The sequence below is a fragment of the Alligator mississippiensis genome, chromosome 2 (assembly GCF_030867095.1).
Source record: "Alligator mississippiensis isolate rAllMis1 chromosome 2, rAllMis1, whole genome shotgun sequence".
NCBI lineage: Eukaryota > Metazoa > Chordata > Crocodylia > Alligatoridae > Alligator > Alligator mississippiensis.
In genome coordinates, this window is record NC_081825.1 from 286,130,351 (window position 1) to 286,418,708 (window position 288,358).

The 288,358-nt window shown below is 46.8% G+C and overlaps 3 protein-coding genes, 2 long non-coding RNA genes and 1 other non-coding gene across 10 annotated transcripts; 3 read left to right on the top strand and 3 right to left on the bottom strand.

The window, feature by feature from the left end:
- Positions 1-1,469: 1,469 nt before the first annotated feature.
- On the top strand, positions 1,470-33,591 carry TNFAIP2 (TNF alpha induced protein 2). Of its 2 annotated transcripts, XM_006267952.4 has the most exons (12): positions 1,470-1,617; positions 11,906-12,332; positions 16,669-17,302; positions 22,241-22,355; positions 23,993-24,115; positions 25,322-25,422; positions 25,700-25,798; positions 27,159-27,282; positions 28,159-28,281; positions 29,673-29,828; positions 30,525-30,646; positions 31,300-33,591. In XM_006267952.4, exons 2-12 carry the CDS (start codon positions 11,921-11,923, stop codon positions 31,439-31,441), a joined length of 2,151 nt encoding a protein of 716 aa, XP_006268014.2. In that variant the 5' UTR covers positions 1,470-1,617; positions 11,906-11,920; the 3' UTR covers positions 31,442-33,591. The 2 variants fall into 2 exon arrangements, with proteins under 2 accessions (XP_006268014.2, XP_059579234.1); XM_059723251.1 differs by lacking the exon at positions 11,906-12,332 and having other exon boundaries at positions 1,471-1,617.
- Positions 33,592-51,365: 17,774 nt separating this feature from the next.
- On the bottom strand, positions 51,366-82,838 carry LOC132248437 (uncharacterized). The gene is made up of 3 exons (XR_009459632.1): positions 82,391-82,838; positions 78,496-78,664; positions 51,366-52,853 (listed from the first exon to the last, which is right to left on the bottom strand). It is a non-coding gene; the product is annotated as an uncharacterized LOC132248437 (long non-coding RNA).
- Positions 82,839-91,226: 8,388 nt separating this feature from the next.
- On the bottom strand, positions 91,227-192,399 carry LOC102561858 (uncharacterized). 4 transcript variants are annotated; one of them, XM_006267953.4, is made up of 12 exons: positions 192,189-192,399; positions 132,972-133,563; positions 131,707-131,818; positions 127,470-127,544; positions 119,455-119,555; positions 117,897-117,989; positions 116,752-116,884; positions 115,630-115,740; positions 112,478-112,633; positions 98,178-98,308; positions 95,817-95,999; positions 91,227-93,430 (listed from the first exon to the last, which is right to left on the bottom strand). In XM_006267953.4, exons 2-11 carry the CDS (start codon positions 133,430-133,432, stop codon positions 95,822-95,824), a joined length of 1,551 nt encoding a protein of 516 aa, XP_006268015.3. In that variant the 5' UTR covers positions 133,433-133,563; positions 192,189-192,399; the 3' UTR covers positions 91,227-93,430; positions 95,817-95,821. The 4 variants fall into 4 exon arrangements, with proteins under 4 accessions (XP_006268015.3, XP_019337103.1, XP_059579238.1 ...); XM_019481558.2 differs by lacking the exon at positions 192,189-192,399 and adding an exon at positions 140,149-140,513; XM_059723255.1 differs by lacking the exons at positions 115,630-115,740; positions 192,189-192,399 and adding an exon at positions 140,149-140,513.
- Positions 192,400-194,287: 1,888 nt separating this feature from the next.
- On the bottom strand, positions 194,288-197,421 carry LOC109281660 (uncharacterized). The gene is made up of 2 exons (XR_002088391.2): positions 196,472-197,421; positions 194,288-194,693 (listed from the first exon to the last, which is right to left on the bottom strand). It is a non-coding gene; the product is annotated as an uncharacterized LOC109281660 (long non-coding RNA).
- Positions 197,422-201,042: 3,621 nt separating this feature from the next.
- On the top strand, positions 201,043-209,773 carry EIF5 (eukaryotic translation initiation factor 5). The gene is made up of 12 exons (XM_006257995.4): positions 201,043-201,090; positions 201,221-201,413; positions 203,015-203,294; positions 203,618-203,699; positions 204,211-204,383; positions 204,719-204,830; positions 206,584-206,726; positions 207,484-207,639; positions 207,946-208,107; positions 208,389-208,553; positions 208,875-209,009; positions 209,367-209,773. Exons 3-12 carry the CDS (start codon positions 203,223-203,225, stop codon positions 209,454-209,456), a joined length of 1,290 nt encoding a protein of 429 aa, XP_006258057.1. The 5' UTR covers positions 201,043-201,090; positions 201,221-201,413; positions 203,015-203,222; the 3' UTR covers positions 209,457-209,773.
- LOC132248938 (small nucleolar RNA SNORA28) lies at positions 205,187-205,313 on the top strand. Its single transcript, XR_009460409.1, has one exon. It is a non-coding gene; the product is annotated as a small nucleolar RNA SNORA28 (small nucleolar RNA).
- Positions 209,774-288,358: the final 78,585 nt, after the last annotated feature.

The following is a 288,358-nucleotide window of genomic DNA, read 5'->3' on the forward strand; positions in this document are numbered from 1 at the left end:
AGCCTCTGCGCTCATGTACAGACTTCTGCTTGGAAAAATGACAGCAGTGACAACCAGTGTCCTAATACAGTACAACTGGGGGATAAGCTCCAGCTTGAAAACAAAAATAAGAACCCTCTAAATATTTTAACTTAAGAAAATAAATAGAAGACTCTGTATGGATCTGTACCAGTGCAAAGGGTTTGGTCCAGCACCATCTCAAGGCCCTTCCAGTTTTACAATTTCCCTGTTCCCATTATCTATGGAAGTCCAGACGAGGATTCCCGTGGACTGTTTGGAAAGCCTTAGGTGGGAGGCAGGAAGTAGCAGTCTGGTAGGTGACAGTTATGACCAAATCAGCCTTTTCATGCATTCTTGCTCCGTCCACCCTTGTTGACAAGCACTGGCCTCTGAAATTCTCCTTTCAGCACTGCAGCCTGTATGAGCTCAGGAATTAGCTTCTGTAAGTGAAAATGATGCGACACAAACAAACGCAGCAGCAGCTGGTCAAGGGAGAGCCCTGAAGAGATGGCTGATGGGATAATGGAAAGAAGACTTGGGGTCTTTCCCCCACTTGTTTCACAAAGAAGTGCATCTTCATCGGTCATGTTGCCTTACCAGTTGTGCCTGGCCTGAGTATTGGAGCTGGATGACACTCCTGCGGGCGAGGGCACAGCCATCAATCCTCATCCCTGTTCTGCCAAGCTTGGCGTATGCCGACAGTGAAGCTGTATGAATAGGAAGTCTGGGCTGGTCGCGAGCAGGACAGCACCGCAACAGCACGGCACCTTCGCTGTCTCTTCGGGCCTGCCCAGCCCAGCACCTTCCCTAATTCCGTACCCCTGCGTCCCACCTGCTTCTCTGAGTGCACCAGGCTGGGCGCAGGGACAGTCCAACTCACAGAGGTGCCTTCCAGCTCCTGCTGACTGCACCTCACACGGGGGCATGAAACAGCTGGGGAAGGGAAGGGAAGGGAAGGGAAGGGAGCTGTGGCCTCGCTTTCCCCAATGGCAAGAGGCACCCGGGAAGGGAGCCAAGCGGCAAGTATCTCCCTGCCTGCCCCGGGCAACTTGCTGCTTTCTGATCCTTATGGCACCCTGGCATGACCTTCCTCCCAAAGCCGCCCTGCTCACTCCCCACGCGCGGGGGAAGGCGCTTGGGTCCCGGGGGCTGCGCAGCCGGCTCCTGCCTGCCTGGGTTATGCGGGGACCGGACTTTCTGCCCGCCGGGAGCCCCGGGGGGTGAGGCTGCCCACGCCCCACCCCGCCGGGCCCCGCGAGGCGCTGCCTGGCTCCTCGCCGCTCGCAGCAGCCGTTTAAGGGGCAGGGGAGCCTACTATGACGTCAAAATGCAACTGCCCAACGCGCCGATCGGAACGTAGCTGCCTTTATGACGCCGCGCGGACTTGCGGCCAATCAGGTCGGCGCGGCGCGGGCCCGCGTGGAGCGCTCGGCTCCCTCCCGCGGGCGCGGGGCTGGCGCGGAAACTCCGGGCTTGCCTCGGCCCCGCCCCAGCCCCGGCCCCGGCCCCGGCCCGCTCCTATATCCCCGGCCGCGGCGCCCATGCGGGCATCCAGCGGCGGCGGCGCAGCGAGCGGCACAGCGCGGCCCCAGCCCCGGCGATTGACCTTAGCGCGCGGTAAGTCAGCCGGAGGATGCGGCAGGGAGCGAAGGGCAGGAGCGGGTTCTGCGGCACTGGTCTTGCCAGATCTGGGAGCTGGTGTCCAAGACGCGCGGCTCCTGCTACAAGGGATCTGGCACCGGGAGGTAACTGGAGCCCGGCAAGATACAGCCCCGATTTCAAAGTTTCGATAGGCAGACAAGGTTCTTTGGGTAGATGTGATATTTTATATTACACCGGCTAAATAATTGGGAAAACTGTTGTTTGCAAGTTTTCGAGCGCAAACGCCCACCCTTCAGGCATGTTTAGTTGGTCTAATAAAACATATCACATTTACCCGAAGAAACTTGTCTGCCTGTGTCCTTAAACCAACGCGGCTACACCCAACAACGCTTAAATAAGGCTTAAATAATGGAGAAACACCCCCCTGCCCTCCTTTCTTCCCCTGGGCTCTGCTGGCAACACCAAAAGCACCAGCCCCTTGCCTGGCTCTGGAGAGAGCAGGCAGGCTTTGCTGCTCAGCTTCCAGGACACAAGCTGACACCAAGTGGAGCTGTCTCTACAGCTCCAGACCCCCCAAGCCCAGGACAAGAGCCAGGGTTTGGCACCAGGATCCTGCTGGATTTTACTAGTGCTTCCAGCCATCTTCACAGATTCCCATCCCATTTCACTGGAAACGTGGTGTGCCGCTGAGCCCAGCAGCACAGGGGTGGCAGGGAGGAGGAAGCACATTTGCTACCTGGAGCCTGCTGGTTTTTGTTTTTTTTTAACATAATGGACAGCTAATATATGCTATGATGTGCTGTAGCACCCCACTGAACACCTTTGGCACACAACTGGAAGGTGATTCTCCATCTGGAGATCTTCTCCACTTGGAGAGAACATGTCCTACCTCTTGTGCAATCCAGCCATACACCTAAGGGGAGGAGGGAGGCCCCCTCAACCGCCATGGTGGCCATGAGGGGGTTGAGGGCCGTAAGAGAAGGGTGTGTTCAGCTCCAGAGCTAAATACCCTATACTTGTTTCAATTATTTCTTGATCTCAAGGGCTTCTCCCTGATGCTCTTGCAGAGAGAGGAAGAATAATCTTGTGATTAGAGTTCATGGCTGGCAATCAAGTCTGGGTCCTTCCCCAGAGAGACGAGCATGGGGCAGTCTGCCAGTCATGGCCTGCTCTCTTGGGTGTCTTGGTTTGTTTTGAAACCTGGTCCTTAAGTGCTGTATGCCTCTGTTTCCACTGAGCGGGGCTAACTTCCCTGCGTTCTTGGCACGTTGAATAAGGTGAGGTTGGCAGCAGCACCCTGTTGGTATCAGTCTGAAGGAAGTGTTAGCCCCGCTCAGTGGAAACAGAGGCATACAGCGGATGCTATGCTGAACTGTATTCTAACCACGTATTGCACTTGCCTTTCCTTAATCTTTGTCTGCTCATGAGGTCCTTGCATGTTTCTAGTTACAACATCGAAGACAGCATAAATCCAGAAAGTTGTGTGGGTGGGGAGGAAACAAACTGACTGACTTCTTGAATGTACCTATGGGAGGCAGCCTGGCAAGAGCGCAAGATGTAGAAATGTAATTTGTTTAAAGGTCAGCACGTTGTCCAAGCTTTTGTGGCTAAATTGTTCTAAAGAACACGCAATGCATCTCCCACAGCGGCGGAGCTGGTTCGGCTCTCAGAGCAGAGTTTGGCCCTAGGAAAACTTTAGTGTTGAAATGCAACCCTACATTCTAGCAGCTCATGCCTATGGCCGCGATGGTAAGAGGAATAATAGCTTGAAGTGACACCCTGTTGAAATACTGTCTCCAAGAGACAGTTAGCAGCAGCAGGCACTTTCCATGCTAACAGACTCTGTAATGTTTGTAATATGCTTCTCTTCACTTTTTTTCTTTTCCCTCCTCCATGATGGGGCCATTAGTGCGGATTTTCCAAACAACACAAAGTGACTTAAGCCCTGGGCAGACAAAGGACAAATTTTATTTCACTTAGTGGATGGCAAAGGCACTGCTTGAGACTAATTCTGGGCTGGTAGACTGCTCCCCTTGCATGGGGCAAGTCTGAGAGTCTCTGGAGGGCAACCCTATTCCTAATGTCCAGGGAATAGAATCGCTCCCATATAAGTGGAGTAACTTGGAGGTAATGTAACAGTGGTGTTAGATGTTACCCTTGGCACAAGTTAAATGCATTTAAAATACAAGCATCCATGCATCACAGTGTGAAAGCTAATGCCAAAGGGTGCTCTGTTCATCTAAAAAGTTGCACCTTTTTGGGCAAGCAGTATCTTCAGTTGGTACCAGGCAATTAACGTCAGTTTGCTTCATGATGGGGGGGAGGGGGAGAAACGGATGAAGTAGCATGGGCCTCAGCCTCCTTACCACACTGTCCAAACCCAATATTTCCTGGCACCTTGACTGAGATGCAGGGATGGCCTTGACTTGCAAATGTAAGGTAGTGTAAGCAGGTTTAGAATTAAATAATTCTTTCAAGCCACTGTTTGAAAGCGGCGGGGGGGTGGAAATCGGAGCAACCACCCCAGGCCCTGTGCTTTGGGAGGCCCTGCGGAGCTGGGTGGAGCTGCAGCTCCACATCCAGCTGCTCACTATCTCCCCTTCCCCCACTGCTGATGCCACTAATGGCAGTGGCAGCTTCTTCGGGTCCAGAGCCTGTGGGATCGGAGTGGGGACGGGACCCCACATGGGCTGGTTTGCCCTGGGCCCCGTGTCCTGCTCGGGTCTGCTGTCTCCAGTGCAATCAATTCTTCTACTGACTTAAGTAAATCATAGAAAAGTAGGGCTGGAAGGGACCTTCAACCAGCAAGTGTTCGGGGGAGAGCCCAACCAGGCTCCTGTGCTGTGCCAGGGTGACGACCAGTCCCCATGCTGCAGCCAGAGCTTTAGTCTGCCACCCCTGCAATCCTGAAGCTGAGACCTGAAAAGGAATCAGCTGATTTCGTTGGATCACCGCTGTAGGACTGGGAGCTAGCGTAAACTCTGGTGAGGTAGTACAGTATATATTTAGATTACAGGAAGCATCAATGTGACAGCTGAGAACTTGCTAAGTTATATAAATGGTTATTACAATCTAAATAGAAAATGTGCTAACTCATGATAAAGTACTTCACTGCATTTTGTTAATCTGCTGGGTGAAACAGAATACTGCCCAAGTGTTTCAACTAGTTTAAGCAGCATAATACTGGGGTAAAAAAAAACTGGACAGATGCCTCAGTTCAGGGGTCTGCAGTAACTTTGCTCAAATCAGGTGAATTACCTGAATCAGGGTGAAAACTGTACTTGTGTCATTTACAGCAGTTTAAGTTTGGTGTGTCTATGTTGATCCTAAGTAGCAGCTTGCAAAAGGCAAGCACGCTACTTTGCTCCCCTGCTGTCTAGCAGCAAGGCACAGTGGCAGCTGCCTGCTATATGCACTACCCTGGGCACGTGCACACCTCTTTTCCTGATCTCGGAGCCATTTACATAGTGGATGGAAACCAGGTGTAGATCACCCCAGGGTAGGTCTGCTCAAGACCTTAAAGTAAAATTTTACAAGGGCTTAAATGCCTGAGGGTAACTCCTATCTTCAAAACTGATTTGAGTATTTAGGAACTCAAATCCTGTTGACTTCCCATGTGATGTGGGTGCCAGTGTCCATGCAGGGATGTCTACACAGCAAGTTAAGGCTTGGTTGCTGCATGGGTAAGTGTATCCTGTGCTAGCTTAAGTCTAGCTAGCACAGGTAATTGTGATCCCCTGGGCTCCTGGTTTTCACTGTTTAAAAATGGCAAACTCTCAGATTAACCCCCCTCCCCCTCCCCCCCCATCTGTGTTTTTCTGTGATTTAAAATGAAACAGAACTATATACATAAGTATCACTTAAAGACAAAATTTTATTGATATATTTGGCAGACAAGGTTCCTTGGGTGAGTTTGATATCTTTTCTTAGACCAACCCAAATAGTTGGAGAAAAGTTATTAAGCAAGCTTTCAGGTTCAAAAACCCTTCGTCAGGCTAAGGAAGTTTCATCAGTTGGTGTGTGCTCTTCCTGGGTGGAGCAAACACCAACTGCTGAAACTTCCTTAGCCTGACGAAGGGTTTTTGAACCCGAAAGCTTGCTTAATAACTTTTCTCCAACTATTTGGGTTGGTCTAATAAAAGATCAAACTCACCCAAGGAACCTTGTCTGCCTATGTCCTAAGACCAACACGGCTACAACCTAAACCCATTGATATATTTATAATTTTTAAAGCAATTTTTGGAAGGAAGCCTGACAGTGCCTTGATCACTATAATAAAATAAATTCTAAGTACCTATAAATTTTGGCATTTGATTTGGGGATTTTTAGTCATGGAAAATTAAAGCTCCCCCTGCCCTCTTTGGTCACCAGGATGCAGGTCCAGCTGCGGCTGTCTTCCCTTCTCCCACTTCTTTGTGGTGCTGAGCAGCCCTGATATGTTGGTGCCCTGCCCATGCCAAAATCAAATGAACCCAATAATTCCTGGCACCTTGGCTAAGATGCAGGGATGGCCTTGACATGCAAGTGCAAGATAGTGTAAGCAGGTTTAGAATGGAATAATTCTTTCAAGCCACTGTTTCTCTCCAGTGCAATCAACTGTCCTACTGACTTAAGTAAATCATAGAAAAGTAGGCCCAGAAGGGACCTTCATAGGTCATCTAGTCCAATCCCCAATCAATGGAAAAATTAAATCTAGACTAGCCCTTGCAGAAATTACTGCATTTCCACATTGCCATCATGAGATCAATTCCACAGTGTCACAACTGGAAGAAAGAGGTATATACAACTAACTCAGCTAAGTTCAGGTCCCTGCATTGTAGAAGGTTAAAGGTGAATGAAATCATTAAAAACACAAAACACTGAGAAATTCTTGAGAATACTGGCAGGATCTGAGTGGGAAACAGAAGAGGGGAAAAGCCAGCAAAACTTCTGAGGACACTAGTTACTGTGGCAGAAGGCCACCTCTGTGGGAAGTGTGGCAGAAGGCCACCTCTCTTTTTCCCCAAAAACTCTGCTCTGTGACAGTTTGGTTAGGATGGGCCCAGCAGAGGATACATACCTTACATTATCTCTAGGTAACCTGAGTTGGATACATTCCTGAGAGAGGGGGGAAACCTGCTCCCTCTGCCTAGGTGACTGGTATCACATACCTGGGTGGGCTTGGGCTTCCTGGGGAGCTAGAGACTCTCAGTCTGCCCAGCAACTAGTGATGCATTTCAGATTGGCTGGCTGACAGCCAACAGGTGCTGGCCTCCATTGGACCAGGTAAATGAGGTCAGAAGAGCTATATAAGTTAAGGACTGCCCAGGAAGGGGGGAAGCAGCCTTGAGGAAGACTCAAGAGAGAGAGAGAGAGAGAGAGAGAGAGAAGAGCTGGACCATCTGAAACTTGCTCTCTCTCTCAAAACTCATGATCAAGGAACTGCCTGCCTCCAGAGGGAATCTCCACCTGCCTCTGGATGATACTTGTGAGTACGCTACCTGAGATCTAACTAGATATATAGCTTGCAGTAAGTCAGCTGTGTGATCAAAGGCTACCCAGCCATGCCAGTTTGCTCTATGGGATTTCTCTGATATGGCTCTACCTTGTACCCTATTCCAACCCTACCCCTTGTAACCAGTAAAGTTCTCCTTTGTACCTAGCGTGGGAGACTTTTTGGGTGTGGGTCTAGATTATGCCTTGGGGTCCCCTTGGTTTGGCTGACTAAGGGAGACCACTACTTGTGCTTCCGACTGAGGGAAGCACCCCCAAGTGCTTGAAGTGAGTCAAGTACCCTCGAGGGCTACTAGGTCTGCGTTACCCAGGGGACGCAGAGCCAGAATCAAGCCCAGCCCTGGGTGGTGGTAGTTGTTACCCCAGGCTAGCGGGTGTGCTCTAGGATGGGGGTCAGCCAGACGTGAGGCACCCCCAGGGAGGCACTTGGAGCCTGGAAGGTGGTCGGGTGCAGTGAGGTGGGTGGCTCAATGCAGGAGCACCCCCTACTGTCCCGCCACAATTACCACACTTGTTTTTCTACATTCTAGCCCTTTTTCTTGTTTGCCAAAATAAACACATGCTGTATAGCAGTATTTAAGGAAACAGTTGTCAAAACTGATGACTACCCTGATGGCTGTTTGCTCTGGGAAGAAAAGCAATGAATACGGAGTCCATGTTCTCAGATTCTACCAGCCCAGACCTGGTTGAAACATTTCCTTTGCTCCAGCCCACCATATCTAACTTACCACCAAACCCCTCGGGTACAGTACCGGATGTGGTGGGGAACACGAAGCTACTTATGCAACCTCTTTGGGGGATGAGGGATGATCGTTTGGCTATTTGCCTCAGCACCAAATACCTGCCAGTAGCAAGAGCCAGCTTTATCGTGTTGTTACTTGACTTGGGTTCTGTATGCACTCAGCTCCAATTCTGGCTACCAGTTAACTCTGCCTGTTGTGTAAGAAATAATCATAGTCATAAATAGGGACCTACTAAAATTGCAATTTTGCAGATGTTGTAGAAATTGCAACCAATCAGTGGCGAGGAGTGGGGCCACCAGGGCCCCTTGGCCAGAGGTGTGGGAGGGCCTACTACAATCAGCCCATGAAAATGGCAGCCAGCCCCCAGATCTCCCTGCGAAATTGGTGCCTCCTCTAGTTGGAAAAACCCCTGGTCATAAATGCTTCCCACTCAGGGTGTGGTCACCATGGAAATGGTGCCACTTTTAATTATATAAACTGTATCCATCTTTCAGGCTCATAGGGGAAGTTGGGTCTCAACTGCTAATTACTGGAGTGAGAAGAAGCTTGCTTCATTTCCGAGAAACAATTTGGCACTTAATAGGATGCTACATTAACCTCGCTCATATGCAGTGCTTTGTCATCAGTGGCTCTCCAAGTGCTTCTTTGAGAGAAGGGGAGAAGAGGCATGGGGAGGAGGAAGAGGGGCACGCCAGACAACTTACCCCACTATCACCCAGCAGCACAGTGGTAGTCGGGCATAGAGCCCGCTTCTCTTGAGTTTTGGTCCAGTGCTCTGTCTAGTAAGCAAAGCTGCACTGGGTTTTTAAACGTTTTGCTGGACCTTAGAAACATCAGGAGTACTGTATTGAGTACTGTTTATTTTTTAACCGTCTCTGCTTTTAGATTTTGAATTTATTCCAAATTTATTCCTAACTGTTAGCTCCTAGAACTTGCGCTTACCTTCAGTAGTCAAAAGAATTTCTCAAGCTTTCTGGTTTAGGGGAAGGAAAAGGGGTTTTTGTTGTTGGTTTTAAAGAAAATTCCAAAAATGTCCCACATATTTCTAAGTAAGCGTCTTTTTGTCTTCTTCCCCTGTTTGCCTTTTCTAATGCCAGGTTGCTAGTCCTCCAGTTCCCAGCATTTTCAAGGACAGATGCTATCTGGCTTATCGTTATAAAAACAAGCAAAATCCATTTTACAAATTTTCATCCATCATAGCAATAAATGGAACAGCCTGCCACCGGAGGTGGTTCAAGCGCCTTCATTGAACACCTTCAAGACGAAACTGGATGCTCATCTTGCTGGGATCCTATGACCCCAGCTGACTTCCTGCCCTTTGGGCAGGGGGCTGGACTCGATGATCTTCCGAGGTCCCTTCCAGTCCTAATGTCTATGAAATAAAAGGCATAAACTTGATTTTTTTTCCTCCCCTTGAACAGAGCAAATGGAGAAATGCCTTGTCTATTTAGAACAAAAAAAAATACAACTTGTTTACAGCAGTCCATGGGAGCAAGGTTTCTTGTAACTGATTCCACGGTTGAACAGGCAGGGAAGGATGCACCTACCCAGAACCATATTCACTCCTGATATTATATCAGGTATGCATTTGAGCCTGTAATGTAAGATCCAGACAAGTCTCCTTACATAGGAAGGTGGAGGCTAAGGGACTGATCTTGCAAAAGCAAGAACTCTTGAGCATCCATCTACCTAGCAGTAGCAAAAGGGGAAGACTTCTGATAAGAGTCCGAGTGTTATTTTTTTTTCCTGCAGTGCCTTAGTCCAATTAATGTGAGCTGCAGCAATGGAGGGGTGGGAATCCCCCACGGAAAAGTTATATCCATTGTTTAAAGCAATAAGAAGCACTACTTCCCTACAAATTCTGCTGCTTCGGTTCCTTCTTTCTCTTCCTGAGTGGGCGAAGTCAGCCACCACAAACAATGGCCTGAAAGAATCACTTCATTCGAAACCTGTTTTCACAATCTTTTTCATTCTGGTGGAGAAACCAGTGCATCTGCATGTCCGAGGAAGCCCTGTCTTTCAGTCAAGATCCAGGGAATTATTAGGCTTATTTGATTGTGTTGATTAAGTTTATCAGAAGCTTTTGGGTTTTTTTTCTGATCATTTGGAAAGCACTCACTTGAGCAAAATCTCCGCAGTCCCCTTCAGTTGAATGAGCCTTTAAAACAAGGCACACTTGTAAGCTGATTACCTTGGGTATTTTCCTACGTGTTTAGGCTGGTTGTAACGTGAGCACTAGGTGGACTTCTTCCACCCAAAAAGAAATCAGGAAACGCCTTTTGTTGCATTGTCTGTGTGCAACATCATTAGGCCTTCTAAGCCCCGAAGGCTACTTGTTCAGTCAAAGGACAGGGTAGGAACATGCTCTAGTGATGTGAAGTTGACCTTTGACAGTCAGTCTTGTGTCGCAGTTCTCCCCAAACTCACCATTCACGACCAGCTTGTTTTGAGTGATGACAATATAAGAATTAAGAGAGCCATATTCTTCCAGCCAACTGCACTTCCCCATCCACAAATTGGTATCAGTACCTCCTTTGTTGTAGAACAGTGGGCCAGTGTATGTCATGATGCGTGTTCCTGAGTCATATGGCATACATTGATGAAGGTTACTTGGAGGGCTTCATAACAATCCTTGTGGCACTCCTTGTGTGCTTTAACAATCTCCCCTCCCTTATCACCATGCAGCCCCATTGTTCTTGTGCTTCAAGATTTACCAGCAAAGACAGAATTAGTACCTGTCCATACAAAACACTGCATTAGTTTATCTGAACTATGATCTGCAACATATTTTTAATAAGCTAGAAACTTAGAGGTGTTTTTTTAAGAGTTTTTGGGTGCGTTTTTGTCCTGGTTTTGTGTGCATTGCACTTGGGATCCCCCACCACAGGACAGGACCCCATTGTGGTTAGCAAGTTCAAAAGAGAACCAAATCCACCTGGCTTTAATTTTCTAACAACAGGTGTGACCAACCCATGGCACAGGCAGTCTTTGCATGTAGCGGGCAGCAGATCAGGGAGGGCAAGGGCAGGGAGTGGAAAGCAGAGCAGCAGACTGAGCATGGAGAACAGGCAGGGAGCAGAAAACAGAGTGGCAGACCAGGTAGGGGAAGGAGGTGGGAGTGGCACTTCAGGAGAGGCTGGGACTTACTTTGTAGTAAGTCTACCAAAAAGGTTGACCCCTGCTGCTAGAGCATGCTTCCTACTCTTTGACAGGAGCTGGATTTTTCACTCTGAGCACCGCAGTGCTAGGCAGTGGTGTTAACTTCACTGAGTAGTAATGGAAGAGTCCTATATGGTTAGGGCCTGCCTGGCTTCAGAAAATCTCTCTCGTTCCCTGCCGTAGCATAGTGCTCTCCAAGGGTAACTTTTGACTCTAGAATTTGCTTTCCACACACTTTCAAGCTATTGTCTTGAAGGTCAAGACTCAACTGTGATGTTAAACCTGTCCCTTCCGAGCAACAAGTGGAAGGTAGAGGTCAGTTCACAGGATGAGCTAATTTGGGAAAGTTTCACAACAGTCAACAAGATGTATCGTTTTTAGATATGGTAGCTGCACCAAAAACACTTCTCTGGAAATGATGTATCTTATCATTTCAAGGGCACATTTAAGAAGGGATCATAATAGCCTACAGTATATCGGTTGTAGCAGGGGCATGTTGTATTTTGTTTGTGGAGCATAAAGTGTATCGAGGCCACATTTTTTACTAAGACCTTTGGCTTTAGAATAATAAATACCGTCCTGCTAATACAAGGTAATACAAGGGAATCCTGTTGCTGCACTGCAGGTATAAATAGCCTGTTCTTCTACACTCGGGGCACGTGCATTAACACACTTTAATTAACACGCATTAAATCGAGTACCTCTGGGCATTTATACACATACATTTGCCTGCTCCAATGTGCCAGACTCAATTAATTGAGTCTGCTCTGCTCTGCACGCGAGCTGATGTGCCCAGCGCTCCATAGCAAGCATGTATACTTGTCTTTTTGTAACAGGACTTAGCCTCCAACTTTGAGCTGTTTTAATACAAACACAATAGCCTGACAAATTCTTACTGTAATTTACAGGCTAAAAGCAAGAAGATGATCAAAATGATGCCCTTTTTCCATAATGGTCCTCTTGGGCCATGGAAAATGCCTAAAGAGTATGCTACCGAAGACAAGCCAACTGGGAAACCTTCTACGTCATTGGAATCCGAGCCAGATTCAGTGTCTTTTGAACCAGCTGGAAAGGAGACTTGCTCAAAAGACCCAATGAAAATGAAGAGCAACAGACGAGAGTCTGCTCCGCAGCTCTCGCCTGCGCCTCTTAGAGAAGCCAACGGGAGCTGTGCCGGCACACCTGAGCAGAGAGAGAGTCCCCAGAAAAGAGGAGTGAAAGGGAAACTCAAAGAGTTTTTCAATATTTCGGGTGGCATAAGGAAAACTGATCCAAAAGAAAAGGACACGAAAAAGAAAGAGGACATGAAAAAGAAAGAGGACAAGCCTCTCACAGGTACATCTGCCTCCTCTATCTACCTCCTTGCTTCCCTGGCCCTCAGCTTTATAGTAGCTCGGCACCACACAATCATTAGTGGATTTGATCCCTACAACTCCCCTATGGGTAGGGAAGTCCTCACCCCATCAGAAAAACTGGCATGGCTGGAGGAAGTGACTTCCCAAGGGGCTGGATGGGCTCTGCAGCTGTGGCAGAGATGGAACCAAGTTTCCTGACTTTGGCCCGTGCCACAGGGTACATCTACTTGTGGTAAGAGAGAGCTCAGCTTAGTCACTGAGACAGTAAGCCCTACCTAACCCACTCCAACCCCTGAAATGAGGCAGTGAGGATGCCCCAGTGAACACAATTCAGGAAGGATTTGGAGAAGCTTGAGAGAGTCCCAAAGAGGCCCACACGCATGATCAGAGGGCACAAGAACAGGCCTTATGAGGAGGGGCTAAGAGCTATGGGACTCTTGAATCTGGAGAAGTGAAGGCTCAGGGGTGACTTGGTGGCAGGCCATAAATACAGAAGGGGTGTGCATCAGGATCTGAGGGAACACATGTTCACCAGAGCATACCAGGGGATGACGAGGTCCAATGGTCACAAAATCCTGCAAGACCATTTTAGGCTGGACATAAGGAAAAACTTCTTTACTGTCCGAGCCCCCAAGCCCTGGAACAGACTCCCCCCAGAGGTGGTTCAAGCACCTACTCTGGACACTTTTAAGAAACATTTGAATGCTTACCTTGCTGGGATCCTCTGACCCTAGCTGACTTCCTGCCCCTGGGGCAGGGGGCTGGACCCAGTGATCTCCCAATGTCCCTTCCAGCCCTAATGTCTATGAACCCAGGCTGTGATGTGAGGGAACAGGTGGGCAGAGTAGGACTTACTGCCTGGGCTTCAAGACTTGAAGTTTCTGGCACCACAGTGTAGAAATACCTATAGCTTCTAGGCCAGTGGGTCTCAACCTTTCAGATCCTGTGGCTCACCAATTCCCTGCACAACCCAGAGCCCACTTCTTCCCTTCCAGCCCCACTGCCTCCTGCTGTTCCTCAGCCTGCCTCAAACCCATCTTTCCCCACCCTGTTCCTAGCCCGAAAGCATGTGGTCTGCTTGTCAGGCCGGCAGCAGAGATACCCACTAGCTCCAGAATGGAAACGGCATGGCCATATTTCCCCAGCGCTGCATGCAAGCCAGTTAGCTCCCCCTTCCAGCAAAGGTGCTGCTGAGGAGGTCACGTTGCAGAGCTTCTTGCTTGCCATGCTGGAGCTAGCACATGCAGTGGAGTCTGGCAGCAGGAACGTTCAGAGGAGGTGTCCTCCGACTCCCTGCCACAGGCACTCTTGCAGCTCACTCGCAGCATCTCCACAGCCCACAGGTTAAGGCCAACTGCATTGGCCTATCCTTCCACTTGCTGACCTGTTACAGTTCTGTACAGTTTGTTTGCAGTTGTCCAAAGTAAAGTTATTTATACAAGATTAGGGCCAGTAGGTTTGACAGTGTGGGAGTGTTAAGCATAAGGGTATCTGGAGGTGCCACAACCAATAGCCAGTGTCCATTCTGCCCCAAGACCAGGTGGACACCACCTGCTTCCAGTTACTCCTCAAAGCAGTAAGGTCCCCAAAGCCCTGTTCCTGTAAGGCGGGGTGTAGGAATGGACTGATGTTTGCTGGGAGCAGCTTCCTACCACAGCAGCCCCTCTAGCACAGTACGAGATCTGCCGAAGGAGCAGATACTAGGGAAATGCCTCCTTCTGTGAACCGCAGGACTAAAAGGGACCTCCTGGGTCAGTCAAGTCCTCTGCTCTCATGAACAACTACATCCTATAATCCACAAACTGCACTTTAAACCTCGCTGGGGGTTTTTTTGCCCACACTGTTACTGGAAAGCTGTACCACAATTGCAGTGCTCTGAAGGTTAGAAACCTTCTAAGTTTCCAGCCTAAACTTACTTGTTTTCCAGTCTAAACTCTAAATTTCCCTCTTAAATCCTAGCTCATAGCCTGCCTTGAAGAAGGGGTCAGGCTAGATGTTCTCTTGAGATTCCTTCCAGCCTTGTTTTTCTTTGAGATCTTCTTGTGCCAGGATTGTCCTTTAGCTTCAGGAGGAATTTTGCCTCCCTGGTGTTTATGCTCCTGATGCATTTGTCAACAGCCTTTGTTCTGCCAAGTTAAATAAAACAAACTGCCTTGGTCTCCTTATAATAGACTCGCTGTGGCCCTTTTCCTCCCGAGTCAACTTTCTCTGGACACATTCCAGTTTGAGTTCATGTTGCTCAAACAATGAGTGGCCAGAAGTCTATGCAAGACTCTAGAAGCCGTTTTATGGGCACCTTATACACAGACGTTGATTCTTCACTGTCTCTACTGGAAATATCTTGTCTTGTATATCCTCAGATTACATTAGTGTTTTTCATGACCTCAAATTACTGGCTCGCAATTATCCCATAATTGATTACTATTCTAAGCCTTTCTCCTCTGGTCTCATTTCCTACTGAAAAGCCATCACTTGTAGCAAAGATTCTTATAAATGGTCCCTAAGTGCACTTTATTTAATTTAAATTTGTACCTGGTACACTTTACTATTAAATTACATTTCATTTCTATTCCTCAATACCATCCAAGTCTTCCTATATAATAAACCATTGTATCTCTATTTAATTATGCATCCAGACTTTGTACCATCAGACGTCATTGGGAGGCACCTACTTTTTGTGCCAATATGAAAAAGAACTCTAATATGAAAATATGAACTAAGACCAGTCTTTGAGGATCTGGCGCAGATCCCATTAATAACTCCCCACCCCTTCAGACTGACAGGTTGCAGTAAAATGGAAACTGTCTTCATCTGCCTTTCAGTCTTTCCCTTACTTCACAGTTTTTTTTTACTGACTTCTGTCTTAATTATCCTTTCCCAAGTGGCTCTGCTTCATATGCTTTACTGAAGGCCAAACAGATTAGATATGTGTTTGGTAAATCAGTTGACTAAATCTTGTGTGCAGCTGTGGCTGGACTAAAGGGCCTATAGGTGATCACATCACTTCCTCCCTAGTAGTGCCCGCATGTTTTTAGCGAGTCACGTGCACCATCCCTGTTTTGATAGATTCCTTAATAATCTTTGCCTCCAGTTTTCAAATTGTGTGGGCATCAGTTCTTTCACAATTCTGGGATAAAGAGCTTCTGCTTCCTCCCTGCCCCCAGCACTTTAAGCACGTTAAGCTCTTTCCCTGTATGTGGCAATTTCTCTGTGCTCATTCCCATTAGTCCCCCTCCCGTTCCAACAGGATTTCATGTAACCGTGTATGGAGAAGGAGGGTGAAATATTCATTTAAACCTTGAACCACACCTAGATTATCATCTTTAATTGCTACCCCATCCTCACTGCATTGTGGGTCTTTTTCCTTCCCTGTTCTCCTATTTAATTCTATAGCTAAATAACCTCTTGCTATTTGTTTTACTTTCTTTTGCCCAGCTAGAACTTTGGCAATTCCCATTTTATTCTGACTTTGTCCATCTTCCACGATGGTGCTCGCCAGATGAGCTACAAGTATTAATATTCTGGCCCAACTCTCAGAAATGCTGTAGGATGAAGAAGAAAATCAGTTTTCCCTGAGGTATCATTGTTGTCTTTAGCTCAGAACTTCAATACCCTGATTTGTGGATTAGTATTAACCCATCATTTGTTTAAATACATGACTGCTCCCTGAGGATATCATTGCCTCTGCTGAGAGGAATGGCAGAAACATTAATAGGTTTTGAAAGTCAGTAGGATGATATTTCATACTGCAAAGAAGCCTAACTGGCTTGAGAAGCACTATAAAACTGAATACTGGGCACATCTACATGCAACATTTACTGTGGAGTTGTCTAATTAGCTCCGCAGTAAAGTCGCCTCAGTAAACTAATTAACTATGCTGTAAAACACAAGTGCTACCTTAAGGCAATGTCTTTTAGTGCACTGCAGTGCATGTGTAGATGCTGACAGGGCTGGTTGGGGTATGAGGGTGCTTCAGTATGGGGGCTCCCTGCTGGCTAGCCCCACACTATAGCACCAGTGTGCCCCAGCCAGCCCTTCCACAGTACATTGAGCTGGGTTGGAGGAGCCCTGGGCTGGCAGCCTGGCCCCCAGAGCTCCCTGCTAGCTGGGGCTGCTGCAGCCCAGCTCAGTGTGCTGTGTAAATGCTGCACCCAGGAGCAGCAAGCACTGGTACGAACTGCACCAGAGTTTATTCATTTGCATTAATAGCACACGTAGATGCGCCCACCAAGTAGTATGACTGGAATCACGTTTGTATAAAAAATGGAAGCCTAAGTCAAAGCTGCTGGGTACAAAAGTTCTTCTTATTTCCACAGCTGAACAAATCGTGGAGCTCATTGAGGATGACAAACTCTTTGATGCTGCTCAGTATCTGATTGCCCTGGAAAGGGGCTTCCATACAGATTGCAGTGGCAAGAGCGAAGAGGAACTGACCAGAGACAGGGATGAAGTGGAGAAAGCCTATGAACTTCTGAAGCAGAAAGTCTTCAGCATCATAAGAGATTCAATCATCATAGTCAAAAAGAGGCCAGAACTACTACAGCATGCAGTGAAGGCACTAATAGAACAGGAGAATGAGGATGAGAAATACAAGTCAGAGAAGCCATTTGACAAAATCTTGAGTTCCAGGCCCAGGAAATGGAAAGAGCTTTGGATGGACACAGTGAAGAAGTCTACAGATGAGCGTATGAAAGAGATCAAGGGCACTACTGAGAACCTCTCCACCACAGCTCTTAACTTCCTGCACATGGGAAAGACAATGAAAAAGGATTTGACAATAGTGGTGCAACACATTAAACAGCTTTATCCTCTGCAATTTAACGTGTGCAGTGCATATGCAGAGTGCTATCACGATTACTTCGCTTCCCAGGTAGAGATGATTGCAGAATTTGAGCTGGAAGACAAAGATGTTTATCTCATCCTCAGCTGGGTGCAGAACCTTTATCCCAAGTAAGTGACAGTTTTGCACACGTGTATTACTAGTGTTGGCTGAACTTCAGCCACACATTCCTGGGCAATACATGCATGGTGTCCATTACCCCTTGCTTCACTTGTCAGCGTTGAGGGCTTGGCAGAAACTATCCTAACTCTGGGAGAGTCCAGCAAAGAGGAATTCTCTATGGCCATTTATCATGCGTGAGCAAGACCCATTTTAAATAAGATGCATACAGTAGGGGATATTTAGGGCAAAAATCTTCCCTTTGCTCTAAGCAGGTGCATGAGGAAGCAGTGCTTTTAGGAAGTCATCCTGATGGTTGGTCTAAGGGGGCAAAAACTAATATGTTTCATAACCTAGTCTTGGTCCCACCGCTCATTCATTTATGCACCCTTTGGGCTGCATCACATGGTCTGGTCAATGGACAGATAATACTACTATTCCTAGAGCAGGTGTGGTAGCTGTATCCCACTCCTAGCATCACCTGGTGATCTTAAGCATCTCTGGCTTCTTAAATTGCTGTTTTATGGGTATGGTTTCAGTGGTGGTTCTGTGGCTCCATGACCTACCCCTATCAACTCTGCTTGTTTAGCTGATACCAGGAGTTAAGCTACAGTGATGTATAATGTACAGTATCAAGGGACATTTTTTCAGTGCTGAACCAGAGAGTAAAACTGAAACTGATGCTTCTTGGGGGCTTGACAGACAGAGATCAGTTAGTACAGTCACCTGCAGATAGTTAATTTATGGAAAATGATTCTGTCTGTGCTGGGCATGGGAGCACTCCCCATTGCTTATAGGTATTGTTTATTGGCTCGTTCTTGTTCATGAAATTATGTGCATCACACTAAGCAGTGGCCAGCTCAAACTGCTGAAGGAAAAAAGTCAAGACATCTACCCCAGGCCCATCCATTTTTAATGCATAGTACTGGGTCATGCATCTCAGGGTGTTTTGGTACTGAGCCTTCGCTATTGGAGGTGAATACAGCTCCACTGACTGCCTCATACATGTGGCAAATTGGCATCACTCCACATAAATAAACTGCCTGGCTGCCTTTCAATGTCCCTGAGGCTGAGTTAGTTCACAGCAGCTGAGGTCCTGGCCCCTTCACATACATGCAGATCTGCAGTTGACTTAAAACCATTAGAGAGCATCTTCTGCTCTTGGCCTCCTCTCAAAACAATATAACAGCAGGAATGTTTTGAGTCTAAATCAGCCAGAAATAACTTGTTTAGGTCCATCATTTGCTGTTCAGTAATCAATGGGCTCATGGCAGCAGGCCTTCACACATGATCATGGATGTGACTTCTCAAGGTCCCATGTGCTGGGCAGCCTATGTCAGGCTCCCTATCCAGATCATCTTCCTACTATGACTGGAGAAAGGATCTGGCAAGTTTGGGACTTCTATTCTTCCCTGTTGCCCCTCATTAAACCCCAGTCCTGCATCCTGAACAGGAGGTGCGCTCATTTTGGGAGCAGCACATGCTGTTTAAACAACATGCACAGCATCTCCTTATCTGTGAGGTGGAAGGCCAAGGACTGGAACTGCTATCAAAGTGGAGCATTAGCTATAAGGCTTCTGTCAGGGCATGAACTGAACTCCTTTGTGGCAGCAGACAGACCTACTGGCTCTGCTACTAATTGCATTATATGGAAAAAATCAAACAAAAGGAGTCTGGCTTCTTAAATCACAAGCAGTGAATGCAAAAGCTTTTATTACCCAAATGCATTAATCTCCTTCCCCTCACTGCTGCTTGCTCATAAATTAGATTTTAATCGATGTTAGTTACGGAAGCTTCCCCAAAAAAAAAACAATTCAGCACTCGAGACCTATCGGCTGCTTGCATTATAATCACTTGTAGAGGGATACAGAATTTAAAACTGCACACAGTTGTATCCATAGTTAACAATACCTGGCCCCACACCTAATGGCTTGGAGAAGGCTGGGTTTGCTTTCCTTCCAGCCCATCTTATTTTTTAAAGCACTCTCTCAGTTCAAGCTGTTGCATGCAACATATTGCCCAACATATGAGGGTAAAGTGCACAAGAGACTAGCCCACTTCTAAATAAGAAAGGCAGGCATGTCACGAATATTTGCACAAGGGTTCCATTTGCTTCAGTGCACTGAATTCTGGAAAGCAGGTCTGGCTTCCAACATGCCACCATGCACCGTGCCTTGTCACATCAAACACACAAGAACAAAAGAAACCCCCAGGAAAGATTCCCCATGTCTCCTCTGATAATCTGAGCACCCAGTAACAGTCCCCTTTAGCAGAGGGCAGATTTGTAAGCCTGGACCCCAAGCAGTTTCCAAGGAACAGTCAGTTCAGTGGCAGGTGCATAAAGGTGACTTTGTTCAGTCTTACTGGTGGTGCCTGCCCCCAGAGTAGCAAGTCCCTACCACCTGCTCTTGCTCTGCATACTCTCAAGCCCAATAGTTGGGCATTTATGCCATCTGGACATCTCCTGCCCACACAACTCTGGGCACAAGGTTAATTTCCTCACAAGTGCTCTGAGTTGCAGCAGCTGCCCAGCTATTACACATGGCTAGCATCAGCAGAAGGCAGGGAATCCCTGGCTGTGCCTTGTGTAGTTGCAGTGAGATAGGAGGAGCACTTTAGGAACTAATGAAGTGACTCATTTTCCACAAAAATCCCCTTGAACCAAGGCATCCTCCTGCAGGATGTTACACAAGACAAAGTGGAAGGAAACAGCCCCAGAGTCCTGTCCTTCAGCATTTCAGGGTGCAATTCCCAGGCAAAAAATGATTATCCTAGTTAAAGGGGTGTAGGCTGTAGCTGTGTTTACCCCAGTTACATAACTCTGTGCATCCCAGAAGCCTCTTCCCCTGCATGTGGTGTTCAGAAAAGGTCTGGCATCGACCAGAACATTTGGATCTCTGAATTTGGAGAACAGTAATTTTGGGAAGTAGAGTCTAACCAGTGATTGTCTGCTAGTCTGGAACATTGGATTAGGATTGAGTTATCTTTGGAGGTTTTTAAGACCCAGCTCAGAGCTTGGCTGGAATGATGTAGTTGGGGCTGGTCCTGCTTTGAGCAGGGGGTTGGACTGGATGCGACTTCCTGAGGTCCTTCATCCCTCATTTTCTACGATTCTATCCAGAACAGTGGCACTTTTGACAGAGCGGTTGTCTAAGAAGTACCACGATCCAGTGTGATATGTGCATGTATTGAATAGGAGAAGCAAAGAAAGAAGAGGAAATGTGGAGGGATTGTGGTCATAATCATTGCTGGGCTTTTTGTCTCAAAGCAGAATATAACCTTCAAAAACGGGAAGCATGACAGGAATGCCTCTGGGGGAAGTGGGGCGAGGTCACACTCCATTATTTCATCAGTCTTGACTTTCACCAGTTTAGCTAACTGTGCATGAGTTGTACTTAATTCTGTATTTCCTGTAGGTTGTTTTTCACCTATGTTGAGTTCCTGACACAGACATAAGCATCCAGAGTAGCCTGTGCAGTAGATCTCTCTAGTCAGCTAAACAAGGCAACTGATCATTGCTGGATGTTATTCATATGTAAATCACTAGGTGACTTTTCTAACATCTACTCTGGCACACGCAGTTCCAGTACGAAGGGCTTCCCCTGGCTTCCCTCTGACCGTTCCCACCCCAACCAGCCAAAACACCAAATGAAGCAGGAGGCATGTTGCCATGCTCCGACAATCCCTCGGATATCAGAGCAGCTCCTTCAGGAGTATTACCCCTTGACCCAGTTAAAAACTCAGCTGCCTGGGATTAAGGGTATATAAAGGTGACAAAGGCTCTCTGACAGCTCTGCTCTACCGAGATCTGACCTGACCTTTCTAACAGCGCATGCAGTCAACCTGTGCATTATTGCTAGGATAGAAAAGTGTTTCAGAATTGCTGTGTCGTCTGTAAACATGGAGATTGGGGAACTGCTGGATTTATTCGTTGTGGGTCAGAAGGGTGAGGCTAGTTTCCAAGTCCGGTCCCAGGCTCACATAAATCTGATGTCTTTCATAGCGAAGTCATGCAGATTTAAGCCAGAACAATAGGGGAATTCCACTTCAGATCACATCTGCAGTGCCTACTTCAGCAAGCATTTTGAGGGAATGGCGATAGCTAGGGTGACTATTCATCCCAGTTTGCCAGTGATGGTCCCAGATTTCGTACACTGTCCCGGCTGGTTAGTGAAAATGGAAACGAGTCCTGGATTGGTGCTATGCCGCCTGTACTCCCAGCCTGGCTGCTCCTGAGCAGTGGCTGGAAACGGGCAGCGGTCTGGACTGAACACTGCTTCTCCTGCCTGGGGCAGGGACAGTGTCCTGGATTTCCTTAAAAATAATATGGTTACCCTAGTGATAGCAGAACAGGCAGCCTTAAAACAGGGGTGGGCAATTCTTTCAGGCAGAGGGCCGTTTAGTGAGTTTTGGCAAGCCATCAAGGGCAGATAAATATTAGTTTTCTAAATTTTTTAGGGGCCCCATGGGCTGGATAGAATGGCTTGGCAGGCCTCATTTTGCCCACCCCTGCCTTAAAAGTAGTCATTTAATTACTGAAGCTCTTAAGCATTTTCCAAATATCTTGTGGCTAAATGCCAGTGTCACATGCTGACCAGCTGCTGAACAAGAATGAGTTTGAATTCCCCTATCCCAGTAGACCTCCAGTACTGGCAGTCAAATCAGCCTCTGGTTCCAGTGGGAAAAGAACATGTATGCCCTGTTCAAATTCCCATGGCAGGCCATGCCAACTTCACCCAGTTGTTTAGTGGCACAAACAAGCTAGGAAGAGAGACTAGGGCTGTGCAGCCTGGCCATTGCTTCCTTTCTTCCCTACCAGGCCAAGATTTAAGGGCAATAAAGTTTTACCTTGGCTTTCACTGCTTTCTTCCGGAAATGTTATATAAACAGCTGTCTTTAATTAAACTTATCCTGAGAAATGCAATTGTTTGGTTTTTCTGTCATTCCAGTGACATAATCAAAAATCCCATTTTGAAGAATGACTTGGAAGGAGCTAAACTTGGAAGCCTTTTGCCAGCAAAGCAAATCAAACAGCTAGAAGCTAAATATTTGTGCAACGAAGTGGTGAGAGCCTGTTCCTGGATGTCTTCCTACCTTTCTTATATCTGTAACATTCCTCCATGAAGCTGCCTTCTCAATGGCACAGCAGCTGAACGTTATTTTGCTGCCCCTGTAGTTGTCTATATACTTCAAGCTCACATGTTTGCCCAATTTTCCTGGCAGGAAATGGAGAGTCTTTCCTCATTCCTCAAACCCACTGACCTACAGAATACTGCTACAGCCTTCACACAAGTTCATATACTAACTTTGGGGGAGGAAGGGTATTGTTCAAAAAACAGTGATCGTCCCAGAAATAGTATGCTCAGAGGAAAAAACCCCACACACCCCCAAAGATCTTAATGGGGCCAATGATCAGTTAAACATGCAAAAAGGGCATGTCCAGTATAGTGCCCAGGAAGGGACTGCTGGTGTGCACCTCCAGGTGAGAGATAAATCATGTCCATGCAATTCTGTAGGTCTGACTTGGAAAGTTTGATGCTCTAGTGCTCTGAACAACTTCCTGTTGCACAGACATAAAACACAGAAGCAACTTTTCTTGATTTGTTTGTTCAGTGTGCATAGAATTTAGTGCCCTTGCTGCATCAGAAATGCCGGGCTGCAGTTCTCGAAAGGGTGCAAGTAGAGAAAGCTCCGTCTGGAGTAATGAGCTATAATCATTTCCAGCTGGGAGCAATGAGCTAAGTCTGAGTAAACAGTACAACATTTGGGGGGGCGGTCTCTGCAGCTATCCAACATGCATCTCAGGAGCAAGACAGGTCAGAGCCAAGATACAGCCATTCTGTGCAGTCCACATCTCCCTGTGGTCTGACATCTGGGCAGGGGGAAATATGCCAACAAACAACACAGCATTAACTCGTGTGCTGCCTTGAAGGAGGGGAGTGTAAGGACTGAAGGGTCATGAGGAGCTTCCATTACCTGTGGCCTCTGGGAATTAGGAGCAGTACTTCACATCTCTCCCCCAAGGGAGCTCTCACTAGAAATGCCAAAGAACCTCAGGATATTCTGACGGCTCCATCTTTCAAGTAGAGGTGCAACTGCTCAGCTCTGCACCCAGCAGTGGCGTGGCAGCCAGGAAAGCAGTGGCAAGGGCTGCTAATTTTTTGTTCCTCCACCATATCACCCCCAGGCCAGCACCAAAAGCTGGGGCTGTGCTCACCCCTCCCTTAGTTACACTACTGCTTTTGAGCTTGTAACAGGAGAAGATAATGTGCCCCTGCCTCAGGACTAGACCCAAAGGGTAGCATATAGCCTTTACACATGAATATCTCAATTTAGTATGCAACTGGCATGGAGCAGGATTTGGTCCTCAGCTTTGGTGACCCAAAATGAAGTAAAAGAAATGTTGCCATCTCCAGAACCCCAAAAGGTGGAGCTCTCATGCTGCCCATGGCAGTGACTGACACATCCACCAGGTGTCTGGCAGCTCCATTTTAAAGAAATTGTTGCTTTTAAAATATTTGAAAAGTTGAAGCTCTGAGTAGGGGAGAGATTCTTTTGAGCTCTCTGTGGGGTCTGCTGTAAATGTCTAGACAAAGAGTGTGGTCTCTGTGTAAATTCTAGCCCAGAGAAAATGAGTTGCAATAGAAATTGTTTGTTCGGTTTATGGTAAATGTTGCTGGGGTTTTTTTGGTTTTCCAAAGGCTAATGTCAAGAACTGGTTGGGCAAGACTTTGGAATTAGAAATCAGAAGATGGACAGAAGAGAAGGAACCAGAGAAACCCGAAAAATATTTTCATAATGAATTAGACTTCCATGTTCTCCAGGTAATAAAAATGCACTGTATTTTTAAATGAGCCAGTAAATATTAAAAATAATTAAACTGTGCTTGTATCAGAGTTTGCACAACCCATTAAAAATGCTCCAGCTAGCCACATAAACAGAAAAAAAATAATGCAATGGAAAATTTATAGAGCTACTTACCACTTTCATTACCCCAATTACTGAGCATTTGTTAATTAAATAGATTTATCCTCACAAAAAGTCACATAAAGTACAGGGAGGCTAAGTGATTTTCAAAGGTTAGAGGAAGTCAGAGCCTAGACAACCCAAGGCTCAAGTCCTATCCACTAGGATCCTCTGACTTTAGTAAAAGTAGCTGATTCTTTGGGGTGATCCAGTACCTCCTGCTCTGCAGCCTTGGAAAAACATCTCCACTGTGGTGAAGGGAAATCTCACCCTTCTGTACTCTTAAGCAAAACCAAACCAAACCATCAGTATCAGTTAACATATTGGAGAAAGCAGAATAAACACCTCTTCCAGACACGTGGGCAAAGGGACAGTTGTTTGTTGTTGGGTCTCGTTAAGTTTCGGGAATTTTATTTAGACAGATTACTCTGATCCCCCATCTTCTTTTCTCAGACATGAGTATTCCCCATTCTCTCCCTGTCCCCTCTCACTTCCCATCCTTCTTAAATTAGTTTTTTTTGTTGTCTGTAAATGCAATTCTTTGGTTTTATGCTAGGGTTAGATTTTTAAACAAAATCATCTGGCGCTTGGCAAAAACTAGAAGGGCTATGTTCAGGCCTCCCCTACAACAAAATAGCTGTTTAATGTCTTCTTCCTCTTGATTTGAAATCAGAGATAACAATTTGCTTTAGTGTCCCAAATAAGCACAGTCCCCTTGTGTATTGCTGGGGAGGTGGGGGGTTCAGTCTATGGAAGCTTGGCCCTGGATTCAGGACAGGTACAAATAGAGTCTCAAAGGAGACCTGTGTCCTAAGAAGCCATTTCACCTTCTGGGGCATCTGCTCCTTTTCCTGACTCCAGGCAATCTTATCTACTTAGCTGTGCAAGATTTTTGGAGCAGGAACGGTCTCTTACCTGCACCTGAGCAGAACCTAGTGCAGTGGTCCCCTCATCTTGGTTGGTACTGCAAACTATAGTGAAAATAGCTCCAACCACCTTAGCAGTTTACCTGTCTGTTTGGACCCTTAGACATTTGAAGTTATTGTTTAATTCTTGTTCCATAGACTATCCATGGAGGACAAAAACGAGCTGAGGAAATAACCCCTGACCTGGGCAAGCAAGCCTCAACCATACTGTTGGTGGAGCTGTCGACTTTCTTGAAAAGGTGCGGTAAGACAGGTGTCAGAAGGACACCTGATCAGTGGTTCTTGAACTGGGATAACATGAAACCGTAGGGGGCATATGGCAGTCATCTTGGAGGTACAAGGGAAGAAGGAATATGAGAGCAGAAGAGAAAATGAGAAAGATAAGTGGAGAAGGAAGAAAACTTACAAAAGGGGTACCCAACCCAAAAGCCAGTTTGAAAGACACTGCAGCAGAGTAGCATTGGTATCAGTTAGCTAAGTTACTAATCATTATTTCTTCTTCAATCTTCTCTTTAGCTATAAGAAGGCTTTAGAAGAATTTAAAGAGAAAAACAGACAGCACAGATATTTCAAGGAAACAATAATTGCAAATGTGAATAACTGTGCAAGTTTTAGGTAAGTAAGAATCAATTGCCTTGTTTAAGCTTTTTAATGAATAATATGATCTAAGCCTGTAGAAGTAAATATACCAACTAAGGGTGTATCAAATGTACCCTTAATTGTAGTCCATATTTTTCTAAGAATTTAAAATGATATTCAAACAGAGCAACTTCTAATACCTGGTATCCAAAATATCTGATTGAACATTACTACATGCATTCCTATTTGTAACCCAAGAGAGACTTGTAGCTAATATAAATCATCATAGCACCACAGAAGTCATTCATACAGGAGCAGAGAATCCCACCCTAAGACTTTCAACTAATAATTTCTTCATTAATCTTCAACTAATAAACTAGTTTCAACTAATAATCTTGTTCCCCCAAGATTCAAGTGTTCCTCTCATTGAGCAGAAGGTCTGCCTCCTAGTTAAAGGAAAGCTTTGGGGCCAGGACCCCCAGGTTCCACACCTGGCTCTTACACCGACTGATCACTGGCAAGTCACCTAGTTTGTGTAGCCATTGGTAGGGGTAATCCCACAGTGTTTTGTGGATTTAACCTAGGAATAGGGCAATTCATGCTATTTGGACAGTTTCCGCAACTGTATTTTTCTCTGACAAGCTGTGCAGCTCTCCGTCAGCATTCTGCTACCAAAGTTACCCTGGCAGGGGGTCATGTACTGTGGTATTTTAATAACATATTTGAAGGAAATGAAATCCAGATGAGAGTTCACAGCCTGAGTAAAAACCATGTATTCAAAAGTCGTAGAGGTCAAGGAACAGAATCCTACAGCCCAACATGAAACCACCAACTCCCCTCTGCAGTATAGGAGCAAGCAGAAGATCTGACCTGCTGCTACCCTCCATTTCATGTGCATCAGTGGTCATGCGTCTGCCCGGTGTACCCTTCTGACCTCACTATAGCCCAGCTCACTCAAAATCTCTTATGGAGAGAACCATTGCCATGCATACAAGGAGGGAGGGATTTTGATACTAACTGACTCCCATGCATTCCTATGTCAATTTGGCCTCTACAGGACTAGGTCATTACTGTCTGGGTGCCAGGTTGTGGCTTTGTTGTTTATATAGGCAGCAATTATTTATACACACTTCAAATAACCACTGATAGGACAACTTCCAGACAGACTGATATGAAAGTAATCTCATAGTACAAAACACTCAGCAACCCTTCCAAATAACACTTCTACCCTAGGACATGGAAACCACTTAAAATTCTAGATTACATTTTGGGTAGAGATCCAAACATTATGTCCTGGTGCTGAATTTTATTTTCTGAAACTTTAAAATACAAAACAGAAATGCTAGTGGGAAAAGTATGCAATACATTATTCTTAACCTCTGGCCATTTGTTTCAGAACCCACGCTGAGAAAACTGTATCCACACCAGATGATACAAAAGCTAGTATTCTCGCCACACTTAATGAAATTGAGAACAGTGCTTATAATGTGCTGCTTCAAGATTTGTTTCTGGAATTAAAGGTATGACATATATATATTATATACATGAATATTCTAGTCATATCTCATATGTGGAAGATTTCCATAGAGGGGAAGTGTTTTAATAGATTTAAGGCAAAAATAAATAAATAAAAGTTCAACACAATTTTTTAAAAGAAAGTCCATGGTCTTGTGTTCAGAAAAACAAAAAAGGAAAAAAACCAACACATGACAACCCCAAATTGTATACAGCCATCTGTGGCAACCCAGACTTATAGCTTCATCCATCTCATCAGTATCATCACCTCAGTAATATATACATGGTTGAGTTCATCATCTTGCTGTTTTTATCCAAGAGACTAGTACCCTTGAAGTTGATTTCTCTATATGGGAAATTTTGCCTTTTTTCAGGAGAGCTTCTTGGGAGCTCTTGAGGATGTTTACTGTGGACTCGCACCTTAATGAAAGGACAGAGTATTTTTCCTTTATCCTAGGCTCCCTCTCTCTCAGTGCTCATTATTTGATATATTAGTTGACACCATTTTTTCTATTTTGTTTTGAGATTAAATACAACCCAAATTTGTTCCCATAATTGCCTAGCTTCCCTTCCCTTGCATCTTGTAATGTCACTGGGGAAGACAGGACATGAAAATCTCATTAAAAATGGAAACAGAAAAGGGATCTTTTATTAAAGCATTTCAGGCCACCTGTCCTCATCATTATAAAATGTTTCAGAGTGGAGGGGTGGGGGGTATAATTCACTTCCCCCCCCCCCCCCCCCTTTAGCAGGGCATCTTCAAGTTCTTCATATAGGACCAAACACATTTGCGTGGCTGTATGAAATTTTAAATCTCTGAATATACTTGGCACTTCACAGTTTTGCTTTGTAGAAGCTGACCAGACCTTTTCTTTCTTCAGCCCCTGTTTAAAAAGTTTACCCAAAATAAGTGGGCTTGCACCGAAAGTATCATGGAGGAGATCCTCAAAACCACCAGCAGTTCCCTTTCAGAATTCCACACTCTTCGAGACCCTTTCTATAAGGTAAGTTGCAGGGAAACAGTGGAACAATTCTAGGAAACCTGAACCTAGCTGTTTGGCTAGGAACCACTTATTTACTGAGATACACATGTACTTCTCACTTTGGCAGGTGACTGGGCATGCCTTTTCCTGTGCCAACATCACCCTATTTAGATCGATGAGCTTTTCCCCGCTACAAAGCTCTCTTCCCATCAGAGGGAATCCTTTGACATTTAATCCAGACTATCCCCATACAGCCATGACCTGAGCCTGCTCTTCTCCAAAGACAGTTGCATAGCTCATTTTGCAGTTAATGTAGCATTGAGAATGGGAATGAGGAGCTAGATACGAATCAATATTATGATGACTCTCCAAAATAAGGCATCCTCTACAACAGGATTTTGGCTATCGGTCCTTTCAGCCCAAGAAGGCCTGCACAGATGCAAACTCCATTTTACCAGCAGCCTAGCTGTTGCAAAATTTCAGTCTCGGGTACATCTGAGTTAACGTGTGGGACCAAATCCAGATTTCTAGTGTTTCTACAACAAACATCATAAAGCCAATAGAAAGTCTCCACAAAAGAGGTCCAAATATCCTGCAATTATATTTTTAGTAATCTAAATGTACTCTGTATCTCGTGTAATCAGAGAGCGAAATAGGTGGAAATAAGACAGCTTCCTGTTTCCTGGGGATACTGCCACACTTCACATACCATTTATAGGTATTTTCCAAGTGTCCCATTTTCTCAGTGCGAAATTACCATGCTGGAAATAGAGCCAATTCCAACACATTTGCTCGTTAGGAAAGCCCCATTGTGTACAGTGTAGGACATGCCTCTGGTGCCGGTCTGAGACAGTGGCAAATTACAAGGTCCATGCTACTGAAGTCCCTGGGCTTCCTTGACAGAAACAAGAGTAGGAATTTGTGGTGGCAGATTTCACAGCCTTGGGGCCACGCTGCCCTCAGTCCACATGCACAATGTAACATCCTTCTGATGTTATGCAAGAAGTTATAAGCAACCTTTTCCTTAACCTACCCACAATGCCCCTGATGGCCCATGTCAATTTTCCCCTGGTTACTGCCTCTCTCTACCACTTCCTGATTTTTCTTGGGGGGGCCCCAATATTTGTGCTCTCCCAAGCATGCCTCACCCACCCACTCCCACTCACATGCTCCAAACCTGGAAACTCTGCACCTCACCCACCCTCCTATATCCACCATTCCCCATTGTGCTCAGACATAAAACAGGAGGGGCTACAGAGACAGGTGTTACACCACTACAGTCAAGTGCTAGCGGTATGGGTGCAAACTCCTTGCCCAACAGTAGGGCAGGTTTGTTCCCATGTTTTATGCATCATTACACTTTTCTGGACATACAACCCTAATAAGCTGATTAACGTTTCCCTCCCTTACAGGGCATTATGGAGAAGATTCACATTCACTTGGTTAGAGAGTACATTGTGAGGCTAATGAAGAAGAGAGTCACCCTGAAAACTCCAGAACTTCAGCAAAACTTGGCAAAATGCATTACAAATGACGCCTCCCTCTTGCAAACCTTCTGCACAAAAAACGTAGGTGTGATTGCTCACCACATCAGCACTGGCACTTGAACCTGTTCCTTGCAGGCTATCCTGAGCATCTGGCATATGCCTTCAAACAGTGTTTAGTTTTTCAAGGGGTTGCTAAACACAGCAAGAGTCTTTCAGCAGCTGGAAAGCAGGTCTACTTGGGGCTCTTGCCTGGGTAGATAGGGGAAAGGTCTCAGAAACAGGCATACATCTAAGGATGGGAGACAGCAGGCAACTGCTAGGCAAATCAAGTCATTGTACATAGACAAAGCCAACAAGTAGATTAGGTAGTTGAGAAAGGGATTGTTGTTAGTTCTCCAGAACCTTCCCACAACTCACTGGATGTAGCAGGAAGAACTCACAGCTGGAGCAAATCAAACTCTGCACAGTTAACTAAAGACAAGGCTTTTAGAAGTAGGCTTTTAAGAGGTTTTAAAAATACATCCAACTCAGTCCATTTCTGCCAGCCTGTCCAGGGCCCAACCCCAATTAGAATATATTCTGGAAACTCCGAGCATCATTTATCATCATCATTTAATCCTTATACACTGGCCAAATTGCATCCAAAACAGTGAGCTGGAATGTTATTAAGTAGAGTTCATGGAGCAGCCTCCCCACCCCTTCAAGAGCCCAGAGGAGGCTCTGTAATCACAGCACGCCTGGATTACCAACTGTTTTCTCTTATTCCTTTTCTGATAGGGATCTGAAGCCACATGGCTGGACTCTGTACTGCCCAAACTGGCAGAAATAATCCGACTGCAAGACTCGAGCGCCATGAAAATCGAAGTTGCTATGCTTGCTAAAACATACCCGGATATCAGGTGAGAGGAACCAGATAGTATTTGGAAATACTAATAGACTTTATAGTGCTAGAGGTACGGTGGCTTCCTTAGTCTGCACGCACCATTTTCCTTGGCCAGGGCCTGGGAGACTAGATTCAGTTATCTGCTCCCCCACAGATTTCCTGTCTGATCACTGAGGAGTCTCTCCCAGACCCGCTCACTTATGCCCTCTCCATATGCACCAAACCTAGCAAAGCTGTCTAGGGACACCCCTCACTGCCATGCTCACACTCCATCTCCGGTATGCTTCAGAGCACAGAGGGGAGTCGGGAAGCACCATCAGGGAAGCTTCACTGCCTCATTTCCACTTTGCAGCATTCAGTGTGGAAGCAAGTGGGTATGCTCTCAACAGCATAAGAAGTATCAACATATCTTTAGACTTGGGTCCTTAAAGGCAGTTAAATGATTAATTTCTATTGATGCTTGGGCACTGGTCACCCCACGCCTCAGGTCCCATCCATAGAACTGAGATAATAGCATGTTGGCCACCGCCTCCCTGATCCCCCCCCCCCCACACACACACAAACACAGCCATTGAGGAAAAATGACTATGGCACCCAGATTAGGGCCATGGGAAGATCCTATTGAGGTGTAGGCCTCTTCTCTAATATCTCCTACTTTCTGTCCAATAGCAAAAAGCACCTTGCTGCCATCTTGTACATCAAGGGAAACTTGACCAACAGCGAAATCAAAAGCGTCCAGAGCTACTTGGATCAGAGTGGAGCACCGACCACTTCCCGTACACCACTTTTTTCAGCTATAAAGGTGTCCTAGGCTTCAGTCCCGCCTGTGGCACTCTTCCCGCACAGGACTGTGTGCTAAGATAGTTGAGTCGCTACTCAAGTGTGGGAGGCAGAAGCCTTTTGGTCCCACTCTGTCACAGTATGTGCAGCAGCATTTTTCTGTAGGAAAACATAACATACATAAAGCCCTTCTGTCAATCTGCCACAGGGGTCCTGATGGCAACTGGCCTGCTCTGTGTACAGATAGGAGAAGATAGAACCCAGTGCCTTGAATAACAGATGGAGATTTCCTAAACCAGACACTGACTCCCTCTGAAGTCTAGGGCACAAGCCTTCATGCCACTGTCAGCCCATCTATAAGGTGGGCACATTAAAGACCTCACAGCAGTGCTAAGGAATCAAGCTAATGAATCAGCCAATGTCTGCAAAGCACTTTGACCCATGGCTTGTCCCCTATGGAGGATGAAGCACTTTGTTAATCTTTGGGGGGAAAATAAACAAGCAAAATATAAAGCAACTGGAGAATCATTTCAGAGCATGCTGTGTAGGCATCTGCTGGCATTTTGACTCAGCAGCTTCTCCACCCATTACATTAGAGCGTGAGGAAGAGTCTGGAGAGGACCCAAGGCTGCCATCATGATGGTCTGCAAAAACAGCTCATCTAAGACTAGAATTCTCATGCATGATGTCTTATTGAAACCACTGCATGACTGGGATAGATTTAGACAAGCTTTCAAACACAGAATATTCTTTTCTTTGTGAAACAGCCAAAGCGTTCACTTTGAAGACATACTTAAGTATTATGGAAAGCAGATCACAGCCCAGAGTGGCAGAGCTTTGAGAGCTGAGGGCCTTACTGCACATCCCACAATTTTGCTTTTAAAAAAATCCAAGTTCTTGCACTTGCCAGCTGTGAGGCCATGGCCAGCTGCTGCCCTGCTAGCCTGCCTTGCAGAAAACCCTCCCTGGGCATACAGTAGCACTCAGCCAAAGGTTGGGTATAAAAACTTCCTATCCCCCACATATCCCATTCACCTCTGTGAGGTGTGACCATCTAAGCCTTCTTGGCATATTAGGCTCCATATACTGAAATGCCATTAGAATTCCATATGGGATTGGCGTCATAGCTAACTGTTCATATTTTTGTTTCCATTGAGTTACACTCCACTAACATAAAGCTAGGTGCCAATAGCTAGTTATGTACTGCAGTGCCTCTTACACTCTTAAGACCCCCAGCTTAGTAAAGAATGTAATGACTTACTTATATCCTCCCTAGTCAATAAAGCATGTTTCAGCCTCCATTGACTTCAGCAGTCTACAGGGCTGGGCTGGGGCATGAGCACACACTTTAGGTATTCAGCTGAATTGGGGCCAGTCACATCAACACAAGTCTCCCATTCATTGCCCTTTCCCCCACTCCCCTCAAGGTAGATTGGATTTGAAAACCTACATGTACATTGTCACAACCCAACTGTTTGACAAGCAAATTAAATGGCCAAAACAATTCAGCTTGTTTAATAATTTTTTCCCTTTCCTTTCTTATCCTTTCCCCTCCCTAAATATTTGCATCTCTGTAGAAAGCCCATCTGGAAAGCGGGTGGGTTAATAAAGATTGTGCACAAGCCATGCAGTGGTATTTGTATGCAAATACATGTAAAAATATTTTAAAATGTGACCAAGCCTTTTATACACAGCACTTTAGTTTCTGCTTTCTAAGCCTCTGGCTATATTTCCATAGGTAGATATAGATCATTGGTATATTTTAGCATCCTGTTTTAATTTTCCTCTTTCACTGGAGATCTTTGCATGCAGTGTTTATATTTAAACAGTATTAAATGTGTTGAACATGTAGCTGAGTTATACCTCTGATTGTGTTTACCATCTGTATCTTATGTATGTATAATCCTAATGTATTAGATCCTTTTAGTACTTTCAGAATGCACTGTCACCTGGAAGGCTCTTAGGCTCAAGTGCATAATACATTGACGGTACAGCCTGGAGACAGAAAAGAAAAAGCTGCGTTTGTATTGTCAGAGCATATTGTAATATTGTACCCGGGTTCACTTCAACCTGGCTTCTCATGCTCTTTAGAGCAGAGATTGTCAGAGTGTATTCCAACCTAGTTGGCCTCTAGACACTCCTGCAATATAAATAATTAATAAAAAAAGCCCGTTACTAATGTTTGAGAGTACATTTCATTCTTATTATATGTGAGCACCCTTGTTACACATGCACGTTCTCATGCTATTAACAGGAGACATTGGTTGGAAGCACAATTCACCATATAGTGGGTTCACTGGCATATAAAAGCCCAAATCCCACTCCCACACTAGTTGGTACTAAAAAGGGGAATTACACTCATTTAACCACCAAATCACCAGCCCCCCAGTTCAAGATCACTTCTGGACATTGCCAATGTTGCAGAAAAGAATAAGGCAATTAAAAAATCTGTGTGTTTCAAATTATAGGTATATGGGTGTACAGCAAGACTGGTGTACATGATCCCTCACAAAGGTACTGGAAGATTCATAGATGCATAAAACTTGTGGTAGGACAGGAGAGGGAAAAAGGAGGTGTAGCCTTTTATATAAAGGAGATGTACACATGTTTTTAAGTGCAGTACAAAGTGGAAGGAGGGCCTGTGGAAAGCCTCTAGGTAAAGGTCAGAGGGAAGAGCAGCAGTAGGGGATGTCATGGTAGCACCTGTTATAGGCCACCAAACCAGGCACAAGAGGTAGATGAGGCCTTCTTTAAAAAAAGTGAAGGAAATTTTCATATCACAGGACCCGGTTCTCATGGGGGACTTTAATTATCAAGGCATCTGGGAGGGAAATACTGCAGCACACAAGCAGTCCAGCAAGTTCTTAAAGTGTGTTAGGAAGAACATTTTGGTACAGATAGCAGAGAGGCCAACAAGAAATGGAGAAGCTCCTTGACTTGTTGTTCACTAACATGGAGGTTTAGACTGAAGGTGGAAGGTAACTCGGGACTGTGATCATGAAATGATGGAATCCAAGATCCTCAGGAGAGGAAGGAGGGAGGGCAGCAGAACTAAGACACTGGACTTCATAAAAAGCAGACTGGTGGATCTGGTGGGTAGGATCCCCTGGGAGGAAAGTCTGAAGGGAAAAGGAGGAGAGCTAGCTTTTCAGGAGCTATTAATGACACAGAAACAAATGATCCTGATGCAACAGAAAAATGGGAAGTGCCACAGGAGACCAACCTGGCTAAACATCACTCTCTTCGAGTCAAAACTCAAAAATCAGAAATTTGGTCATAGTGGTAGGGAAGCAAATACAAATATCACATGGGCTTGCAAGAAGAAAAAGTTAGGAAGGCCAAGGCACATTTTGAAATGCAATTGGCAAGGGACGTAAAAAGGCAATAAAAAGAGATTCTACAAAGATGTCAAAAAATAAGAGGAAAACCAATGAAACCATAGGTCCCTTACAAAATGCAGAAGGCAATCGAGTTATAATCGAGAAGGCTGAAGTCTTTAATGCTTCTTTTTTTTTTTTAACTTCAGTCTTCTCAAATAGGGTCAGCCAGCAGATGAAAAGCGCAGTTGATGGCAGAAGGAAGAAGACAAACAGCAGCCTCAAGCAGAAAAACAGGTTAGGGATTACTTAGGGAAGGTAGATGTTTTCAAGTCTGGATATTTTCAAAAGCAGGTTAGAAAAACACTTGACTAGGATGGTTTAGTCAGGGATGATCCTGCATTGATCCGGGGGCTGGACTGGGTGACTTCATCTAAAACATTAATTTACCCACATCTCATTATATAGCTGGGTTCAAAATCAGAACACAGTAATAATGTCTGCTAATATCACAAGTGCTCATGATACCGGTGGCCTATTATGGGAATCTCAAACACCATTTAGAATAAATATTATTCTACTTGATGGAAACAATTTTCAGTGCTTGAAGCTGTCCACATTTTGGTTTACAGCTCTGGTTGTACCTAGAGAAACAAATCATGCAACTGGTTGTAGTGTTCTTGAAACAGTCCTCTTAAACACCCGAGGGCAAATAGCAGATCTACAAGCCCAGACACACAGAAGAAACTGGTTTGCTGAACACAGATATGTTACAGGCAACAGTATTTTTATTCTTATATCACTATAAAAACATCTGATTTTTTCAGCTTCACTGAGTCTAAGAGCAGAAATCTATTAATCTTAGTGTATAGCTTGACATTTACAAAAGTCATTTATTTATATGTGGCATACTTCATGTATGTTATCAAGGCACATTTGTCAGCATGCACCAGTGGTTCATGATGTTGGATTAGACATAAACACAGATAAACTGGCATACCTATAAACTGAGTACACAGAAACAACTTCAGTTCTCAGCGTGTCCTGTATTTTATTATTTACTGTAGGATCTCTATTGATAGTGGTCTCTATCCATATTTATGTCATTTCAACTGATAGCAAAGATGAGAAAGGAGAACTCTAGAAAAATTAAGATCATAGGGAGTTATCCTTGACACAGTTGCCGTGTTGGCTTTCTATGCCCCCATTTCAGTTAAGATGGAGGGCAGAAAAGAACACCACGATCTCCCCAAATCCCCACATACTGAGAAATGGGAGGGTTCTGGATGGATATAGGGCAGGGGAGGGCAAGGTACAACCTTTGGGTTGCATCCAGCCCACCAGGTAATTTCATCTGGCCCATGGATGGTCACCCACCAATTAACTGTATCTAGCCTGGCCCTCAGCTGCCCTTGCTGTGCTCTGCATGGGGCTGAGCCCTGCCCACTCCTAGCAAGGCAACACTCTCAGCCTCAGACCCGGCCAGCACACAGCTTCCAGGTGGGCCTGCTGTTGCCACCCCCTGGGGAACTGCTCAGCTTCCCCCACCTCCAGCAGCTCCTCCTCCTGTCACTGCTGCAGTGTGGCAGGCAGCAGGTAGGAAAGTGGCAGAGGTAAAGCAAGGCAGCTGCAGCTGGGTGGGAGCATGGGGCCAGGGCTGGCAGGAGCACATGGGGTCACATCTGGCAGGGTAGCAGGAGCGCAGGGACAGGGCCAGCCTGGTTTCATCATGCAGGGTTTCCTGCAGGTCATGCACAGGTCCAGGGACTCATGCACCACTGGGGAGAGCGAGCCCTGAGCAAAGGAGCTGATGGCCTTCCCCACTCCCTGCCACCATGTGCAGCTACTGGGACTCAGCCAGGAGTGGCTGGAAGCCTGGCGCAATGGAGCCAGGTGGGCTTGGCCCCACTCTCTGCTTCCTGGCCAAGTCCCAGGAGCTGCATGTGGTGGAAAAGAGCAGGGCAAGGCCACTGGCTGCATCACATGGGGCTCTCCACTGGCAGCACCTGGTTCTGGCCGAGTCCTAGGAGCTGTACACGAGCCATGGGGAGCCCCATGCAACAAAGCTGAGCCAGCCTGGCCCTACTCCCTACTGCCACATGCAGATCCCGGGACTCAGCTGGAGCCTTGTGTCACCAAGACGGGGCTCCACCTGCACGGGCAATTAGTGCCCTGAGGACTGGACCAAAAGAAATCTCATGGGTTAAGTGCAAACAGTCAAAAAGCCAAAGGCTGAATTGATTCAAGTTTTGCAAGTTAGTCAAAACTGTAGATTGAATCAATAAAAAAAGTGAATGTCTATTCACTTGTGATTCTGCAAGTGTAGCTACGTGCCTGCAGTGGCCCAAGCCAGAAGCCAGAGGGGTGCTAGAGGACGCCTTCCTGCCAAGCTGGAGCAGACGGTTTGGGCCTAGGCTAGTCTGCCCACCCTGTGACAGGGGTTTGCCTGGGATGCTGTGGGACTGAGAGTTAACTCGACTCTGGAGGGGAACTGGGGCAGAAATTCAATACGTCGATTTAACCTAAATCAGTTAAATCTGATACTACATCTATCCAGGTTTATCTTAAACTGGTTTCAGCCATTTTGGCTAGGTACAATCAGTCAAAAAGCCTGAGGCTGAATCAATTCAGTTTTAGCAGGTTAGTTTAAAATGCAGAGATTAAACTGAGAAACAGTTGGGCATACATTCACTTTTGTTTCAGCAAATGCAGCCACATACGTGCAGTGGCTCAAGCCAGAAGCCAGGGGGTGCTAGAGCATGCCCCTCTGGCTTGCAGCCAACATGAACTGTGTATTCGCTTCCTTTTCCTGCTGCCCCCAAGATCTCTGGGATTTGCAGTCCAGAATCACAGCAGCAAATTCTGCATGGTTGCTTATCACCACTTCTTCCTGCTTCCAAATGCCTCTGGGATTTGTGTAACTTCTGTCCCTAGCCTTTGAAAGCAATTTATGTGCACTGAACTTCTGTTGTGTTATAGATTCAAATTTGTTTCCAATCACTTTACACAGATTCATGTGTAATTTCTGTCCCTAGCTATGAGGTTCAACAAAGACAAGTGCAAAGTCCTGCATTTAGGATGGAAATCCCATGCACCAGTACAGGCTTGGGACCAACTGGCTAAGCAGCAGCTCAGAAGAAAAGAACCTAGAGGTTACAGTGGACGATAAGCTGAATATGAGGCAGTACACCCTTGTTGCCAAGAAGGCTAATGACATACTGGGCTGTGTTGGTAGGAACAATGCCAGCAGATTGAGAGAAGTAATAATTCCCCTCTATTCTGTGCTGGTGAGACCACAGCTGGAATACTGTGTTCAGTTTTAGGTGCCCCCCCAACTACAGAAAGGATGTGGACAAGTTTGAGAGCGTCTAGCGGAGGGCAACAAAAATGGTTCGGGGGCTGGGGCATACAACTTCTGAGAAAAGGCCGAGGGAACTGGACTTATTTAGTCTGCAAAAGAGGAGACTGAGGGGGGATATGATGGTACCTTTCAAACTACCTAAGGGTGGTTCCAAAGAGGATGGAGCTACACCGTTCTCAGCAGTGACAGAAGGAGCAATAGTCTCAAGTTGCAGCAAGGGAAGTTTAGGTTAGATATTGGGGGGAAAAACTCTCTCACTAGGAGGGTGGTGAAGCACTGGAATGGGTCACCCAGAAGGGTGGTGGAATCTCCATCCCTGGAAGTTTTTAAAGCCCAGCTCAAAGCCCTGGCAGGAATGATCAAATTGTGGATAGTCCTGCTTTGAGCGGGGGGGGGGGGGGGGGAGAGGGTTGACTAAATGATCTCCTGAGGTCCCTTCTAACACCAGTTGTCTATGATTATACACAACTGAAGGTGTCCACACAAGGTCTGGCACCAGTTGAACGAAAACAATTTAAGACCATCTCACCTTTAAAGAGACAACCTGCAATAGACACAAAATGCTTAGCTTCATACTCCAAAAACCATTCAGTAGCTTAGCAACACTCACAGAGTGAAGTGAATTAACTCAACCAGGCTGTAAATCAAAGCAGCAGGTGAGTGCTAGTCTCTTGTCAACAGTGTGATAAGATGCTCCTTTATGGTGGGTGCTTTTTGCCTCAACAACTGTTTACTAGACCCTTTCCATGTATCCCTTCTTCCACAAATCTGGGAATAATGCCTGTTATGGTAAAGAAGACAGAGCTGGAGTGGGCAAGATTGTTGACCACCCAGGGCACCATGGTTGGGGGGGGAGCGGCGTTTTTCCTAAGGCTGGCTCTGCAGGTCCAGGCAGACCATTCACCAGGGTGGGACAGAGCCCATGCTTGGTCCCTCACAGGACAGGCATGGCCCCTGCCATGTGAGCAGGCCTGAGGAGTGTCCTGGGAGAGGAGGCTGGATCTGGACAGTCAGCAATGTGGTCAGAGGCCTTTGAGACCAGTGGGCTCAGAAAGGCAAGAACTTCTGCAGGAGGCAAACTCTGAGGCCACACCTATCACCTGTGCTTTTCTGGATGAGCTGGTTTCCCAGGCACCCAGTCCTGCCTGTGGAGGTGGGGGCAAGGGTGGTTTTCTGACAGACCACAGCCCCACCCACAACCCGGATATTGCCCTGCCCTTGGGTACGCCCCCGCCATGCCCAAAGTGAGACTACCCCTGGGCAGACAGACACAGCAGAGACCCCACAGAGCCTGGACAGAGGCGACTCCCCTGCCCAGAACAGGATCCTGCCCCGAGTGCAGCGCTGCTCCCTCGGGGCTGATGCCGGGCTGCCCACTGCACCCACTAGAGGGTACCCGTGCCACCAGCTGCTGTAGCATTGTGGGGGAGGGGAAGGGTGTCATGGGGGTATTTAGAGCACAGTGCAGAACCAGCCAGGCACTGAGAGCTGCAGCGGAGCTGCGTGAAGTTGCCCCACCTTGTCCCGTGCACTAGGAGCACCCACCGTTGTGAGCTGGGCCCTGCCACTCTTCCTCGGCTTGGCGGAGCTACAGCAGAGCCCGTAGCATGCCAGTGGTCTCATGGCCCTGCTGGAGATGGCCCTGCCAACTTTTCAGCAGCTCTGTGGGAGGCATCAGAGCCCATGCGCACCATGACACCAGTGTTGAAGCACAGCAGGTGAGGAGGGGCTCTTGGGGATCCCCCCAGGCACTGCAGAGGGTGCCTCTGCCTGCACATCCCCAGCCCTGTCAGGCTCTGGTGATCTACATCTGTGTGGCTTGGCAGCATCTGCAGGCAGGGACAGCAAGGCAGGGCAGGGCAGCTCTTGAGAGAGTGCAGAGGAAAGCCACACGCATAATCAGAGGTCAGGAAAACAGACCTTATGATGACAGGCTGAGAGCCATGGGACTCTTCAGCCTGGAAAAGCACAGGCTCAGGGGGGACCTGGTGGCTGCCTATAGGTATATAAGGGGTGCCCACCAGGATCTGGGGAAACGTCTGTTCACCAGAGCACCCCAAAGGATGACAAGGTCGAACGGTCACAAACTCCTCCATGACCATTTCAGGCTGGACATAAGGAAGAACTTCTTTACCTTCCGAGCCCCCAAGGTTTGGAACAGACTGCCGCCAGAGGCGGTTCAAGCACCTACTTTGAACACCTTCAAGAAACATTTGGATATTTATCTTGCTGGGATCCGATGATCCCTGCTCCTGGGGCAGGGGGCTAGACTCAATGATCTTCCGAGGTCCCTTCCACCCCTAATGTCTACAAATTCTCACTATGATAAGCGGCCCCAGATTGTGCTCAGCCCCATCTCAGTGGGCTGGGGGTGACACTGATATGATGCCCTTTAGAGAAGGCCTGAGGTGAGCAGTGCTGCTGCCAGGCTCAGCCCCAAGGTAACCGAGTGGTTTGCCCAGGTGTTCTCTGCTGGGAGAGCGGGTAACAGGACAACTGGCCTTTACACAGGAATCAATGAAAGAACAAAGACGCCCCAGCATTACCCAACTGGACTTTGCATAATTTATATTAAAAAATAAAAGCAAATATACCCTGACCTCACATTGCTGTCAGAAAGGGTGGAAATTTCAGAAGATGGCTAAATGATAGCATCATAGAAAATGAGGGCTGGAAGGGATCTTGAAAGATTAAGTCCAAACCCTGCTCTGGGCAGGAATACTGCCAAGATCAAATGATCCCAGCAAGGTATCCATCTAGTCTCCTCCTGAAGACTTCCAAGGCTGGGGACTGCACCACCTCCCTGGGACATCTATTCCAGATTCTGGTCACCCTTACTGTAAAAAAGTTCTTCCTTACATCCAACCTGAAACCATCCTCTAACAGTTTATGGCCAATGTTCCTTGTCCTCCCCCTGGGGCACCTTAGTGAGCACGTTCTCTCCCAGCTCCCAATATTCATTCCTTAAATATTTATAGATGGCCACCAAGTCCATCCATCTGTTCCCCGCCCCCAAGTCTTCTCTTCTCCAGGCTGGACAGTCCCAGGTGCCCTGGTCCTTCCTTATAAGGTTTATCCTCCAGACCCTTAATCATTCTTGTGGCCCTTCTCTGGACCTTTTCAACATTCTCCACATCTCTTTTGAGGTGTGGTGCCCAGAACTGGACACAGTACTACAGCACTGAGTAAAGAGGAAGCATCACTTTCTTAGCCCTGCTCGCAATGCATCGACCAACGCATCCCAGTATGCCATTAGCTCTGTTGACTATGGCATCGCACTGGCGGCTTATATTCATCTTGTGATCAACCACAACCCCAAGGTCCCTTTCAGTCATTATGCTGGCCAGGACATCTTCTCCTAACCTACAATTGTTTTGCTGGTTACTTCTCCCCAGATGAAGCACTCTGCATTTATCCCTATTGAACTGCACCCGGTTCCATGCCACCCACCTTTTCAGCTTGTCCAGGTCTGCTTGGATCTGCATCCTATCCCCTATCTTTTCCCTATAACTTAATATTGGCCAGCATGCTCTCCATATGCTCATCTAAATCACTGATAAAGATGTTGAACCGCACAGGGCCAAGAACTGAACCCTCAGGGACACCTCTGGCCACTTCCCACCAAGATGATACAGAACCGTCCACTAACGCTCTCTGGGTTTGACCCCTTAGCCAGTTCCTAACCCACCTGACCATTGACTCCATCTGCCCACAATCCCTCAGTTTTTTTTGTTTTGGGTTTTTTTGGTGGGTTTTTTTTGTTTTGGAGTTGTTTTTTTTAATAAGAGCATCATGGGAGACTATATCAAAAGCCTTTTTAAAACCCAAGTATATGAGAAATAGGAGATTCCAAATGTGGCAGTAGGCAAAATTTTGATAACACTAATGCCTCATAACTAGGGCTCTCTGTAAATCATGCTGGAGCCCCCCCATGGCTGCCCTGCCTGCCTCAGCTCCCCGCCCTTTATAAAACAGGCCCCACTCACTGGGTGCTGCCAGGCAGGAGGTCAATCCCTGCTACATGGGGGGGCTCTGCCACAAACCCCCCCAACCCCCACCTGCTCTCCCAGCCCCACCCATGGCTGCCCTGCCCACCCCAGCTCCAGCCCTTAAAAAAACCCAAAAAAACCAAAAAACAAACACAGCGAAAGGGAGAAGCTGGGGCGGGCAGAGCAGCCATTGAGAGCAGGCAGGGGATGGGGCCTATGTGATTCAGAGGTTTGGCAGCAGCCATATCTCTGAAACAGATTCGCCCAAGTTGATTCAGGACAGTGATTCAAATCAACTAATCGAATCACTGTCCCCCCGAAATCGGCTGAATCCAAATCCGAAGCAAATACTAGCTGCTTCACACAGGCCTACTACCAAGTCAGAGTACTTAATTAGCCCACTTGCATGCTAAATAGGCCACACATTGCATCACACAGCTGTGACTATACTACTTCCAGATTAGGCAAGGGTATCCCTACCGAGTAAAGTAAATTTGTTATGTATACATAGCCTTAAGCTCTCCAGTTCTTTTCCCAGGTTCCCCAGTTAGCTGCCAATATGGAGAGCACTTGATTGTTTATTAACCACATTTCTCTCCTCACTAGCTCTAATTTACCCCAGCTACTTCTGCCCTGCATCCAGCATATTGCTGTTCCACTGTTTATCCGGAACATGGCTTGTAGCAGGTCATAAAATGAGAACTATGCCCTAACTATATATTTTAGGTGGAGGAATGCACTCTAGGGTTCAATATTTATTTACATATCATCAGATCAAGACAGAGCACTCCAACAAAATTAACTTCTGTAGGAGACTAACAAATAATGTAACTCTGACTTTAAAAAGCTGAGTTATCAAAAGCTCTCAAATGCTGGAATGCCTGCAGAAAGACGGGGATTAACTGGGAAAGGGAGGAGATGCTATAACACAAGTGATCTGATAGAACAATATTAATCCTGGAGTCCTTAGGTGCCCTCAAGCTTTTTCCCCATAGGCTGATGCTAAGCCATAAACCCCAAAGGAGGAGAAGATAGAAACTTGCCAGTCAAGCCAATTGCTAGACTAAGAAGAAATGAAAAGGTCACTGCAGCATCCCATTTCACACAGACTTGTTTTTCCACTCACTGTGGTTCTTTTAGTTTCTTCACAATCCCACCCCCTTTGGATTTCTGCCTGTCGTGACGGGTAGTTAGTTTATGAGGTTCCTGGGACAGGGACCATCAATACCAAGCTTGCCTGTGCCTCAGCAGCAGCATGCCCCCTTCCCTCCCTTCCTGCTAAAATGATCCTAAAACATGGCCCACCCATCCTCTCCTGCTCACTGGCTCCAATACACTGATGAAGACACATCCTTCTGCAGCTAGTCTTGAGGAACACAGGACAGCAGCCACTAGACACAATCCCCAAGCTGCCTCCTCGGTGTAGTTACCCGTTTGGGGAATGCTAATGGAAGGAGATAAGTGAAGCAAGCTCAGGGCTCCCCTGACCAGAGCCTGCAGCATAGGCACATCCTTTGATGTTGCTCTGAACAGTGGCCATCACAAATAGTTGTGCCTTTAGCTGGGGTTCCTTGCAACTACCACGAAACAAAGCCCATAATGTGCAGCCAGTCTCAGTTCCACCTCAAGTGTATTTTGGAGCTTCTCAGTTGCTCTGTTTCTGTTCTTCTGATTGACGTATTTGGAATTATGGGGCTATGTAAGGAACATTAAAGACAAACAAAAGGAAGTGGAAACAGCAGCCAACAACAGCACCTTCCTGGAACTGCAAATCTAGCTTGAAATTTCGGTTTTCAGAGGTTTGATATTAAGACATCTAAACTGCCAACGTGGCTTGCAGCTGGGCAATCTGTCAGTCACTTGAGAATCTCGCCCTGGGTGCTGAGCTATTCCACTTATTAGGTGCATAGCTAAAATTAGGCACCCGAGTGTGATCCTAGTCTACCCTGCTTGAGTCCCTGAAAACTGGTTAAGGCAAGAGGCATATGTTCTCCTCCTCCTCGCTCCTTTGCAACTCAAGGATAACCTGATGGTTTGTTACAAAAGTAGATGCATTCATGGATTTTCAAAATCATAGACATGTGGAGGTCAGGTTGATCCTCCAGTCAGCATAGAAGACAGTCCCCTGATAGGTTCAGGCATGCTAGCAACCAGTTACTCTTTAAGGTCTGCACCTACTTAAATTAGAGCAAAAATAATAATGACCACACTTTCATGTTCAATTTTTTCAGTGTATTCTTAAATTAGTCTCATAAGTTATTGTTATTATCTTCACTTCATGGGGGTCCATTAAATGCTTCCCCAGAGGTTCCTTGCAGAAAGGCTATGTAACAGGCTTGAGCTGATCTGTCCCCAACACCTGAGGAATATTCCCACCGAGGACATTTACACAACCTCTGCAGAAGCCTAGCATTTAGAAGGCAGTCATGAGCAGGCCAGAAAAAGAAAAGGGCAAATTGCTAGTGGACAGGGAGCAAAACCAGAAAAGGACCTGCACCCCCATGACTCCTATGGTCCCCTGCATTACCTGTATCAGGTTAGGACATTATGTTTTGTGGTTGTGTCAGGGTTGATTGCGCAGTTTTGCTAATAGGTTAGACCAGCGGTTCCCAAACTGACAGATTGTGCACCACCAGTTTAAAACGACACAACTTTAAGTACCACCAGCACATTTTTCAATTCAACTGTACAGTACCACCAGCACATTTTTGTTATATAAAGTAATTATAATAAAATCTGTTAATGCATACCACTGACAGGTTGTCTGTGTACCACTGGTGGTACCTGTACCACAAATTGGGAACCGCTAGGTTAGACAATGGATTCATCTAGGATGATTTGGATAGGAACGTTCCTGCCTTAGGCACAGGGTTCAGCTAGAGGACCTATGGAGGTTCCTTCCAGCTCTGCCATTCTATGATCTGGTTATACAACACCAAAGTAGCTTTTAGGAGCCATTACAACCAGGGAGCAAATTCAGGTGCCTCTAGTGTCCTCCATGATGGCTCTAAAACCAGGGAAGCACGAGCCACATTCCCTCTTTCCAAGCAATTTGCAGAGATTCACTGGGACTCAGACCAGGCCTGAGGTTAGCAAAATATGACATGACACTAGCACAAGGAGAACCTTAGCAGTAAATGAGTATGAAAAACATAGGAGTTGTCCTAGAGAAACAGGGCGATGTAAGCAGAGAAGGCCTGTCAGCAGAAAAGTGGTCAAATCACTCACTGTATCTAGAGCTCTGCTCAAAAGCCTTTTGTAGTCTTTGTTTAATTGCCCTCCTCAGGATCCACTATTAAGCCATTAAAATAGCATACAGGACTAAAGCAATATTGTGGCATGTCTGAGCCATACCTTCCCAATTCTTGTTTAATTTGATTTCCTTTCCTAAAAATCTGCACGGGGGCTCAGATTTCTATCCTACAGGAAGTGCTTCACCAGGTCAGCACATACAGCAAGAAATCAAGCCCAGTCTAATGAGAGGTTATACTTGTTTGCTATGCAGAAATGAATGTTGGCTGGTACTACTAAGAAAGCAATTAAAAGACGCTGGCCTCAATTCTCGGTTCATTATCTCCGTACCCCATCTGCACCTGCTAGGACCTGAAGAGAGGCTGGAGATGTTCTAGGTGTGCCATTTGATATTGGTAGTTCATTTATGTATTAATGAATAGAATCAGACAGGTCCTTCCTAACTCACTCATTCCCTAAAAAACATATATGTCTTGATTCCTATGACAGAAGAACAACCTATAGCTTTTTGCTCTTGACCCCATTCCTTTGGGCTAATGGACAGTAAATGGCATTAAATGTATTTAGTTCCAAACTATGATTTTAGCATTTCCATACCTATTGTGTGCACCAAGCTAATAATGAAGTCCCTGATCTGGATTGCAAGGGGCAGCCTTGGCTACAGACTTGCTGTATATCTTGAACCTATTACTATACAGACACTGGTGCCATGGAGTATAACCATCTCAAACTCAATCCAACCAAAAGAACAGCTGGGCAGTGCAGTTCCCTGGGCAGCAGTGGCACACGGGGATAGGAGCAATAGTGGTGACAGCTGGGCTACCAACATAGGGGCTGCTCTTTCTGTGCCCCCCTTAAGTAAGCACCTGGGACTGATGCCCCAGTCACCCCCTCTCCCCATGTAGTTATGTTACTGGTGTGCTAACAAAAAAACCCAGAAAGTCTTTCTAGGCTAGCAAATCTGTGCTCTCCACTGTTCATGGAAATGACTGTTTTCCAGATCAAGTCACTATGCAAGACAGGGGCAGGAGCTGCTCAGCATAAATTTGATTCCCCCATCTCCAACTCTTTTCCACCAAGTTGAATTCAGGGGAGTCCTGAAGAAGATCAATAAACATCAATTATTTTCTCCCTCAGATAGTGGCAGGTCCAAGCAGCAGGTGCCAATCAACAAAGAGAAATGTGGAAAACATGAAGAAATAGATTAGGCCAAACTGTTGCCAAACAAATCAGCTTTCAAATTCATTTTATACTACTAGTTTAGTGCTGCAATTATGGAGGATGAAGGGCCTTAAGATTATGGTAAGCATACCACTGAGCACGGTAGACTAAACCTCTGTTAACTGTGGGCACTTGTACGTGTGGTGTCATGATGTACATGTGACAAAAATGTCACTGTGTGGCTTAATGGCATCACACATGCTCCAGTTTTGGGGGATTTAGACGAGTTTAAACAACTGCAACTCATTGTTGCAATGATGCAGTCAGTTCATCCCCTGGCTGCAGGAAAGGCAGGCAGGCTCTGCAGAAAAAGGATGGGGCCCCTCGCTGCTGCTGCTGCCTTCAGCAGGCACCTGATCCCATCCCCAGCAGAGCCTGGGGTCAGTTGCTGGCAGGCAGAGAGGCCCCAGAGTTGCAGGGGCTCCCAGTCCTTCCCTCTATGGTGGTGGCACCCCCTGGGGTTACAAGTGTGCTGCTAGTGGGCCAGGTGCTAGCCCAGCTCAGAGGCATCACCCAGCCTGATCTAACTCTTCCCCAGGGGGCAGTGCCACTGGAGGGAGGCACCAGGGCTCCCTGCAGTTCAGGAGCCACTCAGCCTGCCAGCAGCTCACTCCCCAGCAGACTCCACACACACACAAAAAAAAAATCAGGCCCCTTGCCATAACATGACAGAAATATAAAACCCCTGAATTGAAATGGTGGGTTTCAATTAAAAATCCACTGTTTCAACTTAAGGGGCATAGAAAACTAAACCCGTCACATGTACAAGCGCCCGTATGTTTGGATTCTAAGGGCTCCAACAGTCGAGGCTTAGGAAATCATCTTGTTTACTCCAGAGAAAATGGCCTTTTGGATTAAACCAGGAAAAAAGATAAGACCACATTCAGGACAAGGTATTTTTGGGTACTGTAGGAAACAGGGCAGACAGGAAGAAGTAGATCTTGGAATTTAACTGAGGCTAGGAAACATGATACTAAAGGCATTGTTCCAGTGAGAAGGTAAATCATCCAATCACTATGGAAGAGAAGTTATAAAAAGAATAAAGTCTAGACAAAAATCTGAACGTAGGTTATTATGTAATGAGCACTAATAGCTGGGGTTACCGTAGGTCCAGGTTTTCCTGGATATATCCTCTTTGTGAACATGTCTCCATCTGGGCGGTTTTTAAAAATATGAACAAATATCCGGAATTTTGCTCTGCTCAGAATCAATGTTATTCCCGGCACTTCCTAGCTTGCCCTAGCAAGGAGCTGCTTGGCACTGGAGGCAGCAAGGGAAGGGCGATTGGAGGCAGGGAGCATCATGTGCATCTGTGCATGCACACATGGCTGGCATACAGCCAGGGAGGGTGGTGGGAGCGGCCCCATCAACTGGATGCAGGCAAGTCTATGGGGAGCGGGGGTTGGAGGGCCAGGGCTTGAGGACTGTCCAGGGGGCTGTGTGGTGAGCGTGAGGCAGAGGTATGTGGAAGGGATGGGTGTGTGTGGGGGGAGGGGGTGCCAGCTGGCACTGGGGGAAGCTGTCCTGGCACTGGGGCTGCAGCAGCACAGGAGAGGCAGGGGGGAGGTGCCTGCCTCTCCAGTGGGGAAGGGTGTAGGAGGGCCCTTTTGCGGCCGTGGGGAGCTGCATGACCAGGCTAGTGCCGTTGCTCGCAGAGGCATGGCAGCTGGGAGACACTGCAGGGCTGGGGGGAGCAAGGGGCTGCAGGTTGGGAGTGAGGGGCACCAGCAGGGCTAGGATGCCATGGCCTGGGAGTGAGGGATTGTGGATCTGGAGTGCAGGACACCAACAGGGACATGGGGTGCTGCAAGTTGGGAGTGATGGGCAGTGGCAGGGCCAGGGGTCTGCAGGTTGGGAGTGAGAGGCAACAGCATGGGCAGGGCACTAGCACATCACTCCCCTCCCCCCCCCCCCCCGAAAAGGGGTCCTTTTTTGGAACTGGAAATACGGTAACCCTATAGTAGCAAACCTCACCTCCTCTGGCTGCATTTTAAAAATAAAATGCAGTCCTGTCCTATGCTCAGAGCATCCTTACCAGGCTGAGCCCATCTGGGGACTAGACACCCCTCCACCAAGTGTCTGGAACCTAAGAGCTCTGGAGGGCCCAGCACGAGGCATATCCAGAACCAGGGGTATAGCTCTTCTTAGATGTGGGGCAGGATCTTGAAGCTGCTCCCTGTGTTGGAGGCAGGCTCTGAGACAGAGGCATTTGTCAGCCTCAGGCAAATGAAGCCTGGACCAGTCATCCCCTTCCATATACCCAGACACGTGCCCTCGCATCTATATCCAAGACCAGATCTGAAACCACATCCAGCAAGTTTTAGGTATTACAAGAGTTAAGCAGCCAATAAATAAGGGAGGATTGGGGAACACACCTTTGTACTAAGGTGCCTAAAGTCCATCTGGGTCCTGCATTAAATGTTCAAGTGCTCTTCTAGATCTGGCTCAGAGGAGAAGCACTATAGAAATGCTGCCGGGACTGCTAAAAGCTGAGAAAGCAAGATTGGCTGCTCTTGCTTGAGAACATTAGGTATTATGAAATGCAGCATTAACTTTGAGAATCTCTGATTTGTTTAACTGACTGTGGAGAAGTTAGTCTACTCTAATGAACCCAGATATGGGCTCACCTTCCCCACAGATCATGTCTTCTCAGAGACAGATGACAATGAAGTAGCGATCCCAGGTGCACTAGAAGCCATTGGAGAGGCTGTGGCAGCCAAGTCTGCAGCTACTCAAGCTTTGTTCTGCATTTCCCTCCAGTCAGCAACTCCTCAGTTGTTCACACTAGGGATACTTTGTGTACTCTGAGTAACGGACAGTGTCTCCACTGCCTGAAACCCCCAAGAAAGTGAACGTTATAGAAAAACTAGGCCCATGTTTGCTGCTGTCACGACACACCAAAGGAATCTAGTTGAAGCACAACACAAACGAGTACAGCTCCACTGAAAATGACTGAAGCGGCACTTGCATCAAGGAATTCAGCCGATTCTTCTTTAAGCAACAGGCAGGTATTGCCAGGAAGTGGAGCAGACTGTCCTGTCAAAGAATCCTGCAAATCCTGGACAGCCGATTGCCACCACTCTTGCCATAAAACCTGCACAGATAAGCAGCCTGATGACAGCTAGCCATGCAGCCAGGTCTCAGCTCGGCTGCTGACTGGTTAAGAAACATGCAGATCCTACAAGTGTTACCCTGTTTCATCTACTACTCACTGCACACTTGTTTCTACCCAACCATGGCTTGCCTTTTAGCCTCTAAACTCTTTGGAAAAGGGACTAGTCCTATACAAGGTTTTCCAGTACCTGGCAAAACCTGTTTTTCAGATGCTAAAATATACAAGCACTAAAGCAGGGGTGTTAAACTCATCCACCGGAGCATACTCATGTTGGTCTGTGGTCCATACTGGAATTGACACTCTGCAGGGCACCCACAGAACCAGGTCTTGCCTGTGCACCACATGCGCCAACCTCAGGGGCTGGATCTAGTCCTGCATGTGGCACAGGAGGTCCAAGGCACAGGCTGCATGTGGCACCCCAGTCTGTTCCCTGCACCACCTGCAGCGCACGTGGCTCCAGATCCAACCTACACACCACATGCTGTGCACAGGGCAGAGACTGATCCAACAACCCATGGGCACAATCAGATGGCTCCACAGGCCACATCCAGCTTGCAGGCCACATATTTGACAACCCTGCACTAAACAATGAGTGGTAAAATGTAGCTTGACAAAATACAGTAAGAGCACAGCTTTCAGTATCAGACGTGTGCTTTCAGAGCACCAACTTCTTTTTGAATGCAGGAGTATGTGTATAGGATGCTATCCCAGTGGTAATGCTCTGCCCATACTGGGTTCATTTCATTTCCATTTCCTTGTATAGCAACTTCAATACAACAAACAGCAGCATACCTATGGGCTGAGAAACTCCTTCTCATCAGCACAGAGGCAAAAAAGGATCTTGGAATCATTATTGATTTCAAAATGAACATGGGCTGCCAATGTGAAGATGCAGTTAGGAAGGCCAACTGCACCTTGTCATGCATCTACAGATGCATCATGAGCAGGTCCAGGGAGGTGATCCTCCTCCTCTATGCAACATGGGTCAGGCCGCAATTGGAGTACTGCATCCAGTTCTCGGGGCCGCACTTCAGGAGGGATGTGGACAGCAACAAGAGGGTCCAGAGGAGGGCCACCCACATGATCAGGGGGCAGCAGGGCAGGCCCTACGAGCAGAGGCTACGGGACCTGAACCTGTTCAGCATCCACAAGAGAAGGCTGAGGGGGATCTGGTGGCCATCTACAAACTGGCCAAGAGGGACCAGCAGGCATTGGGAGAGTCCCTGTTCCCCCAAGCCCTACCAGGAGTAACAAGAAACAATGGCCATAAGTTGATGGAGAGTAGATTCAGGCTAAATATTAGGAAGCACTACTTCACAGTCAGGGCAGCTAGAATCTGGAACCAACTTCCAAGGGAAGTGGTTCTCACTCCTATCTTGGGGGTCTTCGAAAGGAGGCTAAATAAAATCACCTAGCCGGAGTTGTTTGACCCCAGTACTCTTTCCTGCCCATGGCACGGGGTCGGACTTGATGATTTACTTAGGTCCCTTCCGACCCTACCAACTACGAAACTATGAATAGGGCAATGTTTTCAGCAAAGATTCATTCTACTTAGTCTAACGATAGCCAAGGCCATTTCTGCCAGGAAAATGAAACCTGAACAGTCCAGACAGCTCAAACCAATTGCTCAGAAACTGAACTAGCATGTAGGACCCTAATCCTGCAAAGGCTCACACCCATTCACACATGCTTTAAGCACCCACACAGTGTTATTTATTTCAGTCAGACAATGCTTCCACCTGCAGCAAGGCATGTTTCTAAGTTTGTTACAGACCAAGAAATCAATAAAATATGCAGCCTGCTATTCAGCTGTATTGATATGCTAAAGAACTGGAAACAAAATGGTAGCCCCATTGACATCAAAGGCTTCAGTTTTGCAGAGCCAGCTGTTCCTTGCAGCTGATTAATAACCTAATTTAAGTTGTAGCAAACCAAATTCATCATTGGGAGAATCTTGCACAAATCAGTGAAATTGTACAAAGGATGAACTGAGCCCATCATGTATATAGTACCCGTTTCTGCCATTAGGAATGTCACCAGAACTGTTTGCCTTTACTTCCCCCCACTAAATAACAAGCTGTTTGGATACCAGCTGTGCCCACCTCGCCTCTAGTATCCATCCACGCGCTGCCTTGGCACGGGCACCTGATGATAGGTGCAGGGAGGCTTCATGCAACCTATGACAGGGGCCCCGATCACCTTGGGGAGGACCCCAGAACTTGCCTGCCATGACTGAGTGTTTCTTCAGTGGTGGGGTCTCCCGTTAAAGGTCCCTCAAGGTTGGTCATTCTTCCTGATGAATGTTCACAGGGCTCCACCTCCCCTATGCCCCTTCCATATGCCAGCCTCTGGCAGGCTACCTGATCTCAATGTGGCCGGCCCTCCGGTCTTGATGATCCTCATCTGCCACACGATCTCTAGTATCAGGTCTCTCCTTTTCCTAGTGGACTATGGGTCTGCTGGATGTTCCTCTCTCCTGCAGGTGTCTCCTGATCAATGCTGGATGCCTGTCGACTCTTGCAAGCAGACCGTCGTCCAGCTGTTGCTTGGACCCCTCAACATAGGATTACTTAGAAAATACAACAAGATAACAAAACAAAGCAGAAGACAACCAAGGAGTACACAGGTCAGGGGGAAAATGAAAAGAAAGGACATAAAGAAAAAGGCAGGCACAAAAAGAAAAGATCAGGCTGGACTGCCTATTATACTTGCCCAGTCCTAGAGCATGCGCCTGTCTGTGTCCCACGAGGCTGCTCTGCTCTCTATCCCTGCTGAGAGCTTCTTATACTTCTTTCTCTAAGTTGGTCCTTCTCCCACAACCCAGTCTGTTAGTGCCCGGTGTGGAGAGTATCAATCATCTCCAGTTCTTCTCCCTGCTCTTCCTAGAGCACAGTCACTTCCTCACACCAGTGTTGCCTGTGACTAGTGTGGAGTTTTCCTGCAGCCGCTACTACCTGGGAATCTCTGCCCGATCGGGGCTTCCCTGCCCTTGCTGGTGCTGACTGCTGCCAACATGGAGAGCATCCGCAACCTCCGCTGCCTCTCCCGCTCTCAGCTGGCGCCGGCTTTTATCCTGGCCGGCCAGTGATAGTCTGCGACGTCACCTGCTGGCCCCAGCTGTATATAGGCACAGCTTACAAACCTCACGGGCTTCTCTTGTCGGTGTTCCTCGTCTGACATGCGGAGCCCTAAAGGGGGCAAGTAACCTTTACTTGCGGGGTTTTTCCTCTGGGGTTGCATAGCCCCCATGCTTATACCCCAGGGACACCATCTCAGGCAAGTATCAGAGTGCTTTAGTCATGAATATACTATCTCCACAGCACCAGGTGAAGTAGGGCTGTGCTATATTTAGATACAAAACCAAGGCACTAACAGGTTAAGGATGAAATCTAGTAAATGATTTACCTGCCCACATGTTAAAGCTTGCAGCTCTCAATTTGTAGACCCTCAGACATGAGTCCAAAACCCCACATTGGGTGCCTGGGCTCCTTGTGCAGTACATAGAGAGAGAGAGAGTTGGGTCATGTCCCAGCAAGCACGTTTCCAAACTCAGCTAGGTAGGTTGTACTTCAAACCCAAAACAAGGACTGCGACGAGGCTCCAAGATATGCCTCTCAAGGTTATCTGACACAGGCCATGTCTACACAAGACAGTGACTGTGCAGTAGCTCATTACTACTGTGCAGTAGTATTGCATGGCACAAAGCGTGATGCAATGCTGTTGTAATGAGCTACTGCGTAGTCAGCATCACATAAAAGCCATTTGGTGCCACTACTGCGCAGTAATTGTGGTTACTGTGCAGTCATTTAGTACATACAAGTTCATTTAGTATGTACAAGTACTAAATGACTAAGCAGTAATGATCGTGCAGTCAGCATCTCACGTATACATAGCCACAGTGATCAAGGACACTCCCAGAGCCTCACAGATGGGAGTGCATAGATTCATAGATGACCTCCCTTGGAAGCCCACTTCAGATTCTAGCAACCCTTACCATAAAGAAGTTCTTCCTGACGTCTAACATAAGTCTGCTGTCTGTCAGTTTGTGGTCATTGTTCCTAGTTACTTCAAGTGGTTCCCTGGTAAACAGAGCATCTCCTATTCCTTGCTGCCCCTGCCTGATGAATTTGTAGGCAGCCACAAAATCGCCTCTCAGCCCTCTCTTGTGGAGGCTGAAGATCCAAGTCCCTCAATCTCTCCTCGTAAGGCTTTGCCTGGAAGCCCCTAATCATACGAGTGGCCCTCCTCTGAGCCCTCTCAAGGTTGATAAAGTGCGGTTAGCCTTGTCGATCACTTTGTCACATTGACAACTCATGTTCACCTTGGAGTCAACTATGACTCCAAGATCCCATTCTGCTGCTGTGAAGGTCTTCCCCAGGCTGTAAGTGTGCTGGTGATTCCTTCTCCCTAGGTGCAGCACTTTGCATTTATCTTTGTTGATCTGCATCCTATCCTGTTATGCTTACTTTTCCAACCTGTCCAGATTGCATAGGCAGGGTATGCTCAGAACATAGTTTCTGGGGCACACTGCCACTGCAGTGTAGCCTCCCCTTCAGTGCCTCAAAATGAAGTCCACATATTGTAACAGGAGCTGCCTAGGGCTAGCCAATATGAGATGCTCCAGAAAAGACAGTATCTTAAAGCCCACCTCTCTACAGAGCTGAGATACTGCCTGAATCACAGCTGCGAGGATGAGACTCTATCCACCCAGGAATCAGTGCCCCGCATACTCTCCTGAGAGAAGATCCTTACATCCATCCTTGTAGAGAATGGAGTTAGCCTAAGGCTCTCCCTTCTGAAGTGGTGACAGCACTGCCCTTCCCCTCAACCATTTCTGAACAGTCTAGTGGTTAGACCACTCACTCACAAAATGGGAAAACTGGATTTAATTTCTTCCTAAGCCTGAGGGGTCCAAACCCACATCTCCTCTCACTTCCCTCTCCTCTCGAGGCTGAGCAACTATACAGCAAAGAAAGCAGGATTAGTGGAACCAGAGAGGGAGCATTATAACACCCAGTTGAAAAGGGGAGACCTGGTTTCCAGGACTGTTCAGGTATTTTACAATTAAATAGTCATTGGCACAGCAACTGGAACACACATCTTACTTTTCCCAATTGAGTTGTTGACCTGGAACTGTTCATATTGGGGCATTTCTGGGCACACAAAGAACTTTAAAGCCAAACACAGAGAAGCCCAGTGACATTCAGTACCTCTAAGTCAGGCAGCAACTAAATGGAGATTCATATTGTAGTGCTGTACATCAGAGCCCCAAATGCACCTGAACCCTGCTTTAGGTACCTCAATCCCTTATTGGATCTAGGTGAGCAACTTGCCAATGTCATACAAGTAGTCTGTAGCAGATGTGAGAACTACAGTCAGGCTCAAGTAGGCCTGATACCTGCACCTTAACCCCTGAACCATCCTGCCCTTTCAATCAGGCTGAAAGCCTCCTTTTGCTACTCCTGCACATTTCGCCCTCAATAACTCTTCTGTAGACAATGAAGGGAAGCTGGTGGTGCCATCTCAAGGACGAACTTTAACTGGAGTGCCCAGTCACGTCAAGTGGTCTCCTGACATTCCTCCATGCACGGTGCAAACAGTTCATCCTGGTAAGCAGGTCACCTGCCAAAGGATTAATTATATTCATCCAATTTAAAATCTCCCCTATGACATACATGGTAGGGTTAGACAGTAGGTGAGGAAAACAATTTCATATCCAGTGTAACAGTTGTCGGCTGATAAGGAGCGGTTGCCTCAATTCCTAAATGGCTGCACTTCCACTGAAGTTCCTGTTCTGTTATTTGTACTGTGCATGAAAGTCTCATAATATCTGGCCCCCTCCATAGTCTCAGAATGACTTGCATTTCCACTCTGACATTACATGATGCTGTTATTGAACCCTCTGCGATGGACATTGACAAACTTTTCAGTTCCTTTCTTTATCCCTTCTGCTCATTTCATTTTATTTCAGTCCCTTCCGTTTTGCTCGAGTGTCTCTAACCTTTACCAAAGTTAATAAATAAGCCTCACAAGGTTTGCAAGTGAGTTTTTTTTTCCTGACTATTTTTGCCACTTCCTCTTGTATCAGACACGAGGACAGCCTGAATAGAATGCACATAAGCAACACTTCAGACCAGATTGCTAAAGGTCTTTAAAAAAATATTACTCGCACCAATTTCCTTGGGTGAAGTATTTAAAAATTTCTGAGGATCTGGGAGTTAGGAGTTTAAACCTCACGGTTCTTCAAAGAGACAGGCTTGAGGGGAGTGTCTAAAGACTCGGATAAGTACCAAACAAGTGGTATTGAAATTGCAGCAAAGTATATTTAGATTAGGACCCAGAAAAAGACTCTTATGGTTAGAACAGTAGGCAAAAGACAGCCCAGGGAAGTTGTGGCATGTTCTTCTTTGGAGGTTTTCAAAGAGGAGGTTGGAGAAGCATTGGATAGGGATGATTTAGGAGTAGCATTTCTCCATTCATGCAAGTTAAACCAGAGGACCCTGGAAATCTCTTCCAACCCCTTTCCAGAAGGGATCAGGCATCCATCTCCTGTTCAAAGAAGACATAGGTGCTATTACCTGTTGATTTCAAGTTTTAGTAACTGCGTATTTAATGCCTACGTCCTGAAAAATCTGGGCCAAGGTCCCCAAGTCACTTTTGAAAATGGAACTTGATTACTTTTGAAAACGTTTTACCCCGAGACATTGCCTAATAGATTACTACCTAAAAACATCGCATTATTGCTACCACAAGAGAAGCTCCATTGGAAGCAAAACTGGGGAGACTGCTTGTCCTTCCAGTGACTGGCATATCATCTAGGTCTGCTGGCCCCCTTCACTAAGGGGTCTAGCATTTCTCCAATGTATGGATCTGTACCACTGAAAGCAACAGCAGAGGCTAGAAGATGATTGGGTGGGTGAAGAAGCTAAGAAATGGGAGGCTAATTAACAGTCTTATGCAGACATGCTCAAAGGAACTGGCCTCTTGGGTAATATCTCTGGAGCAACAAGGGAATCTTGAAGCGATTTGGGAAAAACAACAGAATTATGGTCAATAAGACCAGAATACTCATGGAAAGAAATGTACCTGAGCTTCCACCAACAAAAAGGTCAAAGTACTGAACATCTTTAAAGCCACTGATTTCAATGGGAGCTGGATACATAGAACCTTATAGAAGGTCTCTATACCTGGCAAGATTAGGCTCCTAATTTAGCTAATAAACACATCCAGCCACTAGTGTGAGTTCTTGTTGGCCGATCTGAATTTGTGGGAATGATACTATGTACTATCTTAATCCCTAAAGTCAGCCAGAGGCATCCTCCTGCTATTACCACCTTTGTACCAATTTCACTAGACAAGAGCATGGGGGAGGTTGTTCTTGATAGTAACTCCTCTACTGTGGAACTCTACCCTCCACCCCCTTTCAGGGCCACAAGAATTGGACAAGAGTTGCTGCAAGATCTTCCTACTTAGGCAGGCAGTTAGCAAGCCAGGGGAAGTTGGGGCCTTGCTTGAGAAATTTGGGTATATACCACCTCATTTTAATATTGCATCTATTTTATTGTAAGCTTTTGTGAACCTTTTTTGCAGAGGGTGTTATATAAGCCTCAAAAAGTTCAAGAGAGCTGCCAATTCCAAACAAATCCTTTCAGGCTGGTCTCAAGTATGACTGACTATCGCCAAATACAACAAAAATGGGCTTCTTGGGCACTACATGCATCTTCAGTTGACAAGTGGTGGGGACAGGGTGGGGAAGAAAGGGGGAGGGGTTACGCTCTATGTCAGTGAGCAATATACATCAACCCTCATCAAGACAGAATCCGAGGTTGAGGAAGTAGAAGGATTGTGGGTTAGGCTACATGGGGGGCAAGGAGAAAGGGATTTGGTGGTAGGGGTCTGCTACAGACCCCCACATCAAGGGGAAGAAAGAGATGCGGGGATCCTGAGGCAACTGTCGGAGACCATAAAAGCTAAAGAGGCGGTAGTCATGGGGGACCTAAACTACCTGGACATCTGCTGGGAGTCGCAGACAGCAAAGTCCCACTGCTCACGCAGGTTTCTAACCTGTGTACAGGACCTCCACCTGACACAGGAGGTACACGGTCCCACTAGGGGGAATGCCATACTGGATCTGGTATTGGCAACGGGGGATGACATGGTAGGGGACCTCCAGATCGGTAGCCATCTGGGGGACAGTGATCACCAAATAATAGAATTCATCATAAGATGTTGAGTGGGTAAGGTAACTAGTAGGGTGAAAGTGCTAGACTTTAGGAAAGCTGATCTCAATGAACTCAGGCGATTAGTCAAGGACGCACTGCAGAGTAGGAGTTTTGAAGGGATGGGAGCCCAAGAAGGGTGGCTGTGCCTAAAGGAAACGATCCTTTGGGCACAAAGCAAGACGATCCCCGAGCGAGGCAAAAGAGGGAAAGGGGCCAGGAGGCTTCCCTGGCTGACCAGAGAAATCCAGGGCAGCCTAAGGGCCAAAAGGGGAGCACATAAAAAGTGGAAACAGGGTGAGATCACCAAAGACGAATATACCTCCTCTGCTCGTGCTTGTAGGGAGGCAGTTAGACGGGCCAAAGCTACCATGGAGCTGAGGATGGCAACCCAAGTAAAAGACAACAAGAAATTGTTTTTTAGATATGTAGGGAGTAAAAGGAAGGCCCAGGGAGGAATAGGACCCCTGCTAAATGGGCAGAAACAATTGGTGACAGACAGGGGGGACAAGGCTGAACTCCTCAACGAGTTCTTTGCCTCAGTGCTCCTAAGTGAGGGGCACGACAAGTCTCTCACTGGGGTTGTAGAGAGGCAGCAGCAAGGCGCCAGACTACCATGCGTAGACCCTGAGATGGTACAGAGTCACTTGGAAGAACTGGATGCCTTTAAGTCGGCAGGCGCGGATGAGCTCCATCCGAGGGTGCTGAAGGCACTGGCCGACGTCATTGCAGAGCCACTGGCGGGAATATTCGAACGCTCGTGGCGCACGGGCCAAGTCCCGGAGGACTGGAAAAGGGCCAACGTGGTCCCCATTTTCAAAAAGGGGAGGAAGGAGGATCCAGGCAACTATAGACCAGTCAGTCTCACCTCCATCCTTGGCAAAGTCTTTGAAAAAATTATCAAGGCTCACATTTGTGAGAGTCCGGCAGGACAAATTACGCTGAGGGGAAACCAGCACGGGTTTGTGGCGGGCAGATCGTGCCTGACCAATCTAGTCTCTTTCTATGACCAGGTTACGAAACGCCTGGACACAGGAGGAGGGGTGGATGTCGTATACTTAGACTTCAGGAAGGCCTTCGATACGGTATCCCACCCCATACTGGTGAACAAGTTAAGAGGCTGTGATGTGGATGACTACACAGTCCGGTGGGTGGCGAATTGGCTAGAGGGTCGCACCCAGAGAGTCGTAGTGGATGGATCGGTCTCAACCTGGAAGGGTGTGGGCAGTGGGGTCCCGCAGGGCTCGGTCCTTGGACCGATACTCTTCAATGTCTTCATCAGCAACTTGGACGAGGGGGTGAAATGTACTCTGTCCAAGTTTGCAGATGACACAAGGCTATGGGGAGAAGTGGACACGCGGAGGGCAGGGAACAGCTGCAGACAGATCTGGACAGGTTGGACAAGTGGGCAGAAAACAACAGGATGCAGTTCAACAAGGAGAAACGCAAAGAGCTGCACCTAGGGAGGAAAAATGTCCAGCACATCTACAGCCTAGGGAATGACCTGCTGGGTGGCACAGAGGTGGAAAGGGATCTTGGAGTCCTAGTGGACTCCAAGATGAACATGAGTTGGCAGTGTGACGAAGCCATCAGAAAAGCTAATGGCACTTTATCGTGCATCAGCAGATGCATGACGAATAGGTCCAAGGACATGATACTTCCCCTCTGTCGGGCGCTGGTCAGACCGCAGTTGGAGTACTGTGTGCAATTCTGGGCGCCACACTTCAAGAAGGATGCGGATAACCTGGAGAGGGTCCAGAGAAGGGCCACTAGTATGGTTAAGGGCCTGCAGACCACGCCCTAAGAGGAGAGACTAGAGAAACTGGACCTTTTCAGCCTCCGCAAGAGAAGGTTGAGAGGCGACCTTGTGGCTGCCTTTAAGTTTATCACGGGGGCACAGAAGGGAATTGGTGAAGATTTATTCACCAAGGCACCCCCGGGGGTTACAAGAAATAATGGCCACAAGCTAGCAGAGAGCAGATTTAGATTGGACATTAGGAAGAACTTCTTCACAGCTAGAGTGGCCAAGGTCTGGAACAGGCTCCCAAGGGAGGTGGTGCTCTCCCCTACCCTGGGGCTCTTCAAGAGGAGGTTAGATGAGTATCTAGCTGGGGTCATCTAGACCCAGCACTCTTTCCTGCTTATGCAGGGGGTCGGACTCAATGATCTATTGAGGTCCCTTCCGACCCTAACATCTATGAATCTATAAGTGCAGGGGATAGTGACTGAAGACCCATTCATTCTCAGAAAACATTTCTGCTCAAAAAGCCAAACTGTAATGAACTTTATAGCAGCCTTCTTCAGGGAACGCCTGAATTTCTGTTGTAGTAAAGGAACTGGATATAGATTGCAGTCTAAAATGTCTTTCCAGTGATTCACTTTAGTTTGTTAACAAATTATATCCAGATGAGGCCACATGAATCAAACTTAGGGGCAGTAATAATTCAGCATCTTAAGAATTTCCGAGTCTGGCAGAGGGGAAAGTTTGCAAGACAGGCAGACAGGGAAAAAGCAACGTTGCATAAAGAAGACTGTTGATCTGAGTTGCAAGCTCCATGCCTTGTTTTACAGCTGCTCTCTGGGCTGAATTCTCCTGACTGCTTTGGCTCAGTTTTTAGTTAGGAGATTTCAGGAGGCTTTGAAGTTTAGAGCAAGAGTCAGCGAGCAACAGAATTCATATTACCAAAAATCCCCCCACCCGCCTGCAGTTAAACTACTAGCTTTTGTACACACCAGGCTATGAACCAGTGGACTCTAAATCTTACTAAGTGTGAGCCCCACATCTTAAAACAGAAAGATTGTCACATGAGTTCTATCTGCAGGCATATTCAGGACTGTGCAATGTCCCGATGAACAGCTGTTTATATAGAAAAGTAAGTGTGTTGCAGATTTTTCCAGCATGGATGCTGTTAATATCACTGATGCATTAGCCTCTTGAAAAGTAAAAGTACAGAAAGCCGCTAACTTTTCCCTTTCATCCCCCTCCCTCCCTGGCATAACCTTCTCTGCCTACTGTTCCTTTTCCCACTCCTGTTTGAGCCTCCCTTAGTCTTGGCTCCCTTCCCTTTCATTCCTGAACATGCCGATCACCCCCGTCCTCTTCTCTTCCCTAGATGCAATGACTTCCTGGAAATTCCTCTCTGATGACTACTCCCATTATACAGGAATAGTCCCAAGGCACGGTTACCTCGGCTCCTGTTCCTAGTTTCTAGGCATCTTTGCTGAAGGAGTTGGACACATTTCAAAAGAACTGGAACCTAGGATCAGGGCCAGCACCATAGGACCAAAGGCCTGGAACCCACCAGTTTGGGAAACTCCAACACAAGAAATCATTCACAGCAAAACATCATATTTGCATTACTCCTTTACTGATTACTTATACACAACAAAGCAAGCCAGCCTCGGGAAACCCAGTACGGACTTGGAAAACCCAGCTCAAGTCACCAATAGAGTGAGGTATTTGTACAGAGGAGTAAAGGCACCCTAGTCAACAAGGAGAACCTGGCACTTCTCCATTTGCTGGGGCTCCTAAGGAAGGCACCTTCACAGGGACATTTCTATCTATGGTATAAAGAAGAACAGGGAAACTTCAGTCATCCAAGTGCCGAGATTTGATGAAATGGCCAGTCCAATAAGAAAAGGGAAGTGGCCCACAGGAAAGAGAAATAAAAAACAAAACAAAACAAAATCATTGTCTCTTGACACCATATGTCTCACCAAAGAGACAGTAGTTCCTCAGGCTCAAGATTCACATCATTCAGCTGCAGAGTTTGAGTGGCTTCTTCAAGAACAGGCCAACAAGAGCAGAAAACCACTACTTGGAAAGGAACTAGTCAGATGGGGAGTGGGGTTGGGAATGCTTTGCCTACATGCGGACCCTGCTTTTTAGTTCACAGTGAGACGCTCACTCACTGGGCTCCCCAAGAGTGTGTTTTGAAGGATAGTTCCTTTGTGTCAAAGGAAGGGAAGAGAAAACTGAAGCCCTCTCTGGAACTCTATGGGCATGTCTACCCACTGGGGCAATGGGTCCCAGTGAAAACAGGGCCAACTCCCCTGCCTACTCATGAGGCCCAAACTCAGAAGTTGCCCAAGTGAGTTATACCCAAGAGCAACTGCTAGGGGCAAGCAGTGAACTTGCAGGCAAGTGGGGCCTGGCGTGCCCAACCCTACCTTTACTTGGATGAACAGACACAGTGGTGCTGACGAGCCCTATAGCCAATAGGCATGACTTCTCTGCTTCATGTTCCCCACCTATAAAAATGAGGACATCCATCACACAGGGTAAAGGTAACAACATCCATCATCCTTATCAGAGAGGATGTAAAGGATCCTGGCAACTAAACTACTTACTTCCCAGAGGCAGAGCCACAGCTGACGATCTTTCACCAGGAAAATTAAAGGGCTCTCTCATGCTCTGCCACAGCTCAATCCCATCCATTCATTATCAAGCACACTGGAAACTAAAAAAAAAAAAGATACCCCTATTGTCACCTTCCCTAAAATTTCCCCCCACATGTTCTTTTTAAGACCGGAAAAAGAAAAAGCCCAGATGTTATTATGGGGAAGAAACATATTTATGAAGAAAACTAACTGCAGCAATTTTGGTCAGTGAAGAGTCCTGCACGTTCACACACCCCAGAGAACTTCTGTCCACATGGACAGCTGGCACGCTAGCTCACATTTCTATGGCCAAAAACATCTGAGCCATAAGTGCATATTTTGTTTTATATTGCCTGAAATAAACAAGTCCTAGGAAAGTTCAAGCCCCTTGAAGAATCTTTGTGGGAAATGCTACTTTGACTGAGAATGACAGGTCACTGCCGGGTCTGCATTTTAAGGAAGTGATGCAAGAATTCAAGTCTCTGGTGCCAACAGCCAAACAGGGAGTACTCCATTTACTGCTGAAGCCATCCAGCTTCTCATCTTGCTGGTCCCTGCTGCTCTCCTTAATAATACACGTATCTGAAAGACCTGTCACAACCTGGTCCAGTCCCGCTCTCTGATTGGATACCAGCCTGTCAAGAAGGAATACAACAGCTGAACCCCACAGGCTGCTAAACTCTGTTGGACTAAGATTGCCCTTTGCACTGGTCATTCATTGTATGCCTATAGCACCTCTGTGACAAACCCAAGACTACAGCCAAGAAACAAGTGGCATATGCAGAGCAGGAGTGAGTGCCTGGGATTTGTCTCTTTGCCATTTGAGCTGTACCTACGAGGCTAGCGGCCTCAGCATTACCAAACTCTCAGAAGCAGACCATCCCTGACACCCCTCAAGACAGTAGGCACCATACAGCCAAGGCACGTAGACCCTAGAACAGCAATTCCCAAAGGGTATGGCACAAAAAAATTATCCTTTTTTAGCATCAGAGTCAACCCACAAAGCCATGCCATGGGGGGCTCCCCATGGGTCTGGAAATTTGGGAGTGGTAACAACTAACACTATAAGTCCTCCCCTCCACTAAAATTTCCAAGCTCTGTACACCCTCCCCATGTGGCACGATTGGGCCCACAGACTGACTCAACATCACTCATTTAGGCCATAGGGCCCAAAGGTTGTATACAACTTGTATAGTGGCACTCACACCGATACCCATGCCTGTTTTGTGTGTCAGAATGAAGCATGCCAACAATTTTCATTCAGAAAAAAAAAGTGTATCCCAGGTATCAAAAGTTTGGGAAACACTGCCTTAAAACAAGCATCTTGGTCCTTGTGAGCCCCTTTCCTGGTTCATTAAACCCATTCCTTCCCGTGTCCACCTGGCCAGGTGAGCTGAGGTGCCTCTTGTTATACCCTTCAGGGACCACAGGACAGTTAAAGCAAGGAGCTTGTGGCTTAGTGAAGGAAATGTATTAAAAAATTCCTCTACTTTTAAAAAACACACAAGGTTTACAGATAGATGGGGGAGGGTTAGGGAAGGGAGGAGAAACCAAATACTTATAGGTAATTCCTTCCCTCCATGCCCTGCTCCTCCTAAGGGGCTTTTACATCAGAGGTCTGCTCAGTTCAGGTTAGGTAGAGCCTCCTTCTGTCCCTCTGCAAGCAAGTGCCTCTGGCTTTTAGCAAAGACTGGCCCTTTCCACACAGAAACCCTGCAACTTATAAGCACCATTTTGGTCACAAGTCCCAGTGTGAGGACATGCAGCTCGGCCATGCTGAATTCACATGCCAAATAACCTTGTTGCAGAGCAGGGGGGGGGTAAAGCAGGCAACATCACTAACAAGTCAACAGCTGTTTGGGTGAAGCTTCCTGCGTTTGTTCCCCATCAGGCGAGAAACAACCCTTCCTCCTGTGATCTTGCAACAAGCTGCGCACAAACCAGCTCAGACTGGTTTTCAACCCAGGACACCTCGTAGGTAGACCGAGGAGATGTTCTACTCTGCAGTGGAGGCCTGACATCCGAAACAACACTCTGAACAATGTGAAATTGCTAACCTGATCCAGCCGGTACTTACTGCTATACATGGATTTACAAGCGCTTCAGAGGTAAATCCTGGAGACTGAATAATACCAGGTTTTGTCTGGACAATGCGTTTGCATGAGTTCAACCAACTTTTCCTTTTTAGCTGCATCGATAAGGCTTGCCTTCTGTTAAGGGGTAATGGCTTTGGAATGACTTACTAAAACCAGCTGCCATTGCAGCTTCCAGTCATCTGGTTCATTAGGGCACTGACTAAAGTATTCACTTCACAGCCAGACTGACTTCCAGAATGCAATCACTGTCTTCTGTTTAATAGCCTGGTCTACAAGAGGAAACATCTCAGCTTACCCTCAAACTGGACTCATTCCTCCCACTACAGCCTGCCCCTTGGACAGCAAATACATAACTCCTTCAGGCTATCTGTGAGCCTCTGGACTTCGTGCCAACAGAAATTTCAGTTTTTTAAACAGCTTTTCAGCAAGACGTACACAAGAAATCCTACAGGCAAACCTGCTTTACCATTACTGCTTTGCCCAAACATGCTGCTATTTGTACCTACTACCATGAGAAACAAGAGGAGTAGAGTACGGCCAGACCCAAGCATGGGCAAGCTAGGCAGCTGCTCAGGGCCTGGACAGAAAGGTGGCCCAAAAATGGTAATTTTAAAATTATTACTATCATTAGCTCTGGCAAAGGGGGACCTGATACTAAAAGTTCACCCGGGGCTGCCAGGAGTCTAGGTACGGTGCTGGAGCACAGCAAGGAAAACATGCAGAGGATGGCGTCAAACCATTGCTATTGGGTCCACAAGACTAACAGTATACATTTAAAATTATTGCAAGTACAGCCTTTGCTACAGGGCCTTTTCCCAAGGCAATGAGAGCACCTATCAATGACTCTTAACAGACAAATGTTTAAAGAGTGCAAACGTTACATTTACTCCACAACATCCTACTCCTTTCCAGGGTAACGGTGTACATCACAAGCAGCAACCCCAGTGTGGGCAGCTTTGGAGCCAAAAAGGGAGAAATACCAGAGACTTCAGGAATCCCTAGGAACTTTGCTTTTACTAACAGTTTTATGTGGAAAGTGCATGGGTACCATGATAAGTAGCGGTATTAAACCCTAACACAGTTGGGTAATGACTGTGAAGAAATCCCCTCTGTCTGTCCCTGTTTTGCTGCGTGTCTTGTTTGGGCTGTATGCTTTGCTCCCTCCCATCCCCCACTTACTGTGTCCAGATCCTTGGTCTTAAGGTTCCCACCAAGAAACCCGTGGGACCAGTTTTGTGACCCTGGTCACTCCGCCAAGGGTTGCTGATGACTTTTAATAGGATTGGGCTACATTAGCAGTTTTCAGAAGATGCTTGTTTCTAGTTGGAACCAGGAGATGAGGTCAGAAAAAATATTTAGGGGTCAGGTCACCTGGTCTATGGGGGCTTCCTCTAGCAGGCATTTTCAGAAACACACACCAAAGCACGGGCCTCCAGAATTCTCTGGATATATATGCAAGTAGCTTATCTGAAATTTGGCCAGTAAATTAGGGTTATGTATTTTTAACTATGTGTTAAAAGGGCCAACAATGCTCAAAGAGTTTTCTTTAATACCCCTCCATCTTGTACCCCTCTCCCATTTCCCCCTTCTCTGATCAACAAAAGCTATCCGTTACATCACACCTAGCTGTAAATGTTTCAGGGGCGGCGATGACGGGCTGTTTTGCTCCTAGAGAGCTCAGCTGATCATTATCTGATTCTGTCCTACCCCCCAAAAAATCCTGAGAGGCTCCAGGCTATAAGGAGCGCCCAGAAATACTATCAATGGGCGAAGCACCCGCAAGGTCTGCAGGGTCTGTGTACCCCGGGCTGCCAGACATAGGAACCCCAGGGGAGATGCCCAAAGCAGGGTTTTGGTGGGGCACAGTGAGGTGGGTGGCTCAGTGTAGTAGCGCCCCCTACTGTCCCACCACAATGACATCATCATAGGCTCTGTGGGAGGAAGGAAGCCTTTAATGAAATATAGATACAGGTTTCCCTTGATTTGTGCGGGTTCTTTATATGCAAATTCACTCTTATGCAATTAGCATAGATGCCGCCCCCACCCAAGCAGTTGAGTGGGGGAAGGGAAAGGGATGCGGCCCCACTCACCTCAGCCCCAGGAGCAGTCAACACCAGCTGCCTGCACCAGGGCACGGCGCAGCCCAGGAGCAGAGGTGAATGGAGACAGGCAGAGCACTATGCAGCCCAGCAGCTGCAGGCAGCTGGCACCGGCTGCTCCCAGGGCCGCTGCAGCCGGGGCGAGTGCCACTCTGTTTCCTCCACTTTGCTGCCTTGTGCAGCCCCAAGAGTGGCACCCCTCCCCCCGCCCCTTCCCTAGTCCCAGCCTCGCTCCCTCCCTCACCGCCAGGAGAACCTATCCCTATTTGTTACATTGTAAAGTGGGTTTGCTTTATGCAAGTTTGATTTGTGTGTTGTTCTCTGGGAATGCATGTACAGCATAAATCGAGGGAAACCTGCAACTGGAAGAGGATTATGGAAATAGATTGGGAAAATAAAAAGTATACACAATTTATTCTGTTTCAAATATTTTTCAAATTGAAACTCTCTCCTCAAAACCACATAGCAGGCATAGGTGCTGACTCTGTGGGTGCTCCAGGGCTTAAGCACCCATTGAAAGAAAATTAGCCTGTGCTCAGTACTCAGAGCCACACTTCAAGATGTAAAAAAAAAAAAAAAACCAAAAAACAAAACCACACACCTAACCCGCTTTACCAGAAGCTGCAATGTGTTTCTTCAACCTGGCTCTGTACCATCTGTAACGATTGGGCACTTCAGCAGGGCTATTAGTTAAAAGCACCAAAAAAGCCAAAGCACCCAATCTTTACAGAGGCTGCAGAGCCAGGTTGAAGAAATATGCTGCCTCTTCTGGGCGTGTATGGGCTCCGCACAGGAACGTGCCGAGTTAAAAGTAAAGCATGGAGGGGGGGATTGGACTTCTTTATTTGTTTGTTTGTTTTAATGTCTGCAGGCACCCACTGGCAAAAAAAGCTGGTGCCCATGATGGCAGGCCTGTTCCTTGGCTAGCATAAGTTAGCCTAGCTCTATTGGTGGTACTATTTGCAAGGAAGGCAAGTCTCATTCTGGGTGTTGAACAGGAAGGTCACGTGCAAGAGACAGGAGTTATTTATTTTGCTCTACCCAACACTGGCGTGGCCTCAGGTGGAGTACTGTATCCAGCTGAGCAGCAGCATAAGAATGACAGAGACAAACAGGACATAATCCAGATGAAAGCAATAACAGCACCTCAATTCTTGTCCCGTCCACTATGGGGAGGGGGGGAGGACAAGGAAAAACTGTCTTATGCATCAGCAAAGAAGGTAATTGGTTAGATATAAAGAATTAATGATAAGGGTAGCAAAGTACTGGAGCAGGCTACCTACGCAGGGCAACCTCCTTCACGGAAGACTTCCATGACCGGAACAAACACACACCTGGCAGGGGTGGTCCAGGTAGGACAGACCTGTTGCAGGACAGGGTGTTGAACTAGATGATCTCCCAAAGTCCCTTCCAGCCCTGCATTTCAATGAGCAAAAGTAATATATACCAGCTGAGGAACCGGTCCAGAATTTTTTCTACATATGGGCAAGAGTTAAAACATTTTTCATTTTCTTTATAGTCTAAAAGGGAAATTTCTCCAGCAGTGAATCTCCTACAGCATCCACCACTCTAGAGAGGGACAATAAATATCTGTTGATATGTGGAAGTAAAATAACAGATGGCACTAGTCATCTTTTGCTTAAAGGGCTCTCTGTAATTCATTCATAGGCCAAGGCAACAGATGTTTAGCATTTTGCCAATGGGAAGTGAACCCAAACAGTGAAAAATGCCCACCATGTCTTTTCTAGTTTCCCTCCCTCCCTTCTCAAACAATAAGCCACTTTTAAAAGGAAACATTAGCTGTACCCTCATTACTGATTCCTCAGATAAAAGTATAGAGGGTTGTGCTGGAAGGACAATTGCAATACAAAAGGCACGCTTCTCTCGGGGGAACACAGCCCCCCCGCCAAGTAACTTGACTCCTTCTCCCTCTTTTGCCATTGGCCCAACGCAGAGACAGGCAGCCTCCAAATGAGGGAAAATTACTCATGTCATGGTTAGGAATGAAAACAGTGTCACTTATAGAGCCCACGTGATTTCCTAGAACTGCTTCTTTTCCTGTATCCTTGCACCATGTCTTCATCCGTGCTAAAACTTGATACAAAAACAGATGGCACTCCTTGTGGAAGAAATTAAAATAAGGGTGTCTGTCCCAGCTACAGTACTGACAGCATGGGAACAGACATGCCCAAGCTAGCTTCAAAATAAGTAGCTCAGACCCTCATAACACTGCCTGCTGCAGCCTAGATCTCCTCCTGGATTAAATTTACCTTGCTTCCTAAGAGGGTTTTGCAGGCTATCCTAAGCTCCATGCTGCACAGCTATAGCTGCTAGTGTCCAAGCTAGCTTGGTGTATCTCCATTACATTGCAGCCACACAAGCTAGACAAACCACGAGAAGCAATCATCCCATGTTAGCAAGCAAACACGAAGGAAGTCCAGCAGTGTGTATGGTGGCAGTTTCTGATGGCAAACTGAGGCATGCAAGTGGCTCACCAAATGCGATTTCCCAGAGTGCACCCCTGAGTTGCACAGCTTTCACAACAGCCTTGAGCCCTTCTCTTCCTGAACTCAACATCCAGTCACCTTCCCTTCTCCCCCCTCAGCGACCTGTGGCATCTTCTACCAGTTTGGCAGAATAAGGACCACCCATGCTGCCATCTATTATGGACTGCCAGCCTGGGAAACCCTAAATATTAGGTTCACTTTCTTTCCCAGGGTCTCTCACTGTGCACCAGCCTGTCCAGTTTGGTCTATCCCCAGCTGTGCCCAGTTTCTCAGCACCTGTTCCAAGAGGCCATGCCTGTGACGTGCTACAAGTGGCATGGGTAGCCTGTGGATGGCACATGGCAGATTGGGGAAGGGACAGGCAGCAGTGGCAGTTAGGGAAGGAAGCAGAGAACAGAGCAGATTGGGCAGGGAAAAAGGATCAGAGTAGCACTCAGGGAGCATGCAGAAGTAATTTGTGGCATGCCTGCCAAAAAGATTGGGCCCCGCTGCCTTAGGACCTGTGTGGATGTGTCCTGGCTCCCCACCAGAGCAGGAAGAGCCAAGTAGCTCAGGGCTTGTCCTTTGAACAACAGGATAGACCCTCTGCTCCTCCTCATTCCCCTTTTCTCTGCAATGCCCTGCCTAGGAAAGGGGACTCCTGATATACCCATCAGGCAACACAGAAGAAGCAGAGGTATGATGGATCGAGTGCTGGGCAGGAGGTGGGCAGATACAAGAGTTGGAATCTGATATACACACATGTGGGAGCAGGCCATATTGACAGTCACATGTGTATGCATTGCAAGTATGGGGAGGGTGGGGGCACGCAGTTCAAGTATCCAAGAACAGACCCAAACCAAAACAATCTATTTAAAAAACGACTTGTGATTTTGAGGTCAACTCCCATGATTTTCCGCGGTCTAACTCATGATTTTTGAGCTTTCAGGTTGGGCAATCTTGCTTGCATAACTACTAATAAAAGCCGTAAAAATACCAGTAACCAAAGCCACACAATTACTATAAGCCTATTTCAGGGGCCTCAAACATGTTGTCTATGACATGACAGGATGCACCTGCCACTCTCACCAGGGTGTCTTCCCTAAAGAATACACCCGTGCTTTCTATATTCACATTGGCTTGGCTTGAACGAGAACTAGTACCCTGCAGCAGACCGTCACACTGGCAGATCTGGGGACACGTTGAATGGTATCTGTGTTGTAGGAAGCCGAGTCATTCTTCAAATCCATTCCCAGTCAGCACAATTAGAAGTGCCACCATATCAACAGACTTTAGATGTGGAAAGGACTAGATTCATTTTGCAGTTGAAGAGTCCACCGTTGACATCACAGTCCCCAAGTTTTTCTAGATATGATCTAATAAAAATTCCTTTCCCGAAACTAGTAATTTTCCAATATAGTAAAAATATGGTAACCCTGAGGGTACAATGAAAAGCCCATAAGTTTCCTGCTCAGGATAGGACCTATTTAGAGTGGTTCATATATTACCATAGCTTCTTGAATACAAGATGAATCCTTCAATAATTAGATTCTACATATGAAAAATGTACAAATTTGTTATAATTTTCCAGGTGTAGAATCCAATTGTTTGAAGGTGGTCTCGAATCCCCCCAGCTCCCCACAGCCTCTGCCCCTCCCCTACTCTCTGCCCCTTCCCTCCTCAAACTCCCCCTACTCTTTGCCTCTTCCCCCCATGCTCCCCCTTACTGTCAGATACTGCTCAACCCCAGCCCTAGCCAAAGCCCAGTTGCACCTAACAAGAAGGCAGGGGGAAGGGGGAGAAAACCAGGAGGGTGCTGTGGGTCCAACTCTGGCCCCAATCCAGGCTCAGATCCCCCCCTCCTTTTCGTATAAAGTGAGAGGCTTCTGTCCCCAGGCAGATTGGGGGTGATGGGGCTCACCTTATATTTCAGTAAATAAGGTACGTTCCAGCCTAATATACTTGGACCTAGGAGAAAGTTTAATTCTGAAGTTCCAGGCATGCACAGTCTTTTTGGCAGTTCAGATCCATATCTGGTTTCAAATCCAGATCCAAATTCACCTGAAACCGTTGGGTTTCTTCTTTCAATGTGCCTTTTTAAGGGTTTGGATACAAAAGAAACGTTAGCGCACAGTCTAACAAGCTAGGATTGGGACCGATTATTCGTGTGTCTTCGTCTTTGACTGCAATACAATAAAAAATTGGCAGGTACATGCTTTGCTAATTTGTACCATAACCTGGGCCAAATTCTCACCTCCACTGCCTCACTATAAATTCATACCCGCAGAGGTTCGAGATGGAATAATTATTTAATGATGTAGACCAACTCTGTTGAGGAATTCTGGATTTACACCAACTCAAGTGAAACTGGGACCCACCTGCCAAGGCTTCATTTCAGGAGGAAGTTGAAAGGGGTGGGTGAAGTCTAGCTAAGCAAGAGCCATGAGAATGCAAAACCAAGAAATTGTGGCCAAGCATATTTCCTCATACATGCTGTATGGAGCTCTCTCTCATCCTGTATGTGTTGGAACTGCGGCCTGAAACTGCTTACAGAGGAAACACTTGCACAGTGCGGTACTCAAAGGATATGAAAGTGTACTCCTAGTACCTCTTTTACTCTCTTAAATGATTTTTCTCTCTCAATACTTTTTCTTCCCCATTCCTCATGGAGTGAAACTATTGTAATTTTCTGATGACCCCGCATAGTCAGTTTTAGTTCAGCTTGCGTGCGATTTTTCTGCCAACTTGAAAAAACAAGCATTCATGATTTGGATGTTGCATGGGATTAAGTTTCAAGCCTCTAGGTTTGGATGACTGGAAAAGCCTATGCTCAGAGCTCACTAAAACTTTCTACTTCTGGTGTGTTCTTGGAAGGAATTGGACCGTTAGTAACAATCACGTTTACTACGGTAGTTCTTAAGGGCCGATCCAGGCGGTCACCCCCGTTGTCCTGGGCAACCTACATGCATAGAATAGAAGACAGTTCCTGTTTTAAAAACAGACATACTGGGATACAGGTTTGGGAAGAGGTATGAACACACTAGCAGAGTGACCAAGGTGATGGCAGCAAACCTCACATCAATGTCAGGTTATCTTTTTTGGTGGGTTCAGTTGAAAAGATCAGCTAGTGATACCACAAATGGAAGAGGCAGAGTGTGAAAAGCAGGGAGAAAGGGTAGACATGCAGGGAAGTTGCAGGTGGTTGGGAAAATGGCCAATCAGGCCTGCACCACTGAAAGGTCTCTGCATGACTGACGGTTCCCACTTTGGCTGCTCCAAGCAGGTGAAGTATCTGGCCGGTTCTCCCCTCAAGGTCACATCGTGGGAAGAGACTGCATGGGCCGAGGTTTCCCAACAAGGGGATGTCCGATGCATAGGTTTGAGTCTACAGAGGATACTGCAGGGAAGAGTGGTCTTGGCCAGGCCTTGTCTTATAACCTGCAATCCCAACTTTGGCTGCTTCAGCAGCTGCTCTTGTTGGAGTGTTATGTTCAGCTTTGTTGGTGGCCTAGAATAAGTCATGAACGTGCTCTGTGCCTGAAGGACTACAACAGCAAAAGGGAGCACGGTCATGGTCAGGATGAGTGAAGAAGCCAGCCCAATAGCAGGGTGGATATTGCCGTATACCATCCTGCAATAACTCGTGTTAACCAACACCAAGTTCCACATACCACTTAGATAAGAACTAGCAGCCAGGCCTATTCCATTGGGCTCATATTGATACAAGACTGCAGCCCCACTGAAATATGGGGAAGCACTTAGTGAGTACAGTTTGCACAGATGAGCCCTTTTATCATTCAGTCCACCGGAGGCCCAAAACACTGCAGAGCACTGCAAATCTATTCTGTTGGGGCCAGCCATGTGGAAGGGCTGTACAGTGCAGCTGCCTAAGGTGGGCCACCTTAGCAGACCAAGAGAGGCCTGGCCTGACATCTGGTACCACATAAGCCAGTACCGCATGTTCCATTGTCCGATCATTGGCTACTAAACCGGCACCCCCACCTGAGTGAGGAGGATGTGTGGACAACCAGCAGAACTAAAAACAAGACCCATCAAAGGGCGAATGAGCTCCCTGCAGACTAATGGCCATCCATACCTGGAGAGGAGACGGGCGCCAGCAGGTCACTCTGCCCAAAGAATCACCAAAGCAAAGCAAAGCAACTAACCTAGAAGGATTGTTACAGCATCTAAAGTCCCCAACAGTTGCAGCAGCCTCAAGACCAACTTAATTTGAAGATGGGCTGCTTCTGTGCACCACAATGCTAACCCACCTCCTGATTTTACCATAAGTCTCCTAATAACCAGCATAGTGCTTCCAGAGGCTTCTCAGACAACATTAGGAGAAAATTTATAGACAAAGAAACAGGCAGACAAGTTTCTAATGTAGGTGGTTGCAGAGATAAAGCTTACACCCTAACGGCACAGAAACAAAAAGGTGAAAATAAAAGGCATCCATGGTTTTTTGTTTGTTTGAAGTCTAATTTTAAGCCAAGTCTCATGATTTTCCATGGTCTGACTCGTGGCATTTGGACTGACGGGCATGACAATGCTGAGCAGATGCCACAGTTACCACCCCTTGTGAGAGGCGCAATAGACCATAACTACAGCAGTTCACGGCAGCAGCTACGCACCAGTGGTGCAGATGCCTCAGGCCCCTCTTCATTCCATCCTCCCCAATCCCCATGTGGGGCCCCTACACACAGGGCGTTTGCTCTGGCTGGTCACAGGGGACTCCACCTCCTCCTAGCTCCCAGGCAGAAGTTGTGGGTATTCCAGCTTCAGTTCTGCTTTAACAGAAAATTGCCTTTTTCACTTCTGTTTCACTTTCCTCAATATTCAAAAGCCATTGCAAAGGAGTTGGATTAGGAAAGGAAGGCACTTCAGCAGTAGAATGTGACTCCGTGTTTTCAGAGCTGAACCATCCCTTTAAGAGCAGAGGAAGAACACATGCTTTGAAGAACAAGCTTGGAAATTATAAGCAAGGAAACCATCTCGTGTTTGCTTCTACAGGATCCAGGGAAACAGAAGCATACATTTGTGTCTGTTCTATGCACACAGGCAAAACTGACCAACTAGACCTGGCTGGCATCATAGTTTCATAGTAGCTAGGGTCAGGAGGGACCTGAACAGATCATCTAGCCTGACCCCCTGCCACAGGCAGGAATGAATGCTGGGTTCACAAGACTCCAGACAGGTGATCGTCCAACCTCCTCTTGAATTTGCCCAAGGTAGGGGCGAGGACCACCTCCCTGGGAAGTTGGTTCCAGATTTTGCCCACCTTAACTGTAAAATATTGCCTTCTGATCTCTAGCCTAAACCTATTCTCCATCAGCTTATGACCATTGTTCCTCGTCACCCCAGGTGGTGCTGGGGAGAAAAGAGCTCTGCCTATTTGCTGTTGATCCCCCTTGATGAGTTTGTAGGCAGCCACCAGGTCCCCCCTCAGCCTCCTCTTGCTGAGGCTGAACAGGTTCAGGTCCCTCAGTCTCTCCTCGTAGGGCCTGTCCTGCTGCCCTCTCACCAAGCAGGTGGCCCTCCTCTGAACCCTCTCCAGGCTGGCCACATCCCTTTTGAAGCATGTCACCCAGTACTGGACGCAGTACTCCAACTGCGGCCTGACCAAAGTCACATAGAGGGGGAGGATCACCTCTCTGGACCGGCTTGAGATGCACCTTTGGATGCATGACAAGGTATGGCTGGCCTTGCTGGCTGCGGTCTGGCATTGGCGGCTCATGTTCATCTTGGAGTCAATAATGACTCCAAAATCCCTTTCCGCCTCTGTGCTTTCAAGAGGGGAACTCCCCAGCCTGTATGTATGCTGTGGATTCCTTCTCCCAAGGTGCAGCACCCTGCATTTGTCTACGTTGAACCCCATCCTATTCTCATCTGCCCACTTTTGTAGTCTGTCTAAATCTAGTTGCAGCCTTTCTCTCCCTTCAAGTGTGTCCACCTCGCCCCACATCTTAGTGTCATCAGCAAACTTGGACAGCGTGCTTTCCACCCCCTCGTCTAAGTTGCTGATGAAGATGTTAAACAGCACGGGCCCGAGGACCAAGCCCTGGGGTACCCCACTGCTCACATCTCGCCAGGTTCAGTACAACCCGTCCACCACTACTCTCTGGGTGTGCCCCGTCAGCCAATTTTTTACCCATCCAACTGTGCAGGCATCAATGCCACAGTTGCTTAATTTATTGATGGGGATGGGGTGAGGCAAGGCCCTGAATGTTAGATAACTGCTTGTCCAAAAGAAAACAGCAGCTCCATGCACTGCAAAGTCTAGTCTCCTCAGCTCAGCAGGAAGCTGAGAAGTAAGGAACTAATAAGATAGCTCCCATGTGGTAAAGAGAGGCTGAGAGGAGAACAATAGTAGAGCACGTAGGAGTGAGTGCAGGTTGAAAAGAAAACACTAACTAGAGTGAGAAAGGTCATACTTGTCCCCCTACCAAAAGTACATGGGCTATTGAACTTATGACTGTAGGAAAGACATCCCCTGTCTACGTAGTGACAACAGCTTTGATTACATTTTCTGTGAAAAGTTTAAGGTGGTAAGTTGAAGAGCTCCTTGTGGTTCAGGGAGTTGTGGCCCACTACATGGACTACCCAAGCCCTGAGTCCAGATGGGCAAGCCAAAGTAGTGCTACATGTCAGCTGATCCCTGGAGTATGCTGAAGGCCATCCATAAATGTCTACTTCCTTCTCCAAGCAGTAGCCAGGGAGAAAAATCAGGCAGGACATATCAAAGGCTTGCTGACTCTTGGTTAATATAGTCACTGCTTTTGTACAAGTGCAGCCTATTTATGGTTGAAATATAATCATTCCCCAAAGCCCAGGATACCACATTGCCTTTAGCATAGACTCCCCTGTATTGCTATTGAATTCTGCTTTGAATAATGAGCTTGCTGCAGCTCTGACCATTGAGCAAATCCACATGGAGGTGATGCCTTCCAGCTCCAATCCAAGATTACCGCAGCCCTTTTCAGAACGTGCTTGGCAGCTGGACTGCTCCACCCTGTGAGCGCATTTCTTGTCCCTAAAATAATTTAAGCTCCACTTTCATTTCCTCACTCATATCCCATGTTAGGGAAAAAAGCTTCTCACTGGGGCCTTTCCCTTTGACTCACTGAAGTCATCCAGGAAAGCACAAAACAAGCTAAGACATAAGCCTAATAACTTATAGACTCGCAAAACAAAGAACAAGAGAGAAATCAAAATCAACTTAAGTATTTATCATTCCATTTGCGTGATGGGAAAGATCGAGTTCTTCCCTGTGGCTTGTGTTGAGAAAAAATGGGACAATGGGCCTCTGTGGATACATGGGTGTGTAGACATGATAGTGAAGTAACTGCACAGGAAGGACAGAAAGCAGCATATTTAGAGCCCTCTGATGGTGCTACCCTGCAACCAGAGGGCACTTTTACAGCCTAGCATGAACCCCCCACCCAGTAGGTGCTCTGGTCCTGCACACCCTGGCTGGGTCAAGTCCATGCCACAGAAGTTGTTGCCAGAAGCTCAGAACACAGTGAGTGAACCTCACCCATCATATATGCTACTCATTTACTGTCACCGTACCTGTGGTAGCAGCCTCTTACTGAAAGTCACAATGCAGAGTGACGTCCTACACAACTTAAGAGAGAATAAACCATCCCTGGGTCTCAGGTTGCTTTGGAAGAGCACAACCTCCTCCATTCTTTTAAGGGAACTTTTTCCGCACAATGGGCCCTACCAGTGCTGTATAAAACACCCAAATACCAGGAAAATATTGGTACATAAGAGATCAAAGTTCTAACCTGAGCATGATGAACAAGTGAGGCTAAGGAAACCAATATGCCTTATAGTCAGCAACCTAGAAGGGAGCAACATGCCTAGCAGAACACCCTGCTGCCTTTGATTTCCCCAGCTAGAGTAATAAGGTATCCAACTGCAGCTGGGTTTACAGGGGCGTTCTTCAGCTTGGGCCTGCTAGGGAGTAACCTAGCTTGTAACCTGCTAGGGAGGAAAAATCATATTCCTGTGTTCTCAGTGTGACACTTAACTACACTCCCTTGGTGCCCCTGCAGAAGGCACAGACATGACAAGACACTTCACACCAAGTAGCATAACCTTTCAGCAGAAGGTTTCTTCCAGTTTCCCTTCTGGCAACTACATCCAACTTGTACCTCCAGTTTAGGATACAGGCTTTAAAGTGACCCCTGAGAGTTGATGCAAAAATTTAAAAGACACATGCTAATGGAAGACTCCTACTATAGGAAACACATGCTGGAAATATTCTGAGTATTCTTAACTGGGGAAAAGACCTGAATGAGCATTGTCTGACAGCACGCTGTCCGTGGGAATGTGTTGCATAGTTCATAATAAGGGTGCCTGTATGGTAGGAAGCACATGGCTAGAACATGGTAAGAAAGCCCATGCAACATGTATGTTTGTAATGTGCAACAGAAAGAGCTGACATTTCTCCATCCTTTATTATTAGCATGTTCAGGGTTCTACAGAGTTCAAGAATCAAGTGTTGTACAATGAACAGCTCTTCCCATTTTATATCATTACAAAAGAAAATGGACACAGTAGACCCCAATTTCATATCGTTTCTAACCCTCCTACACAGTAGCTTGATCATGGTCTGATATTCCCTTTTCAGGCTGGAACATATTAAAGAAATGTATATTCTTCCTACTCAACTTTAAAAACAAGATTTGCTATATCACTACAAAAAATATTCAATTAAACAGAGCTGCACCAATTGTAAGTAAGTGGTATATGCCATTATACTGCTGCATTTTCAAATGAAAGTCTTTTTCCAATAGGGATCGTTTTCCTCCCTCCATTGCAGAGGGGAGAAACAGAGTATTCGCTGCTAGAATTTAGAGCCAGGGAGAAAACCTGAGGCCTGTGGAGACACAGGTAGGCCATGTTTAGATATAGTCTGTGTTCTTCAGCCCCATCTAGTGGCTTCAAGTTCACTTCAGTATCAAAAGCTTCACTACCTATAGGTTGCATTCATAAATAGTGCAGACTTCCATTACACCCTCAAAATAAACTTGAAAAGTAGTATTCCCAATATTTGGGAATTTGTCATTGGTCTTTCCCAAAGAAAATTCCCATTGATTTCAACAGGATTTTATTTTCACACAAGAAAGTTTGGACTCTCAAAATGCTTGAAACACGTCCCACATATAGGCTGACCTGCCACTGAATACAAACACTCTGAGCACATCAAACCAACAAGGAGTCTTCTACCACTGGAAACTCTACTGGTGCAGTGACAAGGTAGACAATAGTACTGGGCCACTGAGCCCAGTCCCCCATGTTCTCAGGCAACCATTTACCAAGAAATCCCTAAAATTGCTGCTCTGTACCCTCACACACAGTTGTGAGGCATAAAACCAGAAGTGCCAACAATAACCTAGAACATCATAAAAAACACAAAGGAGAGGAGGGTTCACCAGTGCCCTGCCACTGCAATGAGTTGTAAACATGCAAGTAGTCCAGCAATCATCCCAGTGCAGCTCATCTGTTAACTATCCCAAAATCAGGTTTTCAAGATGCCACTTACCTGCACAAGTAGCAAAGTGCACACCTCTGATCTCAGGACAACAGCTTCCACCAGCCTCTACTTCCTTGCAGTAACTTTGATACTTTCAAGTTGTTTGCAGAGAACATCCCAGAAGAGCTCAGTTTTAGAGTGCTCCAGCAAGTGGCCTGAGGTCAAGTTGCAGGAACACCTGGAAAAAAAGAGAGTCAGTCCCAGCTTCATTCTAATTTGAAATTCCCTGGTTAGGGACAGACATTCAAAAAGCCGGAGCCTGAATCGATTCAGTCTTTGTAGGTTATTCTAACCTGCAAAGCTTGAACTGATTTGGAGGTGGATAGACATTCCCTTTTCATTCCAGAAATACAGGCACATACCTGCAGTGGCTCAGGCTAGAAGCCTTGGGGCACTAGAGCAGCCCTCCCTTCCCTTCCACACTGCTGAGCTGGGGGGGAGAAGGGGGGTGTAGCCAGGCCCCAGAAGGACATTCTGATTAAGGAGGGGTGTAAACCCCAACCCTGCCTGCATTCCCAGGATTTCCCTCCCGCTTGCTGCTCAAGGGGCGGGAGTGTTGCCAGACCCTATATTTGTTGGCAATACTGAGCTTTTCAATTTCCTCTCCTTGCTTCTTCAGACCGTCTGCAAACCAGGTCATTTCTAACACCTTTCTCTGACCCCTCTTGAGAACTGACAGATTGCAGCCAGCAGGTTGCTTGTCAGAAAAAAGTTCACCAGCCCATCAGGCCCTACAAAAGAAAACATCTCTCTCATTACTTTCAAGCTCTTCTTATCTGCAGGGTGCATTTACATTGGCAAGCCACTAGCTGTCTTCTCTTTGTTCCAGTAAAACTGGAGACCCACACAGATACCTCTCAGCAGTAGCAGGGAGGTGCATGGCCAGGTCCCTGTGCTTGGGTCCCTGCTGTGGGAGAGGGGCAAGAGGGGGAATCCCTGCTTAAGCAACCAATGGGGTGGGAGGGGGGGGTAAGGGGAAGCTTGGCAGCTCCTGCAGTTCCTCAGCCAGCCAGAGCAATGATAGTGCTCTGGCTAGGAAGCAGAGGGGTGGGGCCAACTTTGTTCTGTTCTAGCAGCTGCTCTGCAGCAGTGGGCTGGGCTGGGCTGGGCTGTACTGTACTATCTGGGGTGCTGGGGGACTCTGGTTTAACTTAAACCAGGAAGGGGTCTGGGGCAGACATTACGTAAACCAGTTTAACTCATATCAGTTAAGTCTGATACTACATTCAACCAGGTTTATCTTAAAACAGTTTCAGCCATTTTTAAGCTGGTTTATGCGCACAGAACTTATGTTCTGTTACAGATTTAAACCAGTTTCTGATCACTTAAACTGGTTTGTGTGTAATGTCTGTTCCTCCTGGGCCTATGAGACAGATAATAGAGCAAAGCAAGAGATATGAATAATGGAATAACGCAACCAGGGAAGGAAGGAAGGAAAAATTGCCTCTTTCTTATGGAAGCTGAACTACGTTCCTACCATTTGCTGTCCTACAGATCATGCCAGATTGTCACGCTAGTGCTGTGCACTATGGTGCTATGGTTCAGAGAAAATCAGAGGCAAAGGATTTGGATCAGCATCTAGAGGCCACACTGGGATCGTCAGAGACTATAGCTCTGCAGACAGTAAAGGAAACATGAGCAGAGGTGGCAGACTCAGGAGGACATGGCGAAGGCAACAAAGCCCTCTTTACAGAGGGCATGTTTGATTGGATTATCTGTCTTGAGCAGGGCTGATTTTGCTAGCTAAGGGGTTCCTCAAAGATAGTGTTACTGTTGATGTGAAGTGGAAAGAAGGTCACATGAGGATGAAACCATGCACTTACTAACCACCGCCCATAGCACAGGAGGCACCCCCACATCACATCTTCCCACTGTCACTGGACTCCTGCTGTGCACAACTACATTGGGAGTAAAAGCCAGGCATGGAGATCTAGTTAAATCTAAGAGTGATGGTTACACAAGAAGAAGTGGCTACAAAATGGCCATGATTATTCCAGATGTGAAATCAGAAGGCTTTAAACCAGAGCCAGGAGGTTCTGCAACAACCTTTCAGTGGGAACAGTGGGTAGAAAAAAGCCTATTACTTTTCCAAGGTGGAACATAATAAGTTTCTGAATGGGAATATATGGCACATGGTCTGCACTGACAGGGAACTGGACTCAGTGATCCATTACATCCCATGTTCCTATGAGGATATAAGTTTCCTTCAATAAGCTGCATTGGACTTGAACAGCCCTCGTGTATAACACATGCATTCAACTTTGCAGCAGCCAGGGGCCATACCTGTATGGGTCACAGGCCTCCCAGGTCTCATGCTGTGTGGGCCCCTCACAGCATTACTGGCACCTTCCTACCATGGCATGCCACACAAGCATCCCTGGGTCCCTTCCCTGAGCTTTAGATTCCTTGAGCCCCACCATACCATGCTGCTTCAACCCCAAGGGCAGGGGCAAGAAATGCAAGTCAGAGGAAGAACAGGGAGCCTATAGACCCCAGAGCCAGCAGCAGCAAGGGTGGAAGGAGTGAATTTGCACCTGGGCAGGAGCCACTAAGCCACAAGTTGGACAGCCCCATTATACATAGCTATCAGTTCACATATTGGAGCAGGCAGCCCTAGCAATCTGCTTGGAGCAGCTGATCTGACAGCAGTCACAACCACATTATTTCTCTGAGTGGAGGCCAGTCACAAAAAAGGCTGAACATCCTCTGGGATTATGATGTTCTGCCCCTTCTGCAAGCATTCTCCCGGAAGCCCTTTCAAAGTTCCCCGCAAATCAATACTTCAAGAAGCTATTCAGGGAGCAGTATACCAGTTAGTGGTGTGGAGTGCTGGTCTTCCCAGGAAGGAAAGGCAGTCTGGACAGATGGCCAGTAACACCTCTGCTATAGCAGTAATTCTGACAGCAAGGCTTCAGGACTGCAGAAGGGACCCAACCTAGGACTGAGTTCCTAGCATCTGATCTTGCAAACCTTTATTCATGAGACTGAAACCCTGTGTCTACATATTGCTAACTGTTGCACTATAACTATAAAGACGTACTCAAATCCATCAGTGTAGAGGGAATGTTATACCCATGCAGCTTGCCCTAACTCACTGCTAATATACTTGCATCTGTTGTAAGAGTTCTCCATAAGGACTGGATAGGAGAATGGCAGCAGATGGGCCTTCAAGAAGATGTAGCATCATCGCTGCACTTGATAGTATTGATGAAGTTTGCTGTTGTGCACTGCAGCAGACTTCCTCCATGCAGCCCTTCATACTAGTGACAATTCTGGCACATGAGCAAGGTACTTGATTTGTCACATTTAAGAGCAGGCATGTGTGTTTAAGGCAGGGGTGGGCAAGATGAAGCCCACCAAGCCATTCTATCCGGCCTGCGGGACCCCTAAAAAAATTAGAAAATTAATATTAATCTGCCCTGGGCTACCTGTCATGTGGCCCTCGATGGCTTGCCAAAATTCAGTAAGTGGCCCTCCACCCAAAATAATTGCCTACCCCTGGTTTAAGGTTTCCCCTAACTCAAGAGACATAGTTAATATCCCAGCGTGGAAACAATTTTTCTGAAAAAATGGCTTTGCAGCCACTGGGTACTTCCTGGCTATTTCTGTCTGAAAAAAAGCATGGCCATTTCCAAGTGCCTGTAGATACTTATGAAGAGTTTCTTTCTTCTCAAGCACCACCATTGCAGTGAGGGCCAGGGACTCCCACCAGGAGAGCTGCTACATCACCAGTCCAAAGGCAGCACTTAGCACTTTCTAGCTGAGCAGCTCTGTAACCGAGCCCTGGGGGAGACAACACAGCAGCGACCCACCCACAAGCCTTTTTTTTTTTTTTTCTTCCTTTCCTTTCCAAGCCTTTAGAAAGAACTCAGCGTCCTCTGGCCAACCATCAGGAAATGCTCACCTTCACCTCAGACAGTTCAGACACTCCCCAGCACTGTAAGCAAGTCCTACCCTCAGACAGCTCTCCTCTCCTAGGAAATACACAGCTGCTTCTTAGCAAACTGAGCTTCTTCTCATTTGAATTCTTCCTCCAGTCCTGCTATGCCTTGCAGGTGTGATCAAGTGGGGCTGCTCAGGACTGCGGCAACCCCTTAACTCTTTTTGCCCGGTGCAGGGTTAGTAGCACACCAACCCCATCACAGCACTTCCTTAAGGCTGGGCTGTCTTTTCTGTGTAAAGATGACTCTTTTCCCTGGGTTCTGCTCTATGCCCCTAGGCTTCTTGTAGAGAGTCTGTAAAGACTGCAAATCTCTCTCAGGCTGGGGCCCAACACCAGATTTTGTGGCCTATAAAGTGGGTGCAACTAACTGAGAAGAGTCCACAGTTTCTGCTGGATCTTGCCTTCCCCCAAGCGAAGGCATTGGAATTGCCATCACCTGTCCTTTCCCAGAGCAATCACCTCCACCTGAGCAGCTGTCCCAGCAGACCAGAGGCGGTTGTTAAAGAAATCTCTCTTAAAACATTTCTGTGATGGCAAATTGGGTTTTTGAAGAAATAAAAGTTTGTCTTGGAAAGTGGAAATTTTCCTCCAAGTCCCCCCCCCCCCCCCAAAAAAAAACCCCACCCCAGATAAATCCAAAACGGGGTGGAGGGAGATTTTTGTCCCTTGGCTTTTGGCAACTTGCAGCTTAACATTTTTCAGGTTTGGGGATTTTCAGTGTTTCAACAGCTAAATAATATTTTCCATAGGGGAAAAAAAATACCACCAAGCCAAGTATGCAATCTGTAGTTCCCCAATTCTGGAGGAGAACATCATTGCTCACGAGCTTTTCCCCTGCAAAAATAAAAGTAAAACCAGCGTCTGTAAATTTAAACTGTAGACTTTGCCAACACTGGAAATTCCTGAGGGTCCAGAATGACATCATTCTGCCTCACACCGAACAAGGTTCAATCCCTGGTTGGACCAGATGATCTCTTGAGGTCCCTTCCCACCTTAGTTCTCTATGACAAACTCTATTTTAATGTTTCATAGTTTCAATGTTGCAGAGGACTAGGACAAAGGAGCCGTGATGATGTAAACCACAGCCGGAGAAAGACTCCCACCCTCATTTGCGAGGGAATTTGTGTTGAACAAAAACCTGAGCAAGGATAAATGAGACAACAAGCCATTCTACAATGTCATTGGCCTGCCTGGGCGTTGATGTGCTGGCACTAAAACGCAAGTTCAAGAATTCAGGGTCTTTCCCAACAGCTGTTATCAATCCAGCCAAGTTATTTTAATTGCACACAAACTGACATCTATTTTGCAACAAGCCATCTGGGCAGTAATAGGCGGAGGGCATGGATACACGGCTGAAGAATGGCAAACGCCTCTGAAGAACTTCACATCCTCCTGTCCTCAGCAACATTGTAAACCTCAGCCATAGATGAATGGGTGTGAGGCAGACTACTCCATCTAGAGGGCAACACATCCAGAGAACAGCAGCAAGGCCTAAGATTATGTTGTATTCCTTGACTGATTCTAGATTCCTTTTATTAATATTTGTAGAGTAGATGCTCCTCGCACACACTGGAAGACCTATCCCAGCCCAGCAGAGGTCACAGTCAGCATTGAAAAGCCTGTCAAACTAGTTATTATACCCCAAACTTTGTCTTTTGGGGAATGCTACATTTGAGGGGAAAGGACATTTCAAAACATCAAAGCCATTCCTGCATTTGGATCAAATCCAGTGGAGAATTTTAACTGAAAAGGGGGAAAAAGTAGTAAAAAACTTAACCTTTTTTGACATGTTCAAAATGAAATATTTTGATTTTTCATTCCAAACTGGAAGTTTCATTTAAACTTTCAGTTTTGTTTTCCTTCTTTAAACAAAGAAGAAAAAAAGGATTAAATAGCTCAACAATTAAAGAAACATTTTGTCTCTGGTTAAACAAAATGACTGAGTTGCTCTGAAATACAACATAGTTTATCTGGGAAGTTTTCCCCCCTCCTTTTTATTTAAAAAAAATGGTTTGAGGTTGACTCAGAATAATTCTTTTCCTCTTTTTTTAGTTCAGGCAGAAGAGATTAAACCCCACAAAAATTCAGTGGCTTGTCCACAGTCACAGAGCTCTGTGACAGTCAGGAGTGAACCCAGCCCACTGAGCCCAGGTCACACAACCTCCTTTCTTTCTGTGTAACTGTTCCTCCACCTAGGGCATAGCTATTGGGCCTCCCAGCCAAATTTGGGGATACCATCAAGCCCTGTGATTTGTTCCTTCCCCATGGGCAGTCCCAGCCATTAGGCAGAGTAGACAAAGAGGATGGGTCCGCCACCTCCTTCCTTCAAAGCATACTCTTAGCATCGATCTCACAGTGTGGCTTTTCCCTTTCTATGGCATCAGGAAGTTTGTGCACTTCCCAGAGAGAACAGGACTGCAACAGAGCTAAGGTGGGACTGAGCTGTCGAGGTCAGTGGTGCTCAACCTGCAGCCCACGGACTGGATCCAGCCCCACAGAAATCACGATCTGGCCTGCGCCATGGGGGATCAGCAGCAAGTTGCTCAGGTCAATGCATCCCCTTTCCTGTCGTGTGCAGTGCTAATGATCTTCTCCTCTGCCCTCCCTTCCTTGGCTCTTCCTCTCTCTTAACATTTGCAGCTATCTCCTTCCCCCCTCTCTCCCTTCCCAGAATGGAGTAGTGGCCCACAGTGCAGCTGGGTTACAAGCACCTGGCCTGCTGTTTTAAAAGGCTGAGCTCCACTGATCTAGGTCTGTTTGAGATCCCTTTTGAGCAGAAGATTGGCCCTAGGTGCTAGGGCATCTCTCCAGACCCAAATGGAAGTTCCCTGTGAGGAATCCAAGTATCTCAGCGGTGTTCTGGCCTCTGTACAGGGCGGATAGGATCACACTTAGTGGTTTGAAGGCCTTCTAGCCATGAAAGTGCAGCCTAGAGAGTGAAAAGGCTCTGAGGCTCATGAGGCTGCAAACCTAGCTGACAGTTTTCCAAATGAATTAACAGAACTAGTGCTTAGCCTTGCCCAGCAGTAGTAACTTGGATTTGTTTTATAGGGAAATTAATAGGGCTGTGCGAAGCTTCAGTCCCTGATTTGATTTGGCAGAGATTTGGCCATTCTGGTGGCCAAATTCCCGAATCCAAATCAAATCAGAGGACCCTTTAATCTCTCCAAATCAAATTGGACCCCTCCGAATCGATTCAGAAAGATTCAGAGATTCGGACATAGACACAGCTTTAAATGTTTTTTCTACATACCTCTAGGTAGCAGGCAGCTCATGAGTGCTGCAATACTGGGGTGCATGGAGTGTCCCACAGAAACGCAGGGGGCTCCCCAGCACGCTCAGCAGCAGGCCCAGAAGTGGACCAGAAGCACTTCCGGTCCACTTCTGGGTCCACCAGGGAGTGCGCAGGGGGGCCCCCCAGCACCCCTCCCCCCCGACTGGAACCTCCTGGGTTGGGGGGGCAACCGGGGCCAATCACCGAGCCAGGGGGTTACAGGGGGGCAGCTCCCGGCGCACTCCCTGGTGGACCCGGACGTGTACCTGAAGTACTTAGGGTCCACTTCCCGGTTCCCCACCAAGCACGTGGAGGGCCCCCCGCACTTCTATGGGATGCGCCATCTGCCCCAGCATCGCAGGATTCACAAGCCGTGCTGGTACCTTGAGGTATGTAGAAAAAACTTTTAAAGGTGTGTCTGTGTCCTAATCGCTGATTCTCTGAATCAGCATCGAATCTTCAGATTTGGATTCGGCTGAATCAAATCAGGGACAGTGATCCGAATCAATGAATCAAATCGCTGTTCCTGATTTGGGCTGAATCTGAATCAAATAGGGCCCACTTCTCACACTCCTAGAAATTAACTACTCCATCATTAATTGCCAGTTACATGACTGGGGGACAGGAGCTTGCAACAGAGATTTCTGGAAGTACAAGACTGTGGGCACATCTACACATACACATTTACTGTGCAGTAACCAAAATTACTGCGCAGTTTGGGCATGTGTCTATAGCCTTACTTGACCATGTCTACCCCAATTTGAGCATAAATTTGATACCTGCATCATGCAGGTATCAAATTTACACCCAATTAGTTACTGTGCAGTAATGCACAGGTAGATGCCTTACTGTGCAGTAACACTGTGTGTGGACTGACTGGAGACTAACTTTAGTTCCAAGTCAGTCCACACACAGCATTAATGCGCTTTAATGCCTGCACGTGTAGACACTGGCCTATTCCCACTTACTGCGCAGTAATTTACTGCGCAGTAAATTTAAGCCAGCATAAAAGCATGTGTAGACATGCCTATATGTTTCTGCCCACCACCTGTTTGCTGCTAGCCAGGACTAGAGCAGGAAGAACACTTCACTGAAAACAATTTATCTTGTCTTACACGTAGACCAGGGGTGTCAAACATAGGGAGCCCTGGCATCCGGCCCCTGGTGCTGCCCCTGGGTTTGACCACACCCACATGGGGCACAGCACACACTTGTGACAGATCCTGGAGCTGCTGAGACAGCTACTGTATACAGCAGAGTCTGGCCTGGTCACTCACTATGTGAAGTTCAGGGCCAGATGAGTTTGACACCTCTGACTTAGACAGTAAGCTCTTGCCTTCTTGTTCTTTCTCTGTCCAGCACTCAATGCCCTAGTCAATGACTGTTATAATCATCGCAACACGAAACAAACAATAAGTAATAATAATGTTCACCTTTGTACTGTTTGCAAAGGGTTTTGATTGCTTCCAGCTTGCCCCCATAACAGTGCACCAGGGGCAGGAGTCCATATTTGTATGGCTGTTCACGACCCTTTCTGCCAACAAAACGAGCCTACCTGAATAGTGGCAGAAAGCAAGCAAGAGGGATTGCCAGGCTGCAGGCAGACAAACAAGGGTTAGTGCTACTGATACTTTCTACTGCTGCAGTGCCCAAGCCCCCTAGGACAGGGATTAGGGCCCCACCACAATAGATCCAAGCAACACAACAGGCCCTGCCTACAGAGCTCACAATCGGGAGCCAGGACAGCAGCTAACCACCAAACAAACTGACAACCAGCAGGAGGGAAAGGATAAGGCAACCACAGGAGAAAGGGATATTTGCATTGGTAAGCACAGATAGGCACCAGCCTCTGTTACAGAGATTTTTCTTTTTTTGGCAGCTTTGTCCAATCCCTACTCAGCACTGCAGTTACATCTGAGAGCTCAGCTTCAAGGGCCTGGGCTGCTGAAAGCTGACACTGTGAAACAGAAGATGGTCTGGAAACCTCGGTCTACCGTGGTGACTTTTAGGCTATTACATCATCTGCTATTTCCATTTTTGCCTCCTTATTGTTGCATCTAATTCTGAAATCTGTTTAGCACCATAAAGCTGGAGTGTAATAACTGCATCCTCTCCTGCCAGGCCCTCTGCCTCTCGCTTCCAGCCCCACTAGATGGCACCAACTGTGCATCTTTTCTGCTGCTTTTTCTTAGTCCCAGCCTACCACTGGAGGCAGCTTTTAAGCCTGCAGGTCTTTTGAGCTATTATGATCCTTCCCTCACTCCCCAAACAAGTGTCTTTATCACCATTTCTAAGCATAACAGTCTTTCCTGTTCTTTTTTACTTCAAGAACCTACATTAAAATGATTACCTGGCACCAGAGCTCACCTCACTTTCCTGTCCTTCCTCATTTGGGCATAATCATCAGATGTTTCAAAGAGTGGCTGACATGACTAACCCCTGTAAAAGTACCTTAAAATGAAGGATTTGGCATCCTCAACATGCTTAAGCGTTATCAAGGCAATAGCAAGTCATCCAGTATGGCTGTCAACTGTCTGGTCTGCCCTTTAGAAGACCTCCTTTGCAGGAGATGGTTGGCAGGGCTGGGAATCCCAGTTTTTGGCTGCAACCTGGCCTGCAAAGAAACAGCTGAGGGCCACAGGCTGAAAATGTTTCCATACGCAGGGTAATCTGGCCAGTACCAGGACTGGCCAATGTCCAGATGTTTAAATTACCAAGCTTCCTGAACCTCATTTTTTAAAACATACATAGAAACCTTTGATCTAAAGCAGTGGTTCTCAGCCTTTTTAGGCTCAAGGCACCTTTTGGAAAATGCCAGCTCTAAGTTTTCACTCATATTTGACTACAGAAAAATAACACAGCAATTCTTCTGTTGCAAAGAACCCAGAAAGGCCACAATAGGGCAGATTTGTTTTAACACTGTGGATTCCCATTTGAAAGCTTTGGGTTTATCTTGTGAATCGCATGTAGGTGTTTGCACACCTAACAGTGCTCATACTGTATGGCACTCTGTGACACTCTTAAAAGAAGCTCATGGCATCCCAGGGTGCTACAGCACCCTTGTTGAAAATTGTTGATTTAAAGCATTATGTTTGGCAAGTGAATTTTTCTCTGTGGTTCCATTTGCTTTGGTTATTTATTGCCCTCCATGAATGTCCTCTGGCTGATTAAAAATCAAAGGTGCCTTCCCCCCACACTTCCTTTGGAGTCTCCTTCCAGTAGCTTTCACCACTAAATCCTTCTTCCCATAATATCATATTGCCTTGGCAAAGCTACCTCATACAGCCATAATGCAGATATAGCATCTCACTACGCATTAACTGAGAGATGCAGGATAATACTTGCAGCATTATTCAAAGGTGTTAATTTTTATGGAATCGCTCCTCTCTTGGGAAGCAGAGAAGAACCTTTTAAGATGGCCATTATAAATCAGGTCATTATTCATGGGGTCAGATGTCTTCTTTAAGTACAATGTTCAGTATTATGCTTCCTATATGCTCTGTATCACTGTCCCAAGATGCCTTTGCTAATTCAGCACAGCTGAGCACCCACACGTCTCAGTTCAGGCTCTCAGTAGACTCCCAGCTGAGATATTCTGTGGAAAGCAATGCCGTACCTAGACTCCCAGTGGCTCCAGGCGAACTTTTAGTATTGGGCCCCCCTTCGCCAGAGATGATGATAATAATAATTGGATTTGTTGTAAAAGTCTTCATCACATCTGTGGTAGCGATGTCTTTAAATAGTTCATTCTCAGTTGATAATAACACTGCCAGTCCTGTATACGTGCAATATTAAAACTTTTTTTTTTTGCAATTGTAATTTTTTTTTCTATTTTTTCATTTTCATTTTCAGGCCCCACCCGACCCATTTGTAACATTGATGGCTACCATGCATTAGGCCACCAAGTTTACCCAAGCCTGTGTCCGGGTCTGCTGTAAAGGTTAAAACAGTTACTGGTCCAAAGCACCAAATTCAGAGCTCACTTTTAAAGAGCCCTAGGGTCCCCTCACTCTGCCTGTGCAAAGGCCCTCCCTGCTCCAGGCAGAGAAAGCAGGCAGCTGATAACAGCCACTTAAAAAAAGGGGCACCTGTCAACTGAATGAGTCCTTCCAAGCTAATCCCACCAGCCTTTCTCAGGGCCCTCTAATGCTTCCCTCAGTAGTCCCGAATAGAAGTCCTATTCCAGTCATGCTGGGTTTGTGTTTTTATTATTTTGCTCCTTGTTGAATTAGGGTCCTCTCCATGGAAGCTAAGGGCATGTGATTTGCCTAAATGACATACAGGGGTTTGAGAAATCAGTATCCTTGGAGGAGCAGAGCAGATGCACAGCTCTACTGACTCTGTGACCATGGTCTACCTCTGCTTCTTGGTTGGGAGCCAGTTCCTCAGCATAGTTCACTGATCATGTCCCTTGCCTGACCTGCCCCAGAGCCCCTGCCATCTGCCACAGAAAGGTGCTGGGAGACCCTGTGAGGGGTGCTTAGTCCTCTCTTTTGTGACCCCTGCCAGAGTCTTTCACAACAAGGGGCCAGGGCAAGAGGCAGAGGGCCTTGTTCTTAGCTCCCGGAGTGACTTCAGCAAACATATCTCTGCTTTACTGGAGCAATGCTCCCCCTCCCACAAAACTCCCAGGCCTGTGCTCTAGTTCAAAAACCAGCCATCCATGAGATCGCTTCAGAGATGTTCTTAGAGCCTCCAGACAAACAGCATCCCCGAGCTGTACTGGCAACATGGAGGAGAAATTATCTTGCATTGAACATGGATCCCACTTGGCACAAATCACCAGAGGAAATGGGCAGAAAAGGTCTCCCAGAAAGGCCAAAGGATTAACCCTTTCCAGAACCCTACCAGCCAGCACATCATCTCCTTTGGAAGGTCTGCTCCTGGGCTCCTGATATAAAAGCAGTCAGAGCAGGACCTCTATGCCTATCCCTTGGAGGGCTTGAGCATCCTCCATTCTCACTGACTGATGGAAATTGTGGACAGATTCTGCCCTCCAGGATGTCAGCATTGTACAGGAGAGCACAGACAACCCAGCATCCGTCTCCCTGGTATAGATCCTATAGCAGGCCTTAGTGCAGGAGGAATATTATGGGGACACTGGAAGAGAGCCCTCCCTGGGGGCACCTCAGGAGTGGGGAGCACTCAGAGATTTGGAGCTGCTGTAGACTGCAGAGGAGCGCACATGCAGCCTTCGGGATGAAGGTATAAATTAGGGCAGCTCATAGATGCTCTAATTTAGCTGTATATTGGAACAAATCCTAACTGCTTGAGAATCTATGCTGAAGGCTGTGCTGCTTCCCCCAAGCCCAGAAACAAGATATTCAAAAAGGAGACTTAAGGCCATCTTTGTCCCTATCATCCACAAACTGTCGCAAACTGCCACAAGATCCTCCCTGAGGACCTGAACCATGTCACAGGATCATGGCTACAAAGCTGAGCATCAGGATCCATGGGCAAAATAGGTCAGAGATTCACTACTGAGCTCTAGCGTAAAAACCTCAGGTAATAAGTCTAATAGTGTGTGGGGGGGGTCAGTTATTTAAGATTTTATTGGACTTCTTTATGGATGCATTGCAGGTGCAAGGAAGAGAGATTTACAATGAAGAAATATTATTTAAAACAAATCTCTCATGTACACATATACAGCACAGAACATAATGCATACACATACACAGAAAGAACAGACTGACACAACTGTACATGTCGGTGCTCACTGGCAGCTGTGAAATGCTTATTGCTTTCATCCATTTTAAGTTAAAGAGTCAGTTACAGGACTTTATATGTTCTTGACGGTTTCCAATTTTTATTTTTTTTGGTAAGCCTAAAGCCCTTTGTTGAGTGTGAATGTCAAATGGAAGAGCTGTATCCCATGATCAGTCCTTTGAAAAAGACCTTTCTAGTACTGTGGAAGTATTTTTAGGCACTGTGATCCAGTTGCTTGGGGGGGCGGGGGGGGGCGGAGTGGGGGGGTGTGTGTTTTCATCTATTTGTTCTGTAATGCTTGTTGATCAAAACACCAGTCAACATAATACTGCCTTCCAGAGCCTGTGCACATAACCTATTCCCCCTCCCCTGGAAATAAATGCACAGATAGGTAGCGCAGAAGGATGAATACTATGATCTACTTAATATGACCGGCAAAGTGCAGAGTTCAGCCTTGCAAATTTTGACAAGTGCCTGCACTCCTTCACATGTGAGGCTGGATGACAGCCACCAGACCCATTTGTAACATTGATGGCTACCATGCATTAGGGTTAATTTACCACAGGGTAAAAGCAGTAGCTGACATGCTGTAAATCCCTGCCCTTGTTTCTGTGTGCCTACCTTTACTGTATGAGCAGGCCTAGCTAGGTACCTTTCCTCATGGGGTATTACTGTTCCCTGTAGACAAGGACCGCAGCATCTGGCCTTTCAAAGCCAATCTGTTGCCACTATGGAACTCCAAAGATCACAGCTGGTTTAGAATTTCAAAGTATGACACCCGTAATGTTGTTCTGATGCAGGAAGCTTTTAGCCCAGACACCCGCGAGAGTAGCTTGGTCACAAGTTATTCAACTCCTCAGAAAAAAACAACCTTGCCTCTCTTGCACCAACCCTGGCAAACCATAAGCATGACAGAAACCATAGAAAACGGGAGAGTGAAACCACGCTTGAGGAAGCTGATGCTAATGAGGAATGACTGCCTAGAAGAGCTGCAGAGTGTCTGATGTAGCAGTTCTTTTCTGCGCTGCTAATTTGTTTACCCTGGGAGAGATGAGCAGAATGGTAATGACCTAGATTAATACAATAGCAAACAAGGCCTTGAACCATGGCCAGCTCTAGCCCTTACATGGGTTTAAAAAAAGGGCTAGTGTTTTCCCGACTGATGCTTCCTGGCTATTATTCCATCTGAAAACACTCCACACCCAGGCCAAAGAGTTGGAGGAAACAGATGGTTCTGCAGTCCACTTCACAGGACATCACCGTAGCAAAAACAATGCCCCTGTAGATTTCTACAAAAGAGGGAAATCTGAGGTAAACCGAACGATGTGGATGGAAGGCAAAGCTCGGCTCTGGTGCTAGTTATAAAATTAATGTAATAATATTATATATTTTATACATAAATCAGTGCAGTGGGGCCGGCGACGATGGATGGAGGCAGGTTATAAGCAATCAGCACAGCTTTCAGTGAAGCACCTGAATGGACCATCAAACCCCTGCTTCCACTCTAGGGCACACACAGTCTGAACGGCAGTGGGAGTGCCAGGTCTCTGCTGCACAGGGGGGCTGACTGCAGTCATGGACAGACAGGGCTCTTCCACTTCTTAGTGCCACAGAGCAGAGCCACGTAATGCCTTGCCCCCACCCCCACAGGACCATGGGGGAGCCCTGAGGGAATAGCAGGGGCCTGGCTACCAGACCTTCATACAGCATAAATTCAACCACACATACACAAGTGGTGCCCCAAGTTCCTCTCCACCTCTAGGAATAGCAGCTGTGGCCCAGGAACCTAAGTGCAGTTTCATCCCCAATAACCTATGTACATTTCTATTTTTCCATTTGGCTTCACTGGAGAACCAAGGTCTAGACCTATGGGAGTTTTCATGCAAAATCATGGCAGTTCTGGACCTCTTTCATGGTTGCTTCCAGCAGATGGATGCTTGTTCCATTCATAGCAGCTTGCATGTCATTGTGATCACGGGGGTCCCTGAGCCCTCTTGACACAGGCACATTTCATATTCAACCTGAATGAAAGAAAAAAAAATATGTAAAAAAAAAAAAGAATGTGCGCGCAAATCTCTCAGCACAGGGCAGGGAGTTAGACAGCAAATCACACAGCATGGCTGGGAACTGAGGGATGAAATACACCAACATTTCTGTCTTTTCAAAAAAATAGGAGATACTCCACTCTGTGACTGTGTTGTGCCAGATGACTGGACTCCTTAGCACTAGTGGCTAGCTCCTGTCCTAGCAGATCTTTTTACTGCTGGCAACCCTTGGAACAGTGCTTCTCAAGCTTTTTGGGGGGTGCATGCCCTTTATAAATCTATTATACTGCTGTGTACCCTTGGGAGTCCAGGTTTTACATATTTAAAAAAAATAATACTTTGTCTCTGTCGCCTCTCCAGCAATCTGAGAGGTATTGTACAGCTGTTCGTCATTTGCAGTTTTTCTTCCTTTTCCTCTATTTGTATTTCCCATTTCCCATTCCTTCCCCTCATGTCCCCTCTTGAGATATGCCACATACCCCAGTGGTACACATACCCCAGGTTGAGAATACCGATTAAAGGAACCAACAGGAACATATTCAAGAAAACCTAAGGGTCATGCCAAAAGGGTGCTGAGGCACGTAACTCCTGTTTTGCTGCCCAACCCACTATTGAAATAACTTATGGACTCAAGAGCCTATGGGCGCACCTCCAATGCAAATGAAGTTGTGACCAGAGCATGGTAATGTGTACCCACACAAGCTTTAAGTTCATTTACTTGGATCACACTTGCAGTGGAAATTGCCATGACATGGGTTTTAGCACGGGCTAGTGATGCCAGGAAATAGCCAGGGTTCCTGGCAGGCTTGCACACTGGTTGCTAGCCCACACCAGAGCCAGGATCATCATATCTTCAATATTAATATTACCCAAGATAGCAGGATGAACACTACCATGGTTATATCTGCCTCTGCTGCAGTTACACTTCCACTGCAGTACAGACAGCCTAGAATGTGCATGGGACTATACCTCCTACGTGTCTTTTGAAAATAGGACCTAACTCAAGTGCTTTTGAAAATGTTACCCAACATCTCTGTTTCAAGGGAAATTTGGTGTAATGTGTACTTGTATTTAAAGGAGGTTAGAAAGGTTGGGGGCTGGATGCAGTGGGAGTTAGTCAGTTCATTATACTGAAATCAGTTTCTAATAACTTGGGGAAATGTCATTGCTTATTAATTGCTCCTGAAATTGTTTCATCTCCTTTCTAGCAGCCTAACCTACTGCATGCCCGTGCCTGGAGGCCCCAGGTCAGAGCTTGGTGTAACTCACCCAATATCTGAAACTATAAATAAATGGTGACACTTAGGAGAGGCAGTGGGTTTGGAAGGGGACACTGCCTTTTCACTTGAGAAGCTCTATATATTTCATTTAGCCAAGAGAAGAGGTTACCTGACAACTATATGTAAATGCCAACCTGGGAAAAAGGTTGGTGACAGGAGAGGGCTCTGGCCCGCCAGACAAAGATAAGGCAAGAGCTAGCGGCTGGAAGCTAAAGCCAGACAAATTCAGTCTAAACTAAAGCACAGATTATAGCCAGGGAGTCTCCAATGATGGCAGTCTAAAGCCCAACCTGGATATCTGTCTAAAACTCAACCAGAAATCACGGCAGTTGTGAAATTTTGTGTGATAGGAAGCAATTCAAATTACCTCGCTTCCTAATGGCCTCAAAAATCTATGAATTCTTCTGAAAAAACCTGGAGGACCACATGGAAACAGACAAAGTCTTCTGCTTAAAAAAGAGGACTCATGCTTCTAAATAGCAGTAGCTAGAGTATATGAACACGCCAACACTAGGAGTCCCCAGGTACTAGGTTTTGGGTCTCGTCAGCAATGGATGCCCAGCTGTGCTATCTGTATAGATTGTATAGGGACTGCAACAGATGTTACATTTGAACCAGCATAAACCATTTCCAGCAGGAAATGCCAGGACAAAATGTAATCATTCTGATGTCTGTGTCCATTGTCCCAACATAAATCCTAAGAAAGGTTCACAGGATAAGAAATGACTAACAGTTTATCCTGGGATATCACAGAGTGCATGTGAACCATTGTCCTGGGATAGCAGAAAAGCTGTAGTGCATTCAGCCCACTCACTAAACCTTCCTTAAAAGGGTTTGGACACCGGAGTTTGGGGTTCAAGTTTGGACACTGTTGAACATGTGAATCCCTGGATACTTCTATTCCAGGACAAACACACACACAACTTGTCTAGGGACAAATGCTATGGCTGTTCCTAGACTTAGAGACACTTGAAGACACACAAATGGAAAGCACTGTGGGAAAGCAAAGTATTAATAATGCTGATTTGTGGCGAAAATCACTGTAGTCCTACCTTGCTATAAATGCATAGGCCCACACTTACCTGTCCTAACTGCAGAAGCAGCAGCAGCATCCACATTTCCAAGCCACTTGTCTTATGTTTTCAGAGAGCAAGTTGCCTCTGCTCTTGGCAACCACGTGTTCACAAACCATGTTCAATAGTTTATTTCTATCTTCTTGACTGAGAGTGCCTTCCATGTCCAAAATGGTGGTCAGATGTTCTTTCCTTTCCAACAGAACAGGAAGTCAATCAGAAAAAAAAAAAACTTCAGACAAATATGTTTACTTAATAAGACTTGTTTAGGCTGGGCCAGAACTGAGTTTGGACACTTCTAACTTTCCATTTCTAATAAACATTTTTCTAATACAGTTGGCCACCCAACAAAGAGGAGGCCAAAGCTGTATTATCACATTCAGATCTAGCCTTACCAAAACTGGGTCCTGGCTCACTGCATGTGTTACCCAACAATACATGAAAAGCTCCAGGACTCACAACTCCACCAAGAGCAAGGCTGATCTATTTGTTTAGCAGGCTGTTTTGGGGCTGATTCTACACTTTGTGTTTCGAACATATTCTTGAGAGACTAGTGGGGGGGCAGACTATTTGCCAACTGACAGACTGGCTTTTTCCTCTCTGTTTATCTGAGTGGGACCATTACCTATCGCTCGACTTAATGATATCAGAATATCAGATGTGATGTAAGCAAATACAATGCTATTGAAGTCAATGACAATGCATCCACCTGCACCAACTGTCCAAGCTTGGCCCTAGGAGACTAAATGCAGAATGCACACAGAAAGAAAAAAATCCATGCAATTCAACTTGGAAAAATAAACTTGCCAAAATAGGAGCTCAGTAACATGATGGGTGGGGTCAAGGGAATTATTTTGACCAATACAAATTAGCAAAAAACTCATTTTTATTTAATAAAAGTCAAGTTTAGGTTAGATTAGATATAAGGAAAAACTTTCTCACGAGGAGGGTAGTAAAGCACTGGAATGGGTTACCTAGAGAGGTTGTCCTTGGAAGCGTTTAAGACCTGGCTAGACAAAGCCTTGGCTAGGGTGATATAGTTGGGGATGGTTCTGCTCTGAGCAGGGGGTTGGACTAGACGACCGTCTGAGGTCCCTTCCAACCCTCATTTTCTATGATTCTTTCATTATATTCTCCTCTAGGCTTCCTGTGCAAAATGGAAACATGGGCACATTGCCGACTGCCTCCTGGAGAGTATTTACTTAATGACACACAAGAGAACTGCATAAAAAGTATATTCAAGATACAAAGCCATGTATCTAAATGTTAAGAAAAGCCTGAACTTGTGATGTTTGTGCAGCCTGACTGGCTGTCCTATACATGTGCGTTATGACACAATTTTTATATGATGAGACAACATTTAATTTTTTTCACGTATGATCCCCATCCCATTCTGTGCATAGGATGGGAAATTCCAACTCCAGGGGTCACGATGTCTTGCAGAAAGCAAGGAATAAACATAGAAAGTGTCAGGCATCCTCAGCCACAGGCATTGCTACTAGGGCTGTGCGAAACAGGCCCTATTCAATTGGGATTCGGATTCAGCCTGAATCAGGGACAGTGATTCGAGCCGTTGATTTGGATCACTGTCCTGATTCGATTTGGCTGAATCCAAATCTGAAGATTCAATGCTGATTCGGTAAATCAGCGATCCAGACACAGGCACAGCTTTAAAAGGTTTTTTCTACGTACCTCAAGGTAGCAGTGCGGCTCATGATTGCCGCGGTGCTGGGGCACATGGAGCATCCCACAGCAGTGTGGGGGCTCTCCAGCATGCTTGGCAGTACTTCTGGTCCACTTCCGGGTCTGCCGGGGAGCACGCTGGGCCCCCCCCATGCCGCCCGGCTTGGCAATCAGCGGCAGGGGGACCCAAGGTGCCCCACCCCCCCAGACCCAGGAGGCACCAGTCACCAAGCCGGTGGATGCAAGGGGGCCCCCTGCATGCTTCTGGTCCACTTCTGGGTCTGCTGCCGAGCATGCTGGGGAGCACCCCGCACTTCTGTGGGACGCTGCATCTGCCCCAGCACCGCAGCATTCAGAGCCCCTGCTACCTACAGGTACGTAGAAAAAAACATTTAAAGCTGTCTCTACATCTGAATCACCAAATCTGTCCAAATCAGTTCGGAGAGATGAATGGGTCTTCTGATTTGATTCAGATTCAGAGATTCGGCCACCGAATCGGGCTGAATCTCCGCCGAATTGAATCAGGGACTGAAGCTTCGCATAACCCTAATTGCTACCCGCTTTGTCTCTCAAGCTACAGCCAATATGGCTGTTTACAGGGTGGAATGAAAAGGATAACTAATGTTGCTGCAGAGGTTATTGTTCTAAATGATGGGCAGAATTGACTGAATCACTAGAATGCCTTACCTTAAATGTGGAACCTTTTCGAGTACGGGTATAAGGTTTATTAAGTGTATTTTCTTTCCTTCAAAGTTAGTATCTTCATTAAATTCTAGAATCACTTTTATAGGATTATTTCCTGAAGATGCTTCAGGACCCTGAGGATAAAAAAAGATGTAGACAATGAGTGTGGCAAGGGAAGTAGGGAATGTGGCTTCAGAATCAATGTTGGGACTGACTTAGTAGCCAGAAGGAGCCATGAAAAGAGTGAGTGAGTGAGTGAGTGAGTGAGTGAGTGAGTGAGTGAGTGAGTCTTTCCTAAGGCTGTGTGAAATTTCTCCGGGTGTTTCGTTTCAAAGCTGTTTTGACACATTTCAAGCTTGAAACAGCAAAATCGAAACGAAACAAAAGGTTTTGAAACAGCTTCAAAACAAAATAAGGGCTGATTGGCTGCTCGGCCACTGCTCAGCCACCTGATTGGCTGCTCGGCCACCACGGGAAAATACAAACCGTGGGCCTTAAAAAGCCCCGGTTGACTCAGCGCCCAGCAGTTGGGTGCAGTAGGAGGGAGAGGAGGCTGACTGGGCACATGTGCAGGCTCATAGCACACGTGTGCCCCCTGCAACGTACCTGAGGTGGCAGAGGCTGAGACGCAACAGCAGGGGCAGCAGCAGCTGATCCCCTGAAGGTAAGTGGGGCAGGAGCTGGCACAGCTGCAGAGGATCTGGAGGGGAAGCCCCCGGATCCCTCTTTGCTGAGCCAGGCAGGGAGCCACGCTCCCGAGCCACGTGCGAACAGAGCACGTAAACAGGTGCGCTCTGTAAGGGCGCACTGGCATTCGCACAGGCAGAAGCAGGCAGGGCAGAAAGAGAGGCTTCCCAGGAGGGAGGAGACTCCACCAAAAGGGAGGGAGGTAAGGACTACTTGCAAGCCATGGTGAGGACCCCTGGCAGCACTGCAAGTCCTGCCTCCATGGTGCCACCCTTCCAGGGCTCCTCTGAGGCTGCCACCCAGACGGAGCCCTTGGGGGGGCCTGATGACCACCTGCCCCCTGAGCTGTGGGAGTGGCTGTGTGGGATCCCTGGGGATGGGACTGAGGTCTGGTGACTCCCCCACCTGCCCCTCCTGTGAGCGTCTTCAAGCTCTGGAGGGGCAGGTGGCAGAGCTCCAGGCCGAGGTGAGCATGCTGCGTGGGATCCAAGCAGCAGAGGATGAAATTGACCTGTATTTCCATTCTCTGCAGGGACAGGAATCCACCAGAGAGACCCCGTGTGCACAGCCCAACTAATCGGTGGCAGCAGGTACCTGTCAAGTCCAGGGCACTCCGAACAAGTGCTGTGCCTGCTCCCCAGACACCCCTTGGGAACAGGTGCGCAGGCCTGGCCCCACTGGAGGAGGAGGCAGAAGAACTGGTCCCCAGAGGAACTGAACCTGCTCAACCTACATCACCGGCTCAGAAGAGGCATACCCCGAGAAGGAGACGCAAAGTTCTGGTCATCGGGGACTCCATCCCGAGGGGAACCGATGGTCTGATCTGTCACCTGGAGTCCTGGACACAGCAGGTCTGCTGCATGCCTGGAGCAAGGATTCGCAATGTCACAGAGACCATTCCTAAAATCATCAAGCCCTCTGACTACTACCCACATGGTTGTGGTCCATGTGGGTACAAATGATGCATCCAAGGGCAAGCTGGATAACATCATGGAGGACTACAAGGCCTTGGGACACCAACTGAAGAGGATGGGAGCTCAGGTGGTATTTTCCTCCATTCTCCCGGTAAGTGGACGGGGTAGGCATCATGAGGCCTGCATTGACATGGTTAACTGGTGGCTTTGGAGCTGGTGCCACGAGGCAGGCTTTGGGTTTTTTGACAACGAACCAGGTTTTTGTAAGGAGGGCATGCTGGGGCGGGATGGGCTTCACCTCTCTCCTAATGGTAGACGTATCTTTTCCTCTAGGTTGGCTAATCTCGTACGGCGGGCTTTAAACTAGCTTCGCTGGGGGAAGGGGCCGCTTCGAGTGGAGAGGATGCTTCACCAGCACGCAGGGTGACAAGAGGAAGGAAAGCACAGGTAAGTATAAATGTCCAAGGAGCAGGAGGCCACAACTGTCCTGGGAGTGGGAGGAAGGCACAAGCACCCTCAGGAGGCCTCAGGTGCCTCTACAGTAATGCTCGGCGTATGGGGAATAAATAGGAGGAACTTACCCTCAGAATAGCCAGTTCAAACCCAGACATAGTAGGGATCACAGAAATGTGGTGGGATTCATCCCACGACTGGGCAGTGAGGATTAGTGGCTATAGGCTCTACAGGCAGGATAGAGAAGGAAGGAAGGGAGGGGCTGTGGCGCTCTATGTCAAAGAGCAATTCACATCCTCTGCCAGCAAAATGGGGTTGGAGGAGGGGCATGCTGAAGTGCTTTGGGTCAAGATACAAGGGGGTTGCGGGGAGAAGGATGTAAGGGTGGGGGTCTACTACAGACTCCCCAACCAAGGGGAGGAGCTGGACCAGGAATTTTTGGGCCAGCTTGTAGAGGCACTTAAGGCAAGGGATGTAGTTGTAATAGGTGATCTAAATTACCCCGACATCTGCTGGGAGGAGCAGTCAGCCTGGTCGGACCGATCCAGGAGGTTCCTGGCTGAGATACAGGACCTCCACTTAACCCAGGAGACGCACAGGCCCACCAGAGGAAATGCCCTGTTGGACGTGGTCCTGGCCACAGGCGATGATCTGGTAAGGGGCCTCCAGATCCTTGACCACCTGGGTGATAGCGATCATCGCTTGCTGGAATTCATCATCCAGCGCAGGGTGACAAGGGCCTGCAGCAAGGCGGTAGCCCTAGACTTCAAGAGGGCCAACTTCAACGAGTTGAGGAGATTGGTGGGAGAGGCGCTGGGGTGCTTGAGAGCAGCAGAACTCAGTGTCCAAGATGAGTGGTCGTTCCTTAAGGAGATGATACTCAGGGCCCAAGGGGTGATGATCCCAACTAGAAGCAAGGGGGGCAAGAGTGCCCAAAAGCCCCCCTGGCTCACCAAGGACATCCAGGAATGCCTGGTTGCCAAAAAGGTGGCGTACACTTGGTGGAAGGCTGGGGCTATCTCCAAAGAGGAGTATACCTCCACCGCTCAGGCCTGTAGGGGGGCTGTTAGGAAAGCTAAGGCGGACATAGAGCTAGGACTAGTGTCCAAGATCAAAGTTAATAAAAAGTCCTTTTTCAAATATATAGGGAGGATGAAGAAGGCGCCGGGAAATGTGGGGCCCCTGCAAGATGCGCTGGGCAATCTGGTGGTCACACCAGAGGAGAAGGCAGACATCTTTAACAAATTCTTCATCTCTGTTTTCTTGTGCAGGGGCAGGGACTCCCCCACCGTGATTCAAGACGGACTCGAGGGGAACGCCCCAAGACCTAAGGTTGAGGAGGACCGGGTTAGAGTGCTTCTGGAGGGGCTGGACGTGTTCAAGTCAGCAGGTCCAGATGCTCTCCACCCCAGGGTGCTGAGGGAGCCAGCAGGGGTTATTGCAGGGCCCTTGGCACGGCTTTACGAACGCTCGTGGTGCTCAGGTCAGGTACCAGATGATTGGAAGATGGCCAATGTGGTCCCCATCTTTAAGAAAGGGAGGAGGGAGGACCCGGGCAACTATAGACCCGTCAGTCTTACCTCAATCCTGGGGAAACTCTTTGAGAAGATCATCAAGGAGCACATCTGTGATGGGCCGGCATCAGGGATGATGCTCAAGGGCAACCAGCACGGTTTCATTAAGGGCAGGTCATGTCAGACCAACCTGATTGCCTTTTATGATCAGGTCACAAAAGCATTGGATGCAGGTGTCACCATGGATGTAGTCTTTCTGGACTTCAGCAAGGCCTTTGACACTGTCGACCACCCCATCCTCATTAAAAAACTAGGTGACTGTGGCATTGATGCTTACATGGTCAGATGGATTGCGAATTGGCTGAAGGGTTGTACGCAGAGGGTGGTGGTGGACGGGTCATATTCAACCTGGGGGGAAGTGGGCAGTGGAGTCCCCCACGGCTCGGTCCTGGGGCCCGCGCTGTTCAATTTCTTTATCAGCGATTTGGACAACGGGGTGAAAAGCAACCTGTTCAAATTTGCTGATGATACCAAAATATGGGGAGAGCTGGGCACATTAGCAGGGAGGGAGAGACTGCAGCAAGACCTGGATAGGTTGCAAGGGTGGGCTAACAAAAACAGGATGCATTTCAATACTGACAAGTGCAGGGTGCTGCACTTGGGCAGTAGTAACCAGCAGCACACTTATAAGATGGGAAACTCCCTTCTTGAGAGCACGGAGGCAGAAAGGGATCTTGGAGTCAATAATGACTCCAAGATGAGCATGGGCCGACAATGTGAGGTCACGGTCGGCAGGGCTAACCGGACCTTATCGTGCATCCACAGGTGCATCTCAAGTAGGTCCAAGGAGGTGATCCTCCCCCTGTACACGACACTGGTCAGGCCACAGCTGGAGTACTGTGTCCAGTTCTGGGCACCCCACTTCAAGAGGGATGTGGACAACACTGAGAGGGTCCAGAGGAGGGCCACCTGCATGATCCGGGGACAGCAGGGCAGACCCTACAATGAGAGGCTACGGGACCTGAACCTGTTCAGCCTTCACAAGAGAAGGCTGAGGGGGGACCTGGTGACCATCTATAAACTCACTAGGGGGGACCAGAAGGGCTTGGGGGAGACCTTGTTTCCCCTAGCGACCCCCGGGATAACAAGGAATAATGGCCACAAGTTGTTGGAGAGTAGGTTTAGATTAGACATCCATATGAACTACTTCACAGTTAGGGCGGCTAGGATCTGGAACCAACTTCCAAGGGAAGTGGTGCTGGCTCCTACCCTGGGGGTCTTTGAGAAGCGGCTTGATGCCTACCTGGCTGGGGTCATTTGAGTCCAGTTTTCTTCCTGCCCAGGCAGGGGGTCAGACCTGAAGATCTGCAAGGTCCCTTCTGACCCTACTTCTATGATTCTATGAGGGCACTCAAAACATTTCAAAACTTGTCATTTCAAGTTTTGAAGCTGAGTTTTCTTGGCTTCAGCGCCAGTCCCAGGCAGCAGCAGCAGCCTTCTGTCATCTGGTGTACAAATCCGGGGGCTGCTGGGCTGTGCTGGACTCCTCCCAGGGGTGTAAGCCCCTGGATCTGTGCGCCGGATGACAGGAGGCTGTTGCTGCCACCTGGGACTAGCAGCAGCAGCAATCTTCCATGGTGTTGGGTGCGGGCTGTGCCCAGCACCAGTCCCAGGCGGCAACAGCAGCCTCCTCTCATCCAGTGCATGGATGTGGGGGCTCTCACTCCCAGGAGGAGTCCAGCACAGCCCCACAGCCCTCCCCAGGGTGCGGGCCCCCAGATCTGCACGCCAGATATCAGGAGGCTGCTCCTGCCGGCAAGTGTCAGGAGTTTTGCTTTGAACAGTTTGAGGTGCGGTTTCCTAGAAACCTCTGCACCAATCTCCTTGAAACTTGGCAGGCTTCGTGCCCTCAGATGGGGCTACCATCCCCGCAATTGTCATCTGAATCAGGCAAGAAATGACAAAGTTTTAGGCATTTTTATGATTCCCCATTATAGCCTATGGGCAAAACAGGTTCGCCAAAACGAAACAGAACAGTGCTTCGAAACAAAATGAAATGATGAAACTAAACACTGTCCCTTTGAAACAGCGAAATGGAAGTTGAAACAAAATGATGCTGTTTCACACAGCCCTAGTGTTATCCCCTGAAGATACCAATAAAGTGGTATCCTAATCATGTAGGATTGGAGCAGTGCTGTAGCCATGATGGTCCAGGAAATGTTGCGAGGCGGGGTGGGGGAGGGGGTTGTAGTATCTTTCACTGGACCGACTATATAGTTGGGAGACAAGTTTGATAAGCTTTTGGGCACGCTGTACTTCCTCAGGTCTGAGCTCAGGTACACCTTAAAGCTTGTCAAACTTCTCTCCCAACTATATAGTTGGTCCAATAAAAAACACCCTATAGTCAGACTGGTATGGACCATGGGTTTTTTCCCTTTCTCTGTAGGGGGGGGGGGGGGGGGCATAGCTCTCCCTGAGATCTCTCAAGCATATATTAATAACCATTACAAAAGCAGGGTATTGGCCATTGTAGTACCCCTGCTTTATCTGTAGCAGGTTAACATGTTAAGTCTTGTATTGTGTCAGGGTTGACTGTGTAGTTTTGCTAAGAGGTTAGATAATGGGTTTGTATAAGATGGTTTGGATAAGGATGATCCTGCCTCAGGCAGGAGGTTGGATTAGATGACCTCTTAATGTTCCTTTCAGCCCTACTTCTCTATGAGTCTCTGAAAACCCCTTCCCCCTCATGTGTTTCCTGGGCAATCACACTACAACAGCGTAGAAGGTATCACAATGCACCATTTGGAGGATATCACAATGCACCATTTACAACGAAGAGAAAATAAGCCAGACTACACAGTGACATCTACTTCCTAAGTTTCTGCAAGAAACATATCATCATCCCTGGAGGGCTGACTATTTACAACCCTCTGACTATAATGCACATGACTCTAAATAGGCAGCACAATTATGCAGGAGGACTCAGAAAAATTGAGAAACTATTTATTTCACCTAACCCACTCCAAAAGAGATCAGCTTAAACAGGACATACCTACTTACTCCACTAAACTAAGAGATATAAATCCAGAGACACACTTTGTCATTGGACACAGACCTTCTACCAAAAAAGCCTAATAACAGTAATCCAACACAAGAAGAAAAAGTGGGATCAATTATCACAACCCCAGACTTGAGTAGGAGCAGTTTGTGCCCAAAAGTTAGTCAAACTTCTGACCCAATAATATACATTATTTACTCCCATACCATGTATTCCCAAATAATACACACACCTTGCTTTGGTAAAGAAGAATGAAGGGGGGAAAAATGTGTCCAAAATCTTAACTGTCACAGCATGGGCTCAGCATGGCTGAATGTTGGCCCAGGGCAGGAGTGGCAGAGCCTTCTCCTCAGCATTTCTCAGTCTCTAGTGGCAGCTACATTTCTACTGCTCAGCAGCTATAACAGCATTAGATCAAACTGTGACCCTGTGACTCCTTCCTGGCCTGGGAGAAGCACAGGCCCATGGCAGCCACTAAATAAAGCTGTTATACAGCAACCATAACATGCTTTAATTCTGGTGTTTCTCTGCTTAAGATACACACCCCAATTTTGGAAGGCTGATTTTGGGGGGAAAAATGTAGGTCATATGTGAGTATATATACCCCCACATCCTGGGGGTTACAGTGGACAGTAAGCTGAATATGAGCCAACAGTGTGCTCTTGTTGCCAAGAAAGCTAATGGCATACTGGGTGCATCAGTAGGAGTGTTGCCAGCAGGGCAAAGGAAGAGATAATTCCCCTCTATTCAGCACCAGTGAGGCCACACCTGGAGTACTGTGTCCAGTTTTGGGCCCCCACTACAGAAAGGGTGTGGAGACATTAGAGAGAGTCCAGTAGAGGGCAACAAAAATGGTTAGTGGGCTGGGGGACATGACTTATGAGGAGAGGCTGAGGGAACTGGGCTTATTTTGTCTAGAGAAGAAGAGACTGAGAGGGGATTTAATAGCAGCCTTCAACTATCTGAAGCGTGGTTCAAAAGAGGATGGAGCTGGACTGTTCTCAGTGGTGGCAGATGACAGAACAAGGAGTGACGGTCTCAAGTTGCAGCAAGGGAAATTTAAGTTAGATGTTAGGAAATATTTTCTCACTAGGAGGGGAGTAAAACACAGGAACAGGCTACCCAGAGAAGCTGTGGAATCTCCATCCTTGGAGGTCTGCAAGACCCAGCTAGACAAAGCTTTGGCTGGGATGATCTAGTTGGGAATGGTCCCGTTTTGAGCAGGGGGTTGGACAAGATGTGACCTCCTGAGGTCCCTTCCAACCCTAATTTTCTAGGATTCTAGAATTCTAAATAAGGTAGTTGGTCCAATAGAAGATATCCCTTCCTTCTCCCCTGGCCTCTCATGTCTAATCATGTGAAGCTAATAGCAACTCCCACTGGCCAATACCTGCAAGTGCAATACTGCTAACAAACCCCCAGAAAGAAAAAGGCTACAGGGGGTGCATCTACACGAGACACTACTATGCAGTAGCTCATTGCTACCATGCAGTAGTGTTGCTGTGTACTAACCATGCAGCAACAGTACTGCACAGTAGTAGGAGCTACTTCGCAGTAACTCATTGCTACTGTGCAGTAGTGTTGGGAAAAAATGTGTGGTGACAGTACTGCACAGTAATAACTATGCAGTCCACCACTCATGTAGATGCAGCCAGGGGGAAGGTAAAATTGAAACAAAGACAAGGGAAATAAGAGCTTTATCCTATAAAAATCTGAGTCCTTGTGTGCAGTCAGCTCCCTGTGAATGCTTGCACTCTGCCAGACTGCCTCCTATACAATGAGGCAAAGACACTCATTATACTGATGATATTTGATAAGTGAGGGTTGGAAAGAGCTAACCAGAGGGAGCTTCAACTCTTACTCACATTTTCAGTGGGAAGGTAATGAAAGCAAATGGCTTCTCTGAATTATTTATGCCATAATATGAGCATAGTTCTGTGACAAAGCAAACCAACAGACTATGCTGTTGGAATGAGGTCACGGCCAGATCCAATTCCCCTGATCGTCATGGAGCATCTGGAAAGGTGCTGGCTCCTCTCTGCACTGAACATCAATTTTAAAAAGCAATATTTCAAAATAGCCTTTTCTCTCCCCCTCCCCCAACCCTCTTTTCCCCTGCATTGCAGAAACACACAGCAGGTGCTGCTCTCCGTAGCAAGAGCACTGTACTCCTGGCAAGACAATGCTCCTTAGCATACTAAAACCTTACAGTATTTCCAGTTTGTCATGCTCACCACTAGTATATGTTGTTTGGTAGAGAATGTCAAATGTTTGCCTAGCACAGGACAGAAAGGGCAGAGGGCAAGACCCACCATCTTAATATACCATCTAAACAGACAAAGAGTAATCGAGTGAGCAGTGATACTTAGCACAGGTGTCCTTTTGACAATGGGTGAATTTATGATTTGGCAAATGCTGCTTTGAAGGAAGTGCTATTTCAAAACATATCCTGAAAAAGTCTTTGGACCCAGGGCAGAGCTGATCACAGAGCAGGTGCAATCTGGGTAAGAACTGCATGCACAAATTCACTAAGTGTGCAAGTGAGCATATATTTTGCATGCACAGCTGTGAGCCTAATATGTCTGAAAATTAGATATCTTTTTTAAGCTTATGCATTTCCTCTGCCAGGGTTTCAAAGCTCACATCTCAAGCAAGAGAGAGAGAAAAAAGGAGGCAGGGGGAGTAGAATTTTACTAACTGCGCATGTCTATACAAGATGTTAACTGTGCAGTCGGCTAATTAGCTCCACAGTAAATATCTCAGCATCTACAAGAGCAGGGCTATTAGGCTGGAGTAAACTAATAAACTCCAAAGCAGGGTAGTACTTGTAAGTACAAGTACTATCCTGCTGCAAAGAAAAATTACTTCACATGCGTAGATGCTGATGGGGCTGCCTGGGACACAAGGGTGCTTCAGTGCAGGGGCTGCCTGCTGGCTAGTCCCACACTGGAGCATGCTCATGCCCCAGTCAACCCCTCTGATGATCTAGGTCGGAGCTCCCTGGGTCCCCTGGCAGCTGGGGCTGCTGCACCCTGGTCCAACATGCCAGTCCTGGGCACATATGTAAACAAGGAGCCTAGGAGCAATAAACTCTGGCGTGATAAGCGTGTGTAGATGTGCCCACTGTATGTAGATTTGTTCTTAGACATGCACATTGATTTTCTCTCTGTGGAATTAAACAGTCATAAGCCCCTAGGGGTGGAAGGGACACCAGGAGGTTATCTAGTCCAACCCCCTGCTCAAACCAGGATAATCCTAGACAAGTATTTCTCTAACCCTCACTTAAAAGCTTCCATGGATGGAAACTCCACTACCTCTCTAGGTAATCTATTCCAGTGAATCACCACCGTCACAGCTAACAAGTTCTTCCTAATATCCAACCTAAATCTCCCTTCTCACGATTAGCCCATTATTCCTTGTCCCGTCATCTCTGTTATAAAAACCCCCTTCTGTATATGTATTAGATGTATTGTCTCATGTATGGTCACAGCTCTGCTTCCACATTCTGTTCAACACTGAGCTCAGCATTAAAGAGTTATGTGTTATAATAGAAAATCTTTCTTTTTAAGTAATCCCCTGACATTTCTCAAGATTTGGACATCTGCATACCTGTCCACTTGCCACAGCTAGGTCTGAAGCTAAAAGTGTTGACAGCTTTCAGCTTGCCATCCTGAGACTAAAAGGATAATTGCAATAAGTCTGCAAACTTTCCCTGGGGAACCTCAAGCCAGGGCTATACCACCTCCCTGCTGAGCCTGGGCCACCGTGGCACAAACAAACCCTATCTACTCCCTCCCATGCTGCCCACACCCAAGACCAGAAATTAGGCAGGCCAGACAGCTCGGAAGAATCCCAAGCATGTGCTCAGTTGTTGGCTGGCTGACAACCAGCTGACAACAGCTCCCAGTGGCAGGTTGAAAACATGATCACCAACTCCAAGGGAACACAAATTACAGATCAGGCCTAAAAATCATGAGCTCATCTTAAAATTGATAAGATTTTTATAAATAACAGGTCTGGGGGCTTTCCATTGGCCACTTGGTTTCTGAGCCCTTAGGACTCATATGCCACCATTTCTGTGGAATGATGAGGGCTAGAAACTTACTTTTTCTTAATGAAACCTGAGAGACTCACATTATCACATGTCTCCAGGACCTGGGGCTTTAAGAAAAATTCCACATATTGAGATTGCATTGAAAATCTCTCAAGTGTTGGCAGTATTGAGGCAAATCTCCTACTGCACTCTGTTCATGTATTTTCTTCTCCTCTCACCCAGGGCACCAACCCTCCTTTTAAAATCCTTCCGTCATGGATCCACCTGGTCTCTGATTTTTTGTTCCACTCATCCGTGACTTCATTGGAAAAATATGCCAGGTACCCCAAAATTATCAGATTGTTTAATAGTACAATCAGCAGACACCTCAGCTATGCACTTCAGCCAGCGCCCTAAGTGTGCGCAGCAAATATTTATGATCAATCCTGCTGCCTGTGTGATAAGTCAAAATGTATACTAGACATGCTGTACCCATGGGTGAAATGCAGTGACTTTGGTAGGGGAATACTAACATGTATAGAACATCCTGTTAGAAAAGGAAAGGAATTGAACTATGCCACAGCAGGCATATGAGCAAAATGTAATTACCCAAGTTAAAATTTGGCCATGACATTGGAGTTAATAGCAAAAACTGCTGGGTGATCTTTGCTGACTACAAGCAAGCAGTAACATGTTGCATGGTATTTGATTCTAATGCTAAGATGGCTGCAACAAATTTTTCCATTTGCATTTTCTTGCTACTATATAATCAATAAAATCTTTGTCAGTACCATCCATAATCTTGCTCACTGAAAATAAATGAGAGGGGATTATGAATCTGTGTAGGGAATGTTTTCTAGAGTGATTTCAACCTGCTAGCACTCCTTTTTATGCAAATCCATGAATACAAACAAAATGACTTGGGCACTATCAAGCCACATGGGCATAAATGGCATTGGGCAGAACTTTCTATTAGATTTTGCATATAAATACAGGCTTTCAGGTGTGCAAAAGCACTTCATTGGCAAAAAATGCAGGACCATGTTTAGAAGCCGTTTCTGAAAGTCTGGCCCACAATTTCCTCCAAACGTGGTAGGCTCGCCACTTTTGCCCAGCAAGCCTGGCTTGGAGAAGGACACTTTGGATTGGTGGAACATTTCTACCAATCATGTAACAGCTGGGAGGGGCTTGCCCTCGGACCTAATTGAAGACTGAGCTTTGCAGATCTGGCTGACTTCAGGGGCAGGGCCTCCAATGTAGATAAAAGCCCAGCGTGCTCAGCGCACTGGGCAGAGACAGCGAGGGATACTGGAGAGGGAAGAGCCTCCACGGGATCCCTTCTATGCACTAGCGGTGTGCAGGCTGGTGCACAGGGCTCAGGCTCTGGGAGCCACACCAAGGCAGCTCAAGACTGAATCCTCAGCAGAGGGCTGGATGGAGTGGTGTGCAGGCTGGCACATGGAGAGCCAGCCCTGGGAGCACCTCCAGGCTGCTCAGGCCCCACGCAGTGTGCAAACCAGCACACAGAGAACCTGCCCTGGGAGCAGCTTGAGGCTGCTTCAGTTAGCCCTGGTGTAAACCAGATAACCGGAGCCTCGCAGTGTGGCCCGGCCAAAGAACTAAAAGAGCCCCGGAGCCTAGAGCAGGGGGAAAGGGGAGGCCTAGGCATAAGACTAGGTAAACCCAGCCAGCAGTAACTAGATTCTCCCCACACGAGAGCTGGAAAGACCCTCGGTGCCCCAAGCAGGGCACAGGGCCAGGAGGGGACGTCCCGGAGTGACGCAGACAATGCTGGTAGGGCCTCTGAATGAGCAAAGGACACCGAGGCCCGGTCGACAGCTCCTCGAAGAAAACAGTTGCTGGCAGAGTTGGGTCCCACAAGGGAAGCATTCCTGAAATAAAGGCAAACCCCTTCCCCCCCTCCCCCACGCCAGAAGGAAGCCCGGGAAAGTTTCCCTCCTAGCTAGACCCATAGAAGGGGAAGCGCCCCTTGCTAGCTGGGATCCAGGGGTAAACATGCCTTATATTGTGTAAAACTGCGCCTCATATTTTGTATACTTGTTATAAAAAATTATGAATATGTTATATAAAATGTTATGGAATTGGGTTAGTTTGGTATAATGGGTTTTTGGCTTATTGTATTGTAAATATTTATCTGTATATCTTTAGTGTTGTTAAGATATATTGCAAAGAATATTTTTTGGCAAGGTTTTTTTATTATCTGTTAGAACATTTACACACACACACACACACACACACACACACATATGAGAAATAATATGTATATTATAATTCAATAAACTGTAAACAGTTAAGAGCTGTGGTGTGGAGTCGACTCTATAGAGGAAAGAGGGACCCATGCTCAAATCACCTGTGTCCCTCTCACAGCACTGTCACCTGCCTCATCTATCCCTTTCAACTGAGGATGGGCACACCCTTGGGTGTTCCCGGGTTACACAAGGAAAGGAAAGCCTTTCCACAAAAGGTTTCACTACTCTTTTAACATATTAAGAAAATATTCTCTAACCACAGTGCTGGAACAGTGTATAAAACCCTTCCATATGCACCAAAAATCAATTAAAGAATGTGAATTCTCACAAGGACAGAAATCATAGAGTCATAGGGCTGGAAGGGACCCCAAAGGATCATTGGGTCCAGCCCCCTGCATGAGCAGGAAAGACATCTGGGGTCAGACGACCCCAGCCAGGTGACCTTTCAGTCTTCTCTTAAAGATGTCTATGCCATCCTCAGCCAGAGGAAACAGCTCATATTCACATAGCAGGCCAAACTACCTCCAATGTCAATAAAGACACTGCACAGGTTCCCACAAGAAGAGACAGGGAAGGAGAACAGAGTGCATGGTGCCCACAAACTCTTACCCAGGGGGGAAGAAACACATGTGGCAAGTAAAGCCTCCAAGGGGTGGCATCGCAGGGCATTGAATCTTAGGCTTGAAAGGAACCACAAAACTCAGCTAGTCCACCCTCCTGCATAGAGGTAGTATTCACGGTTTCTTACCCATCCTAGCCAGCTGCCTTTCCAGCCTACTCTTGAAACCCATCAAGGGAGGACATTCTCCCAGGCAACTTGTGGCAGTTTTGTATTGTTCGTAGGAAGTTTTTCCTGAAACTGGATCTAAATCTTCTTAGCTGTACTTTAAATTTGTTTCCTCAGCTCCTGTTCTCTGTGGCAAAGGAGAACTCCCCCGCCCCACAATCTTCTTTAGCGCAACCTTTCAAATCTTTGAAAATAGCTGTGTCCTGCCTTCATCTTCTCTCCAGACTAAATACACCTACTTCATTCCCCTTACTAGTGACACAGGGCGAGTCAGTGTTTCACCTCGGCAGCTGTCTCCAAATGGAGGCTCTGTGGAAATCTGCAGTGCTTACCTGGAAAGGGCACCATTGACCACACAACCTGTCCCCTGTGGAAGCAACTGCCCCTTGAGGCACAGCTGGCCACATCCTTGCACCAGCAATACATCATCCCACTCCCTTTGACATCACGGCAAGACTGGAAATATCGTGGTCCCCTTCAGATCACCAAACTAGAAGTTAACCATATCTCACAGATCTGAACAGCTAAAACTGAACTGTCTATACCCAAAGTAAGCACAATGCTTTGTAACTGAATCAAAGACTTACTAAGCATTTGACAAAGAGGTCTTGCAGGGTTTCATAGTCTTGTTCAATTCTGCAGGTAATTGACCTCTGCTGCTTAGGACGCGACTTCCTGTAGCCTGTCAGGAGAGCCTGTACGTACTCCATGACAATCCTGTGGTGGATGGCCCTGATGAGCATCTGTTCCAGAACAGGAGAACAAAAGTTAATGTCTTAGCACTGAGGGGAGCTGGACTATCGCTAGAAAGTCAGTAGCCACTCGGAGGGGGTAGGAAGTTAGCCGCAGGCTGCAGTCTTTTCTCCTCTAAAGCAATTCCAGTCTAAAGCATGAAGGTACCCTTCACCCCAGAATTGTGCCTGGGCACAGGAGCACCATGGCTTTTAGTGCTCTCTCTTCACTTTGTGTACTCATGCCAGGGCAGCCACCATCTCCTGGGCCACTGCCATGATGAAGCATGTAGAGGGAGTGAACAAGACTGGGCCCTCACAGTCAGTAGGGAGAGTTCATTGGATCAAAATCTCAGTGTAATCCAAATGAGTTTCAGGCTGCAGTCCAAGGATACAGGAAATCCTCAGCTTGATACTGAACAAAGCGACAGGCTGTTCTGGCTCAGTGCTCTATCTCTGTGTTGCTATTTGATGTGGCATTAATGTGACCTGTGTCTGGTGACAGGCTCTGAACAGCCAACAGAACTCAAGGCTTTTACATCCCATTGCATTTTCCAGCCTCACAAATTCCAGTTGAAACGATTCCACGCAGAAGGTGCCCTCTTTACAGACCAGCAGCAGAAGGCCCTCATTTATTAGGGCTGTGCAAAGCTTCGGGTGGTGATTCAATTCAGAGGAGTGTCAGCCCAATTCAGTGGCCGAATCTCCAAATCCGAATCGAATCAGGGGACCAATTTAAAGGTCTGAATTGATTCAAAGCTCTCTGAATCTTCGGCAAAGATTCAGAGAGCTTTGATGATTTGGACAGTCCCGGGTGGCTACAGCAGGGAGCTGCAGCCACGCCGAACTGGTAAGTACTAGGGACGGGGGAGGAGGGCTGAGGGAGGGAACCATGGGGAGGCTCCTGCCAGCCCCCCCAACCCCGCTCCACCCATTCCCCCAGCCCCCCCAAGGCTGCCCCCACCTGCCCCAGCTCGGTACTTAAAAAAAAGCCCCGGTGATTACCGGGTGCTGCCGGGTGGGAGGCGATCCCCACTGCCCCACACTGCATTGGGGGGCTCTGCACGAGCGCCGTCAACGCCCACCCCCACAATCCTACCGGCACCCCCATGGCTGCCCCGCCTGCTGGGGCTCTGGCCCTTTAACCAAACCCCCCCCACAAAAAAACAAACCCTGGGACTCACTGCTCCTGGTGCAGCCTTGGGGCTTCGTGGGCTCATGCAGAGCCTCCCACATGGTGGGGGGCAGCAGGGATTGCTCTCCCATCTGGCAGCACCTGCTGAGCCAGGGCTTCCCCCCACCCCACCCCAAGTCCTGGGAGCTGGGGCAAGTGGGGTGGCCATCACTGGGCTGGGAGAGGGGCGGGGGATAGGCCTGGCCTGGCTGATTTGGCCAAATCAAATCAGGATAGTGATTTGAATCACTGAATCGAATCACTGTCCCCTGAATCAGCTGAATCCGAATCTGAAGCAAATACTAGCCGCTTTGCACAGGCCTACTGTTTATCCATAGAGCACTGACAGCCCAGGCAACAGTAAAGCAAGCTCTCTACAGTACCCCAGCACTGAGAAGCAAGATGTCTCAGTGATAAGGGAACTAATCTATTCCTTGGGGACCTAGGTTCCCTTCCCTGCCTGTCACACACTCTGTGTGATCTTGGGCATGTCACTAAGGCTGGATTCATAGAGGGAGTTGGGAAGAGTTGTCACAATGCCCATCTCTTAGGTGCCTGCCTCTCAGAATGGGATCTATAGCCCTGAGTGTGATACCTGAGCCCCCTACAGAAGGGCTGGGGAGGCTCCTCAGAGCAGGGAGCTGCTTGTTTTAGCCTCCAGACTAGAAAATGCTGGATTGAGCATCGCACCTGGGCCTCAGAGCTAAGGCACCTAAGCTCCAGCCTGTAGGGGACACCCATGTCAAATCTGGAGTTACTGCCTGGAGCCTTCTCCTAGAGTGAAGCATCCAAGGTATTTCTTTCAGAAGAACATAGGAGGATTCAAGCTTTTCATGTGAAAGCCAATGGCGATTATAATCTTTTGCACATCAGCCTGCCAACTGGCGTGCCCACACAGTAAAATTCAAAATTACTTCTCCCACCTCCCAAGAGACTGGCTTAACCACTGACTGACTAGAGGCATCTATACCTCTGTTCAGCTTCAACAGGAGAGGTGAAGAATGTCCTTGGGTAGTTTGAATACCTTCAGGCATGAGAAGGAGTGAATCCATGAATCCTACAACTTGTGTGAAAACTCTAGCCATTAAGCTAGTGTGTACATGGGGTGACTCTTCCAGTCCTCTTTTTGAATTAGTGGCATAGCCACTTTGTTTTGGACAGAGCTCAGTAATGATGATGCATGCTGGGTATGCTCTAAGCATACTTTCTAGACAGAACCCCTGGGGACACAAGCAGAGGAATGCCTAATTTGAGGAGCCTAGTCAGGCTAAGAAGTGAGACAAGGGCCAAGCTGCTCAGCATTGATGGAGGCTGCTCTGAGCAGCAGCAGACCCTCAGGAGCCTAGGGAATTATACAGGTAAAAGCTTAGCCTCCTGAAGCATTAGATTGGGGTTTAAAGATCACAGAATTTAGATGCTCAAGTCCTTTTGTGAGTCTGAGCCTTAGCTTCAGTGTACCTCAACTCCAACTGTAAAATGGGTGTAATGCATTTATCTTCGCATCAGGGTGTGAAGATAAATGCATTAAAAATGCACAGGTTTTTCACAGATTATGGAAGTGGGGATAGATAGGTATCTATCTGAGAGAAATAACTGTTCTGCTTCCATGCAGACTTCATACTCATTCACTTCTTGGCTTTTCTGTTGCAATTACAACAAGGGTTTTAAATTGAGTAGTATCTGTGATATGCATTAGGAATTGGACTGCAACCATCAACTCATTCAAATCACTGCCTGTTGGTAGTGTGGATTAACTTGGAAATATTTGGCAATCCAAAATTCCAGCAGCATATTTTGTGGTGGTTTTCTCAATAATCACTTCCTTTTTTCTTACGTCATAACTATCTGTTCCTTTCTTCTCAAATGCTAACAAGTTTGACTTTAAAGGTACTAGAAACTTGGCAAGATGAGAATCATGACTTCTGAAGTGTTTCTTCAGTGTTGCCTGAGAAAAAGGAAATAACCAAAGTCAATGGGAGTCCATCCAAGACATCACAGAGCACATAGGCATGCATCAGGGGTGTCAAAGATACAAAACAAACTAATCGAGTTTAAGCCCCTACATCAGAATCCCTAAGGCTTTGGAATACAGGTAGCCTCTTGATGCTGTGATAACTGTAACCACGATGCTATGGAGAACATACCCACGCGGAGCACAGGAACTGTTGCACTGCATCAGACTCAACTCCATCTACTCTGGTGTCCTGTCTCAAAGAGTGGCCAGTAACAGATGCTTCAGAAGAGAAGTATAAGAATCACGAAGCAGACAGAGAGGTGGTAATCTGTCTCCCATGCTACATCTCATCCTGACCTCTAACAGCCAGAGATTAATTTAAAACCTGAAGCATAAGGTTTAACATTCCTTCCATAATTGCTGTTGGCTTTAACTGTTATAATGTTCAAAGCTATCATTATCCACATAAGTGTGCAGTCCCTTTTCCAATCTTGATAACTTTTGGTCCCAGTGAATTTTTTGGACATGGAGCCTTAAAACAAGTTGTATATTCCTTTTATCAATTTTGCATTTCTAACTTTTTAATGCAATTGCATGTTTTGTGTTGCAAGACATGGAGGATGGACACTGCTCATCCACCTTCTCTCTACATAAATTAACCAAGATCTGACCAAGACATATGGGCTTTGAGAATCACCACTTTCCATTCAGAAATTCATGGTCACTAGAAATTAACAACATGCTTCTTTGCTTCAGAGCCTGGGATTTGAGTTCATGGGGTCAGCAGCTGGTGCTGATTTGAGTAAGAACAGTAAAGTCGACAGCTCCAATAAAACAGCATGAGAAAGATTGAACAGAGCTTTTTGATCCAGTTCTAACAGCCAAATCAATTAATTGATCCCCACAGACAAAGCTATATATCATCTCCAGGATGAGGATATAGGAAATAAAATGAGCACTTGCCCAAGGATAAAATGAGATGTTAATATTGGTACCAAATACCTTGACTTCCGGAGCAATTGCCTTCCAAAGATATTCTCTACCCTCTTCTTCTATCCTGCTTATAATTTCCTTTACTTTGGCATCCATGTCAGCATTAGTGTTATAGATGTACGTCAACTTGTGCCAGGCAGCTCTGTCAAAAAGCATCATGCAAAGTATGGTCAGTTAGGGCTTTGCTTTCAGTCCACGGTCTCTGTAAGGGCTGGTCCAGCTCTCACTTCAGTCAGTGGGAATGTTCATATGCTTAAGGTCATGACTGGATCAGGGTCTTAGGGCACAATGACTATATTTGGATGCACACAAACACTACATTTTACGTAAATTAAACACAAAAGAGTTTTGGCAAGTGTGAATTCTGCCATTTTCAGGAAGGAGAAGGCATGGAGCGCACAAATAGGACCAGCTTATGCAGGACTGTGTGCAAATAAACGGAGATGCCAAAGGTGCTGCCTACATGCACGGCATGACAAATGCAGACTGGACAGACATACATTATCCAAGCGTTCTTTGGCTCTGTATGATACAAGTCCTAGGTGAGCAAGCTTGCCAGTTAGAAACCCAGATTTTTCAGGGAAAGGTTAACGTGTAGTTTTTATGGTCAGCATATCTTAAAGTTTCTATACATTTTCTTCTCAGTGGAACCAGCATAAATCATCAGATTAGACTTCACAGCTCTAGTAACATATTGTATGTCCTGTGAAAGAAAAAGCAACCTATCCATAGTAATGGGCTCCAATATTAAATAAGCCCTGTGCCTGTTTGGCTTTTCTGGCTGACTCCAGCTGATTCGCAGATAATATCACCTGGGACAAGCAGATGGGGTCTTGTTTTTCACTGTTGCCATGGGCACTAAAATGAGCATTATGGTGCAGGCAGCCTCCTCTTTCCTTTCAGACTTTGTTGTTTCCTGTTCCTTTTAATAAAAAGGCCAAGTGTTGTGCGTTCATTAACCTTCAGCCTAGGAGTAGTCTCTTTGGTTTAACAGGGTAATTCACATGAATAAAATTAGTCACACACTTTGCAGTTTGGGGATCACATGATCTGATCCAGTCAGAGGCAAAGCTCTGATTGACTTTGAGGGGAACTAGCAGAGGTTGATACAGCAGGCAATTCACTACCCATATCCCCAAGGTCTATTTTCTAACCTGAGAACAATGCAGTTCTCAAATACTTGCAGCTTGGTGCAACTCTCAGAAGGCCTGTCAGGTTGGTGAAGGCTCCTTTCTTCATTTTCATAACTGGGATACAAAAAAAAAAGTAATAAGGACTCTGGTTTGTAATGACGTACTGCATAATACTTCAGACAGCACTGAAGAGTGTGTTAGCAGAGCAGCAAAACAAAGCAAATCTTTTCTATTACTTATCAATTTATAGTACAGGTCTACTCTACCAAGCAATTCCTGGAACAGACAAAGATACCAGGCCCAGTCCTGACCAGGTAGGAGGGCAGGACTTGTTTTATCATGATAATCCTGTGAGCTCACACAGTTTAGGCTTTATAATGTCTTGATTGTTGGAGAATTTCCTGTTTATTTTTCTAAATACTTCCTTCTTCTAAGTAGCCAAGGAAAAGGGAAATACTCCAGAAGATAAAAGCACTGCTGAAAACCTCAGTGTGCCTGAGTTACCAGTGAAATCTGTCAACAGCTTCAGTCATGAAGTGACTCATACAACAGAGCTAGACAACTCAGTCTTTCACTTTGTTCTTGCCCTCTGTTGATTTATAGGAAAAGGGACACACAAAAAATCATGCTTTTTCAGAAATGTTTTACCTACAAGTAGTAAAGAATCAGGCCTTGCTATATGGGATATACAGAATGAGTTCCCCACAAGAGAAAAAAAAGAGAAAAGAAGGAGCCATAAGAAATTAGTGGGTAGCAGGTAGGAGGGTAGAGCATAGAACAAACTCTCTTCTCTAAGAAGCATGAAGGATAAGACCTCTCTGCAACTGGCAGAAAGGAGGGACAAGGACCCAGTTTTCCACTGAAAGAGGTAAGAGATACAGGAGGTCTCATCCCATGTTTTGGTCAGGAAAATCAGTTTAAAGACAGTCTTCCTGAGCACCTATACATGCTGGAGCGTGGTAATTATCATGCTTCAGCAGACTCCAGAATCAAGTGTATCAGCGTCCCTGTGCTGAAAAATGGTAGCGGGGCGCTTTAAACAAAAGCTTGTTCGATGAGCTTTAGTTCAAAGTGCCCCACTGCCATTTTTCAGCCTGGAGTTGCTGATACAAGGGATGCTCCAGGTGCTTTTAATTAGCACATCTCTCAGCGCTGTACTACTTAAAGGGCTCTCTTCCCCTCCCTGCCTCCTGGAGCACATCTATAAGTGTCCCCCAAGACCCTCCTTCAGAAGCAGATGCAAAACCCAGTGAAGTCAAGCCCTGGACAGTAGCACTGTTTAAAGCATCCTTTAGTATAATTTCCAGGAACCTAACCTTCCCCAAAATATATGCTCACCCACATAGTCACACAATCCAAGGAAGGTGAAGAAACTTCTTAGTCTAAGAAACAAATATTTAAAATTGGCACACCCCAGCAGAGCTAACTGTGTGGTCATGGCTTGACGGGAGCCTGCTGTGGAAAGGAATGGGGATCTGATGATGAGTTCAACCAGCGAGTCACCATTCTTTTCCCTGGCATTTCTTCTTTTTCTTCCTCTTACCAGAGGCAAGAATGCAGAAAAGGACAGGCCTGTTACCTCCACAGAAAGTGCTGAAATTCCTCCAGACATGCCACTTCCATTCTCTCTCTCAGTCGCTCACTGAGATGCTGGACAGCTTCTGCCCCTTCTGTCAATATCTGTTAATTACAAAAGGAGCAGCTGAACAGTCTGAAGTCATTTATAAGTCACTAGATGCATATGAATAGGTACAATTCCTTCACCTTGAAGAAAGTCCCTCTACTTCCTCTGGGGATGATTTATTTCTTGCTAATAGCACAGTATCCTCCACTTACCTGCAAACCAGACAAGTGTATAATTTGCTGAGCTATGTAATACAATTCCAGTCAATGTGTTGCCTATTGCTTACCTTGGAAGAAACAGGTGATTTGCATTTTGGTTAAGTATTTAACATATTTCAGCTCCACTCTGTAACTTAACTGTACTCTGATGCACTGCATACTAGCTGTCCCAGCAAATGTCTACTTGAAGCTAATTGTACTCCCTTCAGCTGCTGCAAAAACAGCAAAAGGGAAGCAGCTGTCAGAGGGCTGTTATTAGAAGCCATGGAAATGAAGGGAGGTGGTTAGTTTCATGGCTTCTAATAACACAGCCCTAATATTGTTGTGTCCCTTAGAAACATTAATCATGTGTATAAGTGCATGCTCTGGGGAAGTGCAGAGCCCATTCTCCATCCCAAGCTGAGGCACCTGGGCAGAGTGCACTGTATCAAATTCTACAGATACTTCCACTGAATTGCCAGGAGCTCCTTGTGACATCAGGAGCTATGTGAGGTGAATAAAAATGGCAGTATCAGTCCATACCCTTGTTCCTCACTAACAGCACTTGACCTTATGACCCAACATTTGGGGAAATATATCTTTATTGCTGTGGGATCCAGTAGTAACTTTCACATGACCTTGTAAAATAAGTATTTTTAACATTAGCCTATAGGAAAAAAGCCACCTGTGAGCATGAGGCAAGGTATATATTCAGGGATGGATCCGGGGGGGGGGGGTAGGGGGGAGTACACTTGGCACCCCCTTTTGATTTCTGCTTGCAACAGACCTGCCTGTTGCAGGGGCAGCCGTGATGCCCCCTGGTGGCTTTGAAACTCCTCAGCCTTTCTTCTATGGCTTGCCTTTTATGACTGATCATATGGGTGGTTCTTCTTTGGACTCTCTCAAGCTTGTCCACGTCCTTGTTAAAGTGTGGTGGCCAGAACTGAATGCAGTACTCCAGCTGTGGTCTCACCAGTGCCAAGTAGAGTGGATGAATCACCTCCTCGGTTTTGCTGGAGATGTATCGATTGATGCATGCCAGAGTATTATTTGCCCTACTGGCTACAGCATCGCACTACCGGCTCATATTCATACTGTGGTCTATTATTACCCCCAGGTCCCTTTCATTTGTGGTGCTAGTCAGTTTGGTGCCACCAAGCCTGTAGGTGTGTTGGGGGTTGCTCATCCCGAGGTGGAGCACTTTGCATTTCTTGACGTTGAACTTTATCAAGTTCCGATCTGCCCAACTTCCTAGCCTGTCTAGGTCCACCTGTATTTGTAGCCTATCTTCAAGTGTGACCACGCTCCCCAATAACTTGGTATCATCCATGAACTTGGCCAGCGAGCTCTTCACCCCCACATCCAAGTCATTAATAAAGATGTTGAAAAGTACTGGACCAAGCACTGACCTCTGCAGGACACCGCTGCCCACTTCTCACCAGGATGACACAGATCCTTTCACTACAACTCCCTGGGTCCTATCCCACAACCAGTTTCTCACCCACCTGACTGTCTTGGAGTTAAGCCCACAATCCTCCAATTTTCTCATGGAGGACATTGTGGGATACTAGATCAAAGGCGTTTTGGAAGTCAAGGTGTACAGTGTCAACCTGCTCTCTCGTGTCCATGTGGCGAGTTACCTGGTCATAGAAGGAGATGAGGTTGGTAAGGCAAGACCTGTCCATGACAAAGCCATGCTGGCTGTCATTCAGAATCTTACCTTCTGCAAGCTTATCGCAGATAAATTCCTTGATGAATTTTTGTAGGATTTTCCCTAGGATGGAAGTTAGGCTGATTGGCCTATAGTTACTAGGCCCGTGCAAAGCGGCTGGTATTCACTTGGGATTCAGCCGATTCGGGGGACGGCGATTTGAATCACTGTCCCGAATCGATTCGACTGAATCGGATTCAGAGAATCGGCTGCTGCTGAATCAGCTGAATCTCTGAATCACACAGGCCCTTCCCCCGCCATCTCTCCCAGCCCCGCCTGGCCCCAGCTCTCAGCTTTTAAAAAAAAAAATCCCACTCACCAACTGCTGCGGGGGGGGGGGGGGGCCCGAGGAAAAGAGCGATCCCTGCTTCCCCCCACTGCGCCACACCACATGGGGGGCTTTGCTATGAGCCCCCTGAGCCCCCCCCACTCTCCCAGACCCCCCCATGGCTGCCCCACCTGCCCCAGCTCCCAGCCCTTAAAAAAAAAAAAAAAAAAGGCCCAATTTACCAGCTCCTGCCAGGCGGTGGGGCAATCCCCACTGCCCCCCACGGCATAAGGGTGCTCTGCCACAAGCCCCCAGAAGCCCCAAGGCTGCTGCAGGAGCCGGTGAGTTCAGGGGTTTTGTTTGTTTTTTTTAAAGGGCCGGGAGCTGGGGCAGGGCGGGGCACCCATGGGGGTGGGGCTGGGAGAGCGGGCAGGGGTCAAGGGGCTTGTGGCAGAGACCCCCACACAGTGTGGTGCAGTAGGGATTGCCCCTCTGCCTGGCAGCAGCCGGTGAGTGGGGGCTTTTTTTTTTTTTTTAAACACCTGGGAGCTGGGCCGGGCAGGGCAGCCATGGGGGTGCTGGGAGAGCAAGCAGGGGCCAGGGGAGCATTTGGGGGAGCAGGCAAGGGATGGGGCCTTGCAGGGGTCCCCCCCATGGTCCCCTCCCCTGCCCTCTACTTACCAGCATGGAGTCCAGGAGAGCTTCAAATTGATTTGGACCTTTTAACTGTTCACCTGATTTGATTCGGGTTGGGAGATTTGGCCACCAAATCGAGCCAAAACTCCTCCAAATCGAATCAGCACCCGAAGCTTTGCACAATCCTAATAGTTACCTGGGTCCTCCCTCCTGCCCTTCTTGTGGATGGGCACAACATTGGCCCTCTTCTAGTCCTCAGGGACTTCTCCAGAGTGCCACAAGCTGTGGAAGAGTTTTGCCAGGGGTTCCACAATGACTTTGGTCATTTCCTTCAGCACTCTTGAATGAAGATCATCCTGTCCTGCTGACTTATATACAGTACATCTATTTTTTTTAATTGGTTTAATTGTATTTTGAAAGAGAAACTGCCTAAAGATCCTAGAGCAAGCCTTGGTCTGTCCCCCTGCCAATGTGTCCTTCTCAGACTCCACTGATCCCTATCTAGTACTCATATTAGGTGGGCATATCTCGCTTGTCCATGCCCCCAAGGCACTCATTACCTTATGATCATAGACTCAGACCTCCCCTACAGCGATGCCCATGCCTCACAGGTGTTTCCAATCAATCATTTCAGTAGGCTCCTGGTCTGAGTCCAGTGTCATGTCTCTTCAGGCCTTTATGTTTTCTTGTCCTGCCCTTCTTGGGCACTGGGACAAGGCCCCTGACCTGTCTCTTGCCCTCTTGGGCATTGGGTCCCTGACTCTATCACTGCCTTTCTCAGGTGCTGGGCCTTTGGCCCCAATTCTGCCACTCTAAGGTACCAGGTCCCACACCCTGTGTCTGTCTCTTTCCCTCCATCTTTGGGCTCCCGGCCCCAGTTCTTACCTGCTTGGGCTACACTACAGTTTATTTCTTGCCCCTTAGCAGGCTCAAGCCTCACAATGCCTCTCTGACTCTACTGGGATCTCCTCTTACCCCTGATAGTCCCAACCCAAACTGCTGGTTAACATTTAAATAAAAGGCATAAACCCTTTGGCTATAACTAAACTCTTAGCCTAGTGGCTGTATAACAAAACCCCTACTCATCCCCTGCCAGAACCTCAGCTCCTTACTCATTGCTCTCAGGTATAGCCAGATCTCAGTCACAGCCATCTCTCTGGACAGCTCTTCCCCTTTCAGGCTCCAGGGCTAAACTGGCCATCCTGAATCAGGCTCTGGGCTTATGTGCCGCATAGACCCTTTTCTGGTCATGTGGCTTCCCCAGCTACATACAGGTATCTTCTACTTAGGCTTGTTGGCTTATTTCTTGGGTTCCAGAGCAGCTTACTGCTTCTGCCAAACTGCTGTAGCAGTGTCCTGCTTCCTATGCAGGGATCTACCCTGTTATACTATTGCAGAGCAGCCAGCCCTGCAATAGGCACTCATAGCCTATAAATCCCAAGGGAGCGGCTCATACTGAGCAGCCATCCTCACCTGAGGCTCTCTCTGCTGCTGTTTCTCCCTCGAAGTACCAGAAGCCCTAAGGTCCGTGTTACACTACTCCACCCAAGGTTTAAAACCAACTGCCTGGAAGTGGCAACAGCATTTCTAGTCAGGCAGCACTGAGGGAGTCACTTGACTTCATGGCTCATTATTATCTACCTGATCCCTTCTAAACTCCTCATTCTACAACCCTCTCTTTTTTAATGGTCTTGGTGTTCTACCAATCATGTTATCCTTTGTTCTGCAATTCTGCTGTCTGTTAGGAGCTTCATTACTAGAAGCTGCTATTTCAGTCCTGCAGATTGTTTCAAACTCATTGCAAAGAAGTTATATTTGTTTTTTGCTTCAATCTTAAACTGAATAATCCAGCCCTAGTGTATAGCTTCTAGTTAACTGGAGAAAAATGTGTTATTTTTACATGTGATGATGCACCTCATCATCTGCACCCTGCCCCCCCTTTCAAAATGCTAGATCCAACCATGCATGTATTTCACGATGGTGGCAGTCAGCAATGGGTCTGGCCTAAACTGTTAGGGTCACCACAGTCTGGTCAAGCTTATCTGGTCAGATAGATGGCTAAGCTGTGCACTTTGCTCCTTCGCACCAGAAGGGTAAACACCAATTTCAGTTTAGATCAAATCGAACAGGTGGTAACTTACCACCACCTGAGCTGCTCTGTGGAAATGAAACCTTTTTGGAGAAGGGGACCAGATGGGAAAAAATAGACAGATGGAATAATATCCTATGCTTTACCAATGCTCCTAGCAGCATCAGAGGGAAAATGACTCATGCAGGGTGGGACTTCCTATGGACTAATCACAATAAATATCTCAGTTCAGAAAAGGCGATGCAGGAAACACATTGAGAATGTGAGCTGGGATTCATGAAGTGTTGCTGATGAGCAACTAATTTTCATAGGTAATATTTGCATAAGGATCATATATTTATATAGGATTTTTCATCAAATATAATCCATTCCGAAGTACTTTCAAACATAATCAGCTAGATGTTGCTATCATGACAACCACCACTGAAATTCAGCCAGATATGGCTGCAGTTGGCCAGAATGCTACAGCACTGTGCATCAGATTAGGACAGGAAGTAAACAATACCTTTGTTAATGTGTGGGGATGGCAGACAGGTAAGCACATTCTGCTGGAGTTTGGAACCTGACCAAAACCTTAGATTGAACAAGACAGTCTGTACTACATATCATTCAAAAGAGTTTTGGGCCTACTCAACACTTACAGTTTTGCTGGCCTATTTCTGGCAGTTAGCGCTGTGAAAAATCACATCTCTAACCAACAACTAAACTGGCAAGAAACTAAATGTGAATGCAGTTACGCCAGTAAAACAGCAGTTTTGTCAGTATAACTTATTTCAATCGGGGAACTAGAAAATATAAAATGAGCAAAAGAATTATTTTGCCAATATAAGCTACATCTCCCCAGGGTGGACTTGAGGACATACTAGAGCTTTACAGCTTTCATAGATTCTATGATCCAGTCCAAACATTTTTTTCACTTTGTTAAACTCAAGGCACCCCTCATTAGACTCCAGTCTCCCTTTAAAAAATGCCAGCTCTTAGTTTTTACTTGTTGCTTGACTAAAGATAAATACTAGAGCAATTCTCCTGTTGCAGAGAGCTTTAACGTGTGAATTGTGTGTAGGTTTGCACACCTAACCATGCTAATGTTAAGTGTGCATCATCCTGTGGCACTCTCAAAAGGATCTCACGGCACCCTGGCTGAGAATCACTCATCTAGTCAGTCCTCCTGCATATCAGTCCTTTACACTTCACCCTGTACTCAGCCCAGTTGCTTGTTATTTCAGCATCTCTTAGTTCAAGACCAAACGTCAAGGCCTATTTGAGGCCCAATAAGGATTTAGAGCCGAACACTGGCCCTTGTTCTTTCTTCTGGCTTATAGCTCAGAAATCAGCATGATCTGCTCTGTGATTATCATTCTGCTCCTGCCCCTTTCAGACCACTCCTTTGTAGTGCACACACACCGTGCACTGAAATAGTCTCAGCTGTTAACTGACAGTTGTATATCACTGTGCAATATGCCATGATTTCCATGTCCACCTCAGTAAGAATTTGCAAGGCCTTTGATATATCCAGCCCTCTTATTATCCAGGAGATACGGCCATCACACTGCAATGTAGAACTCAGGCCAAGCAGGCTTGTTAGAACTACACTGCCTTCTTCTAGGGAACTGGAGGAAAATCCCACTGTAAATGCAGCACAAGACACTGACTAAAACAAAACTATTTCCCAAAGCTCTTCACACTGGCTCTCCATATGTTTCCAGGCAAATCACCTGTAGTGGTGTTTTTGGAACATAATGCCACCTGCAGTGTTACCATGAGAGTAGAAATAGCATATGGACCAGTTTACTCTCAACTTGTACACAACATGCAGGGAACAGGATGCAAGCAATTGCCAAGTAGATGCTATGCTTGGAAAATCTTCTCTATACCCATATGCTGCATGGTATAAAAACATTTATATTTCATGCAGCAGTAGTTCCAGCACTCCCAGTGTGATCCTCAGTCCAAACCTCTCAGTGACATCATGGGCAGCGAGATCAGGCTATTACTCATGATACAAGACACAGGGAACTTGATCTCTTTCTTCCGTTATATACGCAAGAGGGAAAACTGATCTCAGTTATGGAGCCGCCACTAGGGCTGTGCAAAGCTTCGGTAGTCGATTCAATTCAGAAGAGATTCTGCCCGATTCAGGGACTGAATCTCCAAATCCAAATTGAATTGAGAGACCAAGTAAAAGCTCCGAATTGATTCGAAGCATCCGAATTGATTCAGAAAAATTTCGGAAAAGATTTGGCCAATTCAGAGATTCACCCATAGACTAAACAGGCAGCTGACAGCTGCCTCCAGCTGGTAAGTCTGTTGGGGTTGGAGGAGGGAGAAGGGAAGGGAAGGGATTGGGAGAGGGAGGGATTGGGGCTGGGACTGGCAGGGCAGGAGAGCATATTACTCACTCAGCCCCAGTGGCCCCAGCTCCCAGACAGCACACGGTGCCCTGTGGTGCCACGCAGCACCCATGCCATGAGGCAGCTGCTGTGTGGGTGCCAGGCAGGAAAGAGGTGATCTCCACTGTCCCCCACTGCCTGTGTTGCATGGGGGGGCTCTGCCACGAGCACCCAGAGGACCCAATTGCTGCTGCCAGAGCTGGTGAGTGCAGGGCTTTTTTTTTAAGTGCCAGGAGGCTGGGGCCAGGTGAGGGATGGGGCTGGGCAGAACAGCCATGGGGGCTTCTCCTGCAGCTCCCCCCACCCAGGGAAAGGCAGGCACAGTCAGAGGAGCTGCCCAGCTGTGCCTGCCTCTCCCCAACTGATCTGAATCACCGAATCTGTCTGAATCAACGCTGAATCTTCCAAAGCTGATTTAGCCGAATCAATTCAGGACAGTGATCCAAATCTCTGAATCAAATCACTGTCCTCCGAATCAGTTGAATCCGAATCAAATACTTCCCTGTTTGTGGAGGCCTAGCAGCCACTTAGCTGGAATCAATAGGATTTCTGGTGTGTGACAGAGCAGATTTTTGCCTAGATCCTATACAATTGGAGCACACCAAATTTTCACAATTGTGCTTGTAACAACAGTTATGCTAAAAGAAATGTGAGGTGTTGGGTTCAGCCTTCAATTTACCTTAACAACTGTAGTGTCTGTGACCAGTTTTTTCCTGGGAGTAATGGCTTCTTTCAGTGCTTCTCTTACTTCCTCCTGCATAAAAGAATATATTGAAAGCGTTTAAAATCAGAAGCCATTTGTGTGTCAAGTTTCCACCACTCCCACCACCCCACTGGACTGGAAGACCTTTGGTCTCTAACTATTCCCTGTCTAGTCCTTTTTAACATAAAGCTGGACAACATACAACTGTCATAAGAACATTGTTCTGTTTGAGATCTCTCTCTCTCTCTGTGCATGTGTGTATGTATAGACACACACACATACATATACCATGTGTTTGGAGTCTACAGTCTATGGGCTTGTCCTCACTGCACTGGTAGCTTGAGTTCTCTGCACTTGAGTTAACCTCTCTCAGCTTAACTTAGCTAGAGGCAGTGATTACCCCCCACAAAACACTGAAGCTGCACAAAAATTTTGGATCAGGAGCACAGCTAGCTGTGTCCCCACTGCTTCAACAGCAGCAGTACTTAGGCTGCAATTGCCGCCAGCCCTACAAATGGGCCAGCCATAGCAAGTCAGAGGAGAGACAGACAGACAGACACGTTAGAAACAACACCTCAGACTACCATTACAGTGAAGACATGCCTGTGCATGATGGGGAAATGGCTAGAGACTGGCAAGAGCAGGCCATATGCTCCATCAGAGGCAAGGTCAGCTATTAAATGGCAATCCCCAACACCAGAAGAAGGGAATTGATTTCCCATTTTTAAGTTTTAAAACTACTTCTTTCAGTTTCTGATGGGTTTCCCCCAGCTCCATGTCCCTACCACTGCATGCAACTTTGGAATGAAATCCTGACACTGGGGCCACAGGAACACCAATACCTGCATATGTCTGACCTCCACTACAGAGGGCAACTGTGACAGAGGCAAACTCTCAGCTCTGGTCACAGTACCAGCCCACCACTTGTCTTTGGGAAGGCCACCCACCTTACTTGTCTGCCATGCCTTGTTGTAAATTAGATGTTACATGTAATAAGATGTTAATGAGGTGGGAGGCTGCCCTTTGAGCACCCTGCTGTTCATGGACGGTACCCCTTTTATCATGTCCTATGCCTCGCAGATGACATTCGTGAGTTGTGCTATGCTTCAGACTGAGGCCAGGCCCAGCTCGGCACAGTGTTAAGTCTTTCTCGTGCTGCCCTATTCAGGGCCTCACTGCCCCCCTCTCACTGGGGCCTCTACCACTCTGCCTGCTCTCACCAGGCCTCTCACACTCTTGCCCCTTACCAGGCCACATTCACTCCACCCTGCACCTTTGAGCAACCACATAGGCCATTAGGCTTGTCTCTGCACTCCTTGACCATCCCTGGCGTAGCCTTTTGAGCCTGTCCCCCAACCCTCATCTACACGGTGGCTGGGCAATTTGCCAAACACTGGGCTGACTGCTCCTAGCCCTGCACTGGGTAACTCAATTCACTGGTTCACTAATTGGAACCTGTTCTCACCCCTTTTACCCACAGCTCTTTCTATGCTGCCTGCTTGGCATCAGGTCCACATGAGGCCTCAGGCATCCAAAGACTTACCTGGACCTGCACTTTCACTGCTCTCTGGGCCTTAATTCTACTCTTACCACTCTCTGGGGCTCCAGGGTCTTGCACCCCAATGGGCTCAGGTGCCATTCACACAGGCATGCCTGGCCCCACTAGTCTCTAGGGTCTTGCACCCCTCCGAGCTCAGGTGCCACTCACACAGGTGTGCCTAACCCCACTACTCTCCAGTCTTAAGAACCTACCTATTGGCAAGGGCTGAGGTTTTCAGGCGCCCCTACTCACCTCTCACCGGGGTGCTAACTAGACTGGCATTTTTGGGGGACTGTCCCATCACAGATAGTCCCACCAAGCCACCCATCCCCAGCAGGGTGCAGTTTACAGTCATACCCAGGACCAGGAGCTTCCAGCCATCCCCATAGCTCCTGCCATTACCTCCAAGATGTTCCTTGAGTAGCAGGGCAGTCAGCTGCTAGCAGCAGACTGCTGCATCAGCCATGAGAGCCAGGATCTTCAGATGGCTACTTCATCAGGGCTAGCCTGCGCCTGCACCTGCCTCCTGCCTGCTCTCTTCCTTAAAGTGGCAGACTCCAAAGGTGCTCAGCCACCCACTTTCCCCCTTAAAATTGGTTCCTGGGGGAAGGCTCTTCCCTGCTGCTCACAAAGCAGGCTCACTCAGAGCCTGCAACAGCCCTTCAGTGGTGAGCTCCCCGCTGGTGCTCCACCACACACCTTTCCCCTTAAAAATGACTCCTCATGGGTGTCTCCAGGCCTCCCTCCATGCAAGCACCTCTCCAGCCTGCTGCAGCCCACGCTAAATGGTGAGCACCCCAATTGTGCTCCACCCAGCAACAAACACATTCAAGCTAGTGATACCAGTGCTCATCCTAGAGAGATGAGATTGAAGACCAGAGCTTTTCTGAATACAGCAAACTATGTTTAGGATTCAACCCATGAATGTCTATTTGAATTGAGTGTACCTCTCACTACTAGTAAACGTTCAAGCAAGCAGTTTTATATTTGCAGAAATAAAGGGCAATCCTCATCACAGCAGACGAGGGTGTTCAGGAGAATATTCTTTATTCGCCAAGGCTATTCTTCTATTTGGGCCATTCTAGTTGTCCACTTCAGGAACGAACAGAGTGCCATGCGACTTGCAAGCCCAGTCAGACACCATGAGAAAGCTATCTTCAAAGAAGAATTCATAAGCTTGTTCATGTATCCTGACATACAGTCATTTTACAAAAGAAAAAGAGGCTAATTTCACAATGACTATTATATGTGATGGTTTGGTAGTGACTCACACATGAACAGATGGCTACTGAGCCTAGTGTGATTATAGCCACTTCTTCTTCTGAAATAGAGACAGAAAAGAGAACAGGAAGATATGTGTTTTTCCGTGTGGTCCAGACTCACAAAAACAAATAAGCATGTGCTTACCTTTAAGTACTGAAATCAATAAGACTCAGCCCCAAGTTTAAGTACTTTCCAAAGCTGGGGCCTACACAAGTATGGATCTGACTAAATATACCTTTTCCTTTCTGAATTCCTGAGGGACGTACGAGAACCTACAAAGCTCCTCAGTTTTTGGTTCATCTTACTGTACGTAATAGATTTTCCCTATCCCTCTAAGGACAGATTGTCAGCGGGTGTGGTTTGAGAGCAGCTGAGAAATAGAAATAGAAAGTGAAAGCCTTTCCAAAGCCAGGGAAATGCCCGTGCTGCTGCTTTGGGGGTTTAGCTGCATTAAAAAGAGCTGCTGGATTTGGAGACATTGGTCTCATCACTGCCAGTGGAAAACCCCTCATGCAGAAGCTTCAGTCAGACAATTCTAATTCATTTGTAAGCCACACATAAACAGAGCATCCTTCAAAGAGCTTTCTACCAGCTTTGGAAACTAAGGTCATGTATGCATCCCAAGGCCTTCAGCCACACTGAACCCTTATGTAGAAACTATGCAAGGGGATGGGCGTCTGCATGACCCTGTATGTTCTACTGGGGGTGTCTATGCCAGCCCTGCTGGATTAGTGTGGAAGGAAGACTACTCTGGGAGCAGGCTGGAAGTGAATTGTGCGAGGATCCACAGACCCACTGCTACTAAGATCCAGTGGCCTCACTAGTCTGAATGACATGTTGAAAGGGATGGCAGCCATTACACCAGACTATAGTCCAATTAATGTCCTCATACAATTCCGGAATTTCGGCAGTGCATTTCATCCCCCCCTCTCTCTGTACCATCAGTCCTCTGGTATTATGTAAGTGAAATGGATTTTCCCAGAGCATAGCTCATGCAGCACTAGGATGATGCAAAGCACTGTAAGCTTTCTAGCATTTCCCTGCCAACATGCCAGAAGAACATGGCCTCGCCCAGTAAATGGAAGCAAATTAATCATTGTCCATGGGCCTTCAGTTCTTGGCTTCTTTACAGAAACAGCCAATGCAATAATGATATGGGGATGGGTAACCTGGGCACGTGTGTGCCAAGAACCACACCGAGGGCTCCAGCACCACTCACTTCATTCTCTGGGTTGAACATTTTCATTACTCTCCTAAAAAAATAGGCTGCAGAGCAGAGTCAATTCAGAGCCAGCTGGGCAAGACTCGCTGACCTTTTCTATGCACGAGTCATACCAAAAAAAACAGCGTATAATTAAGAAAGGTGGGTGTGGGGTAACGATGAAATTTGTTAAACCTGTGTGCTCTTACCTTTGCAGCTGCAAGTAGTTTTTCCTCCAGATTTGAAAAAATCCGCACAAGACACAAGGCCTCCACGGAGACCTCCTGCTCCAGAGTCCAACTGGGTTGCAGAAGCTTCTCACTGCAATTGCACACAAAAAAAGCAGAGCTCAACAGGCATGGCCATTTCCAGCAGCTTTGTGCCCTATCCCATCACAGTTCAGACCTTATCTGCCTTATGTAGCTTGGCTCAGGTCAATTTTGGGGCATGCTGAGCAAAACTGGGTAATTGTGGGCACAGAACACCCCAAGTCTCTCAGCTAGGAAGCAGCTTGTACAAGAATAATGATTGTTCACACCCTCCCAAGCCTACCACCTTTCTTTGCCCCTTTTTCCCTATTTCCTAATTACCACCTCATTTTCCTGATGCCCCCCGTGCCTGTCCTCAATTCTTTCTGCAGCATTCCCCTACTTCAACAGGTTGTTGTGAGAAGAAGCACATTAATTAGTGTGAGGCATGATGATATTCTGGTAATGAGGATAACTGAAGCAGCCCCGATAGATAGGAGGGGGTTCTAGGTATGTTGAAGGAACTGCATCCATTACCAGTGTGCTGAAAGCAAGCGCAGAAACTCTATTATTGAAGACATTGTGCCATTCACCACTGAAGAGGAAGAAGTACTGCCCCTGCTAAAGAAAGCACCTGTATAATGCTTTGATCAATAATGGGAACCACCTGGAAGGAGACAAACTAGAGGGATGCAGAACAAAGCAATGAAAATGATGATGATTATTCCACTCTAAGATGGAGCACACCACCTTCTGCCTATGATGAGCCAGAAGCAGACAGAGGAGCCAGCAAGAAAACGAAAGGGACAGAAAGAAAGGCACTAGCGGCAAAACAAGAAGTGAAAGCCAACCTGAAATGTTTTGGGGCAGAGTGGGTTTTTGGGGGGAAAAATGACCTGCAATTGTGAGCAAAGAAGAGACTGTGTCCAAGGACACAGGACCTCATGTCCATTTTCTGTAAATAAACAGGACTGCAATAAAGCAGTACCTGATACCATTCATTTCTTCTCCTGATAAAGAACAATCTGTAAAGCCCTCAATGTTATCTAACCACTTAGGAGAGATTAAAATAAACATTGAACAAAGCTAATTTGGGGGGAGTAGTTGATTTTCTTCATGGTCCTAGTATTGCCAGATTGAAGCTAAATAGAGACCATGTTTAGAAATGAGGAAAGAAATACTGAGAGATCTAAAAACAAAGAGGAGATGTTTGGATTAGAACATACCTTTTGCACATGTTAAGGCCCCATTCATAAACTAAAAGACATGTGCTGAAGTTAAAGTCACAGTCTATAAGTGTGGTAAGGTGAGAAGATAAGCAGACATTACAGCATTTCCTGTAGATGGTGAGCAATCCTGCTTCTTTGAAGAAAGCTCTTCTGCATTCCAAGGTGGGAAGAACTGTGGTTTCCAGTTGCTTCAGATGTTTTTTTAGTGCCATCTCATCTGTGCTAATGGCAAATTCAGCGGAGGGGAACTGTGCTGCCATGCAGTCTATTAACAGATTCGCCAGATCTTTATTCCAGTATTTTGGTCTCCAGGTTGAAGTGCCTTCCATTTCATTGTTACTATCAAACTGTTCTTTTTTTTTCTGTTTCTGCCACTCCAGTGAGGCAGCTACTGATTTCAGGGGCTCTAGTAACACACCATCACCACTCTGAACTGCTGTTTTCACAAGTTCCCACATTCTCTCTTCTAGTTTGTTGTAAAGTGCATCAATCTTAGCTTTATCCACAGTCTTAGATTGTTCCAGATCAAAAATATAATTACAAGCATCAAAAAAGTTCTTTTGACCTATGACTTGACAAATGGCTTCATCTGCAACAGAGAGACAATATAACCAGAAGTTTATTGACGTACCAAAAGACTTTTCTATGGCATTTCTCACCGTCACAGTACTCAGGATAACTGCACCTCTGATCAGTTCTGTTCTCCCCAAGGGCACCTCACTCCAGTTGTCACTTCTCTCAGGAAAGGCATCTACATCCTTCTGCTTCCAAACTGGAGGCTTGGGTTACAGACTAGCTTCTAACAATTCACTGTCATCCTCCCCACAGGTCTGACATTAGTGCAGCACCTGCAATCCTGTTCTCTCGGGGCAATGGCAGGGTTAATCAGTGACCAGCCAGCTCTCATAAAGAAAATAACTGGTTATTAAACTAAGAGCTTTACAGGGAAAATCTATCATAAAAGCAGTAAGATATGCATGTCTAGCTCAGCAGACAGTAACATAGCTCCCATGTGGAGACCTTAGAGAGCTAATGTCCTGCAGAATCTCTTGCAGGACCTGTCTCTACCGGGGACAGTCTCATAGGAGTTCTTGGAGGAGTATCAGTGACTGTAGCAGAAATGCCACCGTCTGTGTCGCTCTCCAGAAATCTGTCTCTGCCAGCGTGAGAGGCTGGTGTTGAATCCCTCAGGGCGGGGGATCTTCCTCCCTGTCTACATGACAAAAGCCTGGTGCCTCGGAGGCGGATTCTCTGGTCACCTGGGGAGGGGGAGGGAAAAGTCCCGCTCACCGGCCCAGGTAGCCAGTGATGCTTTTTTAATTGGTTGGCTAGTGGCCGGCACTGGCAGCTTCAATTGGACAGGGCTGCTGAGGTCAGAAAGGTTATTTAAAGGCCCGGGCCAGGAAGAAGGGGAGCCATTAGCCATGCGGTCACCCCGGTGAATCTGAACCTGGCTCTCTCCTCATCACCGCATGCTCCAAGAGTGCCCTGCCCCAGAGGAAAACTCCAACCACCTCTGGATGATGCGTGTGAGTAAGCTACTCGAGAGCTGACTAGATATTTAGCTTACAGTAACTCAGATGCAAGATCAAAAGGCTACATCAGCCATACTGGTTTGCTCTATGGGATTCCTCTGATATTCCTCTGATATTTCTATGTTACCGCTCTACCTTTTACCCTGTTTCCGCCCTACCCCCTGTAATCAATAAAGTTCTCCTTGTGACCAGTGTGGGAGACTTATTGAGGGGTGGGTCTAAATTATGCCAAGGATGCCCCTTAGGTCTGTGGACTAAGGGAGACTTTCCTATTAAGCCCCTGACTTGGGGGAAGTGCCTCAAGTGCCTGTATTGGGTCTAGTACCCATTGGACGATCAGGCCTGCATTCTCCAAGGTGCGCAGAGCCAGAATTGAGTCCAGAGCCTTGGATGGTGGCAGCAGGAACCCCAGGCTAGCGGGTGTGCTCCAGGGAAGGGGTCAGGTGGACGTGAGGCACCCGGAGCCTGGAAGGTGGGCGGGTGCAGTGAGGTGGGCGGCTCAACGCAGGAGCACCCCCTACTGGCCCATCACACGTGGTGGGAGAAGTGGGATCCAAATACCCTGCTGTATTTGAGGCATAACTTGGGAAAAGGAATAGAGTTACTGAAATCCCTTGAGCAAACAATTTCTAATTTGGCATTGGGTCAACTGGATAGGGTAGATAGTCAGGATGGTGGATGAGTATGTCCGGATGACCGTGCCTGAACTGAAAGTACTGGCAAGAGAGAGAGGCCTTCATGTAAAGAAAAGGCTAAAGAAGGAAGAGCTGGTTAAACTCTTGCGCACCAGAGAGTCAGAACAAGTGTCAGCTTCACGCTCGTCAACTCCTGAGTCTGACCCAGGAACACACTCCCACTCGTCAAGTCCAGAGGCCGCCAAGAGATCACCCTCTGAGGGGGAGTGGCAGAGCCTCCATGAGCTAGAGCTGAAAAGGCTGCAGCTGGAGGAGAAGAGGATGGAGATGAAGGCAAAAAAGCTGGAAGCCCAGCGGGAGAAGGAATGGGAACAACGACAGCTAGAAGTGAAAAGGATGGAGATGGAAGCCCAACTTGAGGCAAAAAAGCTGGAGCTGGAGGAGAAAAAGCTGGAGGCTCAGCTCCGTCTGCAGACCAACAGGGGAAACGTGAACACTCTGCAAGCATCCGGGGAACACCACAAACTGGACGTCTCAGCCTTCGCTCGCTACCGAGACGGAGACGATCCTGCAACGTTCCTAAGCAACTTCGAAAGACAAGCCCAGCGGTGTAAGGTGCCAGAGGAAAAGCTCATGATGTACTTGTCTGCTCTGGTAGAAGGCGACAAGGCGGTGGTCCTGAACAGCCTGCCCTCAGATGCAGCTGATGACTATAATGCCTTTAAAGCTGCAGTGTCTAAAAGGTTCAAGTTAGGACCAGATTATTTTCGGAAAAAATTCCGGAATACGCGCCCACAACCCGGGAAGTCATTGACTGATTATGTGGCCCTGCTGGAGGACACATACATTAAATGGTTAGCTGAAGCCAAGGTTGACACTTTAGAAAAGTCACGCCAGCTCATGGTGCTGGAACAATTCTATTTTTGCTGTCTGAGAGAGGTTAAGACCCTGGTCAGGGACAGGGACCCCAAAAACGCTCAAGAGGCCGCTGAAATTGCAGACCGACTGTTGCTAAATCGTAAGAAGCCTCCCTACTGTGGGAAGGAACAAAAAGGGGTCCAAAGAGGGGGGAAGGGAGGTCCAGGTCAAAAAAGGGAAAGAGGGCCACCTCCTGCAGAGCGCAAGGCGGCCCCAGATTCAGACAAACCACCCAATTCGGAAAAGAGGGGGTGCTATAACTGCGGGCAGCAGGGCCACATCAAGCCCAACTGCCTGAAGCTAAGCAATAGACCCAGGCCCGTCAGGCGTGCAACAGCCGTGAGCAGTGAGGGGGAGGGCCGGAGCCACTCTGAGGGGAATGTCTGTTGCTACAGGATCACAAACTCAGAGGAGGTGATGGCCCCCCACCGGACCATGATAACAGTAAAGGAGAGGACCCTTGTGGGGGAACTGGACACGGGGGCCAGTGTGACACTAATTAATTCCAACCTTGTCTCGCCCACAGACATAATCCTGGGGAAGACCCTTACTATTCAAGGAGTGGGGCCCCCACCTCTTACAGTACCGGTAACCTGTGCACCCGTCGTGTGGAATGACTGTGCAACGTACCTGGAAATGGGGGTACTGGAAGGGGCTCCGGTCCCCATCCTGGTGGGACGGGATCTTATGGCACAGGAATCCCAGCTCCAGAGGTGGGAACAGACCCAAGAGCCAAAGCCCTGCACTGTTCATGCGGTGACTCGCCTGCAGAGCAGGAAGGCTAAAGAGGGGGGGGTTAGAAAATCCCCAGGAGACAGCCACACCATTGGCCGCGGTGGAAGGGACCCCTGCAGACGGCGATTGCACACTGGTCCCGGGAGGAACTAGCAACCCCGAGGGTGGGTTAAGTGACAGTGCCGGGGAGGTGTGTATTCTGTCAGTGGCAGAGGGAGGTGAGACTATCAGGGAGGAGACCCAGGAAGTCCCTGAGGGTGAGAGTGCACTCCCTGCCGGAGCACCTGAACTCCCTGCTGATTGCCTAGCTGGGTAAGAGGAGTTCAGGCGGGAGGTTCAGGAGGACCCCAGCTTGGAGGGACTCCGGCAGATCGCTCAGGAGCAAGAGAGAGTTCACTCCGGACAAAAAGGAACAGGTGGCCTGGGATAAGGGGCTTCTCTATCGGTTGTGGGTACCAAGGAACCATGCCGAGACCTGGGAGCCCCAGCGCCAGCTCATAGTACCCCAAAAATACAGACAGCAATTGCTCTCCATGGCTCACGATTTACTGTGTGCTGGTCACATGGGCAGGGAACGGACATGCCAGCAGTTGCAGGTGAACTTTTTTTGGCCCAGAATTGCCCAGAATGTGACGGACTACTGCAAATCCTGCGAGACATGCCAGTGGACGGGCAAAAGTGGGGACAAGAGAAGGGCTCCCCTGCAGCCCCTCCCTATCGGGCTTATTGGGCCTAGTACCAAGTGGACAATCAGGCCTGCGTTTTCCAAGGTGCGCAGAGCCAGAATTGAGTCCAGAGCCTTGGATGGTGGCAGCGGGAACCCCAGGCTAGCGGGTGTGCTCCAGGGAAGGGGTCGGGTGGACGTGAGGCACCCCAGGGAGGCACTCGGAGCCTGGAAGGTGGGCAGGCGCAGTGAGGTGGGCGGCTCAACGCAGGAGCGCCCCCTACTGGCCCACCACAGTGACATCTTTCCCCAGGTCAGAGCAGTCACTTCAGAGAGTTTTATGCATTTTGCCTGCCAAGCATCTTGGACTAGGAAAAATAATGCATGCTACTACCCAGCTTAGACACCTGCATCATCGGGTCATGAGGGCACTGTGTTAATTATCTCCCCCAAGCCTCCAGTAACTTATAATTCCTGCAGGAAGCATCATGATGTTCACTCACTGGGCTAAGAATATAATCACTAGTCAACCCATTAAGATACACATAACATGCATAAAATTAATAGTTTTGAAATCCATGTTTCCAAAGCATCAGCTCTGTTCCATCAAGCACCACACAAAATATTAAGAACATATCCTACAGCATCCATGTGAGGCATGGAAGTGATTTCATTCCCATCTTACAGATAAGGAAATGTGAAGCACAGAATTATTAAATAACTTGCCCCAGGTCAGAGCTAGGAAGGAAATGTAAATCTCTTAATCGCTCATGCAGCACCCAGAACCCAGCTAGATTAAACCAGGCAGTCTGGGCATGATGGGCAACCCCCTGGAAACAATTTAGAATACAAATGGGAAAAGTAAGGGAATTATGTGCATTTTTTTAATAAATAGCATATGTACCTTGGTTTAACTATGTGTTGTTATCCAGCCTAGGCAGAAATAAATCAAAGGAGGTAGGACAGGGGAAACAGACACAAAATGATAGAGGAACAGTTGGAAAATCCTAAGGATCTCTGAGGAGTCAGGAAAAAAGCTCTGGGTTGGGAAATCTTTTCTGGTTCCAGCTAGTCTAGCAAGATGTATTTTTACCAGATCTCAACCTTAAGATTATAGGAAATGCTGAAATCTTCAGCTGTCCCAAAGAGAAATGTGGTCAAGTGGGTGATGACAGACACACAGAGCACACCGCATTCAGCCACTCACAACCAGAAATGGGTTAACTGGATTGTGGGGAAGGGAAGGTAAAAAATATGCCTTGCTCCTCATGCTTCCTACCTTTGGATGGATGAATAATGCTTTGTTTTGAAGAAGCTGCTTTCTGTCTTTGTAAATGTATGTTGGCACAGCCACAGACCCCACAAGGAAAATAACTCTCCGGTGCCAAACTTAGCTGGGTATGTTTCATTAACCCAGCTGGTAAAAAGATCACTAGCACTCAGAGATCCAGGTTATGAATGGTGGGCCCACCTGGCTTCTCCTATGGGAGGAGTAATGGCAACTAGGCTGCCCACTTTAGGGGAGCATCTGAGATTAATTTAATGCAGTTTGCCTTGTAAGTCACCTGATAGCATGATTTCCCAGCCTGGATAGATGATTAAGGCACATTGGCTTCCTCAGCCATTGGCACATGAGGAAGCAGTGTGGCCAGCATTCACATGTGGCCCCCTTAATCCCTTTGACTAAATGACCAAGTACATGCTCACATCTGGTTTAATCTTCAGCATGAATCTAAAGCAAGGCTTAAATTCTCTGGAATTATGGCAAACACCTTAACCTGGTGACCACCTTGACAACATATTTAGTGGGTAAAAACATTTACCAATAGAATTCGGAGGCTGGATGACATTGTCCTTTAAGGGATTTAAAATGGTGATTTACGTTGACCTCCAGACCCAGGTTCCTAAGAAATATGACCTTTTCACTTGTTGGCTTTTACACCAATCAATAAAGGTTAGTTCCCAGGGTGTCAGCTTTTAAACATCCAACCGATTCTCAGCCAGCATGCTGCAGCACCCAGGGATGCTGTAAGATCCTTTCAAAGGTCTTGTGGCATGCTGCACAATATTAGAACTGTTAGGTCCGCAAACACCAACAAAAGTCACACGATAAAGCCAAAGATTTTATGTAGGAATCCATAACGTCAAGAACATTCTGCCCCATTGTGGCAACAGAAGAATTTCTCTGTTATTTTTCCATATGCAAAAAAACAGTGAAAATTAACATCTGGCATTTTCTGAGGGGTGCCTCAAGTCTAACAAGGGGTGCCTTGAGTCTATAAAGGTTGAGAATCACTGCTCTAGCAGTAAATACAGCATATAGAGGGAGTTGTGTTGGCATGAGCTACTCAAGTATGTCCCTCTGCATAATAGTGAATGAATGGGCCACCACATGAGCACTCATATGACAAAACACAGTTTGATTTTAAATTTTATACGAACGATCCTAAGGCTCTTTGCAACAATGAATAATAAAGTTGCAAAGTGACCCAGAAAAAATGAGGAAGAGGAGTGAAAGTAATAAAGTTACAAGGAAAGTTGTTTCAGGAAGGATTTCAAACTAGAGGAAGAAGCAATGAGGGGAGATGTAGGATGCTTGTTCTAGATAGAAGTGCCGTGGTGAAAAGAGGCAGAAGAGGCCAGTGCTGGCCAAGCCACAGGAAAGGTCAGAGCTGCACACACTGTACCTGAGGATTTTGGCTCCTGTGTGGCCACAAGCTTCTCTCTAGCATCTTTCTTCTCGCTGGTTGCCTTCTTCAGCAGTGCACCTGCTATATTTTTAATTCCTTGAAAACCATGGGTTTCCCACTTCTCAGGAGTCTCTTGGGAAAGCATTGGTGTATTTTCACCAGAGGATGCTTTCTTCTGCTTTCCCTTTCCAAAGAGCTTACGCTTCAATTTCCCCATAATCCCAACAAGAGACAGTGGTTTGCTCTCCAGTGGGGAATGCAAACCAGAAATCGCTGGCTTGATGTGATTTTACAGTCTCAGCCTTAAGCAATTTCTCTCCATGAAAAGAAGTCTGTCCTGGGTTCCAATATCTGTACTACTGCCTGCTTTCACACGCTACCAAGTTGTCCAGCCAGCTTCCTAGCTTGGCTGTGGCAGGAAATGTTTATATTCTGCCAGCCCTGCTATGTAAGTTATACACCATTGGATAACAGAATCAAATACCTCACAGCACATGTAACCACAAAATGCTGGGGGAAAGCCAGTGGAATTTTCACCAGTTTCTAAATGACTCAACTTGCTGAGATGCTGCCAGCTCATGAATATTTACAGTTTGCTCAGGATTGTTAGAGGTTATTTTATTCGATGCAGAGTTTGTTTTTAACTGTCCAAACCACTGCCCTGGTGCAATGACTCCCCCCACATACCTTCTCCTGCCCCTGAGACTTCTCAGTAGAGAAGGCATCTTTCATTAAACTCACATCTGAGTGACTCACCCAAGTCAAATGTCAGCCAGTCAGGGGCAAACCCAGCCAGACTGGTGTTGGTGTTTGGTGGATCTGAACCCTCTTGGGTGTCCTGATGCTGCCTTAGGCTGCCTGCCACTGGTTTTCTACAACCCAGCATTTTTAAATAAAGAAAATAAAAGTGTTAGAGTTATGGGGGTAATTCTAATTCATGCGTATCTACCTAGCAAGAGAACCAGGCAGCCTCTTCTGTTATTGTCTTCACATCATGCCCTATATAATTAGGGTCTTTATTCCTCTGTACAAGTACCACCATTCTTACTGCCATTGATAGGAATGCAAAGAGGAATAAGTGCATTAAGATCCAAGGACTACTCTGATTTCCCAGTTGGTCTAATAAAAGGTATTATTTTGGAACCAAGAGTTCTAGTTTTTTCTGTCTTCCTATTTACCTCAGCTTCTGACCCTGAATACTTCAAGTGTGAGACAATTCATGTTATAAATATTTATCATTGCCAGTCTTCTTCCATTGCTGTCATCACACCAGAACCCAAGATTGCTATTTTTTCCCCAATTAGTCACATCTTGCCATGTAGTCTCTTTGTAAAATGCTCTGGACAGGAGACAATTTTTCTTGTACTTTATTGTTTTACCTGTTATTTAGGCTGTACCTGCTTCTTTCCCAGAGCTGAAGGCACTTTGAAAGCTTGTCTTACATCTTTCCTAACGATATAGTTTGTGTAATTAGAGATATCACCAAGCAAACCTTGCTTCCCTTTATTCTTCATAGTTATTTGTTTTAATTATTTTTCTTAATAACTCCTGGTCTGCAGCTAGCACACATTGTGAATGTTCACAAGCTGTATGAGATGTTATTGAATTACACAAGTCAGTAGCTATAACCCTAGAGGTATATTTTTCACACAGAGCTTATATGAAGAGGGTACTTATAGCTCAACCTGTAGATGAAAATCCCCCAGATTTACCTGTGTGGCATTTCTACATACTATGCTAGTGAAATCTCATTAGTTTCCTGATTTGAAAACAAGTAAAGGTTTTTCTGTTCTTTGTTCCTATGCGTCTATTTTTACCCTCTTGCCTCATGCCTTCTGGCTCTTTTATAGATTACGTAATTACACTTTCAGGTTATCAGACAACAGATTTCTTCAGCATCGCCAGGAGGAAAAAAAGGAGGAAATAAATGGACATTGTTGCAATAGGATATATATAAATACAACAGGTGAAAAATATAATTTCCCCCCTGTATTTTAAACTGGGAGATTTTCTGCCAAATAGAGACAAAAAAAAAAAAAAATCAAAAAAAAAAAATCAGACTTTTATGCCAAAACAGGACAAAAAACCCCACATATGACCTACCTACCTGAGTCTACAGGCATGCCCCAGCACCTGTTCTCAGCCCCACTAGAGACTGGGTGGTTTGAGAGCAGGTGCAGAGGATAAGGAGGCTTCTTGGCAAACTCTCAGGCCTGCAGTCAGGTGGGAAGGGCATGCTCAGTCCTAATTGTTGTGTCTTATTGTGTTTTCCTTGCAGCGCCCTTGAAGGCCAAAGCCTCCCATTCAGCACTGCAGGGTTCAGTTTGGTTGTGGCAATTTTGCAGCACTGGGGACTCCATGGTCTCTGCCATGAGGAGCCAGCGGCTTTCTTGGTTCCTCTCCCTCCACAGGACTGGACGGGGTCAAGTCAGAGGCAGAGCAGGGATAAGTTCTGCATACATCTACTAAGGACAATTGTTAGATCCACCCTGAATATGATTCTAGAGAGTTATAATAATAAATGACTGTTAGTTCAACACAGGAGTGTCCATAATGTTGTTGCTGAACTCCAAACACAGCATCTGGCGATGAGGATAGGACGCTTGCTGAGAAGACACCCCTAGATTGTGGGATGCCATTCTGAGACCAGGCTGTGTTTTGTGATCCGGGGAAGTTTTTTTTCTTCCTCTTCTTTTCTCTCTATTTCTGCCGATGTTAGTTAAAATGGCTACATTGGGGCATATAGAAGAATTTGATATGAGCCAGCCGGCTTCTTGGGACTCTTGTGAGGAAAGGCTATCCTATTACCTGGAAGCCAGCAAAGTGGAAAACCCAGAACAGCAGCGTGTGATCCTCCTGACAGTCTGCGGTGCCAAAACATTTCCCATTGTTCATTCCCTCCCAGCACCTACCTTACCAAACACCAAGTCTTATGCGGAACTAATTGCTCTGCTAAAGGCACATTTTTGCCCAAGGCCATCTGGTACCTTGCACAGATTTCTTTTTTTTTTTTTTTTTTTTTAAACAGGACCAAAAGGCCAACGAAGGCATAGCAAATCACCTGGCTAAGCTCCATCGCCTAGCGGAAATTGGTGAGTTCAGTGCTCTCCTGGACGGCCTGCTTCGCAACCATCTCATCTGCGGGGGTCAAGATGAAGTAATGCAATGTTGCTTGCTCTCTGAACCAAATTTCACTTTGGCTACTGCACAAGAAAAAGCCTTTGCAGCTGAAACAGCATCCCATAACATGAGAGAAATCCGGCAGGCGTTCTCCAGCAATGTTGACTTACTCCAAAAAGATCAAGAAACAGCTCATCACCAGCAAATTCAGCAGATTAGACCCTCACCAACAGCACCATGTAAGCCAATTAATCCACAGACATGTTTGAGTTGTAGCAGCCAACACAGACAAAGGGAGTACAGGTTTAGGAAGGCAGAGTGTCATGCCTGCAAGAAGAAGGGCCACACAGAGAGGCTTTGCTGCTTGAAGGCCAATTCTGGGAGACAAAAAGACTGTGGCAAATGTATTCACTCCCAAGCCACTCACAGATTAAAGTCCTCCCCAGAACGTGAGGTACAAAAACTATATTTGATTCAAAATGTTGGTGGTGTTGAAACTCAAGGTTCTGAGATGATTATAACTGTAGTAATAAATGCAAAGAAGTACAAAATGGAAGTAGGCTCAGGTTCGAGTGTATCCCTCATAGATGAAGGTTTTTGCCAAACTTGGCCTCGCTCAAGCCTATCAGCAATTCATAGCGGATGACAAGGCTGTTGAGGCCCAAACAATTAGGGCTGTGCGAAGCTTTGATCCCTGATTCAATTCAGTAGCAATTCGGCCTGAATCCAAATCGAATCAGAGGACCCTTTAATTTCTCTGAATCGAATCAGAACACTCCGAATCGATTCGGAGAGATTCGAACATAGACACAGCTTTAAATATTTTTTCTACATATCTCTAGGTAGCAGGGGCTCATGAGTGCTGCAATGCTGGGGCTCATGGAGTGTCCCACAAAAGTGCAGGGGGTTCCCAGCGTGCTTGGTAGCAGACCTGGAAATGGACCAGAAGCATGCTGGTACTTCTAGTTCACTTCCAGGCTCACCACCGAGCATGTGGAGGGTCCCTCCGCACTCCTGTGGGATGCTTCATGCACCCCAGCATCGCAGTGATCATAAGCCATGCCTGCTACCTCAAGGTATGTAGAAAAAACTTTTAAATCTGTGATTCTGGCCGAATCGCTGATTCTCTGAATCAGCATCGAATCTTCAGATTCGGATTTGGCCGAATCGAATCAGGGACAGGGGTCCGAATCAACAAATTGAATCACTGTCCCCGATTTGGGTTGAATCCGAATCGAATAGGGCCCGCTTCGCACACCCCTACAAACTATAATTACACACCGGGGAGTGTTCCATGTCAAGTGCCTCCAGTTTGGAATTTCTGTGGCACCGGGAGTTTTGCAGCAGTTCACGGAGAAAATGCTAGCAGGAATTCCCAGGGTTGTTCCATACTTTGATGATGTTTTGATCATGGGGCCGTCTACAGAGAAACTCACAGAGAGACTCAGAGAAGTTTTACAGAGATTCAATAAAGCAGGTATCAGAGTAAAACGAGAGAAATGTCAACTAAGAGTTTCCAGCATCAACTTTCTGGGATATCAAATTGATGCTTCTGGCATTCACCCAGTTGAAGACAAAGTAAAAGCAATACATGATGCCTCTATACCAAAATGCAGACAGGATCTTCAAGCATTCTTAGGACTTCTCAATTTTTATCATATCTTCTTGAAAGAAAGCCACCATAGCAGAGCCCCTTCATCGCTTACTAGATAAAGGAGATCAGTAGAAGTGGACTTGCCAGCACAACGAAGCCTTCCAGGGCATCAAGAAGTTGCTGACATTAGACTCTGTCCTTGTTCACTATGATGAGCAGAAGCCACTGTCCATTACTTGTGATGCCTTGCCATTTGGTGTCGGCACTGTCCTCATTCAAACATTGCCTGATGGCATGGATGCACCTGTTGCTTTTTACTCAAGAACAATGACTTCAACCAAGAGGAATTACACACAGATTGGTAAAGAAGCATTGGCAATCATTGCAGGAGTTTTAAAAATTCACAATTATGTTTATGGCCGCAATTCAAAATCCAAATGGATCACAAACCCCTTCTTGGAATTTTTACTATGGACAAACCAACTCCTCCTATTTTGTCTCCCCATATGCAACACTAGAGCAGCATGCTAAGTGCATATGACTATACACTTGCGTACCAACCTGGGAAAATGACTGCAAATGCTGGTGCATTGAGTCGCCTACCACTACAAATACCTGATTGTGCTACTCCTTTGCCACCGGAAGTCCTCATGCTGGAATCCATGCCAGAAGCCCTTCTTCAGGCTGATCAGATAGCAAGGATGACTGCAAAATATCTTATCCTTGCCCGTGTCCTCAACCGGGTGCAGAGGGGATGGCCTGCAGACAAAATGGTTGGGGAATTCACACCATTTTCATCACATCAGCATGTGTTGTCTGCCCACAAGGGTTGCCTTTTGTGGGGAAGTCGTGTCATAATTCCAGAAGCAGAAGGCCAAATCATACTGACAACACTGCACGCAGCACACCCAAGCATTGTGAGGATGAAAGCTCTGGCTAGAAGTTATGTATGGTGGCCAGGTATGGACAATGACATAGAAAGGGTTGTAAGGGAGTGCAGCATTTGTCAAGCAACCCATCATAATCCACCAAAGGCGCCCCCAGTATTCCCTTGGGAAATGACAAAGGAACCCTGGTCATGCAGCCACATTGATTTTGCGGGCTCTTTTCAAGGTAAGAACTTCTTAATTATTGTTGACTCGTACTCAAAATGGCTTGAAGTGATTACTGTCTCAACTCTTACATCAACTGCCACTATAACAGCTCTCCTTCAGCTGTTTGCAACCCATGGGGTGCTCGATGTGTGGGCCGGGCCCCGCTCCCGCCGCCGCATGTGGGTCAGGAGGGGCGATCCGCGGCCCGTCTTTCGCGCACGCGGGCTGTGGCCAGCAGCCTGGGCACGCGGGGTCGGAGAGAGCCAGTGGCGAGCTAGAGTTAGTCACAAAACGCGTAGTGGTTGATTGAAAAGATTGTTTACTTACACCCAAAGATGGTAGTGGTGTAGGCTGGACAGGTTTCCAGGCACAGCTCCCGCTTAGATCCTCGCTAGAGGACCACGACAAATTCGATTGCTCCCACAGAGTTGTTTAGGCTCCACGGGTCCAGTTCGGTTGGGTTCGAAGGGTTCCCCGGAGTTACTTAGGCTCCGCAGGTTCGAAGTTTACAGGAAAGGGATACGTCTGGGATTGCAATCGGCGATGGGGAGAGGCTAGAAGCAAAAGCTCTGTAGGTTCAGTTATTAAGCCTCTATTGCCTGCTTAGGGGAGGTGCATTGGGTCCGCGAGGGTCCACAGCGCTTGGAGATCTTCACACAGAGTCTCTCTCTTCCTCCCTCCTCCGACTTGGGCGGAAGCTACCCAAGCCTTTTGTACGGCTAGCAAGCCAATAGCTAGCTGCCACGTGTGCCTACATTTGGAACTGGCCAATAATGTGGCGCGAATCCAAATACAAATGGCGGGAACTCCTTTGCAACGTGAATCACTAGTATGCAAAAGAAATGCACCCTGCAAAGAAGCTGTAATTTGGCGTGAAATCCCCCGTTGCACCAGAGTTCTCTCTCGCAGCAGAGAACTCTATCGTGCAAAGAAAGCTACAATCGGTGGGAAAATAATTTAGCGGTGCCGAAGTGCACACACAAACAAAAACCACAACTTTGGGTTGTGACATCCCCCCTTGCTGAGAGCATAGCTAAATTATGCCATACTCTTCTAGCAATCTAGAATTTTGTCATAGTCATAAAGCGAGTAGATAAGCCAACAAACAAACAAACATAAAATTCGCTGTCCTGGGATCAAGTTACATAACAATCAAGAAATAATAATCAACACAAACACATAATCTGATTCATAACAAAATTGCACGATCAGGGCTTCAGTGGGCGTTGTGGCGAGGTCATACGTCTCCTCACTTTTCTCGGTGATGTCGTCTCTCTTAGGGCTCCTCTTTGCCACGTGCTCTGAATTCCGGATCTGTAAACAGAAAACTCTCAAAACAGATTAATGATCTTATTCAACAAACTTAAACAGTTTTAAACAATTTTCATGGCTCAATTAGATGAAATCATCGAAGATTCATCATCTGGTTCTTCCAAATAATGGAAACCTAACTCATAAGCTAACTGCCATTGGCCTGCGTCCCCCAAAATCCGAAGCTGCCGCTTGTTAAGTCCGGAACGCTGTAGGAGAAATCCAAACATGTATCACTCCTCTAGGGTCCTCGATGGCAGTGGTGGGAGATCGGATCCATGTCATCTGGTGCCTTGAGGCCTGGTCGGGTGTTGACAGTCCCGATCAAAAGACAATCTTGGCTCCATCAGGATACGCAGTCTTGGCAACTGACAAAGAAGATTACTCACGGGTTGATTTACCATTGGACTGAGCAGAATCCGAAGGACGACGATGTTCTTTTGTCCATAGATCTCGAGGCAACTATCTAGACTGTGAGAGGTTAGTGGAACGGTTCCAGGATCTCGCAAATGATGGTGAGGCCATGGTCTTATTTGCTGGAGTGATGTCAGTCCCAGCGCACATGCTCTCGGGTTCCAAGCACAATACGAGACGCCAATAATTGCCAGCATAAGGTGATCTGCACCGGTATATTCTGGCCGTCCTGCATGCCACACGTGGGCCTTTTGACTAATCAGTCCTGCAACAAGCGCTGGCAGTGGAATAGGCCAGTGAGTGTTACACGTTATCATGTCAATGTCGGTGACGTGTCCTCTACTCTACAAAGCTTGTCTGACTAAGAAGCTTGCTTCTTCTTGGTTCAGCAGGTCGGATCCAAGTTCTATGACTAAACGTCCTAACCACACAGCTAGAGTCTCTTCAGGTTGAATTCTTGATGCTCTACATAAATCCTGCAACTCAGTTCTGGTGCGAGCATAATAGGTAGTAGCAACTCAGTTAGTTGTTGTTGTAGAACAAGCTGCTCCTTCGGGAGTCGATGCTGTCATAGGCTGAACTGCTGCCACGGGGGTTACTGCTGCTGTCATTGCTTCAGACAGGAGGGGCGGATGCACTCCTCCGCTTGACTCTCTCCTTCGTCGGCAGGAAGGCGTGGTCGGCAGAGACGTCGCTGCGTCGCTAGGCGGGGTTGCTGGCGACAACGCTGCATCGATGGGCGGAGTCGCTGACCGAACTCTCGCGGGTTCTTCAGAAGCTCCACCCTTCTTTTCCGGTTCTTCCACGCGGTCTCCCTCTTGCTTGGCGCCATCTTGGACTGGCGTTTCAGGCTCGTTTTTCTCAGCCGCTTCTTTGACCGCTCGGATCGCCGTCTGCAGCTGGGTTTTCAAACTTAAGTTTTTCTGCATTAAATCCATCACAGTACGAAAAGTTGCACTACCTTCTCCCCCCTTGTCATACCGCAAGGCCACTCTTTCATCCGCGGGGCGTTCCTCCGTCTCCAGGTCTTCGCGGAGCTCAGATGGAAGCTCGTGACCCCGTAATCTAGGCATTACCATACATGGGGAGAACCGGCCGATTGACTCCGGTCCTTCACTCTCCTGAGCATATCGTAGGCATCGGGCACGCTCCCGGGTGAAAGTCAGGTTCGTTTCGCCCGCCGGGTTGGGTCCGGCGAGGGACACAGTATCGAGGGGCCTAAACAGTACCTGCTCATCTCTCATTATACACCCGAACGCCGCGGGGACCAAGTACACTTCCCTCTCTCTCGGGGCTCTGTCTTCGGAGATTCCCTCTTCTCCCTTTAGCGACAGACGTCCACTTACAGATCTTTCACCCGTTCCGCCCGCCTGGTGGTAAGCGATACGCACCTCCAATTCTTAAAAGCTTTTCACTTGGCGTTGGTTATCGCGCCAAGGGCAGTTCCTAACCAATTCTAGCTCTAGCATGTTCTCTCCTGATCCCATCCTTGTCGCCATGTGCGGGCCGTGCCCCGCTCCCGCCACCGCGCATGGGTCCGGAGGGGCGATCCGCGGCCCGTCTTTCGCGCACGCGGGCTGTGGCCAGCAGCCCAGGCACGCGGGGTTGGAGAGAGCGGGCGGCGAGCTAGAATCAGTCACGGACGCGTAGTGGTTGATTGAAAAGATTGTTTACTTACACCCAAAGATGGTAGTGGTGTAAGCTGGACAGGTTTCCAGGCACAGCTCCCGCTTAGATCCTCGCTAGAGGACCACGACAAATTCGATTGCTCCCACAGAGTTGTTTAGGCTCCACGGGTCCAGTTCAGTTGGGTTCGAAGGGTTCCCCGGAGTTGCTTAGGCTCCACGGGTTCGAAGTTTACAGGAAAGGGATACGTCTGGGATTGTGATCGGTGACGGGGAGAGGCTAGAAGCAAAAGCTCCATAGGTTCAGTTATTAAGCCTCTATTGCCTGCTTAGGGGAGGCGCGTTGGGTCTGCGAGGGTCCGCAGCGCTTGGAGATCTTCACACAGAGTCTCTCTCTTCCTCCCTCCTCCGACTTGGGCGGAAGCTACCCAAGCCTTTTGTACAGCTAGCAAGCCAATCGCTAGCTGCCACGTGTGCCTACATTTGGAACTGGCCAATAATGTGGCACGAATCCAAATACAAATGGCGGGAACTCCTTTGCAACGTGCATCACTAGTATGCAAAAGAAATGCACCCTGCAAAGAAGCTGTAATTTGGCGTGAAATCCCCCGTTGCACCAGAGTTCTCTCTCGCAGCAGAGAACTCTATCGTGCAAAGAAAGCTACAATCGGCAGGAAAATAATTTAGCGGTGCCGAAGCGCACACACAAACAAAAACCACAACTTTGGGTTGTGACACTCGACACTATTGTTTCTGATAATGGCAGTGCATTCACTTCAACAGAGTTCCAGAATTTTGCCAGCCACAACCTCATTCAAACTGTTGCCGTTGCACCTCACAGGCCACAGGCCAATGGACAACTGAGCAAATGGTGCAGACCACAAAAGATGCACTGAAAAGGATTGTTGTAGGAGACTGACCTACCAGACTGGCCAGATTTCTGTTTGTTCAACATCTAATTCCTTGCCCTACAACAGGGTTCAGCCCGTCAGAGCTTCTTTTGGGTCATCGCCTCAAGACATGCCTTGACCATGTTAACCCAGGCCTTGTGAGAGACATGCAGTTTAGGAAAGAAAAGGAGTTGGACTCGGCATTGGCATCTGGTACCTTACGTATTTTCTTTCCACAAGAGACTGTGTTTGCTTGGAGCTATGGGACAGACCCACAGTGGGTTCAACATAAAATTGTAAGCGCCACTGGACCCGTATCATATACAGTCCAGACTGATGACAAACAAGTTTGGAGATGTCATGTGGACCAGTTGTATGGGCATTCTCCTAATGATAACTCTACACCTGAACAATCTCCAGGCACCAATCCACCACTGACAGACATGGATTCATTGGGGAAGTGCCTACCTGTTTCCACCAATACAAACCCTTTTCCATCACTGTCAGAAGGAAGCGTCACTGTTGAGTCTCCAGATAGGCTGACAGGGAACAAGCAGGAAGAACTCACACTTCTGCTTGCAGATAATAACTTGGATTTAGTGGGGCTAACAGAAACCTGGTAGGACCCTACCCATGACTGGGTGGTACACATTGAGGGCTACAGGTTGTACAGAAGGGACAGAGTAGGGAGGAAAGGGGGCGGGGTTGTTCTCTATGTAAAGGAGCACTATACATCTACCCTAGGCAAAATGGGATCGGGGAGGAGAAAGTTGAGGCATTGTGAGTTAGGATCCATGGAGGTCGAGAGGAAAGGGACTTCGTGGTGGGGGTCTGCTACAGACCCCCACACCAAGAGGAAAAGCTAGACGTGGAAATCCTGAGGCATTTCTCAGAGGCTGTACAGTCTAGGGACGTGGTTGTCATTGGGGACCTAAACTACCCTGACATCTGCTGGGAGGAGCAGTCAGCCAAATCCAACCGTTCACGTAGGTTCTTAACCTGCCTGCAGGACCTTCACCTAACGCAGGAGGTATACGGTCCCACTAGGGGGAATGCCTAACTGGACTTGGTGTTGGCGACAGGGAGGACCTGGTAGGGGAGCTGCAGATTCATGGTCACCTTGGAGACAGTGACCACCAATCAACTGAATTCACCATACAGCATAGGGTGGGTAAGATAACTCTAGGAGGATGGAAGTGCTGGACTTCAGGAAGGCTAACTGCAGTGTGCTCAGGAGTCTAGTCAGCGGTGCACTGCAGGAGAAGACTATTGGTGAGAGGGGAGTCCAGGAAGGGTGGTCATTCCTAAAGGATGTGATCCTTCAGGCACAGAGGGAGACTATCCCAGTATGAGGGAAAAGGGGGAAAGGAGCCAAAAAACATCCTTGGCTAAACAGGGAAATCCAGGGGAGCCTAAGGGCAAAAAAGCAGGCAAGTAGGCAGTGGAAGCAGGGAGAAGCTACCAGGGAGGAGTATACCTACTTGGCCCACACTTGAAGGGAGGCAGTCAGAAAGGCCAAAGCAACTACAGAGCTGAGGCTGGCAATACAAATTAAGGACAAGAAAAAGTCTTTTAGGTATGTAGGAAGTAAAAGGAAGGTGCAGGGCAGCATAGGACCCCAACTGAACAAGGAGGAGCAATTAGTGACAGACAGGGGGGGACAAGGCTGAGCAATTCAATGAGTTTTTTGCCTCGGTGTTCCTGAACAGGGCTCAAGATAATTCTCCCAGTGGGTTCTTAGATGGGCATCAGAGGGACACCAGCCCAACAACTGTCGGCGCTGACTTGGTGCAGAGTCACTTGGATGGACTGGATGTGTTCAAGTCAGCATGCCTGGATGAGCTGCATCCAAGGGTACTGAAGGAATTGGCCGGTGTCACAGCAGAACCACTGGCACAGCTGTTTGAGCACTTGTGGCACTCGGGTCAGGTCCCAGAGGACTGGAAAAGTACCAATGTGATCCCTATTTTCAAGAAGGGGAGGAAGGAGGACCTGAGTAATTATAGGCCAGTCAGTCTCACCTCCATCCTTGGAAAGGTCTTTGAAAAGATTATGAAGGATCATATTTGTGGGAATCCAGGGGGAAAAATAATGCAGCAGGGCAACCAGCATGGATTTGTAGCAGGTAGATCATGCCTGACCAATCTGGTTTCATTTTATGACAGGGTCACAAAATGCTTCGATGCAGAAGTAGAGGTGGATGTCGTTTTCTTGGACTTTAAGCAAGGCCTTTGATATGATATCTCGTCATATTCTCATAAATAAATTAAGAGGCTGTGACAGATGTTTATACGGTTCAGTGGGTGGCAAATTGGCTTAGCGGTCGCACCCAGAGAGTGGTAGTAGATGGGTTGGTATTGACCTGGAAGGATGCAGGTAGTGGGGTCCTTCAGGGTTCGGTCCTTGGACCTGTGCTCTTCAATATCTTCATCAGTGACTTGAATGTGGGTATGAAGCGTACTCTGTCCAGGTTTGTGGATGATACTAAATTGTGGGGTGAAGTGCACACTCTGGAGGGTAGGGAACAATTGCAGGCAGACCTGGACAGGTTAGAAAAGTGGGCAGAACACAATAGGATGCAATACAACAAGAACAAGTGCAGAGTGCTGCAACTAGGGCACGAAAATATCCAGTACACCTACTGGCTGGGAAGTGACCCTCTCAGCAGCACAGAAGCAGAAAGCGATCTTGGAGTCCTAGTGGACTCCAAGATGAACATGAGTCATCAGTGTGATGAAATCATCAGCAAAGCTAACCGCACTTTATCATCCATCAGCAGATGCATGACAAATAGATCCATGGAGGTGATACTTCCCCTCTATGTGGCATTGGTCAGACCGCAGTTGGAGTACTGCATCCAGTTTTGGGCACTGTACTTCAAGAAGGATGTTGATAGACTCGAGAGGGTCCAGATGAGGGCCACTCATATGGTTAGGGGCTTACAAGACTAGCCCTACGAGGAGAGACTGGGGGACCTGGACCTCTTCAGCTTCCGCAAGAGAAGGTTGACGGGCAACCCTGTGGCCGCCTACAAATTCATTATGGGGCGCAGCAAGGAACCCAAGATGCTCTGTTCACCAGGGCGCCTCTTGGGGTAACAAGGAACAATGGTCACAAACTGACAGAGAGCAGATTTAAGCTAGACATAAGGAAAAACTTCTTCATGGTAAGTGTGCCCAGAATTTGGAAGGGCTTCCACAGGAGGTGGTGCTGTCCCCTACCTTGGAGGTCTTTAAGAGAAGGCTGGATTGGCATCTGGCTGGGGTCATCTGACCCCAGCGCTCTTTCCCACCCAGGGCAGGGGGTCAGACTCAATGATCTGTTGAGGTCCCTTCTGACCCTCACATCTATGAATCTGTGAATCTGCTGAACCCCTCACTGAGTCCGGTACTATGGGAAGACCACAGTGGAAATGGAGTCCTCCCAAATGGTTAGCTGACTATTCTGTCTAGGGGGAAGGGGTGTTGTGTCTTATTGTGCTCTCCTTGCACTGTCCCTTGAAGGCCAAAGCCCTCATGTTCAGCACTGGAGGGTTCAGTTGCTTGTGGCAATTTTGCAGCACTGGGGACTCCATGTTCTCTGCCATGAGGAGCCAGAGGCAGTCTTGGTTTCTCTTTCTCCACAGGACTGGACTGAGTAAAGTCAGAGGCAAAGCAAGTATAAGTTCTGCATACTTATATTGAGCAATTGTTAAGATCCTGGATATGATTCTAGGGAATTATAATAATAAATAACTGTAGTTCAACACAGGGGTGTCCAGAGTGTTGTTGCTGATCTCACAACATATCACTCTCCTTGCCAGGACTGCTGCTGGAGCAGTGTAGACAAGCCATAAGAGGCCGATCCTCCAGATGAACTTCTTCTTGCAGTAACAGAGGTTTTGAACGTTAAATGATTGTGGAATTGGGCCCCAGTCCAGTGCAACCTATTGCATGGGCATTGCAGTGTTTTCTCAGAAGCACTTAATCAGACCACTGACTACGTCTCAAAGACGAGATAGGACGCCTCAGAGTTGCAAAGGCCAGAGCCACGTCCCACTGCCACACACGAGGTTCTGGGAGGAAACTCATTACCACTGGGCACATCCCCTTGCACAACTCAGCTGAAGCCACAGTAGGGACTCTGCAGGGTTAGATGCCATTTGGATATCCTTAAACAGAGCAAGACATTATCTCAGAACCAGTCCCCTCCTTCACTTTACTATCTCTTGGTTCACAAATCCGAAGGAACCAGTTCTCCGGGGACAAGTGATGGAGGCGTATCATGAGATAAAATTCTCCCCCTGTCAACCAGGCTTACAAAGGACACTTTCCTTCGCTGGCACAGCGTACCTCTGGAGACACAGCTTTGTAAGGGAGCTGGCAAGGTGGTTAGCAGGGCACTATAAGCTCATTTGCCTGATTTCTTTGACTTGCTGATTAATAGCTCTACAAAGAGGCACTGATATCTTTCTTTGCTCTCATTTTACTTGTCAGGTTACAATCCAGCAGCTGCCAGACTAAAGAGCGAGGATGCCATTACCTCTCTATGAATACCACCCAGTTTTAAATCCTTCACAAGACTATGTTATGTCAAAACAGCAGCCACAGGGAAAACTGTTCTCACCACATAAGATCTGAAATGTGCCGAGTAAAATTCAAACTGAGGCAGTTTCACTGAACTTCACCCCCAGGCAAAGGAATTCTTCGCTTCCAGAAATCCCTGTGGGCAGCGAAGTGTCCCTGTATTCCTTGTCTCAAAATGGAGATTGTAGGACCAGGTGAAACGATAGCAACACACCGATTAAAAGAAAACATCGTTTTAATACAGGCTGTCCAACTGGCAGCGCAGGGGCTACATACGGCCCCCGGGGGTTTAAACTGCGGCCCCAAGCTCCTGGTTTAGATGATGCTCCTCCACTTTGCTCTACACCAGGTGTTCCCAAAGTTTTTATTCTGTGGCCTGGAAAACCACAGCCTGAAAGTGGCCACTGTGTGGCAAAGCACAGCCCAGCAGTCACAACCGACCGCGGCTGGAATTTCTGGCCATCAGACAGTTAAGGATACCCCCACCCCCTGGGCGGGAGGTGGGCCAAACCCTGCGCTGCCGCGGGCCCTGCAGAAGGAGCCACGGCTTTCCCCCAGCTCGGGGGCCGTGGGTTACCGGTCTGAGGCCACTTCCTGTCCAGCAGCTGGCTGTGCTGCGGACCAGCAGGTGTCCTGCCATGGCTGAGCACCAGGCTGCAGCCCAGGATTGATAACCCCTGCTTTATGCTATTGCTGCTGGTGTCCCCAGGCTTCCTCTTCTCCTTCCAGCTTTCACTGTTAGTCTCACCTCTGGGGACAAGGCAGGATGGGTGCCTCCCTGCTCACCAAACACCTCCATGGTGTGGCAAGTCTGCATGGCAGGGACCCATGTGGTGCATGGGGGGAGCATTCACATGGCACATTGGGTGCCCTTGGAGAGGGAGAGCTTATATTGCCTACTGGGGGCCCATGCAGTACAACCCAGAAAGGGGGAGGGGGTCCTGCAGCCTCTAGCCACTCAGAAGTTGGACAGCTCTGCCATAATAAGTGAGATTCGACTTCTTAACAACCTCCTTCATCTTGTTTGCCAACTGACTACTCCCCTCCCCCTTAAAAAAATCTCACTTCTACTAGGTTGGCCTACTCACTCAAATACTAGGCTTCGCTGCTTTATATATTATCTCTCCACAGCTATGCACAGAACAATATTCTCTAATGTCAGCCAATTCTCCACTCTGCCCTGGCCCCTCACATAGTTATGTAAAAAGGAAATAATTTACTGGGGTTTCCCACATGCCACCAAGTTTGTGGAACTACCCAGAGCCCTTCTGAAGGAGCTGAGACTCTGTATTGCCATTGTTCAATAGTCTGTAACTCCTTTGTCTTTAGGGCCTCTTTTTCCAAACAAAAGAATATTGCAGATAAGTTGATAGAGGAACCTTGTATGAATTTTAACTTGTTATCTAACTGTACTCCCTTTTGCCTGTATACATAAGAGCTCATTGTAATAAACAAATTGTTTTGTGGCTCCCTTGAACAAAAATTAGCCATTGGATCTGGATGCTAATCTGATGAAGTCAGACTATTTGCACTTCTTTTAAAAAGGCATGACTTGATAAGAACCCAGTGACATCAGAACTCCAACTGGAAGAATTTACTTGTGCCCCAGCTCAATTTGTAGAGATTAGAGAAGAGGATCTGTCACATAAATATGCAATGAAGAATACAATGGGGACTTTGTGCTCAGTAGAATCTGCTACATCAAATACACATAAAGGCTACCAGGATTCACAATAACTTGCAAGAAAAATAGGGTTATTTTCACCTGTTTGCTTGATTTCTGAACACAGTGATATCATTACCATTTTCAACCAAGTGCACGAATACTATACAAAATTATTTATTGTAGTAATAAGGCATGTCGTGTAAGGCATAGCAAACAATGCAATGTGTTATGATATACATTAATATAAAACAACCTTTTAAAACTACTCCATGTGCTAGCACAATGTTCTTTCACCCACGAGTAGAAAATTCAGTGATCAAAGACATACCAATTGATACCATTAGCAAGATACACATTCCTTTATATTTGTACCTCCAGCTTCTACCTCAAAGATGGCTTAAATAACACAAAAGCTCATTTGTTAGTTGAGCAACATTCATAGATTCATAGATGTTAGAGTCGGAAGGGACCTCAGTAAATCATTGTCTGACCCCCTGCCCTGGGCAGGAAAGACTGCTGGAGTCAGACGACACCAGCTAGGTGCTTGTCCAGTCTCCTCTTGAAGACCCCTAAGGTAGGGGAGGGCGCCACCTCCCTTCAAAGCCCATTCCAGATTCTGGCAACCTTTATTGTGAAGTTCTTGCTAATGTCCAACCTAAATTTGCTCTCTGTCAATTTGTGGACATTGTTCCACAATGTACTGGGGTACCCTAGTAAATAGAGCATCTACTATTCCCTGTTGCTCTCCCCTGATGAATTTATAGGCAGCCACAAAAATCACCTCTCAGCCTTCTCTTGAGTCTCTCCTCATAGGGCCTTGCCTGCAGGCCTCTCACCATACAAGTGGCCTCCTCTGAACCCTTTCAAGATTCTCCGCATCCCTCTTGAAGTACGATGCCCGAAACTGGGTGCAGTACTCCAACCGCGGCCTGACTAGTGCTGCATAGAGGGGAAGCATCACCTCCCTGGACCTGTTCATCATGCATCTGCTAATGCATGAAAAAGTGTGGTTAGCCTTGTTGATCACTTTGTCACATTGAGGATTCACATTCATCTTGGAGTCAACTATGACTCCGAGATCCCTTTCCACTGCTGTGCTGCTGAGAAGGTCCTCCCCCAGCCTGTAAGTGTGTTGGTGGTTCTTTTTGCCCAGGTGCAGCACTTTGCACTTGTCTTTGTTGAATTGCATCCTATTTCATTCTGCTCATTTTCCCAACCTGTCCAGGACTGCCTGGATCCATTCCCTACCCCCTGGTGTGTTAACTTCGCCCCTTAATTTGGTATCATCTGCAAACTTGGACAGGGTACTTTCTATGCTAAGTCACCGATGAAGACATTGAATAGCACCAGTCCAAGGACTAAGCCTTGCGGGACTCCACTGCCCACATCTTTCCAGGTCAATATCAACCCATCTACTACCACTCTCTGTGTGCGACCCCCTAAGCCAATTTGCCACCCACCTGACCATGTAATCATCTACATCACAACCTGTCAGTTTATTAACAAGAACAGAATGAGATACCATATCGAAGGCCTTCTTAAAGTCTAGGTAGATGACATCTACATCACCCTCAACTCCTGTGTCTATCTCCGTTTTGTGACCTGGTCATAAAAAGAAACAAGGATGGTCAGGTAGGATCTACCTGCAATGAACCCTTGCTGATTTCCTTTCAGCATTATTTCTCCTGCTGGACTCCCACAAAACATTAATTTAATATCCTTCACAGAATTATACTCTTACTATGCAGTTGGCTTGTATGTGTACAAGAGTAGCCCCTGTAAAGAAAACAATGTGAATAGTGATACAGAAAATGTCAGGTACTTGACACCTCCACTCTGCACATCACTCCGAAATCTATTCCATGGTCTGATAGAGCAGAGATTATACAGTAGCTGTGAAAATTCAGCATGATGAACAATGAGCACAGAGGAAACAAAGCAATTCCTTGTCACCTAAAAGAAATATATCTATAGGGTCACAGGTGTCTTGAATGCATTTTGCCCCCAGATAATGAAATAAACCAATTTTGACATACAATTTACACAACCCATGTTTACCTCGTTACTGTGAGGACCAAACTTCAAACTGACCTCAATTTTCATGTAGTTAATAACCTAGTTTACTGTTCCTTTGAAATATTTTAGTTAATTCCTGAGATAGTGTATGTGTATGTCTGTGGTGGGGGGAGGGGGAGGTTTGTCTGGAAGAAATAAAGATTTTAATGTAAAAATTCTTGCTTTAAAACAAAAACAAAAAAAAAATGGGGAAAAAAACATATACAGAAACAGAGCCAGGGGCAGGACTGGTAGAAGTGCTAATGCAAATTCTAAAGCTCCCAACATTTCATCCATTTACTAAGTAAAGCACAATGAACTCACTGTAGAGGTGCCAGGTTATTTCCTCAGAAAGCAGGTACAGGTGAACTGAATTGGGAATTCCCTTTTAACTGATCTCACACTGCAGATATACAGAATTAGGAAAAGAATACTGGAACAACCCCGATTTCTTCCTAGTTTTTTTAATATCAGATTCTGTCCAAGAGAGAATTCCTGGAAACCAGCCTCACCGTTACTAAGGAACTTAACATCTCTGCAAGTACAGAATGCGTAGGCTAAATCAATGCTGTTTTGGAATTAAATACATCAAAGTAAATCTATGGAGTTTAAGATACTTAAGACTCCATGCATGCCAAAGTCATGCTAGGGGATGAGTTATGTTTAGCCCTGCAGAGGAGCAGAGATGGCAGGGATGGGGTACAAGTAGGTTACCTTCTCCTCTCACATCTCTGCACAAGGGCTGGATGCAGTTCTGGTCCTTGTACCACTTGGTGTGCCAGAACCAAGTGAATCTAGCACCAAAAGTAGTAGCAGGACTGCCCTACACAGAGCAGCAGAGCTGGGTTAGGTCAGAAGGAACACACAATGCACCAGGTTAACAAAGAGGAAATGGCGTGTGCGCTCCCAGCTTTCAGGAGGCAGCGCGCCCACTTCCAACACAGTGCCTCTGGGAACTGCTGCCTGCATTTAGCCACTGTATTCTGGATACAGCATGGCTTAAATACACAGACAAGCCTTGGGAATATTAACAGGTGTCCCTGAAATATGCCTTAAAAATTCACCTTGAGGACTCCCACCAAGTAGTATTCTCACCTGTCAGCAGAGCTCCTAAAATGCATCACAGCCTTGTAGACATGCCAGCACATGTGATATACAGTAAATACTCTTTGCAATTATGCATTGTACTAGGAATGCTATGGCTCCTGTCAAAGATAAGCAGCAGAAGGGAGGTGCTTTTTCTGAGCTGCAGTGTGGAAGTGCTGTTTCTCTATGTGCCAAGTTCATCAGCTGGAAACCATATTGGTGTAGGCTCAAACCAAAGAATTTCTCCAAATTATGGATTTGGGGGGAAAAACAGATTGGATACTCTGCCTGGCACAGTGGCATTAAAAGAAAGGCTATTTCATTCTTTTAGATGTACAAGAGTCTCCAAAGACAAGGTATCACTGGGAAAACAAATGGATGTGGAGAACATAAAGGCCACAAAGCAAGTCATACTGGTACTAATGTCAGACCCAGATCTGAGTATCTGTTTCCTCAGTACCACCACAACTGTGGGTACTCTGGGGCAACACAGGATGGACCCAGGGTGACAAGATACTGAATAAACTTGCACTTGTACCATCCACTGAAGGTTCATCCCACATGAGATCAGCTATCAGGCAAGCATGGTTAAGCCATGCTTGTTTCAGTAGCCAACAGCACACAAGGGAATGTTGTGGCCAGTGTCACGTCCATCTGTTTTTGCCTCTCCTACTTGAATGTCTATATACCCATTTACAATTGGGCTGACTGGGAACCACCCTTGACACCACCTTTCCTCTTGTATCCCCCTCCACTCCACTCATTCATCTCCACTGCCAGAGCTCATATGGGTTACTCCAGTACTATGGATGGATCTAGTCTTAGATAGTCTCATAATGCCACTTTAAAACTATGTTGCTAGAACAGAATAGTGAACAGCCTTTAAGGAAGCATCCCCTGAGGATTACAGATGTGTCAGTTTAGATAGTACCCCAGGAACAAACAACCCAGAGCCAAGTAGCTTTTACTCCCCATTAACAGGGCTTCTAGCTTCCACCTTAGTAAGCATTAGGAATGCTATTCTAAGACTTCGCCTAATGAGAGCACTATCTGGACAAGCTAACAAGTTTTACAAAGGTTAAAATTTATATTAAACCTTGATAAGTGTCACGTCATGTACATTGTTTTTATTATAAATGATGAGAACCATGTCTTAAAGGCATTACAAAATGCTTTATCCCGTTACTATTCCTCCTTTAAAACTGCTTAGTGAATTAGCCTGGGTTTTTTTTAAAGCCCATAGATTTTAACAGTGTTCCTTTGCATACACATAACTCCTCAAAACAGTTTGAGGGGGGTCTCCTTTTTTAGATAGACAGAATTCCTCTTGCACATTCTTCCCATAATGACTGCAATAAATAATTTAGGTTTAATTTTGCAAGCTTTGTAATAATCTTCTCAATATCACAGCTGTAGCTCTTTGTGGCCAAGAATATAAATTTGGGGACTGACAATCCACATTACACTTTCCACATATCTTGGCGTATTTTCCCTGCAGTCACCAGGGGCCAGTGATTCTTTAATTTTTAATCCCCAGGATTTCTTTGACACCACATTGCTATTTCTCCACAAGCACATCTGTCAGGCACCACCTGGAGGATGCAACTCATAACTACAAATTTGATTTCCAGCATATCTAGAAACCTGCCAGTTAGCAGCTGTCCACAACTAAATATTAACTCAAGAGCAGAACTCATCCTTTTCTAGCCTTTGTGGACAGACAAGGTTGAAAACTGCCCCTGCAAAGAACTTAGTCAGACATCCCAGAAGCCAGCAGAAGTAGAAACAGGAACTTGAGAAAAGTGAAGTCTCTTCCCTCACAGTAGGACCAGCAACAGTTTGGGGAAACTCCAGTCCCAGAAGAACTTGGGTACAGATTTTCAATGCTGAGCACCCACAACTGCAGTCAGGTTGTAGATAGGAGCTCAGCTCCCACCGAAACATCTACATTAGAGCCAGATTGCCAGAAAATGCTCAGCATCCAGCAACTCTTAGTGAAAGACTCCAAACCAGATATTCAATAGAGCTCAGATGGTCAGGTAAGTAGGGGTGGATGACTGGGGAACCAGCCTGGGGCACCCATTTGAAGTGAGCACAAGAACAGCAGCCAATGCCACTGCTGACCCTGGTGCCACACAAGCACAGAATCTGGTTGTCATGCCTGTGAGCTCAATACATGAGCCCTTTTGAACATGCAGCCCTCATTGTGGGTGCCAGGTGGCCTTGAAAGTCTAGCCCCTAGTCCTCGAAGGCCCTAAAACAGTGGTCCTCAACATTTTTAGACTCAAGACCCCCTCAGAAAATGCCAGGTCTTCACTTTCACTTATTTTTTTTTACTATGAAAAAGTAACAGAGCAATTCTTTTGTTACAAAGAACTCAAAGACCACAACAGGGCAAAATGTTTTGGACACTATTAATTTCTATTTGAAATCTCTGGATTTATGTTGTGAAATATGTATAGGCGTTTGCAAATATTGCACAGCATCCCACAGCACCATTACAAGTATCTCATGACACCCCAGGGTTCTGCAGCAGCCTGGTTGAGAATCACTGTCCTAAGATATCCTAAAATATTGGGACATTACATAGTTTTTTCTCTATCTGCACACTATTTAAGAACATTTTTGTATTCATTGCAATTCTTCTTCTCTGAGACCCAGACAATTGATTTCAAAGTAACTAAGGCTAGCAGCTTTGCATGGTGAGAGATGCACAGCAGTCTGAAAAGATTTTTAATAAGTCTCTAAAGCAATTTCAAGTAAAATATACTGCAGAGGGAAAATATTATGTGGAGTGATATTAATATTTCAAAAGCACAAGGTTCAGATACATAACTTGCAAAGAAAGGCAGCCATCCCAAACATAGTGATAAAACATTTATGCCACACCATGTTTCCCCCTCTTCCCCCCCATATATACCAAATCATTTTGCTTAGATTAAGATCATCCAGTAATGTTATACAATGTGGAAGCTCTGGAGGTTTTTTCAACTTTTTCTGACCCTTGCTACTTTTACAGGAAATGGAGAAATACAGATAAGAGGTACACAGGCAGCATGCTGGAGGCAATCAGTCAGATACAGATGTGGCAGGCCCCTGCCTGACATACCCAATCCCTGCAGCACAGGTGATCAGTCCATGTGCAGCACAGCTGCCACCGCAAGGCCAAACAAGCCAGCCCAGATTGGGCCATGGCACAGCAGGAATGCCGTAAAAGTCCACCTGGGAATCGGGGCTAGGGTGGAGGACGCTGGAGGCCCACTGTCACTGCCACTGCAGACACTGCTGCCACCACTGCTACCACCACAGACATCACTGCTGCTGCTGCTACTACAGATGCCTCTTCTGTTGCTGCCACTGCTGCTGATGCCACTACTACCACAGCTGCCATGGACACTGTGGCTGGGCCATAAGTTGGGGAAGCTGGCCCTGGCCCTTGGAGCCAGAGACAAGCTAGGAGAAGCAACTAATGGGGTCCAGTTCCAGTGACACATGGAGCCCCCAGGCCAGGCTACTCCCACCCAGCCAAAGCCCATGTGAATGCAGGCAGGCCCTCATGAGGAAGAGCCAACCAGGACTAAGTAAGGAAGGACCTCAGTGGGGTGCTTTGTGGGATACCAGCAGCCCCAAACTCAGAGCCAGTGCATGAAACACATCAGTGGAGAGACCTGAGAACAAAGGGCGCTAAAGGAGGGAGAAGTAAAGGGGGTGGAGAGGGAGAAACCCCTCTAAAACTCCAATGCTTGGGAGTGAGCAGCTCAGCGCAGGGCAATGGAAACCTGCCCTACCCATGCTGAGCAATGTTTAGTTATTCATTTTTATTGTGTTTCATAGATTTCATAGACATTTGGGCAGGAAGGGACCTCCGAAGATCATCGAGTCCAACCCCTGCCCCAGGGGCAGGAAGTCAGCTGGGGTCATAGGATCCCGGCAAGATAAGCATCCAAATTTCTCTTGAAGGCATTCAATGTAGGTGCTTGAACCACCTCCGATGGCAGGCTATTCCACACCTTGGGGGCCCAGACAGTGAAGAAATTCTTCCTTTTGTCCAGCCTGAAATGGTCTTGCAGGAGTTTATAACCATTCGACCTTGTCATCCCTTGGAGCACTCTGGTGAACAATCATTCCCCCAGATCCTGGTGAACACCCCGATAAACTTATAGGTGACCATCAGATCACCCCTGAGCCTGCACTTTTCCGGGCTAAAGAGTCCATAGCTCTCAGCCTGTCACCGTAAGGTCTGTTTTCCTGACCTCTGATCATGCGTGTGGCTCTTCTCTGCACCCTCTCAAGCTTCTCCACATACTTTTTGAATTGCAGAGCCCAAAACTGGATGCAGTACTCCAGCTGCAGCCTCACCAAGGCCGAGTATAACAGGAGAATGTTGTCCTGGCATTTGCTTGAGAAGCATCCATGGATGCAAGCCAGCTTTTTGCTCACTTTACTAGCCACAGAAGCACATTAAAGGCTCATATTCATCTTGTAGTCAATCATGACCCCCAAGTCCCTTTCATTCATAGTGCTAGCCAGCATAGCACTGCAGAGCCTATAAGGATGCTGCAGGTTTTTCCTCCCAAGGTGGAGAACCTTGCATTTTTTGGTGTTAAACACCATCAGGTTCTCATCTGCCCATTTACTGAGCCTGTCAAGGTCAGCCTGGCTCGCCCTCCTGTCCTCAGGTGTGGATGCTTTACCCCAGAGTTTGGTATCATTGGTGAATTTGGCCAGTCCGCTTCTGACTCCAGTGTCCACATCATTAATGAAGATGTTGAACAATATAGGTCCAAGGACAGAGCCTTGGGGGATCCCACTGATCACAGGACACCGTGACGATTGACTTCCATCAACCACCACCCTCTGGGTGTTAGCCTTTCCATTCTAACCACAGTACTGCAAAGCCAGTGGCTGCGGTACGACGTCATGCAGCAGCACTCCAGTAGACTGCGACAAATGCCCAAGCGCAGTCTGCATTCCTTCGGTACACCCAAAAGGAAAGGGTTGGGTGTAGAGGAGGAGGAGCCCCACAGAAGACACCAGAGGGGAGCCTGAGCCAGCAGGAAGATCTTCATATCATTCAAGGGAACCAAGGACATCTCCCATAAGCTGTGGCAGGCAAGTTGGCTCAGGGCAATCCAACCTCCATGTGGTAGCATGAAGGCCTGCCACAATAGACAAGGAGAAAGAGAGAGATTGTTGTTTGCCATGCATCCAATTTCTGTCCATGTCAAAATAGATCTTACCTTCCTACTTCTAAGTAAAGCTTCATAACCACCCTATAAATAACAAACACAAGCTATCCCCTGAGAGGTGAGCACCTTCTACAGCTTGCCCCAGCAATGACCGTGTCTGGTATTAACCACAGACAGTAGCGTCTCCCCTGAACAGAACAACACCTCACTCCTTAAACAACCAAATAGGATACTGTGAAGATACTTGTAATTACCAGGCTGATAGAGGCTAGAAATAGAAGCTGCCAAATGAAGCATAATGTGTCCTGGCACAGCTGATCTGCTTCACTGGGAGAAACACACATCGCCCATTGTCCTGTCCATTGATGTTTCAGAACAATGGGCCACATGTTCACAAGGGGCGTGAAGGATCCAGTTCTGCACACCAGAGAGAGATCAATAAGTGGGGAAAGCTGGGAAGGCACTATCAGGACTTGGAAGGGCCAATCCTGGTGTGTGCAGGACTGGGCCCCTCAAGCTCCTGAAACACCTCCCTGGGACAATACCCAGCCAGGGCAGGGCATGGGACGGAGCCACAAGCGGATCATTTGGGGGGTTGTGGGAACGGCGGGGGGGGGTGGCTCTCACTGCTGTGTGTGCTCCCAGGCAAGAGTGGGGCAACCGCCCCAGGTGCTAAAGCGAAAGGGCACCAACAGGTTGTGCCCTGCCAGGGCAGGATGCAGGACGGAGCCACAAGCGGATCATTTGGGGAAGTATGGGGACGGGGGAAGCGTGGCTCCCACTGCTGTGTGCACTCCCAAGCAAGCATGGGGGTGTGCCCCCGGATCTGCATGTGGGGTGAGGGCAGGCTGCCACTGTGGGCTTTGCCCTGGGCGCCAAACATCCTTGCCACGGTACTGTGCCCACGCTCTCATGCCATAAAATAAACAAAGGTCTGCCACTAAACAGTGGCACACGTTGTTACCACCTTTGTCACAGACAGTATTTGTAGCATGACAAGAGGTATGGACATGCGTTTGCATGGTCTTTGTGCCACCATAAAATTTTGTATGGTGTCACAAAGGCAACAAAAGGTGATGCCTGTTTCCACCTTAATTCCACCTCAACCTTTTCATGGCTGTCCTTGATCGCAGGGGATTAGACTCAGTGACCCATATTATTCCTTTCAATTGTATGGTCCTAAATGTAAAAAATGCTGATATTGTGTTCCATTTTGCAGGGACAGTTTTTTTCCCCAATTACCATATATTATAGTGGGCTGAAAACCCCAGCAGTAAAGGCCCGGAGTTGTGAGAGGTCATAACAGATTGATAGAACTCAATTAATAAAGCAGCATTAAGGCCACATCCAAACCCTGCACATAATCACTTGTTTAATCATATAATCATAGAAAAGTAGGGTTGGCAGGGACTTCAGGAGATCATCTAGTAGTCCAACCCCTGCTCAAGGCAAGATCATCCCTATTTAAGCCATCCTGTACAAGCCCTTGCCTTGCCTATTCCTAGAACTGCATAATCATCCTGGCTGCACAACTACCTGGCATATTGCCTAAAAAGCCCCAAAGGCACCCTAAAACAGGTAAAGCAGGAGGACTAGCACCCTAAACCAGGTAGAGCAGAGGAACTATATTCAGGAATATTCTTACTGGATTCAAAGGGAACACTGTTCTTAACTTTATACATGTTTAATTGCTTTGAAACAGAGGAACCCAAGCTTGTATTCATGTATTTACCATCTACAAAGACAGCTAGTGCCAGGTTCAATATATTCTGAAAAGCACACAAAATGCAAAACAGCTTTCTATTATACCAGTAATAAACATAAGGTAGAATAACGTAGTTGTATGGAGCTCTTGTTTTAATTTTTGGGTTGTTTCCATGTGAATTTTCATGAAGCCAAATATTGGCTACACTCTCAAGGAGGCTTCCTCTGTGTCTATTGTCCCGTTTTTGTGGGCACATGCCAGAGAACTGGTAAGTGGTACACATAGATATAGGCTTATAAATTCAAATACCTGCCCCATACCAGTAAAATGAAAGCCTTGCCAAATTTGTGGACATCTGATACCACTGGGCTGATTCTTCACTGCCTTGAACCTGGTGTAAATACTCTAGGAGGCCAGGTCTCACGCTGACTTTGGTCTGGCATAGATGGAAAGGTAATGAACAAAGCAGTGGACAATCAGGCTCTTCGTGTCTGCAGTCAACTATCATTTTCATTTTAGAAAAGCATCTGAGATAAAGCACTTTAACATTTTCTGTGATACCATTTCAGAGTCTGCAGGGTCATCATGAGCAAGTAGTTGAGGAAGACTAAGCTGAAATCTAATATGATACAAAACATATGACATCACAAATCTACCCTGGCATGACTAGTTCTGTGAAGCTGATAAGTTGTGATGAGCATTTATGTTTGTATTGTATGTTTGTATTGTTGAGGAGAATAAAAGGAGGAGGAGGTTGTATACAGGGCTTGATTTTTAAAACCCATCTCCATTCTGTGCCCCAAAACAATTGCCACTGCAATTAGTCAGCACAGCTGAAGGCAGAATGTAGATGACTATCTACCTCATTTGCATGCATGGTTAGGTACTTAGATGCCATATACACATGAAGCAAAATTAGAGGTGAAATTGAATCCCTTTAGAAACCACACACATCAAATGCATAGTCAAATGCATCAGACTTCCTTGTCCACACTTACAGTGTTTCCTTGCTCAAAAATGAGTGTTCTCTCTGGGCTACACCTGTACAAATCACAATTAATATTTTATAGTATTGATTTTCTTTTGTGGTGCATTGAGTCTGCAGTGCTTTCTGTCAGCTGGATAGATTTAGGCAAGAGCAGTACTCCACAAATTAGATGTCAAATTTTGGAGATCATAATGAACAAAACAAAACACCTCAAATTTTGCCCAAGGCTTGTAAATTTTCTTCAATGAATACTTGATCTATTCTTATGAACAGCTGACCTAGATACTCTGCCTGAATGAGAATGTTTCCCGGCAGTTGAGCATGTTCAGAAAGTCAGGAATTCGAGCATTTTCCTGATAGCTTTTCATTGCAGAAAGAAAATGGAGCTGTGTTCTTAAAACAAAGTAACAGTGTCCATTAGCAACAAAACAGATTTTCAAATAGCCGTATGAAATGCCATCCTCAATGCATTAGCTATCTCTTAAGTCTGAAGAGAACTGCATTCCTAAATTTCTATCCACTAAGCAGATTTAGCAGCTAATCAGTCCTGTGCCTTCTTGGACCTCCTTGGATAAGTATAGGTTGAAAAAACTTTGTCCATATTGTACCATATTTCTCACAAAGCACAGGCCCCCAAATAAGACATGCACTTTAGGAAGGCAGTCTGAGGAAAAAATAATTTTTCCAGATTTATGGCCACATCCAGCAGGGACAGAACCTGAAGTTCAGCTTGCTCACCCCTCCTTTTCCTATTCAGGCAAAAGCTGCAGTCTTAACTCTTTCACAGCTGAACTATCGGCAGCTCTTGGCTGCTCTGCCAACTGCTTTGTATCTGCAGCTGAAGGCTGGACTCCATGGCCAGATCTAGGATTTTGAAAAGCACTAAAAACAGCCTGCAGAGCTGTGAAACATGAGTAGAAAAAAAAAGAGAAAAGATCAAAAGTAGCCATATTGGCAATTCTTAAACATAACTGGCTTAAAAGGGATAGCCTGATTACTGGAACATCAAAGCCATTAGGAAGGCTGTTTAGTATAAAGAGCAATAAGCAGGAATCAAGCAGATTCCAATGACCCATTGAAGTCAATTAACTCCTTCAGCACTGCCTGAATAAAAACACCACTGCTGTAATATTGAGCAGAAAATCAGCTTCCCTACTTAAGACCCTCTCCCCACAGTTTTGGGGAAAGGTGCATGTGGTACACGAGTAAATATGGTATTCTCTCTCAGGGTTAGATTGGTAAAAGTTGAGATTCCTGGGGTCTCTTCCTGCTTCTGCCATTGCTTCATCCTGCAGCCTTGGGCAAATCATGCTTTGTGCCTCAGTTTACCCTCCCATAGTATAGGTGCAATAGTCATTTGCTAATAACCAATCATACTCTTTGAACTCCTGAAGTGGCAGACAGGCACCAGAGAATAGCAAAGATCTTCTATTCTCATTCTTCATAGCCTACATTCTTTCTTAATGCTCACAGCTCTCCTTTTTTTTTTTAAAGTGCAATGGTGTGAGACTTCTTTCTTAGACTGGAAATGTTCTTTCCCATTGAACAGGACTTTCTTGCCCCATCTGTGAAAGCAGGTTAGATCCTGCAGCTGAATCTAGGTGAGGAGCTGCCTGCCTTTGCAGGGCCTCATTGACTTCACCGCGCAAGGGTCCATCTAGACTCGGGGTCTTTCAGGACCAGGGCCTGTTTCAACACATCTACAACCCTGTTCAGATAGAAACTAATTATTCTCAGCTGTCTTATGATCAAGATTCACCTACTTCTCAGCTTTGCTGAAACACCCAACAAGGCACCAATGATACCCAGAGCTCATGAGACACTTCTAAATTCAGTTCTGGTTCACCACACTCAAGCCACCTATCAGACAAATGGGTTTTCCTCACCCTCTCGTTCCTTCTGTATGGGGAACATGCAAACTAGGTCAGCCATATCTCTACTGAAACCCTTGTTGCGGGTGTTATTTTTAGGAAGTCATGTGATGGTCTGACTTATTTATGAGACCGCACAAATCTGCTGAATTACTTCGCTGAGGATTTTGTTTGGTTTTTTTAGCTTTGTGTCAGCTACTCAGACCTTTTCCTCCCCTGCCAAGATAAAGTTAGACTGAGTGAAAAAAGGCCTTGAAGTCTAGGCTTTCAGCACTCAAGCAAAGCGGAGTATAGAAGAGAGGGAGAAAGTACAAGCAGATGAGAACACTGACAGGAAGAAAGGCAGGAAGGAGGAGGTATGTGGTGAAGGATAAGGAAGCGACAGGCAATAGAAGGACACGGTGCAAAAAGATGTCAGAGAAGACAGAGAAACACCAGCCCTGCACCAGTGTATTTGGGAGACTACCCAGTCGACCCTCAGATCCTCATGTCCTACTGCATAACGTAGGGACTGGGTCATTGCAGTTGGACCAAACTCAGCAGGAGTCCTAGTTTAGAAGCAGAAACCTTGTCTGTGGTTTCAGGTTTATTTTCAGAGGCCTTTTTTTTCCTGGTAGAGGCAAAGTAACACAAGGCAGCAAAATCTCTGACCATACGCTTATCATCACACTGGTTAACAACTACATTTCAAATTATACACAACCAGATGAGGTCTAAGCAAGGCAGCTTTCCTCTTTCCAGAGGTCCTCAACAGGAGTTTTAAGCATCTGTTTAGACACTCCCATTCTCCTTAGCTGGTGGCAGGAAGTGTGTCTCCCTATATGCATCCTGTTTGGCAAGCCTCTCCCTAAAAGTAGTACTAGTATGGGGCCCCTCAAGGCTGAGAGCCTACTACAATACGTTGTTTGCTTGTACCCAGCTTACCAGTCATTACAGGCTGCTGTTCCTTCTTGACCTGTCCTCTTCATCATGTGCCACTCCCCCAGTCTGAGTCCTCTGGAAATTTTAAGAGTAATCATTTTGTTTTCTTTTAGGTCACTGGAAAAAAATATTAAATGGAATATGGCCATGATTCAATTGCTGTAGGACCCCAATGGGTACATTGTGCATTTCCTGTTACATTGAGACCTAGTGGGCATGTCTACATGAGATGTGTTACTGTGCATTAATGTAGTTTACAGCATAGTAAGCGCAAACATCTACATGTGCACATGCTTACTGGGCAGTAAAAACCCTTAATCCCACTTAAATTTGCTATTTGCAAATGCAAGTAGCAAATTTAAGTGGGATTAATTAATGCGCAGTAACACACATGTAGATGCAACACAGGAGCAAGTTTGCTCCCGGATCTGCCCGGACACTAGTAGGTTGGCCTGAGTTCAGCCCCAGAGCTATAGGTTAGGAGCCTTTCCTGGCTCAGGGCTGGGCTGCCTCTATGGCAGCCCCTGTCTGCAAGCTATAAATACCTTTAGACATTTTGAGCCACGGGGCACACTCACTAGGAAGCCTGATGGCACTGCAGGTCCTGTGTGTCCACCTGGGCAGGCCAAAGGCTACCTGTGCCTGCCTGCCAGCACCCCAGCGCTGTTGCCTGGCCCTGTGCTGGCACTGTGCTGTTGGCAGACAGTGCCGTCACGCCAGCTGGGTGCTGAAGGGTGCTGCAGGCTGCTGCAGCCTCTGGCCAGGCCCATCATCCCTCTAGGGCCACCTGCAGGAAGCTTCTGGCCAGCAGGGCCAGTGCCACCTGCCTGCAGTACACCCCAGCAGCATGCCCTGCACCTGCAGGTGCTACAGGGCATTGCCTCTGCCACATGGCTGCCAGTCCCTTGCTGTGGCTCTGCACTGGGTGCTGCAGGCAGCTGCCCAGAGGCAGCAACACAGGGACAGCTGTGCAGGGCCCCAGAAAGCCAGCTCAGGATCCAGCATGGCATCCTCTTCCTCGCCCAGGCCTGTGCCCACACATGTCCACACACCCATGACCTCCACATGGGGCCCAAACTGAACCAAGAGGAAACTAGTGACCTCGTGGCACTGTGGGGTGAGGCAGAAGTACTACATCCGTGGGCTGAGGACACCAGGTGCAGCCACATACCATCACCAAGAGGGAGGACCACACTGAGCCACCAGCCACGTCAGCCCCAGCCACGTGGTAAGCTCTGCACTGGGAGGGGGAATGTCGCCAGAACTGCACACTGGCCCTGCTGGCCCTGGACTCCTCCAGCCAGAGCGGGAACTGGCTGCACCACAGGAGCACCGGCCACCATCACTCCTGGGCAAGCGCCCTGCCCACCACACTTGCCGTGGCATCCAGACCCACAGGGGAAAGCCAGAGACCAGCATGCTGGCTGCCTGCCCCCAGGCTCTGCCCCCTAAGTGCCCCCACCCCACAGCCCCCCCGCCTTCCCCCCAACTCCAGGACACCACAACAAGCACTTTGTAAATAGTTTGTGCAGGGAAGAGGGTTTTTTATTGCTGGTGGGCAGGTTGGGTGGTGGAGGGTCTGTTTGTTGTGGTGGGAAGGGGAGTGGGGCTCTCTGTGTTGGGGAGGGAGGGGGAAGGGGTCTGTGTGAAGTGAGGGAAATAAAGACTTGCCCTTCCAACATGTGTGCAGTGAGCATGGTGCTGGGGGTGGGTAGGGGGGTAGGAGGCCCATGGGCAACAAGGCAGGTGGGCTAGAGCAGGAAGTGCAGGAGGACATGCTCAGCTAGAGCCTCCTGCACCCAGTGCCTTGGCTGCCACTGGTGGGTGCATGGCTCTCCTGGGGCCTCACCGGGGGGCCTGCTGCTGTCACTGCCACCACAGATGGTGCTCCCACCGCCAGGCATCCTCCACGCACTGTGCCTCTTCCACTCAGGCCTCACAAAACAGCTCCCCTGGTAGCATGCAGGATGCCATTATGACCCATGGGAGGTTGTCCTCAGCAACCTTGAGTTGGGCAGTGAGGGTGTGCTCAAGGTGTCCCTTGAGGCAGCCAAAGGCACACTCCAACAGGGTGTGGGTCTGGTCAAGACACTGGTTAAAGTGGGCCTGGCAGGGGTCCTGGTGGCCAGTGTAGGGCCACATCAGCCAGGGCAGGAGTGGGTAGGAAGGGCCCCCAATGAGCAGGGTGGGACCATGATGGTGCCCAGGTCCAGCACCTCTGGCATGAAGCAGCCACTCTCTACAAGTCCCAGCAGGTCAGAGTTGTGAAGCACGCAGACATCATGGGCGCTGCACACCCAGCTGGTGCTCATGGGGGTGAATGTGCTGTAGTGGTCCACAATGGCCTACAAGACCATGGAGTGAAATCCCCTGCAGCTGTAGTAGAGGTGGTCTCCATGGGGCAGGCAGGTGACAAGGATGTGGATCCCATTCAGGACCTCAATACACTGGGGGAATCCCAGGGCACAAAATCCTGCCACCATCGCCAGGGCGTCCCCTAGCACATCCTGGAAGGTACTGAACACCTCCAGGATGGCTTCCTCAGAGGTGGCCTTGCCCATGCTAAACACTCCAGTCTGATGTACCAGAGGCTGGCAGGCGTGGCCAGCTTCAGCATGGTGAGGGCCAGCCAGGTGTCTGCAGGGAGAGCCTGGTGCATGCCAGTGTGCTGCTGCTCCCAGTGGGGCCAGAGCTGCTGGAGCAGGTCCTGGAAGGTGGCCCAGGTCATACGGAAGCAATCCAGTCACTGCCGTCATCCCAGGTGTGCTAGACAACATCCCACCACTAGTCCTAGCTGGTCCGACGGGCCCAGAGGTGGCAGGGCTGGAGACCCAGGAGGGCAACAGTGGTCCTGGAGCTGGCATCATGAAGCCCCTCATTGGCGTCCCTGCTGATGGCAGCTGAGCAGCAGTGGCGGCAGCCCTAGAACGGTGGTTGGTAGCCAAGCAGGCAGTCGCTGGGTGTGGGGGAGCCAGGCAAGGTGAGATAGTTGTGGGCCAGGTGCAGTCAGCGTGGTGAACCACCAGGGCTAGCGCAGCAGCTAGCAGAAGCCCAGGGCATTGGTCATCACTGCCAGGGGCAGGGGCTGGAGCAGTCATAGCGCAGGGAGGCAAAGCAGCCAAGGAGAGAGCTGCCACATGCTGTCCCTGCGCTTGGCACACTGCCCCTGGGCAAGGTAGGGGCTGGCTAGAAAGCAGAGTGGGGCTGACTTTTCAACATGACTGCCAGGTGCTGGCAGCTGCAGCTGGAGCCTAGAGCTCCCCCTGGTGGTAGCAGAGGCCCCTTGCAGGGCTGCAGGAAACTAGGTGCAGATCTGCTCCCTAATTCTCGCATGTATAAATACCTGCCGAAAAATGCTTACCAGAATAGCTTACACCAGAGTAAATTTAGGCTGGAGTAAATGCACGTGTAGATGTGCCCAGTGATCAGCCAGTTTTTAAGGGTGTGCCAGGGTGTGCCACGGTGACTGTTCATCATTCTTGTTTCTTAATCAAAATACCATGTAGTGTCAAGACTAGGCCCTACAGAAGTCTAAATGGATTACACATGACTATATATATATTTTTTATAACCAAACTTATGAATTTGTGATGATTGGTATAATTGACTATGCCCTGTCATTCCATTATTTTGCCCAGTATTGTAGTCAGGCTGACAGGCCTATAGATTACCCAGATCATTCCATTTGACCTTTGATAAATACTGCAAATATTAGCTTTCCTCTAGTCCTCTGGAAACTCCCAAGTGTTTCAAGACTTAAAAATATTCCACATTGGGTACATAGTATCTTGGCCAGGTCTCTTAAAACTTGTGAATGTAAGTTACTCAAATTCATTGATTTAAAAATATTTAGCTGTAGCAGCTGCTTTTTAACATCTCCCAGAGTTACTGTCAAAATGGAAAGTCATCGTCATCATCATCATATGATATCACTACATTATCTGGCTTTTCCCCCAGTACCAAACAGAAATATTTATTGAATTCTTCTGCTTTTCTGCATTAATTTTAAAAGTTCTAACATTTCCATCTAGTAATAAGTCAATACCATTTTTTAGAGCTCTTTGTTCCTAATATACTGTATAAACTTTTTATTTTCCTTAACTCCACTGGCTACAGAGGTCTCTTTGTTTACTTTTGCTGTCCTTATCCACTTTCTACAGTTCCTAACCTCTAATTCTATTCATTACTACCAACTTCCCTTTCTTTTATTTGTTATATATGGGGAATTTTGTTTTGTTTACTTTCTATAACTTCCCCTTTATTTTTGAACTTGCCTCCTTTTCTTATTCATTTAAGTTTTCCTTCTCTATTGCTGCTTTCTGGATGTCTACTAGAATGTTCTTAAGTAGTTTCTGATTCTCATTCATACTTTTCTCTTTCAGTATTTTCTTCCAACTAACCTCTTGAACTATTATGGCAGGCAAGGTTATTTAGTTAGATGTGGTATCTTTTATTAGACCAACTGAGTAGTTGGAAAAAAGTTCTCAGCAAGCTTTCGGGTACAGTCACCCTTTGTCAGGCTCTCCTGACCAGCAAAGACTCCCTCTGCTTGATGAAGGGTGACTGCGCCCAAAAGCTTGCTAAGAACTTTTTTCCAACTATTCAATTGCTCTAATAAAAGATATTACATCTAACCAAAGAACTGTGCCTGCCTATGTCCTTAGGCCAACAGGGCTACAACCAAAAACTCAGCAACTTGAATTATTATGTTCAGTTCTGTGAAACGGGCCCTTGTAAAGCAGATTACATGTAAAAGATCTAGTATACATGGATATGTGGGATCTTGAGTGCAATGTGGTGGCCTATAGCAGATATCACTCAGTATCTGTATGTGGGTTGGTGTGCCTGCTCCTTCCTACACAGATAGGCATTGCCCCTTTAGCAGTGCCTCAGCCAGTCCATAAGCAGGCTCGGGTACCTGCAACCTCGTCAGCTGACTTTGCTCCATTGGAAGCCCCTCAACCAGCCCTCATAACAACAAACAAACGAGCTCAACAAAACTCATGGCTTTTTTTCCAGGCAGCGGGAAAGGGGCCCTTAGCTCTAGCCCCTTCCTAGCATTGAGCTCCTCTGAGTTTCAGTCTGGCTCCTGGCCAAAAACTGTTCTTTTTCCAGCTCCAGCTGACTGTTCGCCCTTCCCTTGGGCTTTTAGCTGCCAATTAATACAGCTGGGCTTCTACCCCAGGGTGGTCTGCCCCACTTAAAAGACCAGACAACCTTGTTATAGTATCCTTCAAACATATAAAGCATTCAAGATCACATGCTGCTTAGTCAGCAATGGTCACATCTACATGTGTACTTTAATGCACAGTAATCTATTCCACTGGGCATTAAAGAGTCACGTCAAAAACAGTGCTACTACGCTAATGTGCAATAGAAATAGGCTACTGCACATTAAGCATCACTAAAAAGGCATGCATTGTTGCTACTGCGCATTAGGGTAGCCTAATGTGCATGTATGTAGTACCTCATATTAGAGGTACTAAATTTAATGTGCAGTAGCAAAAGCACATTAATGCACATATAGATGAGCCCAGTGAATCAAAAAAAAGGTAGTATCATTTTATACATAGGAAGCCATTTCCACTCCTCTTGTACAGGCAGTTAAAGAATTTTTCTCTTTGTATTCTTTGGTGCCTTGATTAATTTTGTTCTCAGCTTGTTAATTTTGTACTCAATATACAGTCGTTTGTTCCCTATTCTCACTTTCCCCTTTGGCTAGTAACAAAAGAAGACTAGGCCCCTGACACTATATTCCTGCCAATGTATTCCACCAAGCAACCTCAAATGTCACCCTTCCTTCCTGCCTTCTCCAGACAAATTCATCCCTTTCCTTTCAGTCTCCCTTGTCCTGGTGTCTGGGCAGTCAAAAATTGTCTGGACTTCTGGAGGGAGATATGTTATTTTGGGGGGAACAATGAATGAACTCAATGGGCTGTTCATATTTATGATTTAGGTTCTGTCCAGTCTGAACAAAGATGGGTAAAAACCAACCCCCCCACCCCCAAAAAAACAGTAGCAGCATTCTGCAAAATAGATGGGTCAGGCCATGTAACAGGACCACTCAGGGGAGACATAATCCTTCCTGTAGACAAAGAGACATAAAAGTAGTGGGGAGACGTAGTGATCTGGCCCTGCAGGTTGAACACACAGAATCTTGGGCTCAGAAGTCAGCCCTATAAGCCAGGTGACTGGGAGGCAAGAAATACTTACCAGATAGCTGAACTGTCATGGGGTCATGGGATGTTTCCTACAACTCTGCTGAATTATATTGTGTCCTGTTCAAAAGGAGCATCTGAAAGATGCTAAACTTACTTAGATGATAGAGTGGCACCGCTATGGCATGGTGTTATTATATTGATGTAAGAAGCAAAATGTGTCCATCAGCAGGTAAATGCTGGAGCTGTGCTGGTATGAATCCTGGTATGAGATGAACACAAATTGTACCAAGCATTTGTGTAACTGTCTTTTTCAGCTAAATTCATGTAAAAATAAGTAATGTGAGAGTCGCACTGATGTATGCATTGACTAACTTGCCATTAAAAACAGCAAATTGATACTTCAAAGAAAGCTAAAAGCAACAATCAACTATTATAAATATCAGTTGCAAAAACTACTTTAAAATTATCCATCTGGAGTTAGACATTTCATTGTTGGTGCCTGTCTAGTTATCTTGAGAGCAACAATAAACAATAGCCTCTTCTTGTTTCATTCAGGCTTCCCTTAAAGAATGAACTCTTGTTACAAAAAGGAAAAAACCTTACTGTCTTACACTGTATGGGACTTTCACAAGCTACTTGGAAATTTTGGAATATTCAAGATAGGCAAGTTAGAGCAGCCACAGTGAAAACAGTCCAATCTTAGTTAAAATAATAAATAACAATGAGTTCAGAACAGTAGACAGAGTCCAGCAAGCAGTTCAGTGGAAGCAGAAGTGAAATGTCAAACATAAAGAGAGAATTTGCCTGATTTTGCTGTCACGTCAGCATAAAGCAGGAGTAAGTCCACTGAAGATCATAGAGTTACATCCAGAGGATGACAGAAGAAGACAAGAGAAATGCAGCAGGGGGCACTGCTCCTCACCCAGGCATGAGTAAAATGCCACCCCCCATCCCCAACCACCCACACACACACACACAAAATTTCAGCTACTCCTAGGCTTAGTCATTAAGGCTCCCTCAGCCTGGTTTAATCTGCTTTCACCATTGGTCATGCCAGTGGAAAATCAGTATAAGCAAGAGCAGATGCAGGTCCAGATATTCCAGCAGGAGAGGCTAACACACACCAGCAGATCCTGAATCCCTCTCCCATTCTAGTAAACATCCATTTCACTGGCTTCATTTGGTTGCTATGAGCATGAAAATAAGAGCCTGTGTCCTTTTCAGTGAGTCTCATGTTTTATTTAAGATGACACACTAGTGTCATGAATTTTAGATGACATATGCTGTATTTCATTACGGCCTCAAACCCTTTACTGTTATTCAGCAAGGATCTGATCCTCCAGCTGCTTTCTGCTACACTTAAGTACTTCCCATCAGGCACTGTTGTAGTGGGGCTGACTTGGGCTTGTCCTGAACCACTCCCCACATGGGATCCCCCAGCACAGAAGACCCTTGGCTGGGCAAGCAGCCAGCAGGGCAGTCTCTGCTTTCCTCTCCTCCTTCTGCTGCAGGCTGTTCTGAGGCATAGTGAAGTGAACAGAGGATGTGTGCAGGCTGGGGGTCGTGACGCTGTCTTGGATATTCTCCAGCCGCTGAAGAATCCAAGCACAAATTAAGAATGAATTCAGGGCTTCACTAGCATATCTTGGAGGGGGAAAGAGAACCAGGTCCCAGGATCATGGGGCACAGGCATCCTCATCTGGGATTCAAACCTAAAATTTACCCATAAGCAGAAGCCCAGGCTGCAGCACCATCAGGCAGCTGCCCAACCACCAACCCCAGCTCACCCTGGACTGACTATAAATTCCCAAGGGAAACCAGGTGACCTGGGTGAACCAATAAAAACCACAAGTTACTAATGGGAGGGCTGTAAAACCCTGCTATTTCCTGTAAAGAGTTCTCTCAGCAGCAGTATTGTATATGTTGCTGCCTTGAGCCCTCCTGGTTTGGATCTCCTGGCCTTGACTGACTGCTGCCCTGGCTTGGTACCCTTGGCTTGGTACCCTTGCAGTTAGTTGGATACCTGGCTTTGAGCTTGGCTACATGGCTTCTGGTGTACCCCTGACGCTGGTCCAAGGCCCTGCTTGTTGTTCCTGGTTTCTTGTTCCCTGAGTCCTGCTTTCTGAATTCTTTGCTTCATCCTAGCCATGTCTACATGTGCACTTTAATGCACAATAGAGTATTTTACTGCATATTAAAGCATCACATAAAAAACCATGACATTACGCTAATGTGCAGTAAAATAGTCTATTGTGCATTAAGCATTGGGACTGTATGAAATCTCGCTGGCTGTTTTGTTTCAACACTGTTTCAACTCATTTTGAGCTCAAAACAGCGAAATCGAAATGAAGTCTTGAAATGTTTCAAGTTTCGCAGCTGAAGCTGGACTTGCCTGCAGGGAAACAGAAAGTAAGGAGAGGGAGGGGGAGGAGGGAGGAAGGACTGCTCTGACATTGACCGTGTAACTGACCAGTGACTGTGATCCTTCCCTGAGGTCCCTTCCAATCCCAGTGCTCTGGGGGAGGGGTGGAAAAACAACATAAGAGGCAGCATTGTTTGAACTAGCTTGCTTTCTGCCTTGGAGTCAGTTACTGAGCTATCTTCCAGAAGCTCAGGAGCGTTAGACAACACAGGCTACTACTACCACTGATTTGATTTCCTACATGGTAGCCTAGCAAGTGGGATTCCACAATACCTTTTGCTTTCTTTATAGACCCTTTTATTTTATTATTATATTCATTAATTTCATAATTATATGGAATATTATACTATAGAATCTATATAGGAAGGCACATACATTTCTATATTTTATACATTTATGTCCTGCAGTATATTATAATATAGAATTTATATAGGAAAGCACATATACATTTATATATTTTTATAAAGACAAGACACAATGAAACACCATGAAGCTGGTGGAAAGGCAAGCTTTCAGGGAGGAGTGGAAGAGGGGGTAGAAGGAGAGGGGTAAGTTCCTTGCCCCCCAAACAGATGCAGCCTCTTTCTACAACTGGCAGGGATGAGGCTTCCAGAAGCAGCAAGGAGAGGGGAGCAGTGCCAGTGCCACTGCCTGTGCCTGAGACTGCATCCCCTCCAAAAGCAACAGCCATAACCCCCACCACCACCATGACAACAAGCAGCAGCACCAGCATGGCAGTCTCTTCCACCCCCACTTCACTTCCCATGCTGAGTCTTCCAGTGCCAAAGGAAGAACTGCAGCTGGATCTGGAACTGGATTTGAGTATCCTAGCAAGGTAAATTCTGGGGAAGAAGGGGGAATCAGCTGAGTTTGTGCTCCACACCCATCAAGTTTCCCCTAGAGCCAGGTCTCCTTCCCCAGAAGGCACTTCAGAGGAGGCTGAGGTAGAGGTTGCAGAGGCAAGCAGCTCAGCTGAGTCTGCTCCTCCTGTTGCTGTGCCTCTGACTGCTGAGGAAGAGGCAATTGCAGCATCCACACATGCACCCGCACCCCAGACATGAGCAGGTAGCATGGCCTGGGATAATTTTGAGATGGCAGATGATCCCACATACGTTATCTGCCTGCGCTGCCGAGCCAAAACCAGCCAGGGCAAGAGAACAAAAACACACGAACACCACGGGGATGCTGATGCATTTCTGCAGACACCACCCCCTTGCCCTTGCTCCTCCTCAGCCTGGCACCAGAGGGAGCATACCCAAAGGGAAGTCCCCCTCTCAGTCCAAAGCCCCCGTCTCCCCCAAAGCACAGGCAGTCCACCCTGGAACAGTGGGGGAAAGGCAGACAGAAAGGGGGGCACATTGCAAGGGCGAGTGAGATCACCCAGAGCATTGGGGAGATGCTTGCTGTCGATGGCCAACCCATCTTCTTAGTTGAGTGGCCAGGGTTCAGGCGGCTCATGGCACTTTTGGCCCCATGCTACCAAGTGTCTGCATGCACCACCTTCAGCAGAACAGTGGTACTCCCTGCTTGCCTCGTACAGGGAGGGCACTTGAGGGAGGAGCTGTGCAAGGCAGGTCTGCAGGTGGCCTTACACTTCACCTCAGACATCTGGGGCAACCGGGGTTGAGATCACACCTACCTCTCCCTTACAGGGCACTGGTGTGACCAGTCAGGCCATCAGTGGGATCTCCTTCAAGCTGAGGAGATCGATGAGTCCCACATGGCAACTGAGATCATGGGGGCCATGAACAGCTTGGTGCAGAGGTGGATTGTTGGGCAGGGTGAGCTCACCCATGGGTTCATGGTCACCAACAATGGGGCCAATATGATCAAGGTAGTGCTGTGTGGCACACAAGTTCCACCTCATAGTCAGGGAAGACTTGGAGGGGGACAGGGCTGCCAGTGACAGTGCCAGCACCACCAGCAAACTCATTTCCAAATGCAGGAAGGTGGCAGGCTATTTCCACCAGAGCATCAAGGGGGGCAAGATGCTGTGGGACAAACAAACAGAGGTGAACATCCCACAGCACAAAATCATGCAGGATTTGGAGACTTGGTGGAACTCCACATACCTGATGCTTGAGAGGCCAGTGGAGCAACAGAAGGCCATCCATGAGATGACCTTGCTGGGTGTGGCCTCTTTAACACAGCTGAGTGGGATACCATCTCCCAGATTTTGGAGGTCCTCAAGCCCTTCCAAGACCCTCAACACTGGTGATGCCCTCCTTAGCCAGGTGATCCCTGCACTGACAGAATTCCAGAGCCAAATGGAGAGCTTCCAGGGGATCAATGTTCCTGGCTGGGGCAAGCCACTGTCACCAGACATGCAGGCACTGGTGAGGCAGCTGAAGGAGGGCATCAGAAAGTGGCTTCCTCCCTTGTGGTCCAGTACGGTCCACGTGCTGGCCACCACGTGTGACCCGAGGGTGAAGGGCAGTGTATGCAGCAGCCAAACCCTGAATCAGTGGACAGAGGTGCTGCTGAAGAGAGTCATGGAGGCAGAATAGCAGAGGCAGGGAGACATAGAAGAGGGGGATCCATTGTGCCATGCTAGCACACCATCCATCAGCCAGTCTCCTCCTCCACCACAGGCACTGCCAGTGTGGGCCAAGGGCATGGCTTCCATGGTGGGGTCCAGAGGCACCAGATCCCACCATCAGGCAGGTAGTGCTCAGGCCTTAGTGGCTACCTATCTCACTGAGGATGTGGAGCCACTGCTGTGCAACCCCTTGGCCTACTGGGCAAGCTGCAGCCAGATGTGGCCAGATCTAGCCACGGTTGGCCAGAAACACCTGTCCTGTCCACCAACCAGCGTTCCAAGCAAGAGTGTGTTCAGTATTGTTGGGGATGTAGTGACACCCCACCACACCTGCTTAGATCCTGGTTTGGTAGAGAAGCCACTGTTCCTCAAGATGAACCTCCCACTGCTGGGTTCCCCAAGCTCCAGGTGCAGACGGAGTGAATGCCACCCTCCTCACTCCATCCACACCTATTTCCTTTTTTCATTTTTTAAAAGCCATTTAATACCCCACTCTCAGAGCTGGAGGGATCACTCACTGCATCACCAGCCAGCAGGGGAAGAACATGTCCCTGCTGAGCTTCCTTGCCAGGATGAACTTGGAGGTATAGGCTAGTGCTATTGGGAAGGAGGAGGCCCCAAGTCCTGGGCATGATCACTAAACTGCACTCTGCCAGGGTTGGGAGACCTGGTGGGACTGCAGCCCCAGGAAATGCCAGGACCAAGGATCTCCCTGGTGAAAGGTGGGTAGGAGCTGCCATAACCTCCAGCCACCACACACATGCACACAGTCCTGGCTGGGGAAAGCCCAGCTCCATCATGTCTTTAACAGGCCTAAGGCTTGCTGGTTGCAGTGGAGTTGTGAGGCTCCAGGTGAGCTGCTGCCCAAGATGCCAGCTTTTGGGCTGAAAAACCCTTCATCAGGCTGAGGAAGCACCTGCAGTTGGTGTGTGTGCTGTTCCTAGACGGAAAGAATAGTAAAGAAGCCAGAGGCTGACCTGGTATGCAATGCAGGCAAGAAAGCCAGTCAGAAATGAAAATGAAAATGGAGGTGTCAGGGGGTAAAGGGACAGGTTAGGGTGGGAGGGGAAGTGAGACGTAGCGGCACAGGTAAAAGTAGAGAGGTACCTGGGGAGCCAGATGTCCGGCAGGTTATAGCATGTCAGAATTCCACTGTCTATATGGAGTCCATGACTTTCTGTACCTAGGAAGTTGGTGAAGTGCAGTTCATAGGCTCATCTGTGAAAAGTGGTTTGTAAATTCCCTTTGAGGATCAGGCCTGAAAGACTGGAGACAGGTAGTTGGGTGTTTTTGTCTTTGATAGATTTTTGGTGTGCGCTCATTCTGGTACGCAGTTACCGCTTGGTGTCTCCACGTATTATCCATCAGGGCACTTAATGCCCTGATGAAGATATGCATTGTACTGTGAAGATATCTCCATACTGGAGATATTGTTGGCAGGTTTTGCATGTCTTGTCATGGCATGGCCTAGATCCATTCAGTGTTGTGGGCTGTAGGAAGTTGGCTTCTGGTGATGAGGTTAGCAAGGTTCAGTGCTTGTTTGAATTTACAAACCACTTTTCCCAGACGAGCCTATGAACTGCACTTCATCAACCTCCTAGGTAGTAGGTACAGAAACTGATGGACTCAATATAGACATTGGAATTCAGACACACTACAACCTGCCGGACATCTGACTCCACAGGTACCTCTCCACTTTTACCTGCACTGCTACATCCCCCTGCCCACCCCAGCCTGTCCCTAACCTCCTGACACCTCCATTTCCATTTTCACTGACTGGCTTCCTTGCCTGCATTGCATGCCAGCCTCTGACTTCTTTACTATTACTTTCATCCAGGAACAGCACACACACCAACTACAGGCACTTCCTCAGCCTGTTGAAGGGTTTTTTAACCCAAAAGCTTGCCAAGATATATTTCTGTAACTATTCAGTTGGTCTTATAAAAGATACCAGATTAGATTGACCCAAAGGACCTTGCCTGCCAGTGCCATGTCCTTAAACCAAGACCCCTAGGACCTGACCAGAAGGATGCAGGGCCCTGGGCTCATCTAAGCCCCAAAGCTGGGGCTGGCAGGGAGAGTTCTCTGGCAACTGCTGGAGAAGAAGCTCCTTCAGGAGAGGAAAGAAAGGCTCTGTGACAGTTTGGCTGCCTGAGATGCTCCTGGTGCTACTGTGCTGCTCACCAAGTTATTATTTTACCTGTTGTCATTTAAAGTGGTGGACCGGGATGAGGCTGTAGGGGAGGAGGAGACCTCATTGGGGCACACTACCATGTCATGTAGAGGCCCCAGCGCCAGTGAGGGTGCGCCTTCACACACACACACACACACACACAAAGTCACACGTCATGAGTTTTGCTTGTCAACCTGAAGTGCAGTTTCCCAGAAGCCCCAGCACCTATCTCCTTGAAAGCTGGCAGGCTTTGTGGCCTCAGAAGGGGCTACCATCCCTGCAAGTTTCATTCAAATCAGGCAAGAAATGACAAAGTTATAGGTAGTGTTGTGCTTCCCCATTATAGTCTATGGGCGAAATGGTGAAACAGAAACAGTTTTGACAAAACAAAATGGAAGAGTGCTTCAAAACTAAATGAAACTCAAAACAAAGCTCTGTCCCATTGAAATGGCTAGACAGAAGTTGAAATGAAATAGGGCTGTTTCACACAGCCCTATTAAGCATCACTAAAAAAGCATACCAATGTCCTATTATGCATTAGCACAGCATAATGCACATTGATTTAGTACCTAACATTGGAGATACTAAACTTAATGCACATTAGAAAAGGTGCATTAATGCACATGTAGCTGCATCCCCTACTAAGCCCTGTGTTCCAAAACTGCCTTGCCAGCTCCAGCTCTGACCTGGTGACAGCCTGTGTCCTGGTGATAAGCCTGACAACATTGTCTGTCTGCAGGACACACATATGCTTCTTCCTTTTGTTTTTTCCTTCATTTTTCACATACCAGAATCTTATAGCCAACCTTTGTCAAACCAGGAGCTTATCCACATGCCTCCAAAGCCAGTAAATCATGAGCTCATACAGCCCACCTCCTCCCACCCAGGTTAGATGACCCATTTTGCTGCCTTGTGTATGCTATGATAATGCCAAATACCACCCCTCCTGCCTCTAGAAGATTGGTCACAGCCTGTGACACTGATAAGACATTTGTGAGTTCTGCTTGTTGCTCTGAGAGCAAGACCTGAGAAATAAGGAGAACTGTATGTGTATTTATCTGCAGGGAGCAAGAATGAGGGAAATGGTAGCCAGGGTAAAAAAAAAAGCCATGCCTAGAGAGAAGGGATAGATGAGTTCATTTTCATGTACAAGCTGTTCAGGAAGAGAAGGCAATCCCTGCTTGCAATAACTGCAAATGTGTCTACATAAAACTGGCCTGTGCTTTCAAAGCTCCATGATCAAAGTTGAAGGGAAGTCTAGAAAGATTTGGCTAAAACACTATTGGAGGCAAGAAACTTGGTTCTTTCCCATCTCTTTAACTGCTCTACTAGGGAAGCTACACAGGCCCAGATTTTCAGAAGTGACCCAACTAGTTCACTGGCCATAGGCCACAGTCCCCAGCACAGAAGGCATAGGCAAAGGAAAGGAGGCACAACCAGATTGCCCCTGCATCCCAGCTGTTTCCCACTGTTGCTTGGCAGCATAAGCAAGTAGACATCAGTTAAACCATCCTGTCTGTGCACTATTTTGCACAGTTTATAGATATGCCCCAGAGCAGCAATCACACATACCCTACTTGTTCCAGAAGCCACACAAAAAAAGAAAGTCCATCTCTCTGCTGCAAAAATTCCAACACATACGACCATTCAGGCAGAATCTAGAGTTTGTTGCTGCCAAGAATTATCAGGCCATATTACAGACATACAATATGTAAAGATGGGCTCAAACCACAAACTGAGATCTCATTTTCTAACGATGCCAAAGTTCTGGAGAGTCCACATCTGGGATCAGGCCCATCACTCATATTTGTTTTTAAACCATGAAAAACAAAACAATAATTTGTGCCAAACCAGGGATAAGGCAGAGTATATTTGCACCTTATAGACCAGCAAATCAGAGATGCAAACACTTTCATAAGCAGCAGTTTAGTTCATCAGATGCTGAAAAGGACTATAGGAACGAAATGTCTATCATTATGTGTATAATCCACAGGTATGTTAAAGGTATGTAGGTAATTTATCAAAGTGACACAGGCTTGTCAGAACAAGAAAGGATTCTGCACATCCTCATGGAGGTAAAAGGCTTTTATAAAGAGACTTCACTGTAAATCAGAAGAGTGAATATGAAGAATGTCTTGTCCCTTTACTACCCAAACACGCATGCAGCAGAGTTTCTCTCAGCCTAATCCAAAGGTAGGAATCCTGGCTGACATCAGCTAAATTCAAAGCTTTGAAAAAGCTCAGGATTTAAAAATACAAGGTTTTTAACACCTCATAGAGAGGTGTTAGTGTGAAGTCAGGCAGAAGGCAAAGTATAGAGGTGCCTTCTGTAAACTAGTCTATAGGCTAACTGCATAAGGAATGCATCAGCTTTCCTGGGCAAAAGCTCATTTCATCAAATGTATTTTGTATTTAAATCACTCCTATTTGATAGTCTGCTCTCTGCATGCCCCTTCATAGCATCTGATCAAGCTTACGTATCTTCAGTTCAGTTAACCTTTAACAAGGTCCTCAGAGGAGAGGAGGATAAATATAAAAACCAATTCTTCATTTTTCTCCCAAGGGAGCCTCTCCCTTTTCTGATCTCAGATTCAGTCTGCAACCCCTCCTTACAACCAGAGGGAATGTATTAATCCCCCATAGTTTGATTTCCTTTCTTAAAGTGCAAAGCCCTGTGTTTAGGGCAAAGGACTGTCCCCTTAAATACACACAAAGGAAGAGGTTTAACTCTTCTCTTCCATCTTCAAGGTCAGTGGTCTCCAACCCTTCTAAGAAGGAAATCACTTTTTGAATTAAAGTGCAACCCAGGATCTACCATGTGTCCCCCCTGCCCAGCAGGTCAGTCTGTGGGGGAGGAAAGGGGTGGGGGGGACAGATCAAGGCCCACCATGGTGAGGAAGGGAGTGGGAAAGAGGCAGGGGCAGGAGGATCAGAGCCCAGGCGGCTCATCCAGGAGTGGGGGGGCTCCTGCCACTGCATGCATCCCCGCAGCAGCCCAGGGGGCACATGCACCCCCGATCTGTACATGGTGTGGAGGCAGCTCTCGCTGCATGCTGTGCTTTGCACCCCAAGCCCTACTGCAGCTGCCCCAGGAGCAGTGGGATGTCACATGCTTCCCACTGCTAGGCTGAACCGTACCCCCTGCCTGTCCAATGGTGGGACACATGTGGCGTTGCACTGCTTCTGGGGCAGCTGCAATGGGGGCTGGGGCACAAGGCGCAGTGTGCAGTGGCAGCCACCTCCACCCTGCACATAGATGGGGGGGGGGGGGGGGGGGGGGGGGCATGTGCCTCCTGGACCTCCACCGGGTTGCATGCAGCAGCAGGAGCCCTCCCAAGCACCTGCATGAGCCATTCAGGCTCTGATCCTCCCACCATCTGGCCCTGCCAGGGCCCCACTCATCCAGCGGCAGGGGGTGCAGCAGGGTGCGGAGGGGAAATCCTCCCACTCACCCAGCTCAGCCCAGCCCAGGCAGCAGGGGGTGCAGCTCAGCCCAGCAGCAGGACGCACATTGCATCCTTCTGCTCTTGAAGCAGCTGCATCTCTGTATCTCAGTCTGAGGTGGGGGGGCTGAGCACGCATGCGCACGCGCACACACACACTCAGCCCCCCCCAAGATTGACTGTCAGAGGTTCCACGATTGACCAGTCGATCAAGATGAATGGGTTGGTAACCACTGTTGTAAATAGATCTTTGCTCTCTGTCACCCCAAGATGTTATCTGTTAATGAAAACATGATAAAAAATATTCCACAGTGATGCCCCTGTAGTCAAGTGCTCTTCATTTTCTATCATCCTGTGCGTGTCATTGAGATGGTAGCTGCAAAGCCAAGTTGTACTTTTGGCTTTGCTTGGCTGAGGAAGAAGTGTACGAAATGGTATAGAGTGCTCAAGTCCTCAGGAAGCACCAAAAATAGAGCAATATATTCAAGAGCACTCAGGTTGGATCTGTGCATACGTTCCATATCCTACTCAACATGTGGAGACTTTGGGGCACTCTCCTTTTGGCTCTGAATTGTAACATCTTCCACCTTAGAAGATGCCTCTCTCGATGCTTTGAACTATGCAAGTCAGAGATCAGTTTGCACCACAATCCAATGACAGATAGATAACAAGGTCTGGGGAACGTAGCAAAGAAAAGGCCAGAAATAAAGGTCATTTAGGAGTAGCTTCAAACTGTTCCATGTGTGCAGAACATTTATTCCAGTGGGCTTCTGCTCCATGCCTGGAGCTCCTGGACAGTATTGCAATATTAATAATCAATAATAATTACAAAATAAATATTTCTACCATATGATGCATTACGATTCTCAGACATACCTAGGAGATTTAGGAGCAAAATCCCCCCCATCATTTATTTAAAAGGTTTACAGGCCAAGGTCTTTTTTTAGTCCTCATTAAAGGCCTGAGTATGCAACTTGTTATTATTTATTTCTTAAGTATCAATGTACACAATGGTCTGCAGAGGCGTTTGTTGTAGGAGACATATAACACATGTCATGTTAGCTGACTGTTTGGAAGTGCGTATACAACATCTTGTACAGCCATAGTCCAGTGTCCAGATAAATATGCACGGAGACCGAAGTTTATTATTGATCATGTTTTCCACAGGCCTTTCAACAGTAAAGGGGAGAGATTACTATGGTGAAGTCAACACTGTTTGCCTACTTAGAGAACAATGAGGCGTAAATCGGCAGAGCTCAGGTAACTATGTTACAGCATTATTTCCATTACACAACAGGCTCTTAAAAGGGCCACTTGGCAGAGTGTTGGAGGTGAAGTTTATATACATATATAATTTGTTTTTTTATTTTATTTATAAAGGGAGAAATAAATATTTTTTAAGAAAAAACATTTCCAAGGGAGGTCTGTCAGCAGGCAATGGAGCCCGGAGGCTGAGCAAGCGAACGACTGTTCTCTTTGCCTTTCTTTCTAGCATCAGGCCTTATACAGCAACGGACAGAGGGGAAACAGGAGTGACTGCATAAGGATTGTTTCTCAACAGTGGGCACAGGATCACCCCAGCAGCAGAACTGATATCCTTTTAGGCACTTTGGATAATTTAATCCAGCCTCTTTTAGGTATTCTTTATGGGCAGCATAATTTGGGGTGGGCAAGCAGAGCACCAGCCCTGGGAACCCACCTAGAGGGGGCTCCAGAAATGGTGGCTCCCCGGAGTCTGCGGTGCTGCAGCAATGTAAGGTGTAAGGACCATGTCACTGATGCAGCAGCAACAACTAGGGGCAGGTGGGCTATTCTGCACCAATAAAAGCTGGTGATTTTGGATCCCTAGGGCAGATAACACGGACTCCCCTTCCCACTCCCTCCTCCAGTGGCTTAACTGGCATGGGAGAGTGAATGTGGCAGCTGCTCCACGCATTACCTTTGTGGGGGGTGCAAAAAAAACCTGTGGCCACAGGGACACATGATACCATCATTGCAACTGGCACTGTGGTAGCTGGCACTGCCCTGTGCTGTGCCATTGCCCAGGGCACAAAGCTGCCCAGCTCTGCCTCAGCCCCTCCCCACTCCCTAGCAGGTCTTGCTCAGTGCTCACACCCAATCCTCCCACCCTGCAGGCATTTGCCATGGTGCAAAGCTTGCTAGTTACACCCTTGTTCTTTATACTTCACCTTTGAAGTCCTGACCTAGTATATACTTACACAGATACGCTTAATCTCTGGTATGTGAGCAGTTCCACTGATGGCAAGGAGAATACCCAAGTGCTTAAAGCTAAATACATCCAAAAGTGTTTACAGGATTGGAGTTAAATATTGCACTGCACTTATAAAAGAGACAGCAAAATAAAGATGGATATCAAGGAATGCCTAAAGAATATACCATTTTTAGTAGCTTATTAAAAAAAAAATATTGTTTACTGAACATTTTCCTTCTTGAAGGGAATGACTTCAGTTGCTCAGCTGCCAAAGTCATCTCTAATATCAGTCTGCTGAAGTAACCAAAGATTAATTTGGCTGAGTGTCTTACTATACCCCTGAAATGAGGCAGTGAAGACATCATGAGGGCATGCAAGCCACCACCCTTGAGCTTACCAGAAACTCAGGGCCCAAGTGCAGCACTGGGAACACTGAAGGTTTTTCCTCACCATTTCTCAGTGTGAAGTGATCTCTCTAGGGTAGGAATATTTATCGGTATTATCACCGATTATTAATAATTCATACAATATTGCAAATGTGCATGGTGCTTGATGCATGCAAAGCAAAGGCAAAATGTCTGCCTTGCTATCTCATTTCAAATACCACTCTTTTTTTGCAGCCTGACAAAATATGTATTATAATCATAAGAATCTTTGAACTACAATCCACCAGACAGAGCATTCAAATTCCTTGGCACTGTTACAATCATATAACACCAGCTTCCCTACTAGCCTTAAACCTGCATTTCCATTATGCAGGCCTCAGGCTTAGGGCAAAATATACACAGCACAAGCAGCCAGCCAATTTTGAATTTGAACCCATAAATAGTATTACTCCCTAAAAGTGCCTATAATTCACTGCAAAATACCATTGATGGCACAATGAACATTGAGTATGTCTTCTGGGGATATAAAATGGAATTTCATTTACAACATTTCCTGCATAAGAGCTAACACTACAGGGTAAGGCTGTCCTATCTCCAGTTTCCAAGTAGCTGACTATGCCCTTCCAGTCACTCAGGCCATCTGGAGATATCATCCTGGTGAATAACAACGATGCATATATAGCAGGATTCCCCCTTTTTCTTTATGAACAGGTCATTGCTTTGCTGTTTCATCACACAGATCAAGGACATGTCCTCCAGCATTGGCACTAACTGCAAAAGTTCAAATTAAGTCATTAGATTGGCCTCTGCAGCGCCCACATCTTAAAAGATGCACATGTACATTGTATGGCAAACTGGAGGGCTGAAGAAAGAGAACAAATGAGGAGACAGTCATGGACCTTATAGAGGTCTCCGCAAAGCACTGAAGGAATGGAGGAAATTACTGCACCAGGAGAAAGAAGAGTATGTCAGTCACTTAGGAGTTGGCCGAGAGAGGGTTCAGTTCAAGGTTCAATCTGATCTAGGAGATGGCAAACACAAGCAGGATTCCAATGAGCAGAGCCTGGTTATTATAACAAGCACCACCGTAAGAATGACAAAGTTCTTTGGGCAAAGCTGATATCTTTTATTAGACCAACTCAAATCACTGGAAAAAAACAGTGAGAATGGAGATGGAAATGCAGGGACAGGTAATGGGTATAATGAAGAGAGAGACAGCTCTGCAGGGGGGCACATTCCATAGTGGTGGCTTGCCTCTCACTTCCTTCCCTGCCAGCTCCCCATAATTTGTACAGCAGCTAGAAGCTCCACAAGCTGTGGTCCTAGGAAACTTGGTCTACTGGGACCAGGCTTTCACTAGAAGGGGCCTCACCCCAGCAGCTTCTTGGCCCGAATATGTTGTGATAGTCCAACTGCTTTGACCCCTTCCACCCCCACATCAGCCTATTGCTGCAGCACTCCAGACCCCAGGGCTTCTGACTACACATAGAGAGAGAAATCCACTCACCATCATGGCAGTAAGCCCCCAAACCTTTCAGGTGAAGTTTACCCCCCTCCCCGACTTCCACCCCCCCTCCCCCACATTTCCACTGTTCAATTTCTTCTCTGTGTTTGCACATATGTGTGTGTGTGTGTGTCACTTTAAAGGCAAATAAAGTTTGGGTTTTGGGGGGGAGATTGTTTGGGTTACTTTTTAACTTTAAAAAGCAGCTTTATTCTCTCCTCTCATTTAAATAGTTGTTTGCAATATTGGCAAAAGATCTCTCCTATTCACAATGAGTCAGCAGAGGCCTGCATAACCAGCCAGTTCCTAGATCAAGATATTTAATGAGAAGGTGAGCACACAGGACACATGCAAAGCAGATCCATTGCATGGGCATTCATTAAAAGCTAAAGGCACACAATGCTGAAAATGCTTGTGTCCTAGAAAGCATATACAGCAGGTGCCCAAATGTTCAGTGAGTCCAGATAGACAAGTAGACCTGGGCATCCCCTTACCAATATACTAAGGGCTAATGATCAGCACCAGAAGTATGCATAGCAAACCCCACAGACATGTCACATAGAAACTCCCAAACCATTGATATTATGCACTATTCTACTTTAAAAATCCATGCAGCGCACCTGAAAAGAACATCCTATTGCCAGGACCCCACAAATACCAAATCTTTAGGCCCTTTATCAACATAGGTGCATAAGGCTCCAGTGTGTCCTTGGCAGTCATTATTTAGGAGCAAGCATCTTGCCAATTGCTCACTTCTCTCTTAGACCTTGGCAAGACATTCTCCCTTGCTCTCACAAGTATTGTATAGCTCATTGCACACAGTTATAAGAGGAAGGAGGTATTACTGGGCTACTTGAAGCTCTACAATATGCATCTGCTTTCAGTCTCCCAAAGACACACTCCACTGCTATCCTGCCACTCCTTAGCTGATAGATGAACTATTTAAATGTCTAGCAATAGCTTCATCAGCCATAGCAATAGAAGGCAGACAGTCACAAGGGAGAGAAAGATGTATGCTTGTACCATGAATATCTGTGCCATTTGCCACCCTAGCAGCACCCTTTTTCCTTAGTGAAAATGGGATAAATGGGATAAATACTTACGTGGTAAATTTTTCCAGATGCACCTGTTGTGAAATCAGTTAACCACACCTAGAGCATGACAGAAAAGTACTGGTATTTGTGGAATCCGAGGCTTGGTGTTGGGACACAGGAGAACATGTGTTCTGTCTACCAGGCCAACTCAGCTGGTCAACCCCAGGCATACAAAGCCATCAGTAGTTACCTGAAGACTTCCTTTTCCTTTCCTTGTGACAAGGTATTTAACTAGAGTTACCATATGGGGCATATAAAAGATACTGGATTTACCCAAAGAACCTTGTTTGCAGGATCTGGAACCCCCCCTGCAGGGAGCCAATGGTCTGCTATTGACCCATTGTTCTTTACTTCACAGGTGTTAGCAATCACCTGTGAAGTAATAATTAGTGGTCATTGCACTAATTAAGCTAACCTATTTTAGGGCAATTTTGCTGTTTGCTTGGGCTTCCTATACAACTCCTGCAGCTATGCTTCTGCATCCCACATGTTCATTTTAATTTTTCACCAGCCATCCAGGACCAGCCTCTAAAATCCAAGACTGTCCCTGCCCATCTGGCACGTATGGTTACCCTACATTTAACAGAATTCATAGATTTGTTGGAATCTGATGGCTGTGCTATAAGTATTTCTGCTGCAGCCTTGAACTTGCAATCTCAGGGTTATCAATTGTGTGCTTTAGCACCCACATGACCTAAGCCCCCTCCAGAAGACTGGCAAGCATTATAACATGTGGTGATGGTACCTTTTTAATGATGGTGCACCCTTCAACAGTGCACTTGCAACTGAGTAAAGCAGTCAGGGAGGATGAGGTCCCAGATAGTAATGGCCACTCACTTTCAAATGAATAAGAGAATCTTCACATAGGTGGGTTGCCTCTGAAGCAGCATGTCAATCTCCTCCTCTACCTCATCATCCTTATTTACTTTCTTACCTGCTAGATTCATATGCTGCTCAGAAGCAGAAGCTGTAGCTGCTGTTGTAGACGCGCTACAGTCTTGCTACAACCACCCTTTAGCTCAGCAATGAGCTTCTAAAGCCACACCTAGCTAGTGGCAAGATTAATAAACTTTCATGGATATTCCTGACCACCATTGATATGACTTCAAGAAAGATCTTGCCCATAATGATCTTTTTCTAGTTTGAAAATGGCACTGGCTGTGGTAAAAAAGATTATTCTCAGAGTGAGAATCATGGGACTTTTACCAGTTGACCCACAGATATGAAATACAGAAGCTTCCAGCTAGCTTATAGGGAGCTGCAACAATGATCCCTGATGCATAGAGTCTGACAGCACCAAAAAGGACAGTTGGATGCCCACTCACAGAGTGTGTGTGTGTGTGTGTGTGTACACTTCAAGGGAAACAATCCATGAGCCTGTGTAAAGCAAATGAGTCACGGTGAGGCAACAGTCAGTTGTTCTGGTGTAAGAAACTTTTGCTTGGATGTTTCTCACTTTGGCATAAATCACACAGACAAGCTGAAAGAGTGACACAAGAAGAAAAGAGGCACAGAATGGTCATTAAAAATAAACTTTAAAAATCCCATCTGAAATCTCCAAAAAGCCAAACATTTTCCAGATTTTGTTTTTCAAAAATAATTTTATTTTTCGAGGCAATTACTACTGACTCATATGCCCCAATGTTTAATTAGTCAGTGGTAAAGTTCAATAGTCCTGCCACTTCGCTTATGACATAAGAAACTTTTCAGTGGGTGCATCTACACGTTCATAAATGCACCTTAGGTACTGTGCATTTAGTTTAATACTTGATTAATACAGTACTAACTAAATGGGCAGTACCTAGAGCTACTATGCAGTAACACTGGTGCACAGTTATTTAGTGACGCTTAATAACACCGCACAGTAAGCTATTAGCATGTTTTTTGCCATGACACGGTACTGCACAGTGTTATTAGGCTAATGCATAGTTAGCATCTCGTGTAGACCCTCCCAGTGTATATCTGAGCCCTTCAAGAAGACTTCCTGTTAAACTGTGGAAGCCCGGACTTAAGCTTCCTGATAGTTCTAATATTAAAAGGAAAAAAAAAAGGGGGGGGGGGGCGCAGAGATTCAACTCTCTCTGCAGCATAAAAGAAGCAAAAGATGGCACATTTCCAGTGTTTTTATTTTTCCTGGCATACCACCTTTATCTCAACACTACAGACAGCCAGGAGTAGCCAGATAACAGTTGTGGCCATAAGGTAAGCTCTATCTTTAAGAAATTGATTTCAAAGACTTGAGACTATTCAAATGCTAACATTGTTTGGGAATGGCACTCCAGGAAACAAAGACTCAGTGGGAGATGAGATACTGACCCCCCATCTTTTTCTCTGCTCCCTCAGAGGTGAAAGGATCATGGGTTCATTTCCATCTTCTTTCGTTCTGTAGTTCTTTGTGAGGCCCAAGCCAGTGAAGTATCCAACCTCATTGCAGGAACCACAGCAGTTTTGTTCATCACTCTTGCAGCACACTGATATGAAAGATCAATACTTTTTTTCCCCTCAGTGTTACAGCTGGCAAAAAAAAAAAAATTAGTTCACTCCTCTGACTTTCGATACCCGCTGGTTCCACTTTGTGACTTTGAACAGATGAATCATTATACCATTTTAGGGAGGAGGGGGCAGGGTTTCCCTCAACTCAGCTGAATTCCCTGCAATTGGTTTTACCACTCTTATCTTGTGGTAAATACAAGTTAAACTATTAAATTTTACTCCTGAATGAAGTAGGGCAACATTACCACAATTTAGCCCCACTTACTATAGGGTAGAGGTAGACAGGCAAATGGATTACAAAGGAGCAACTGTGTAACACTCACAAGCACCTAGTATAGTCCCTCACTTTTAACTGGCATATTTGTTTGTTCATAGCTGGTGACTGTAATGACTATTATGTATTAACGGGAGTGAGTTACTAGAGGTGATTCTACTACTTATTCAGCTTCCCCAGAATACTGTCCAGCTTGGGGCACCACGCTTCAAAAAAGACATGGACAAATTGCAAAGAGCCCAAGGAGAGCAGTGAAATAACTGGATATCTAGAAATCGTGACTTAGGAAAGGTGGAAGAGCTGATATTATTTAGACTGGAGAAGGGAGGATTAACAGAGAATTTGATGACAACCCTGCACAAAGGGTTGCTACAAAGAGGATGGTAGTCAACTGTTCTCTGTGTCTTCAGGGGAAAGGACAAGAAGTAATGAGTTTAAATGCAACAAGGGAGACTTAAGATGAATATTATGAAGAGTGTTTTAACTATGAGTATGATTAAATGTTGGAACAGATCACCTAGAGAGTTTGACCCATCTCCAACTGTGGAAATTTTTAAATACAGGTTAGGCAAATATTTGGCTGGCGTGGTTTAGACAGGGATGATCCTGCCTTGAGCAGGGTGTTGGCCTAAATCCTGAGGTCCCTTCCAGCCATATGATTCTAAGATTAAAATAGCATGATGTTTAAGAAAATACTTCTCTTACTATGAGCATGTATGCATATTAGTGCACTAGGGCCCCAATGTTGGATGAGTCCTGTAGGTACTGCTGTAATAACAGGAACAAAAAACATCTTCTGCCTATCACTATACCTCTTGTTCTCCCGATTCTTTCTTTATTTCCTCTCTTTAAATAACAGTGTTTGTTAACAGCAAATTACTACTATAGAACAGGGGCACCAGAGTATTTCACAACCCAAAATTTTCAGGAATCAAGGGTTTAGCAGTGGTGGGCCAAATTAATGCTGCTTGCTCTAAAAGCAGGCTCCCACTTGTGAGTAGGACACTGCCACCAATTCCCCCTGTACCCACATTGCTGCCAAAGCCCCCGCTCTGTAGGCTGGATAAAACAGCTTGGTGGGTCAGATTTGACCTGTAGGCCATAGGCTGCCACCCCCTGAACAAGATGAGCGGAGCTGCACAACGGTTGGTGATGTGGAGATGCTGGCCAGGGACAAAAGAATAAACTTCTACTCTCTTTGCTACCAAAACTTTTTTATTTTTAGCATCTGTGGAGAACAGATATCTGAAAGAACCTTGTAGTGTACACTTCATTCCTGTTTCTTGCTGGGCACATGTAAACTACATGATTTCAATATATCCACTTTAGAAACCTGAAGGACTGTCAACCCTGCAGAAATCCAGACTTGTGTTTCCCAAGAGTTTACATATTCAAACCTGACACCTAAATAATTAAGTTATCTCTTCACACTGCCAAGACAGGAAGAAGAGAGCACTTAATTATTTGGGTGCCAGGCTTGAATATTTAAATTACCAACCCTCCTTTCTGACCAGTTACTACATACCTGATTCAACTACTCGGTTGAATTGCGCCCACACAGTAGATTCTTTCACAACACAACTGTAGGTCAGCCATGACGGTGCAGCTACTCTTGCTATACGTACTTCCTGGGTGTGTGTATCACTGTATTTTGGGAAAATCTGGACAGCTTTCAGGGGATATGCCTCAGTGGAGCGCTGGGTGCTCGGAGAGCAGCACTAAGACTAAATACATGCATGGGTGTCCTTCAGTACAGAGCTGGAAAGACATGAATTGAGCAGATCAGTTACATAAGCACAACTCGGGGGGGTTCCTCTGCTGCAAAAAACTTCACTGAACCAGTCATGGGAAGACAACACGTGCAGCTCACAAATCTGGCATGGGAAAATGTTACTCCCAGCTGTGGTTACTGACTGAATGTTAAAATAGCCAACAACATTCCTAATAGATTACAAACTTTCTTAACTTGCGGATAAGCAGGGCCTAAAATTTTATAAACATATTGGTTTATAAGGATTCCCATGCTCTTGTGGCCTGGTATCTTATGTACAAATATCTGGTAGATCCTTAATTATTCCTTTTTCTCATTTAGCTGTAGCATGTCATCATCCTAGCTGTAGCACCTAACTTTTTTGTAGGATTCTTTAGTAAAACCAGGACAACAAAGAACAAAGTTGAATCATTCAGAGCTGAATTAAACCACCCAAAGACATTTGTATTAAAAAGTAAATTTCCTCTAGAGAGGTGAGTCACTGTTGACAATTTCCTGCTGTCAGTAATATAATTGCTGTTAGAAAATAACTCAGACAGCTACTGCCAACCAATAATCTCTTAACTAAAAGAGCTGAGTATAGTTATACATTGCTTAGCTTATACCAGTGAAATGCAAGGTACACAAGTGGCCTGTATTTTGAAGGTCACATCAGCAATTTAAACTGAATTTATGAACTTTGGTACTTGTGCAACCATGAGAGTAAAGAGGGGAAGAGTTATTTTTGCTATCTCATCAAAGGCAGAAGTTTCTAAAATGAACAAAATTCAAATTCTTTTTATTCAGTAGCAGTACCTGAGATCAAGAGTTAAATTGATTTTTTTTTTCAAGTTAGATGACATGAAAAATGAGTCCTCCAAAGCATCAAGGAATGCAGTTTAGCTTAGCCAGTGTAAGCCAGTGTAAGCCAGTGTAATGAGAGACTGTCCTCTGACTTCATTCACATTGGACGAGTGCCACGTTTTATGAACAACACTTCAAAAGGAACCTGTGAAATGATGCCAATTTGTTTAATGTAAAATAAAGATGTAACCTGTGTCCCAGTACCACTGAAGTCATCCATTTGAACCTTTATTCATTACGTCGAATGCACCAAATTTGGGGTCCCTGCTTCCCCTCTGCTACACATAGAAATAATGTGGGCAGCAGCACAAACCTCAGAAGCGCTGTGCCTTGAAACTAAAGCCACAGAAAGAAGGCATTTAGCAAGTTACACATCCAGTACATTTTTGCAACAGAGACATTTCCTGCTGGGCTTTTCTTGCATCCCTCATTCTGATGATTTCTTCCTCTTGCTAATTTCCAACTCATGCCTATATTGGAGAGACACTTCCCTAATTTGAATTCTAAAACAGTATTTAAAATCTCTCCTGTTGAGGAATGTTGCTGTGCCTGGTTCGAGATGACACTGAAAATGTCTCTGAGGACTTTTAACAATCCCTCATTCAGGCAGTCAGAGTTCAAGCCAGCCCTGCATGCCCATTTTCTAAGTCAGTGTCCTGTCCTGAACACTTGCTATTCACAAGGCTGAGCAGAGACGTGTAATTAGGGCAGCAGCCATGTTGTAGGAGGGTCTTGCTAGGAGACAGTATTCAGGGAAACACATATACATCTCTGGCAACTGCATTCCTGCTAGGCTGCTGTTGCTGCTGAGGAAACATTGTTTTCATTGCTGGATGTGACTGATATTTTCCTTAGCAATAGCCTTTGTGTTCTCTAGGAAAATAACATTTGTCAGCCACCTTTGCACTCCAGTGTTGCTCTTTTGTCTGTCAGAGCAAGTCTTCAAGATACATTAAAAGGTGCAAGAAGAGAGCAGTTCCCTTTGTTTGTGTCAGCTTTGTACAGCTGATCTTGAAATCTTTTGGTTTAAACTTAATGTGTACCTGGATTTAAAACCTCCTTTGTATTTGTGTTGGATATTATTCTTATTAAAATCTTAATTCTTCAACAATCTGCCCCTTTTTATTCTTCTTACTCTTCCAGAGATCCTGCAAAATGCTGTATAACATTATCAGTAAAACATGCTCAGTTACAAGGAATCTTTTGCCATTGTCTGTAAAGGAGCAGAGGATACGAATACGAAGAGGTGGTTTGTTATGTGAACTGCTAAAATTTTAATCATGACCCTACTGTGCCTTGGCACTTCCTCTTTATATTACCAGTATATGGCTATAAAAATATCCAAAATATTTAATTACTGCTTTCTTGTGGGTGGGGGGACAGGTCTTTGAATGTGTTCCCCTGAATGCCTTCATGCTGACCCTGCTTGAAAGGGAACATAATGTTTCTGGTAATCACTGGTAATTAAGGAAGTAAAAGATGAGGAAATGGGTTTGAGTTCTGTGTCCTTTACAAGACTAATATTTTTTAAATGAGACTTCAAATCCTGGTGGTATCCACACTTGGAGCCTCTGTCCAGGCAGGAAACAAACTCCCAAGGGAGGTGGTGCTCTCCCCTACCCTGGGGGTCTTCAAGAGGAGGTTGGATATGCATCTAGCTGGGGTCATCTGAACCCAGCACCCTTTCCTGCTTATGCAGGGGGTCGGACGCGATGATCTATTGAGGTCCCTTCCGACCCTAACATCTATGAATCTATGAAACTGGCAGCATTGGTGTGGCAAGTTGCAATCGTCTGCACAGAAACACCTTGGCGCCGTTTTGTGATGGGTCGTTCTGGGATGGGTCACAGCTCACTGAATTAGCTTCCAGGTCCACCCAAATTTGAGCCTCTATGAATGTTAACCCCTGCAAATAAACTTGTTAACACACGGGGAGTTTTAACAATGCACCCCTGATATCTAATGTACAGTATACAGGTGTTTAGCATACATGACTTATGTAACATCAAACCTTTGGTCACGCCTGTACACCATAACTTAAGACCCACCCAAATGGGTCCTGGATAGGATGTGGCATTGCTAGAGACTGTGTAAGTGACTGAGAGAATTGGCAGTGTCGTAAAAAGGGGCTGGGGGCGAACACAGCGACCGCCCCAGGCACTGAAGAGAAGGGGCACTGACAGGCGCTGCCCAGCCGGGACAGGGCGCAGATGGAGCCGCGAGTGGCTCATTTGTGGGGGCACGGGGAAAGTGTGGCTCCCACCTCTGCGTGCACTCCCGGGCAAGTGCGGGGGGTTGTGTGGCCCCTGGATCTGCGCGCAGGGCGAGGGCAGGCTGCCACTGCAGACTCTGCCCCGGGTGGCAAACTTCATTGCTACGGCACTGAGAACTGGAGATTCGCGCCCTTCCTGTAGGCTTGGACCATGCTTGGTTCCATGTCCATACCAGGAGCTGACAGCGATGGGGGCTGTAACCCTGTGTGGGGCAGGGAAAACTGGGCCTTCGTGCCCTCTTTAATGTGGAGGGTAAGCCAGGCTTACGAGCTCATGGCCATTTGTGTGGCTGGTATTTAGACTCCGCGCTCTGCTGGCCAAACAAGTCTCACGCTCAGCCGGACGGCCCTTCTCCACCTGCACGCGATGCGGTTACTTCCAAACGCCCGGCTCAACCTGCTCCAAAACTGCAGGGTTAGCTGCGGGCATCGGCTGGCAGAACCTGGCAAACGGGGTTCAGAACGGGAAGCGGGACAGAGGCAGCCTTGAGCAGGAGACCCAGCACCTCCGCACCCCCAAGCGGTGGGGGGCAGCCCTTAGCAACCCCCCAGCCCAGCTCCCCTCATCTGCCCATGGTGGTGTCTCAGGTTGAGGGACGCCAGGACTGACTCCTCTCAGCAGGCAGGAGAAAAATAAAACAAGCATGTTTTATTGGGGGAAAAGATTCATGGGGGGGGGGGGGGGGCTGGGTCCCTGGCACGTGGCTGGGGGGCACATGTGTCAACCAGGCTCGGTGTGGGGAGCAGTGGGGAGCATGTGGTCTGAGAAGAGCCTGGTGAGGAGCGGAGGCGGAGCCCCGGCACGCGACACGTGCACATGCCCCAGGACACAGGGCGCCACTGCCCCGGGCAAAGGGGGCTGAGACCATAAGAGACAAACGAGGGGGAGGGGGGCGCGGGGCACAGGGGGCGCCTGCCACGTGTCTCCCCCTCCCCGGCGGCACATGGGTCAATCCAACCCCTCCCCCGCGGGGAGCAGCACCAGATCCCGCTTCACTGAGTCATTCCTCTCTCCCTCCCCCCACCTCTTCCTCCAGCTTCTCGCGAGACTTCCCCGCAGTAGACGCGATGTCCTTTGGGGAAGCAAAGAGGGGGGGGCAAGGGGAGGCTAGTGCGGTTTGAGAGCTAAGCGCGGCAGCCAATAGGGTGGGCGGAGGGCGTGCGGCCAGCCAATGGCAGGAACGCGGGGGCGGGGCACGCCGTTGGCTGATTGATCCCAGCTTTGGCGTTGTTCAGTCCGAGCGAGAACATTCTAGAGGTGAGTACGGGGCGGCCATTGCCGGGCTTCCAGCCGCTGCCCCCTCCCCTCCAGCTCCAACTCAGCTGCGCCCGCCGCCGCCACGCAGGTGCCACCGCTAATGATGCCCCCGCCCGCGTGTCTCCCGCAGGTTGTCCGGCGCCGCCGCTGCCCCTGCTGATCCCGCCCGCCCCAGGACGCTCGGACCCGGCGGCTGCGGCGCCCGCCTCCGCCTCTCACCGCCCGCCTATAAGCGCCGCACCGCCCGGTTCTCCTTACGCACTCGGCTTCGTCGCGGCCCGGGGCGAGCAGCGTTGGGTTTATGTCTTTATTGGACGAAAACGGTGAGTCCCGCCTGGGGCGGGGAGGTGAGGGGGGTGCCCGGGGCTCAAGCACGGCGGGGGCAGGGAGGGACGCTGGGGATATTGTGAGGGTCGGGGGGGGCGGCAAAAAGTGGTGGTTCAACTCCCTCCCTGCCCGTCTCCTCTCCGCCCCACGCGACGAGACAAGATGGCGGCAGGGCCGCGCCTCCGCGTGATTGGGGGGGGGGGGCGCTGTGGCGCAGTTTCGAATCCGCAGCGCGGGGGGAGGGGCGTGCTAGAACGAAGCTGCGGCTGCTCCTGGACTGCGCATGCGCGCGGTTGGGGGGGGGAGTTTTTCCTGTCCTCATCTCGGTTTTAGGGCTGACTCAGTACTTTGCTGCTGCATTTATGACTCATCACTGCTGTGAGGGGAGGGAGGGAGGCGGCCATCCTGCCTGCGCAGGCTCTGTCCTGTGAGGAGCAGTGCTGCCCCTGCTGCTGTGGGAGGGTGGGTTGCTTCAAGACAAAAGCAGTAGGCTAGAAAGGAGGGCGCAGTTCAGAGGCACCATCTTTTTGGACACGTGTTTGGGTCACATGCAGCCTTCTTCTTCTCCCCCCCCCCCCCCCCCACCCCAATTTGCTGGCAAAAGGCTCTCTTGTAGTTATGCAGTAAATCCAATTTTAATAATACTGGATCTCAAGCAGTGGAGACCCAGTAATGTAAAAAAGATAGTGTTTTGGTAATAACATAAAGTACTTGGAAAAATGTGGCTTCTGTTTGTTTGTTTGTTTGTTTGTTTGTTTTCTATTAGACTTTCTTCTGGTTGGTGTACTCTAATCATGTCCTGAATAAAAATTTAAGAAAACATTGGGTAGTGCAGCATTAGTTACCAAGGTGCATCGATATACCTTGGGGGATTGCTCTCAATTCTACTTTAGAGTACGTAAATTGGATTAGATGTGCACTTTGCTACTGACTTCCATTTGGTGAATTCCAAAGCAGTCTTGTGTACTTTTTTTAACCCTTTTGGTACCCAGCTAGTTAACCAACTGTGGTAACAGTAAATCCAGCTCTAATACCTGCACTTGTCTCCAAAATGTCCATATAGTAACAAGTCCACTTGTTAACTCTGTCCTTTCTACTTTATATAGTAGCAATAAAATTCTGTTTAAGTAATTGGAATATAAATCATCATAAATATAAATCGTATACAATATAAATCAGCATTTTTTCATATTTATGCTTCAGTTAACTTAATTATTAGTTGCCTGTAGCTGTTCTAATAGTAGGGCTCCTCCCAAGAATGCAGGAAAGGGTTGGGCAGAGTACTCTTAATTCCTTTGTTCCTCAGAAGTAAGTTTAGCAGTGGAAAACTACTTAAAGAACTGCTAATGGCTAAATGAGGTTGAAGAGAGCTGCTGTAAAAACATGAAGTGCCACAAGAATTTTTTGGGGAGGAACTAAAGTAGACAGTTGGTTTTAAAGGTGCACACATTTTTTCCATGATTGCAAAACAACAGAAATATCTGAATTTGAATCTTAATAAAATTAATCAAATAACTGTAGAATAGAACCCTGCACTGAACAAGCTTTCTATTTAATACTGGCAGTCTAAATTGTTCCTTTTATTTAATACTTTCAGAGCTGTTGCGCAGCCATTGGTACCTGTATTGGGGAAACATAGCGTACAAGCAAGAACCTTACAGCCTCAGTGGCGAAAATTTTTTCATGTCAGAGACCGAGAACTCTTGCAGTCGTTTATGTCATCCCGTCTTCTCCAGACAGAAGATACCAAAAAACTGCAATCAAAGATCTCTTCATCTTATTGATAAAGCAACTAATAAGACAAAATGTCTGTCAACGTCAACCGCAGTGTTTCAGATCAGTTCTATCGCTACAAAATGCCCCGTCTGATTGCCAAGGTAACTTCTTTTTTTTTTTTTTAATTTGTAGTCTCAATAACTAGCTCTCAGATTAAGTTAAATTTTCATCCCTATTTAAATGTTTAAGGAATGTGAGTTGCAGAGGTGACAAGACTAGTTCAGGGTCCCTTGGTTGGTCAGAGGTATTGCTTCTCAGCCTCTTGAAGGCTCAGATCACAAGGCTTAGATTCTGTACTCGTATTGTGGTTAGTGCTACAGTGTGCTACATTACCAAATGTAATCTGAGGAATGCTTTAAAAGCTTGTTGGGGAATGGCCATTACACATTTAACTAACTAAATCTCTGACTACTATTCCTTCTAGGTTGAGGGCAAAGGAAATGGAATAAAGACAGTTATAGTCAACATGGTTGACGTTGCAAAGGCGCTTAATCGGCCTCCAACGTGTAAGTATCTTTAATTTTGAAATCCTTGTATTTTGTTTCTCTTTTTGTAAAGTACCTGAAATCATACTGTGTTAAAAAAAAAAAAAAAAAAAGGAGAGGAAGCACTAAGTCATAAATGTCAATAGCAAATGCCAGATCATGAATCAAACCATGAATGGGAAACTTGTCAGCATAAAATGACTAACCTCACATGATGACTGTGGCTTCTTTCTTTGCATCTCAAAATGGCCAAACAGAAGAATCCTTTAATCATAGGTTAAAGGTCTATTACAGTTGAACTTAGTGTCTTTTTTTTAAACTTTAAGACAAGTGTTTGGTAATTTTGCATAACATGCAACGGCTCCTTACTTTATTATCAAAACTAGTACTAGTATTATCAAAACTAGTATTGGCTCACTCTTTCTGTTTGGCACCACATTGAGACACTGTGTTGGCATAGAAGGCAGGAATTAACTGTGAATCTCCAACTTAGTCCCTTATGATTTATTTTCTCTCTCTCCTTCTTTGAAAGATCCTACCAAATTTTTTGGTTGTGAGCTGGGAGCACAGACCCAGTTTGATGTTAAGAATGACCGTTACATTGTCAATGGATCTCACGAGGCGAATAAGCTGCAAGACATGTTGGATGGATTCATTAAAAAATTTGTTCTCTGTCCTGAGTGTGAGAATCCTGAAACTGATCTGGTGAGTACTTTTAAATATTGGTTGTAGAAACAAGACCTACCTCGTCTGAAAAACTGACATTGCCTTGCATGCTCATTAAGCTCAAGTAGTTAATCTTGCACAGGGTAATGTATATGACGTATGACACACAACCTCAGGAATATGAGATCTGACTTCAAATACCATGCAGAGTAAACAATGTGAATTCAGGGTTGTAGGCATAGCTATGTTTCAAAATTTGTGCACAAGGGATGAATTAGGAGGGCAAAATGTTACTTAAGCCTAGGGAGGTTGGTGGTTTAATGTGCAAAATATAGTTCATACAGAGCTTTAATGTCAAACTTTCACTTTGGCAGCATGTCAATACTAAGAAACAAACTATAGGCAACTCTTGCAAAGCCTGTGGCTATCGAGGCATGCTTGACACGAACCATAAACTCTGCACGTTCATTCTCAAAAACCCACCTGGTAAGTGTATTTTTAGCCACTTTAATTAGAATTAAGCAATCTAGGTGTTAAGACGTTGGTTGGTTGGTTTGTTTTTAACTTGTCAGTGCCTGACTGCATGGTGTAGAGGAGTTTGTTTCCCATTAGGAATGTTAGGGTTCATGGTAAAATCAACAAGATAATAACAATGGCAATCAATACCATGAGTAAAAACCATTTCTCTTACCTAAGATGCTAATCCATGGGTGAAGACAGCCGAGAGCCTTGTAAGCAATTGCCTTGTGTCTCCAGATTTAGTCTGTCCCTTCTAATAGTTACTCCCCTTCTGTTTGGCACTTTTTAGTAAAGTCACTAAGTGGCTTGTTCATTTGTTCTGCAAGCAACACTCTGTGGTAGACATCCATGTTGCCTGCTGCAATTTTAAGCTTGCTATAACAAAGAAGCCTAACCTATTCCAGTGGTCTCTGCTTTGTGAGATCATCTTGTTATATAGGCTTGGACAACCTGTTCTACTTGCAGATTGGTATTGCCAGTTGCTTCCTAAATCTAGGGCTGGGTTTCTTGCCAGGCTCTCGTGACAACACAAGCTTTCACCTAGTGGTCATGTTACAGATTCTGACAACAGTACTAGGTGACAGCAACAGAACTAAGAAAATTCTTTCATAGCAATGTCAGTATTACTGTAGTACTAAACGCCCTATAGGTAGCTAAATTGGCTTTAAGGGACAGTTGGACAATCGCAGAGATGTCCGCTATTCCTTATCATAAAAACTACTTCATTTTGTATCGAAACAAACTTTCATGTGGTTCCTGGGATCTGAGAAACCCATGTGTGATTTCAAACACTCCCTTCTCCACTTGCCTGTCGAAGGATAAAGAGCTGAAGAAACTGCTTGTCCAGGGTGTAATAAGTTTCCCATGATTAATCTATTTCAATAGTGTTTTTAAATGAGACCTCCTGTAACTGCTAATAAGCTGCTTCTCTAACCTTGGAACTTTACTCTCACTTTCTTGAAGAGAGAGTTGTATAATGCCAATTGTCATTTCACAGAATAGAATCAAAGAATTGGGGGAGACCTCAAAGGTCACTTTTGTCTAACACCTTACTTGAATGCCCAGATGCTGTTCCTAAAGCACCCCAATCCAGTGCTTATTGGACTTCCAATGTAGTCACTTCCACAACTTGCTTGGGTAGTCAATTCCATGAACAGAAAACTTTTAAAAACGGAAGACTTTGTAGCTGGACAGTAAAACTGGAGTCTAGAAATGAGTCCCTTAATGGGTGACCTAGCTAATGACCCAAGTATGAAAGTAAATGCATCAAAAAATACTTGAATATAAAGATACTGGTATCCTGTATGCAGCTGATCTAGTCAAACAGCCTAGATGATGTGACAGTCCTTTCAGTCATCCATTTCCTACAAGATCTCAAAATGGACCTTGGATCTGATGAGGTAGATCAAGTTGCCTCTTAAGAGTTCTACATTTAAACCTGGCTTTTCTAGGGTTCCAAATAAGAAAAACATCTGGCTGTACTCTAACTTCTGGATGTAAAAGGGATGTTTAGCTTACTTCTGAACACCGCAAGCAGAGTTCAGTCCTAATGTTAAGATGCTCTTCCTACCCGTGATGGGAAGGGCAGTAGTATGATGAAAGGGAGTCTTGGAATACTGAGTCAAACTCAACTCTAGAATCTGGTGTGCTTGAATGTAGAGCTGGTCTCTTTTTGTGCAGTAAGTAAAGGAAACTAAAGTATTGCATCTCTACTTTTAAGAGAGCAGTGATGCTGGCACAGGAAAGAAGGAAAAAGAGAAGAAGAATCGTAAAGGCAAAGATAAAGAGAATGGTTCTGTGTCTAGCAATGAGACGCCACCTCCACCCCCACCACCAGAGGAGATTACTCCTCCACAGTTAGCGGTAAGTAGGCATTCCAAGTTCTAAAGGTTGTGATAATGAAGCTGGAGTCTGACTTGAGCCAAAATTAGTTTTGGCTCATGTTTACCTTGAGTAGTTGGCCTAAAGTGCTGGCAATTCAGTTTGTCCCAAATCTTTAACTGCAAAGGACCTGTACTAAACCCTGGTAGAGACCTCCTGTAAAAGGTCTTGCATAACAACAGTTCCTGTCACCACTTGTGGTGATGCTTCCCTCAAGAATTTTGCTGTGGCAGCCCCATCCACAATTCTGTGGTGTCCAGCCTACTATATTAGTTTTGTGTAGTCTAGAGTTGCAAGTGTACCACAGACAGTTGTGTCCCTGGTCCTGCCTGGCTGTACCTGGGTCTCTAGGCTCCCATTCCTTTCCTCGGCTTTTTGATTCTTGCCCAAGGGGTGGGGTGGCATAGTTTGCAGAGTGGCAATGCCAGCAAGCCTGGGTGGGGGTTGCCTACCAGTTAAAAACTAGGCAGCTCCTGTGTAGCAAGTCAGTTGCATACTGTGAAGTAACAAAACAAAAAAAACACAAAAAAAAAAGACACCAGCTGGAAACAGTTGCATTTATACTTTGTGGATGTTTTGGTAACCTGTGTGAAGAGAAATAATTGGCTCTTTCTGGAGATGCTTTTAGTTTTTATTTCTAAGGTAAGTTCAAGAAAGTTGGCAAAAGATTATGCCTCCAGGGTAGCATTTTTCACTTGCTGCTAAAAGGGATCAATGTTGTTGCATGAACTCTCATCAGGAAGATGATGATGATGACTGGGGTGAGGACACAACTGAAGAAGCCCAGAGGCGCAGAATGGATGAAATTAGTGATCATGCAAAAAACCTCACGCTTAGTGATGACCTGGAAAGAACAGTGGAAGAGCGAGTCAACATACTATTTGACTTCGTTAAGGTAAAACTCATCATTCAAACTATTCCTGATTTTGTAGTACTAGTAATCTGAAACGACTCTGAAGAACAGAGTAGGTCAAGTGGAGTAAGGTATTCTAACTGTACTGCTTGGAATAAATTTGCTACCTCTTCTGACTAAAGAGCAAAGAAATTGCTTAATAGTAGCATGGTAGGTCATGGGTCACTTAATATGGCAGCATCTTCCTTCCCCCTCCCCCTGCTGAAGAGTGTGTGTGTGTGTGTGTGTGTGTGTGTGGAAGTATCTTGCTAACATCTAAAATATAACTGCTGCTTTTTCCCTATACAGAAAAAGAAGGAAGAAGGTGTCATTGATGCTTCTGACAAAGACATTATAGCAGAAGCAGAGAGACTGGATGTAAAGGCTATGGGCCCTCTAGTTTTGACTGAAGTCCTCTTCAATGAGAAGATACGGGAACAAATAAAGAAATACAGGCGTCATTTCCTACGTGTAAGTTACTTTACAAGGATAATAAATTCTTAAACTAGAATCTCGGCTATGATGGAACAAAAATGCTTCTTGGACAGTTTGGGCATTTCTGGCCACAGAACTCTGACTAGCTTTCAGAATATTCACTTGCAACAAGTAATATCTTGTGATGGGTAGTAACATCTTGTTCTCTGGCAGGTGTAGATTAAGGCACCTTGTATTGACCTCAAACTAGATAATTTTATTAGTAACTTTATTCTTGCAAAGAAGCTGACATAGTTGCCAATGTCCTTCAATTGCAGTTCTGCCACAACAACAAGAAAGCTCAGAGATACCTTCTCCATGGCTTTGAGTGTGTAGTAGCCATGCATCAAGCTCAGCTTATTTCAAAAATTCCCCATATCCTGAAAGAAATGTATGATGCAGATCTTCTGGAAGAAGAGGTCATTCTTGGCTGGGCAGAAAAGGTAAGGCTATAGTCTATACAAAACCTTCCTTGTAGCCACTTTAGCTACAATCTTTGCAATTCTCAAACTGCATCTTTCTCCAGAAAAGGAAATGATCAAAGGCAGTGTCATCGCTGACACTGATTTTGACTACACTTAAGTTCTCTGGAAACTGTTCTAGAATTCTGCTAAGCTGGAGTTGGGGTGCAAAGGGAAGATGGAGTGGCAGTTAATGCCTGATCTAAACTTAAGCAACAGTTGTCCAAGTATGCAGAGTTTCTGTTTTCTGGCTATGAGCTGTGCTGGGAAGGAATAATGACTTTTTCTCCTCTTGCCTGGCAGGCTTCTAAGAAATATGTCTCTAAAGAGCTTGCCAAAGAGATACGTGTCAAAGCAGAGCCTTTTATCAAATGGCTGAAGGAAGCTGAGGAAGAGTCATCTGGTGGTGAGGAGGAGGAGGAAGATGAGAACATTGAGGTATGAATTCTTTCCCATCTTGTCTATACATGTATATTGCAGTTAGTGAATGTACCTTTTTTGATTTTTCTCTACAGGCTCCTGTGCCTGTACAAAAATTGGACTGGCCTCTTGCGTTTAGTTCTGTTAGTTTGTGGCAAACTACGACAAAGGGAACTAAAAGTATTCGATTCCCAAATCCTCATAGTTGCCCAGTGGTGTGACACTCACTCTTCCTTGCATACCCATGTTCCTTGGGGAGAGGTGGAGGGTGACAATAATACTAAGCTGCTGCACGGAAGCCTTGTAACTCTTAACTGACTGTTTATGGAAACGCAGCAATAAATAGCCTTAATGCTGAGTATTTTGTCTCGACAGGTGGTATACTCTCCAACTGCCAGTGTTCCTAAAGTTGAAACTGTGAAGCCTGCAAATAAGGACGAAGATATTGATATTGATGCCATTTAGTGATGCAGCCCAGCTTCTAGTGAATGATGCAAATGTCTCTGCATTTTCTGCCAGAAGTGCAACATGTATGTGCACAAGCTGAAATGGCTTAACATCATGCTACTCTTTGTACTCAAGTGTGTATCTTTTTACTGTGACTGGTCCTGTGTAACTAAGCCTAATACCAAGGAGTCCACACACAGCAGTGAACTGATGCTAGTTTGCAAATGGCATGGGTTTTTTTTTCTTTTTTCTTTTTTTAACTTGTGTTTGGACACGTACTTGGAGCACATTTATAGAGTTGTGGAAATAAAGGATTTGGTTTTGGTCAGTCTTCACTTCATGGCTGTGACCTGTTCATTCCATCTTGAAGTAAGGCCTGCACAACTTTAAAGTGCTTCTGCTTGCAGACTCTGAAGTGGAGGTTGTACAGCCTCAAGTTCCTGAAGTAATGAAAGTCTTGAAAAGAAGCGATTGTGTGTATACAGTAGTCAGCAGGCTTCTTCACATAACTGACAGATGAGGTTGAGAGAGAAAACAGCCCCCTCAGGCAAAAACTGTATTTGGCTAATGTTCTTCAGGTGCAGAGAGACATCAGTTTTTTTTAAACTCTCTCTAAATGGCGCAACCACCTCCTCTTTTTTCCCCCCCCCCCTTCCACCTGAGGCCTGCTAACTTTGGAAACCATTGCCTTTGGATTTGGAGTTGTGACCCTGTTTAGGATCACACACTTAACCGCGAGCAGGAATTCTTACTGTGGTTCAGCTGCTCTTTCAATAACTGTCTTTGTCTCTATTAAGAAAGCAGGCAGTCTTTCATCTAATGAAATAGGGTTAAATTGTTTTGGATCTAGCTTAAATTTGCTGTATGGTAACTGCAGGCGTACAAACGGCTTGGGTCTGCAGTTCAGTGAGGGAAGGATTTTGTGTCAGCTGCAGTAACTGGTTATGTACGTACTTCATCCTGTACAAAGTGAAAGTATTAAACTGCCAATTAATCTGGACTAATAAGAGTAGGCAATATGTTGTTTTGTTCCAGGTAGTTTTGTCTATTTGTGCACCTATTGCAAGCAGTCACGGCCAGAAAAGAAGGCAAGCTCTGCTGTGATTTATCGCATAATAGTCTATTAGAAATTAATGGGCTAGAAACCTGTGAAACAACATTGGAGCTAAGTCATTAAGGGATGTGGCTGCTCAAACAAGGATTGTTTCTGTTTGAAATCAATGCTTCAATAAAAAAACACAAAACAAAAAACTTGTTCCAGGTATGTTTGGCTAAAACTTGAATACTGGAAGGGTGTTGCTACCCCTGCCTCTGTGCTAGACTAGGGAGTGCCAATGGAGTCCACTTCATCTACAGCTAGGTTTTATGTGCGATTTAAATCATAAGAGCAGTGGCTTGCCTGCCTTAGAATAGTAAATAGGCAACTTTGCTACTGCTGTGGGCTCTATTTCTCAAGTGTCCACTCGTCGTGTCTGAGAAATGAGCAAAATGGTTCTCAATGTTCAGGGTGTGCTTCCATAGCAATACGATTAGGCATAGCATGAAGGTGGAATAGATGATGTAAACTTGAATGAATGAATTGTATATCATTTTTTTTTTATGGGAATGCTTTATTAGGCATAGATGAGGAGATTGCAGTTCTTTAATACAAGTTAGAAATGGAGTTATTTCCCCAATGTGAATGTCACAGCAGTTGCCTCTTGCAAATAAATTCTTCCTGAAGAATAGTGTAAACTAATGTACTGCGGGCATGGGCACTGTTATTTCTTGCACATACTTTTGGTAGAGGCCAAAAGTAAAAGTTAAATGGTCACTGGCTTTACAAACTTGCCCTGATACCTAGTCAAGAGTCTTCGATTACTTAAAGTTGGTTTGTAACCAGATACCTCTTGGCTCTGATAAAGTAGAAAGTAGCACAAGTTTTAACAGTGGAAATGTACACTATATTACAGTAAAAGTCACGTTAACTGGCACGCCAGTCAACACAGCAAAGGGGAAGCCAGAAATGGGACTTCAGTTTTGTCAAATCCCACAGCCCGGGGGAAAGCAGCCTGCATGGAGCACCCCCACACACTGACACTAGGGAAGGGGCAGCATGGTTAATCTGAGATGTGGATGCAGCAGGAGGGGTATCTTTGCCTAACCAGGCAAAGATGCCTGTCTAATAACAGGCATATTTGGTTATCTGGCACCCCCACTTTCCATGGATGCCAGATAACGCACCTTTTGCTGTATGTGTCCATGATGCCCTTTTGGACTTTAGTAGGCAAACGGTGAGTGAGCCTTGTTTCCCTCTGGCTTTTATATCTTAATTACTAAGTCTCCTTTTCTAGTTCTTCATTCTTTTAAGTAAAATGAGAGTACATCTACACATTTTGTTTATAACAGGAGAAATTGAAGCTAGTTCTATAAGCCTACAGAAAGTTTTAATAAATAGGACTACCTTCAGGGCTTTGGGCATTTTGAAACAAGTGATATTTTAATCTCTCAAGTCTTCCACTTAAAAGTGGAAAAAATCCCTGGGTGTTAAATTTTTGCTTTTAGTACTATTTCATAGGAAGTATCTTGGGTTTTGCATCACTATACTTGCTGTTGTGACATTACATCATGCTGCATAGCTGAAGCTTGCAGGAAAGTTCTCTACACTAATTCTTCCCTGGATTTGAGATAAAGCCTAGCTTGGTATAAAAAAACTTCAGAGGGTGTTTCTACTACATCACTATCCAGGCCAATTCTGGAACTAGAAGCTAGCAGTCAGCACAGCATTGTACCAGGCGTGGCAGGGTGAGGAGCCTGGGCAGAGTGCCATGCTTCCTGCAGCCATTTGACTTCTGGGACAAACTACAGACACGCTGCACAGGTACTAGTCTTACAATGCACTGTGTAAGCACTTCTGCAAAAAGCACCTGACCCTGTGTTTAAGGCAGCAGTGCTTCCATATGTTTCCCCAAGTACTTGAGATACTGGCTCCCTGCAGTGACACACCAAGGTTCCTGTCCCCTGAGAAAACCATCTCTTCAAACTGTAGGTGTGCACACAACCCTGTTTAAAATCTTAACCTACTATGATCTGTGGAACAGATTAGGTTTGTATTTCTACCTTTTCTGTACCGCACAAAGTTCTGTAGCTATGCTAATACAAAATGGTTACTCTCCATTCCTGTGTATGTCCAGTCAATAATACTCTAATGCAAACATAAGGAAGCGTGTGATGTCTTGGCAAAGTAAGTGAATGCTTCAGCTCTGGAGGGGCCTTGACAGCAGCAAGATAGCTCACACCTACCAGAACCACTTGCATCAGATATTTTGTGAACTCCAGTAAGCACAATTACTTGATTTTAGATGTTTTAGGTTCTCTATAATAAGGTCTGAGAACATTTTTTTCTTTTTTAAAAAAGCCAAGCTGAGATCCTTGGATACAGTTCCACAGTTTTGGGCCCCACAGAGTCATGCCCATCAAACTCACTATTGTTAAATCTTTTATGATGGAACAATGACCCTGAAGTTCTGCATGTAAAAGTAGTGAACTGAAGAGCACTTGAACAGGAAGATGAAGTCTGACACCCAGATACTCGCCCTTTCTTCCTCTCTTTGTGCTTCAGGCTTAATGCCCAGCCCTCACCACTTGTGGATCTATACTTTTAGAAAGTGGCTTGAGCTGCAGGTCTTGAAAATATGCTTTTAAGTTTAACTGCGTGCTCCCCTGGTTAGATTATGACTCAGCTTGCAGCACAACTGCTTCCTTTCCAGCCCTGGAAAGAGGTTGAGCTCCACAAACGTAATAAAGCTGCATCAGTGGATGTTTCCTCCGGGAAAAGCAGTGGCGGCATAACTTGTGCAGTTGCTGCTTGTCACTGAGGAACTATGCCACATGTCCTCAAGCGTGCAGCAGGTTACCCCAGGTTGTGTAGGGGGGAGGCTACACCAGCTCTGGGCTGGCCCCAGCAGCCTCACCTGGGGGCCTGCAGCAGTGGCAATCCTGCCACGACCATGGCTCTGGCCAGCCAAGATCTGATTTTGGGCAGCACATGCTGCCCTCACATGCACCACTCTGCTTTTGGGGGGGAAGGGAAGGGGGGGCATTTATGTTACCCTAGGAACACCTAGGGTCAAGGCCTCCCCTTCCCACACCCCATACTGCTACCTTGCAGCATAGAGAACTGCTGAATATGTGGCATCGCAGACATGTCTTTGGCACCACATACTACGTGGCTGCGCTCATCTGGACGCAACCAAAGAGCACAAAACCCATAACAGAACGGAGTGCAAAGGAGTTTGAATAAATGTAAATTGTGAGGAACCAGGGATCCTGACTGTTACATGAATTGCACAGAGACCAGAGCCTCTGCATTTTTGTCAGAAAAAATTAAATTGATGTGAAGGGCAAAGTTCGGATTCTGTTTCCTATTTACAATGTTAGTGCTTTACGTTTCCCTAGCACTTTTCCTTCCAAAAGGAACTCCAGAAAGGCAGGATAGATTTCAGAGAAGTCAGTTCTTCCACTGCTGAATTCTAGCCAGAGGAGTGAAATTAGTCATCCTCTACCAGCATCCTTGTATACTGGACTTAGGAGGGAAAGGGAAGGCAGTGTGAATTGGGGAGTGTTATGGAGATTTTGAATTGGGACTGAAAGAAGTTTTGGATTGTTGTAGCCATGGTGGTCCATGCCAGTGTGCAATGACATTTTCTAATTTACAGCATACCGGATTAGATTTAAGATGTATTTCTTCAGGAAAACCACTTTTCAGTTCCTCCTATCTTGCTTTGATGCTTCCCTTGCATCTCAAAAGATTTTTTTTCCCTCCTATAAGGGAGGTGGAGTGAGGCTTTCAAGTAAGATCCACTAATGCTGTGCTGAAAGTCTCACTAAATAGTCCAGAAGTAGCTGCTTAAATTACTTTGGGCCTTTCAAGGAATTGCCGTTTCCAGCTGCTGAGCATGCGGTCCCTCAGAGCGTGCTCTGTTAGCACTAATGAGAAATCCACCTCTGGGTTCTCTCTGCCTGGCAGGAAAGAAGTTTGGAAAAAATCAAAATCAAAAAGGTTAGATTGCAGTCTTCTCAAAGCAGCAGCAGGAGAGCTATCAGAGCCAGTGACCTTTGCCTGTGACTGCCTCTGCTACTAGGCTTCTTTAACTTAGGACCTGAAGAAGTGAAACTGAAGAGAGGGTGACACAGGAGCTGAGTAGGACACACGGAGAGACGGTCTCTCTCCCCTTTGCAGTGCCTCAGGAAACCAAGCCAAGCAGAGGCTGGCATATAAAGCCAGCGTACTGCTGTGGCAGATCCAGTTCGTATCAGAGACCCAGACAACATCATAAATAATAAAGCAATTACATCATTCATAATTGATCCCCTGCCACAGAAGTCTTGCAGTTGTGAATTCTCTCCTACGGTTACCATCTGTCGTTTTGCATAAAAGGATACTTAATGCTGCTTTTGGGGGGCGGAAAGTTTAGCACAAAACTCTCCCCCAAAAGCTGCAGCATTCAGCACAAGCCCTTGTCACTCAGAACTGCTGGAAGTGCAGGAGCTCCCTGCTTTCCTACTCTTCCCTTCAGCTGCTTCATCTTAGTGGAGTTGTGCTGCTAGGGCTTCACCCACTTACATCCATCTCTCTTCCCTCACATACCAATGGGAGGGCTTCACATGCATTCTTATCCTTAGTTTGCATTGCAGAATTTCTGGCAGTTGGACTGGAGGGAAGGGATCTTCAAACCCACACAGAGTCCTTCATCTGGTGCAGGGCTGGGACCGACTGCTATAAATACTGCTAGCTCAGTCAGATCAGGGATGGGATATTGCAATGCACAGGGATCCTTGGGGAATAAACTGCCTTTGCCCCCCTTTTGGGGGATAGATTGCTATTTGGTGTAATTCAGCAAAGCTGCACTGAAGTCAGTGGTCTCTGCCTGTTTGCTGAGCTGAGGATCTGACTCAAGAACTTCATCAGTAGGTTTCTGCTTGAAGCCAATTAGGATCATAGGAAAGTAGGGCTGGAAGGGATCTCATGAGATCACCTAGTCCAGCCCCCTGTTCAGGCCAAGATCATCCTTGACTGAACCATCTCAGTCAAGTGCCTATCTAACCTGCTCTTGAAAATGTCTGGGGATGGAGTTTCCACAACTTTTTAGGCAGTGTATCCCAGTGCTCGACTACCCTTGTAGAAAGTTTTTCCTAACCCCAAACCTAAATTTCCTTCTGCCACAGTTGAGGGCATTGATTCCTAATCATGTACCCGTTAGCCAGTGAAGTTCATCTCCATCCTTTTTGTAATTACCTTTCAGGTATTTCAAGATTGGTAATGAATCCCTCCCCTCTCTTCTCCAAACTAAACAGTTCTAGTTCTTTCAGACTTTCCTCATCTGTCTTGCTTCCCAGGCCTCTGGTAATTTTTGTTGGTCTCTAACAGACTCTTTCCAGTCTGTCCACATCTTTCTTGAAGTGTGGGGCATGATACTACAGATGAGGCCTCACCAATGCCAAGTAGAGCAGAAGAATCACTTCCCTGGATTTGCAAGAGATGCTCCTGTTAATACAACCCAGGATCCTGTTGGCTTCTTTTTGCAACAAGAGCAAATCTGCTGATTTTCAGAGCCCTGTAATATGATAAAGTATGGCTAATACTCAGCTCTCTTACAGCCCGAGTCTGTTTTCCTCAAATACTGGAGTCCCTATGACTAGATTTCCACTCTCTCTAAACAAATACAGTGATTTGCAGTCTAGTTATCACCTTCTCCTGTGGGCCCATTTGTGCATAGTTTCACCAAAGCAGCAGTGCTTCCATCCCCAGTGCTTCCTCTCCTAGGCTAATTAGAGGATTTCACTGTGGCCTCCCTGTTGACAGCAATAAATCTGGGCTCTCCCTTCTGTTTATATCTTCAGGAAAGATAGAAAGCTCTGACTCAAAAGGTTCCTCAAGTCTTTGTAATTTACTGCTGCTGCACGATCAAGTCATGAATAAATCTTCAAAAGGCCAGTCAGCTTTCAGAGTCTGGGTGCCTGAAGCTTCAAAAGAACGGCTGCCAGCTGGAGAGGAAATCCTAGCCATGCAAGGAATCCCTCCATTCCTGATTAGTGTATGTATGACAGTGCCTGGCACAAAGACTCTCCCTCCCCACATTCAGCAGCTTTGTTTTCTAGATCCTGAACTCCTACCACAGCCCAGCAACCTGGGGCTTTAAATGCATCTAGACAAATGTCCAGCTGTAGTCCCTTATCATCCAGAACAACAGGGAGCTTCTCAGCTGATAGGTTTACTTGGGAGCATGTGGCAGCAGCAGACACAGGTGCAAAAAGCTGGCAGGTTTGTGTTATGGCTTGAAATGCTGGCTGTAGTAGAATATAGGGAAGAAAGGGGGAGGGGTTGTGCTCTATGTCAATGAGCAACATACATCGACCCTCATCAAGACAGAATCCAAGGTTGAGGAAGTAGAAGGATTGTGGGTTAGGCTACATGGGGGGCAAGGAGAAAGGGATTTGGTGGTAGGGGTCTGCTACAGACCCCCACATCAAGGGGAAGAAAGAGATGTGGGGCTCCTGAGGCAACTCTCAGAGACCATAAAAGCTAAAGAGGCGGTAGTCATGGGGGACCTAAACTACCCGGACATCTGCTGGGAGATGCAGACAGCAAAGTCCCACCGCTCACGCAGGTTTCTAACTTGTGTACAGGACCTCCACCTGACACAGGAGGTGCGTGGTCCCACTAGGGGGAATGCCGTACTGGATCTGGTATTGGCAACGGGATGACATGAAAGGGGACCTCCAGATAGGTAGCCATTTGGGGGACAGTGATCACCTAATAATAGAATTCAACATAAGACGTCGAGTGGGTAAGGTAACTAGTAGGGTGAAAGTGCTAGACTTTAGGAAAGCTGATCTCAATGCACTCAGGCGATTAGTCAAGGACGCACTGCAGAGTAGGAGTTTTGAAGGGATGGGAGCCCAAGAAGGGTGGCTGTGCCTAAAGGAAACGATCCTTCGGGCACAAAGCAAGACGATCCCCGAGCGAGGCAAAAAAGGGAAAGGGGCCAGGAGGCTTCCATGGCTGACCAGAGAAATCCAGGGCAGTCTAAGGGCCAAAAGGGGAGCACATAAAAAGTGGAAACAGGGTGAGATCACTAAAGACGAATATACCTCCTCTGCTCGTGCTTGTAGGGAGGCAGTTAGGCGGGCCAAAGCTACCATGGAGCTGAGGATGGCAACCCAAGTAAAAGACAACAAGAAATTGTTTTTTAGATATATTGGGAGTAAAAGGAAGGCCCAGGGAGGAATAGGACCCCTGCTAAATGGACAGAAACAATTGGTGACAGACAGGGGGGACAAGGCTGAACTCCTCAACGAGTTCTTTGCCTCAGTGTTCCTAAGTGAGGGGCACGACAAGTCTCTCACTGGGGTTGTAGAGAGGCAGCAGCAAGACGCCAGACTTCCATACGTAGATCCTGAGATGGTGCAGAGTCACTTGGAAGAACTGGATGCCTTTAAGTCAGCAGGCCTGGATGACTTCCATCCCAGGGTGCTGAAGGCACTGGCCGACATCATTGCAGAGCCACTGGCGGGAATATTTGACTGCTCGTGGCGCACGGGCCAAGTCCCGGAGGACTGGAAATGGGCTAACGTGGTCCCCATTTTCAAGAAGGGGAGGAAGGAGGACCCGGGCAACTATAGGCCAGTCAGTCTCACCTCCATCCTTGGTAAAGTCTTTGAAAAAATTATCAAGGCTCACATTTGTGAGAGCCCAGCAGAGCAAATTATGCTGAGGAGAAACCAGCACGGGTTTGTGGCGGGCAGATTGTGCCTGACCAATCTAGTCTCTTTCTATGACCAGGTTACGAAACGCCTGGACACAGGAGGAGGGGTGGATGTCGTATACTTAGACTTCAGGAAGGCCTTCGATACGGCATCCCACACCATACTGGTGAACAAGTTAAGAGGCTGTGACTTGGATGACTACACAGTCCGGTGGGTGGCGAATTGGCTAGAGGGTCGCACCCAGAGAGTCGTGGTGGATGGGTCGGTCTCGACCTGGAAGGGTGTGGGCAGTGGGGTCCCGCAGGGTTCGGTCCTTGGACCGATACTCTTTAATGTCTTCATCAGCCACTTGGACGAGGGAGTGAAGTGTACTCTGTCCAAGTTTGCAGATGACACAAAGCTATGGGGAGATGTGGACACGCGGAGGGCAGGGAACAGCTGCAGGCAGACCTGGGTAGGCTGGACAAGTGGGCAGAAAACAACAGGATGCAGTTCAACAAGGAGAAATGCAAAGTGCTGCACCTAGGGAGGAAAAATGTCCAGCACACCTACAGCCTAGGGAATGACCTGCTGGGTGGCACAGAGGTGGAAAGGGATCTTGGAGTCCTAGTGGACTCCAAGATGAACATGAGTCGGCAGTGTGACGAAGTCATCAAAAAAGCCAATGGCACTTTATCGTGCATCAGCAGATGCATGACGAATAGGTCCAAGGAGGTGATACTTCCCCTCTATCGGGCGCTGGTCAGACCGCAGTTGGAGTACTGCGTGCAATTCTGGGCGCCACACTTCAAGAAGGATGCGGATAACCTGGAGAGGGTCCAGAGAAGGGCCACTTGTATGGTTAAGGGCCTGCAGACCAAGCCCTACGAGGAGAGACTAGAGAAACTGGACCTTTTCAGCCTCCGCAAGAGAAGGTTGAGAGGCGACCTTGTGGCTGCCTATAAGTTCATCACGGGGGCACAGAAGGGAATTGGTGAGTATTTATTCACCAAGGCGCCCCCGGGGGTTACAAGAAACAATGGGCACAAGCTAGCAGAGAGCAGATTTAGATTGGACATTAGGAAGAACTTCTTCACAGTTCGAGTGGCCAAGGTCTGGAACGGGCTCCCAAGGGAGGTGGTGCTCTCCCCTACCCTGGGGGTCTTCAAGAGGAGGTTAGATGAGTATCTAGCTGGGGTCATCTAGACCCAGCACTCTTTCCTGCTTATGCAGGGGGTCGGACTCAATGATCTATTGAGGTCCTTTCCGATCCTAACATCTATGAATCTATGATAGGAGCAGCAAGTTCCTTTTGTTATTGCTGAGAGCCAAGGTTGCTAACTGTCCCAAAATCTGTGGACACTCTTTAAAAGCCAGGCCTAAAAAACGCCCTTCTTTAAAATCCAGAAGAAAAAGTTGCCATCTGTAAAACCAGGAAGCCACAGGAGCATCAGTCAAGCTCATGTTCAAAAACAAGCTGGAAGCAAGTGTTGAAGCAACACCACCTAGGATCCCCGCAGGAGCATAGCAGCTTGGAGGGAGCTCTTTTTAGGGATTTGTGGCTCACTGGTATCTCCCTGCTTCTCCTCCCAAGCCATGTGCTCTTGCTGCTACTGTTGTATCCCCTTTGCTGGCAAGAGCGCTCATCTCACAGGTAGGCAGACAGTGGTCCTTGGTTGGGGGTCCCTGCTGGGACAGGAACAGGGCTGGTGGAGAGCAGCATGGGTTGGGATGCAGTTGGGTGCCAGGGTGTGGGGTGAGTAGGTGGACATCTGGGGTGGGGACAGCAGGGTATAAAACTGGTTTGCAACCAAGGTGCTATGAGCCCTTTCCAGGGGTGCTGTAACATGTGCAGCCATGGCCAAATTTAAATGCCCTGGATGCCTCTCAAGCCAGATGAGGAAACAGCTGAGTGTGACCTCACATGCTCCAGGCAGGGAGGGGCTTTTTCACACCCCTCTGTTTCCAGGCAAAGCATGTGGGCTTGTATCAGGAAGGGCTATGGCAAAAGCCTGTGCTCCAGCCACAGCCCTTGCACTGCTACTAGCAATGCTGGGAGGGATAAAGGAGGACTAGGATTACCCTCTCATCTCCCGCCCCTGCTGTGCAGCAGCTGGTGTTTGTGCCTGAAAGCTTGCAAAGAACAATTTTTCCAACTATTTAGTTCGTCTGATAAAAGATATCACATCTACCCAAAGAACCTTGTCTGCCTGTGTCCTTAGACCAACGTGGCTATGCCCAACAACCCTAAAGCCAAATTAAGGCTTTTACAGCCCCACTCTGTAAGAAGGTTAAGGCAGTAGACAATGAATGAGGGTGAGAGCCTGCAGGTAAGACTATGCCCAGCTCCCCCACCCATCTTCTCCTATGCTCAGCCCAACCCCCTTCCCGCTCCTTCACCCATTCCCCCTTCCTTGCCCAAGACACCAAAATAACTGGCTAGGCATCTGAGATACTGGGTTACTCCTTGGCCTCTTCTACATGTGTTATTAATACAAAGCAATAAACTCTGGTGCTTATTGCACTGGGACTGGGAAGGGGGAGTTAATTGCTTCCAAATGTGCCATTTGAACATGTGCCTGGGGCCCTGGGGGTCAGTCTGCTAGCCTGGGGCTGCTCCTGCCCAGCTCCGTGTGCTGCAGAGGGACTGGCTGAGGCACAAGGGTGTTCCCACACAGGGCTAGCCAGCAGGCAGCCCCTGCACTGAAGCACCCTCGTGCCCCAGCCAGCTGTGTCAGCATCTACAGGTGCATTGCTGTGGAGTAAAAAAATCCACAGAAGGATAGTCCTTGTATTTACTCCTGCCTAACAGCCCTGCACAGGTAGATGTGCTATGTTTACTGCAAAGTTAATTAGTCTACTTGGTAAATAGCTTGTGTAGGTGTTCCCCTTGATTTGGTATTTTAGCAACGCTTCCCTTGAAGTGGTATCAGCCCTGCCAATAGTTTTTAGTTTCTCCCTCTTTTTGTTATATTTGTATCTGTGACAACAAATGGATACTGGATGAAGTTCTAAACATAAATTCTGGTCAAATCTTGCTGAGTGAGGCCAGTCGTTCTCAACTGGGGTGTCTCAAAATTCAGAACTTATGGAGGGATCCCTTGAGCCTGAAAAGGTTGAGTGTCGCTGATATAAAATGATTGCAGCTGTCACATAGGGCTGACTTGAGATTTGATTTTTTTTTTTACTAAGAGTAAAAATATGTCAGTAGAAAGTTTGCAGATAGTCAGTAAAAAAAAATACTTGGGTTGGCAATCTTGCTGAGAGCTAACCAGGGAGCAGTGCATTGCTGTGCTTGGCACACTACTCACATCATATAAAAGGAAAGCCCTTGCCCCAACTAGAGCTGACACCTATGAAAAAGCAATAGGTGGAGGTAGGCAGGCACAGGAAAGAACAAGGTGGCAAGGTGGCATGATAAGAACAGGTACAAGTACAAGTCAGTTTGATGAGCGGGGTCTTTCATTACCAGTGTAGAGCCTGTCTTCCCTGGGTGCACTGTATAGCAATGATAGCCCATACTTTTACTACATCTTCTATCCAGAGATATCCCAGTGCTTTCCAAACATAGCCCCTGGAGGGGAAGGTGTTAGCTGAAGTTTTGAAGGGGAAATTCTCAATCTATAATTTATTAAATAATTCACAATCCTGTGGGTTGAAAGGTGCTATGGCCCAGATATTTCATCTGATTTCAGTTTCCTTTGAAGACATGGGTCTACATGAGTGGACACTGTTCTTCTCTCACAGCTGAGAAGGTGGCAAAGAGTAACATTATTAATGACAACCAGTCATCAAGGTGATTCCATAATTAAACTGTGCTTTCCTTGCACAGCTGTCACACCATGATGAGGAAAGATCATAGCTCATCTGTAATCACAGTAAAGCAAACTGATGTGGATGAAAGGACAGATGGACCAAAAGTGTCTCACTAAGTAGGCCCTAATTACCCCAAAGGACCAGATAGACCAGTGCTTAGAACTGTCTCTGTAGTGACACGGGTAGACTATGAGAGCAGGAAACAGAAACCCTAGAAAGAATGACAATAAAAAGGGATAGAGCGCTGTAGCCATGAGAAGGGCACTTTGTGTCTGAAAGCTTCTCCAACATCACTCCCCGTCAGTCAGCTGGTCCAATAAAAGATCTGACCAATAAAAGGGGGGTAGTGTGATCATAATGCACCTTCTGGCCTTGATGGACTAAACCCTTGCTAACATGCTTGCCTCTGAGCCTTTTAAGTCTTCCTGAAGCCAGGGGGTTACTCAAATGCATAAAGAGTCTGAAGGGGCCAAATTCTACAGTTGCTGTTTTCTCTGTATATAGCCCTTGAACCCAAGCCAGGTGGGAGGTATCACCTGCTCTATTCTGATCTGTACGAAGGTGAGGAGTCATTTTGGTGCCAATGAGACGCACAAAAATAAGGTGAGGCTACATGGGTGTAGAACAGAACCAGGCTTTCGGTGTGTCATTTCTTTAACCAGTGTGTTGGCACCATCATTCTAGTGTCACTTCCTGGCTCCAAATGAGTTAATCTGGTTTGCCTCGGGTGAGAACGTGGTTCCAGCACTCAGCTGAAGCTCTCTTTGAAGTTGGTGGGAGCTGCAGGGCCTTTATCTCTCTGGAAAACCAGGCCTTAGATGTCTCGAGATTGGCACCAAAAACAAAGCTCACAAAACCACTCTTTGAAAATGGGGTAGTTAACTACTTTGCGCCTCAATTTATCTATTAGTACAGGGACGCTCAACCCCTGGGCTGTGGGCCAAACGCAGCCCCAGGACCAATGGCATCCAGCCTGTGAGGCTCTCCGTTGGTCAGGAAATTTGGTGATGGGGGAGCAATGGCAATTAACAAGGCCATTCCTCCCCCGGTGCCAAAGACCTGCAGGGCCAGATCAGGGCTGGGCCAGCCCCGAATGAAGGGATAAGCGGAAAAGCCCAAAATGAAGCATCTCCATTATATGGAAGTTGGCAAGGACTCCTCCAAGTGCCTCAAAGTTAGCATGTCTAGTACCTTCTGTGAAGATACTGAGGCTAGTAACATAGCAATGGCATTTTTTAGTAACTTAGCAATGGCAAATAAAATGAATGAAATAGCTTCGCTTTGGGTATGTGCGAAGCCTGGACCTTGCCAGACAGATCTGCATACATTGCTGAGCTGATTCTTCTGGCTTGAGTTGGGAATTTTCTGTTTAACCTTTCACCTAGTATTTGCAGTGTTAGATGTAACTAGGTGAAATGTGGGCGCAAAGAAGGGAAAAGTCAGATTGATGGAGGTAGCATTTTCTTTTGTACTTCATACACAGTATTTTTTATTTGCAGGGGAGGGGGGGAAATAAATTTTTAGGCTCACTATTTTTCCTTTGTCTCAGCCAGAATTAAGTAGATCCCTACTTTTAATGTGTGAGAAACATTTGGGAATAAAGCTCTAGGCTTGGAAATTGTTTCTTGTATAGTTGCCACAGAAAAGGATTGAATGGGGACTGGAGTGTGTGATTCAGGCTGTGGGGAATATGGCTTTAGAAGCTCTTCTGTCTCCAGCCTCTGTTTCAGCTTGCACACATTCAAATTCTAGCTCAGCCATGAAAATGCATTGGATAGTCCCACCCATGTCTGCACAGCTTAAATCTGCCCCATGGCTTGGTACAGCTGTGCCCAATGGGCAGTCAGAGACACCCAGGAGCACAACAGGAGGAAGCCGTGTGGGTCAGGATGGGGATAGTGCAGGATCTGAAGGCTTCACATTAACAAGTGGCCTCTGCTCTCCTTCCCATCAGCTCAAGTCAGGCCTCACTTAGAATCAACAGTATTGCCAGCCCCTGGATTCAACAATGACAAAAGTACCTTGAAAACCAGGAGATTTTTAATAATACATTTAGGCTTCTTTGTATTTATCTTCTGGTTTTTGATCCATTCAGATTTGTCATTTCCAGCTTTTCTCTACCCCCAGGAGAGCAAGGAACTTGCTAGGTTTGATACAGGAAAGCAGCCATTTTTATTTAATCCCTTGAATGCAGGAGCTGGGGCTTTATGAACAATAGTGGGCATCAAGATACCATGTACTTAAACTATGAGAGTTGGTAACACTGGATGCATTTACACATAACGCTTTAATGTGCATGAGCCTCAGTTAATGCTTATTAGTGGGTGGTGTGGAACTGCTCCGCAGCGTATCGGAGTGAGGCCCAAGCTAGTGTTACAAACCTATTTCTGCCAGAAGCTGAAAATCTCCCCTGAACTGGGGAGCAAGCCTGAAGGAGCCCAAAAAAGAAGGGGGGTGAGAAAACCTTTTTAAAAAGCAAGCTGGCTGGATCCTAACGCAGATGATAGTACAAAGCACTCCTTTCCATCACACTTGATTGTAAGTGTTTTCATAGACTGTTTTATGTAAGGGAGCGTGCTCTTCCCAGGAGTGATACTGACTGGCACTGAGAAAGGGAAAGAACAACGTTAAAAAGTTAGCAGCAGCAAGAAGAGCTCATAGCCGCACATTCTGCATTGTAACAAAAATAATCAGGAAAAAAGAGCTCAGAGAGCCAGATCCTGATCTCAGCACACTGGAGTAGCGGGCCCTGCTGGGATCCTCCTGCTCTATACTACTACCCCAAACACCCACCTACACATGAGTACAAACATAGCTGGCAGCAGAGACCCTATAATGGAAGCAGCAGGAAAGACAGAAAATGAGCCAGAGGCAAGGGCCACCTTTCTCCAATAGCTGTTCTCAGTCAACATCCTTGGTTTCATCAAAGCAGGGTGGGTGCCCCTGAGGAAGGTGGCCTCTTAAGGGACTTGGGGCCCAGCTCCACCTGTGTCTGTTCTTTCTTCTGAGTCTTGGAGCTGGACAACCCCCAGGGGCACTTTATCAGGGAAAGTCACTTGACAGGGTCATGAGCCTGCAAGGTAGAAATGGTGCCTGCTGAACACAGGACTGCCCCTGAGCCAGACGGAGACTCTGTCCTGGGAAAGGGGCTGGCTGGCCAGGAGTTAGCTGTGCGGACTAAGGGTCTGGGATGAGCGGAGCTCCCTCGTGTGACAGGGACAGCACTTAGGGGAATGGACGTAGTGGGAAGCTGAGCTAAGGGTAACTGTGACAGCAGGATGAGGGGCAAGAAGCTCTAGTGAAATCTGAAGCAGGGTGAAGGCAAAACACCTCCTCTGGTTAACAAAACTTAGGGACGATCCTGCCCAGGCAGGAGGCTGCATTAGGTGATGACTTCTTCCAACCCAACTTCTCTGCGATGATCTAGCACCACAGTCCCTGGAAAGCGATGGGGTTAACTGAAACGGGGGGTGCGGTGTCAGAGGACTCCCAGGCACAAGCTGGGACATGGTGACCTGCCTGAAGGGAGCAGGAAAACGTGTCCTCCAGGTGACCCACAGCAATTAAGAGCAGCCTCCAGCCATCTGCCATAAACTGCTGGTCCCAGCAGACACTGCTCCAACTTGAGCCAAGAGAGCACACAGCATCTTAGCAGCCATGCCTGGGTGTTAAAGAGTCATTGTCTTTGATTTACCAACTGGTTTTCAGATAAAGAGGCTGTTTTGAAGTCCTTCAGTATTCATTTACTAAGAAGCCAGTTGCTTGTGCCAGGGTTTATAGTGCAACTTTGTTTGAAAGATCCTGAGTTTGTTCTCTTGCTCCTTGGGGGCCTGGGCACAAGTTGAACTTTTTGTCTCACTAAGGACCCTGCTACATGTTCAAACTAAAGCTCTATAGAAACCAGCTATAGAGTTGTTACACATTTTCAAATGTTGCTTTTATAGCAGTTTGGCTCTTTTTACAGCTAAATAGTGATTTTTATTGTGTAACAATTATTTTGCATGTGGCTGGTCTAAATTTTTTGCAGACTTAACCAGTTAATTGTGTAATATATGCAACATGTAGCAGGGGCTTAAAAGCAACGTCTTCTGGTCACTTCCCAAAGGGTTTGGAGGGATTTGAGATGAATGCTGGGTGGCTTTCAACAGGAGAGGAAAGCTGAGCTATGGTGCCTTCACAGTGAACAGGTGGGTGAACAGACTGTCGTGAAAGTAGACAGCCATGGTAAGAAACTGTCGCCTAAACCTTAAGTACTTAGAACATCGCTCAACTAGAGCAACCCTGACTACAAGGGGCAAGTGCTGAAAATCTATTCAAAAACATTTGTTGGAAACAATTGTGGACACCTAGTCTGTATGTGATGACAGTCATGTTAATAACCGCTTACAGCTGAACATGGGGCTCCAAATCAGAAAACATGAGCCCCTGGCTCTCCAGCTGCAAGTCTGTCTTCCCTAGATGCCAGCTGTTCCTCTCTGTGCACCTCCATCATCTACCACGCATGGAACACGTTTCCTGTGCAATGTGCTTCCATTATTCCTCTTAGCAGGGGAGCTGATGGTCCTTTTAGGTGGGGACAGTGGAAAGCGGGGGTACCCACCATCTGGGAGAGAGATTTTGGTGCCATAAACTGAACAAGCACTGCCTTTTCTAAGGATCCATGTGGGCTTACGGTGGGAAGCTGGCGTTCCTGATTAAGAAAGCAGGAGTGCTAATGTGTGATTTTTGTGTGCAAGTCTTGTGATATCTGGTGTTTATTTCTTGTTCCCAGCTCCAGGAGTCAGGTGCCTAGTTGAGAATCTCAGCTTTCAGCTTAGACCAGGGGTAGGCAATGTATTTTAACTGGAGTGCTGAAAACCCCCACAATGCCTACCTTGGAAGGTGCCAGAGTACCGGCACAACAGAAGAACAAAATGAGGGCGGGGGTACATGGCAGGATGCCCTGCTTGTGCCCCTGCCCCCCAGCCCTGCTGCCCCTTGCCCCGCACCCAAATCCCCTGGTACCTGGGCCAGCTGCAAACATCTGCTGCCTTTCCGCCCCGACCCCAGCTACCTCCCAGCCCCAAACCTGGCCCCGGGCTCCAGGGAGGCAGCACATACCGGCGATGCTCCCCGCTGTGCTGCCCTCACCATTTCCGCAAAGCAGCGCTGGAACCCAGTGTGGCGGGGCACAAAAAGCTGCCTACTCCCAGCTCCCTGCTGCCCTGCCACACTTCCCCTGCAGGCAGGGGCGGCACTTCACAGAAAGCCCCATGAGTTACAGAGACTCCTTCTCACCCCACCACCCAACAGACACTTGCTGTTTTAGAGGTTGGAGAAGGGGAAGATCTAGCTCCACTTTGGAGCTGATCCACCTGAGGGAGGCGAGGGAGGCCAGCTGTCTGTTTGTATCTCCCCTAGCCCTTCCTTACCCCCAGCTCCATGCTGTCTTCAGGTTGGGTGAGGGGGGAAGGAAAAGGGAGGTAGCTCCATCTGGGGTTTGCCCAGGCTGTACTAAAGGGTGGGAATGAGTGGACTGGAGCCCCCCCCACACACACACCTCAGAGGGGGCTCCAATCCATCTCCCCCATCATCACCCTCCAGCGCAGACTGGGCAAACCACAGACAGAGCTCCCTCCCCTCCCTTCCCCTTCCCCCACCCAATTTAAAGACAGCACAGATGAGCACAGCCCTGCTCCCGCACAGGGAAAAACAGAAATTAATGAAGGCACTCCACTTTGCAGCACCTTCATCTGAACCTTCATTAAATGAAGGTTAATTTGTCCTGTGATTATTGGGCACATTTAAAGCACTCTGTAGCTGTGCACTTCTATTGGGGCACAGCTGTAGAAGGGGCAGATCATGTGACAAACAACTTCTGTCTGCGCCTTCAGATACTGAGATGGCTAACTTTGCAGGGCTGGGAGACAGCCCGTTGTTGGTGCTTTCAAAGTTTCAGGCTGGCTTGGTGGGAGGGGTCGTGGATCTAGTCTCTGCGAAGGAATCGGGGGGCAGGGAAGCTGCTGTCCTGGAGGCTCATACATTCCCTGACTTCAGCTGTCCTGTGTTAAACATGGAAGCCGGGCCATTATCCACAACCATCTCTGGTGCCACAGGGCCGAAGCGTGCATCTCACCTTGTTCTGAATGAAGATGATTCTTAGCCTGCCTGGATGCATGTGAATGAGCACTGGAAATACCATCTCCAAGGGACAGCCATGAGATGGTTTTCGGTCCAGGTGGTTTTACTTACCTGGCAGGGGAGATGTCCTTGTTGTCGATCTTGAATGACTTGGTGTAGTTAGAGGGTGAAGGCCTGTCCCTTGCACTGTGGGAAAGCACCCCTGTGAGAGTCCACAAATGCCTTCCAATGCAAGGATCTCAGCTACCCAATTTATGGCAATAGGGGATTGATCTCAGGCTTTCCCTCTCACTTGCTCCTTTGGCCTTTTGACTAGGGGCAAGCAAGACCAGGGGCATCTGAACTCCAAGGCCTCCCAGATTGGGGTTTGCACATGGGATGCCTCCCATGGATTTGGGAGTATCTGAATCTGAAGAGTCTGGGTGGGGGGACGCTTGCCAGTGGCAGCGGCACAAAAACTTGAATGACTGAGCTCTGCTGAGTTGATAGCATTTGGAACAGATTTGGCTGACTTGTCCTGAGACACAAAACTTTTTTTTAAAAAAGCAGGCAGGTCTGACAGCTGTAAAATTATGTCTGTGTGATAAAAGTGCTTGCTGAAGGCTCTATGAAGATTAGACCAAGTGTTTTTCTGTCATTTGTTCAGATATTAACAATCTGGGGACCAAGCTTACTGGGACTTAACGTACTAAGAGGACAGCAGTTTGCCCTTGAGCGGGAGAATTGGCAGTTTGGGTGCGCAGTGCCTCACCAGAAACCTGAGGAAATGGCTATAATGGCTGTAACTCAATGTAGCATGATCCCACTAACCCTGCCTCCCATGAAAGGAGTACACAGACCCCAGTATCGAACTCCCCCCGAGGCCACACAACCTATCCAGTGCATTATCAGCCAGCAGTTGAAGGACAGGACTATTATCCAAACCCACTCTCCATATAACAATCCAGTGTGGCCAATGCATAAGCCAGATGGAGGGTGGCAGCTGACTATTAACTTTTGAGCTTTGAATGCTAATACTGACCCCTTGACAGCTGCCGTCCCATCACTACCAGCCTTGACAGAAAGCGTTTGGTGTTATAAGCCTGCATGGATAGGATCCATTAATATCAAAGACATGTTGCGATGGTACGTGTTTGTAGCTGTAGAAGTTGTCACAGGAATAGCGTTCGCCCATGCCTCAGTGAGAGCTACAGCCCAGGACACTCGTGCAGCACTGGAAACTCTGCTAGCTGTGCATCCACCACCCATAGAACTACAGAGCGATAATGGCCCTCACTTCTGCAACCATCTTGTGTATGACTGGACTGCAAAACATATAGCATGTTATGGACATGTCACATTCCATACCATCCCTAATCTAACGGATTGGTAGAGTGAGCCAATGGCATCCTTATATGCAATTTGCAGTTGGCTGCTGGCCCAGCTCTTAAGGACTGGGACTTGCACCTGGATCGAGCTATCAAGTGGGCCAATAAACGACCCCATCTGGGAGGTAGCTCTGTGCAACAAGCCTTTGGATTGGGTGGTCCCAGCAAGCTGGCAGTACAGTGAGCTAGGGGTGGTGACCCGGGAAAGCTCCAGGCAGGAGATTGGGTAGTGGTGAAACATCCTCAGGGAGATAAATGGGAGGGGACACTATTAGCAAAAGGTGTGCATAATACATGGTGGGTATTTAAGTCAGATTTATCTAACAGGAACCAAGCTCCTTGTTGTCTTGTTCCTACAGATTAGAACAGTCCACAAATGAAGCCATAGCCATTCCTAATTGAGCCTGCTGCTGAAAACGAGTCCTGCTCTGTCACTGGTCTGAATTGACTGGCACCATGAAGTGGTGGACTGTTATAACTGTATTCTTCTTGTTAATGCCTTGTGTTTCCTGGGTAAGGCATATCTACTATACTTCTTATTACCCAAATATTAATGAACTTGCTCCTGAAGACCTAAAGGAGTGGCCTGACCCTGAAGAGCATCCCCCCGAAAACACGCTCAGATGACTTTCACGTGGTCCAGCCGCAGTATCCGTATCGGAAGAAACCCGCCACCCTGGAGCAAGTGAAATCCTGGTCTCTGAGTAGAAGAAACAGGATAGTTGACTGGCAAGGTAGTAACTGTCAGTGCACCTGTGGCACCAGTTGTTATCTCGGGTACATTCCCTACCTGAAGGCTGGCGTGGCTAACTGTCGGAGGGGAGGTGATTGTTGTAGCTCTACTCGTTTAGGAGTTTGTTGTTACATACTTCCTGAGGGAAATGCCATTGAGCTCAACGCCCCTGAGTCTGTGCCCCAAATTGTGCATTCTGCATCTGTTCAGCCTCTTGAGCCACTGCATTTATGAGAGAATCTGCCCCCACCTATTCCTATGGCTGACAACACTCTCCAGCAATGGTGTGAAGCCCACCAGGTGGGAGGGTCCGCAGCAGGTTGGAAAAAAATTATTACATGGTTTGTGAATCATACCTATACAGAGGCATGGTGGAATGGTACCCACTTCAATACAACTAGAAGGAGGCTATATCCGCAAGTCTCTACCACTTATCCCCATCCTTTTATACCAGTGGGGTTCCTAAAGCAAATTAGTGCTATGATTCTGCCAGGACAGTGCCATTTCATCAACCCGGTACAGCATCGTCCCCATGAGTGACAGTGGGAACTCTTTTGCTCTCTGGGAGGTGAAGCATGGTTACAGGCTCCCAAGGAGAGAAGGATAAATGTGATCTGTGAAAGAACAGAGTGTTCACTACTATCTCTGGCTGTTCCCCCACAGGAGGCCCCAACACCACCCGTGTATAACTCCACACCCTGGTGGAGGTCACAAGTTAAAATCCCAACCCTCCTAAATGCTTCATTGTTCACTGCCTGGGTATTGTTCAGACTAGAACAATGGTATGTCCGAGCTACCTTTCCAAACTGTTCAGCAGGAGCCCGCATAGCTGAAGGGTTACTTAGGTGGGAATGGCCGATCATTTTCCGTTCCACAAATGCAATTAGGTCCCGCAGACGAAGAGATGCTCCAAGTTATCTTTGGGATGGACTTAACTCAGCTATGAATGTATAGAACTTAGATAAATCCCAGAAAAATACTGAAGGAGTAGCCAATCTCCAACAAGCAGTAGGGCCGCTCACAAAGGGAGGCATGCTTGAAGGGAAAACTTTGGAGCACGCTTACAAATTGCTAACTGATGTAAGATTGGAGACGGTGTCCATCATGGTCTGGGCAAGACGGGTTGCTTTAAAGTGGACAAAAATCAAACTTAGAGTACTGCTTGTGCGCAAGTTCAATTATCATTAAACATGCATTTTTCCCAGGTAATAAACAACGTTAAGAACAGGGAATGGCCCCCTGGCTTAGAGCATCATGGTATGCCTGAAACATTTAAAGAAAGATACCCCTATCAAAGTACCTGGATTACTCCTTGGGAAGGCTGTGATAAAGGAAAGTGTTCATTCCTGGTGCAGGGGGTAAAAGATGGAAACTGGACCACTGCTCATTTGCTAAGCACAGGGCTTGGAGGAGGATGCCTTTGAAACTGGAATCTGCATTGCCCCATATGGGAAATAGTTACCCCCGATGGCCCTCAGTATGTAGCACAATCCCCCTTGGTTCAAATCAGTAACACCTTAATTAGATTAGGAACCCTATGGAGAGGATGGCCTCTCAGCCCACCTAACATGACCTGCATATATGAACTACCTAATGTGTCATATGTAACAATAGGGCAACATGTTTGTTAGGAAAAACCAGGTCACTTACTGTATAAAAATGGTACCACCTGGGCTTTGTGCGATTCGTGTTGCTTAGGAGCTAAAAGTGAAGCTGTTGCTCTGCTGCAATTGAGTAACTGCACTATTGTCCTAAAATGGCCAGAAATTTCCTCTGAGACTATACCTCTCAACTTTACGATACCCACTTTATGGGTATCAGATATAAACATGTCATGGCTGGAAAACTAGAATGAGGTAAAAAATAAGCTGCGAAGCCTTGAGGCAAAAGCTCAGCAAGGAACTCAGTTAGCCCTCCTTGCTTGGGAGGGTGGGTGAATCATCAATTTGGCTGTCAATGTGCCCTAGCCATGTAAATGATACGATGTGATTTGCACTGTTCACTTGTCACTGGGTATCACCTGAACTACATGGCTAACTATCTTGAGCATCGTAGTGTTTTGCATTGCCTTAGTGGCAATAGCTAAATGGTGTTTTAACCATTGTTGTCGTAAATCTGTTCATGCTATGCAAGTTAAATTTAAAGATCACTCCCCATTCCCTAATGTAGTGCATGTAGCTTTGGCATCTCAACTGTAGCTACCATAGTGTTTCAGCAAGCAAGGGGTGGAGTGTGGCAGCTGAAAATTATGTTTGTGTGATAAAAGTGCTTGCTGAAGGCTCTATGAAGATTAGACCAAGTGTTTTTCTGTCATTTGTACAGATATTAAGCTGTATGTTGTTGTTAAAAGCCTAATTAAAGTCTAAGATGTAGTGAGGCCTTGTATGTAGTATAAGGCCTAGTAAATTTAGCAAAGCTTTATAGAAGTAGTGATAGTAGGCCCTGTGGCATAGTTAAAATTAACCTTATCAGAAGAATGCAAGGCCTGTATTGCTATTGGTCAGTCTAAGGACAGTTGAAGTAAAAAGACTCTGAATGCCTGTAAATTATCAGCATAGTTCAGAAGTTATAAATTGGCTGGCACATCCGGAAATCATTTAGAAGGAAGATACAGCTCTGTGAAAGGAACTACTAATTAGCTGTTGACCTGGATTAGTGGGCCCGTGGATCTCGAGGAGCCTAAGGACTGAATACCAGGGTCCTTCCTGGTACTTCTTGGACTGTGCTGATCGGGGATGCCTGACTTCGCTGAGCTTTGTGGAAGAGAAACTTGTCGTACATCAGGCATCAGAGAGGACTGCCAATAAGTTGCCGATGCGAATTATTATCGTCTGTCATTATCTGTTTTATGAGCGTATTATGCGTAGTTGTGTTTTTGTTAAGTCAGTAAACCTTTCTTACCTCTCTACCCCCCGACCACACTCTCAATCAATCCCAAACCCTCCACAGGCAGCTGGGACAGGCAGGGAAAAGAAAGGAAACTAGAAGCTCTTATCTCTGGTCTCTCCTTAGCCCTCTGTCTGTGTTTACGAATACTGCAGCATTTCCTACTGCCAGAGAACTGGTGGTTAACAACCTGCCATGGCAACCGTTCCACAACCAGGGGTAGTGGTAGAGACTGAGCGCCTGAAAAACATTAGCTAGGGCCAGAGTCTGAGGCCGTCCCCTGGTATGTGAGCGCTCAGCTCCACCAGTCGCATCATTGTCTCCTCTGGGACTGGAAAGAGTAAGGGTCTGTTTGACTTGCAAGAGGCAGAAGAATTGGGCCTCAGGAAAGCAACAGTGCAAGGGGGGCTATAACCATAAAAGCTTTCTGTGTGCATAGCCCTGGTGTAAAGCTTAGGGACACTTCATATTTGCCCTATTCCTTATGTTGGACCCAGTTCGAAGTGAGCCTGCTCTGTGTGTATCTCAGTGTTACACGTCTGGCACCACCCATGTCTTGCAGTCTTTCCTGAGCATTCACCCATTACAATAAAATGTAATTAAGTTCTCTGAGTTAACAAGATTGTCATTAGCATTTCAGAGGGAGTAAATCCTCAAGCAACAGAAGCACCAGAAGATCTGAGAGACTTTATATATGCCTAATTGTTTCAGCTACATCTTGTGTTTAAGGCATAAATTTGAGATTCAGCAGCCGTGGGGTCTAATCCTGGTTTTCCCACAGCCTGCCTTCATGCCCTTGGGAAGTCATTTAACTCAGCTGTCCCTTAGTTTTCCATCTGTAAAGTGGAGCTAATGGTATGAATAAACTATAAAATGCAAATTACCACATCGGAGTAGACCTTGTCAGATTAAATCCCGTCAGCAAAACTGCTGAACACCCACAAGGGGGAGTATCTGCACATACAATGCTGTGGCAAACACTGACTGTTAAGTGCTCACTAAATTTTAGGTAGGCAAATGTTCATAACCAGCCTTCATTTTCATATTAACTGTTCGCAGTGACATTACTGGGCAACAGCAAAATGACTCTGATTTCTTAGGTTAATTAAAAAAAAGGATTTGGTTTCCTAACTTCTCAGTACAGGCCATAAAAGTCTAATGATTCTTCAAGGTTAAGGGAAGTGCCTGGTTTTGTGTCTACTAAGCTACCAGGGCACTTTGTCTTTCCTACTCTGGTGTATGATGAAAGGGCTGGGTAGAAAATTCCCCAGTTGAAATGCTGGCTTTTTGAGAGGCAGATAATTTCCCAAGCCCTCCAGGTCCACTCCCTCAATGGATGATAGATGGATGGATGAAGACAGTCCCATTCTCTAGGGTGTAACTACATGGAAAGGCGGAGGATGCTAAGATCAAGTGTCAATCAAATCCCTCTTTACCACTGGAAGGTGATGAGCCAAAAATGCAACAACATGAAATAGGGAGTGTGGTAGGGGAAGAATCAAGTATACCACCAAGATGGGGTTGTATGCTCTGAGTATCCCTCGAGCCGCCCCATAACTTCCAGCCTTCTCCATTGGGTCATAGAAAAGTGAGACAGGACTGGATCATGGTCTGTAAATACCTCCCAGGAGAGAACAGAAGAGACCTCTTCTGTGTAGCAGGCAAGGCATGAGAATGACCGAAAACAAAGCAATTGTTTTTACCAGCCAAGTTGATCTACCACCGGACAAGGCTGCCATGTGATGCGATGCCCTCTCCACCACTAACGTCTCAATCAGATTGAGATGACTTTCTCAAACTCTTGCTGTACTTCATGTGCAGGTGGTTGGACTTGAGCAGGAGCCACTGACTGAAACTGTGTGGCCTGTGTTATGCCGGTGATCAGGCAACCTAATTAGAAGGGTTCCTTCTGGCCTCCAGCTCCCCGAGTTATATAACTCAGGCCTGTGTGCCTCTAGGGACAGGAACGGGTCTTTACCTTGAGGGCTTTTTGAAGGCAGTATTACAGCATATGTACTGTATGTGGGATCCAGGCTTGCAGGAGCAATTGCGAAATCTAGACAGAAAAAGAAAATAAGCCTGTCATTTCTAAGACCACATCCTCCAACCATGTCAGAGCAAAGCAACTCAGGGGAAAATCGTCCTATTATTTACCACTGTATGAGTACATACACCAGGGGGAGGAGGGAGGCAACCTGCAGCATGTGTGCCTGATGGCACAGGCAGCTTCTGTGTGTGGTACGTGGCAGACTGGGGAGGGTGTAGGCAGCTCAGTGGCAGATAGGGCAGGGAGCTGAAAACAGAACAGCAGGTCAGGCAGGAAGCACAGGGCAGGGATCAGAAAGCATGGAGCTGAGGCAGAGAGCAGAAAACAGAGCAACAGATCAGGCAGGGGAAAGGGATAGGAGGGACACTAGGGGAGGGTGCAGGGTTAATCTGTGGCACACCTGTCAAAAAGGTTGGCTGCCACTAACGTAAACCAGATTGCATGTAAGTGTTTGCAGGACTGGATCCTGAACATGTCTATTGCTGCAGTACCTGAGCTAGAGGTACTGCTTTAGTGAGCACAATTTCCAGTTTCCCTGACAGGGCACTGTCCTTGTGGACCTGAAGCATGCACCTCCATGACACTGTCTGCTGCTTTTATTGATTAGCATTGCTTTCATCTGACTGAAAGATTTTGGTTTTGCTCAGGAATTGGAGCCAGGGTTTTAACTGATCCTCTTATTACAGAGCACATCAAGCCTTCTCCTGCCTAGGATGAGTGCCTTTTAAAATAAAAAAACTTTGTGAGATAATACAAAGTAACTCGGGATTCCACAGGAAACCAAAGAATTGGAGAAACGGGCAACTAAAATAACAGGAGCCAGATGTGCTGCTTTGACATATTGCCTGTCTCATCTAGTGATGTACAGAAAGCTCCCTTTAGAAAAGAAATCTTTGCCTTATTTCCAGAGCAGAGCTGAAAGCAGCAGATACAGAAGAGGTTAATACATGCATCTTTGCAGCTTCTGATTAGAAAAGAAATGACACTGCTCATTCCTAAAGGGAAGCCCCCTCCCTCCCCCCTGCCTAGACCAGCTGCCCCTTCCAGGGGAGCTTTGCAAGCACCACAGATGAGCGCACAGAAGGAAAAATGGCGAGAGGTGTTCAAGGCACACACATGAAAAAGCCTCCCCCTCCCACACACAGGCAGCTTGTTAAGAAGAGCTCTGCAACCTGCTGTCAAGTGCTTGGACTTCATTTACATTCATAATATTTCAAGCTTGCTATAATTAAGCTCCTCCAAGAACTACTGCATTATGGCACCAGGGTAATGCAAGGCAGGAGGAAGCCTCAGAGAGAGTAAGTGTCTGGCTCCAGGAGACAGCAAAGCCCCTGTCCTGTCACTCGGTGGAAATATAATTGACCAGCCAGTGTAGATGTTGATTTTTTTTCAGAGTGGGGATCATTATTTCATTGTAAATGCATTAAGTGCAGGGAAATCGTGAGTGCAAGGGCATGATGAGACATGTAGGCTCGCTGCTTAGACAGACAGATGAGCTATGAATATCTGAAGCTACAGCCTGAGCAGAGAGCTTCCCACACACATCAAGTGTGAGAAATCTCACAGCTGAGGATGGGTCGAAATCATCTGTCCTGTCTCTCCTGTTGAGAGATGAGAAGGGGGAATTTGACCCAGTGACTTTGGGTGGAAAATTAGCTTTGTCCTTGAAAAGCTGCAGCCAATGAATTCTAGAAACTGCTGTGAGTGCTGTGCTGTGTTCAGGGAGAACATGCCTGGTCCCCAGGGGCTCTGGACACTCTCGGCTTAGAGGCTGATGTCTGCTATAGGTGCTAGCACCCACTCAGGCGGCCCCTCCAGGACAAAGGGCCAGGACTGAATGTATGTATTTCTAAGCATGATTATGACAACAGAGGACCAACTCCTGCTTGCTTTCTCCATGCTGTTGGTACTACTCGTTTAAATGGGAGAAGTGTTATTGGAACATAGGAACACAAAACTGGAGGGGCTTGCTGGGGCAGTGAGTCCAGTCCCTTGTGTTTGCAGGCAACTGTTAACCAAAGAAACCCCCTCACATGGTCACTTTAAACCCATACCCACAACTTCAAGGCACAGTACCGAGAACACCAGAGCACCCCATAAGTTGCTATCAGCAAGAGCAGGGGAGAGGAAGGCATTGCCAAGCCCTTGCTATTGCAGTGACAGGGGAAGTAGTTGGTTACTAAATGTTCCTAAGAAGGAACTATGTCCCATGCCTAAAACCTAAGAGACCTAGGGTGAAAAGTCCTTCCTGACTCCATATTTAGTGCTTGGTCTGACTCTGAGTAGAAAAGCAAGACGCTTTATCCAGGAACCTCTTGAGTTCCTAGTACTGGCAGGAGCATCTCAGTCAACACTTCCCCCCCCCCCCCCCCCCCCCCCCCGGCCTTAGCTATGGCCAATGTTGCAGTAACCTCAGAGGAAGGTGAAAAAAAGCCAGGGACCATTCTGCTTTGTAATGGCAGGGGTCCATCAGGTCCCTGTAAGATGGAAATAAGGGCTGGATGACAAACCTGATGCCACAAGCAGCCACTGACAGTATCACCTTCCAGCAAGACAGTTCCCTCAGAGAAAGACTCTGGGTATGGGGGTATTTAACCTACATTTTAATCCCAAAGACAGCAACTGGTTTATCCATGGAGATGGCCACCAGAGAGCCTGGTTTTGGTATGTACCTGCTGGGGTATGCCAAGGCATGATCCTAGCTTCTACTGTAGGCCCGTGCCTGCCTCACTGAGAGAGCACAGATAGCAAGAGCAGTGGAGATGCAGCAGCACAGACTTTCGCATGCACCAGCAACCAGAGTAAGCACCCAGGGTGCCTATACATGAGCAGCAAGGCTGCTTTGATGGTCTGTAATTACAGCATGTTGGAGAAGACTCATTTAACCGAGTCTGCTGGAGCGTGGTAATTACCGCGTTCCAGCTGACTCCAGTGTCTCATGTATCAGCATCCCCACACTGAAAAATGGTGCCGGGCGCATGAACTAAAGCTTGTTCAATGAGCTCATTCAACGAGCTTTAGTTCCAGCATCCCCACTGTCATTTTTCAGTGCAGGGATACTGATACATGAGACACTCCAGGCGCCTTAATGAGAGCAGTTCTTGGAGCCGCTCTAATTAAAGCACCCCCACTACCACTCCTGGAGCATGTGTATAAACACCCCCAGTGTCCATGGGAGCGCTACTGCTGCTCCTGCATCTTCACTGCTCGTAACCCATGCTTGCTACTCTGGGGATGCTAGAGTGGCATTTCCCAGAATTTGGAGACCTGGGACACACTTTTCCTGAACTAAAACTCGGGGCACACTTCACTCTTACACCCCAAAAGGTGCATCTAGACATAAGTATAACCTGTTCCATTCCCCTGACAAAGGAAATGACACCACTGCTGAGATATACTGTTAAAAAATGGCACTAAAAAGAGAGCTGTGCCCTGTGCTTTCCACTGCCTGTCCCAGCCTGACTTAGGGCCCGTACCTCCAGGAACAAGGGCAGTCTCTGCTGCTGATGCAACTCCTGCAGGGTCTCCCACACTGGCAACCACTCCTGGCCTCAGGAGCATGGGAGGAGTTGATGGGATGAGCTGGGCTGCAAAGCATGGCTCTGTTTGTGTGTCCATCTGTCTGCCTACCCACTGGCAGCAGAGTGCACTGCTGGGAGCTTTGGGGTGCAGCACAGAGGCTGCCTGGGGGCAGGGAAGGTGAAGGAAGACAGCAGCTGTGGCAGCAGTCCAGAGGAGCAGATGAGACAGGCAGAGGGCACTTGTCAGGGAAGGAGAGAATTTACCTCCTCACATGGGGGGAAATCTTGCAGGACACTTCTATCACTCTTGTAGCACACTAGTGTGCCATGGGGCATTCTCTGGGATTCCCCATGCTCGTGCATGCAACCACAGAGCCTTTATTTGCTGCCTGGACATGATCACAGTTCTGCAGCATAACCCATGAGAGAGCTCCTGGCCCCGTTCCCCAGAGAGCTCCACGGCTTCTCAAAGCCGAATGGCAAAGTGGCAGTGAAGAGCACAAGGTCCTGCTTCAGATGCACCAGCTCTTCCTCCTAGAGCTAATGGAGAATTGCTGTTCCCTGCTTGCTGGCAGAGCAGAGCCTAAGGGCCTGTCCATGGGACAGTGCCCAAGAAAGCTGAGGCAAATCAACTAAAAAGGCAGAGTCTCTGCCCATGACGTAAGTGAGTGCAAAAAGCACAGGCAGACACTGTCATTCAGGTGTGAGCTCACTGCCGATGAATTCTCCAGAGATGTTTGATAATGAAAGCATCCGCATGGCTGTTCGATGCGTTTCATGTCATGCACGTTGACTTCACATCTCCAGCTGATTTGCCTTAGCTTTCATGAGAGTCCCTGTGTCGACAAGCCCTAAGGCTCCCAGCTGAGCAGTGCCATTCACTGAAAGGCAGTGTCTCATCAGGCGCACACCAGGTAATTAGAGAGCCTTGGTTAGACAACGCTCATCCTGACAGCAGGGATTCACAGGAATCTGAATCTTGCTGCTGGCAGAAGTGAACTAAATTCATGGCACGTAGGAAGGAGGAACGTCTCTGTTGTGAATAGGCTGCACAACATTGCAACGCAGAGCTTGATGGCAAGACCAGGAGTCAACCCTCTCCCCTGAGTCCCAAAAACTAGAGCTCAATTGCTTCTAGGATTTAGGACCATGGGACTGGAAGGGACCTCCTGGCTAAGAAGGCCAGGTCTCTGCATTCACAGGCAACCGTGTATCCAAGGTGTCCACGAGATTCTTCACATATCTACCTCTCCCACAGGACAACTATGAGATACCTTTGGGGGACTACTACAATGTGCCACAGGGAAAGAGCAGGGGAGACAAAGGTACTGCCAGGACCTTGACCATTGCCTTGGCAGGGTGATTGTTAGGATCATCTGAGCATATATTAACCAGGGAAAGTTAATATAATCTGTGCTAGAGGAAGGGGAGGGAGGTAACGATCTTTGTCAAGCTGTACTAGTGGGGAGGAAGAAATCCCAGATATAGGATTCCCTGTCCCAGATATGGCAGTCAGTCTGACACAGCATATGAGCACAGCCCTCCAGCTAGATATCAGCACACCCCACCGCAGCCCAAATCCCACCTCTTGCTTTGGCTAATGCCCAGTTTTTTCAGAGAAAGGCAGGGAGGGAAAACCTCAGAAGCTAAAAAGAGCATCGTGGGGAGGGGGAATCATTTCTGGTTCTTCACTTGAGCAAACACATTTTGATTAGGTGTCAACAGTGCAGGGTCTTGGACACGTGGCTACGTTGTTCTAATCCTGTTCAGGAGAGGGCAGTAGTTCTCAGCGCATGAACCAGGTCCTTCTCCGTACATGCACAGACACGCAGTACCTGCATGCAGCCCTAGTGGGAACAGGACCTGCAGAGGGGCAGCAATAATACAGCAGTGGCAATACAGGGGAACTGTGCCCCACCAGTGACGTGGGCTTTTTAGCAAACAGAGCAGAAAATAGTGCTCGTGTTTGGACAGCATGGCGGTGCTTGCTGTTGTGCTGTGGTTCTATGAAACCCATGGGTGAGCTATCGCCAGGATGCCGACAGGAAACCTCTTTATTTTACGCTGCTATTTCACTCTCTGGACAAGGAGCGGCTGTCTCCATGGTTGTTTATAAAGAAAAGATTCACTTTTATAAACAACTTTTTTTTTTTAGTGTTGTCTGAAAATGACTCCTGGTGGCAGGGAGCTGAGGCTAGCTCTGGTACCCTTTTTCTTTATGATGAAGGAGGCTGAGTGATAATGAGTTTTAATGTCTTTCTGTGTGTGGAGGTGGTTTTCTTTCCTCCTACCTGTTTCTCAGCTAGAAAGGCAGACATGGCCTGGATTTTTCTGGAAAGACTATAAATTATGGGGATTTTAATGGTTTAAGGCCCTCATGGATGTCAGTCATTCAGGTTTTACTTCATTAGCTGAATTTAATTCAAGTTGTTTTAAAAGCCTTCAGGGTTTTTCTGTTTGACTGAAATGTGAGAAATGGGGCTATCTGCACAAAACTTTTTCCCCCCAAATTTTCCACCATTGCTACCCCATGTCCAGCTCCCATGGCAGTGTAAGGGATTAAAAGGATTGGGACCACCAGGATCTGGGAGAGACCTGCTAGTCCAGAGGTGGACAGAGGCTTGATCTGGGACCTGAGGGAAGCCTCCTCTGTTACCCATCAACTAGTTACAGCACGGCGTGGCAGGCGGGAAAGAAAGGGAGGGTACCCAGGGAGTCAGAGCAGGGCAGGAACCGTGCAGCCATCAGAGAGTGCCACAGCCACCCCTGGAGCTTGGTCCTCTTACAAGGTGGTATACCTGCCAGCCTGAGAGAGTGAACACTTTTGTAGAAAAATATGGGCATGTTTTCTAACTGCACTTAAACCTGGCATCATGAACACTGCGTGCCCCTGGAGGCTGAGAGGGCACAGTGAGCTCCCGCAGATAGCCACAGTGCTGTTGGCAGCAGAGGGAGGGGGTTAGAGAGCGTCGACCAGTGGTCAGCAACCACCCGCAGATGCCGCTGGCAGTGTCAGCAGCAACCAGTGGCAATCGTGGACCACCCACAGACACCACCAGCAGTGTCGGCAGTGAGGGGGGGCTGGCCAGCAGCAACTGTCCACAGGTACTGTCAGCAGTGTCGACAGTGCCCTTTTGCAGGGGGTGCACTGCCACGCTCAGTGGGTGCACATGCACCCATGTGTACCCTCTATGCATTGCCAATGCCTGGCATGCCATGGAGCTTGGGGAAATTCACAACTCTGTTACTGGAAAAAAGTGACTGTGTTTTGAAATGGGCCATTGGGATAAGCGTATGTGTTTGTGACAAGCCTCGGCATGAATGCAGAAAGATCTCCATGAGAAGTAGACTCCATAGCTTCCCCTGAAACCCGTGTCAAGAGTGACTACAAGGGGTACCTCCAGAGTGGTTCATTGCTACCTGGTTTCATGTTTGGCACATGTGAGTAAGAGCAGGTGATGGGCACACGGTAGGGAACATCCCTGGACCTGCCAGGGAAGTGGTGTTGATATTCCCGGAAGCAACGGTAGCAACATTTCAGGGCTGTGGGAAACAACAAGCCAGCTAAGGTCTGGGGCAGGCCCATGATCCAACCTGGCAGCCACCACTTCTCCTGCTGCCACTGTCACATTTCCCACCACCGCTTCTCTGTGCTCCCCAGCTGCGGCATGAGGGCAGCTCCCTGCTACCCAGCCCTGACACAGCTCCTTACTACCCAGCCTCACAGCGCGTGAAGATCCCCGCTGACAGATCACACCTGAAGCCCTGCTGCTGACACGCTGCCAAAGCTCCCCTGCTCCGTAGGCTGTATGTCACCAAAATGTATGTATGTACAGTGTCAGGCCCTTGGGGCCAGATCTCCAGCTGATGTAAATCAATATGTGATTTATACCACTCAGCCTTAGCCTTCTTCCTAACACTGTAAATAGAGGGCTGCCCCATTGTCACAGGAGGCACAATGTCATCCAGGACAATCGTGTCCTAGTGTAGTTGTCCATATTGTTTTCTCTCCTCTATGGTAATTATTCTTGACTCTCCTCGGTACCTCAGGAGCACTTCTTTCTCTAGATTTTGTTTCTCTTCCTTTTTATCTCCTCCCTCTGGGGAGCTTTTCACTTCATCTCTCTAACTTGGTTTGTAGTTACAAAGATGAGAAACCACATTCAAACTGTGGCTGTCCTGTGATGAGTGATACACGAGGTTTCAGTTCCTAGCCAGCAGCCCTGAAGACTCGACCTGGGAGCTTTGAATGGGCTCAGTTGACCGGTGAGGCTCTGAGCGGAGAGTTAATTCTCTTGCTGCCAGGAGCATGAAGGTCGTATTAGGGGCAAGGCTTAGTTGCCCAGGAGCTGTTTGGCTTGCAGTATACCTGCTGAGCGAGGAAGCTTTTTTAAATATTAAATGCAGATAAGCAGCAAAGAAAAACAGAAACATAAGTCACAATGTCACAGCGGCCTCCAACCTAGGGCTCCAAATCCATGGAACTTGATTTGCTGTGGAGTGGGGTAGTGCCGGCTACCAGGGCACCAAGCCAGGGTTCAGGGTATAGCTTTCCATCCCCAGAACAAGAGCATATATCACTTATATCACTTGCAGGGCCACAAGTCTCTGGAGGCTCGGGCATTAATTTCCCTCTGACCACAATTTCCCTTCCTTGTCCCTCTCCCAGCACTCTCCTTTCATCCCAGGCAAAGGGTATGCTGGGGATAGGACAACTGCTTTTGCTGGCAGAGAGCTCCCCAGTGCAGGAAAAAATTCTCCAGCAGGCTGGAGGACACAATAAGCTTCCTTGGCCTGAAGTGGTCTGAGCCATCCAGAGTATCCAGCCCAGGAAAGAGCCCGAACCTTCAAGTCAGAAGGGCAACAGGGGAGTAAACTTGTCTCACAGAAACATTACATGTAAGCCTGAGAGTTTTGGAGAAGGCGTTCAAAGGGAGCTAGGTGTCTGCTTTTATTATTTCAGTCTGAAATATTAAAGACGTCTGTGATAGGAAGCTGCTTTCTATGTCTAGCTCTTACCAGGTAGACGGTTTTTTGACATCCGTTGCATATCTGAGCCCCTGGAATGCTCCCCTCCCCCTCCACTTGCTGGGAGGAGGATGCTCAGGAAGTGGCACACTTTCCCTGCTCTCTTTGATCACAGTGCTGGTGAGAGGAAGACTTTCAAAATGCGACAGGCGGTGATCTTCGCCTGCAAGGTGATTATGGAATGAAATTCCAAGCAGCCCTGACAAACCTGGCAGCATCAACTGCAGCTGTGATGCTGGAGCCCCCTCTGTGAAATGGAGTTATTTTTTTGACAGATCCAGAGCACTGCACTAATAAAAAAAAAATGCAGCTCTGGAATTTTTTTAAGAAAGCAACTTCCAACTGCAACTGCATTTTTAAGGGGCAATTGGTGGTCTCTCTTTAACACAGCTAGATTCATTCTTTCCTGTGCAGCACAAAAATGAGATGCATGTTGGTGCAGTGAGAGTTTCTAGGGCATTTGAAAAGGCAGCAAGAATTTATCTTTTGAAGCTGACTATATCACGACTTCCTGTTTCATAATAAAAATGGATTTCACTTTCAGTTGCTCTGGACCCACAGTACAGCAATGATGGGAATAGCCATTGTACTGCAACTCTGGAGAGAGGAATACGTGACACAATTGTTTGTACGAGCAGGGGGCTGGGCTCAATGACTGCGGAGCATCCTCCCAAGCCTAAGTTCCTTGCACTGCAGAGTAATTCTGAGTAAGATTTTCTTAAAGCAGTGCTTAGAGCCCTATTCTTTTCCTTATAGAATAATTCCATTGTGCCGCTTCTGCACACTCATAGCTAGAGTGAATAGCAGTCTGTGGGAGAAGTTATTCTGAGGTTTATCTTTAATAGGTTCAACAGCATTCTAATTAGAAAGATGGAGTTGCTAGATCTGGGATGGACACTTCACCAACCCCGCCCAAACTTGGGGTCCAGAGACATCAACAGAGAGGTCTGGAACAGGCAGCTTGAAGAGCACACAACGAGGCAAGCGTGACACAGCACAGCCCCAGCCCTAGAGACACGTAGTCCAAACCATTCCCAACACCCATCACTCAGCTCCACCTGCATAAGGGGGATTCCTGGGATCCTACTCATCAGCTTTAACCCTATTTACTGCAAGCCATGCTGTGAACCTGCTCTTAGCAGTAGATACAACAGTCATTCTAGACCTGTTGCTGTCCATGTGGAGCACTTAGGCCACCCACGCCTGTGGCTTGTCCTGTGTTCTGCAGAGCTGCTCTGCCTCCTAGCGCATTTTAGACTACAGACTAGAGGTGGAAGAATGCCTAGCTGTTGAAATGTAACTGTTCTCAAGGGCTGCTGCTGCACAGTACACTTACTGTATGAGCCTAAGTAGTCTGTCAAGGGGCCTTCACTTGACTGTCCAAGTACAGCATGAAAAATAATGGAATTGGAGCTCACACATTCCACCTCTGCCACGTTCACTTTGCATTCTCAGCACGCTGTAGCTTGTGGGGTGCTGTTGGGACAAAGAGGGTGAAATACCTAGCTCCTTACTGGGCATGTCTACATGTGCAATTAATTCAAACCAATAAACTCTGGTGCTTATTGCACTGGAGTTTATTGCTCCCAGGTGCATCATTTGAATGTGTGTCCAAGACTGCAGCCAGGTTGGAGCAGCCATGGCTGGCAGGAGGGCCTTGGGAGTCAGCCTGCCAGCCCACAGCTGCTCTCCCCCATTTACTGTGGAGCTAATTAGCCTACTCTGCAGTAAATGTCTTGTGTAGATGTGCCTACTGGGTACAAAGTGAGCAGCACTTTACTCAGGATGCAGTATCCATGTAGAACGGTCCTAAGGAACACACCAATCCCTATTCTGTCCATATGACCTCAGGTAGCTCAGGCCCCACCTTAGAGTTTTACAAAAATACAGGGCTGGAAAGGACCTCAGGAGGTCACCTAATCCACTCCTGCTCATGGCAGGACCATACCTGTTGAAATCAAATATTTGTCTAACCTGCTCTTAAACACTTCCAACAAGGGAGATTTCACAATCTCTCCAAGTAATTTGTTCCATTGCTTAATTACCTTCCTAAGTGAGAAAGTTCTTCCTTATGTCCAACTTAAATCTCTCCTTTTGCAGTTTAGGGCCATTACCTGTACTTCTTGTCCTGTCCCTATGAGCAGAGAACAATTGATCTTTATCCTGTTTGTAGCAACTCTTTTTGTAGCTGAAGATACAAATTGTATTTGAAATCTCTGCTCCGTCATCTGTTTTGTAGACTGAATAATGCTGTATCTTCCAGCCTTTCTACATATGTCATGTTTTTGAACTCTCTAATAATTTTTGTTGTTCTCCTCTGGTTGCTTTCCAATTTGTCCACATCTTTCTTGAACTTTCCAACACTGGATGAGGCACGCCAGGTAAAAAATGGAAAAATGACTTCCCTTGACTTGCACATGAATCTTTCCCAGTATATTATTAGGTTTCTTTGCAACAATGTGGCACTGTTGACTTATATTCTGCTTACAAGCCACTATAGCCTTAGGTCCTTTTTTCCAGAGTTGCAGCCAGTTGCCCTCCATTTTCATAGATTTCATAGACATTAGGGCTGGAAGGGACCTCGGAAGATCATCAAGTCCAGCCCCCTGCCCAAAGGGCAGGAAGTCAGCTGGGGTCATAGGATCCCAGCAAGATAAGCATCCAGTTTGCTCTTGAAGGTGTTCAATGTAGGCGCTTGAACCACCTCCGGTGGCAAGCTGTTCCAGACCTTGGGGGCTCAGACAGTAAAGAAATTCTTCCTTATGTCCAGCCTGAAATGGTCTTGTAGTAGTTTATGACCATTCAACCTAGTCGTCATCCCTTGGGGCGCTCTGGTGAACAAACGTTCCCCCAGATACTGGTGGTCACCCCTGATAAACTTGTAGGTGGCCATCAGATCACCCCTGAGCCTGCGCTTTTCCAGGCTAAAGAGCCCCAGGGCTCTCAGCCTGTCATCGTAGGCTCTGCTTCCCTGACCTCTGATCATGCACGTGGCTCTTCTCTGGACTCTCTCAAGCTTCTCCACATCCTTTTTGAATTGTGGAGCCCAAAACTAGATGCAGTACTCCAGCTGCGGCCTCACTAAGGCCAAGTACAAGGGGAGAATGACGTCCCGGGATTTGCTTGAGAAGCATCTATGGATGCAAGCCAGCATTTTGGTCGCTTTACTAGCCACAGCATCGCACTGCAGGCTCATGTTCATCTTGTGGTCAATGATGACCCCCAAGTCTCTTTCTTGCATAGTGCTAGCCAACATAGCAGTGCCGAGCCTATAAGGATGCTGCGGGTTTTTCTTCCCAAGGTGGAGAACCTTGCATTTATCGGCGTTGAACACCATCAGATTCTCATCCGCCCACTTGCTGAGCCTGTCCAGGTCAGCCTGGATCACCCGCCTGTCTTCTGGTGTGGATGCTTTTCCCCAAAGTTTGGTGTCATCGGCGAACTTGGCCAGTCCGCTTCTGACTCCAGTGTCCACATCATTAATGAAGATGTTGAACAGTATGAGTCCAAGGACAGAGCCCTGGGGGACCCCACTGGTCACAGGACACCACGATGAGTGACTTCCATCAATTACTACCCTCTGGGTCCGACCCCGGAGCCAATTTTCCAGCCAGTGGATCGTGGAGGACCCAAGGTGACAATTGGCCAGTTTCTCCAAGAGGTGATCATGGGAAACCAGATCAAAGGCTTTTTTGAAGTCAAGATATATGACATCAATCTCTTCTCCCTTGTCCAGGTGATAGGTCACCTGCTCATAGAAGGAAATGAGATTGGTCAAGCAAGACCTACCCGCAACAAACCTGTGCTGGCTATCCCTTAAGATGTTGGCGTCAGACAGTTCATTAAGGATGGCCTCTTTAATAAACTTTTCTAAGATCTTCCCCGGGATAGAAGTCAGGCTGATGGGCCTATAGTTAGCCGGATCCACTTTCCTCCCTTTCTTGAAGATAGGCACCACGTTGGCCTTCTTCTAGTCTTCGGGCACTACACCAGAGCGCCAAGAGTTTTCAAAGATCCGCGCTAGAGGCTGGGCTATGATGCTCGCCAGCTCCTTGAGTACCCTGGGGTGAAGATTGTCAGGGCCGGCTGACATGAAGGTATCCAGCTTCTCAAGATGTTCCTTCATGAAGTCAGCATCAATGGAGGGCAGGGGATCACCCTGACCCGGACTTCCCTGTCCCGTAGCAGGCATGGGCGTCCCATGGGACTGATGAAAGACCGATGCAAAGTACCTATTTAATAGGTTGGCTTTTTCCTGGGCGTCAGTTGTCAGTTGCCCCATCTGGTTCAGCAGGGGTCCAACGTTGCCCCTGCTTTTCCTCCGGCTCCCCACATATCTGAAAAAGGACTTTTTATTGTCCTTTATGCTCAAAGCTAGTTGGAGTTCAGTTGCAGCCTTGGCTTTCCTGGTCTGCTCCCTACAGGACTGGACCAGTGCAGAATAATCCTCCTTGGAGGTGACTCCCATCCTCCATCCTTTGTAGGCCTTTCTTTTTAGCCTCAGGAGGTCTGCTAGGTCCCTGGAGAGCCAGGGGGGCTGCTGTGCCCTCTTGCTGCCTTTCCTCCGAGATGGAATAGACTTAGTTTGTGCATTGAGGATCGCTCCCTTGAGGAGCAACCACTCTTCTTGAACTCCCCTCTCCCTGTGGTCATGGTCCCTTAGGGCCTCACTGACAAGCCTCCTGAGCTTGTCAAAGTCGGCTTTCCTGAAGTCAAGGGCTTCCGTGTTGCTGACTGACTTGCCAGCTTTTCAGTGGATGGTGAAGGTGATCAGCTCGTGGTCGCTGTCACCCAGCTTCCCATTGATCACTAGGTCGCCGACTAGGTCATCCTAGTCATGGGGGATGGGGGCACTACTGCCACTGCTGGCCCTCTGAGCAATCTTTGCAAAGCCAGCAGGTCAAGGCACTTAAGGGAGCCCACCCCTGCCCCAGCCCTGGTAAAATCTGTGGGCAAGGAAGGAGCCCCCCAGGGGGCACTTGCCTGCCTGTACACAAATGCCAGGAGCTTGGGGAATAAGCAGGAGGAACTCATCCTCCTGCTCAATGCAAACAATTATGATGTCATAGGGATAACGGAGACCTGGTGGGACTCTACCCATGACTGGACCACGGGTATAGATGGCTACACCCTGTACAGGAGGGATCGTGTAGATAAAAGGGGCAGGGGTGTAGCTCTCTATGTTAAGGAAAGCTATACGTCCCTGCAAGCCGATATTGGTGACCAGGGTGGACGGCTGGAGACCCTCTGGGTTAAAATCCGTGGGGAACACGGCGCAGGGGACACAATGGTGGGAGTCTACTACAGACCTCCCACCCAAAGTCCTGAGCTTAACCAGGAGTTTGCCCGGGAACTGGCTGAGGCCACATGCTCCAGGACCATGGTTGTCATGGGTGACTTCAGTTACCCGGACATCTTGTGGGAGGATCGCTCAGCAAAATCTGAGCAGTCGCAAAGCTTCCTCTCGTGCGTGGATGACCTCTACCTGACTCAAGAAGTCTATGGGCCAACGAGAGGCAAAGCGCTGCTCGACCTGGTCCTGGCTACTGGGGATGACCTTGCCTGGGATTTTGAATTTGTGCATTTGATTGTTCCTTCCTAAGCGTAGTATTTTGCATTGGTGTCCTTAAAGAATTTATTTATTTATTTATTTATTTATTTATGTAGCTATTTATTTCAAGCCTATTTCAAGGTCACTTGGAGTCCTAATCCGGTCCTCGAAAGTACCAGCTACCCCACCCAGCTTGACATCATCTTCATATTTTCTAAGTGTATACTCAATTCCATTTTCCATTCATCATCTGATAGTTAAGCTTCTTTGTGAAAAATTTAGTAAGTAATAAAGGTATTAAACAGTAACTGGATCCACTACAAACCCCTGGGGAGCCCTACTTGATATCGCCTCCTAGTTTGACACTAGTACTCTTTAAGTACTATTTTCCAACTAGTTATACTAAAACTATGCTAGTTGTAGTAGTTTAATCCACACCATATTTCTTTAGTTTATTTGTGAAAATACATGGCAGACAGTGTCAAAAGCCTAGCTAAAATAGAAGTATATCGTATTCATTGTTCCCTCCCTATCCACAAAACTGTGACCTTGACAGAGAAGGAAACTGGGTGGGGTAGGCGTGACTTCCTCTTGACAAACCCATGTCAGCTATTATTAATCACCTCGGTCTAGATGTTTACGAATTGATTGATATGTTCCAGTATCTCTTCCTGGGTATCAAGTTAGACTGGTCTGCAATTCCCTGGGTTCTCCTTGCTCCCTTTTCGAAGATGGGCACTATATTTGCCCTTTTCCAGTGTTCTGGGATTTAGACTAACCTCCTCTCTCAAAAATAAATTCCCTGAGTACTCTGGGATGAATCTCATCAGGATGTACTGATTTGAAAACAGCCAGCCTATCTAAGTAATCTCTAATCTCTTTCCTACTCTAGGCTGATTATCTAGCCCCTATTTTGACTGCTATCTGTAGTCATCACCTGATAGTTAAGCTTCTTTGTGAAAACTAGAGTCAAAAGGCATTCAGCCTGCTCTGAATCAAACGCTATTACCTTCCCCTCACCATTCAGTAATAGACCCAAGGAAGCAAAACTCATGGCAGAGGTGATAACTTTTATTAGATCAAAAAATGTTCTATATTTGCAAGCTTTTGGGCACAGGCACCATTCACCAGGCATAGGAGACTACAAAGATTGTAAAAGTTTTCCTAAGTAAAAATATTTTCATTTCTACCTAGGAGAACTTTTACAATCTTTGCAATCTCCTATGTCTAATGAAAGCTGCCTGTCCCCAAAAGCTTGCAAATAAAGATTTTTTTTGTGCAAATATTTAGTTGGTCTAATAAAAAATATCACCTCTGCCATGAGTTTTGATTCCTTTTGCCTCTAGACCAATATGGTTACAACCTGGATACCTGACGGTAATAGACCCAGGCTTTCCTTGGTCTTTCTTTTACTTTTATTGTATTCATTTAATTTGTTTTTCTGTGTGCCTTTATGTCCCATTTGCTAGCTTTATTTCAATCTGTGCTTTGGTCTTCCTGATTTTGTTTCTACTTGCTCATACTGTATTTTTATATGCATCCTTAGTAATGTGGCCAAGTTTTCTATATTTATAAAATCTCCTTTTAATTTTAAAGTCATTGAAAAGTTCAGTGTTTAGCCAAGCAGGTCTTTTACACTTCCCATCCTTAATACCCACTGAGACAGCACCACACTTTTGTGCCCTTAATGTTGTCTTTTTATGGAATAACCAATATTCCTAGGCTCCTTTAATCCCTTAGATTGGCCTCTCAGGGAATGCACACCAGTACTCTGAATCTGATAGGTTCGTTTTTCTGAGGCCTGATGTTTTTATCCAGATGTTCTTCCCTTTGGATCATTAATTCTGCCATTTCATAGTCACTGGGCTCATCTACATGAGACGCTACTGTGCAGTTGTTACTGCGCATTTATTTAGTACTTGTATTAACAAGTACTAAATAAATATGCAGTAACTGGAGTTACTGCACAGTAGCACTGACGTCTTTTAGGTGACACTATGCACAGTAGCATATTAGCACTGTTTGTGCTGTGACTTGCTACTGTGCAGTATTTTTTGGCTACTGCACAGTCAGTGTCCTGTATAGATGCACCCACTGTTACCTAAGTTGCCACCTTCAGATTCCCAAATGATTCCTGCCTATTATTAAGCAGAAAATCAAGTAGAGATGCTCTTTCTTCTGCACAAAGAAAGTGTCCACAGCACAACCCAAAAACAAGCTGGATGGTCTGTGCTCTGTGGAGTTACCCTTCCACATAAACCCCCAGTCCAGCACAGGTTTTCAATCTTTACCTTTTAAAGTTTTTCCTCCAACCATGTGTCAAGAATTTGATTTAAACAGGAGCTAACAGAAACAACTGAGCCAGATCGTCAGCCACTGTAAATTGAAATTGCTCCGCTGAAGCCTGTTGAAGTCAATAGAGCTTCATTAAGAATTGTACCGGCCTGAAGTTCCAGTTCAGAGTCCAACAGTCTATCTATAGATCAGTCTATTGATTAGTTTATCAGACTATTAAGTAGTCGTCATCTAATACTGCTTATTGGGTACAGTAGTTGTACCTGGAGCCTGTGAGCACCAGTTGTGTCAGGTGCTGTCCCAATAAGCAGCCAAGCTTTAGAAATGGTGGGTCCATGTGCCCACATGCCATGCTAGCACTTGTGTAAGCTTGCTCCCATCTTGTTCTACTGCTATCACAAACAAGAAACTATTCCAACACGATGGAAGCACAAGAAGAATGGCAAGAGACCAGTGTGGCTGCACAAGGAGCTTCTAAAATGCCTCAAATGCAAAAGGAAAGCATACAGGCAATGGAAGAATGGGCAGATCACCAAGGGAGTGTACCAGGAAACATAGGCGGCAGAAGCTGGGTGCTAACAGGGCTTAGTCCCCCAAACATGGGGCAGCAGTACGGCTACAAGGCAGCCCAGCTGAGGGCTTCCAGTGGCTACAGCAGGGGTAGGAAGGGGGTGGGGCTGGGTCCAGGGCTAAGGCAGGGGCAGGTGCTGCACAGCCAGTAGGGCACAGGACTGAGTCTCAAGTGGTTCATCCGGGGGACACAGCTCCTGCTGCTATACTCCAGGAGGCATGGGGTGCACATGACCCCGGATCTGTGCTCAGAGGAGGCTATGGGGTGGGGGAGTGCAGCCACCCAAAAATTCACTGTAGCCCACCCATCCAACCTCCCTCCCAGCACCACCACCACCACCACCACCCACCTCAAGCACAACCCCTCCCCACGTTCCCCTGCACCGGCTGGGAAAAGCCTGGCACTCCCCTGGCTCCAGCCTGCAGCCCTGCCCCACGCAGATCTGGGGGCACATGGCCCCCATGCTTCCTGGGATGCGTGCAGCGGTGGGAGATGCCACTCCCTCCCCATGCCTCCCCAGATGCACTGCAGCTTCATCCCATGCCCTGCCCCAACTCGGGGTGGGGCAGGCATGGTGGTCCCAGGGGCTCCATCCTGTCCAGCCTGGCGGGGCAGCCGAGGCTGGCCCCACTCTGGCCTCTGGCTCCAGGCCCCCTGACCCCCCACCTCAGGCTGGGGCCGAGGCCAGGGCTGGGGCCGGGGCTGGAGCCAGGGCTAAGACCAGTGTGGGGAGGCAGCCAGGGTCAGTGTGGGGTTGGGGGGGCAGTGGATTTGTTGGTGCGAGGAGCTCTGGCACCAGGCAACAGCCCCAGGCATGGGGAAAGGGGAGGCCACATGGGCACAGCAGGCCCTGGCCCTGATCCTGATCCTGGGCCCGGCTCGGCTCCACTCCCTGTGATCCTTGCCTGGTCCCATCCCCAGCCCCACTCCCTCCCCCCACAGCCCTTTCTCCCTCAGACTTTCTCACCTGGGGTGAGGGCACACGCATGTATGCACGCATACACTCAGCCCCCCAGAAAATTTCCTTCTCCCTCCACCTATGCCAGGAAATAACAAGAACCTGCAGGAACAAAATTAGGAAGGCAAGGATAAAGAACAAGCTGTACCTGGCAAAGGAGGTTAAGGACAACAAGAGGTTACATAAGTATGTTGGCCAGACAAGAAGAACCAAGAAAGCTGTGGGTCCTCTGTTTACAAGCCAGGGAGAACTCCTAACCAAAGGTGCAAAGAAGGCAGAGCTACTCAACAGATACTTTGCCATAGTCTTCACAAAAAAAAGAAAACTGCAGCCAGACATCTAATATGGATTATCTGGATAAGGAAATGAGCAAGCTGAGGAAGGAGATAACAAAAGAGAGCTTTTGTGGGGGGTGAATGAATTCAAGTCAGCAGTGCGAAATAAGCTTCATCCCAGAGTCCTGAAGGAACTGGCAGAGGAGATCTCGGAGCCCATGGCAATGACCTTCATTAAGTTGTAGGAGATGGGCCAGGTATCAGAGGACTGGAAAAGGAGCAGTATAGCGCCCCTCTTTAAAAAAGGCAATAAGGAGGACCTGGGGAACTACAGACCAGCTAGCCTCACATCGATATGTGGGAACTTACTACGGAAGGCCATTTGCAGCTGGAGGAGGAACGGTTGACTGTAAGCAGCAAACATAGTGCCCATATTTAAGAAAGGGAAAAAGGAGGGTCCAAGGAACTACAGACCAGTTAGCCTCACCTCAGTCCCTGAAAAACTAATGGAGCAGGTCCTCAAGGAATCCATTTCTAAGCACTTGGAGGAGAAGAAGGTGATTAGGAACAGTCAGCATGGATTCACCAGTGACAAGTCATGCCTGACCAACCTGATTGCCTGTGATGACAAGGTGACTGTCTCTGTGGACGTGGGGAAACCAGTGGATGTGGTATACCCTGATTTTAGCAAGACTTTTGATATGGTCTCCCACAACACTCTTGTAGGCAAGCTAAGGAAGTATGGGCTGGATGAATGGACTGTAAGGTGGATAGAAAAGTGGCTGGAGGATCAGGCTCAGACAGTAGTAATCAATGGCTTGATGTCTTATCTAGTTGGCAGACAGTATCATGTGGAGTGTCCCAAGGGTCAGTCCTGGGGCCAGTTTTGCTCAATGTCTTCATCAACAACCTGGAAAATGGCATAGAGTGCATCCTCAGGGAGTTTGAGAATGACACCAAGCTGTGGGGAGTAGTAGATACACTGGAGGGTAGGGCTAGGATTCAGAGTGACCTAGACAAATTGGAGGATTGGGCCAAAAGGAATCTTATGAGGTTCAACAAGGACAAGTGCCAAGTCCTGCACTTAGGACAGAACAATCCCATGCACAGTACAGGCTGGGGGCTGACTGGCTGGGTAGCAGCTCTGCAGAAAAGGACCCCAGGGGTGACAGTGGACAATAAGCTGAATATAAGTCAGCAGTGTGCTTTTGTTGCCAAGAAGGCTAATGGCATACTGAACTGCATCAGTAGGAATGTTGCCGGTAGGTCAAGAGAAGTGATTCTTCCCCTCTATCCAGCACTGGTGAGGCCACATCTGGAGTACCGTGTTCAGTTTTGGGCTCCCCACTACAGAAATGATGTGGATAAATTGGAGAGAGTCCAGTGGAGGACAACAAAAATGGCAAGGGGACTGGGGCACATGACTTCTGAGGACAGGCTGAAGAAATTGGGCTTATTTAGTGTAGAGGAGAGAAGACTGAGAGGGGATTTAATAGCAGCCTTCTACTACCTGAAGCGGGGTTCAAAAGGGGATGGAGCCAAACTGTTCTCAGTGGTGGCAGATGACAGAACAATGACAGAAACGGTTTCAAGTTGCAGCAAGGGAAATTTAGGTTAGATACTAGGAAGAATTTTGTCACTAGGCGGGTAGTAAAACACTGGAACAGGTTACCCAGTTGGGTGTTGGAAGCTCCATCCTTGGAGGTTTTTAAGACACAGCTAGGCATGCCTTGGCTGGGATGATCTAGTTGGGGATGGTCCTGCTTTGAGCAGGGGGTTGGACTAGATGACCTCCTGAGGTCCCTTCCAACCCTCATTTTCTATGATTCTATGATAAAGGTCTTGCCTCTCAGCATCATTTTAATTTAAAAAAATAGGATGCACCAGTGATGGCTAGGGGTGCTGAACACCCAGCCCATCAGCCAGATCCAGCCCATGGAGCCATGTCATCTAGCTTGCAGGACAAATATTTGGCAGCAAGGGAGCAGCGGCAACATTAATTGCTGCTCCCCTGCTACCAAATTTCTGGACCTACTGGGAGCTCCACAGGTTGGATAGTGTGGCTCTGCATGCTAGATCAAGCACACGGGGCAGCACAGGACCAATCTGTGTGTGCAGGCTGGCATAGGGCCTGATCATGGTGTGGGAGGCTAGACCAAGGTAGTGCGGGACCCAGCTTGGGGGTTCAGGGCCAGGTGAGGGCAGTGCAGGACTCAACTGGGACATTCAGGGCTGGCTGGGGGTGGCACAGGGCCCGTTCCAGCCAGGGGTGGCATGGGCCCAATCCAGGCATGCAGGGACAGGTGGGGGCACCCAGGACACCCAGAACAGGGCCCAATCTTTGCATGTAGGGTCCAATCCAGCCCTTGGACTGTCTCTGCACCACTCATCCAGCCTGCAGGGTCAAAGGATTGAATGCCCCTGCTCTAGCTCGTGATGCAAAAGATGGCCTCCTGGTCACAAGACCATAATTAAGGTTATTTTCGGTGTGAATATAAGATCACCCTTTTTGTTCCACTTGCAGCCCACATACTGACGCATCCTTCTCCAAACACCCCTCAGCATTGTTCCTACTGTTTAGAAGCACTTCCCCAGCAGTCGATGCTCGCCGCTTGTCATTGCATAACATGTCTGATAATTAGAAATGCTGCAGTGCGCTGACAAGAGAGCTGGAAAAGCTTAAAACAACCTGCTTCAGCAGAGACAATGTTGCAACAAGGCACTCACTTCTTCAAAAGCTCTCTTCCAAGATATGGAGAGCAGCGAGGCCTGTGCTGAATGTCTGTGAGAGCCCCACCATCTCATTTCTCTGGGGATGTGTGCACCACACCACTGGCCTGTCCTGATAAGGATGGTCTCTAACAGAAAGAGAGATAAGGCAGGCTCTCAAGTGGGCCATGCCCACCTGCTTCCACTGACACATGCTGGGAAAGGCACTGGGGACACTCCTCTGCTGCTGCTCTCAATCAGACCAAAGATGTAGGTCTGGATAGCAACTGAGTGGATGCCCACAAAGAGCTGTCCTGGTGCTTTGCTGAGTTTGGCAGGTGTCAGTGGGAGCAGGTATGTGGGGCATTCCTGGGACCATCCTTACCAGGACACACAGGAGATGCAATGCAGATTTAACTCCCTTGTCTTGGATCGCTGTGTCTGAAATGGAGATAACACTTCCTCCCTACTGCTCTGTTTAGTCTGTACAGGATTTGCGGCTGTACAGGCTCTGTCATGTGCTGGCTGAGGAACTTAACAGTCAGAGGACAACGTAACAGAACGGGGCTCTGATCTCTATGGCCCATCGTAATACAAGCAATAAGTAGCTCCGAACCATGTGAGCTCTGACTTCAGTGACTTGAGCACAGAAAGGAAGGATGGGGTGGTGATTTATGGAGTGACGTGGGGCTTGTTCCCAGGTCTGCCACTGCCTTCCTGGGTGACCTCATGCAAGTCATTCACTGTGGAGAAGTGCCTGTGCCTCTGTGCCATTCCTGCAGGGGCAGGGGAATAAGGTGTACTAGTATAAAGTACATTCGCACTTGTGTAACTGTGTCCACTCCCAGGGCTGTGCCAGGATAAATGTTTCTATAAATAATTAGACCCCTCACCAACACGGTTCCACCAGTAAAACTCTTAAATACAGGCCAGGCCTTAAAGTTTTTGTGCTCAGTTTCCCATTTCTAATTCTGACATTTCTTTCTCCCGCTCTTTGCCTGTCTTGGTTATTCAGACCCTAAGTTCTTTGGGGCAGAGAGACTGCTTCGTATGAAGTGTTTGCACAGTTCCCGGAGCAATGGGAGGCTGATCTCTGAGGTCTCTAGCACTATGGAATATGTATTACATATACAAATCGTCACCAGAGCACAGGCGGTGACAGCTAATGACCTATTTACACATCCCCATTAGTGACCGGTGGTCAAGGCTCTTTACTGATGAGACCTGAAGCCACAACAGGTTCTTTCCCCACAGGCAACCTGAGGAGCTTTGAAAATGAAGAGTGCGAGAGCCACCTTCTTCCCTTCTCCTTTCTGGAGGATGTTTGCTGCAAGCCGTGACTTCATCACAACATCCTGAGGTAATTACAGGTTTAAATCTAAAGTTCAGCCTCAGCTGCCAGAAATCTCTCTCTCCCTCCTCCTTCCAAGGGCCATTGTTTACAGCTCTGATGTTGTCCTGGTGTTGTCCTAATTAACGGTGTGCTCTGTTAACAGCTGGCACTTCTCAGCGAGCGCGGGTTTCCGTCACCATGCAAACAGCAGGTTCCTTATTCACGCAGCGCTTGGCAGAGCAGAGCAGAGCACTGGCGGGATGCACTGAGCCATCGAGAGCACTCAGGTGCTGAAGGAAACCATCACGATCAGTGCAAGGAGTCGAGCTGTCCCCAGCTCCAGACAAGCTGAAAGGTGACCTGATTGTCCCCCCCCCCCCCCCTCCGCCCTTCTCTTTTACACTGTGTCTTTAGGAGCCACTGGTGCTATAAGAGTGGGTATGTAATATAGGGAGGCACCACAGATGTGGCATGGGCTGGGTATCTTCTGCCTGCCCGAACTGCTATACCTTTGAAGTGGATGTAGCATGAGAACTGGTTCTGCGTTGGCAGCTCTCACGGGCGCCTCCACCCCTCCTGACTGTCTCGTGCTACTGGTGGTTTTGTGACTCATCTGCTTTGCTCACAGAAATGCAAAGCATGGGCTTCTGCCTGTCCTCTGTGCAAGAGGACAAGCGTGGAAGGACTTGAGGCATCGTCCTGCCTCCCAGTGTTCGCCCTTGCTAGACAAGTCAGACCTGGCCTGGAGAGGAAGCAGGAATGGAAAAGTTCCACTAGGTCACCAAGTGCATCCTCCTTTGGCTCCTGCAAGCCCGTGTTGCCTCCATGAGTATCTAGGTTATTTGGTAGCAAAGAAGCATTGCAGTGTTTGGGACACATTCTCCATGGCCCCAGGCCCTGTGTGGTCATTTACTCCCATGCAAAGTGGGCACAAAACACCACCAGACTGGGAGCTGGAGGATTTTACGCTCCTTTTGTGCAGCTGGAAATGAGCTTGCGCAGCACAGGGCACCAGAGAATCAGGCCAGACGTGTTCTGTTTTCAGGCATGGGGACTTGAAACCCAATTCTTCTCTTGGGTATTCTGCTGAAGAATCGGGAGTCACACCACTTATGGCAGTGGGGTCAGACCACTGTACTGCTGGTGCCAGTAAGAACAGGACCAGACCTACTCCACTGCAACACAGAAAGTCATGTTAGGCTGATATTTTTCAAGGCACAAAACCAGGCAGTTACTCAAATCTTCTGGACTCCCCTTGCAGGGTGTGTTACTAATGCCCATGGCAACCTTTGAAAATCTCCCCCTTAGGATATATCCACATGGCAGAAGGCAGTGCTGTGCAGTTCCTTTAGGGTCTAATAGCTCCATTAACAGCTAATAGACCCTGCCTCTCAGCAGGGCTATCTAGGCCAAGCAGTGCCACACTAGCATTATTATACATACAGCTTCTAGGACCTGAGCTAACTCCTTCGGCGCTAGCTGGAGTATCTCTGCATGGCTCTGCACTGCGCTTGGAAGATGCACCCAAGTATAAGAGGCAGGACTTGCAACTAACTGTTTCCTTACAAGGCTTCCTTTATCCCCGCTAATTCCTTGTGGGAATCAGCCCTGCTGTCAGGAGTGAATCCAACGGGAGGCAGCAGTGTGGTCTCACCCCCCTTTCTGCTGCCACCACACTTGGAGCCCCAGAGCTACATCTGCCCTGCTCTCACCATGGGCTGTGGCTCCACAGTGTCAGGCTCAGCAGGGGACAGAAGTGGCTGCAGGTAGGTTTCCTCTTCTTGCACCTTCTCCCTGCTACCCGCCCCTGCCTGGTGTCCCCCACTGGCCAGGAACAGGCACTAGAAGGAAGAACCTGCCTTCCGGTGCTGCCACTACCCCTAACTGACACAGGCATCGGAGGAGCCCCAGAGCCACTTCTGCCCTGCTCCAACTGGAGGCTCCTGGGAGCAGCTGTGCAAGGAGCTGGGCTCAGCTGGAGACAGCAGGGGCATTGTGCAGGTTCCTGCTTCCAACACCTGTTCCTGGCTGGTAGAGGACATGGAAAGGGGGCAGCTGAGAGGGAGCAGGCACTGGAAGGAGAAACCTGAGTGCCACCAGTGCTCTCCCTGCTTCAGCCTGACTCCCTGCCTAGCCACTTCCCATAACCTGCAGCTGGAGTGGGGCAGGAGTGACTCTGGGACTCCCTCCACCCCCAGGTCAGCCAGGGACAACAGTAGTAGCAGTTGGGTTCCCCCCACCTTCATCTGCCTGCTCCCCTGCCAGCCAGGGGGGCCCCTGCCACCTCTCTCCCCCATCCCTGCATGGTCTTGAGGGTGGTATGCCACACCCTCCATGAGTTAATCTTGGATCAGCCCATGTCTGCTGCTAAGTCACATCCTCATTCATGATGATCTCATCTTCATGACTCCCAGTGAGCATTATATTCCAGGCTCCAGAAAATCAAGTTGCTTGTTTGTAAACATACTGAACCAGGAAAACCTGAAGCTATCTAAAGATTTATCCCCACTGTATTCATTATCAGTGGCAATTGTTCAAGAGGCCCATGCCTGTCATAAGCCTGTTGCCATTAAGTAATCAATTGGCTAGTGATGAGGTGGTGGTGTGTATGGTTCACTATATGTATCATTTTTTATGCATTTATTTTTAGCTTGTTTTTGTGGTCAGCAGAGGATTCCACAGGAAATCCTACAGCCCTGGAATCATGAAAAGCTAGGGTCCCCGATTGTGTTACATACATTAGCAGCGATGTGATCTAGACAGTTTTAAAAAAAGCAACTATAAATACTTCTTCCAGCTGTACCAATATCCCCTCATCCTTCTTTCCTTGATGACACCTGTTGACACTTATGTCCCAAATTAAGATTAGCTGCATAGTGGTGAAGGGAAGGCTGTGAATCAGTAGGCATTTGTGGCTGCCAACAAGACAAGTTGTGTGGCAGCAGGCACCTGGCCAACCCATTTAAAAAGGCCACTTGGGCTGTCAAAACGTGTGTAATCTGAGTACAAGTCTACTGTGCTGTGGCTCCTCAGCAAAACAATGACACAGTAGACAAACTCCAGAGCCTTAAAGAGATTCAAGCCACCACAGTCAGAAAGAGAAACTGAGAGGAGAGCACCCCTGTGAATGAAGGCAGCAGGAAGGACAAAACCAAGGACCATGGTGAACACAGCACCAAAACTGCCTCGAAAGCACTATCATAGGGTATTGTGCATGTTGGTGACAGTAAAGGCAGTCCCCTGTAAGCGGACAGGAGTCCAGTAGAGTCATTATCATCTGGCAAAGGGGTAATGCTAGACTCCTCTCCTGAGCTTCATTTGGTAAGAAAGGTAGTGGTTCTCTACTTCACTGGGTCTAGGACTGGAATATTTCTGTTCTGACATTCTTTGCAATTCAAAATTGGTAAGAAACTAGCAAACCAGCAGAGCAAAACCTTGTGGAGTGAAATATATTTATTATTTTTATGCTGTAAAAGTACAGCAGCTAATTGAATCCTTTCTTCTTTAGAAGGGGGACACCAGAGGGAGCATGCTGCATACACTGCAGCCCACCTGGGTGCAATTTCAGTCCTTTGTGAGAATGAAAGCAACCATAGGACTTGCTGGCCACATCTCAGCATGGACATGGATTTCAGTTGGGGACTTGCAGTACACTTCCTTATACACTGGCACCAGCTGCCTGGCAGGGGCAGTGCATTTGATGGAGCTGGTAGAGCATTTTTTTTCTAATAAACATTTTTGTCAGAAAATGCTGATTTGCTCAAACTGAAACATGTTGTTGGCATGTACCCATTCCAATATAACTTCCTTCAGGTCCCAAACTAGAGAGAAAGAACTTCCTTGCAACTGTCTTGTGGCCTTGGAGCTCACCAGGGAGTCCCTCCTCTGCCTTATTCAAATCCCAGGCTTAAATCTGTCTCCTACATCCCTGGGGAATAACACGTCCATCTGGCTATTCTGGGATGGGTCTCTCAGTGTCTTTTGTTGGAGCTGTGGCATTTTGCACAGATAATTAAATGGTGATTAGGCCAGAGGGAGTCTGTTTCTCCTACCAAATCACCCAACAAATTCTTCTAGTGGTTCATTGAAAGTATGCACTGTATTTCCAGCTTAAGTTTGTCAGGATTCAGAGTCTGGCCATTGGCTCTTTCTAGGCTGCTCTCCACCAATTTACAGTGCCCATACTTCTCCCTGTGTATACCCTCACAAAAAATCATCTTTGTGACTCGCACATAGATTGAGGGCATGTAGTGTAAGGTGCTGCCTGCTGTATAACAGATAAAATTAGGAAGGATGTGACTGAAGCTAGGGGAGTGGTTTAGTAAGCAGGTTGTGTTTCCAGTATAGGGTGAGAAAAGGGCAGCCAGGGTGATTATGGGAACATTAAATTACAGGAGCTTCTCAGTTGATATCACTGATGGAATGATAGGAGAAGTGAAGAACATGAAAAGGGTCAGAGACACAGGCCAAGGCTGTATGATGTTGGGCTTTGAAGCAAATTTTTATAGGATGTACATACTTTTTGGAAGTGTTTTAAATGCAGTGGGTGAGCCCTGTAGAACTACACTGAACTACACTGAACTACACTGAAATCTGTCTCCTGGGTGAGATGTCCCCAGATCCCTTAACCTTTCCAGGGATTGGCCCTGATGTTCCTAGATTCCACATGCACCTGCCTGATATGTGAACCATGTGCACATTTTTCAGCATTAGCTTTATTTTGCCCTGCTTTTCCCAGAATGTCTCCCTTGTCAGGATTCCTGTGCTTCTACAGCCTTTCAGCTGAAGTGTACCATGAAAAATTATGCATGGGTTATATAAGAATCCTCTACCTTTGTGACTCACGCACCTTGTCATAACATGCCGTTCCCTGCAGTCATTGTGTAACCAAATGGCAAAGGTATGCAGAATAATTGCAGGGATGGGGGTTTGTACTAGAACATGGATTCTCAACCAGAGGTCTGCAATTCCATCCCTCCCTCCAGGGAAAATGGGAGTGAGGCAGAGTGGGGTCACTCCCCCTTCTCTTTCTAGCTGGCTAGACAGGAAGGCAGAAGTTGTATGGCAATTTTGTGTTTCAACTAGGGGTGATGGAACTGGCAGGGGCTCGTCACTGTACTAGAAAAAGTATAAATAATACTTTGACCAGTGTTTTTCCACTGTATTCAGAGACTGGGGCTGAAGGCCTTGTTGCTGGAGGGAAAAAAAGCTCTCCCTCATTCAGGTAATATTGTCCTGACAATAGGTGAGCTTGATTCTCCAGTCACTTGTACTAGCTTAAGTCAGGAATGACTCTAGTCAATGGATTTACACCAGTGTACAAGCAGCACAACAGGAACAGAGTCCTTCCACAGCTCCAGCTTTGCTGCAGTTAAGGCCTCTGTCTTTAAAGGCTGACTTTTCTAACTGCACTAAACTCTGCAGGCTTCCTTAGGTTGTCCAGAAAGGTAACATGTTTAAAGGCAGTGGAGGGTGGAGTTAAGGATTCAATTTCGGGGGTCTGCTGAGGAAGGCATTCCTGAGATATGGCCCTAAAAACCCAAATCAAACCAGTACTTGGGACCCAAACCATGACTCTGATGGTTCCCCCAGTAAGATCTCAGTCACTCCACACTCAGACACTTACAGCAGCATAACTAAGGATGAGCAAGTCGGGCATCAACCCCAGCTACTGATTCAGACACAATGCAGAACTGCCAGCCACTACCCCTGCAAGCCCCACAGCCACTGCTGGCAGCTCAGCTGCCGTCACTGCCCTGGCCACCACTGCTATCCAGGGCACAGAAACTGCTGTTACATCTCTGGCCACTTATTCCAGCTAGAATGTGGTATGCACAGAAGCAAGATGGACAAAGAGATCAAGGGGAGTGTTTAGTGATCTAGATCAGTACACACCAAAGAGACTGTAGTACACATATGCAGAAATGCAATCCGTTTTCTTACAAACTGGGTGGCTTGAGGGGACATCCTGTGACCACTGAGCATAAGGTATTCTCTGGCACTGTTAAGTCTGAAACTTCTCCTTAGCTAAAACCTCAGCATGCTTTTGAAGCTTGTTGCTACAGTGTGCTTCTGTCAAGGGTTGTTTATTAAAGTTTCAGGGAAACAGCTTGAGATGAACAGGTGATTCAGCACTGAAACTAGTTTTGATAAATTAGAAATTATACATATGGATGCTTGCTGGAGAAGGGACAGAGGGATTATGTGGATGAGGAGGGGGGAATAAGAAGAGAATGGTTTGGGACTGCAAGAAAGGGAGGGAGAAGATGGGGCTGGGTGAGAGACTGGGAGGACTGGGAAAGGAGGTGGAAATAGGGGAGAATGGGAAAGATGGTGTGTCACCCTGGGAGTGAGTGGCAGGGGAAGGAGAAGGGATTAAGGAGGAGGGTCTGTCAGCCTCATGGTGTCTTCTTCTATGGGCGCATGCCAGCTGGGATCTGGAGTCCTGAGCCTCCCTTTCTGGCCCCCACCACACATGGGATCAAAGGGAAAAGGTGCATGGGTCCTGAGGGAAACCCATTATGTTTCATTTCAGCAATGAATACAGAGGGGCCCCCTTGCTGTGGGAACTGTCAGCAGGTGAGAAGCAAGTGGTTTGTGGGTTCAGTGATGCGTAAACGGAGTACAGTGCTTCAATGGCATCCTGTGTGAGAGCGCAAAGGGGCTGCAAAATTCAGTAGGCCTTGCAGTGTCCAGATCTCCCATCACACTCACAGCTCTGCCAAGCCACCCCAGCAAATTCAGCATTGCTACACCTAGCACAGGGAACACAGCTGGAAAACATGCAGATAATTCCCAGTAGCCACAGCCAGCTCCAGGGGGACAGTTAGTGCTGCATTGACATGGGCCTTAACTGTGTTTGCTGGTTTTCAGTATTTCCTTTGAAAAAATCTTAACCCTTTATTTCCTGTTTTTCAGAGGGTTGAATTTTGCTGAACTCATTGCTCTTGAAGGGCGTGAGATACACTGGGTCTTCTGAACTCTGCAAAAACGAGGCATTTTGTCAGTAGCTGTTCTGTACTTAAATGAATGCGCCAAGCTGTAAAATCTTTATGCAGCTGAAACCTGCAGATTTCAGAGCCAGAAGGTGGAATGAGCTACTGTAGGTGTTGCTTTTTGGAGGAGAATCAAATATTGGCAAGTCATGAGGAAATGTCTGCTCTTCACCATCTGGATTAATTCATACAGTGTAGGTATGGGCTCAAGTGAAGTGTTGGATGTCACAGCTCCCACAAAAAGCAATGGACACTGGGGGCACTTACTATTTCTTAAGGAAGCACTCCGTACCTCTCAGACTAAAGGCTGAATGCTCATGCCTAGATCCTCAGCTGGTATAAATCACTGGAGCTGCACTGAAGTCAGTGAAAAAGGGATGTCCTGAATATGTCTTACCAACACTTGATTTCTGTCCTATTTTATAGTCGTAAGAGATGAAATACAGTTACAAAGCTGTTTTCTGTAACCTCCCCCTGGCATCCCCCCAGCAATTCCTGCTTCTCACATGAAGAATATGCTACATTTTATTTTTAACTGTAATCCCCAGCTGTCAGATGAGAGGAAACAGAAAAAGATGCCTAATCATTTGTTTCAAAGTTACTAAACCCTTAGAAACCTGAGAAATTTGCAAGCCTGATGCCACACATCTCTCATAAAAGAATGGGGCTGAGAGGCATTTCTGCTTGGCTACTATAAATCAGCTGAAATTGGTTTCAATGAAGTTGTGTGTTGCTTTACACCAAACAGGCATCTGGCCTTGGGGGGTGGTTTCCATCATGAGCAGATGCAATTAAAAGGCCTGCAGGAAAAGAGGGTTGCGGATCCTCCCAGAATAATGACACACAACGAAACTAAAAGTGGGTTTTAGTTATGACAAAATCACTGTCCTGATGATTCGCTTCATATTAACATGCCCTAATTGTAGTAACCAGAACATCAAGGCACTCTCTCTTCTGCAAAGGCTGGATGATTATTGCCAGGGCTGGAAGTGCTGCCTACTATTTAAATTGTCCAGCCCTTCCCAGTTTCAGACCCCTTTGTCACTTGGTTGTCAAGTTGCCAAATTCCAACCATTTGAACTGAAAATTTCCATGCTGTTTATCTGCCTCCAGCAGCACCATTCAGGAAACTGTCAGCCAAGACGGTTTAGCAGTTTCTGCAAATGGAACTGAAAAAAGTTCTGGTTACCTTTTCTTTGAAATGCTCTAGTGCCTCCATGCTTTATTACAGGGACTTAAACATTTGGCAAGGGGCTGGTTTTCATGTCAGGGATGTGCCTGACCAAATGTTGCCAAGTTCTGTCTCTGTAAAATCATAGTCTACATGTGCTCAGTAGACTTGCTGACTAAAAGCTCTGAGGAGTCTGTACTCACTGAATAGGCTGGAGCCTTTCAGTTCCTAGTACTGACCAGGCTGCCAATGCACCATCCCCACAGGGCAGCTGAACTTAGATAGTTTAGGCCTTCAGGGAGCTCAGAGAGGCTTTCTCTGAAAAGGCTGTACCTAGCTGGCCTAGGCCACGTATAGCCATGCACCTGAGAGCAGGGAGTCTTTCCCCCATATACTCAGTGAACCCCTTGCTGACCCCCAACATGGGGGAAGGAACTGTGTGATTCCAATGCACAGGGAACACAAGCCTGATCACAGTAGTAGATTGGGACGAGAAGTTTGGTAAGATGGGAGGATGAGTGAAAGGAGCTGGCCAAGATGACTCTGAGCCACTGAAGGAAATGAAGGGTGGGACTGGGAATCGGTTGGCTCTGGAGAGGACACTGAGATTGGATAAGAACTACAGCAAGGGAAAAAAGAAGCTGGACCAGGAGGAAGGCATCGGGAATGGAGGGAGGAGAAACAGATCTAACAAGGAGCTGGCATAAAGGAAGAGAGCTTAAACTGGCTGGGCAAAGATCTGGTCATGGAGTCAGGGGGGAAGGCAGGAGCTGGAGAAGAGACTAGGATGGGAACCAGTAGGAGAGACAGGTTGGACAGGGAACTGAAAGAAGGGAATTAAAACTGGCCAAATAAGCAGACCAGAGATGGGAGCTGGGGAAGTGTCTGACTGTGTAAGGCCTGGATGTGTGGAGTGGGAGAGGCCATGCCTGGGGGAAACTGTAACTAGAACGCAGAGGCTGAAACAGGAGAGACTAGGGAAGGAGACTGCCGCTTTAATGAGAAGTCTAAAGATCAGAGACTGAAAGTGAGTAGACAAAGAGACTGTAACTGGAAGCAGGAGTCAGGGCTGGGGAAGAGATAGGTCTGGGTCAGCTGGAGATTGAAGGGGAAAGGGCAGAGTGATTCAAGTTTATGAGGACACTTTTGTTCCAGAGCCTGGAGCCGAACACAAGAGCCCTGTCTCCACATTCCTCTGCTTTCTTTGGGGCCTTCTGGCAGACTGTGTCTCACTCTGCTCCAGTGCTGATCCCCACCAAGGAAAACCACCTCCTATTGGGGGTGGTTATTGTGCTAACTCCAGTTGCACAGTCTGTGTGATGAATTGAAATATTCTAGCCCTGCTCGTGAGTCATGGTGATATCACTAGATTACTACCTGATGGAATTTCTTGGAGGGGGGAGGCAATCAGTTAGCTTTTTTAGAAAGCTCAGAAATATCTCTCTCATGCACGAATCTGTGCTAAAATGTTAGGCTTCCAAAGTCAAACACTGAAAAGCTAGGGAATGTGGAATCAAGGTCACTCAGGTGTGCAGACTGAGTGCGTGTATTATGATACACACTTTGATTACAGGATCACATGCTCTTATTTCTTTAAACTTCCCTGCTCATAGAGTGCATGAAATGGATGCTGCTCACTTAGGGTCTATCTATAAGCCCCTGTGCAGTGATATGTAGAGATACTGGAGCCCACTCAGGTACTAGAAGTAGCAGAGCTGCTAAGAAGTAGGGGAAATTATCCTAAACAAAAGGCTATACTGATGCAGCTAGACCGCTTTTGATACCCAAGCTAGTTTATCTTTACATGGTACTACATTGTGACATGTAAAACTATGATAAGCAAGCAATTATTCAGTATTGTTTCTTCCTCAGTGTTCAGTGTATAGATGATCACATGCTTTATTTACTGTTCAGCATTCAAACTCTGAACTAAGGATTGAATTAATTTTTCATGGGCTTCTCCCTGGCCCTCAGCCCTGTAGTAGGTGAGTGTTTTATAGACATTAATGAATGTAGTTTCACAATGCCCCTGTGAGGTGAGGGAGTGCCCTTATCCCCACTTTACAGATGGAGAACTGAGGTAGGGAGAGATTTAGGTGGAAAGCATGTGTTAATATCTGATTTTTCCAGACTATGTAATATTACATAGTACTCTGTGTCCAAACACAGCTCCCACTGGCTTAGTTACCTCTGGGACTGGTCAACACTTATGAAAACCCGACTGCAGGGTACTGAATTAGGCATCCAGAAAATGAGGTATGCACAAGTAGTGTCAAGCCATTTAACAAGTCTGCTTTTAAGTTACTCAACCAGCATCACATATGGGCAGAGGCAGGGATAGAATCCAGTTCTCTGGGACAATCCAGTGCCTCAACCATAAAACAGTCCTTTCTTTTCCTACAATTATTTTTCCTACAATCCCCCTCTGCCCACCTGGCTATTCCACAATGGATAAAGCAGGAGTCTAGCTCCTTTCACTATACAACCTTGAATCAGCGCCGCAAACAGGACCATCCTAGGCACAAAATGAGGCAAGGGTACTGTGGAAAGAATAGCACGTGATCCTGTTACGAAAGGCAGCATATAAAAAAGGGGCCTGAATTCAAGTTGTATAGGCAACTGTAATTTCTGTATTTCCTAACTTTCGAGGGTCTGACTTTATAGCTGTATTAATGTTCTTTTGATGTACATTTTTATTGCTTGAAATATAAATAGAACTTTATCTCTACATGCATTTTCTTGTGCTTTGCAAAAAAACCCAGAGCTTCTATGCATCATTTTCCATTGTTCCTTGTTTTGATAGATATACATATCTTTTGCTGGTAAGCCTATTTTTATTGTAGTACATCATATTCAGTTACATAAAACATTAAAAAGCAAAACATTAAGCTACAGCATTTGAGGCTCCATAAAATGCAGTACTTTAGAAAACATTATTTGTCTTTTTTTCCAGGTGTAACAGGATGAGACAAATTCTACTCTTGGCTACATATACATTGTGTGCTTCACTGAAATGCATAGCTGCAGGTCTGAAAAAAGCTGTGCATTTACATGGAGTATGTACTTATCTGAGCTTCATGTAAACAAGGCTCATTAAGTACCCGGTGCTGTTGATGCTGTGGTATTAGCAGCCATGGCACTGACTAGCTCCTGTCATTTGCAAGGTTTCTAATAGCAGTTCTTTGACAGCTGCTTCCCCTTCACCATTTCTGCACAGTTAATCAGAGTACAATTAAATTACAAAGTAGACAGTGGGATTGAAGCATGCTGGGAATTTAAGTGATTTATGCATTGAACCAATATGCAAATAACCCACATTTGTTATAATGGGAGCAATAGGAGCCAAATTGGGGCTGGCATTTTGTTATGCAGTTAAGTGAATTACACACTTATCCAGTATCCTGTGTATGTCAAAGGAAGCTAGAAATGTGTTGTAATCATAATTACTGGGGGGGGGCTGACAAAAGGCAAGGGGAAAGAAATTATCTTGATATTTGTCTAGGTTCTTGGATATCCCCTATCACAGGGGTGGGCAAAATGCGGCCCACGGGCCAAATGCAGCCCATGGGGCTCCTAAAAAAATTAGAAAATTAATATTTTATCTGCCCCTGCCTACCTGTCATGCAGCCTTTGATGGCTTGCCAAAACTCAGTAAGCGGTCCTCTGCCCAAAATAATTGCCTGCCCCTGCTCTATCAGCACCCCTATCAGCACAGTTTATTAATTATGTCTGCACACGTATTTATCAAGGACAGGCTAAACTTTCAAAATCTTGTCCCAGCATGCACATGGGTTTTTCAGAGACCCTGGCATGGCTTCTCTGGAGATAAGATTTTCATCTGTATTCAAGTCACAGTCAGGAATATTGAAGGGATGTCCCCTAGGACCTGACAGTATGCAGGTAAGCAAAGGCAGCATTTAACATTGAGCAAGTATGTGAACTCCCTTGATCTGAATGTATTTTTATTTTCTCTCCCTGTTGCTGCTAATAGTAAAAAGTTTTAATTTTAAATAATTATTTCTACTTAAGGAACACTTTAAAAGAGGTCATTTTCAGGTACAGGAGCCTGGGACTGGGTGCCTAAATTCCCTTCAGTTGGTTTTTTTTAAGTTTTCACCTTAAATCATCACACTGAAACCTTTGGAACCCAAGTACCTACCACTTTTTGTGTTCTCAGGGTTTCTTCATGCTCCAGGAGCTTTCCAACAGTGTACCTTTCAGGGGAAGAATGACAGACTAAGCCACACCAGGTACCCTGGAATTCCTTCTGCCTCACATTAGAGGTCAGAATTAATTTTCCCTCTCTTTAAGGTTGTCTAAAAGATGTCATTCCAGTAACAGCCAAATTGCAAAATTATCTTAATATTCATTAGTAATGTTGCTGGTTTAAGACCTGAGTAATAACCTCTCTAGACTGACATCTTATTATCACTTTGAACTGAAGCAGGGGGGAAATTTTCAGTCTTACCATACATGTGTTTTTCCAGCATCCAGACCTTTCCCTGTGCTTTATTCCTAGGTGTCATGCATTTTTTTCCAGGCTGTCAGATATTCCTTTACATCTCATGACTTTTTCCTAGCAACTTTTTCCCCCATCCTGTTAGCATCTGAGAGTCTGCCTAGTGTCACTGAGGCTGCCCTTCTGCTCTGTCACTTGATCACAAGGACCATCTATAACAGAAGAGAGATCCAGTGCAAGTACTGATACCCTCCTTGCCAAGTTAGTTTAAAACCAGTTTATCTGCAAGCAGGTCACATAGAAAAACTGTTCTCAGCTAGAGCTAGCTGAAAAATGGAAACAAATATTTTTCAAAATATTCAAAAGTTTCAAAATCATTGTTGTTACCTTGATTTCAGGAGGCAACAATTTTTGTTCAAACTTGTTCATTAACATTTGTTATTAGTTATTTCATGTTTATGGTGTTTTTTTCTCTCCCTTCTCTGTTATCTCCTCTTTATCTTTTCTCCCTCCTTTTCTTCCTTTTGCAGGCTGTTTCTCCCTTTATTTCTTTTTCCATCATGCTACTGAAATGGATTAAATGATTTTTCTTGTCATCAGTTGAAAAACTCAGACATGAAAATCATCTCCCAAATCATCTCCCAAAGAGAAATTCCAATGTATGTAAAAGATGAAGACTTCCTCTGTGCTCCAAGCCTCAGGTTGCCTTCTACCCGGGGAGGGTACATGTAAGTCATGGTCTTCATTCAAGGAGGAGAGAATTTTTTTAACTGTATAAAGCACTGGATAGACCAGGCAAGTGAACAATGCTGGTCTACCTAATAATGGCTCCTGCTGATCATAAGCCTAATTCTGAGAATTTTGCTATCACTTTTAGTGAAAACAAGCATGGCCTCTATGGCAAGTGGCAACAGATGTCCACAGTGAAAAGTGAAAAATAGTCAATGACTTGATTATTCATGGATTCAGTTATTAATATACCTCAAATATTACTAGTTTTAAGCACATCAATGCCTACACAGCCTTTGTCCACTTCATTGTGTTTGCTTAATATGGAAATTAGGAAATAAATCAATGTTGACCATGTGAAGGAACACCTTGAGACACTGGACACCTTCAAGTCAGCTGGCCCAGACAGTTTACACCCCAGGGTACGTAAGGAGCTGGCGAGCATCATAGCTCTGCCACTGGCACGGATCTTTGAGAACTCATGACACTCAGGCAAAGTGCCCAAAGATTGGAAGAAGGTCGATTTGGTGCCTATCTTCAAGAAAGGGAGGAAAGTAGATCTGGGTAACTACAGGCCCATCAGCCTGACCTCTATCCCGGGGAAGATCTTGGAAAAAATCATGAAAGAGACTATTCTTGACAAACTGGCTGAAGGCAACATCCTGAGGGACAGCCAGCACAGGTTTGCTGCAGGTAGGTCCTGCCTGACCAATCTCATCTCCTTCTAGGACCAGGTGACATATCACCTTGACAAGGGAGAAGCGATTGACATCATATATCTTGATTTCAAAAAAGCTTTTGATCTGGTATCCCATGATCATCTCATAGAAAAACTGGCCAACTGTGGCCCCGGCTACATCACAGTCTACTGGCTGGGGAACTGGCTCCGAGGTCCAACCCAGAGAGTGGTAGTTGACAGAAGTCAATCATTGTAGTGTGCCGTGACCAGTGGGGTCCCCTGAGGCTCCGTCCTTGGGCCTATTCTTTTCAGCATCTTCATTAATGATGTGGACATTGATGTTGGAAGCGGACTGGCCAAGTTTGCTGATGACACCAAACTTTGGGGTAAAGTGTCCACACCTGAGGACAGGATAGTGATCCAGGCCGACCTGGAGAGGCTCGGAAAATGGGCAGATGAAAACCTGATGGCCTTCAACACTGAAAAATGCAAGGTACTCCACCTTGGGAAGAAAAACCCACAGCATGTTTCTAGGCTCGGCAGTGCTACGCTTGCTAGCACCATGGCCGAAAGGGACTTGGGGGTCATGATTGACCACAAGATGAAAATGAGCCACCAATGTGATGTTGTAGCTGGCAAGGTGAGCAAAACTCTGGCTTGCATCCATAGATGCTTCTCTAGCAAATCCCAGGATGTCATCCTCCTGCTGTACTTGGCCTTAGTGAGGCCACAGCTGGAGTACTGAATCCAATTCTGGGCTCCACAATTTAAAAAGGATGTGGAGAAGCTTGAGAGAGTCCAGAGGAGAGCTATGCACATGATCAGAGGTCAGGAGAACAGGCCTTATGATGAGAGGCTGAGAGCCATGGGACTCTTCAGCCTGGAAAAGCTCAGGCTCAGGGAGGACCTGGTAGCTGCCTATAAGTATATAAGGGGTGTACTTCAGGATCTGGGGGAATGCCTGCTCACCAGAGCGCCTCATGGGATGACAAGGTCAAATGGTCACAAACTCCTTCAAGACCGCTTCAGGCTGGACATAAGGAAGAACCTCTTTACTGTCCGAGCTCCCAAGGCCTAGAACAGACTGCTGCCAAAGGTGGTACAAGCACCTACTCTGGACTCCTTTAAGAGTCAATTGGACATATATCTTGCTGGGATCCTGTGACCCCAGCTGACTTCCTGCCCCTCGGGCAGGGGGCTGGACTTGATGATTTTCCAAGGTCCCTTCCAGCCCTAATGTCTATGAAATCTATGAAATGAGTCTTCTAGCAACATCTTCAATTGCCTACACAGATAAACAATCTTAACCTGGTTTTGCATGCTTATAAATCATGTCATTTGAAATGACTGATAGTCTGGAGTTTCCACCAGTGAAGATTTCTTTGATAGTATTGACAATATTTTCTAATATAATTCCTTTTTATTTCTTCGTATCTTGAAAACACTGATCTACTGGGTTAATTAAAACAGATATCTATTTCTACATAAAATATATTTTGAGTGTACATGTGTCACTGACATGAATTCTAACCTTGGTTATTACAGTAATGAGTTATAGAAAGTATTAATTTGATCTTGAAGGGATGAAAATATTATCTAATTTCACTAAATCTCTTTACATGGATGTCTGAAATTTCCCTATTGTCTGCTGCATGATTATAGGAAACAGAAGCATACCATACATTGTGTGTCATATCCTTGATACTTAAAAACAAAGGTTTTATTTCATATTCGAAGTTTGGAATTTATAGTGGAAACTGAACAGAACAATCTGAATGTTTCTATTCCTAGTCTAGTATGAGTGGAATAGCAGGCAGAAGGCGGCCTACAACTAGATTAGCAGAGGTATTGCAGGTCAGGACTGACAGGCTGTGACAGCTCTGTAGGGAAACTTGCACACCTATAAGCCTGGCTCAGGTCAATTCTGTAAGTCCTTTACTTTCACACACTCAGTATTTACTCATCTGTTCAAAAGGGAGAGTTTGTTATTTTAGCATTATGTTATAAAAAGGAGACACAAGACATACAAGCAAATTACTGGCAAATCCCAATCCAAATGCCTTTATGGAGGTTGCTTAAATTTAGTACTAATCTTAAACACTACATGAGGCTGTTTTATTTTTCTAAAAAATGCAATTTTCTTCAATAAGATGTCTAATAGGCCTGATTTTGTCAGCATGGAACTACACACCATATTCTCTATAACTGCAGCACTACAGGTGCACTTGATTTTCAATAACACTTGCTGCAGTATGGCATGCCAAGAGAGAAAGAGAGCTAATATTGTGCCAGTGTTTAAAAAGGGTAAGTGGGATGATCCCAGTGATTTTAAGCCTCTTGGCCTGACATGAATCTCAGACAAAATAATAGAATGGCTGATATAGGACCAGATTAGTAAAGAATAAACAGAGGAATATACAGTTAATGCCTATCAGCCTGGGTTTGTGGAAAACAGACTCTTGCACTAACTCGTTATCTTTTACTTCATGAAGTTATATGATTGATTGACACAGATAACAGCACTGTTGGAATATACTTAGATCTTGTTTATCATATTTGATTTAATATTGTGTAACATGTTAAAAAACTCAGATGATACAAATTTAACATGGTGCACATTAAATGGATTAAAAGCTAATTGATATCATTCCACATGAGGAATCATCGAGTGGTTTCTAAGAGGGTCCCATAGGGGTTGGCTCTTGGCCCTACACTATTTAATGTTTTTATCATATCTGAAAGAAAACAAAATCATTATTTATTAAATTTGTTAATAACACAAAGAGTGGGGGATGGAAAATACTGAAGAGAAATTAAGAGACAGGTCCCTGCTATAGACCATACTGTAGTGCTTGGCAATTTGTGCACAAGCAAACTATATATGTGTTTACTGTTTGAATCTATCCCAGTTGCATAATTGGGGGTCAGTGACCAGGCTGCTAGCTCCAGGTGCTGATCTCCAGGGGGCACCCATGGGTCTCCTCCCTCTCCTGCAGCACAACTCACCCCACAGGTCTGTGCATTCCTTTACCCCTGAACTGTTTCTCTACACTACCCCAGCACTCCCTACTCCAGGGGTGGGCAAAATGCGGCCCGTGGGCCAGATGCAGCCCACCAGACCATTCTATCCGGCCCGTGGGGCCCCTAAAAAATTTAGAAAATTAATATTTATCTGCCCCTAGCTGCCTGTCATGTGGCCCTTGATGGCTTGCCAAAACTCAGTGAGTGGCCCTCCGCCTGAAATAATTGCCTGCCCTTGCCCTACTCTCTCATCCATCTCTTTACTGCAACCCCTGCTTTTCTTGCCACTTAATGAATTGCTTGTGGCAGTTGGCAGCAATGGCAATCAGCAGTGAGAGTAAGGGGCAGCTGTGGTGGTGACTGCAGTAGGGGAAAACAGAGCATCCCTCAGCATAGAGCAGGGAGGGTATGGGTAATAGCAGGCAGCTTGGGTGCTGCAGTTCAAGGGCAGAGAAAGGCATGAAGTAGTGTGGAGAAGACGGGGGCTGGCTCTGGGTGTTACCAGTTATAACGTTACCAGGTATGGTCCTGATGTGACCAAATATAAGGTGCTACTTCTAAAAACAAATACTGTTGGCCAGCTTAAAGAATGGGTGCTCAATCCTTGGAGGCAGAGGCTCTGAGAAAGATTTGGGGGTCATGGTGGATTAGCAACTGAATATGAGCTCCTGGTACAATACTGCAGCTAAAGCAGCTAATGCTGTTCTTGTTTATATAAGCAGGGGTATGCTGAGTAGGAGTAGAGATCCCATATTGCTTCTGTATTTGACGCTTGTGATATGGCTGCTGGAATGGTGGTCAATTATATTCTAGTTCTGGTGTCTACAGTTCAAAATGAACGTTGAGAAACTGGAGATAGTTCAGAGAAGAGTCATGAGAACAATTAAACGACTGGAAGATATGCCTGTTGGTGACAGATTCCAGTGGCTTACTTTGTTTAGTTTATCAAAGGAAGAATCAAGAGTAATTTGACCACAGTTTATAAGTAATTATATTGGGAACAAAAATTGGATAATCTAGCAGACAATAGTCTGAGAAGGTCCAATGGTTGGGTGCTAAAATTAGATAGGTTCAGACTAGAAGTAAGATACATATTTTAATGGTAACTATTGGGACAACTAACCGAGGGTGAAGTCTCCACCACTGGGGATTTTTAAAATACAATTGCATATTGATCTTCCCTTGCTTACACATGAATTAATTCAAGGATGTCCTATGGCATAGAGTATCCAGGAGATCAGAGTAAAAAAATCACAGCGGTCATTTTTGGCCTTATAATTAATATAATATACTTTGCATGAACAAAATCTTCCTTCCACAGCAGCACAAAACCTGATCTGTGCAGCCTTACAATATCCCTACAAAAGGTGAGGTAGTCAGGAAGGGAACTCTGGAGCACAGGACATTCTCTAGGAGCAGATGGGATCTCATGGATGAGCCAGAGAATAGCACAGGGATAATCAGTTAGTTCATCACTCTTGTTGGGGTGTAAAGCCATAGTAGGAGGAGATCAGAAGGTCTGAACTTTTGCCCCAAGGCTGTAGGCCAAGTAAAAAGTACTGTGGCAAAGACGTTTGGTGCCTGGGACAAAGCCTGCAATGGCAGCCTGCCCTTGCCCCACGCACAGATCTGTTGGGGCATAGTCACCCCCCCCCCCCCCCCCCGCCTGCTTGCCTGGGAGTGCACGCAGCAGTGGAAGCCTCTCTCCCTCCGGTTGGCATTCACTGGTTTTCTCCCGTGTGTCTTGACCATCAGTCTAGTTGGAGTGGCTCTCTCTCTTTTGTTAATCTTACCTACCATGACTTTTGATGTTTAAAGGATGTAAAGGAAAAGGGAGGGATGATGACTTACCCACCCCAACAATGACTGACAGCTGGCTCATGCCACTGAGCTCCATGCCACCAAGACAGAACAACACCCCTCCCCCGAAAAAAAAAATGTGCTGGCCATGCTGGGTACCTTTCCAAAAACAACAACAACAAAAAAACAAGCCAAGAGAGGGAGCGTCCCTTGCTTCTCCCTTTCTCTCTCTCTCTCCTTTTCTTCCCCTCCTTTCTAATGAGGGCTCCTCTGAGCCCACAAGACCTGATCGGTCTCTTGCCCCATTTCCAGAGACTTCAGTCTCGGTCAGGGTATGGCAACCGTCCTCCCCGCCCCTCCTCTTCCACATTCACTCACCTCTCTCTCTTGGTCCCCTGCTCAGCCCCGGATATTGACCCAGCTGCTGATTCCTGCCAATCCGCCTCACCTGACAAGGTGGTAAAACAGATCTTGGGCAGACCAGGAGCTCCCGCTGTAGCGGAATAGTGTTATTCTGGCCAGACCTATGCTTATGGTCAGGGGAACACCCGGGTAAGTATCCTCCAGTTCTTCACACACCTTCCCCCTTAACTCGCCATAGGCATATCTTCTCGTGAGTCCAACGTGATGGGCTTTCCTCCTGTCATACCTCACTCCCCCATTTCTTCATCTTCATGGCATCTTGAGAGAAAGTCAGCAACCACATTAGTCTTTCCTGGTTAATACATGATTTTGAAGTGGAACGGTTGTAAAGTTAGGGCCCAGCAAGTAATACAGGCATTGTCCATTTGCTTGGTCTTAAGCCACCTTAGTGGGGCATGATCCGCGATGAGGGTGAATTCACGCCCAAGCAAATAATACCAAAAACAGTCAATACTCCACTTTACGGCAAGGCATTCCCATTCGACGGTTGCATACCTTCTTTCTTGCCGGTTCAGCTTCTGGCTGGCATAGGCTACAGGCCAAGAGACGCCGTTGGCTTCCTGGGATAGCCAGGCCTCGCTAGCTATGGCTCGCTCCGAAGCATCAGTCTGTAGGTTTAAAAGGTACCTCAAAGTCTGGGGTTCCTAACATTGCATTGTGACAGAGGGCCCTTTTAGCCTGCTCAAATGCTTGCCTACTCTCAGCGTCCCATTGAAGAGGACCTCCCCTCTTTACTTGTAGCAAATTGGTTAGGGGTGCCATAATTTCTGCAAACTGAGGTATAAACCATCTGTAATATCCCACTAGCCCTAAGAAGGCCTTTAACTGTTTATGGCTCTGTGGTTGCTTAAACTGGTGCAGGGCTTCTACCTTATTGACCAATGGGCAAATTTGACCTTGCCATACCATTAAACCCGGATACTTAGTTTCCGCTTTACCCAGGACACATTTTTTTGAATGGCCATAAGACTAGCTTGGCGTAATTCCTGTAACACTGCTCTTATGGCCTCTAGATGTTCCTCCCATCCCTGGGTGTATGTTATAATGTCATCTATATAGGTGGCAGCATACTGTTGGTGTGGGGCCAACACCCACTCAATCAACCTTTGAAAAGTTGCAGCTTCCCCATGCAGCCCAAAAGGCATCCTCTTGAATTTGTATAAGCCCCACAGAGTGCCGAACGCCATTTTAGCCCTATCTTCCTTCCTCAGCAGTGCCTGCCAATACCCCTTAGATAGATCAAGCATAGAAATGAATCAGGCTTGCCCCACTCTTTCTAGAAGCTCATTGATCTGAGGCATGGGAAAGGCATCAAACCGTGATATGGTATTCACCTTCCTAAAGTCCACACGTAGCCACAACGACCCATCGAGCTTAGTGACTGCTATGATGGGGCTCCGCCACTGACTACGCAACTCCTGAAAAACACCCTGCTCCAACATCTTAGCAAGCTCATTACAGATGGCATTATACCTGTAATGGGGAGCTCTCCTCCATTTTTCTCTGACAATCTGCCCTGGGGAGACTATTATACAGTGGGTTATTCCTCTCACACAGCCAGGAATTTTGCTGAAGACGTCATGAAATTCCCTCACCAAAACCCCCAACTGGCATTGTCATTGAGGGCTAAGTTGGGTCCCAACTGGGACTATTGCGTCCCCTGCCCCTGGTTCTGACTCTGGCCCCAACTCCCGCCTGAACTCCTCTCCTGGTGGAGATGGATTGACCAACAGGTCCTCCTGGTCTCTCCACTCTTTAAGTAAACTGACATGATAAAACTGTTTTTCCTTTTGGAACCCTGGCTTTAAAACTTCATAATCTACAGGGCCCACTTGCCGAGTCGCCTCGAAAGGTCCCTGCCAACACTTCAGGAATTTATTCTTGATATCCGGGAGCAGCACCAGAACCTTCTGGCCGGCTTGGAGGCTCCTTTCCTGAGCTCTCTTATCATATGTAGCTTTCTGCATTTTCTGCACTATGTTTAAATGTTCACGCACCAATTCCCCTGCCCTTTGCAGACGCTGCCTCATATTCTGCATGTAATCTGAGGGGTTAACGCCCCCTTTCAGGCCTTCCTCCCACCCTTCTTTTACCAGGTCCAACAATCCTCTCGGTCAATGCCCATACACCAAGTCAAATGGAGCACACCCCGACAATGACTGCAGGGCTTCCCACGCTGCAAACAACAATGGCGGAACCATCAGGTCCCACCTTCAGGGGTCAGTTTGCACACACCACCACAGCATATTCTTTAAGGTCTGATTAAATTTCTCCACTACCCCGCTGGTTTGGGGGTGATATACCATTGTACGTAGGTGTCTAATCCACAACATCCCACATAGACTTCGCAGGACCCCAGACATAAAGTTAGACCCTTGGTCAGTGACAATGTCCCTTGGGATACCCACCCTGGTGATCCATTTTAAGAGCTCCTCCACCACCTGGGGTCCCGTGACTGTGTGCATGGGGACCGCCTCTGGGAACCTGGTCGCATAGTCTATGATAACTAGCAAGTATTGATGCCCCGCTGAAATTTTGGGTAGGGGCCATACCATGTCCAGTGCAATGCGTGAAAATGGGACTTTGATCATGGGCATAAGCTGTAAAGGGGCCTGCGCTGGCTTACTCACATTCACTCTCTGGCATGCCGGACAGGCCTGGCAAAACCTCTCCACCTGATCATACAACCCTGACCAAAAGCACCACTTTGTCAACCGAGCTTCTGTCTTACGGTGCCCCATGTGTCCCCCTAATGGATTTTCATGGGCTAACTTAAGTAGGAGAACCCTAAACTCAGTTGGTATCAACAGCTGAGCTACCTCCTTTCCCCTTGTGGACACTGCTTCACCTGATACAACAGCCCCTTTCTGACCTCAAACCGGGGCAGATTTGCGTAGCGCCCTGGTTCCACTACTTCCTCTTCCCTTCTTGCCAATTTGGTTTCTTGAACGGCCTGAAACTCCTTCTCTGCCTCCTGGGCCCTTTGAAATGTCTGACTACACACTAGTCATTCTATGTCAAAATCTTCTTCACGAAGGTCTTCTGCCTGGTTCCCTGACAGGCCGACCCCCGCCAGGCTGTCACTACATATTACATTTAAGACTTCATAAATCCCATTCCAGTCTCATCCTAGAATCATGGGCTATGGCAGGTCACGGGTCACCCCGACTGGCATTTCTAGCCTGGTATTCAACACAGTGACCTGACAGATCCTCTGGGAGTAATAAGTACCATGTCCATGTGTGGAATCAGAAAAAATATATGCCTTAAACTTTGATTATTTTAGTTATAAGATGACATAACCGCTTTGTGGAGAATTGCTGGCTCTGTACAGTAGAACAGATAAGGGCAAGTGTTTGTTCTTTGTAACTCTTCTGCAACTGCTTCGCTCACCGCGGCCTTGAAGGTAGCAAAAAAAAAGTATGTACAAAGTTAATGTCCAGGTGCAAGGAGGTTTGTGAACTAACCTCGCCTCCCCCATTAGTTCCCATCCTGATTACAGCAAAGAAATAATGAAGCAATATTATAGCCGCTTTTCATGCTAATTTCACTATATGATCACGTGAGTTGTAAGCAACTGTTAAAAAGTATATAAGCCTCCTGATTTTGCTCTTGGGGGGGGGACCCCTTCCAAGTGCTTGGGAAATCCATGTCACTTTGGAACTCCCCCTACAGCTGTAGTATCTTTTGAATAAAAGCTTCTGCTGACCTGACCCAAAAGTATGCTGCATGTGTTTCCACGACATATGCATACAGGTCATCCTCACAGGGGTGGCCTTCTAGAGGTATGTGCCAGGAGCCAGCCTGCTTTGTATGAGGTGTGGGATCAACTGGTATTTACAATTGCTTCCAACCTCTCACCCCCAACCCAGGCTTCCACCACAGGACGGGGTCAAGGGCCTCCCGTAACTTCCTTCCCTACACTACATTCCATGGACTCTATTCCAGCCGAATCTGCTGGGCCTGATGTCCCACCCAACTCTTCAAATGGAGAATGTGTCACTCAGGAAGTGGTCTGTGGCAGGTAGGGGCAGTCTCAGGACATGTGCCCTGCTTTCCCACATTGAAAACAGATCACCCCATTACTGTTAAGCTTCCTAATCTCTTGGAGTTCCCAACTCCCTGGTTTAGCAGGGTCACGGGGTTTTGAGTACCCTGTCGCCCTCGGATTCCGGTCCAGTGGTTTTTCCCCTAGGGAGTTGCTAAAGTTTTCAGCTAGCTGCAGCCCTTCTGCAGAGGACCCCAGCCTATGACAACAGACCCACTTCTGGGTCTCTTCATCTAAATCATTCAAAAACTGTTCCAGAAGGATCTTGTCACAAATCTCATTTTTAGAACTCTCTACTCACCTCAGCCACTTGGCTGCCAGGTCAGCCAGCCGCTGTAGCAAGGCCCTCGGCTCTTTTGCTTCCCTCTGCTTCCTTGCCCTAAGTGCCTGCTGGTAGGTCTCGGGGTTGATGTCCAGCTGGTATAAAATTTCCTTCTTGACTTTCTCGTAGTCCCTGGCTTCATCCTGCATCATGAATCCATAGGCTGCTTGGGCCTTCCCTATTAACAAGATCCCCAACTGCCCAGCCCATCGGGACTTCTCCAGCCTCGCTGCCAAGGCAGCCCTCTCAAAACTTTCCAGGAATACCTCTGGGTCATCGTGTATCGACATCTTCAGTATTCTCAGTTCGACTGCATTCCGCTGGTGCCAAGCTTGTTGCTGGATCCAGCTTTCCTCCAAAGCCAACTGCTGCGCCGATTGCTGCTGCTGCTGCTGGAGGACCTGTCCCACCAAGTGTAGTGTATGCTGAACAGGATCCACACCGGCTGCCACCGCTGCCATGGGAACTTTCATTCTCTTGGTTTCCTCTCAGCCATCGTCAATATTTCCGGCCAATGCACCGGCTTGTCGAGTAGTCACCGGATATGGGTGCATGCCTTTGTGCCCGGTTGGCATTCACCAGTTCTCTCCTGTGCATCTTGACCCTCCATTAGCCTAGTTGGGGTGGCTCCTCTCTTTTTTTAATCTTGCCTGCCACGACTTTTGATGTTTAAAGGATGTAAAGGAAAAGGGAGGGGTGATAGCTTCCCTGTCCCAACAACAACTGACAGCTGGTTCATGCCACCGAGCTCCATGCCAGCGAAAGACAGAACCTCCCTCCCCCCCCCCCCAAAAAAAAAAAAAAAAGAATTTGCTGGCCATGCCGGGTTCCCTTCCTGGGGGTCGGGGCTTGAGACAACCCCTATTTCTTTTCTTGCCTTCCCAGGTGCTTGACTGTCAGTGCCACAAGCAAGCAGGGTTTTTTTCCACCTCCTTTTTTTTTTTTCCTAATTGCCGCCGTGCCGGCTTAATTGGCTGCCCGCGGCGGTTAATCAGCACAAAAACAACAACAACAACAACAAAAACAAGCCGAGAGGGAGAGCGTCCCTTGCTTCTCCCTTTCTCTCTCTCCTTTTCTTCCCGTACTTTCTAATAAGGACTCCTCTGAGCCCACAAGACCTGATCGGTCTCTTGCCCCATTTCCGGAGACTTCAGTCTCGGGCAGGGTATGGCAACCGTCCTCCCCGCCCCTCCTCTTCCATGTTCACTCACCTCTTTCTCTTGGTCCCCTGCTCAGCCCCGGATATTGACCTGGCCACTGATTCCTGCCAATCCGCCTCACCTGACAAGGTGGTAATGCAGATCTTGGACAGACCAGGATCTCCCACTGTAGTGTGGAGGTGTTATTCCAGCCAGACCTATGTTCATGGTCAGGGGAACACCCTGGGTAAGCATCCTCTGGTTCTTCACATGCCCCGCCAAAATGAGCCACTCGTGGCTGTGTCCCATGCCCCACCCTGGCAGGGCAACATCTGTTGGTGCCCCTTCACTTTGGTGCCCAGAGTAGTTGCCCCGCTTGCCCTTCCCCCCTCCCCTCCCTTGCTATGGCACTGCAAGTAAAGGACTCTTATCTTCCAAAAAATGTTCTGGGGCCTCCATACAATGCCCATTTATCTAGGGTTTCTGTAGGTGCTGTGAATTTTTTCCTGTTTTTAGCCCATATCAGTGCTACCAGTTTTAGTTAATGTGCAGTCAAAAAGTCTAGATTTCATCTCATCACTACAAAACAATTACTTCTCACTAATGCTCAGGCACATCAAATATTAATTTTCACTTGGAAACATTACATGTACTAGAGTCATCTATTCTTTTCCCACCATTATGAATGGAGCCTTTGATTCAATATTAACCACACAGGAAATCCAGTGTAGGTGGAACACTAACATGCCTGACTCAGAAAGCAAAGCATCTGAACGATTTTAAGCTTCAGATGTTTAAGATGTAACTCTGGAAGGGACATGCAGTAATATGAATGGAAGCTTGTTATAAAACAACTATGATGGCTTTAAATACACGGAACCAAATTCATAGCCAGCATCGTCTCATTGCCTTCACCAGGGAAAAATGTGGTCAGTTGTCCATTTGTATGCCCTTTTTAACCCACAAAAGGTCAGATTTATAGAAAGCTAAAATTAACACATTTTAAGAACTTGGTTTTTTAACTTTCTAAACCCTGGCCTTGTATCTGACATGTAATAATAACATTTAAATGCAATAAACTATTTGCAGTACAATAGTTCTGGCTCAAATCCTGCCCACCTGTGTACTCAATACTCACATGACCCAAATAGTGGTAGAACTGATGTGGCCCTGCCGTGTTGAAAGGGACCAGACTGCAAGGCCACATCTCCTGTCGGCCATGAAATGCTGTTCCACAGGGATCTGGGCTTCAGTAGCAGAGAGAAGAGAGTTTGGAAGGCAGGTGTAGATGGGTAAAAGGAAAGTACAGTGGTTGTCACTGGATTTGTAGTTATGCAGTTGACAGGCAATTGTCTTTCCTTCCTTTAGATTTTGTGCGCACCGGGTCTGACCCCGGGTCGCTTTCGTTGCTCTGCACACGGGCTGTGGCCAGCAGCCCGGGCAGGCCGGGTCGGAGAGGGCGGGCGCCGAGCTAGAATTAGGCACAGACACGTAACGGTTGATTTTAAGATTATTTTACTTACACCGAGATGGTCGTGGTGTAGGCTGAGAACTTGCTTGAGTTGCGGTTACAACAGAAAACACGAACACACGTGGAGGTTGCAAGGCTCCACACAGACAGAACACGAACAATCACGTGAAGCTTGCTAGGCTCCACGCAGACAAACTCCGGATGTTCAGGACAAGCGCGCATTAAACTCGTCGTTACGTCTTATAGTAGGCTCAGTTCGAAGACGGGAAGAGGTGGGCGGTGGATCAGGCCGCCAAAATCATCTGAGCGACACACAGGGTTTCTATTACCCTGCCGTGCACACCTAGAGTCCCCACGAGATGGATGCGGAGTCCTCTTCGGCTTGGGCGGAAACTGCTCAAGCCTCTTATACGGCTAGCAGGCCAATCGCTAGCCGCCACGTGTGAATAATTTAGAACTAGCCAATTGCGGGGCACGAATTTGCATACGATGAGCGGGAAACCTTTGCACCGTGCATTTCTGTGTTGCAAAGGAAATGCACCCTGCAAAGATCGCTGCAAAGTGGCGGGAACACTCCCCTGCACGCGGGTTCTCTGCGCAGCAAAACTCCTCCGTGCAACGAAGTTGCAAACCCATGGGGATAATTCTTAGTGCCGAAGCACACACAAAAAAAATCAGACCTTTGGGTCATGACAGATTTATGGTAGTGGGGGTGGTAGTAGACATTAATTTTGCCACTGTTCTGGAGCTGGGATCGGAAGGTCTTCTCCCTTTCCACCCCTTTGAGCTTCCCCTCTGGAAAGCCCATTTAACTCTAGCTTTATGGAGGGGCCAGGATTTGGGCTTGAATGCAGTTCCATTCAGTATGAAGTATTGATTCAGCCTGTCGGCTGTGATCAACTACTTATCTATCCTTATACCATTATCTAGCTTCATATTTTCAGATTAGCATGTTTTCTCTTTCATACTTTATTGCACCAATTCAATATTTTTAAACACACACAAATAATTATTTTAATTTTTTTTTAAAGATCAGTGTTGAGAACAGACAGAACAGTCCAGTGGATGTTCCATTGTACAAAATATTCCTACGCTGCATAAAAAGGAGCATTAGAATATTTGGACAACAGACTGCAACTTGCATGGCAAGGGAAGAACTGATTTGTATACTTCCCTGGCTTAAAAAAAATGGGTGGTCCTAAATTGGAAAAGCTTTGAAAAAGACTGGAAGGTATAACTATCAGGGAAGACAGGTTATCTGATGTTTTCTGGTAACTAAAATTATTTTGATTTGCAATATTTTGGGGCATTCAATGGAGCTAGGACAATTTACATGAGCTGAGGATCTGCCTGTTAATTTTAAAAGTCTGTAAAGCTTCAGCCCTAAAAGGGAGATATAAATATATTGCAGTGGGAATTAATACAGAAGTAAGGATTTACTTTTGTGGCCCCTTTTGCAGAATGAAGGCCTGGTAAAGTATTACAATTTAAATACACACAGATTAGGGAATTCAAGTTCATGTTTTACGCAGCAACTGTAACAAAGCCCCGTAATTTTTGCTAAGGTTGAATATGCTGTCTAAATGTAAGCTTCACTATATATGTGTGATGTAACTCTTAGAGTTTTCCATGGAAGAACTGTGATTTTGAATTTCCTGAATATTCTTTTTCATTTAAATTTTTTACCGTAAAAACTTGGTTTTATATATGACTTCTTGGTTTTTAAGTGCAGTTGTGGTCAGCAAAGTAATGTGAAAATGTCACCTAAAGTAAGCATATCTGCTTCCTGTGGATCTTTGAGTCGTATCTACTGACTTCACTGACAAAAACAAGTTTTTACTACTGTTAACACTGCGGAGCCAGAAGAGCCCCAAAACAAAGCTGCAATCTATTCAGTTTCTTATACAAATAACATTATCACTTAAGTCCCACTTGCAAAATTTCTTTTACTGCTGATAATGGAAGAGGCAGTAAACACAATTTGACCTGATTCCCTTACTGAGTTTTTAGGGTTTTAAAATAGAAAAATCACCTTCTAATGTGCAAATGCAACCTAGTTTGTGCTTTAACATATATAAGATCCTCAAAAGAAGAAATATTAAACCCTATACAATAACTTTTATAGCCATAGGTATATTTTAGGAGGAAAGGTAGAAAACAGTATCAAATGCACTTTTAAATAAACTCACCTCTAATTCTATGTGAGATGCATGCACAAAATAAAAGAGAATCAAAAACCAGTCAAACACAAAAGAAGTTAAGTGCTATACAAATCAGTAAATCTGATGTGAGATTTTTGATATATAAAAAGACGGCATTATAATCAGTAGAGTTACTTAATGGCAGCAAAGCAAAAACACCTTTCTTTTGGCTCCACATTTTTTCTTGACAAGTTCTAACTACAACAACATTGTATTCATCTGAACTGTAATTTTGCAAACAATATGTCCATTCAAACTATGAGGGTGAAATCTTGGCTCCACTGAAGTCAATAGCAAAGCTCCTATTGATTTCAATAGGGTTAGGATTTTCACCATGCATGCCCACAATTGCATAGATTGGGTCCAATCATGCAAGCCACTGGAAAGTATTTCAGGTTTTTTAGTCGCTTGCAGTGTTACTTAGCATCTGTGCACAGGACTTTTGTAGGCCTCAGCGCTGCAAACACTTAGGCATATGAGTAATTTAACACACATGAATAGTACCATTGAACTTGATGGGACAGCTCACACCCTGAAACCTAGCCACAGGCCAAAATGTTTGCAGGATTAGCACCACCAATATTAATTGAAATTACATAAATTCAGGAGTGCACCATTAGTCAGATTAATCACCAAAGCAAGCTACTCTCTATTCCTTTCCTTTTCCTGATTTAATCAGTTATAGTTTTTATAAACACAGTCAATTACAGTTTTTATAAGCCTTTTGTAAGAAGCATATTTTATTGGCGGTGGAAAAAGAAAGAGATGAAATAACTAACAGCTTGTGGCTGAAGCACCGGATTGAATGTCAGGAGATCTGAATACTTTTCTTGGCTCTGCTCAGGACTTCCTGTGTGACCTTGGCAAATAAGACAGAGGCAACTTCTGTCCCATTCACAGTGCAGAGAGTTCTGCCTGCCACAGAGGGATGGATCCAATATGGGTGCAAAGGCTTGAATGGCCTGCACAAAGGTCTGTGCCAAAGATCTTGATTCCTGCGCACCACTTCTCAGTAAGGCAAAGTGTAAAGGGAAAGACAAAACCAAAGATAAATTGCTGTGCACACCCATTCACTGCCCATTCTAACATATGACAGGGCAGGGGGCAGGTGTTGTGAAAGCTACTCTGCCCCTGAAGAGCAATAAGGGATGTGTGAACCTACTTTGTCAGATGGCATTCAGAGAGCACCTCTCTATGCATTTACCTCTAACAATGAGGATAACTGTACTTATTTTCCCCAGAAGGGGGTTGTGAGGCTAGACAAATAGATATTTCTAAAGCATGCTAAGGTTTTCAGATGAACTGCACCACAGAAGACAATGTATTATCATTATGGACCAAATGCTAAGAGGTGTTGCACATCTGCAACTCCCACTGGAATCAGAATTTGTCTGCTCATGTACTCGAGAACCTTACATTACCTGCCTTGGATATTTGGAAGAAGCAGAAATGGAAGTTTGTTACTAAATCGCCTATGTACTGAGCATGTGTAGCAGCAACTTTTTAAATATTTTTTTTAATTCAGAGTTCATTCTGAATCCAAACACATGCAGAATCAGTCTGTTTTAGAAATGGCAGTACAAAATAATCACTGGTTCAATCTGTTTTTCCCATACAAACTCTCACCTCTGCCCAGCACATGCATGCACTCAGGACCTAGGCACAATATTGATCCTACAGCTGTGAATCATTACATCAGTCCTTGATTCTGCATAAGGGTCCAGAAGCACTGAACCAATTTGCTCTCATGTGACGTACCAACCGCTGGTAGTCCAAGAAGCAGCTGGAGCTTCTGAGTCACCTGGGCTTTCCCCGTTTTAATTAAGAGTTTGATGATAATGGTGCATGGCGGTCTGGGAGAAATGCTGAAGGTTGACAGTTCTGTGCTGGCCCAGAGGTTTGGGAACCACTGCTCTGAACTAAACATACATATATTCCCTTTAGGTCTGGGAATACTGTTAGCGCCAAGGAGAATAATGATTTGTAGAATAAGTCTCTAAGGCCTACAAACTCTTGAGATTTTTCCTTCAGCCAGCAAGCCAGCTCCAGGACTGGATGAAGCGAATAGACAGCGGTCAATGGACAGCAGGATGAGCCCACCCCACCCCCCCGGTCTAATTCTAGACCACACATTTCAGTCATCCCTGCCCTGGTGCAGGCTGCATTTTGCCAGTAACATCCTGGCAATCTCCCTACCCAGTCACAAGATCTTAGCCCAGCTCCCTTTGCCTTCACAATCCCATGCGCCACCTGGCCTGCATCGTGCTCCCACGTACCAGCTTGCCTCCCACTCGCAGTCCCGCAGACACTTCGCCGGCACACGGCTTCCCCGTCCCTCCCATTGATGTCTCAGGGGCTGCCCTCCGTTGCATCCACGATGCCGTCACACCCCACCGCAACTGCGGGAGACATTTTCAACAAAACGACGTGAGAACAGTATCGAGCAGTTTAGTTTTATGCCATGTAGCAACAGTTTTATTGTTTGGTTTTATGCCACGTAGCAACAGTTGACAAGGCAGGGAAGC

What these genes read in the sequence shown, in the direction of transcription:
- TNFAIP2 (XM_006267952.4), top strand. Translation starts at nt 11,921, where the DNA reads ATGATCAAAATGATGCCCTTTTTCCATAATGGTCCTCTTGGGCCATGG. An exon ending in AGAGGACAAGCCTCTCACAG is followed by an intron (nt 12,333 to 16,668) that starts GTACATCTGCCT and finishes TTATTTCCACAG; the next exon opens with CTGAACAAATCGTGGAGCTC. An exon ending in AATAACTGTGCAAGTTTTAG is followed by an intron (nt 25,799 to 27,158) that starts GTAAGTAAGAAT and finishes CATTTGTTTCAG; the next exon opens with AACCCACGCTGAGAAAACTG.
- LOC102561858 (XM_019481558.2), bottom strand. Translation starts at nt 140,368, where the DNA reads ATGGGGAAATTGAAGCGTAAGCTCTTTGGAAAGGGAAAGCAGAAGAAA. An exon ending in GAGAACTGCATTGTTCTCAG is followed by an intron (nt 116,885 to 117,896) that starts GTTAGAAAATAG and finishes GCTTTTTGACAG; the next exon opens with AGCTGCCTGGCACAAGTTGA. An exon ending in ACCTCTTTGTCAAATGCTTA is followed by an intron (nt 98,309 to 112,477) that starts GTAAGTCTTTGA and finishes TTTTATCCTCAG; the next exon opens with GGTCCTGAAGCATCTTCAGG.
- EIF5 (XM_006257995.4), top strand. Translation starts at nt 203,223, where the DNA reads ATGTCTGTCAACGTCAACCGCAGTGTTTCAGATCAGTTCTATCGCTAC. An exon ending in TGCCCCGTCTGATTGCCAAG is followed by an intron (nt 203,295 to 203,617) that starts GTAACTTCTTTT and finishes TATTCCTTCTAG; the next exon opens with GTTGAGGGCAAAGGAAATGG. An exon ending in TTACTCCTCCACAGTTAGCG is followed by an intron (nt 206,727 to 207,483) that starts GTAAGTAGGCAT and finishes AACTCTCATCAG; the next exon opens with GAAGATGATGATGATGACTG.